This window comes from Pholis gunnellus (genome assembly GCF_910591455.1).
Source record: "Pholis gunnellus genome assembly, chromosome: 18".
In the NCBI taxonomy this organism is placed as follows: Eukaryota; Metazoa; Chordata; class Actinopteri; order Perciformes; family Pholidae; genus Pholis; species Pholis gunnellus.
Genome location: NC_136545.1, coordinates 18,151,762 through 18,440,119, shown reverse-complemented (window position 1 = coordinate 18,440,119; position 288,358 = coordinate 18,151,762). Strand labels below are relative to the sequence as shown.

Sequence of the window (288,358 nt, the reverse complement as noted above, 5' to 3'; positions counted from 1 at the left end):
ACCATGTGCACACTGGGCTTCATTGAAGTGAACGCAAAAAAGCACCATGCATTAAGACCTCTAGTTTGAAAACCATAATAGCAAAAACAGGTACAACAAAGAAGAAAAACACATTCCAAAATGAATGTCATGAAAAGAAACTGAAAAAGAAACATGTCGCAAACCAGGCGGTGAGTTAGAGAAGCATTTTGTCTGAAAAATAAAGAAAACAAAAACAAAAAAACAACAGAATTGTCAACTTCAAATACGAAACAAAAGCACAAAATGAAAACATAACAGTTAAAATAAAACAAAATATAAAACTCCAAACCTCAGGCATAAGACACGTCTCTAGCGTCGGTAATAATGTTACCATTGAATACTTTGCTTGATGGAGCTGCTGCCATCGCCCTATCAGTAATCCCAGAGAAGACGTCAGAGAAACAGGGGAAGCCGTCTTCTCCGCCGCCCGGCGCTTTGCAGAAGGCCTCGGCGGACTCATCGGAGAGGAAGCGACACGCCCTGCCGGAGCCGGACCGAGGCCTCTGGAGCTCCTTCACGGACGGCCCCGGGCCCTGACGGCGAGCCGGGGCGAAATTATCGCTGAAGGCGATCCACTGGCTCTGGGACCAGGACACGGAGGAGAAGGCGTCGCCGCTCTTTGGAGGGCCGGCGGCGGCGGCGGCGGAGGCCGGGCTTTTGATGGGGTCGATGGGCTCGGTGGGCAGGGTCATGGGGGCGCTCTGGGCCCTCGCTGGGGCGGGCTTGAGTGCTTGGAAGGGGTTTTCTGGCGAGTCCCAGGGAGAGGACGTGGGCGAGGAGAAAGAGGAGGCATCTTTGGACTGTTGGCTCTCTGCCAGGGGAGGAGAGCGTTCCCGTTGGGTCACCGCCTCAGCTGACGGGGGGCGGGGGGACGGGGGGGGAGGGGGGGGGGGGGGGAGGGGGCGATGTGATCGACAAGAGGCGATAAATTTGACAAATGCAGAACAAAGTATAGAAGATCAGACACGGGGCAATACAAGCATATTAAAAACAGGTAGCGGCAACATACCATCATTGCTTTTACCTGGAACACATTTTCTACCAGTTAGTACATTAGTATTGTTGCCCAACATATAACAATGTACCTGCTGGCATAAGCACTCACACAGTGATGTCATAGCTGAAGCTTTCTGATACAATCTGGTTTCTGAACCGCTGAGTAATCGCTTTGAACCCAGATGAGTCAAACATCCCTTTAGCATGATACTGATGATTTTCACATCACCGGGTAATGTTCAGTGTTAGCGACGAGTCACCGGGTCGTCACGTCACATAACAATAGTGCGTCTGCATTCGCACACACTCTCACACACACAGGAATATCATGTGAGGTGGGAGGTATTGTTCTTACTCCCGTCTCAAAACTGCCCGACAACCGATCCGAACCGTAACCATTTTGTGAGAGTTTGGCAAACAGGGTACCCATCATCTACGGCCCTCTACGACACATTTCTGTTTGTTTTCAAAGTAATCAACTTGGTTTAGGCAAGAAAACAACTTTAGGAGAAGATCTTGGTTTTGGGGTTTAAAATACGTTTGTTTGTTACGTAGTAATGTAATCTGCATTGAGTACGCAACAAAATAACATTATGTAATGTCAAGCATTTTATCATGATCTTTCAGACAAATCAAAAAGATTCTGCAGTATTGCTTTAACATTAATCTGAACACAAGACAATTTGGCCTGTTTGGAAATATTACAATTGTCTCAAGTTGTTTTTGAAATCATACACATTGCTTTGCTGATTGCCAGATCTTATTGAGCAACAAATTCTGCAAACTGGCATTTAACCAAATATGAAACAAGAGTTATAATAAGTTATAGTGTTTACATTATGTTGTTTTGTCCATTTAATCGTTGCACACACAGCACGCCAAGCATGGACCTTAGAGTTAAACTTACATACATACACAATATTAAATCTTCAGTTAGTGTCTACAATTACTACACATTTCTCTCACACAGACCTTAAACTACATGCAAACTCTGCAGAACCATAGTTTTGGTATAATATCTTTACAGATAAGGACACACTTCCTGATAGTTAAAGTAGAAGTCGGCCTGAATCTCACACGTTCACATGCATCTGAACAAAAGTCAGAAACATGAATCCCATGCCAAACAGTTGATGAATGCTTCAAGTTGTCCGAACGAGTGTTCATTCAGATCACTGTCTGATAATCGGGGCGCACACACATTTTACCTGAGGCCTCTGGCAGAAAGACGTCTGAGTCATTCTTCAGAAAAGATGGAGACGGAGGGATTGAAAGGAAGATAGAGGCAAGGTCTAACGAGAGGAGTCCATGTAAATAAATAAAAACAATAAAACATCAACATCATTTCAACTCAGCGACATCGTCATGAAACAAAAAAAAAGCAAAAACAATACGTCAAACAGATGAAAATGTACAAAACAAATCAATAAATTAAACAAATGACAAAAGGAATTCCACACATTTTTACGATCTTCGCTTCATTCTGGAGAGTTTAATCGCTTTAATAGCTCACAGACTCCACTTTGTGATACTGCTTCACTGTACACAGAGAGATTTAACAGGCTGTTAATTCCCATCACCGTATCCTAATCAGGGCACTCTGCGATGCTCTTTTGACATTTAAGCCGAGACCTTTGACAGTAACGAGACAATGTTTGACAACATACGTGCCAGTGGGCTTTATAGCCGGCCCTCTGACCTCAACGAGGTGCCAATTAACTGTGGATTACGCTTAGCCTAGGCAATGGGTCAGCGCTAATGTCACTCTCTTTAAACACTGGTGTCATGCACGTAAAGCCGTGAGATTCACTCCGTCGACGCTTAAAAGTTAAGTAAAACAAACACTTTATGAAACAGGAGGAGTGCAAGATCGGAAGAATTACTGAGAAGACAAACTGAGATGGAAAAAGCTGCTGTTTTAATTCCCTCAGGTTGAATATTCTGTTAACCTCATGGGGTCAGTTCCTCTGTTTGGGGCTTGCCCCCGAGACCAAAAGGCTCCCAACTGAGCAGCTCAGAAAAAGAAAGCGAGGGAAGAAGCGACTACATAATGCATCGAGAGAAGACGAGATCAAGGACCAGAAAGAGCAAAAACAAGGGACCCGATCACCTCAAACCTGTGAGTAAAGACCAGAACGCTCGTTGCCAAAGTTTAAATTAAACTTATGATCCTTCAGGTTTTCATGAAATCAAACCCCGTTTTCTTTTTCTGTACGAGCCACTCAACGCCTTTACATTCTGTAATTACCTCTCTATACAGCAGCTTTATATCATTTCTGCATTTATCTGTCAGCGGATCATTTTTTACCAAAGCAGTAAAGAGCTGCACAATTTACTGTGCGTGCAGCATGCAGTCAGATCTCTGATTTCTTTACTAAAACAAGGTGAGTTAGTTCGGCTGCACTGTAAACACACAACAGTTCTTCTACTAAAGCTGCACTTGTCATTTCCACCTGTAACCACAGGTGTGGTCAAATTAACCAGGACTGAAATCTTAGGAATAAAAACTTTAAAGGAACTACAGAAACCTGTTATTGGTGCAACACATTTTGTCGAGGGACACTGTAGGATAAAACAACAAAGTCTGACGTTGTTGAGGAATATATACGTGCAGTGCAATGAGGCTTTGGGGATCACCTGTTGAAGAGGACACAGAGGAAGAGGAGCCTGCTGCCAGAGACGGGCCGAAGGGGTCCAGAGACAGAAGGTCGTTGTTCGTCAGTCTGCCGGAGCAGAGAGAGAGAGAGAGAGAGAGAGACGAGTCAAACTTACAGCAGCGTTTCAAGCAAAAAGCGTCACAACTTCACTAAACGTTATAGATCCTGTGATGATGGAAATGGTGGCGGTCGTGAGCTCTTTCATACGTACTCGTACGGTGTTGGCACTCTGGGTTTTCCTAGCTCGTCACCTGCAGGGAGAGAAAACCAAATGAAGCCCCACAGACCTGCACGGAGTGATGACAGCAAGGAAAAACCCAACACAAGAGCTTCTCACCGGCGGCTGCTATTTCAATTTGCCAAAAAGTCATGTTTAAACCACATCACACCTTAAACCAGAAATATAAACTGAGGTTCTGACTGAACAAATGAGAATCTGCCGTGAAAAGCCACAGACGTCTATTTGCAGTAAGATTTCGGTTGGATAAGATTATTTCTCTTATTTCTGCCAAACACAGTAAAACCTTAAAATCTTACCCAAATACTGCAACTTTAACCATGTTTTGTAGTTTGATGGTAACACTTTAAAAACAGGGGATGGAGTGATTTTGCAAACTAAAAATAAAATCAGGCCTTGCTTTGTTATTGTGTGCCCCTCTCTAAAGTGTTACAATGCAAAAGATCCGTAGAAGCGACCTGAAGCAGCACCAGAGGTAAGAGGAGACCCGGGAATAAAACCAGACACGTTTGTGAATTCTTAATACGAGAACTGAAAGTTTGCAGCGAGAAGAACGCAGAGTCAGCGGTGTTAGCTTGTGTCAGCTGGCTGCAGGGGACAGAGGAGGAGGGCAGTGGTGGATGTTTGGAGCGGATGGGGAAGGCAGGTTTGTAGGCTTACTACTGTAGAGAAAACATACTCACCACGACCCTGAGCCTTAGAGCTTAACGAAGAAACTCCTGTGATCCCTAAGCGTGTGTAGAGTATACATCTATCAATGCAATACCTTGTGTTTTCAGCTGCAGAATGTAACTATTATAACCATTTAGAGTTACCTGCAAACACAATATGTGAAAGCAACTTTTACTTTTTAACTTTTAACTGGATTAATATTCTTTTGGATAAATGAGCAACTGGTATATTTTCTCAAGATTCAAACTGTGCCGGTGTGCAGAATGGAAAAGATAACTTCTGACATGTCCAAACATAAACAGCCAATAAAGCAATTCATCTTATTTGTACCACGGGAGGAAAACATCCCTCAAGCTCACATTCACAGGAACGAACAGTGATTTACTTTTTCTCCAGATATGTTGGTTTTGGCTCAGTTTCTGGACTTTCTTTTGTTTCCAGACAAACCTCTTTAAAAAACAACTTGTGCCAAGAGAAATGTAGAGGAGACGTTGTACAGTCGAACCCTCCTTTCACAGTCATCACCGCAACTCACAGATACAGAGAGGTCAGGCAGAGAAAATACTCACTGGACTGGTTCCTCCGCATCTGTCCCTGAAAACAAAAACAGACATCAATTCATCAAAGACGCATGCGACCCACCACGGACTTTCAACTGTTACTTGCCAGAAGTTCGCTCAGTTTGTTAAGAAACAAATCACAAGTAAGACGAAACTGATCGTTCTCCGTGCAGGAAAACACAAAACAGATCAACAAAAGTGAAACAAAGTATTTTAAGAGTCAACATGTGCAACGTTTTGGGAACTCAAACTTCTACGCTCCTTTACACACGTCAAGTAGTTTGAAACCTTAAGCCTTTGATAGTGTTTATGTAACGATATATGAGAATTCAAACATGTAAAACCGGGAGAGAAAAACAAAAAAAGGGTTGAAACTATATTATTAATTATTCCCAGAGGAAAAGGGAATTTTCCACTTCGGAGTTAAAGACAGTAAATCCCAGGGCTGCTCCTCCGCTCACACATACCAGACGTTAAACCTAGGGTGAAGTATTCAGCGGCGCAACAAACCGCGCATCTAAGCGCATCGGTCAGGGACAACGGAGAGAGCGTGCCCCCGACACTTCAACGACTTCCTTTGCAGAGGCTTTTTTTTTTTTCTCTGGACATAAATCTGCCGCGTCACGCTGCGCAACACAAGATACTGTATGCAAGATACGCTCTTGAGGGTCACCAACCCCAATGGAAGCTTAAGAGCATCAATTTCAATAAAGAATGTATTCGCACAAGGGGAAAGGTGGTGGTGGTGGTGGTGGTGGTGGGGGGGGGGGGGGGGGGGGAGATTGTCAAGGGAGGAGGGGAGGAAGAGAAACAAAATGGGTTTAAAGGAACACAGCAAAAGCATTTAACCACCGTCGAGCTGTGAGGCCAGGGTTTAGTCCCACAGGCGCTAAGCGGCAAATGGGTTCAATTACGGCTCTTGCTGGCCACACACACACGACTTCCATCGCTATTTCAATAAAGGGAACACCGCAGAGGGGGAACCAAACAGGAGGAGAAATGAAAAAGACAGAAAAATGAGCACTGAGGAGGAAAAAAAAAAGAGAGAGAGAGAGCGAGCGAGAAGGAAATCTCTCAATAATTCACACCAGATGATGCAACGTTCGTCATCACCTCGGACGTATGTTTTAACTTTTCGGTAAAATGGGAAATAGGAAAAAGGTGCGGAACAGAAAACTTAAAAAGCAGCTACAATCTAATGACTTCTGGTATTTAAATGCAAATCAGAGTCAGCGCACACAAACAGCGGTCCGTGTTTTTTTTTATACTTTTCAGGACGAGAAAGTAATTGTGGGTTTGAGTCTCGACAACAACCCAAAACCAAAGCGCAACGAACAAAGTGAAAAAGGTTCAGAAGACAACATCGTTCCTCCTGAATTCTGTTACAAAAACGTTTCATTCATTTCTAGGGTGGAAAAAAAGAAAATAAATTTGTAAAAACGAGGGAACTAACCCCGTAAAGAATTCATAAATAACCACAACAGAGTCCCGTCTAGAACAAGTGGGCCCCAATAAAACCCGAAAAGAGGGAAAGCAAACAAAGACGGGAGTGAAAATAAAAAGAGTGAGATACAACACAAACCGAGGTCAGAGCTGAAGGAGAGAGAGAGAACGGAGACATCCGGCTCAAACGTGCAGCCGGTGAAGCCCACCGGACCTCTGAGCGTGCCCTTTCAGCCGCTCCACGACGACGTTAACAACAACAACAACAGCAGCAGCAGCAGCAGCTCGGTGCGCACACGCTGCACGTTTGCACACGAGCGGTCGTGGGGTTTTTAAAGTTTAATGGCAGAGAGGCTATTTTCATAGAGCGGCGGAGAGAGGGAGGCAGAGATTGAGTGATGGTGAGGGACGAGGAGCTGAATGAAGGGCTCCATGACTGAGGTCACGGATCAGACACAGTGTGTGTGTGTGTGTGTGTGTAGCCTGCCGGCCACTGCCGCAAAGCATTCCCTTGAGTGCCTACAAGGAGGACAGTGTGCATGCGTGTGTGTGTGAGTCTGCAGTAACCAACAATCTCAGAAATGAGTTTCTGAGTTCTTAGTATATTTCTTACAAAAGAAAAACATCCCAAAGTTGTTTGACATGAAACTGAATTTGCAAAGTACAGATAAACTGTGAAATGTTAAATGTAATATATATATATATACATGTCTTTCCAATGTAAATAAATACGCTCCAAGAAAGAGTGACTAATGGCATCTAGAAGAGGGATCGCTTGGTTAAATGGCGTTCCCTCACGGAGGTTACGTATCCCCCTGTTGCCCTCTAGTGTTGCTGCAGCAGAGCAGGATGTGTTTGGGAGATTTGAGCATTTGGTGTGTTTTTCCGTACCGAGGTCGAGGGCGACAGGATGATGTTTCCGATGGAGGCTTTGAGCTCGTCGATGGTGGCTCGGTTCTGATGCGTGCCGTTGTTTGGCTGGACGGGCTTGATTTCCACGTGGAACTTCCTGGGTTCGTCTTCATCCTCCGAGTCGCTGGACGAGTAGAAGGAGTTCTCTTTGGCATGTGAGCAGACACAAACAAGTTAAGGCGACAACGACGACGAGGACGACGACAGGCACAGAAGAGTTTAAAACGGTTTGGTTTTATTCAGCTCTGACCTCCCGCTGCAGACCGAGGGAACGGAAAAACAAACAGTCATAGATTTCTTATAAGCTGGAGTGTGAAGACAAATGCAAAGGATATCGTTTTCATTTCCTTCCGGTCGGATACAGAAACCTTCAGCATCAACTTGGGGAACATTCTACGAAAAAGAAACAGAAAAAAAAAAATCACATTTAAAATCTTTGTTGCACTTTTCAATTAACACAAAGTTCAAATAAATGTATGTGTATCCTTTATAAACACGTTTTAAAGCAGCTAAATGATACACAAAATGTAACACTCATAGACAATACATTCTTTAAATCAGTACATGTAATATTATACAATTCCAAACAGGACAATTAACTGTTTAATAGTAGCTGTTGAAATTTTAACTTAAGTCAAAACTTTCAAACTTAGTCTAACTGCAGAATTTCTTCTTCTTCTTCTTTGTATCTACATTTGTCTCACTGTCATCAAAGCTGACTCGTGCATCATGTGTGGCGTTTACGTGGAAAGTTCTACTACAGATGGAAACCGGGACACAGCGCCGAAGAGAAAGTGCTGGAAAACTGTTTTCACACATTTAACTTTCACACATAATATTTGTCTGAAACACATCTGAGCAGCACCGAGAGCTGAAGGCTGCTCGCTCACAGCTTTACTACTTGGATCGTTACATTAAGATTCGATTTCGTTCGATTTGTTTTTCTATACGTTTAGAAAAAAATCATTCATAGAATGTGATTCACAAAAACAGGTCTGGATATGAATACGTATTGTGTGTGTGTGTGTGTGTGTGTGTGTGTGTGTGTGTGTGTGTGTATATGAGCTTGCTTACAGCATTCTGGATGTCTATGGCGCCGTAGTATCCAGGGGGAGCGCCGTTGGCAGTGTTCTACAAGCACAAACAGAGAGAAATGAATGAATGAATGAGCAAATCTATAAAGCAAACATGAGGGAGGGAACACAGATAGCGAGAGAGAGAGAGAGACACAGCGAGAGAGAGAGAGAGAGAGAGAGAGAGGAGAGAGGAGAGAGGAGAGAGAGAGAGAGAGAGAGAGAAATGAGAATCTGAGGATCTTTTCCACCTCCTCCTGTTTGAAATCAATATAACACACAAAGCTCAAAGTTGAGGTATAAATGGTAGTTTTGGTGAAACTTATACTCACAGCAGCTTCGACTTCTGTCGACTCCCTGAAACAACAAAATTGTCACATCATGATGAGAACGTTTCAGAAATTGTGTCGGTGGATTTAAGACGCACAACTCTTCACTCACGTGGAGTCTGTGTCCTTGTCTTTCCTTCGTCCCGGGATGCCAAATGGTTTTCTCTTTCTGGGTTTGGCACCTAAACACAAAAAACAAAACATTTTTAAACCATAAATCAAAAACAAACCCATAAATCTGCTCTTGATCCCAATATCTAAAATAAGGGTTTTAACTTGCTTTACTGAAATGCAACTGGCAGTGTATTTGTCATAAATATTTCTGTTAAAACGTTTAATTTTATAACAACACTTACCTTCAGTGGCAATAGCTGCGTTGCACTCCTCAAACTCAATGGGTCCTAATGAGACAAAAAAATCTTTTAGGTTCATTTGGCGCGGAAAGGGTCAACGACCCACTGCTGTGAATGCTGTGAATGTACATCACGCAATATTCACACACACACACACACTTTGGCACATACACAACATGCAGTCTGGCGTGCCATACACAGTGAGTACACAAACAGGGCTAGGCTGGTCCCACAGGGCAGACGGGGTCAATAGCGGAGTCAACTGTGTGTCTGGTGGCCCTCACGGAGATGTGACACTCCCTCCTGGGGACACGAAGCACCGCTCTACGAGCACAGAGTCTTCCTGTTAAGCCCCACCTGGGACATAAGAACCACCACCATCGTAAACCAATTCTATAAAAACTTCTCTGCGCTCACAGCGAACAGCAGGTCTGAACACTAAAGTGAGATGAAACTAAACCTCCCACGCAAAAGGTGCAAACCCTATTATAATAAGACAGAGAAGTCCGAGATCGCATGCAGGGAGGTGTTTAACGCCACACGGACACATCTGCTCTCATGCTTGAAACATGCCCTTCTCTCCTTCTCTCTCTCTGACATGCACAAGTATGAAGAAGAACAGACCATATATATGAACCAACAAACGTCACCGAGCACACGCGAACACACGACGCCGCTCACAGAATCGTGGCAACCTCGATTAATAGATTGAACTAACAAACTGTCGCATTGATTCCAGCCAACGGTCATAGTAACAAAAAAATAACATCGCTGTTGGTTCTTCAGATCCATCATTCTAATGATGATGGAAAACACAAACCGCGAAAAACAACAGAGTTCACACTTAATTTAATGCTCATCCATTATACACATTTACCTCCGAGGCCCTGCACTCGGACTGTCACGCTCCAAGTGTGCCTCCAGAAACATTTATGGAGGCTTTTCAAAAGGGACGGCGCTTTAACATACACATGCTCACACACACACACACACACACACACACACACACACACACACACACACACACACACACACACACACACACACACACACACACACACACACACACACACACACACACACACACACACACACACACACACACACACACACACGCTGAAGGCTGTAGAAAAACCAGAGGCAGAGCATGCAATGAGTGTGCACGTCAATCAGAGAGATCCGGGAGTTTGGGCTGTTGGTGCTGTGTGATGTTAATATCTATTAGAAAGGGTGACACCTCAGCTACATGATGAAACAAACTGTGTAACATCTGCATTAGTCCACACGGTTAACTGTGACTTTAAAACACACGTTACGGCGTATTTTAGTCATTTTTGTACGACTATTTCTTCTTAAAATGCACGACGTCTGTGTTCGCCATCAGAGCCGATAGATATGACTGGAAAGCTTAATAGCTTGCAAGATGAGAGAGAGGGATGGAGCAGTGACCCTCTGGCAATATCTCTGATACACTAACATGCCATGACCTGAAAACAACAAAGCTAATGATATTTTAACTCAAAATGTATACAGTAGCAGCAGACCAACGCCCCCCCCCCCCCCCCCCCCCCCCCCCCAGAGGACGCCGGTCGCGAGCGGAATCGACGCTTTGTTTGGCGTGTGCAGCGCCGAGTGAAGCGCAGGGAAGCGGCGAGTCACGAGAGGCATGCATCACGCCAAGTGAAGTGGATAAAGTACACCAATGACCGATCTACTCTACTGTGCAATATCAGGGCCTCTGCACCGCCGGGCGAAAAACACAAACGACAGCACGAAGCGTTTGTGTGCGCGTGCGCGAGCGCGACAAGAGAGTTTAATGCCAATCAAAACAAAATTGCCACGCTCGGTCGTAGAACTTCTTCTCGTGGGGAGGAAGCGGCGGGAGAGTCGGTGATGTCGTCGCAATCAGGTTCGTTTCCTGCAGAGGACGCTCGTAATCATTATCTCAATTGACATCATCTGTATTTAAATGCATTAGTTGGAGGTATTGTCAAACAAAGGCGATGAAAAAGGACCCCAGAAAAAGGGGTGAAATTACCGGAGAATGACACATGGCGTTCTTTATTCCAGCTCTCTGGGATGTTTAACAAATGCTGTGTGGATCTACGTAAGACCCCGGCAGAGCAGGAACTCTTTGCCGCGAGCATCCTGCGATTGCATCTGACAATATTTATGCGCACCAACTCCAAACACCAGACACATGAATATTACCTAAACCTGGGCAGACAGTACGAACTGTTTAAACATCTCCCAAACAGACGGACGACTCTGTTTATACAGGGGGAAGATGTTTCTTTTCTTTCTACTCTCTGTGAGGGAAGCATGCAGTCACGCATGAGCGGAGAATGTTTTTTTTTTTCTTCTTTTTCTTAAATTGCATATGCTTCACATGGCACTGGGAGTGGGAGAGGGGCGGAGGGGCGGGGGGGGGGGGGTTTGCGTGTCTGGCCCACCGCCAGTTGACAGCTCAGCTGGATATCGTTGAACACTCCGAACCCCCCCGCCTCGCAGCGTGTCACTTTGGGATTGTTTCCGCAATAGAAAGTTTATTCAACCTCTCTCTCTCTAAAGGCACTGGACCGGCCATCCGTTCAGCTATTTAATCAGGGGACCGACAGGTTATTTTTCTGACAGGGCCGGGGCTGCTGCGCAATCCCTAATGAACAGCTTGATACAAAGAGGGAATTTTTCTGACCGTTTTTTTAGCCTCAATTAATTCTGCTGTCCAAACAAATGAAGGCCACCACTCCTCGGACGCAGCGTCTGCATGCAGGGGTCACCGTTTGTGTACACACAAACACAGCAGAGGTGAACCCTTTGTGTCTGCGACCCCCTGACGTAATGTTGCACAAGTACGGGGGGGGGGGACGGACGAGCGGAGTCACTGGAGGATTTAAACTGTGCATTCCACTTTTACACACCGATTCATATCAGAAAAAGTTAAAAATAGTTAGAAAAAAACGGAGCTACTACAGTTGCTGCAAGAGTATCTAACGAACAATGAAGGAGCTGCGAGTGTGTGTGTGTGTGAGAAAGAGGGAGGTGGGGGGGGGGGGGGGGGGGGGAGTAGAGCCAAAAAGGGTCTGAGGAGTATTCCCTTGATTATTGTGGCATGGCAAAGTTTACACAAGAGTCATTGTTGAGCTCTGACCTCCTGAAAAGGTTGGTTCTGCCTGCTTAGTCTGCGAGCACAGCAAAGCCCCCCGTGTGTCACATGCTCACTGGAATGCCAAGCCTGCCTACCTTTACAGCAGATTACTATGATTGACTCTGATGGCCCTCTCTTACTTCTAATTGCCCCTCTCGATACGGCCCTCCCCTCCCCTCCCCCTCACAAGGAAGGGCCCCGCTCACCTCATTTATTTACTCACACCACAAACCTGGAGCCCCCCCCCCCCCAAACAATCGTTATTAGCATTAAAACGTGTGCGACTCTTGTGTGCATACCTGGTCTCTCTTTGCCCGTTCCTTTGCTCTCTGCCAGCTTGTGTATCAAGTTCTCCACTGAGGTGTTCTCAATGTTCCTCACAAATTCGGTGTGGACCTAAAAAAAAAAGAATAAAAAAAACATACATTTAAGCCTGAGAAAGCACAAGTTCAACAGCAGCAGAATCAGGTGAAACATTTTGATCCATTTAGTTTTTTAGTTGTTTTGATTTATTCATCATTTATATTCCCCGCAATCAATAAATGAAAACGTTTATTTTGGGTCGTTTACCGTGAAACAGAAAGTGTTCTGGTTGCCGGCACTCTATAACTTGACAGAGGTGTTTAACCAAGTGGGATTAACTACATATCCCAGAACTCCCCAGCACAGACGGAACAACAGCGAGTAAATATTGTATTGCGGCTCGCCGTGCTCTCAGCCCGACGAGAAGAACGAGTTTGTTGCTGAGTTCTAGCCTCGTTTGTGAAGTGAAAGTAGAGCTGGGCCGTACGTCATTATTATTTCAATATCAGGATATTAGACTGGACATTATCTTTGATTTTGGATATGGTAATATGGCATAAGTGTTGTCTTTTCCTGGTTGTAAAGGCTGCATTACAGGGATGTAATGTTCTTTACCCTCATATATACTCATCGATTCTTTATAATACATTTCATTGTGTTCGGTTAAACAATATCGTGATATTTGATTTTCTCTTCCCAGGCCAAGGTGAAAGTGAAATAAAAGTTTTGTTACCGCAAAAAAATGTTTATTATTAGTTGCACAGACTGAATCCTGTCAGCTACATAGATTACATAATGTGTTGATGGACAATTTAAAGCTGCACTGAGAGAAATCCTTTGAGCTCCAGGAGATGCACAAAACAAAGTTTATCAGAAGTGTTGCAATAGTCTTTACTGTACACGTCAGTCTTTCTTTGGTGCACTAGTAAGTATTTTCTTTCATCGTAAGTGATGCGATTAAATACATGAAATGCTCGTCCTTAACTGGGGGAACTGCAGCTCAGTAACTGTTGACTTTTACGTCTTCTGTTACGTCAGATCATACGTGTAAAGATTAGCCTCACGTGTCGAGTGTTAAGATATCCAGGGAGACAAACGCCGTCTGTTGCTATTAATTCTCCCCGGCACTTTGCCGTGAGTTGATATTAATAACATTTATTTAGTAAGTGGCCTGTGCAGACATACTGTACTTCACTGTGAGTGATTCTATTGTGTCGAGGCGAATCATTGTTGTTGGCACTGCGGCTACTGCCGATGCCCTTTGGGCGGTATCAGAGGAAGCGTAGTGTTTGTTTGCTTGTTTGCTTTGGAGATGTGCATGTGTGCTTGTGTGTGCACTGAGGGGGAAGCGAACGCGATGTATAGACGCCGGGATGAGGAACAGTGGCCGACTGTGCCATCCCACCGAAACCATTTAGACGTGCGTGATACTGTAAGCGCAGAGTGGCTCCGCTATCAAACAAACACACACGCAAACACATACAATATGTCTGCCCCCCCCCACTCCCCCCCACCCCCGGCCCCTGTGGCGAGGTGGAGTGCATTAGCCTTCTGTGCCCTGGCAGGAGAGGATGTTGTGGGGGCGGGGGGGGCGGGGGGGGGGGGTGATGTAGGTGGGTGGGGGGGCCAGAGGGCAGAGGGGAGGTTGCTGCGGTTGAGGAAGTATGCTCAGAGCAGCACACGCGATCAGTCAGGTGCTGTTGCCCTGACGGAGGGCAGTAATGTCATCAACCTGCGTGCCCTCCTCGCCTCTCTCACACACACACACACACACACACACACACACACACACACACACACACACACACACACACACACACACACACACACACACACACACACACACACACACACACACACACACACACACACACACACACACACACACACCTCGTACCATGGAGACATTCGACCACATGCTGGAAACATGCTTCTGCCTTCAAGGGATCCTCACACACACACACACACACACTTACAAAAACAAACACAGCACGCAAACCTAACAGCCACACCTGCCCATCGTGCGAGTTTAAAGACTCTCTGCTACGTCTTCCTATTGAACTTATATCTATTTAAGGTATTTCCTCTTTTCCTTACGCCGCTCACTTTCTCCCTCTCATCCTCTCATCCTTTCCTAACCCTCTTATCCTTCATGCCCACTGAGCTGATGCTGCCTGAGCTTCGTCTGAAAATACCTGCGAGGTTGACATGATCACTTATTTTAGTGACACCAACCTCCCCCTCCCCCTCCCCCCTCCTCCCTCCTCCCTCCCTGTGCTTCAGTTCCATTGCATCGCACTTCCCTGCAATTATGTGTCTCTGGTAGTTTGACCCTGCTGGCCTGACAGCAGCACCAACACTTGACTCTGCTATTGAGAAGCAGATCCTTCGTACAAACAGTCAAACTCGCTGCTGACTCCAGCGTTGACGTGGCGGGAGCGTAGACGGCCACGTCTCCTCTGATAAAGCGACGCGTGTGGAGTCCTCGGCCGGTTTCCTTATTCACCTGCCGGAGAGGAGCTTCACGCTATCGCACCGCAGACGAGCAGGCCTCTTTGCAGGTCGCTTTGAGCGTCAATAGAAGCTACTAACGCTGCTACAAAGACATCATCCCTCACAGACTTCCCACCAACGAACACCGGCAGTTGTGTTGAGTTATGACCAGCTAGCTATCACCAAGGGGCAATAACATATTTTAATCACATCTACACACATATATTTGATGTTATATGAAGAAAAACATTTATTTAAGTAATGTTACTGATAACATGACTGACTTTCTACCTCAGTTACTAAATGGAAGAAGAAGAAGAGCTCCTGACAAATTGCTGATTAATGCTTTAACAGTCGTAGATTCAATTTAATTAACTTTAAGAGCATTTTAGGACATCTTTGATTCAAATTTGATGCAAATTTGATGCAGCAGATCCAAAGATGTCGCACTTTATATTTCACACATTCAGCTTCCGTTGTCATAACCTGCCGCCTACATTTCCCACAATTCAACTCTCACTCAGGGATTCGGCTGTGCTACGCTAGCAGCGGCTAGCCTCAATCAGAGATGAGGATGAGCAAATATATATATATAATATATATATATATATATATATATATATAATATATCCCAAGTATTGTATATTCATTTTGTGAATTTGTTGGAACACATGAGATTAACTTTTTCTAATAAATCCTTAAATCTCAACAACTTTATTCACTACAAAAAGGAATTTAAGAGAGATAGTAAAATATTGTTGTGCCGGTGCATATTGTAATATTATTATAGTTCAGTGACCTGCTTTGATGATTGTAGCGTATCTTATCTGCACTCCCTCAGCACACATATCTTATTCAACCATAGGAGGGCAGCTTGTTTACATTTCTTTGTCTCTAGTGTTGCATGTATCCACTCTAATCTGAACACAGCTGATACACGTGTGACTTAACTTTATCAAGAGTCTCAGTGCTCGTCAATAAATAATAATTATTATTGAAGAAATACAGTTGGACAAAATGCAGGAATAGATACTGTGTTTTGAAGGTTAATATTCAAACAGTTTAAAAGTAAACGGCACCACAAAGTTTACCGAGTGTGTGTGTGTGTGTGTGTGTGTGCGCCTAACTAAAACCGCACTCACAATATTCCATATTTGAAATGCATGAACATGCAAATGTATGATTTTGCTTGTGTTTGCTTGTCAGCATGAATGCCTGTGGGCTCAGTGACTAAGCACAATGTTGCAGAGATACAAACTAGTCCCTCCCTCCCCCTCTTGCCTGACCCTGATGCGATTATAAAATTCAAGGTCCCTCACAATCTGGCTTGAAGAGTATTTATCAACCAAATCACAATTTCTCGGGTCTGCTCAGGTTCTTCTGGTCTACAATGTCGTCTTTTTGGCTCAGCAACAGGCAGCAGCAGCACTGCCCGCCGTCTCCTGCTCAGAAGCAGGAACCGTGGGGCTGAATAACCTGCGGTAGTCTGTCGCTACACATTCTTTCCAACTTGCCGCACGAGCTGCAGGCCGGCTCGAGGTCCCCGTCGGTGGAGCTGCGTCGCCCTCTGCGGGCAGTAAGAGAACTGCAGCTCCATCGGGAGCACAGCAGACGAATGAGGACGGAGCAGCAGACTGTAGTTAGTCTTGACTTATTCTGTGTGGCGCTGGTAAGTATGATTGCTGAATAAATAAATGAAGAGGAAATCTCTGGTTAACCTTGAATACCGATTAATACGGTCGTGAATGATGTTTGAAAGCCTTCACAGTTGGGACTTGATCGAACTTGATGCCACTTCCCCAAAACCTAAACACACTCTCTCCCAGAAACAAAAACACACCCGTGCAGCACGTTCGGCTATCAGACGCAGCTATTTGGCAAGTGTTTTCGACTTCTGGAGGTGTTTTTAGATCGGCTGAAAGGGAGTTTTGATCAGCTTTTAATTGCTCGGCATAAAAGGCTGAATGGACCATTTCCTGGTTCTCAGTTAAACGATTAGCGAGATCAAAGACGACACTAATTGATATGACACACAGTGAACCCAATGAGCGGAGCCTCAGGTCAACAAGACACCTACTCCACCCACAGGAATGTTCGAGAGCACGTATGTGTGTGTGTGTGTGTGTGTGTGTGTGTGTGTGTGTTCACACTCACCTCTCCTATCTGCATGTGCGTTTCGTCGACGGACTGCGAGTACGACTGAATGATCTCCTTCATGTGGAGAATGTGGTTTTCTTCAATGTCTTGGAATTTCTGGAACACAGGGGCGAAGGCGGTTACGACGCAGCGATGCAACAAATGTATTCGTGTGCAAAACAAACCTGCAATCCGTGGTGTCACGTGTCATTAAACAGGCATGAATACTTAGAGCTCGGCCGCCGAGGGAAAACTTCACTTCCTTATTCTGTCCCAGCCACTTCCTGTGTGTCTGTTTGGGTGGTCTATCCCGCTCAGACACACACACACACAATGATTCTATTCGTGAGATACATTGACGGAGGTTCACTTTGGCTTTGAGCAGTAGTATGGTGTAGATCACAACTTAAAATGCTAGTGTTTACTTCCACTTAAGTCTGACTCTGGGCTTCTGGGGTTAACCGAGGAGAAGGAGCATGAATAACCACAAACTGGAAAATCAAAGAGAGGATGCAGAGGGGAAGATCTCACCGCAAGCACACGGGGTAAAGAGCCACTCACTGCTGCGTCTGCACTACAGAGACGTGCACACAAATGAGACTTGTCATATTCACACACAGACACACTCGGGACAAAGGGAACACACATGTGGGAGCCGCGGTGATGTCAGAGAGCACATGTGTTCAGTGTTTATAACTCATGTCCACATGTGCCGCGTTTGAGACGAGCCGTAGACGGTGATGTCCCGGGGAAGTGGTGCTGCAACTCCGCTTTCTCTCAGGGGGTGGGGGTGGGGGAGGTGGGGGGGGGGGGGAACAAAAACAAACGCTGGGCTAACTGGAACCATTTCTGGTGGCGGGGCTGCTGCGGCTCGGGAGGATATGGAGGCCAAATTCTGTTGATCTGATTTTAATTTGGAGTTTATCTAATCAGGCCTTCAGATGGATCCAATCAGGGCTTTCCACAACGATTCCGTTACAGAGGAAAAAACACAATCTGGAGACGATACAGGGCACGAAGCGTGGAACACACACACACACACACACACACACACACACACACACACACACACACACACAGAGGGCTGACGGACTGAATGAAAGTGTTGCACACTTTCGCGTACTTTCATCGAAGCACATCCACACGGAAGAGAGAAAAATCGGTCATCGCGATACCTGTGCAGTTTCTGTCATCTTCTGTTCAAACTCGGACTTGGCTGCAGCGTATTTCTCCACATAGGACTTGTAGGTCTCTGTGGCTTTTTTGGCTTTCACTCCAGCCTGCGAAAAAAACACACAAAACAGACAAGATAAATGGCTATCGTCAGTTTACGCGCCGTGCACACTGGCGCTTTTGTTTTTCCCGGATCAACTGACAAATCAGACGAGAAACCGAGCTCCACTTAACATGTGAAGGCTGAGAAGCTTTCGGGGTTAAAGTTTCTGTATAGACTGGAGTGTTACGGCACTTCATCATGCCTTATTACCATACCACGACTATGTGTGTGTGTGTACGTGCGAATGTGACCTCCCACCTTGTCCACATCTCTCTGGGTGGCCCCCTCTTTGCGGAGGCGCTCCTGCTCCACAGTTTTGGCGTTGTAGATCTCCTTGGACTTCAGCAGGGCCTGCGAGGTGGTCTGGATGTTCTGCACGGCCTCCAGGGTGGACGCCACCTCTTCTTTTGTCTGACAACACACACAAACGCCCGGTACAGTGACTCCGCCGCCGACAGGCTGAATAATACGAGTGCCACTCATTGCTCTGCTAGCCGTGGAGTCGACTCTTGTGTAGTTTGACGTTAAACGGAGCACAACACTTGTCCTGGAATCCTCTTGTTCATTATGACTTAATGATGAAATAACAGACACAGTGTCAGCGTAGACAGAAGGTCCTTTATTGCTCTTATAAAACACTATTGCAGTCCCTCGGTTTCATTCTCCAGCATGTGACACACAACTGTTGCACATGAGGAAGCTGTTAAAAAGGTATTTGGCGGCTGTTGTAAAAAAATGCATAAAACTCTGGATTAGTTCTGAATAGATTTGTTCCATCTGTATCGCTCTTCACACCGACTTACAGCTGGAACATCGGACACGGAGAACAATAATATTCTGTATCATGTGCAAAATTACTTTTCCAACATTGTTGGGAATCTTATTACTCTCAATATCATGCTCAATATACGTCTCCTATTTGAGCTTCTATTAGGCACGGGTGTTAGTATTACCTAAATACACTTTATATGCTTATTCTTGTGTTGTAGAAGACTTTTTATAATATCATTACCTTACTCTTGTTGCGTTTCTATTTTGCACTGGTGTCAGCGTTACTTCTTGTTCACTTCCTGCTCATTGAATCATTCATTCATGTTTAGATTTTGACTCCGTTGTTTTTCTTCTTCTTCTGTTGTAATCTTGGATGACTCTCTGGCACAAGAATTCCCTTTTATAATAACGTTCTATCTCATCTTATCTCATCTGTGTTTTTATGTTGTAGGAATAAAAAGAGAAATAGACTCGAGGGGTAACGACAGTCAGCTTGGTCGTTTGTTTTACTCCTCATCGTCTCTGAACCCCTTTCGTTCCTCATTCTGACACATTTATGGTCGAACATCAGTGGAGTGAGCGAAAGGAAATCATGTACACATTCTGAGCACCCACTCCGAGACGGGTGTTTACTTTGTGTTACTCACACCGCTTTCACTTACGGCAAGCGCCGGGTCTGCAAGTCAGCCAAGAAACACAGAGCGGAGAGGAAAAAGGGAGTGAAGGGAAGTGACGGAGAGACACTGTGACAAGCCTTTTTGTCAGGCTGAGAGCACCAACACAACTCCACTGATTCCAAGCTCCTCTTTCACTTTGTGTTCTGTGGCTTCATGCATGAGATACGAGCTGATGGCGTCTCAGCAGAGAGGAGATATATAGAGGAGTGAAGTGTAAAAAAAAAGGGTTAGAATAACACGGCACGCTACGTTTACTCAGGATGGAATCAACTATTTAACAACTTCCTTTCCCGACAGCTTTCCCAGGGACAATAACTAGAGTGTAAAACAACAAAGAGGTGAGAATGGATCTACATTTAAACGGTTCATTTTCCTCAATGAGGATGAACTTCTGGCAACACTGGAGCAGCAAACCTCATGATAATTGGTAGTTCATGGGAAGGAGTGACAGATTGGAGGGGTTTTTTTTTGGGGTCCTGTCAAGTTGTCAAAAGCTGCGTGTGTTAAGACAACGTTAAACATGTGACTCTCCATCTCCTTACCTTTTTGTGTGCTTTGGCCTGCTCCTCCACGTACTTCTGGACCTCTTTAATGAGTTCCTGTAGTTTCCTCACCAGCTCCATGTGACAGCTGGCCAGCTTCTCCGTCGAGGTCTTGAACACATCCCACACCGGAGCAAAAGTCCTGGAGGGGAAGACGACACTTCAGAGGCCAGGACACGGCAGCTCCCCTCTTACATGCATGCGTTCATTCTGCTCTGTTCTTCAGAAAACTGGAAAAGCGGTTTTACACTCACCCAAGCTGAGAAAAGTTGCCAGCTGACTTGGCTAGTTTGGTCATGGACCTGGCATAGGCTTCTTCAATAGTGCTCCTAGGACAGAGCACAAACACACACACACTTCATTATAAATGATCACAGACAGCACTTCAACTTAACAGTGTCATACTTCAATAATGATAAAAGACATTTATGGCGTGACCAAGTTTTTCCAAAGTATTTGCAACTAGGCTGAGGCTCAAACAGGGCAAGCGAAGCCAAAAACACCCACTTAGAACTTGCAACAGAAATGTTTGACCACACGCACCGTGTGCGGGCAAACACGTGCGGCTTGGCTTGTGATTTGTTCACAAACCACACGTCGAAGCTGACAAGAGTATGAACGCTGTAGTGTTTTGAACGCCCTGCTTCTGCTCAAATTCCCTTTTTTATTCCTTCATTCTGCAGCAAAGTGACAGGAGTGAAAAACAGAAAAAAGGAAAGAAAGAAAAACTTGCAGCAGTGTTATAGTGGAAGCCTGAATTATGCATGACTCATTTAGCCAGCCTTTCTCTGCAGTCACGTCACAGGAGCAAGGTCAGCCAGGGGGAAACAGGACAAACGTGCACACACGCACGCACACACACACACACACACACACAGGTGCACACGGGCAAACATCCATCGTAGCACGGAGGATGGGACAAGCTAGAAATGCATCATATGGTACAGTCACACTTCCACATCTTTGTGCACTTTATTTTTATGAGCATATTTCAAATACGGACGAAGTGCCAGCAGAGAACTCTGCTCGTGTTGATGCTGAGGTTTAAACTGTGTGTAGTGAGCTGCAGATTGTTGCTCTTCTATAATATTAAGACACACAAAGCTTCTGAGACCTGACTTCAGATGACGTGATTTGAGATGATCTCAGACTGATTGTAGTTCTGTGACCACAGATCGCATTAATTACAGAACCTCTTTTATTCTATGTGGATATGACTGACAGGGTTAACTGTATTTTAACCACACGTGGTCTTGACGGTGAAGGTCTTTGGAGCTTGGAGACAGTAGTTTGACCCAAGATATTCTTTAAGAAATAAATCTTAAAAATACTCAAAGTTCATACTTACAAACCAGGTAAACTTAGAATTTGTATATAGTATGAATCCAAAGCAGATTTTAGGTTCATGTATGTTGTGTGCTCACATGGGAATAGTGACAAAAATAAGGAATATCCAAAACGGACACAATCCTCCCACAATGCACTGCACAAAAGAAATGGAGCTGCTGCAAAGAGCTTTGATGGCAAAACAAACTAGTATTAAATATATTTTAATCACCATTAACTGTCTCTTTGAAAAGCTGAATTGGCCACGAGAGTCCAAAGTTGCGGTTTGATGGACGTCTGACGTGGCATGTATTGCAATACGTCCTGTAACGCGGTGAAGTGTTTTTCTTTTTTCGTATACTATCTGCTCTAATGGTAGACTTTGATGATTAGTGTGTAGTGCAAACAGTGTAGAGTTGGTTTGTCGTATGGATTTTGGACACGCTGTGTGAGGTGAAAGTATGTGAACCTTGAAGTTAAGATTATTTTTTATGTCTTCTTTGGGTCACGTTTTTATAAACTGGAGAAGATCATTTGTGGTCTAAAAGTTGTTGAGTAACGTCCACTTAGAATAAAAGAAGAACTGAAAGTGAAAGGGCAGCGTGCTGGTATTTCTCCATCTTTTAGTGCAGATAACTGTGACAAAGAGCTTCAAGAAGATTTCACCGTCGTGAGTTTGTCTCTTTGAGATTTCTAACATCGTTTTAGCTTGAAATTGATTTTGGGAGAAGGGGCCCTGGTGGGCAGAATGTCACAGATACTGGGAGCATATTAACTCAGTGCACAGAGCTTCTTTCTCCACCAGAGGGAGCCAGAGTGCAGTTTTCCAGAAGAAAAGAAACATACCATCAGTCCATGAACTTAAAACCCCCAAACCAGCCTGTGTGAATCAGAGTAAAGACGCCTCGAAGCAATATAAGAAATGATGTTACAACACAATGAATTCATCCGTCTCCTTCATGAATGATGTGTTGATTCATTTACAGTATAAACAACAACATTCCTGCAGACAGCAGCGGTTGTTAATATTTAAGCAAAGTGAAACGCTAAAAGGTGATTCATTACATCAACATGAGTCCGAACGGTTTGAACAGCGACGGTAGGCGTTGCATCATAAGCATCATGAGCTACAGAAACTCTTCAAAAAGTACTTTTGGAGCCCGCTGCAAACATAGAAACTCTTGAAAATTATTATCTTTCGGATCGAGCCATAATGTTAACATGAAATAACCTTTGAATCGTCATCATTCATCATTAACAAGACTTTCCATCTTTTAATAAACACGGTTGATCAAGCGCAGGGAATCCTTCACCAAGAGTCTGAGTGACTGAGAGCAGAGCAATCCACTGAATTCCAGCGGTCGACCGTCTGTCATGTGGCAGGTTATGAACACACACACCTCTGACACAGTGAAGCTCATCTCTATGGAGGCATTTGACAGGAAGCTGTTATTATGGTATTATCCAGCTGCAGACACTGACGGTGTGGTTACAGGTCTAAGCTTCGTTCACAAAGAGGTTAAGTTTGCAAAACATCCTCACTCCTCTCCCACTACCTGTAGCCACAACGTTGCACTTATTAACTATAACCACTGTTTACTCTTTGATGAATATGGAGGATCTCCTCAAAAGATATTCATCTTGATGCTGGAGCTAGAGCTGAAAGGATAAGCCCATTAATTGATTAGTCTATCAACAAAAGAAAACTAGTTTTTACTCCTACTTTTGAAAGCAATAGCTGCTTAAACATACTAAACACTCTGTAGTTTCACATTCTTAAATCTGTTAAAAATGAATGTTTGACTCCACCGAATGCCTCCGTTCACATGACGGGTGTCGAATGAAGCACAAACCCGGAAGGTATCAGGTGAAGTCCTCTACCGGTAGAGATACACGTATGAAACAAACACACATAGGCTGATTTAAGGGTACTGGTATCGTACTGTTTCACCGACTAAACCATTAAATCGACTAATAGCAACAAAAACAGGAGATACATGACGTCATAGTGAGTGTTAAATCAAACCCTTGTGGTCTGTGGTGATCAGGAAAGGTCAGAGTGGATTTTAGTTGCAGTCTCAGATAAGTACTTGGGTGTTACTTACTAAAAGGCACAACACAAGGAACTCCCTGTGCCAACTTTGAAGTACATCTAAACAGCAGGAAACAGGTCAGACACGTATTGAAGAAGCAGACACCTTCTAATGGGTTCATGAGTCCTGCCTTCTACGCACTGATTAACGTGATAACTATTTAGAAATGGCCGCCCTCTTCAGAATACCCACCAGACTACCGGGCCTTACCTTTCTCTGATGAAGTCCGTCAACTCCTTGGAGGAAATCTGGCCATGCTTCATGTTATGGTAGAGCACATCAAAGCCATTGTTTTTGTCGCCCTGCATTTCAGAGACAAAAGAAAAAAAGGGGGATGCAGACAGATCAGTCAAAGGAGGAAGCACCGAGCCGAACAAACAAAAAAAACAGCACATCAAATACCGAGAGGGCTTTTTCTACGAGCAGCATCCTCATCGTCTGCATGGCTCCCAGCTGCTTCTGCAGCAGCCTCTGGTCAACCATACTCATCTTTGCCATGTTCGAGAGGAACGGGTAATTAATAAAAAAACGGTGGCAGAGGAGATCCACGGATCGAGCGTACAATAGAAGATGTGAAGAGGTGCGTCTGTGTGGCCGTGACCATGCCGACAGGAGTCCAGTTGCACTGATGCTTCTAAAACATGCAGGTAGCTCTGAATAATTTATAAGAATGAAAAACGTTGGGTTTACGTTGTGGCAGCCTGCTATTACTGCTGATTATTTAAATACTAAATGATGGTTTACATGGTAAACAGCACACACATTCATGAACTCATTCAAAGGACATCACAACCAAATAAAGAGATCCTTCTCTCTCTCTTATTCTAAGCTTCTTCCTGTATCAGCAACAGGCCGATAAAGCTCACTACAGCTTACAGCAGACATACAGCTTTCTATGCCGACTAGCAACAAGAAATTGCAGAACAAGAAAGTGGGTTTGAGGAAATTTAGAAACATTAAATAGTTTGTCCACTAGAAAGCGCTGACAAGCTGTAGAATTAAAAACACAAAAACAAAACAAAGGGGACTATTGGCAGAAATCTTGTTATCAATTTATTTCTCAAAACTCCCAAATATGCACACAAAGTATGAGCTTCAAGCATCCGGTGTGGGCCGAGCTCCATCCTGTCTGAACTCTAAGTGTGTGAGGGAATCCATCAGACACAGAATCACACAATTAACTCTACTCATGACCTTCTTTGTTCACATGACTTTGTTGGGTTCTGGGTTTGTATTCCAGCTACATAGAGCTGACCTCAGTGCAGTCGACAGGTCAGCTGCACCGTGTTGAGCAGCAAGACGTGGCCTCCGCTCGACACGTTAATGTTGACGCTCCTTCAACAACAAAAAATGCCCTTTTGACTTCCTCGTCGGCCTTCTTCAGTGAGGGAGGAGGACACAGAAGTCATGGCTTGAAGCTCAGAGGTTCACAGATTAACTGAGAGGACAGACAGACCACAACATGACTGAGCTACTGTCCCACAGATTACAGTAAAAGCCGCTGAATCAAAGGCTTTGGTTGTAATAGTTATCATGAATTGTGCTAATCAGCATGAAGAGGACTGACGCAAATAAAGACAAACCAGGAAACTCATACTGTCACTAAGAAAAAGCAGGCGGGCGTCAGCATGATAGCGCCGCCGTTCACGGCAGATCATCCTCATTCTTGTCTGAATCTGCAGGCCAACTGTGTTTCACCTCAAACCCGAGACTGAACCGGATGCTTCCTGGTTCCTGGAGCGATCCGCCGTCAGCAGTTTGGTAGCCAACATTGTTCCACAGAGTCAGAACTGAATCCTTGTTTTTCCACTTTGACAAGAGATGAAAGGTCAGGAGGTTTGTGTCACACTGAAGCTCAGAGGTAGCTCTTTATTGACAGAGCAAACAGACGTTATAATAAAGGGAAGCGTCTCTCTGCAGCCTGCAGTCCGTCCCAGCGAGCAGACCACTGAGATGTACTTCCTGTTGCAACAAGATAACAAAAGGTTTAGCAGTCACCCCGCCTGCAGCAAACAGCATAACATGCAAACTGCTGCGTTAAGACAAACCATGACAGTAAACCTGACACGACGTCTACACTGAGGGAACACAGAGGGGGACGCTCCTCGTCGACTGTTGGCCAACCGCTCCACAAAAAACAGGGAAGTGACCAAACACCCGGCTCCGAGCGGAGCAGAACAGGAAGAGGCTGCGTTCCGTGCAAAGACCGTGCGGCTCGTGTGGAATGTGATAACAATGAACACAAAAGAAAAGAAAAATAATAACAACAAACACAGGAAGCAGCTCAGGGCCGGCTTTTCAGCAGGTTACAGTGAACTGAATCCTATACGAAGCACGAAGACGTCGCCGGGAACATAACCTGAAATATCTGAGATTCATAATTAATCTCTTATCGCTCCAGCAGCTAGTTCAGGGTTGTACGGCTGCATCTACATGAGCAGCAGCATGGGGGGGGGGGGGTGATACTCAATGTCCTCCTCTGGACACTCATTGATGAAAGCCTGCGTGCTCCCTGTTTAATATTACAACCACACATTGTGAGATTCAGAGGTGCTCATTATGCTCGGATTTAGATGGATTTAGACGGAGGGTTGTGTTGTTTTTCTTAACTCCCGGCCCCGCCCCAAAGGGAGGACAACATGCCCAGAGGTTAGCACACATGTCAATCACACTTTGTTTCGAGCAAAAAGCACAGTTTGCAGCGGAGACAGCGTCCAACATTAAAAAAAAAAAAAAGGAAGCGAGTGAGCAGAGCCATGTGCCAACAGCACCGCTGGCAGAAACAGAAGATGAACTCAGATCCCCGGCCGCTGTGTCTGCTGCACAGACTCTCAGGGGACTGAGCGTCTTTGTGTGCTCGGTCCCCTGGATACAGACGGAGGTAACAGCCAGGCAACCAGACGGCTCGCGTCACGGTTGAATGTGCACTAATGCTTTTTGCTGGGAAGAGTGGCTTCACTCATAAGCACGGAGGAGGGGAGCTCGGATGGAAGAGAAGGCGGCAGCAATATATTATGACTCCAGGTTGTGTCGTCGTGCTGTTTAGACTGGAGCTGGTGTGTTCAGGGTTCATGGAACTCTAAACTGGATTAATGAATTATTAAGCAAACAAAAGCTTCTCGGAATAGATTTGACTCTCGTTGCTTCCACCTCTTTCCTGAAGGGACAGTTCAGGAACTATAGTTCCTTAAATTAAGCCGTTTCTTTTGAGTAACCAGGTCAGGATGTCTGGAAACATTGCTGTCGTCTTTTTCAAATGTTTATTTTGTGTCATATAGTCTCATTATATTGGAGAGAAGGCAGACATGTCTACGGACAATATCTCCAAAACTAGGTCGCACTAAAACAATCTCGATCGGTAAATAGCACTACATGTAAGAGGACACGTGTGTACGTTTGATTTCGGTGCGGAATGTCAAATTAACCCTTTAATTACTAATAATTCCTCTTCAGGTTCATGAGCAATATCAGCACCTCAAGATAGTCAGTTGGGAAAACCAGAGAACAGGCTGTAAGGTGTAAAGCAAGTTAAAGAAACGGTATAACTTTAGCCTAAATCAGCCACCGTGAACACTAAAACACACTACAGGGTCACACCACTGGTGTTGTTGTTTAGTTGATTCATCCATTAGTCGATCAAATGACTTTGTTGATAATCAATAAAACATTTGTCCTTTTTTCAAGCAAAAGCACAAAATGTTCCCTTGTTCAGCTTCTCCAATGGGAGGATGTGCAGCTCGTCTGACTCCTGCGACAGTAAACCTGAAAGTCTTTACGATGCTGACGTCTGGCTACAGGAAGCTCTCGGGGAATGTTTCACTTTTCTCTGGTATGTTTAAGGAACAAACGACTAATTCACAACGAAAACGAGAGTTTCAGAGTTCGTCATGTTGATCTCCTGTCTCGTCTTTTGTCTGCAAGACAAATTGCTCTTATATCATATTGATATAAGAGCAAACACTCTTATATCAATATGTGATTTTAATAATAAACAAAGTAGGAGACGCAGGAGGTTTTATAACCGCATGACTCGGCTCAAGTCTGTGTACCGTGAAGCCAGAAAACGCACACACAACAATAACTGTCATTACACAGCAGAACACACACAATAAGAAGCAGTTACATGGCTGACCTGTGACCTTAGAGGCCTGATAAACAAAACCACAGCGCTGCAGTTCATCCTGTAACATCTGCCGGGCAGAGGAGGACAGGAATGCTCTCTGTGTTAGAGTAGAAGACCAGGTTTAACATCCTGTGTGAAGGAATCAAGTGTTAATGCCTGACAGGCAGTAATGCAACCCGGGACAGAGAGAGCTGGTTCATCTTTCAATATTATACAGCCGGCTTCTTCTTCTTCTTCTTCTCACAATAACAAGGTGAACGAAGCTCGAGTCTCTCAAAACGTCTGTGTGTGCTGTTTACCACGTAACGTTTTAAGTCTGAAACCTTAAAAACATTCAGTCCACCATCATAGAAGACAAAGAAAAGCTGCAAGTTCTCACTATTAGGAGCTGGACCTGCAGCATATTAGGAAGTATTGTTTGAAAATTGCTTGGTTTTCTTACAGTAAACAGCACTGACGTAAAGTAACCTATATTTCTTATATATATGCATGTAAAAAATGATGCATTCAGTACATAAAGTCAACTTGTTTCTGCAGAAGATAAAATATCACAAACATGTCACTGTTGAATTAAACATATCGGTACGCAAGCTGCAAAGTGGAACTACCAACAAATCTATAATATAGCTAATAAAAATAAATATTGGACGTGTCAGTGAAAGTCACTGCTGTAGGGTTAATGGTTTGTGCATTCATCACATAATGGTGCAAAATATATCACAGCCTAAGTGTGCTTTGGGAAGTCTTGGTCGATAAATTTCCACCAGCAACTCGGTTCAACGGGAAACAAGAACCAGGATCAAGAGTGCAGCAGACGAGACTCCTGCACGTTCAGGTGAGAGCAGCGGAAAGAAGAGTGACCGCACACGGCTCACTTGAGGGACTCAAGAGACGCTGAACAAGCCTCCCTGTCTCCAGACGGGCCGTAAAACCCCGGCCCTGGAGCACAGAGGAGGGCAGACAGCAGCATGACATCAGAGCGTCTGCCCCTCGGGTCATGTGACCGGAGAGGTCCGGGAGCTGTGTGTGTGCACAAGCCCGGGCTTTGTTAGTGGTATGAACGTAAACATAGAGGAACTTGACCGCAACCTACAGTCTGGGATGTGACATCAGGTGTGTGGCTACCGGATAAACACAGAACAGGTTACACACACGAGCCACTTAATCACCTCTAAACCCTGGAGCACATGGAGGAGTTTAAGACACACAAAGGAGTGGAATCAAAACATAAGATTTCTGTTTCAAGCAAAAAACATAAAGTCAATGTTGACCAAAAGTCTTTTCCGCCCCATTGCAAAAGCTCAGCAAGACCTTCCTGTAAAAAGGCAAAGATGGAGAGCAACATGTACGGCAGCTTGTCTGAGCTGAAGGAAAACGCGTCGCCATTGTCCATCTCCTCTTCTTACTTCACGCTTTGCTGTGTTATTGCGACACTTTGCATGTCAAGACAATAATCCGTGGGAGTGCGACTGTGAAATCTGCACACAGTGGAGCCGTCAGACCCCACACACACACACACACACACACACACACACAGACAGACACAATACAAACACCAGGGAGAAGAAGGCCATCCCGGGGCTGTTGGCTGCATCGACACTGTTTGCTTATCTCACTGCCATCTTATTTTCCCATGACATGCTGGAGGCGAACAGACTCCACATTAAACATAAGCTCTTCACAGTCATGAGCTTCTGGCTGCCGAAGCTGACTATGCGGTTACCATTTTTAAGTCACTCTGTGTTTTGTGAAAGCTTTGTTACAGAAACTGAACTAAGCTCGTTGGAACTAATCCACTGACGGAGACACTTCAGCACATGTGGGGACAGTCACACGTTCAAACTTTCATCAACGGGCCACATCGAGCTTCCTTACTCGTACACATTACACACACACACACACAGACACACAGACAATAAAAAAGGGGAAATGGACATTTGAGACTTGCAAATAAATCTTGTGAGCGGAAATGTTGCAGCCAGTGACCAATCAAGTAGCTGCAGCTTAAATCTGACAGAGAGACAAGACGACATGGCGGTGCCGAGTGTGTGTGTCTGCCAATGCCTAAAGAGCTCTGTTATTCAGCGGAGGGTTGGATGTCGTCTACCTCAGAGATTCACGCCAGGATCACAAGAAACCAACAGAAATGTCTCCACAGAGTGAGAGAGAGGAGACAGGTGTATACTGCGGCATTCTGGGCAAAAGTGAAGCCTAATGTGTGTGTGTTTGTGTGTGTGTCCACTTGTGGTGATGATTTGTAGTCAAGTCAAAGCGAAATGGATGCATCCTCTAATGCCAAGTGTGTGTGTGTGTGTGTCCTGCATGTTAAAAACACAGCTGATCTTTCCCCATCACTGGATTCTCTTGTGTCCCACTGCAGGGCACAAAGGGCAGATTGAAGAATCAAGAGCGTCTCGGCTCGCCTCTCTTTTCCCATTTAGTTAATGATGAAGTCTCCTTTCAGGAGAAAATGGCTTTGGGGGGAGGTTGACAGTTGACAGACAATTTTCAGTAACAAAGTTTGGTTTTATCAGCCCAGTTTTATAACTCTTTGCCACCCTGGAGCTGAGGTCAACCGAGGCTAAAACAAAAAGTAAGAGCTGTGTTTCCCACCTGAGGGAAGACAGGAATGCAATAGGAATGGTGGCTATTTGACAGCACTTTATACTATTGCAACAGCCTAAAACAATACACACGTGTCAAATTCTCATTCGACACAGCAGCACTAAAACCATACTATGTATATATATATATATATATATATATATATATATATATATATATATATATATATATAATCTAAGCACTACATTTCCAAGAGGTGCAAGGACACATGCTCAGAGATTATTAACAGAGCAAAGCAATAACACCTGTATTAAAAAAGATCTCCCATATATAGTCATGACATTTACCTATGGCTGTAGTTAACCGACCAAAGAGACCAAAGTATAACAGTTCAGATCACATATGAGACTATAAAAACGTCCAAAACATGGCTCACACTTGCAACAGTGGTAAAAACATGACCCTAAATAGCAATAGCCCTAAAGAAAGTAGTGTTTTTGACTTTTAATAACAGCCTGTATTGGTTTAATGTTTCGCCAAAAGCAATAATATAACGAAAAAGACAGACAGGTTGGAGTTAAATATCAGTACAGTAGAGGACACGGGGTTTTATTATTCAACCTGCTGTGACATAGACTACCGTGGCCACGTCAAAACGGAAGAGAAATGACCTTTCGGGAAGTAAATACACAACATAGTACACAGAGTAGTAGTAGTAATACACGCAGTACAGCGCTGGCTGTGTACACATATATGAGCTAAATATCCAAAACAGCGAGAGGGTGATTTTAAGGCTGTTCTTTAACTTACTAAACATCTGGCCTCTCACTGAAACTTTGTTACGGAAGAAAAAATTAAGCCAACGGCCAACGGCTATGACTGACAGCCGAGGCGTCCAATGGCATTCATGGAACTGACCATAAACATTCCAAGGAAGCCCGGGAGAGCCAATTAGCGGGGAGCAAAGGGGGGAGGAGGGGGGCTCTGTGAGGTTTCAAGTTAGATGGGTTCAGAGGCCCAAACCCCCGGGGTGGCAAAATAATAAACGCCGAGGAAGAGTAACGATGGCCGGGGAGGCTGCTGACCAGAGAGTCCGGCGGCACCGGACACCGCCGGTTCAAAGCCTATGTGAGCCATGACGGCTACCTCTGTAACGTCAATACTACTTGGCTGACATGAACATGGCAGGGAAGGGAAACACAGCAGGAGAATAATAATAATAAGGAATAGCAACCGGTGTAAACACCCGTGAATAAAAAGCACCACCTACCCAGAAATTCTCTAGGAAGTAGGGCGTTATCATCTTGTTTTATTCCTCTTCGCCGCAACTCTTAAAATTGGTTTTAATGCAACTTTTACAGCGAAATTCATCCACCGTCCTCCCCCCAGTTTCAGTTGTATCTGCCTTTCCCCGTTTTCGCTCCGCTCCTCTCCCCTTTCTTCTCCCTCCCCATGTAGAGACTCCACCTCCACTCTCTGCGTCTCTCCCCTCTGGTTTCTTCCCGTAGAAATGCAGATTTTCGGAGAGCGAAACAGCGCTACCCGTGGCGGACAACAAGGCTGAAATATGTTGTAGTGTAAATTACCTATCTATCTGTCTATCTATCTATCTCTAATGCAGGTGTTGTGCGTTACATTAATTATTATATTGTATAATATAACGAGTAGCAGACATCTAGACGCTAGAGTAACTTCAGTGTGATGTGCTGCATTTGTGTTGCTGTACTTTATTATTATTTTATATCATATTTCATATTTCCTCTGCACAACCTTCCATGGGCCCATCCTGTGATGTCTGATAACTGCCATGCATCTTAAGAAATAAGAGGGGAAAACATATGTTTCCTCATAAATACCTTATGTGGGTGAGGAGTAATGTTGTCTCAGGATACAAGAAGCACTTGATACCAAGCTTTTTAAGACCTATCACGGAACACTTGATTACAATCACATACTACACCCACGTTGTGAAACCGAACCTGCACGCAAAGTGAAACGCAGCACTAAAATCTAAAGCTGGAATCTGTTAAACCCTGAGCGAATGCCCGAACTGATACAAGATATGGCAGATGTGCTCCTCAACATCCACGTTTCTACCTCCTCCGTGTTTCCTTGTGTGTACATATCGTGCAGCTGCAGCAGGAACAATGAGAACATATACAAGACAAAGGCCAAGACGTAATGTAAACAATTTATTGGAACATTGTACAGAATCAAGCAATGGTAACCAGTCACATCCACTATATCATCTTACAAATATTACAAAATTACTACAATACAATATAGATTCTTTGCATGATCCAAAATATTTGGTGGCCCCAAAAATTATTACTTTTTTTTTTTTTTTTTTTAATTCAGCAGCTTATTAAAAAAAAAAAAAAGAATTCAAACCATGTCTATCAAAAAAGATGAAGGCAGATAGTCTAATCAAGTTTGAAGGCTAGATGAGAATACGGGAGTTCTTTGACTAGACATTCCTTAAAACTGGTGGGCGCTTTAGAAAATACAATTTCTTTTTTTTCAGTAAAGCTTCGTAGAAAGTCAAACTTGCAAATTATGTTCACAACATTATCTTTGAGTCGTCACCTGTTTCTTTAGATACAGTATACTGCATATCTACTGCAAAAAACACCAACACAACCTCAAAGTACTTGCTCTCAAGGCATTGTGTACACATCACACTAAATATTTACCGTAGTATGATAACAATCACTGTTGACGAAAAGTACATGAAGAATGTGCAAGTTACCATTTTATTCTCCCCCCCCCTGCCTTGCGACTGTATTCACATTTGACAGCTAGCAGTGTTGCACACACATAAACATTGATGTTAATTAACACCCATGGCTACCCACTTTAAATATGAAGGGCGAGAGTTTTACGAATCTTTAGTTGTTGAGAGGAGATGCATGAAGGCGTACATGTAGGGGAAATCATAACGAGTAACACTGAAACACAGACAACCTGAGGTAAACACATAGAAAACACGTATTCAAGTAGTGAAACACAACTACAATGTATAGCAGCAGTCGAGTCGGAAATACAGCACAGTAATGGTGGGGATTGTTTCGCGTGTGTTTTATAGACCTACTCTCTTTCAATGAAAGAATAACAGGACTGTTTGCGTACAGACACACACACACACACACACACACACATACACACACACCCTATCAAGCCATGATTACTCCATGTTTTTTGCATGCCAAACAGCTGGAATGTGACAGACAAAATCACTTCAAAACACAAAATGATGTGGCACATACAAGTATTTGCCTCTGTATTCCATGATGCATTATATATCACTGTTTGCCTCCTTAATGACACATCTAAGAGATCATTTATATATCGTTGTACTGGGAAAGTGTATCTAAGACACTAAAGTACTTTCACATTCTAATAGAGATACTATTATAGTCGAGATACTTATTGCATTAAGTAAATACATTTTAGCAGCAATACTTAATGACCCGTTACAACTAAGGTCATGTTCTGAAGGGTTTGGCTACATCATTAATTTCAAGCACTCGCCATTTAAACTTTTAAGTGCATGTCACGTGCATCGCAAAGGGTTAAAATACTGCAGTTATTACTCTGGCCAGCAGAGGAAGAATGACTGGCAGGGCATTAAAAAAACTAAAAAAAAGAACTGGATTAAACTCTCCAACCCATCATGGAATACATTCAGGCTATTTGTAACTCAAACACTTACACACTTTATAAAATAGAACAGCGCAAAACAACCAGAGACGAAAACATTGTTGTAGTTTCACAGTATTTAAAAACTATACATCCAGCTATGGGGGGGGTCAACGTTTAGGGAGAACACTCCAGCAAGCTCCGGGTGAAGTTATAAAAGTCCCAGTGTTGCGATACATACATGGCTACTATGTACTTTTAAAAAAAACTTTAATTAAAGCTCCCCTCCCTCCCGTAATCCCCCTCCCACTATACGTCGGGCTGTGAGGGGCCACCAACATGCAAGAGATGAAAGCACCCCACAAAACACAACCACCCGAAACAATTACACGGTCATCCTCGAGATCATGCTTTACGCACACGAAGCCAAACAACCAAGAAGAAAACGTCAGTACATTGAGAAATGAACAAGGTTAAACATTCATCCGATGGACTGCGTGGTTCTGACAGCCAGAGAGTCACAAAAACAAAATCACTAAGACGGTATTGGTGTCGCTGTGGTGTCTCCTTCATTTCCCTCCACGAGGCTCAGACACTATAAAGGATTGCAAGCATCCAAAGCTTTGCTCTGCTTCGCCTGTGAACGTCCAACGTCACGCGGCCGACGTTTTGACACGTCTCCTAAATCCGGTGAGTGTAAACCCAGTCATGCTACGTTACGGCTGATCGCCGTAATTCTCAGGTAGAGGAAACCGAAACAAAAAGTACTGTAAATAGATAAATCACAAGGCCCAAAGGAGAACCTCATCACAGGGCAATGACTGCTGTCGAACGCAACACACACACCACTAATGTTCCACAGCTTTTCACAATGACACAAGCATGCTACCTATTCCCAGAAAAGCTGCTCTGAAAAGAAAACCTCGTGCTCTCCAGTGACATAATCAACAGCTTTTGCCCTGATAAAGAAAAGAAACACGGAAATAAACTGATAGCTATCGAGGTGATGATTTATACTTGGTGATATGCAGCATTCTATGATTACGAGTCGGATCCAATACGATGCTTTCTTAGCATCAGCTGCTATTCCTTAGCTTTAAGCTGTCCTCGAGGAACCATCAACTGAACTGCATTTTAAATGAACAGTGTTTCTACTCTACTGGTAGAATTCAGTGGTGTTGAGAGCTAACACACCGTTTATCAGTCTGACATGTTAATGAAAGCGGATCTGGCTCTGAAGAGCATTTTCTGCACCTTACAACGGGCGAACTCCTCTAACCAACAATTAAAAGAGCAAAATGCTTCACAGAGTGTTGCTTACATTTCTTCTCAGTAGTTCAGCTAACGGAAAATAACAGACGTTTTGGGGGAAAAGGGTGATCGATTTCATTACTTCTGATTAAGATGTGATAACATGAATTTTCCTCCCATGATAAGGTTTTTCTGGCAGTCCCTCCCCCCCCCCACCCCCTTGCCTGTGCATGGGGGCACTGGGCACTGCAGCTACCACCTCCCTCCCACCCCGCCCTTCAGGTCGGGGAGGGGTACGCACCCCCCTTCCCTCCCCTCAGCAGGCAGACCCTTCCCCCCAGTAAAGGGTAACATGTTCCCTGGGTAAAAGAGGTTCCCTATATTGTCTCCCATAGTGAATGACCTGCACAGAGAAAGAGAGGCCTCATTAGGACAAAACCAACAGCAACATGTCTTTCATATCAAATATGTTTCTGAATGTGTTTATCTGAGATACCGGAGAGGAAACTGACCCCAGCGACGAGGCACACTGCCGTGGAAACAGTTACACCCCGTAAAAGGTTGCCAGCCGTTCCTTCAGCGGCATGGGGAACTGATCGGAGAAGCGCATCCAGTTTTCCTCGCCCACCTGGTTCTTGAACCCGTGAAGGATCTGAAATCAAACACCAGGAGAAGTTCACACCGAGTAGTACAGAAACGCTGCCTTTCAAAATAGATCTTGAGGGGGGTTTTATTATCAGTGGGCTAACTGTAGACACTGCAATCCAACCCATGTGGCCACTGGGGGGCAGGCAGGGGGGACTGAGTTCATCTTTGATTTCCACTCCATTAGATTAGCAATTCCACTTGTGATTTAAATGCGTTTGAACACTGAGCATGTTTTCCTGCTTTTACCTTGTAGAACATGTCTCTGAGATCGTCCTTTGGATTCACCCAGGAGGCCACCGCGTCGCAGAAGAATATAAAATCCTGTTCCAGAGAAGAGAGGTGAGGCAACATTTCAACTGGGCAACATATTGAACCACGCTGTCGTCGTGTTCGCCGGACCTCACCTGCACTACGCCTCCCGGGTTTACACTGATCATCGTGCAAATTCCTCTGAACGCAGAGTCTTTCTCCTCGTTGTCTCTTATGTTTCGTAGAGAGGTGCACCTGACAACACGGACGACCACATTTACCATCAGACATATCACAGAGCAGACAACTGCCGCTATGCATGACAACTGCAAACACCTACGAATACACTAACTATACACAAATATAGCCTATTTCCATCCTTAATACAAATGTTTAGGTGTTTTCTTATTATCATAATGCATATGAGTCTGTATGCCTACATCTATGTGAGTGTCTATCATGACCTAAGAGGTAAACCACAACAAGTCAAGCATGCACACAAAACAGATTCAAATAAAACAAACTACTTTGAGCTCTAATAACGCCACTATGAGCAGCGTGTTTCTTAAAAACCTCACGGATAGCACCTTGAAAATAGCATTACTTTATTTTTTAGATGGACTAGAGGAGGTTGGGGTTCTTATGTTTAGTTGTTTTTGGGGGACGGGCACATGCAGCTGGGGGAGTACTGTATGAGAAAGGGCTTTAGGAATGCTGTTCTCTGCTGTTGAACCAGCAGGCATGTGACAAAATCGGATCCCATGCATCTTTTAGGGTTAGCGACAGTTAACAATGACAACGAAACTAGAAATTAAACAAATCAATGTATAAATACATGAAGGTGCTACTGAGGCAAAAATAAAAAATCACAAGTAGGACCTAAAAGAGGACAGGGTTAGTCACATGGTTGGCAATGATTACAAACTGATAAGAAAAAAGAAAACAAACTGAAAAGACTTCTTTTGAGAAGGAAAGGGAAGGAGAGAGGAGAGGAGAGCCACAGGAGAGAAAGCAGAGAGGAGATGAATTAAATAAAAGATTGAATAATACACACCAGGGTCTTATAAACTGCTGTAGCATGGGTGCCACCTCTTGAGGACAAACGTAACCAAGACGACCAATTGTTATTGCTAAGGTAACGCAATCACGGTTACACACCACCAAACGCCAACCAAGACATGAGCAATGAGGAGGGGGAGGAGAAAAAAATAAAGAAAAAACAAACAACTCAGAGACATAAATCAACAGAATCTGTGTATGATAATAAACAGAAGATTTCACTAGTGTTGATTATTGCTGCCCCCTTCGGTCACGGGGGGGCGGGATGTAAAATATGACACTCTATTCAAAAAAACATACAACACGTTTAAGGGAGAACACATTGACAACTTTGACAGGACATTCATAGAAAAAAGGCAAACAATGGCAATCTGCTTTCACAAATCATATGGATCTATGAGGATTTAAAGTTAGCTTGATTTAAAATGTCTCAATGTAAAGACTAGTGTGTGTGTGTGTGTGTGTGTGTGTGTGTGGGTGTGTGTGGGTGACTGGCCTAAACAAGTTCACTTAAGAGATTTCTCCCTTAAACTCACAAAAAGTTATTTTTCCATAACAAACAGAAATGGGTTTTTTTTTGTTCTTTTGAAAAGAAACAATGAGAGATTACTCCAAGCCAACTACATGGAGGGAGACTAGTATCCAGCACAGCAGCTTTCTTATGAGGCAGAGAGGAGGGAGGACCTAAGTTTAAGAGACACAAAACTATGCAACATTCTCATTAAAACAAACAGGCATTTATGAACAGTCCAATGACACATGCAGAAAGCAGATGGTATGCTCATTAGAATAAAGTTCAGTGCAGGATAAGCTGATCGGAGACAAAGGGAACAGTGCCACCGTGCACTCTGCAGCCACACCCACCTGTTGACCGACCGTGGCGTTACGCGGCCGCGCATTTAAATTTAGTTCCAGTAACAAAGTGGTTCTTTGGGAAATCTCTACGACAGACATTTAAGATTCACACTTGTCAAGTTATTCTGTCGTGTTTTCAGTTAACACTTTGAAAACATGCAACACACGCAAATACTAAATTCTCGAATGTTATGACACAGTTATAATTATCATGTATCCTGCATCAAACATTGGCCATTCTTAACAACATTTAACATCTATTGGCAGATATGCATCCACATTTAAAGAACAGTAAATTAAAGCAACAAATAAACTGACAGCAAACAAACAGGAACACATCTACAGAGTCCCTAGATTAGTTTGAATTAAGGCAGGTTACACCGCACCCTTGAAAGCCGCTTTATAATGAGATCAACAAATAATCATTTCAAATCCAATTTGTAAAAAACAAGAGCACAGTGTAACCTTATTGTTTGTACAAATGCTCTAGGCTAGGGGTTTAGTCACACTAGGAGTTCTCTCTAGTTAGTGTTGGAGTGTTTAGAAAATGTCTGCCTCGTGGGAACAGTTAACTACGTGGGGCTGTGAACTCACCGATCTATCCCTCACACTGCCTGTGCTTTGCGGTTCGTTATGCTTCTGTACTGTATGTATACAGTCAGTCCACATTAGTTAAATCCCAAGACTGGGCACTTTACATGGCTCGCTCGATTCAAGCGTCAGGAATGTCCCAGCAGGACCTGCTAGTTTGCTTTTATCTCTCCATTTACGGGCCACACTGCCACGTCGAATTAGCTGGAATATTTGGCATACTTTGGTAAAACCGGCCAAACCTGTACGGCCCACGGCTTGGGAAGGGTTCTTTAGATAGAGATTAAAGGGGCGGGACAGGCGCTCTAGTGAGTGTGCTGACTCCCTGGCTGAATGGGCCTGAATGTTTTCGGAGCACCTCCCTGTGTGGTGACCTGGCTGGCTGGCTCAGCACTGCCACCGAGTGGTACCTGTGTTCTCCAGTAGAGTCTTTGGGGTATTTGGCCTGTTAATGATCTCCACCAGCTGGTGCAGCACCATGGCAATGTACGGCTGCATCTCAGACCCTACGGGCGGAGGAACAGTGGGAAACGGTGGAGACAAACATGTTTACTCTGGGCGACTGGAAACGGTGACATATTGTGGGAGTTTGTTGAAATGGAGGCACTCACCCATTTGTATAGATATCTCTCCAATTGCCCATGTTGCATTGTTGCACACTGATATTAATTCTGGGTTTAAATTAGTACCCAGTATGGGCATGAAATCAGCTGGAAGAAGGAAAGCGAGTCAACTTAGCAACAGGCCAACAAGATGTTTCCAAACAGTGTTTGAGGTGAAGTGCACAGAACATACCGATGCAGGGTTTGACGTGCTGGAAACAAGCCTTGGTCAGATCCCCCAGCAGAGCAAAGGAACTCTGACGCACTTCTGGCATTTTGTCCTGAGCAACAACAAAAAAAAGTCAACAATGCGAGTTTCTCCATCGGTTTATCAGGTAAGCGTCACGTTATTCACTTTCTTCACCTGCATGCACTGGTACATGAGGGTGAGGATGTTGCTGCGGGCCACCAGCTCCTCAATGGTGCCTCCCAAACCCTCCGCCAGGCCACTCAGAAGATCCAAAGCCACGATCATGAAGTCTTTGTCCGGGGCTTCATACTGGTCCGGCTGTGACTGATAAAGCTAGAAGAGGGAAGGATGGTAGAAAAGAGGATATAATCAAATCATAATTACTTATAAAACCTGAATTCCAGTTATGAAGTCAGCTCTCGATCCTAAAACTACATGTTTCATCCACTGTTATTGATTAAAGGAAGTTTAACTGTATGTCTGTACATTAAACCTGCACATCATTTATTCTACTTGGCCACTTGGGGGCAGTGCAACAAGCTGTAAGCACAACAAAGACATATTGGGCCCCATCTTACACCCAGAGCAGAGGCAGTTGTCAGCTTCACACTCACACTGTGTGTGTGAGTATCAAATGTACACATCTGTGGGCGTGTCGGTCTTAAACAGAGGTGTGGTCCAACCGGGTCAAAAGTGCAGAATTTATGCTATTTAAAGGGCTTATCATACAGAGAGTAGGATAGGCCTACATGGGCGGGGTCATAACGTGTGTACACGCTTACTACCGGAAACACACACAGTAGATTTACTCCTGAGTAAAACAGGTTATCGGTGCATTTGCTCACACAGACACAATATGACATGGCAATTGGTTTAATTCTTGTTACGCCCAAAACACACCAATGATTAAGAGACCTAATCCGATCCCTTTGCCCCTTGTGCCTTACTTTGTGCCTAGTTTATGCGCCCTTTAACCAGGAAAAGTGGAGTTGGTCACTCCCTAAATGCACCTTTAGACCAAGCAGTACAGATCATTACAACAGGGCCCATTATCAACCATTACAAAACCAAACCAGTGACCTTAGAGAGTGTGTGTGTGTGTGTGTGTACACACTCACCATGGCCTGAGCGAGCGTCTTCTGCACCAGGTTGACACAGCGTTGGTACACAGGCTCACAGTAGGGCAGGAAGCCGCTCTGCAGGGCAGTGGCTACAGACGACAGACACTGAGGAAGGCAGGCAGGAGGAAGACACAGTCAGTGGCCTGTTTATACACCGCTATCATCTGGGAAGTGACTCACTATCAACTAAACAACTTGTGCGGGCAGTAACTTCACATCAGCGACTGACTTCTAATAAAGGGAAGAGATCCTTGTCTTCATCTTTCAGCTGGTTCCATTTCTGGATCAGTGGAGGCATCAACATCTCGATGTATTCCTGAGAAATCACACAGATTAAAAGAGTCTTTACACAAACACAGTAGGATTTATTGATGCTTGTTTATCTTCATGATGTCTATGCTATACCATCAGAAAGTACACCTACCACTAGAAAAGTGAAATGAGGAAGTGTGCTGACTTTATATTCACATGAAACTGAGCCCATATTTCTGTTCTGCATACCGGTTTATTGAGATGATGCCCCACGGAGTCTGCGAGTGTTCCGATGGCGTCGTAAAGAATGAGCAGATTTTTGTGCTGGTACTTGCTGAAAGCGAACACCAGCGTGTCCAGGATGAATGCCAGGTAGGGAACCAGCTCTGTACAAGCCTCCTCCTCCAAAGTGGCAAAGGCACTAAAAACAAGCGAGGGAAGAAATCATCATACAGGAAGCACTTTGTCACTATTACCTCGAAACGACTTTAACATTTTACGGAAGTGCACAGACATCTCCTGCTTCAGCAGAGGACCGTGAAGCCTCATGTTCAGGGTTCTCAGTCTGTTCTAAAAATCATTTCTCAGGACATTTTCATTGACGATCTAGCTGGTGTGACAGACAGGAATCGCACCTTACAATAATATGTTCCTCTCTGTGGAAGTCTGATATAAAAGACGTTTGAAGAGACAATTCTAGGGAAGTAAGAAGGTACTAATATCCAACTCTCTCAGCAACGCCCAGCACAGATTTAAAATCATTACTCCCGGCCAGACTTGAATCACAAACCGTAAACCTTTGCCGGCATTATTCAACCGTTTAAAACAGGGAACAAAGCAACGTTGTGTAAAGTCATCCAACATGTCACGTGACTTGGGTTTTTTAACATACAAGAAAAACTCATTTTTGAGTGGAGGGGATCTTTAAGAAATCGGGATGCATCACAACATCTGAGGGAGAATGTGTGGGTATGACCGGTCCAAAGGGGGTGCAGGGTTCTCTCAGGACTCACCTGCACGCAGCCTCCTGCACACGCTTGTTGCTGTCCAGAATACGTTTGAGCAGCTCCGTCATTAAAGGCTTCAGGTAAGTATCCGGAGGCTGGCTGACGACCCAGTGAGCATAACGGCTCAGTGTCCAACAGGTGATGGAACGAACCAGGGCCTTCTTGTCAGCCAGACACAGCACGAGATGGGGAATGAGCTCCGGCAGGTACGGGATCATGCCCTGCATGCAGCCTGGGGACAGGGATGAGAACAGTGTCATCTCTTCTGATTGTGACACCCCATGTTTGCTCTCTTCCTCTTTCCCTTCTCACCTTCAGCTATAGCCCCCAGCACGAGGATGCCAGACTCTTTCACTACCCACTCTGGATGGAAGAGCAGCTCCTTGAGAAGGGGCAGAATGTGCAGCAACAGATCGTCCCTGAACACGTTGGCCAACACGTCCAACGCTGCAGCTGAACACTTCCCTAGTGTTTGGTGAAAAGTAGGGGGACACACGTGCAGACATAGAAGTGTGCGGACAAACATCGTACAGACGTCACAGGTACAGCAGACACAAAGAAGAAGAAGTGATCAATACACGGTGTAAAGAGAACGGGACGATTCATATCATCAAACGTTGGAGGGACACAGCTCCATTCACACAGGCACTGAACTCACGCAGGTTCCAATCAGAGATCGTATCATCATCGTCGTCCAGGTCATCGTCCTCGTCATCGTCGTCCTCGATGCCATCACCCTCGTGCTGCTGGGCAACAGTGCGGGAGCGATGGAAGCGCGGCCGGATGTCCTGCTCGTTGTCCGGAATGGCCTCGTCCTCCTCCTCGATGTCCCCCTTGGTGACAAACGTACGGGATGAAATAAAGTCACGTTAGTTGCTGCCACGGCGTTTTAAACAAAGAAGAATGTAACGCACAATCGCGTTGCCATTAAAGTTACACCAACATCTGCAAATCTTTGCGTTAAAATGTATAAAACAGTCACACGAAACCACTTAACTTAACTGCATGTCACAGGGCAATTCATCCTCCTACCTACAGGTACAAATATTAGGCTATATAAACTGACCTTGAGCAGGATTATGTCAATCTCAGAGTACTTCATCCCGTTGACAAGCACTGGAATGAGCCTGGAGCAGAGGGCCAAAGGGGCAAAGATGAGAACAAAGGGCAAGGATAGGTCGGAGCCCAGCAGCAATCACTCACACGTGAGTCCTGCTGCTGGAGCAGGGTAATGTGACAGCGCGTTGAAAGATGTTACAACTGAGGTCAACAGTCAGGGTTCTTAATCAGAAGAGAGATATCATCCCAGCACGAGGTCTTCACTAACTTACTGGCAAGGTTGCTATGAATCAACAGCTTGCAATATGACCACTGGAGTGAGTGTGTGTGTGTGTGTGTGTGTGTGTGTGTGTGTGTGTGTGTGTGTGTGTGTGTGTGTGTGTGTGTGTGTGTGTGTGTGTGTGTGAGAGAGTTTTCTTACTGGGAGAGGTGTCCACACAGCACTTCCTTACACACGGGCTGCTCCGCCAGAGTAAGCCAGAACTCACAGGCCTCCAAGGCAACATTTTCATCCTGGTCCTGAGTCCTCAGCAGCATGTACTGCAATGAAATAACGGGAAATGTAATCGTATGTATTTTATATTTACAAAACACAATATTTCATTCTGAAAATGCTGATTATAAATACATCCGTAGCCTAAAACAAGCACGTCTGTCCAACGGGGAGCCATCAGGAGCGCGTCATTAAAAGAATAAGAGGGGCGGGATTCTATTTTTGTTATTATCAACACATCCAACGGCCTACTATAGAACTATATCGTCCTGTTACGACCGATCAGTCGGAGCACCGAGTGCATTCGTCACTCAATGCTTTCCATGTTTCCTACCCTGTCTGTGACACTTATCCCAAAGCCTCCTGAAGATGTCCTTGTTTTAAAAAGGCTAATTGATCTCCTTAAACAACTGAAACGGAGTAAAGCTGTTTGAGTCTTGTGCGCAAGCAAGTATTTTTGGAACCCTAGTGTTTACAGGGTGGACTCAACTTGAACTACACTGACTGCGTTTATCATAAGGGACATGACAGCCAGTGCAATAGAGCGGCTCACTGACGTCTTTTAGTTTCAGTGGAGGTCTGTGGCATTAAGGAATGAGCTGTGAGAAATATGGTATATATATAATATAGAAAATCCGCACTTATCCTAGAAATCCACGTGTTTATCCTGCTCTTACTGCTCTCTCTTTCTCTCTTAACACTCACCTCTACGATGTTGTGCATGTGTGGCAGGAGACGGTCCAGGCGAACCTCCAGCAGCATGACCAGAGCTCTGCACACGTTCTTCCTCACTTCTGGTTCCTCATCTGTCGCCAGTGCAAACAGGTTCTACAAAGGATAGAATAACACCAGGGTCACATATCTGTGCACACTATGCATAGTGTGAAACAACAACTACTACATCAAACAATAACAATATATTAATATATTAGCAACATATTAAGCTAGCACTTTATTAGAAGTTAATGTTCTGTATCTCTGCTTCCAACCCCTATAGGAATAGCACATTCAGCAATACAGTCAATACGTTAAGAATCATAAAATCAATTTAAAAGGCCAGGAAAAAGACTACATAAAGTGAGAAGTTAAACTCAATCATGTGTGCGTGCATTTGTGTATCTTTACGCGGAGACACAAAAAGGACGACAGAGTGCACAGACGCATTACAGTCGGACTTGCCTCAATGAAAGGGTCGATGTGCAGCATAAGAGCCTGAGTCCTGCTGATGATGAACTGATTAACGCAGGCGATGGCATGAGACCTGCAACACAACAAGCAGCACTTCAGAACCACTCCAACACGCTTTACTCACGCATCGCACACTATGAATGCAGCCGCTGTCTTCTTCTTCTGTCTGTCTCCGCTGATTTAACCTCCAAATATGAGGGAGTGTTTTCTTCTGTTGCATTACCACAGGCTGAGACTTCAACTGTACAATCATATAGACCTTCAGTCTGTCCTGTAAATACATTGTATGCGTGCGAAGACATCTAAAACCCAGAGATGTTCCGAGACCATTTTTTCCTTCCAATACAGATTCTGATACCTGAACTAGCACATCGGCCAAGATTGAGGACCGATCCAGTGACGGTGAGTTTATATATATATATGTATATAATTTCTTAACAGCTGTATACTGCGAACAGTGTATGCATGTGATATGACTCAGGTTAAACCCTGAACATAAACAAATACTTCCAGTGAATAAATGCCATAGAACTTTCTCTATTTAAATAGTTTGACAGATTTTCCAGTGTAAAATATTGCCAAATTGGAGACGTTTTACACTCTATGCTAAATATCGGTGTGCAACTCTCAACAGAGATGAGAAAGAAAGGATGCGTGTTGTTGTTCTTGTGTAGCGTACGTGAGCTGATAAATGATGTGACGTGATATGGGATCGGTGCATAGCGTACTCGACGATACCCGATCCAGCATTGAAGGCTGGTTCCGAGGCATTTCCGATACTGATATCGGTTTACCTCTAGAAAAATCTATGTGATAAACTGATGGACATGTATCATGAATATGTAAAGATAGTTAACAGAATTTATGAACACTTTTAATTGCTTTAGATCCTCCAAACCAACGATGCAGCAGTAACACATTTACAAGTTGGAGACAAACTCGTTTGATGCTGGCTCACGATGGATATTCTGCTTTATCGTCAATAAAACAGAAGGTTTAGGAAGAAAGCTTGATACCTAATTTTAGGACTGCTGTGCTTAAAGAACTGCAGGAACTTTGGGATCATGATGTTCAGAGGACGATCCAGTATGTCACTGTCCAGGATCTCAGCAGAGTCCTCGCAGATCTTCTGCAGCGCTCCAAACGCTCCCTGAGGGATAGAACACAAAGGAGGGAAAAACAACAGAGAATGTTATGAAACGTCCACTGTTAAGACCGCCAACATGGAGGCAGCTTACACTGCAGCTACAGACAAGCGTGTGTGGACGGGCAAGGGATTTAGCTTTCTGTTTACCGTCATTTGCTCGTCAATCTCAACAAAATGATAATTCTTTTTATATTTGATTGGCTCCACATTGTACAAATGTCAGATCATAATGTGTTTACATAAGTATAGAACATTTAAAGGATCTTGTTCTAGTTTTTTTGCACAGAGCGAGAGCTCAAAAATGTGTTCAGCCTCCTCCCTCATCCACGATCTTCAAAAGGATTCATCCCCTTCTGCTCTAATAACCTTCAAACAGTTGGGAAGCAGTCACAATTATCTCCCCACACACACACACACACACACACACACACACACACACACACTCTCTCTCTTAATACTAGCTGCTTGACTGATGGTTAGTATGCATGTTCACAATATGCTGCAGCCTCCTCTGTCCCTCACCAAATCGCAGCCTGAGGATCTGATACGAGGAACAGAAACAGCGCCGGCACACCGACGGTGTCTGGAATGAGTTTCCATGGAAACCGTTCCCATGTCGGCATTCCTCTCCGATGACAGACACCGAGCGGCCTCAAATACAATGCGGATGAAATAAGACGAGGAGTCTACGGCGAGGAGACAATATGTGTCGATGTCACCGCAGACATTTCCCTCATTAGCAGACAGATTTATCTCATTTCATCTTGCAGGGTAGTGTGCAAAAAGGAACAGGACTAGTTCCACTGCACTAAAATGTGAACATTTGCAGCTTTTCTCCATTTTATTTCACTGCATACTGAATATGTTGGACTGTTAATGAAACAAAACGATATCTGAAGATGTCACACTGCATTTATCGGTAATTATGAACAACATTTTACATTTGATAGACACGAGTCATCAATCATGTTGGTTGCTGCCCTCAGTGGAAGTAAAGAGTTATTGAAAGAATCAAAGATTTAAGGTTAATTCATTGTTATTATGCAACACAGGGTTGCACAACGAAATGCCGTTGTAGCCTATTTGCTACACAAGAACAACCACGACAATCAACACAGGAGTGCATTCCTGTCGGGCGTTATTTAAATGTTCATCAGGAGCAATGAAAACAGCAGCAATAAAACTATTCTCTGAGCAGATAATACGGCCGACATCTTAACGTTACAAATTTGACATCAGGGAAACGTCGTCTGTTGACTGTTTGAGCACCAAGCATCATAAACAGAATCATCTCGAAATGTTTCAGTCTATTCAGAAGAGCAGAATGCTATGATAGTTCAGTTTTTGAGCTCTGGAAACACGAATACACTGAAATGCAGCTCTGATGTAACTCATCCCATGTGAAAATGTGTGGAACCGGACACAAGGCCCCTCCCAACGGCATCAACATGTAATGTGGGTGTTTCTGTGCCTGTGTGTCGACAGAGAAGGGCAAAGAAATGGCATTTCACTGAAGCTGAAGCGTCAACCCTCCCTTCAAGTCCTGTTATGGCCGGTCATTAAATGCGAGAATGTAAGTCATGCAGATGACAGCTAGCCAGGGAACAGAGAAGTACGCGTTTACACAACCAAACAGCTCCAGCTCTGGAACTTTGAAGAATGTCCCGGTACAAACGAGCGCTGAGGTGACAAAGCGTGTTCGTCAACTTCATCCTCACAACACCGTCGCGACTGCCCTCCATTGCTGCCATTAATCACCGCAGTAAAACTGCTCTCAGGCAAACCTATATAAAGCCACCCACCAGCGCTACACTCGGCATCCAACACACCTGCTGCTGTCCTTTTGGTAGAGCATGTAGAGGGTGGAGCAGAGAGGGGCACAGTGGGGTGCCACAGGGGGCTTTTCCTACAACTGCTGCTCTGTAACCACAAACAGGACAGGACCTATGGGCCAGCTGTGACTGCTGATGAGACCAAGGAGAGGAGCTGGGGTTCATTTTCTTTTTTTTTATTATATAAAGAAGACCCCGATGAGATGCAATACTTCAACTTAAAGCTGGGGTAGACAGTTTATTTTTGGTGTCACTGGGCAAACATTCCACAATAACCTTTGAGCCTGTTGTACCTCAGGCAGTCGGAGAGAAAACTAGACTTCTGCACCTCCTCCTGGCTCTTGTTTTCAGGCTTTAGAGAATCTAGCCCGTGACTGGAGACTTTGGCCAATCACAGGTCATTTCAGAGAAAAGGAAAGTTCTGTAATCCTTTTTTCTATGCAAACATGTGGGTCTGTAAAGCCCTTTGAGACGACACACTGGGATTCAAGGCTCCAGTGGCTGCAATATCGGCGACGCGTTTCAGAGATGGAGAGAAAATGTTACAGATAGCTCACAGTTTTTACAACAAGTTTGCAAAGAAAACGACTGAAAGACTAGTACAGGTTACTGTATGAAGCATGACGTATGAGATGAAGCGTGTGGTCATCTGGTGGTCGGGGTTTAGGACACAGGGGGGGGGCTGTGCTTTTAGATTTATTTATTTTATTAATGCCTTGCCAGAAAGCTGCTGACTCTGGCGTACCACTTGAATTCCAATATGCTGAAAGATTATTATGGATTTCCCCCCCAATAATGCCAGAAATAAACCCCAGAATTAAGATAACAAAGCCACACGCCTCATTTACACCGTGCATCTAACTCTCTCTGCTCCCAACATCGATTCAATCAGATTTAAATAACAGCAAATAACAACAGACGTTATCTCAGGGCACTTCTCATAAAGAGCACGTCCAGACTGTGATCTTTATAATATCGTTGACAGAAATTCCCACCATGAGCTGAGCACTGGATAAAGAAACTCCATCAGCCCGTTAGCAGACGTGACCTCAGACTGTTGTCCACTCACAGCGAGGATGATTCAATAACAGAGTGATGAGCATGTATACATGCGCTGTAAATGCACAGGCTATGTTCTATTGATCAAATGGCCCGAGGCCAACATGCGTGCACACGTTTCCTCGTCGCTCGGACTACAAAGTGCACACTGTTCTGAAACCGTACACTGGCGGCCGCCAAACATACTCCCAAAATAGAAATCAAAGTGCTGGTGGCAGTAATGGTGTGGATAGTTTAGGGGATCGTCTCTGGCAACAGCCAACGCCTTCAAAAATGCATTTGGCATGCCGTGGTTATTTGCTGTCCCTACATTTACGAGGTCTGAGTAAACGCGATGTGTCCAGCCTGGTTTTCCCCACACCGGCAGACTCTGAGATACATTTAAACTCTTTCTGAATAAAATATGTGCATTTATGAATGTGTCTTTTGTCCGAAGCAGCGTAGAACAGAGGTCCAACACAGGGCGCAGTAGATCAAGGAGCAGCCCATGTTCCACCTGACACAAATGCCACGAGGTTCCAGGCTCAGTGTAGTGAAACACAAGCTTTCCTTATAAAAACCATATGACCGTAGGGGATATGATGGTAGCTCCATGTTTTCTAAGTCTAACATTGTCCACTTCATACATTATAAGACAAGCTCAGCTTCACAAAACACGTCTGCTGTGGCATTAGCTTTGATTTATTGCTGCATTAAATCTAAAACCTGCAAGTTTAAATCAATTCATAAGCATCATCATTGAAACATTCAGCACACTCATTATGCCATTTTAGAGCCACACTGGTGGCTCTGTCAAGCTGTAAAGGTACTAATAACACTTATAACTTATAACAAAAGATCAGTAGCAGAGCAAAAGAGTACCTTTGTTTACCCACCATGATGACAGAATAGCCCAAAACAACTTGAAGCTTTTAAATATATATTTTGCATCTTTAATCACAGGATTAGAAGAGCTCTTTTTTCCCCCTCCAGCAGCAACTTAACCATCTTCAACATCAGACATTAAGAAGCTTTCCAGCCTCCAAGCTGCTTTTCAAAATCATAGTGAGCCTTATGAGGAGCCGCTTCATTTGGTCGCTGTTCGCTGTTAAGCCTTGTACACACATACACTTCAAGATCCTCTGCGGTAAATAGCTGACCTAAATCTCAGCTTCTGAATGAGCTTTATAGAGAGAGAGGCCGGCTGTGGTGCCACAAGGAGAGACATCACATGAAATTTCAGAGAGTACGGGGAAATATATATATATTCCTGCTGTAAGGGACGAGTAATCCTGCCCGGATACATTTTCCTGCCCAACAACAAGACTGCATTTACACGGCAATTTAACATGTCGCCTAATTTGTGCGTGTTCTCCAGTGGCTGATATCACCAGCACATGCAGCTGACAGCATATTAATGACCAGCGAGTTTATGTGAGCCGACGTATGGGCGCGGCACCTGATCAGATGATCCAACATCCAATACGAGCTACTGTATTGTGATGCAGTTACAGTAGCTGATACGACCAACGGCTCAGAACATTGAGCACTTCTGCTCGATGCAATCAAGACGTGATAATAAGCAAAGATTTATTTTTGCAAAATGCAAAGAATTGGATAATAGTGGACTGAAGAAGAAAACTTGCAGTATAAAGAGAGCCACACTGCATTGTCTTTGCTGATATGAGAGCTATTCTGGGTGACGATGTGCGCCAAGTCAGGAAACGGGGTCATAGTGGTTTTCTGGTCAAAAGCATAGGAAGAGAATCAACGATTCCATGTTGAATAATCTGCAGTTGTGGCTGCGGCTCCAGCTGTGAGACTGCCTTGAGCTCATCTGGCCAGCAGGATGCGATCCAGATGCTGCTTTATAGCTGACCCAGCTCTATTCCCTCTCCACAATAAACAGATAAACAAATAAACAAACAGGCAGCGGCCTACTTATAGCAAGTGTGCCGGACCACATGACCACAAATGTGCATACACTTAATCCTACCTCACACACAGTTGTGACAAAAAGAAGAAACCCAAAGATACAACAACTATATCACCAGTTTATCCAAATATTGACAGGTTTAAGCTCTAAAATATACCGCCATGTGGATACTAGTTCTGCCTGATTAAGCTGCCGGGGGGAGAATCACAGCATGTCAAACATGCTTCATTTTAGTATGTGGACAAATCCTGACAGATCCCTGTCGAGTGGGAAAATAATGAATGAATGTGTCCATACTTAATGCTAACGGAGTTGTCAGGACACATCTAATACATCCTATTTATGCAGGTGGTTCCTCTCATTTTCATGCTCTTTTCTACCACATAGACCGTCTGTATAAGGAACATCTTTTGTTGCCATCATCACTACAGTGTAGTGATTAAAAGATACATATGAGGTAAGCCCTGACTGATGAGCAGACAATCAGTTCCCACAGTCACCAGATCCGACCTAGATCTCCCGTGTTTGTCCTCACCTCACACGTGTTGTAGTCCTCAGAATCCAACAGCAGGCAGAGCTTAGGTAGAAGCCCCGGCCAGTTCTGCAGCTCCCCCTTTGAGGCGATGGTGGTGATGAGGATACCTGGTAAAAGGACAAAGGTACTCTTAGTACCTTACCTACCTTAGTTATGAAGTAGCTAAATAAAAATAAGCTTAGTGATTAAAACAAATCCAGGAATATAAGAAATAATCCCTCTCTGTAATCCATGTGTGGGGATATGCTCCATATAAATATGCATTGAGTTAGCATTGTCACCAAGTACAATATAGCAAATGAAAAGCTTTAAGTTGAATGGCTGTGTGGCTGCTAGTTAAACATGTGTAGATATCAGCATGTTTCTGCATTGTTCATCAAACAGAGACCATCGAAAACAACGTGATTCATCTGTGAACTTCAAAAGCTGGTTTAAACGTGCTCTGTGCTAATAAGGCTGTTTAGCATAGCTTAATAAACGAGGTGCTGGGTTCAATGCTATTCCTGTCCTACAAAAAAATGCAATTACATCTAATATATATATATATAATATTATTATATATCAAAGGGAAACTCCATCTCAAGTTAGTATTCATGACTAATAAGCTAATAAGTCATTTATTCAACCGGTATACTCACATTCCTTTAACCTGCTTTGTCTACGTCTAGTGTGAATAATGGACATAGAGCTGTAGGTTCAACGTGACAGTGTGTTGTGTCAACAACTAATCAAATCTACAGGGAACTACGAGGGACAAATAAGGCAAGCCACACTCTGGATAAACTGCTTTTAACAGTCCCACACTACAGTACGAGCGTGGATATTTTTCCTTTGTGGATATGAACACATGATCTTTAAAAAGAAAGCAATCACATTCCACTTACCTACAGTGGCCCGGATGAGGGGAGACGAGTCTCCGATGTTTTGGAGGCACTCGCTCTTGATGAAATCAGACACGCCATTGGGGAAGTTCTGATAGTGGGCTTTCACATTGTTCTTCAGTATCAGCCCACTCAGGGAGCGCGTTGGTTCGTCTTGGGGGCGAGGTGGAGAAGAGACAGATTGTAAACCAACACAATTAAAAGATTGCGTAAATTGGTAACTAACTGATAACTGGACTTATTATTCTACTCATCTCTAAACATGTGTGCCTTGTTGCATTTTAACTAAGAGCAACAGCATCCTAAAATGTCTTAACACCACTTAACATTTCGGTCATCTACTGTGCAGGCAGTCGAGCCAAGAGTTGAGCGGTGCCAGGAACTAGGTTTAAAATTAGAGTGACCCATATTCAGAGTGCCACATCATCTGTGGCAAAGATGCCATTGGGTCACCCGAGTCAGGGCCAAACAAACCCGTCTGTCAGCAGTTACATAAAAGGGACATGTCTGACGTTCACTCCGTCCAGACCAGAACCATCGGGTGATCTAGGAACGCAGTGCAGATAGTGAACGACACACCGACACAGACAGACAGAGAGCTTACCTTCTGATTTTAACTTTGTCAAAACAAATATCAAATAGTTGTTGAAGTCTGGATACTGGTTCAGCTGCTCGAGTCTCTGGGATCAGTGGTTGAGGAAGACTAACTGTACGTACGGCATGTTAAAAGGTTAGGAGCATGTTAGCACTGCAATCTATTACATGGTAATAACTGATTGCTTTCACCTGAAGATATGTGTGTGTGAGGGGAGTGGGTGTATGGTCGTAGGGGGGGGGGGGGGGGGGGGGGGGGGGTCATAAATGTGTCACATGACGGGACTGAACACTGTAAGTACCCAGACTTACATAGACAGATGGCTTGTTTAGGGCTATGACAGCAGGTCGTCTATGAGTTAATGATGCAGCGCACATATATGAAGCGTTACATAAGCAAACCATTTGGGATCAGCGTGCAACCAGACAAAAGACATAAGACAAGCAGCATGGAGCAGTTGACCTTCATTGTTCTCCAATATAAAAGTATGTAGTAATGCATCACGCATCTACCAGCCCCTCCATTGTCCTGTGACGAGAGAATTGCACCTTTTTGGACCCTGGTGCATTTATGAAAACCAGACATTATAAAACATATATATATATCTATATCTAGATATGGATATATATTATATATATATATATATATATATAGGCCTTTGCACATATGCAACACCCTGACATATCTTTTGGAGCCTGATGTTATGATTGTATGAATCACAACATCATCATTAATACAAATCACCATTACAGGATTATTACAATACACAGGATTTTTGATTAAAGTCTAAAATGAATGGATTATTTCGCTTTTAGCTGAAGAAAACTGAGTCCATTGTTAGGTTGTGGTTGATATATACAGCTGTTTGTTTGTTTTTCTGCGGGTCTAATGCAAAGTGAGGGTGAATATGGGGGCGATTAACTGCTGGATCAAGCCATCATGACAACGTTTATAGACGTTATATTACAATACACCAAGCATTAATACATCAATCTCTAATGCTATAAATACCCAGATATGAGTCATTCAGCACGACACGACATGCTTTGCACCTGCGTGTCGTTACCTGCTTATAACGGTAACCCACCCAGGCTAGCGTGTTAGCTACCGCTAGCCTGTTGAGTCCACCTGACAGTAACAACTAACACACATATCACGATCCACGTCGAAAGGATACTTGCTGGACGGATCTCTGCGTGGACGTATCTGGCGACTGAGACTCTTTCAGCAGCTGTAAGATCTGTTGAAGTCCTTGCTCGTCTGGCTTCCACTCGCACTCCATCTTGCTCTGCTGCTGCTGCGGATAAAGACATAACATTACAGCTAACACAAGAGGATTTGTCTTCCAACGACTCTCCAACGGCTAACCTCTCGAGACAGACACGAGCGCGTTAACGCGACCCTGTCTTCGACACGTAAACTCGTTTTTTAGGTATAGAAAATTGCGTTTTTACCCGTCTCGACTTGGCCGACCGTGTTCGAGGGTGAAGCGGACTGTCTTCTGAAATGTGACCGTCCGTCTGGGTTCTCAGACATGGGCCTGTTACAGCAGTCACATCCGTTTTCGCAACAAGCTGAAAAAAAAAGAAGCTGCGGGCACGGAGCCGTATATAGAGAGAGTCGCGTCAACGGAAGTAAAAAAAAAAAAAAAAGACGCCTGATCGTCACGTGATTCATAACGCCAGGAAGTATTTGGCGGGTAATTTGAATAATAAGATATCGGTAGAAATGGGTTCATACAGAGACAGAGAACTGCGATTTTTGCAAATTAGTGGCCGTCACCCTGATGAACAATTAATCAGTCATACTGCACTATCACCTCAATTCCATTGTCATTGTTGTTGTAAAGGTTCATGTTCATATATATATCCAAAAGTATTATTTATATTGTAAATAGTCGTTAAATGTTTGTTTTTTATATTTTTCTTGTTTATTTGTAAACTTGTGTATGTACGTTGAGAGCAAAGTGAAAATACAGCTGATTCTGATTCTGATAAATGAATTGAAACGACATATGAAAGCTCTGGGTCTTACAACAACAGAGAATATTTAATGTCTTTGTTTCTTTTCTTTCTCCACATCTCAGTCCCACACCAGGCACGTTTACACCATTTATATTATGTATTACAATATAGAAAGTGGCCTTGACCGTCAGCAGGAATGTAAAAAGCATCAACTGTACTATTTTTGTAATATGTAATTGTTGAGAATATGTCAGGCTGTGCAGCTAAAAGCTTCTGGTTGTGCTGTGTGGGGGGAATACTGTTACTTCCTATACATATTATCTAACGCTCCTCGTTATTGTTTATAAGTTTCCCCTGCATAGTGTTTTTGCTCTTCACACCCCGTCTGAATCTACATGGTACTTTAATAAGCAAACCTGAGAAGTTTGCCATCCAGTTTTGACAGAAAGAGTTAATTTTAATCCAAACCTTGATATTTTCATTTTAATATTTTGCCTAAACTTAAGGAGATGTCTGGCAGAAAGCCCTGAAGGCAAACCTCCCCCATAGACAGACACAGCCTGAAGAGTTACTGCTGTGCTGCGTTGACCTCTAGTGGTCTGGGTCTGGAATACATTCGGCTGTAACAACACTGCTGCTTAAGTTCATGAGTTTAATAACATAAGTGACTACAAGAAAACTTCTAAAAGAAGCTGCTGTGTCTCCTAAACATCTATACATTGTTAATAAAATACCACAATAACTATATTACCAAATTAATCCATCGGATTGAAATTGACATTCTTAACATTGCCTCATCCAAAAACAATCAAATCAGGATCCAGAGAGCTCAGCAGGAGGTCAAATAGTGTAACATCTCAGCAAAGTCTGAGTGTATTACTTTCTTTTATTGCTTTTTGAAGCATCATACTTTTTAAGGGTTTGTAATATTTTAATGTGTGCTTGTTGTCTTTGTTTTGTTGAATGAGCTGCTGAAGAATCTCCTGAACCAAATCAAAAGGGAAGATGCTGAAGAAGAAGACGGTGTTGACCAGACCAAATGAATTGTCCTTTAAATCCCCTCCTGTGGTTATTACTCCTCAGTTTATTCATTTCACATTCTCCAGACTTTTATATTGTTTCAACCTTTAAAACAAATCATAAGGTAGAGTGTGTGAACATTAGAAATACAATACAGTACAGTACCTTTTTGTGAAGCTGTCACAAAGAGATGAACATGCTTACTTAACTTACTTAGCTTAACTAGCTCTGTATGAGAGAACATAAAGACGCACTAAATGTTAAACATAGGGCATCATAAGAATTCTACCTTGAATACTGCAAACTACAAGGACTCTAGGAATGCTGGTACTTAAACAAAAAACAACATTAAAACAACATGGAAAGTCATCAATCAGTTATTGAACAAGAAATACTATGTGAGGAACACAATGCCGTTTATTATCTGGTTGGAATGAAACGCTGCGTACTGTGTGCTCTCCGTGGCACGTGGGTGTCTTCCTGCAGTGTCCTCATGTGCTGTTTTCCTCGAGCATGAGCTGTAATTAAAATGACATGTAAGATTATTATCTCACCCAGAGAGTCAAAGCACTGACACAGAATGAATCAATCATGAACACTGGAAGTACAATTAATATGACTGAATATTGGCGGAACCAAACAATGATCCCAGTGACATGTTAGCCTTTGACTCCAGCAATGTATGTCAACGTGTGATTCACGTCTCTGTAAACTCAAAGCAAAAAGATTTCTGTGGTATTGATCGACAGCAATATGATCCCCGTTATGTCACCCATACTCACGGGAACACTTTCGGTATCTGTTTCCGGCCGCTGCCAGTTGTTGTTGGACAGGATGCCGAAGACGACCAAGACGAAGGCCACAATGAGGAGGCCGAGGGAATTGGCAAACTTTGCCTCCGCAGGTAGTGAGCTGTAAGATTTACCACTGATTCCATCTCTATGGAGAAATTAGGTTTAGCCAGTTAACTTTCTTGTTTCATGTTTGAATACTGATTTATAGTGCAACAACTCATGCTTTTGTTAATGTTAATGTCAGATTGCTGTGTGATTCTGGCTGTTTTCCTGTTGGAAAGACATCGTGTCGCCATCTGCTGGATGTCTGAGCACTCACAGGGTAAAGAACAGCTGCTCGTCGATACCGCTGATGCAGGAGGCCACAGTGAGGATCAAGATTGCTTTACCCATCCAGACGTGGACAGGTTTCAGGTTGCTGCGGAACCGCAGCGGAGAACAAGGAAGCAGGAAGCCGGCCAGACCGAGGAGCCACTACGAGCATCACGGGGGAAATGACAGAAAAGGGACGGCTTAGTGTTTTCTCACAGTTTCCTCCAGTACCTTTAGCAGTTCATTCGCTTATAATACCCTCACCTGGAATGCAAACATTACCACGGTACAGATGCCCACCCAGCTGTGTATAGAGTACACGTCAGGGATTTTTAAGGATCTGTGGTTGTCAAACACAGCACACAGGCCCAGGACAGACAGGAGCAGAACCAGGAGCATCAGGCCGGCGTGCACCAGCTTCCAGGTGTGCTTCTTCTGCTTCCAGGTGAACGGCATACGGTACAGAACCACCGCTGCACGCGCACACACACACACACACACACACACACACACACACACACAGTTGAAGAATAAATGATGATGCATTTATTAATAGTTTTACATCATCTGCTTTTCATTTAAAATTTAAAATTGACATGATATTCTCATTTTAGTTTAAATAAAGAGTGAGATGTTATTTTGTCATGTTTCAGTCATTCAGTTGATGCACTCAAGTGAAGAATTTATTGAGTTCAATGTCTTCAATTTCAGCTTTCTGGGTATTATGATGTCTAATTAAAACAATAACAAAATCCACTATAGGCTTAATCGATTTCACAGAGAGAAAATACCTCCGAGCTCAGTCAGCCGCAGTGAAAAACAATTTCAGCTGAGACGACCATAAGAAAACGATTTGATTTCATTAAACAAAAAGTAGATACATTTCTGGAACTCTCTTATCATTCAGAATTGTTTTAGTACAATATGTAATGTAGTGATGGACCCCATTATATGATGTGTATCGGGCCCACCCCAAACAAAACAAAGGCATCCTTTGTTAGACTCTGCTGCATGGAAAACGCTCCCATTTTTTTTCAATCTCCACACCTCAAGTTTGTTATGCATGTCACTGTAATAATCCATCCCTTCATTTTCCTCCTCTTGCTCTGGGGCTGGGTCGCTGGGAGCAGCAGGCTTACAGGCTATTCCAGAGCTCCTCCTGGGGGAGACCCTGAGACGTTCCCAGCCCAGACAAGATGCATAATCCCTCCAGCGTGTTCTGGGGTTCACCCCGGAGGCCTCTTTACCGGTTGGACGTGCTCGGAAAATCTCTAAAGGGAGGCGACCGGGAGGGATCCTGATGAGCTCCCTCCGGATGTCTGAGCTCCTCAAACCTCGTCTCTAAGGCTGAGTCCAGCCACCCTACGAAGGAAGCAGTCTAATTGGTGGAGTGCTCCTTTAAAGGGTCAGCCCCCCCCCCCCCCCCCCCTTAAATCTAAAATATAGAGTAAAATGTAAAAATACCTATTTCTCCTCTTATCTGTAGTGCTGGTTATAAATCTAGGGTGAACTGTCCCTTTAAGGGCCAATATATTGTAATTGTATGGTCAGAGGTACACCAATAACAGCAACACCATTATATTATATTATACCCTAGATATTGTGGTAAAAATCAATAGTCAACGGCCATATTGCAGTCCACCTCATTTATATCACTGAAGGCAGGCGAAATAACAGAAACCCCTCTCTGTATAATGCAATCCAGTTCAAAAGCACCAAACTGCATCCTCCAAAACAACTGACTCATCACCTCTCTAAAACACTTTCAACAACAACATTATAACCTTCATGATGGTAGTGTTTTAGTTCTAGGTGTGTCGAATGTGTGCACCGAGTGTAAACATGTACTGCAGTGTTGAATAAAAAGAACTCATTATTACTGCGCAGTAACTTACCATAGCCATACAGAACCACCAGCCCGGCCACCATGAGGACAGGATGCCAGTTGAACTGCAGATCTGAACCGTCCCAGGAGAAGCCACCGTGCCAGTAGGAGCTCCAGAAGCTCACAAAGAGCAGACAGAGCAGGCCCAGACACAGGCACGGCACGTAGGTGAGCCAGAAAAACACCGACGGACTCATATCTGTGAGTTTATATAATGTCATGAGTAGAAAATAGTAAATTAAATCATGAATCCCACTGAAATGAAAATATAGATGTATCAAAATGACTGAAGAAAAGATGATATTACTGGATTATTGTTACTGATTTGAACAACTATACATACTGATGAGCAGTTTAGTCTCTAACACTAACAAAAGCCCCAATCTTATAACGACAATTATAATAATTGTAACTAAAAGTCATGCAGTGATAAGAATGATATTTACCTCTGGATTGAAGTAGAAGTATGAAGACGAGTGAAATGAAAGTACAGTAAGTACCTGTAACTTGTTCTTAAGTACAGTACTTGCATAAGTTTACTACTTATTCCACCACTCCTCAATACACAACAGAAAAATGTAATTAAAAAAACAGACTTTACAATTACATGTTCTTCCTCTGAAACTAGCTTTTAAGAACCAAACTGTCCATTTCGTGAGCCTCTCTCCTCATGCTCACCCTGTTTCTTTACTCGCTTTGTACCTTAAGATGGTCCCTCCCAAAACATAACCGTACCATCAAATCTCTCGTTGGTCCGCATTTCGGTGAAAGAGTCTGGTGGTCTGGAGGCTTGTGACTAAGAAAACTGAAACAATTACAAAATCAGCTTTTCGCTCGGTCATGTTGATTCGTCACAGACTCTGGATATTTATCACAAAGCAGCCTGAATGTAACATTTGTAAGACATATTAATATATAGCACAGAGTTAAGAAAGAGGTCAAGTGATGTCAAACTTATATACTTACATATTAAACTCCACCATATTGTTATTTATTTTAAAGTGGCATTTGCTTTTTCAAAACTAAACAATGATTCAAAGATGACGTGTAATAAGCGTGAGCCATCACAAACATGTGTGAAATGACTTCCTCTCAGCCAGATACAACATGCTGGATCACATGCATTGTTTTGCAAGAATATGAATTATTTCCTTTTTTCAAAACAACCATGTGGGTGCGAGGGACCTCTTAGCATGTCATCTAATATAGCACAGACCTCCAGCAGGAATAAAGCCTCCACTGTTCCTGAGATCTGGACCAGAGCAGATGATCACAGAGGGCCAGTCACGCAAGGACGGTGACGCCAAACACGACTGTGTAACTTCTATTTCACCTTGTGATGACAACGGGATGATGATTATGTGATGTTAACAGAAATCCATGAAACATTCGATGTGTAGTTAGATCAACAACTTTATTTAGACCTTCTTGTGACAGCTACAACACAATGCAATCTTCTTCTTAAGCAGAGAGCGGCGAACACGTGGACAATGGCGGTTCATCTACACGTTGTAGAGCAGCACGGTAACCGGGGCACTCAGCGCCATGTTGTGCATGATTTGTTTGGAGCAAATGTTTTCATCTTCTTCGTCCTCTACGAAGACAGACAGAAAGCGATCGGCGTCCCAGGGCACTTGCTGAGTCTGAGAGGCCAACACGCGGACGCATTCGACGTCCTTCTTGAAGCTGAACTTCTTGTCTCCGGGGAGCTCGGGCGAGATCTCATCCTCGCCTCCAGCCTCGGAGGCGATGAAGGCGTCGAGCTCCAGAGCCTTCTCCATGACGAACACTCGAACATTCCTGTTGCTGTAGTTGCTCATCTGGCACGCAGTGTTGATGATGTTTCCCATTTTGTTACGACTGTTGCGACTGCTACGATTGGTCGGGACTGCAGGTTTTGCTTAAGGCTGTAATAAAAAAAAAAGGAGATATGACAATTTTATGTACTAAAAATACAACTCCCCAAGGCCAATTTACACTTCCCCCCACATTCTAATGCTTTACTATTCATTCTTTTAGCTTTGAATTTTTCATATTTCTAATAATTCTTATTTTTACTCTAATCGCCAATAGATTTATACTGTCCATGAAATAAAAGACATTGGCTACAATAGTTAATGCATCTACCTGTTCTCTTAGTTTTATGTAAGCCGTTCAAAGTGTATACTTTCTGAGAGAATGACATTATTTCTTCTCTACATGGAGACTCGAATACAAATCAGATAACAAAACAGGTTTAGTTATCATTTTAGTCTTTTCTTAATGTCTAGTTTGGATATAAATAAAGAATATATTCTTACCTGCTACTTCACCGAAGGCAAGGAGACAATAATGCACTGTGGCTGTCCTCCTGAGCTCAGCAGAGGGTGTCTTATGGACAAAATCTGATAACATGCAAAAACCTTGACCACAATAGGGCAGGGCAATATACTGTATATACACGCACCTGCTTCAAAAGAGCAGGGCCAATGTGCTGTCTTTTATAACTAGCGTCCCTTTTACTGGCAACACACATTTTTTTTGTCAGTGAAGATCCACGAATAGTTATATTAATGCCATTATTAAAGGGAAATTGGTTTGTAGGTATTCGCACACTCTGTTTTTGTAAACAGTTTTGTCTGATCCAGGTGTTTCGGTATCCTGCAGTCCATTAGGGCTTAAGGCTGGTGTTGTTCTCCTTGTCAATAAATCAACAACCAAATTCGAATCCATTCATCCTTAAATCCAAGAGGACATTTGTGCCAAATTTGAGAAAATTCCCTCCAAACGTTCCTTATATACAGTATATCCCATTCACAAGACTTAAACAGCTGGGCTTTCTCGTTTTTAGCAAAAGTTACTCAAACAGGAGTAAACAATGCATTTGTTGGGGACTATTTTTAGTCGCGGATTAATACACATTTGGGGTTCTAATGAGAATTTCTGGCAGCAGGATGATGCATGTGGGATCAGCTCAAAATAAAATACAGTGCCCATGCTCATTGTAATGAAGGTTGTGTTGGGACAACAATGTAGCGCTGTGGCACAGAGGATTATATATATAGACATATCAGGCTTTGGTTTGTGGGATCAAGTCATTGTTGGTTTTGGGTGTTTTCATGGGATTTGTAGACAGCAAGAAGAATATAAATAAATGTATCTTTGACACTGAAATGTGAAATGGCAGTGGTATGACAGGACAAGTATTACGACAGGTTAAATCTGAGGAGAAGCTACATAACTCACGAGAAAGAAAATGATACTTTCCTTGTGAAAGTGATAGAAAGTTGCCTCTTTGTAATAAACTGTCACCTGTGAGATAGAGCAGAGCCGTCATTTGCTGCATGGTTTGCATATTCAAAGTGAGACGAGGAAGCTGCAGTAAAGATAACAGCATTACTGTCGGGTTCATGTCGCCTTCCCAGCGCTCATTCTCAGCACAATGAGGCCGTGGCTGCTGCTCGTGTCCCTGCTTGTCTCTGACCTGAGTCCCCCTGGAGACGGGGACTGGGCCATGGATTACTACCGCTGGTGTTTGTGCAGAAAACTGCTTCAGATGACTCCTCTAGGACTGGAGATACTTCAGACCCAAACTAAACATCAATGCGTCTGGAGAAAGTGTGTGTGCGTGCAGCACAGCCTGAGGACCTCCCTCTTTTACTGGACGCACATCCGTGATGATAATGGATGCAGTTTGTCTCTTCAGGAATTTACAGGAATAATCCGTAGGAATCATATTCCAGCTCTGGTATGCTCATTTCAGTATTGGTGGTCTATAATGCTACTTTATTTCTGAACTTTATCAACAAAATGGCCTTTTCCTTATTGCATACCCTGCTGAAGTACTGAATTATGTTTACAGCTGCTGCATTCCGCATCTTCAGCGAGCACAATATTTATTTTTCTTATTTTCTCTGTTGTGCTACTCCCGGCCGTGTGCATGAATTATCAGCAGGTTGGATTGTCACAATCAAGTGTGCTCGAATTTACACTACCTGAAAGCAAGAAGCTGATCGTTGCACAAACAATAACAGCCAGGTTTATTTTAGTGCCAATTAAACGCTGTTGATAATAAGAATATCTGACCTGCAGCATGTTCCCGCACCTGTTCAGAATATTTATGCGAGAGCGAGGAGATACTGTGAAACTCCCTTTCTCGAGCTTTAGGGCAGAAAAGACCTTGGAGGACTTGGAGCCCTTAGAAAGAGGAATACTAAGAATGGAAAAGCAGATTATAAATCTCATGGTTCGACAGACATAAAGGATTAAAGTTACTGAAAGAGCAACTGCAACAGTTGCAGAAATGTGAATAACTCGCTCTGAGATTTCCCTACCATTAAACCCAGATATCAATGAGTGCCGCATGGTCGACAGTGTGTGCAGTTAAGTAGTGTGCCAAAGGGAACCACATGCCATTAAAGTAGAAAGTTGCACACGGGCAGAGAAGCACCAAAGCACTAAAAAAAGAACACTTAAAAGTTTAAAAATGTCACGCCATGCTTTAGAAACCAGTCTGCAGCCATGCTAGCAGCTCTTTGAGCTAAATGCTAACGTCAGCACGCTGATACGCTCACAATAACAATGCTACAGGTTTAATGTTCACCATAGTCATCCTGTTAGTTCAGTGTCATAGCATATTCACATTTGCTACTTAGCTTCAAACATAAAGTGCAGCTGAGGCTGATGGGAATGTGATTAGTTTTGCAGATATTTGGTCATAAACCAGAGTTTTGGAGGAGCTAAAACTTTGACCTGATGATGGCGCCAGATGAAAAGCTCATCAAGCAGTTAAGTTCTGTCAGTCTGTACCAAAGTAAGTGATGGATCGACTGAATGACATTATCGTCCCTAGAGCCGTGCTGCAGGCGTGGCTAAAAATGTCCACATGAATGAAGTAGTGTGCTTTAAATGGCAGTTTTTTTTAATCTCACGGCTCATGCATTTGACTGTTTTATAACCAACTCTATCTTCCTCTCCTTTCACTCCAGGTTGTTTCTCTCCTTCATGGAAAGAGAAAAGGACTTCCAGTATTTCTGCTGAGGTCAGACACTCCACCAGCGCTGCATGTTATTAGTGAAACCAGCCGTATTGCCATGGACATAATAAAAGGTCGCCCTGATTCATGGACTCTGCATCATCACGCGGCTGCCTCTGGCCACAATTTTCAGGCTTTCCTACTGGAGAAATCCAAGAGCCGGGCCAACGACACCATTTTTCAAATGCAGAAAATGCTGACAAAGAGATACTGCGCTGCCACAACAGTGATTATTTCCTGCTGTTTCAAAGCGGGCGAAATGAGATCAGCAATGAACATCGAGAAACTACCCAAACAGCAGATTGCACAAAGGAGACAAAAAGAGAGCGCACGCCGGGCGACGGACATTAAAGTTCACATGAAGTACAACAGACGGGCTGCGGTCCGTCAACACGACGTTTTCCAAGCTGCTGCTCTGCACTCTGGCAGCTCTGCGATGAAAACCTCAAATGAATCACAGTTAGAGATACAGAGAAATTCAGCCAGAACTATAAAGACAAATGAACATTTGAACTTGAAGTTGTTGCTAAAAAGAACTCAGAAGCAGCATCCTTTAAAAGCTGCGTCTAGTGTGTATGATGATGATGGATTTTATGTTGAGAGGAGACTCTCGGTATCCAGAGAGAGGACGGGATCCATACATAGGCCGCAGTCCAAGATAAAGGCTACTCAGGGTGGTAATAAAGTGGATTCCAATGAGGAGATAATCACACAAAGAGCAGAGTCGCGACGCCAAGAGGGAGAAAGTGAAACACAACGATCGCAAACAAATACTGATGCAAATGGGAACCACAAAAGATTAGCACACATCCTCCAGGCAGACTTTACACATAAGACAGATGATAACGATGTTGATGCCAAACAAGTGCTTACTGAGGCGGGAGAAGAAGTCTTAATCATGTTATTCCTTCCAGACACAGAGAGGGAGACACAAACAGACCCATCATCGTGTCTGAACACAGACACTGGGTGGGAAACAGTCAGAACTCCAATGAAGTTGCTGTATGACCCCCAAACCGTGACTAAAGTTATGAAGCAGAGCTTTTTTATTGAACCAGGGAGCTTGAAAGTTAGTCTGTTTTCATTAGAAATGTACGTGCTGGATAGAACAGAGAGAATAGATATAAAACCAGCAGAGAGAAGAGCTAAAGTAACTACAGCGTCTGTTTACACCGAGGAACAGGTCAAAGAAACAACACAGACAACAGCGCACACAGAGACTAATAAGTCGCCTCGTGAAAATATGGGCATAAATCATACTGAACAGGAGGAAAATGTGACATCAGAAGAATCAGTCACAACTTCACCTCCCTCACTCAAAGTGACTGAGCGAGAAACTGCAAGAACAGAGCACACGGCAGAGACAAGTACAGTACACATGGAGATAAAAGAGACAACATCAAGTACTGAAGTCTTCAATCAAGGCGGCACACACAAAGCAGACACACTGCCGAGAACAGAGACCGCAGGGACAGCAAAAACCCAGACTGGCGGTTTTTATGCTGGTTTTATAAAAAGTAAAACTGGAAATACAGAAGCTCCGATTGAAATGTCCTTCTCAGGCCTCAGGATGAGACAGGACGTCCCGGCAGAGACACTCAAACCCCGTGAAGAGACAAATGGGCCCGAATCGGACAGGAAAGCATTCCAAAATGATCCAAAAGTGAAGTCGTTTACATTTGCAAAACCTTTACCAACAATCCACGAACAAGCTACAGACACGCTTCAAAAAGTGAGCCAAGACGCATTACCAGTTTCTATGAGAATCCTGGTCTAATTAAAGGAATGGTTTGTCATTTTGGGAAATACACTGGCCAGAGTGTAAGATATCGATACCTCTCTCATATCTGCACGCTAAGTGTAAGGCTACGGCTAACAACCGATAAGCTTAGCTTAGCACAAAGAGTGGAAACAGCCAGCACATTTAAGTAATTACCATTTTATATCTTAATTGTTTAATCTCTATGAAAAACAAAGTGTAGAAACAGACACATTAACTCCCTCTGGGCTCCGCTGCTCAGAGCCAAGAAAGAGTTTGGCACATACCACCCCCCATAAAACGCTGTGAGCTTTTAGAGTGGCTGGTTGCTGGATTTTTCCAGTTTCCAGTCTGCTAAACTAAGCTAAGCTAATTGGCTGCTGTCAGAAGCCTCACATTTAACGGACAGGCACCAATCAATTCTTCTCAGTCTCAATCAGAGAGCGGATAATTGTATTTCCTCAAAATGCTGAGCTTTTGCTTTCAGGTAGATAAAGTGTTGCATGAAAAACAGACGCAAATTGGGGTTTAATTACACAGAAATGTGCAAAAATATAAAGCAGAGATGAATCTATCCAACAGGAGGGGGAATGGATGAGAAAACAATGTCATCCAACAGGGGAAACAGGCAAATTATTGGAAATACTTTTTTACCCAATAAATTATTGATCTTTGGGAGCAAAAAAATGTTGCATTGCAAATAATGGGCCCCTAGATATATTACATTATTAGTTCAAATCCTCATTGACTAATTCAAAAAGGGAATGTACCGTAAGAGGAAGTGAGTCACGTTACATTGTTCACATTTCTCAGCAGTGAATGTACTGATGATGAACGTTCTCCTCCACAGACTACGGATGACAACGCGCCGCTCTGCAGAGGTTTAGTGCATCGCACCGAGGCTGGGTGGAAACACTGTGCCGAGAGATCCGCAGGAACCGGATCAAAGAGGTTTTCCACGGATGCACTTAAGGATACAGGAGAGCGGGAGAAGGAGCACATCAGAGACCAGGACGTCAATCTCCCCAATGATGACGAATACGAGCATTTCTATTACTTTGATGGCGTGCTGAGAAGAGTGAGAAATAATTTTTACCCCAATTACAAGAGACAAAGGCGGCAAAAAGGGATCCCTGGTAACACAGAGAACAGTGCTCTCAGAGTGAGGAACAAAGGAGACACTCAGGAAAATTTCCTCACTTATATCCGACGTCTTACTTCAGAGAATAAGGCCAGTCACTTAAAATGAGCCGCCACTGAAGATGATTAAATACACGCGGTGACTGGAGGAATCTGAACCTTGCAAAAAAAACAATCAAAACTGCATCACAAAGAAACACATTTAAGCACTAATTCTTACCTGCTGGCCAGTAAATGAAATGCAATATCTTGTGATTGGAGAGCTGAGCCTGTCATGTTAGGATGTCAGGAAGAAACACTTCCTGCCAGGACAGCAGGATATGTTTGTCATTTCTACTTTGATGAAGAACGTGGCGGCTTTAATAAATGTTTTTCACAGCAGATATTTTGATGTAGCATTCATATAGCATCATCTGACTATTGAACACCTCTTGGCTGCATAAGTTAATATAATATTCATGTAACGGATAATGACCCTTCTGACCCGAGAGAATTCTGTCTTGAGGATTTAGAACATTTGTGCTTCTCTTCTTCCATCTTGTGATGCAACAGATGTGTTTATGAAACAATAAGAGAAGTTATGTGGCAGAGCAATGGTTGATATTAATGTTTGATCTGCACAACCCCGGAGAACAAACAGGCGATTCATTTCTCAATGTAACAAAACAATTCAAAAGACGGCTCATCTGTACAAAACATTTATTTGAAATTGACATAAAAACAGCTTTGATGTATTTGCATAATTTATATCTGAAATTCATGACAAGCAAACAATAACTAAGGGGGAAAATGGCTTTGCGGCAACGCTGGACAGAACGTTTCTTTACACAAGAGGAAGTTAATTGAACAGCTTAGGACTAATAAGATATGTAAAAGTCAAAACACAGAAACTATTTCAGAAAAAAAAGACGTCATCCACGTGAAGTGCCACAGAGTGAACAAAACATGCATGCTGCTACTTCAAAGGCCAAGAGGAATCTTCAGAAACAAGACAAAGAGTTTACTTTAAAAAGGAGTTAAAGAGGGAGAATGTTCAGTGAGAGAGGTGTTCAGACCCCGAGAAATTGATGCCGGCTGTATTTTCATTGTCTGTCAATAGATGGCAGTGCCAGCACTGTAGCATCACTCTTCAGCAATAATATATAACTCTGTAACTCTTTCCTTTATACATGCTGCAGAAAAATGGGCCTAAATCTAGTTTAAAATGTCACAACCTCGACAGCCAACTGCTCCGGTTGCTCTGAATAACGCCACACCTCACTATATTCATGTTGGTTTGTTAATAGAGCTGCATATATACACACACACACACATGTACACGTTGTGAGGCGCTCTGGACCTTCGTATGTACATGTGACAGAATGAGGGGAAAAATACATTTCAGCTTCTTTTTAAAATCCAGAAAAAAAAAATAGTTTCCTTCATCTTGTTTTGAGTCTAACCAAAGACGAAACAATCCACGTCTGCCACGTGACCGCTGACATGTACAGGAGGACTGTTCAACGGTCGGGCTCAGCAGGTCAGTTCTCTTTTTTCTAACATTGGACGTCGCCGCCTCAACTCCAATTTGAAATAACACGCTCTGCGTTTGGCATCGCGAAAGCTTCCACGAACGTGGTCTCTCGAGAGGAAATGGCTACATGTAACATTGACACATTGACAGTGTGGACCAGAGTGCTACACTTAACACGGCGAGCAGGGACAGAGTTTGGACTGAGCGCTACGGAGCTTCAATCACACCTTTGAAAAGTCGGATGTCAGTCATTTTGCCCCGAAAGCTGAACGTCATGTTTTCCAGGGTCGTTTGTTTTGAAAAACGGTATAAATATTCAAAGTTAATTATTATTCATTACAATAAATACGTCAATAAATAAAATGACCTTTGAAGTTGTCCAAGTTGCATGGAAACATTATGGAAACAGCTGCTCCGACAGAAACAGCTGGTGAAATTCCTTCTACGATGTCGTGTGCGGAGCAACACTGAGCATATAAAAGACCGGACGACACAAGACTGAAAGACTCCAACGTCACTCGATTGTTCAAAATCTATTTTTGTATCTCTACGCTCTATGAACATAATGACATCAGCATCCCTAAATAAATGTATGATGATCAAATGGCACTGAAGAGGCAAAAGGTATGATTAGTAAAGCTAACCGTCCATATTCTTAAAATCTACAAAACAACAAATATAGCATGATTTTAGTTTGAAAATCCTACATGTGCCAGAGGTCAGTGCATCAAAGAGGCACAGTATTAGTGACATAGCTAATGCCACTCCTACAAACCAGTGTATATCCTTGTCTCCAGGTAGTGTTTTGTGATCTGAGGGCCAGATGCGTGACACACACACACACACGCACGCACACGCACACACACACGCCCAGAGACGTTTCAGTATTTGGACGCATGTTGCTCCATTAGAGCCTAAAACATGCAGTCATTTACGCCTGTGGAAGCGGACACCTTTCGCATTAATCTGCTCTTTTTCTTTTTTTTTTTAAACACAATTTCATTGTTGTCTTTGCCGGTGATGTTGTTCAAATTTGACCACGCGACTCTTTCTTCATTTTTCTGTATTACACCTCCGCATTTGGCGAGTAGTCAACATCTTCAGAGCTCTGATAAATATGGCTCGACTTTCCCCTTTTTGTGTTTTTTAAACTACTGGCTTTATGAGTACATGGCTGGTCAGCCACAAAGAGGTAAGCCTGTTCGTGAGACACAATGTCCACCGACAGTGTCTGTGTGCTTTGAATTTTTTTTCTTGCATTAAGTACTTTGTGGTTACTTCATTCGCAGTCCCCGTTACTTCAGCTTTCAGGGTGCGTCTGCGTGCTTGTAGTAGCCTCTCCGCAGGGCCGCAGAGGCGATGCTCTCAGCCGAGCGCCGCTGGTCCATACTTAGCAAAGCGTCTAACAGGTCGTTGATGTCCGCTTTTAGTCCCTGCCGCTGCATCCAGTTCTTCAGCAGTTCATACACTTTGTCACTTTGGGCGCCGTTCTCCGCGATCCGAATGTGGTTGTCACTGACCCCGATCATTCTGAAGAACTTGTTATGGATCCGCACGTCCAGGCACTCTTCGAACAAATCGAAGCTCTTCTTTAGGGATTTTTCTGACCCTTTAAAAGAGAACAAAATGTAGATTGAGAGACACAAAAAGGCACATAAAGCTGCAGAAACACAGAAAGTCTGTGTGTGCAAACTGAAGCGTTTATCTTGATTGTCATTTCACCCATTTTCCTTCAGGGGATGCACACATTTGAACATTTTAATACACGATCAAATGAATCTGTTAAGTCATGTCCTCTTTTAACTTAGCATGAGAAAAAAAAACGGCGGCGTGTCACAACCCCCGAAAGGCTCAGACACTGCCTGACTGTCATGAGATCGTTAATCTATCAAGCAGATAATGTGAGCTCTTGAGGAGATCCTGTTTATTAGACTGCCTGTTAGCTCAAATCAAGTGGCATTAAAAGAGCTTGGTAGAGGGGAAACCTCCCCCTCCCACTGCTGGAATCGGAAATCTCACCTTGTAGAGGCACCAATCGATGCTGCAGAGGATCATCCTACAACATAAAAACACAAATGTAAGCGACAGTGGCACAGGTGGTTATTAAAACACAAATGTTTTGAATGTGTGAGAAGCGCACCATGTCTGCAGGTGGCAGTCGGATGGCGGCGGGGCTCTGCTGCGGGGTGTTCGGGGGGTTACTGTCGGGGGAGGCTGCGATGGGCGGGGCTGACAGGCTAGTCTGAGAAGAACTAGTGGTGTTGGGCAAACTGTCTCCGAGACCCCGGTCCTCATCTTCGAGCGGAGGGGAGGCCTTGGTCATCCCGGTCTCCTGCAGCAGGGGCCGTGACTCGGGACGGGACTCCTCGCCCTCCAGACCTGCGTTCTGATTATTCTGTCTCTCCTCGGCCGTGGCTCCACTCTCGTCCTGACCACAACAAAACAGTGGAGGATGGAGAAAGGTGACATATTGTACCAGAGATTCTGTATCTTAACTGTGACGGCTACACAACAATAACTAATATCATAAAGCCGCTGAAAAGGTGCACAACGTGTGCGAAATCAAACACAACAACTTACGATAGGAATCTTCACAATCTCACTGGAATCACAACGGCTCCTTGAACCTGTTCAACAGCAGACAAACGGCATTAAGAATACACACTTAATAAGCAAAACAGCAACGCAAAGGTGCACTCGATGTCAACTCACATGGTACTTCACATGAACGCCGCCTGATTACGAACCACCACAAAGCCAGTCCAATAACGATGAAGATGACGATGACGACCAGGGAAATGCAGATCGGCGTAACTGGAAAAAATAAAATCAGTGAAGATGAACAATCAAGCACGGGAACAACCTACGATGTTAAGCAGGAGGCTTTGCGTGAAGCGGCGGGGTTACCGATGTCGGCTGGAGAAGTGGGGGTCGGTGTGGTGAGGGCTGACGAGGTTTCCGTCGGCGACAGATCCCGTTTGCGACACTCGGTGTTAGAAAATGGGGTGCACTTCTTCACCTCCTCCTCCCCCGATTTACACCTGTAATACAAATGTATTTCCATTAACAATAAAACATACAATAAAAATAACTTCAGAACCCTTTGAGCTTCAAGCTGGTCCTCAAGACCAAAGCCCCCTTATGACCCAAACAAGGACGTACTCTTGTATCGATTTAGGACCGTTAACGTTCTAAAACACATCCAACGTGCTTTCGTAAATACTATGCAGCAGTAAATGTTGTTGCAGTGAGACAAAACACAAGATTTATTTTCTCTATGTGTCTTTCGGATGAAACTGGTGGGAACCCCTGAACTGCACGCTGCGACCTTTTGGAGTTCCTTGAAAAGTAATCCCGGGACTAAAACTACCAGGAACTTCATGCTATTTGTTTTCTGCCAGTCTGGGACTGAATTTGAATTAAGCGAGGATAAGTGAAATTAGCTAGTTGTTAAAAGATGGAAACTCAACAATGCCGTGGATGCTTTAAGAATCAGCCCATTATGCTAGAATTACATTCAAAATTGGATAACATTGATCCGCAGAACTGAAAACTATTTCCGAAAAAGAAGTAGAGGGCACTTACTTGGCACAGCGTTTGCAGACTTCGCAGGCCTGATCTGGGACACAGAAGGTACCTGGTCTGCACTGGCAACTGGTGTCTGTGGTTGTGGTGCAGGATGCAGTCTGAATCTCATCTGTGGAGAGCAAAGTAGCGAGAAGAGATGAAGACGTGGCAGACGGGGGCCCAATAATGAAGGACCTAAATCCAGCCATATTAAATAGATGAAATCCATACAGAGATAGACAGATACACATGTTACAGCATGTTCCCACATCAAATACACAAACGCACATAAAACAATACACGATGCCAGACAATGATGCACGGACAGACAGGAGTCTTTAAAGGACTTTGTGAAGCGTGTGCAGACAGAGCTGCACAAGCGGTCTCGTAATAAACTTGTGACCACCGACTTCCATTAAACGAGAGAGAACAAGAAGAAGGACGTCTCAGGTAATTCGTTGGCCTTTAGAAACGATGTGGTCGTTTTTTTTTTTGCAAAGTTAGAAGATTGCGTTTCCAAGTCTGACTCCCTGTTTGATGGAATGTGCCTCATTTTAACAGGATAATGAGGACGGAGAATCCGGCATGGTTCATTTATTACATGGAGACATGAAGAGACCGTAACCCCCCCGGCCTTTGAGATAAGATCAAAATGAATAACAAACCAGCGGTCCACCTCCACGGGATGACCCGCCACAGAGGTTTGATGTGCAGGCCAATTAAGGAAAAAGTACAGCGGCAGCTTGATTTGGTTGTATTCAGACAACTCAGCTCATTTTGTAGCAAATTCTGAGGTAAAAATGTGAAGTAGGTTTTTAGATATTCATATCTAGAGCTAATTTATGACCCAGTTCACCTACATGAGACTCATGTTTTGTCAACTTGTGACAATTACAAAGTCCACAATTAGTCACTTGCCCTAAAAAACACTTTGTCACCTTCATAAGGAAACGAGAAGGCGCATCAGCTGTGCTGTTCATGAGCTGAGAATATACAGTATGTGTGTTTTTCATCAGGTGAAATGCTTTCTACATGTGAAGGCGAGTATTAAATGGGAGTTTACTGATCCCAGCCAGCTCTCGGTCTACCTTCATCCTTTATGTGACCATCATTGTGATGATCATGATAGCCTAAATGTTGCTGGGTAGAACGGGCCCGCGGATAGCACAGCTGTGACTTAAGCTAAGCTATGCAGGACTATATATGGAACGACCTGACGGCTCGCAGCAACAACTTGGATTGTATGAACATAAACAGAGCAGGGGTTTGTCCCCAAGCAGACTCATGTACGGCTCAGAAGTGAGCTCAATGCTCTTCTATCTGGTAGATTCAGGCTTTTAGCTGCTGGAACAGTCTGCCTGAGGACCTGAGAGCAGCTGGAAGAGCTTCATTCTTTTTTTAATGTAAACTCAAAACCTACATATTCAGAATGGTAATATACATTAAACACTGTTTTTTCTATTTTATTGTTTTGTTATTAAATCACTTATATTTGTGTTTTTAAGCTGTACAATTGTATTCAGCTTTTTTATTATTTCACATTGTTTTACTAATGTTACCGTTATCATAGCTCTTAAATCTAATCCACCACATTTTTCACCATTTGTTTTATTTTCTCGGTCTCAAATTGTTTTGGTCTTTTCTGTGTTCTGTCCTAGTTTACTTTGAACTGCACTAACCTGTACGAAAGGTGCTATACCAATAAAGTTCAGCTAACATCTCAGAAGTCTTAAGAGGCACAAGTATTGACACACACAGTGTGTATCGGTAGATATCATACACTCTTGGGTCCCTGCCTGATGTCCGTGTTCTTGCAGTGTGAGCCGGGTTGTGTCTGCTCTCACACAGAGACCGCTACCGGGTTTATCAAAACAGTCCTTAACTGGTTCCTCTGCCGAGCTATCGGGACAATGGGTTTGATTGTTATGATGTAAACGTTATACAACAATCAACATGCAGCAATGGCAACTTTCCAATACGAAACAATTTCCTTCGGAGGTTGTTTTGTTCGTTTTCTAAAGACGGAGCGAAGACACTCGGGGACATTCTGGTTTATTGCTCGGCTGTTAAACGCTCGGCCCCGAAGAGCACTTTCATCGCTTAATGATTGTAGCGCGCACACACACGCACACACACACAGGTTTGAAAACAACTATAAAAATAGGTCATAAATAATGTTTAAAAATCTTGGATGGTTGGAATATTGGGAGGTTTTTTCTCATTAATCCTTTTGATTTAAAAACGTTCTACAAAGAGTTAAATAGTAGTTAAACAAAGCTGACTCTGCTTCAGTTTGTCACATTGTGTTTGTAACCATTTCGTTCATTCCATCAGGCTAGAAATCATGTTCTGTTGTTGTGTGTTCAGCTCTGTTAACAGTGGAGCCACTTCATACGCGGCGCGAGAGAAGCAGCCGTTACACCGAGAATGGAAAACAGATTCCCGAAGCGAGTGTGACACATCGCAGCTTTCAGTCTTGTCAGTCTGCCCGGTGATAATTAGAATGTAAAACATGCAGAGTCATGGTGACAGGTCCTACTTTGATTCCTTGATTACGTTATTCTATAAACTGGCAGGTGCTTTGTATAAGTCTGTTCTGAGGGTGGAGCGCCTCCGCAACGCTCATCGTATGGAGACAACATGCAAAACGAGGGCTTAAACTGGAGCCTTGATAAGGTATTTCCCAACAGGAGGTACTGTGGTGCAGATAGTTTACTTTAAGTGAACGTAGTCTACAACAAGGGAAACCTTTCTAAAGTCTAATTCACATTTCCTTTGCCGGTGACCTATTAATTATTACACGGTCGTAAATAAGTTAAAACTAGAGCAAACAGCACACAAAGCTCTTTCTTAAAAAAACCGAGATGACTGAGCTCAAAACACATCCCATGTAACAGTAGTCTCTTTTCTGTAGCTCCAGCCTTTCATTGGACACAAAGACGCCCCAGTGCGGGACACAATGAGACACAGACACACCCAGTTCAGCCAGGTAGGACAGACACACAAGCAGCTCTCCAGAGACGGGCAACATGCTCACATTCAGCCCACGAAACAAAACAACAAAGACACGCCCTGCGACTCTGTAACATCACAAGATCACATTTTCAGGAGAGGATCTGAGAGGCGGGGGGGGCACACAGACAAAAAGGTATTCGCTTTCCCAAACAATATATCTCTGACACACTGGACTTCAGAAAACTCCACTTTGGAAATCAAAGGAAAGGCAGTTAAGTGCTTTATTTTTCTGGGACTCATTTTCAGTGTTTTTGAAAAAAGAAATTCCAAATTGGTTTCAGGTTTTCTTTAGAAAGTTCAGCATCTTTGGGCTTTTTTTGCTGTTAGCTGACACTTTATAGATCAAAGATAAATAAATGTTAGTATGGTTTAAATGGGTGGCAGAAAGCATCACGGTCTGACCACTCTCACCGATCATTGTAAAGTATGTTCACGCTAAGCTAAAGAGCCAACTCGTTCCCACTGACTCAGCGATGCGGACGACGTGGTTACCTGAGCGGCAGTGAGTGCAGGGCAGACAGCGGTTCATCCCGTTGGAGTGCTCTGTGTAGGTCTGGCCATGCTCGCAGGGCAGACAGGTCCCGTGTTCTTGGTCTCTTTCGCATCCCTTCAGCACAAAGGTTCCTGCAAACGACACAAAACACACACATTACAGGTTATTCGCTTCTTTACTGTGATGGGTTTCCATACCACAGGGGGTCACACTGAGCTTCCAAACCGTAAGCCAATGGGATAGCAGCTAAGAAGAGAAGGTCAGGTTCATGTGTGGGACTTTAGAGTTTTTCTTTACTTGAAGTTAATGCCCACATTTCACAGGGACTAGAGGAAAGACAGGAACCGATTCACTGAACTTCTGGGCGGCTGTCGTGCTCAGGATTTGTGTACTCAGTTGAGGCGTGCTTGGAATAAAACCACTTGATTTTCATGTGTTTATCTGATGCGCGGATTAAAGAAAGACACAGTGGAGAATAGGAAACATGCAACAGAGGGCAAAGACATCTTTGGTTGAACTCATTCAGTAAATAGAGGATCGGTGTTGTGGTCGGTTCAGGGGTGAAACAGTCTGGTTACATAAAAGCTCATATTGACACCATGTGGTTTCAAGTGAACGTGAACCAAAACTAGTTACTGATCAAATACAAATTACTTCTTAGAATTCAGAATAGCAAATTGAATAATTCAAAACAGCTAGCAACTACATGCTAAACATGTACTGCGCTAAAGGAAACAGTCTAAAGTTCTTCACATAATAAATGAATATGGCTGGTACTTTCAATTACTGAAACTTAAATAACCTCCACTGCACATTCTGCACTTTCCCCTTTCCCTCTGTGACTTGGAGCAGTTTGCCTCCTGCTTCTAGCCATCATGCATTCTTTCCAGACAATGCAGGGAATATTTGCCGAATTCATTTGGGACACAGTTCAGGTTACGGGTTCAACGTTTGACTCAAGTCTTTTCACACAAAATGCCGTCTTTTAAATCTGCGCTCAGTCCTTGACGCCACTATTTGTTGATCGGAGGGAGTTTCAGGTTGAAATGTGGCAGCGGGCGTACTTATTCAGGCCCACATTCCTCATATGTTTGGTTGGAACTGGAGCTGTAATTGCTACTGAATATTCGACTTAACGTGGTTCCCCCTTACCAGCCTTGCAATTGTGGCAGCAGAGTCCCTGGTGGAGGTACTGCTCGTTCTCCACACATGTTCTGTGACGCCGCAGGGTGAGGTTTTTGTATTCGTCGCTGGACCACTGAGACGCTGGAGGTTCGGCTGCGTGACACAACAGCCCGACGAGGAGCACGGCCACAAACACCTGGATCATTGAGGTCAGGGAGGGAGAGAGAAGACAAAAGCTTTGCATTAGTTTTGCATACACACAGTATCCAAACTCGCCCACTCAGACTCATTACATGACAGTAAAGAGGAGAGTCTATCTTCATAGGGAACCGTGTGTGAGCAATCTACGACTTAATTTGAACCATCTGATCTGAGCATCTGCCGTGGGAAAGCAATTATGGGAGCCATCCAGCTGGTCTGAAGTAGAAGCAAAAACAACCCCGTGTGTGTGTGTGTGCACGGACACAAAGCTACACACTGACGACATGCGGCGCAACAGGTGACCGAACTTAATTCCTCCAATTGATCTGGTTTTCTTTTTAAAAAGGGAAGAGTCTCTGCTGTGGGAGTAACAGACAGGGTCTGATAAGATATCCCGGCTAACGCCACCGCGGTGCCCGTATCGAATGTGACTCCAGAGAGCCATTCATGTGCTGGATAATAACAGGGCTTGTATAGGTGGGGTACCGAGAAGAATACGGCCGAAACGCTTTAGCGTGGCCCCCGGGCGCTGGTGTTTATTCACACGCTTTTCACCATGTCAACGTGAGAAGGCCCCATTCACTGGCAAACAACGCACTTTAGTGCCTCTACTTCAAATGACCCACATTCTTAAACCCTCGGCTCTTTGAATGCCGCGACATGTGACACCGCCGTCCGGCGCCCCCGAACGCAACGCGACACCTCCCGGGTAAAGTGAGAGGCCTAAGATTTGGAGGTTTTTGTCTCTCCTGTGCTACCGCCCCCCCCCCAACCCCCCCCTCCACCTCCACCTACGCCAGACCAGGAGAGAAAAGGAACAGGTTAGGGGGTGGAGAGGTGGCAAGGTTGAGAGGGAGGGGGAGGGGGGGTCGATTGAAAGTGAGAAATTGTAGACAGCGAGTTGAGGATGGGACGTTCTGCAGGGAATAGGTTTTCTAAAAAAGACAGTGTGGGAGAATGAGGGGAATAAAGACGGATAAACAAGAGGTAGAGAAAGAGGGACAGGCCGGAGCTGCGAATGACTCCTGACGCTAAAGACTTGGCTCTCTGGAGGGCCGCCATGCCTTGTTGTTCAAAAGAACTTTCCTCTCTCTCTCTCTCTGCCTTTCCCCTTCTTCCTCTCTCTCTGCTCACGTCAGACTTTCCAAAGACGCTGAGAGGCAGACGTGGAGGGGCAGACGGCCGGCAGAGCAGTCACAATCACACCATTTAGATCTATCCAAACATTCTCTGGGAGGGGGAGAGACAGGGGAGAGAAGGAAAAGGGGAGGGAGATAAAATTAGAGAGAGGGGGGGGGGGCACTAACAGCTTTAATGCCACAGGGTGAGTCTTTAGACTTGAACACGCCGTGTGTGTGTGACTGCAGGGTGGGGGGATGCAGAGACGAGGACTTAGGGAAAGAGTAAGTAGAAGGCCGCGTGAAAAGGCAAGAGAGCGAAAATCTGCGCACAAGCACGCGTGCACGGCAAACACAGTGGAAAGGAAAGATGAGAAGAAAAGACAACTGGGAATGAGCTGCACTAAAAGGTAATCCTACACTTCTACAGGGCTCAAGTCAAATTGCATTGAATGTGCAGTTTGTCCAGCCGAGTAAGAAGCTAGGAAATCCCACGGCCAATCAGAAGTTGAGACTCAGGTGTCTCTTTGACAGTGAGGATGCACAGACAGCACAGAGATGACGTCACTTCCAGTCTTTGGTCAATTCCGGGCCTGTGATTCTAAAACACTCGCAGCGGTGCAGCTGCCCTCGACAGCTAACCTGCTGCAGCAGCAGCTGAAGGGTTCGCTACACAGAACATCCGGTTCAAGCACGGCTTCACTATTTTCATTATCTACGAGTCCTGCGATCGATGAATCTTTTGGCTTATTAAACGTGAAAGCCCGAGGTGAATGTGGGAATCAAGAACCATCTCTGTTCAGCTTTTATTTTGAAATAAGAGTCCCAACAAGCCTGAGGGAAACCTCGCCGTGTGGTATTTCTTGAACACAGTCTGCTGGCAGACGAGGAAAAGGGAACATGTGTCCACGCTGACGTCTGCTAAACTACAACAGAGCAAATGTGCTGTTTACACAAACACTTTGGGCAGCCGCAAAGTGGCTTGGCTTTACCTCTACGACCGAGCGAGGAGGAAGACCAGAGTGACCATAACCTCAGTGTCGAAAGCCCTCCAAACCCACAATCCCTGGAAAACCTCCCAGCGCCCGGCTGAAGCACTTCAGTCCACTCCACAGTGCTCTCTATCCTCTGCACCACGAGTGGGCTCGGCTGCAGATTACTGGGTTAAAACAGAGTCCCATTGTCAGGCTTCCGGTGTGTGTGTACGATGGGTTAGTACCACGCTTGTGTGGATGCAAGTTAAACTAATAAAAAGTTACAATAAAATAATGACGGGACCCTCTGTTTATCTGACAACAGTTAGCTTCCCTTCGCTTCCTCTAAACACTCTGGGTTCTTCCACAAATTGCCTTGGCACAAACGCAACACATGCCACATGTACACTGAGAAGTGACTAAACGACAGGACATCCTTTCAGCCGACTTATGGTATCAATGGGCCTTTTAGAGGGGCTGATAGCTCCACATCCCCGAGGGAATCAGTGACCTCCATTATGAAAAAAGAAAAGAAACGCAGTGAACTCTTGCACGCACAAACGCAACACACATACATGAACGAGGGGAGGTTCTTCATTTCATATTGGAAGGATGATTTCAATCGTAGCCAACTGATAAGGAACAACATGATGTCGCTCATTATACCGCTGTGTTCTAACTGAGAACGCTCCATCACGCTTTCCTTATGAGACAATTTAATCAATTTAACATCTGTGATCCTTACGATATTGTATCGATACTGTGAGACATCACGACTATTAGACTCAAGATATTTCTAGGTATAAGTGCTGAGGATGTGAAATTAGAAATAACAAATAAATAAAAACAAATTTTCTCAGCTTCCTCATGCGGTCCATAGAACACCAACTAAAGAGTGGTCACTTTGTAGTTCATGCAATCCATGAAATCCAGTTTGTGAGCGGAACCCAAACTGCACGCTGATTTGTTGATCTGACAACGACTTAATCAGTTCATCGGATTATAGATGGTCAGCAGCTGGGGGGGGGGGGGGGGGGGGGGGCGAGGTCAGCAGTCGAGTGGACTAACACTGATTATGAACCGTTACTGCTTTATTACAACTGATGATATTTAAGGCCACAAGCACATGACGGACTGGAGGATGGAACAAACGTGTTGTTTTTTTTCCCACTGCTGTTCATTTTGCAACACGCCATGAATGACCTAAGTATGACACGTTTGCTTTCAGCTCAGTCGACTACGACATGCGTCTTCTTTATGAAACACCGCGACCTCCCACCACCACAGGAAGGAGAGACATCCACCGCGTCTCATAACAGAGGAGGTGACGCCGCCGTCGGCACCACAGCTGTTCAGAGGCACAACTGGTGTCAAGAGTGTAAACAGTGAAGCGGTGAAATCCTCGGCGATCAGCTGCTCTCTTCGTCAATTCAAAAATGCAGAAAGTTATTTTGTTGCACAATAAGCAGCAAACCCTCACGTTTGCGGGTTCTCTGGAACCAGAGAATGTTTAACATTTTAGCTGGAAAAATGACTGAAACGATTAACTGATTATGAAAGTGGTTGATGAGTTTTCTGTCAAGCGAAAAATGTAAATGAGTGCAGATTTTTTAATGGTATCGACTAGAAACCTTCACTGCTGATTTGTCTTGTCTAATTGAATTAGTAGTATTTATACTGTCGGGTAGTATTTGGATGGCTCTTTGACAAAAAAAGGAACAACAGAGAGTCAACAGAAAAACACAGAAACACTGTCCTGTAATGTCTTCATGTCCAATATTAGTTTGGCATCATTTCTTTTTTTAACATACGCCAACTCTTGTACTCATGTTCAACTCAAATCCCTCCAGGCCGAGCTTGACAGGACAGTGAGGGCTCTCTGCCTCACGGATAAGGCCCGGCATGCCCCGCGGAGGGGGGTGACCATGCACGACTCTCCTTAAGTGATGAATTACACCGGCATCCTGTCTCAGACGACGGAGGACATGTACGACACCCGCTGAGGCGCCGCAAACAAATCCAAAGTCCAGCCGAGCTCGGGGCACATTCGTCATAATAAAGCTAAATGATAGAAAATGAAGAGAGAGCGACTCCCGCCTCAAATCTGAAGCAGTTAAAGACAAGAAAGTGCGAGTGAAAGTGCACACAGTGTGAAAACCGCAAAAGCTGCGCACACACACACACACACATGCGCGTACGATACACGAGCACACTGTGCGGTTTATGTGTGGGAGCGTGTGAAAAGCGGCGGCCCCCTCCTCTCAGGGAGCACAGGAAGCTCGAGACAATACGGAGGCTTCATGCAGGGTTCAGCTCCACAGCGGCCCGCCTCAGAGCAGGGCCCGGGCACCCGATTGGACCCGCGACACATCCGCTATACGGCTGGATATTTATAAACTCGGGGAAGCTGCAGCTCCGCAACATGGATTCTTGAGCTTCCTCAGGAGGTGAGCTGATTAGACGGAGCGCGACGGTGTGTCGTAAGCAGGTTAGGTGACATTCACCTTTCGAATCAAGAGAGAAGAAAAGAAGAAGGGGAAAACAATCTGCGATGACGACAGTCTTAATGAATTTTACTGGCAGTCAATCTGCAACCACAAGTGGGAGAAATGACTGACGCACTGACGCTGACCACATGAAAACCGTCGCATTGTTTTGATGGCTGAGAGAGAGAGAGAGGGGCCGTTGAAGGTTTGGAGGGTTCACACTGTTGTGAGCAGGTGCAGCATCACACATGTTTCAATCTGTTTGCGTTCTTGAGGTCGAGTGCGTCTCCAGTGTGGTTTTCTAAAGGCTGACTGCTCTACTCGCACACGTCACAAAGCACACTTATTACAACCACCGTGCGTCACGCTTCACGTTATTCATGGGAAATCAAACTTCAACTTCAACGCAACAAATTGAATTTTGATATTTGTGTGTGCGGCGGGCTATTTGTTAACCCTTTTCAAATTGTGATCAGGCCCCTTCACAGCACCAGGAGGGCGAGAATGAAAAAGACCAAGAACGGATGACTAAAAGACTCAAGTATGTGCAGGAATCCATCACCGTGCTCGACACAATCACATCAGTCCATTAAAGCTCCTCTTTGTGCTAAAAGGAAGAAAAAGCCCATCAAGCGGTGGCAGTTTACAGCCGTCTTTATAAACACATCGCAGCAGAAATGTAGAGTTATGTGGCTGCTGCAGCGGCTCAGCGAGGACCTAAGTGACCATCAATAGCTGGAATTTATGTTGGATGTGTGTCTTTGTAAACAGAAGTCCATTCTAAACTCCGGACAAAGGTTGAGTTTGTTCTAAGTCTTTAAACTTTTGTCATAATCTGTCCATTCATCCAGGAGAGCAGGAAGTCAGAGGAACATCAAGCCACTCTGCTTCAGTATTCTGTCACATTTACAAAGTCCACAGATTATTAATTACTATTTAGAACATTTATAAAAACTTAAACATTTTTAAGTAAAAATGCCCCGAAATTCAGATTGCTGCTTCTCAAATGTGAATATTTGAGTAAAATTGAATGTTTTGGGGTTTTGGACTTTTGGTTGGCACAAAGCAAAAACTATTTAAATACTTAAACTTTGGTAAATTGCACTTAATAGACCCATTGAGTGATTGATAATGAAAGAATAAACACTCTTTGCAATGCAATTGTTTTTAGCTGTTGTAGGGCTCGACTAACTGATTATTATTATTTTCATTATCAGCTGATTACGTTCTTGGTTAATTGATTGTTGGCTTTACAAATGGTCTAATAATAGTTTTAAAATGTGCATCAAATAAGCTTGTTTGTTAAACCAACAGTCACACCCTCAAAGAGGTTCAGTGTAAATGTAGAATACAACACAAAAAGCAGAAAATCCTCATGATTTAGAACTTAGAACTTTTGCTTGACAAATGATCTAAACCGTGAATCCATTATTAAAATAGTAGATGATTATTTTATTGTCAGTTGACTTATCGATGTGTTATCTATTGTGACATATAAAACAGCATTTCAATTAGATTAGATTAGATTTCCTTCATTTAACACAGGATGGATAGAATCCTTTCAAAAAAAGTCCAATCAGGCTGCAACTAAAAATACATACATACATACATAGATATGACCAGAATGTCTATTTAATGTCCAAGAAATAGTTTCTCACAGCCCAAAGTGACATCTGGAAATAGCTTCTTTCTCCAACCGACTGTCAAAAACTCACAGATATTCAGTTTAACAACGACGTAAAACACCGAACGGCAGCAGAACCTCCCAGCGGAGCAGCTGGTCCCAGACACAAGACGTCAGTTTGAAAAGTGACTGAACGGATAAATCGAATTAAAAGACGAGTCATTGACTTATTGTTTCAGCTCAAGCAGCATTTGGGAGAGTATAGTGTGACTAGAATGCCTTCAAATAGGTACACACTAAATTACATTTAGATAACATGTAGAAAAAGACCAACAAATAACTCTGCAGTGTCCATTCCTGCTACAATGTCCTCGAGCGGGATAGTAAACTCATGTGATTTGACTCGTCAGATGACACATGGGAAAGCTATGAGTGTATTTCACCTCAAAGCAGTTAGACGCTGTGTGTGTGTGTGTGTGTGCGTGCGTGCGGGTATGGAATTAGTTGCTAATCAGACTGAGGCAAGTTAATCTGTTTGACACACGGTGAGATTCTCCCCCACTTCCCTCCAAAGTTGGGCCGTTCACGTGTGGGCAATGACTTGCCTCCGTTGGTATGCAGGCCGCACCTGAGCACAGGTGGCACTCCCTACATGAGTCAGCGGGTCACTGATAACCAAAGAAGGATTCACTTTAACGATGGTGAAAAACAACAGTAACAGCAGCAGCAGCAGCAGCGGTAGCGGCGGCGGGTTCCTTCAGAGCAATATCTTCTTATCAACATCCGCTCTCAAGGATAAATACCTGGCTTTCACACTGTGACGGGCCAAACCTGGTGTCTGACAGTGAGTTTTGTTGCACCCCATTGCGTCATTCAGGGTCCATGCAGCCTCTCTAAGCCCCCCCCCCCCCCTCCTCGGTCTCCACTGTGACCGTTCACATGGTCGCCACTCAAAGCAGCACTAAGCGGCGGTTACAGTTCTACTCTAGGCTGGAACACTTTTTGTTGACCACTGCTCGGTTCCCCCCCAGCGGCACAGATTTGGCCCAGCCGCCTGTCCCAGAGGTCCATCCTGCCCCCCCTCCCCCCCTCTCCTCCTTGTCTGTGCCGTCCACAGAGACACGGAGGGACATTTCCTGTGTGAACCAACACCCAGACGCACACAGCAAAGCCATCGCAGATAGGAATCCGGAGTGCGTTCTCATCGGGCAGGACAGTTCTCAGAAGTAAATCGATGCCACTAATATCAGCATATCTGTGTATTCTAGGCAGGAAGTTTACTGGACGGCCAGGCACGTACACTCGGGCAATTTGGAGTGGAGTGGTGTGTGTGTGTGTGTGTTGGGGGGGGAAGGGGGGGGATTAGAGAAGGGGGGTGGAGGGGAAGGGGGGTGAAGTTTCCCCATAGTCCCTTAGCAACAAGGCTCTCTGGCGAGGCCTCCAGAATGTACTGCGGTTTACAGAAGAGATAAACATTGACTTTGCCACCCGGAGAAGTAAATGTGATTCCAGTGATGGAACACTGCACGACTTAAAACACAGATCAGACAACGCGGAAAGCAAACAGGAAGGCTCCGGGGCACCGCGGCAGACGTTATGTTCACTTCAACGACTCAATTAGAGCGGAGCCGCGGTAGCCGAATGTTCGGAAATCCCACGACGTCGCAGCTTAATGACCAACACTGTAACTTGCTCTGATTTCTTTTTCCCGTTTCCTCTCTCACGCTGCAATGTAAACCAGTCAACTTAAAGAGCGTTTGAAGGGAGCCTTCATAGTGTCTCACATGCAATTTACTCACATATCATTAAGCCAAAAGGGCCGTTAATGGATTGGCTACACGTGAAGGCCTCACAGTGAGCACACGGTATTTATAGTGTCAGGCTTTTGGTGCTGCACAGATGGAAAAAACAACAGCGGGGGAATGAAAAGACGTCTCTGTGAGCGTCCGAGAGCGGAAGAAAGTGGAAAAGCGCCGAGAGGACGTCTGTGGCTTTAATTGACTAAGCTGGCGAGGTGAATTCTTGGCTTTTCGTTTTCTGGGGGTCAAGCTGATATTCACAGCTTCAGACGTGTTACTTAAATCTCAACACGCAACTTCCACACACACACACACACACACACACACACACACACACACACACACACACACACACACACACACACACACACACACACACACACACACACACACACACACACACACACACACACACACACACACAGCTGGGGCCATAGCTGCAGTGCTGCTTATTAATAGGCCCTATAGGGCCAGATACATCCGCTGTGACGGACCAGGAGCCATCGTATGCTGCCTGTCTGTACAATATGACCACATGATGTTCAACACAGATGGTGGCTGTAACATTGAGGCTTTTTTTTGGGGGGGGGGGGGGGGGGGGGGGGGAGTGAATGATACAAGCACATGTACTTCAAATCCAAAAAGAAAAACAGGAGCCAATAAGCTCCGGATGAGCCTTCTTCTCCACGTAAATAAACACTTTAAATCAGCAACACAAACAAACACAATGTTACTTCTTGTGTGCGTGTGTGTGTGTGTGAGGACAATGAACGGGCTTGTCTCATCTTCTCCAAGTTCACAGGCCTGGCCGTGATTTCTGTTCCCATGTTAACAGCGCAGCTTCCCAACAGTATAATAAATAAAGAGGCAATGTTTGTCTGGTTTAAGCCTCAACTTTATGAGGCATTTTGGTATTTTATTTTATGTATCAGAGCTCTTCTGGCCTCCCAGCGACACTTTGAAAACAACAAGTTATTTGTATTAACAGCTAAATCATGTTACTGTCCCGCTGAAGCGCCTCGAGCGCGTACACGATAAGTAGCTATATCCGAAGTTAAACCATCATTAACACTTTAATAACAATACTGTGACAGACTGCCAGTGTAATACAGGTGAGTCAAATACACACGCGTGGGTATTCTTGGTGTGTTATTGTCGTGTTTACTTACAGAAGTTTTCCCGACCACCGGATCGAAGTTCATCTTGGGAACTTCGAGAGGAGAGAGGAAATCCCGGCGAGTGCGCGTCACCAACCCAAACCAGGTTTTAAAGTCTTTTTAACAAAACACACAAACAAAACAAAACCACGCGCGCAAGTCCAGCCGTAACACTATCCGTCGCCCGGTTTCTCTCATGAGTTTTGTAGCCACTGACACAACTTTTAACGCGTTTTTCCGGAGAGCTGAGAGACTCACAGCCAGAACACCACTGAAGACTTTTTGTTTTTTCTCGCCTTGGAGCTGCGCGTGACGTCAGACTTGACCCAGGAGCCAATCACAGTGCTTCAAACTGAATAATAATGAGGTTGTTAAACAGAGGTGGAAGAAGTACTAATACCTGGAATGTAACTAAGTAGCCTACAATTACTACAGTACTGTAGGCTACTCGAGTAGCATTTTGAGGTACTTTACTTGAGTATTTTGATTTTATTTAACTTTATACTTCTTCCATCTACAGCAGTAATATGAAATGAGAAACATCAGATATAGTAAAACACTGACAGGGAACATTTTACTGCACAGTGAGTACTTTTACTTTTAATTTGAGCACATTTTGCTGATAATACTTACACACTTTTTGTTAGTACGTAAGGTTCCTAATGCTGGACTTTTACTTGTTGTGGTGTATTTTTCAAAGTGTGGAATTAGTACTTTTTAGTACTTTTACTTGAGTGAAATCTGAGTACTTCCTCTACCACTGCATACCACAGTGTATAGATATTTTACTTAAGTAAAAGAAAAAAGTATGAGCATCAAATATACTTAAAGTATAAGTATTCACTATCCAGAAGGTTCAATTTCAGAATAATATTCATTGAATTAATTGATGCATGAATCACGTTAATGTTGCAGCTGTAGTAGAGGGGCTCGTTTTGAGAGGATCAATGACCTCTTGTCTTCATTTGTTGATAGTATTTTGTATTATCGATTTGAATCTGCAAAGTAACTCAAGTTAAAAAGTAAATGTAGAGTAAAAAGTAGACCCACAATAATAATGGATGAGGAGTAGAAGTATAAAGAAGCAGAAGATGGAAATACTCAAGTAAAGTAAGTACCTATAAACTATACATAGTCACAGTACATCACTAGTTTAAAAAACAAAAACAACATCATTTCTGTTACTTTACAGTTTGAAGCTATTTCTGTGGAGTAAAACATGCAGCACTGATTTCATCTACATTTGACTCACAACTCAAACGGTGCTTTGATCTCCATGATGAGTAACTCACCACAACCACTGCGGCCATTAACCAGCCGCTGTGATGTGTAACTTACTAGTAATAACTAACTAATGTGCAACAAGCCGAAGCACCACTGAATGAATGAATGACTTTCTGCACACATTTGCAGACACTTTATGGGAATAGCTTTAAGTTGAACCCAGTGAGAAAAGGAACAATTTAGTTTCTGCACTTTAAGAACTTTGCAGTTCACAAAGAGCACATAAACTACCATTTAATGACACCATAACATGATTCCACTGTTTGTACTCGCCTATATCAAACATCAAACATCCTCCCAAATGTGGTTCCTGCTGACAAAATCTTATCTAAAGTGGGTCTCGGGCACGTCTGTCTAGGGAGGAGAAAGCAGGAAGATGGTTTGGGCGAACCTTCACCAGACCATTCCAGGATAATTAGCAAAACAAACAAACAAGTAAACAACCAGAGCCTAAAGAACTAGTGCAGATAGAAAGATGCTAGGACTGACCACTTAGTCAGACAGTGTTGTGATGAAAGAAGGATTACTCAATATCTGGACACATTTAGTCTGGTATGTGTCTCACTTCTCATTTTGCCGATTCCTTAAATATCTTGTGACCAAAGTCCTGATAGTGAGGTGAGGTAATACTATTACAATCAGTGTGCCAGTTAGTGTGGAATAAATGCCTTGGTGAGGAGAATGTTGATGAAAAGTGTGTGATCCGGTCACGTCGGAGATGCTGCTCATCGTTGGGCACCTAAAAATAAGAGACGACCTCTGTTGGCCCGGCAGCTAAACATCCGAGGAGAAATACTTATGCGGCAGTTTCTCACACGACCGTGTTGTTGTTTACTCGGAGCAAACTGCAGAGTGCAAACAAGGCCGTCAGAGTTTAAGCTCCGAAAAGTGGGGCAAGTCAGAGGAAAAGAAAAGTTAGGAGCTTTTTTTGGAGCTAAAAAAGGAAGCAGGGAATAACACAAATAGTGAAGATATTCAGATGTGTGCATTGGAAGAGGGTGATCAATCCGACTTAACACACATCATTTCTGGAACAAACAACACAGCATCCAGCTCCACAGCAGATGCATCTCGTCTCCTCCTCACAAAGTTGAACGTGTCCCAATTAAAACTATCTAGGAAATCTGTATCTTCCACTTTGGAGCACATCCTGTGCTCCTTACTCCTGAGGTCACCGACTACGTGCTCAAAAACAGGAAGCGTATGATTGAGTTATTTGCGGGCTCATCCTGAGCAAGTCAGTATTTATGGCCGCTGGGTTGATTGGTTCAGATAGCACACTTGTGCAATAACAAATATCAGCGAAAACTCTAAAATTCATCATGTGCGATTTGAGGGAGAATGTTTGACTTTGCCGACGAAGGAAGTTAGTTGCTCGGGAGTAATTTGCATATCCTGTGTGGGAGCAGTGTGATGGCTGTGTGTGTGTGTGTGTATGTGTGTGTGTGTGTGTGTGTCTGTAGGTGTGTGTACAGCAGATGGTGGCGAGTTGGAGAGTTTTTTTTTCACAGAAGTGACCTGCGGAGGAAAAGGCAGAGAAAATAAAGGGAAGGGAAACCTTCCTGAGCGTCAGTGACTTATCTTGTGACGCCTGCTGGGTATTGTTTCACTTGCTGTTTAGGAAGGTTGAAAAAGACAAGAAAAACACAACGACAAGGAGCTGAAAAACTGAATGCAAGACAAAAAGCCACGAAGCGGGTTTCTTATTTAGGGCTATTTGTATAAACGGAAGCACAAAAAAAAAGTCCCTTATTTCACTACACTCTGACTGTCGCATACTTCCCATAATTTATTTTTGATTTGATTTTGTTACGCAATGAAAAGAAAAATGCATAGCAGTGACACCATGGTCTGCATTAATGGCAGAAAACAGGACATTGTGTAAAAGAATAAATCCACATTCTTTGAACAGCAGGGACACGACGAGGACAGCGGCCTCTCATCACCTCGACGTCTCTGTCTGAGATAAGACATGCGGGTCATTAAACTTCGCTCTTAATCTTTTCTATCCGTGGCATTTACGCTCCCGACGGCGGCCATATTTGTAAAGAGGAGCTAATGCGATTGTGCCCCTGTGCACATTAGTTTCTGCGAGAGCTCTCGACAATGACAACAACGAACAACATCAACAGCCAGAGGGGTCACGACAGCCTGTTCTCAGTCAACAGTGAAAGGTCACGGTGTGAATGTTTTGCTGCGATGAGAGGCCGCGGTCTGACACAGGAGATGGAGATGTTGTTTTTGTCTGTGCATGACATTCACGCTCTTCCTTCTCATGCATGGAGTGATCACAAGTAGAGTGAAAAGGCATCAACATGTGCGGTGCTATAAATGACTCCGAGAAATGGATGGAACTTATCTATTAACAATGGATCACATGGGCGACCCCACGGGGAATTATCACCCGACTCTGCAATTCTCCTCATCTCTACGGAGCATTTTAGCCTCTTTCGTCTCATTGTTATGGTTTTTACGGCCCAGCGCTAAATATGTTGTTTCACTCTTTTCTGTTGAAAACAAGACTGGAGAGTACTTTTCACTTGATAAACATGGTAAACATGAGTTCATGGTCTCAATCTCTAGTTTTAAGTCTTCTTCAATACAGCATGATGTTCATTTAGTAAATTATGGTCCCATGACCCATAAAGCTTGGTATGCTTCAGGGCGTGGCTACCTTGTGATTGACAGGTTGTCCGTGTTTTTGTCTTAGAACTTGAACCCTTTCACAGTGTTTTCAGGTCACAAAAGTTGATTCTAACATTTTGGTCGCCTATAAATGTCTTATTCAGCGATTAGATGTACTTAGCTCCGCCCTCTCGTGTCATTTCTAGTAAAAAAACAAACAATGGGGGACGTCACAGTGACTCTACGTTCACTTCTTATACACGGTCTATGATAGGCACAGCAGCACTTTGAGCTAAATGCTAATGTCAGCATGCTAACATGCTGATGTTTAAAGGGTATAGTGTTTACCATGTTCCCCATCTTAGTTTAGCATGTTAGCATGCACACATTTGCTAATTAGCACTAAATTCAAAGTCCAACAGGGGCTGATGGGAATGTCATTAGTTCTGCAAGTATTTGGTCTGTGAACATATTGTTCAAAACAGAAGTGTTTCGCGATGACAAGTCAGTTGATCACTTATTTTTATGAGGTCTGTACCAGATTCATGGTGATCGATCCAATATTTGTCTCAACATCTCAACATTTCCGTGTCTAAAAAGTCTAAAAACCCACTGTACACTACCTACTCAGCACCAAAGTAAACGACTAGCCGATGAACATGGTGGAACATTTAGACTCTTAAGAGCCAGATGTTTCCCTGTGGAGACCAAAATTGGAGCAAAGAAAAATTACATTTCAGACTTACATTTCCAAACACAACTCCAAATGAATGCTAATGTTTCTCCATATCCGCTGGATGTGTGAAATAGACAAATGTTTGCGAACAAGTTTGTCATATCAACTTTAAGGGTGATAAAATAATATGTCAGAGCTGTATTTACATCTTGGTTCGGCTGGCCCCAGACAATTAATTAAGTGTGTACAGCCACGTTAGCGGCTCCGTGTGTGTGCTTCGAGCTAAATGCTGATGTCAGCCTGCTAACAGGCTAACATTGAAAATGCTAATTTATTATATACACTGCTGTTACAAGTCCCATACTTGTATTCTGCCTTCAAGAATTAGATTTGTTAAAGCAAGTCCATTCTTTACATTTTATGTGGAAAAAAAAGACTGAATAAGGCAAACATCTGCACCGACAAATTGAATAATAAAGGACAGAGAACCTTTGAAGAGCACCTTTTGTGTGTCTTTAAAACAATGACCTCTTAGTACCAATAGGAAAAAATGCAGCTCATGTCATGTTCCTAAAGCCATTTGACAAAAGCAGAGGACAATTAGTGTGGGAGTTCCTGGCAAAATACACTGGAAATACATTGTCAAGTGTCTTATTGTCAGATCAGCTCACACTTCCTCACACGCACAGTCGGAGGATCGAGGAAGGTGTTTGTTTGTGAGCTCGGAGAAAAAAAAGGGTTAAAAGTGAGGCCGTGGCAGGGAGGAGAAAAGCCTCTCGACTGGTTTTGTCTGGTTGAAGTCGGGCTGTATATTAACAAAGTGGATTACGATTGAGTGAGGAATGCTTGTCTTTGTTTGAAACCTTTTGCGGTGATGTCATCAGTACTTTCCTTGGCACCACCTGGCCTGGAGTCACAGGAGAGGCCACGCAGTTTAAGGCAGCGATCGAGATGTTGCAATGTGGCCTGATTATAGTCACCTGACTCTGCTTTTTCAAAAGCGTTTTTTTTTTCGACAAAAGACAGGCTTCACTCAGCAGTGCCATAAAGATTAGCTGCCCGGTGAACTGTGTAAACACACTGACAAATCTGCGTGTTTGTGTGAGCTGCATGCAGGAATGTGTGTGGGTGTCGCTGTCTGTTCTCCCCTTGTATATATACACTGTGTGATTTAGTGGAAAAAAAGGCGTGAATATATTTATAAAAAAAAGACAGATACGTTTGAGTGAGTGGAGATCATTAAAAATGGAAATAGTGAGCTGTGTTTGCATATGTGTGTGTGTGTGTGTGTGATGGATAGGAAGTGAGAGACGGTGGTAGTGAGAGAAATCCAAAATAGAAAAAGTGTGTTGGAAAAAAGACAGTGAGTGGGAATTAAAGGAGGACTTGTGGTAGAACCCACAGTGCTGATGTTAGCTGTCTGATCCACTGAGAGACAGTTGGCAGTAGGCGGCCTACCAGCCGCGAAAGTACAGTAATTCAAAGCATGCGACGTGACGCCGTTCCCTGTGAGCTGAGGCCGCAGTCACACACCCACACACACACACACACACACACTGCAGCAATACACCTAGTAAAAAGTCACAAATGCTCTATTCCACGTGATGCAATTATTCACAGTTCCAGCCAATTTGGGCTGCAGCTAATCTCATAACTAAATGGCATGGCGCCTCTTGAAAGAGACAGATCATCCAAACAACTGTAAGGAATTTAACTTCCTGGTGTCAGTAGCTTAACTTTACTTCATCCAGAGTTTGTCGGAGAAAGAGGACAACAACTTCAGTACGCAATCGCACTTACAGTCAGTGGTGTGCAAAGAGATTTAACGCCCCAATCCATTAGTGTTAGACCCGCGACATAACTAAGCTTCTGTTTCAGAGTCATCGGCACAGAGACGTTTTTTGTTCTCGTCAACTGCACCAAGTCGAAATTCTGATACGTGTTAAAGATTAAAGTGAAGATGCCATGGTAACAAGGAAAGAAACAGATCAAAGATCAACAGCGCGAAGACAGAGAGAAGGAAACAAAAGAATGAGAGTAAAGAGTTGGTGAGAGGAAAACAAGAGTCCAACTTTTGTAGGTTAGTTCTCATGAGCTTCACATGACTTGCATTTAGCCCTTCTCTCTCGCCCCCCCACCTCTTTTTATTCCCCCCTTACTCCCTCTGCACTGAGTGCCCTCCCTCCCTCCTTTCCTCCGCCACTTCCCACCCCGCTGTCCCCCCTCCTCCTCCTCCTCCTCCTCTCCGCGCAGCACATAGACTTCCTGTGTGTCCTGGCCTGAATGGTATGTGCATGGAGTGGGTGTCTGGGAGGCCTTTCATCCGGCATGGAAAGAAAAAGAGAAGTCAAGAGAGAGGGTGAAAAAAAAAAAAAAAAAGAAAGTGAGAGAAGAGAGTCATCTTTAATCCGTTTGAGTCGGAGCAGTTGTCCAGAGGCGAGCGGGGTGGGGTGTGTTAGATGGGTTGAGAGGGCTCTGGTTGTGTGTGTGTGTGTGTGTTTGTGTGTGTGTGTCTGTAGCGTCTGGAGGGGAAGAGAGGGGCCTGCTGGGAAAGCCTGCAGCCTGCCCGGGACAGATTACATCCGGCTGGGACGTGGGGTTTGCACAGCTAAGTGACCACGCTAAATTAGAGCTGGTAGAATAGAGAAAATATGAACTAAAGCACTCATACTCTACTGTGGAGGGGAAGAAGGCTCGATATAACGCACGTGAACCAGGCAAAGGTTTTGCTGTGACAAAACGCCGATTGTGTGGCACACTGTAAGAGAAATGGAATGGGAACCTCGCAGCCCCTGCAGCCTCGTGGCGTTGTCAGACAGGGTGTAGCAGGCTGCAGAGTGCCAGGCCTGACTAGACCCTGCCCACACTGTGAAGGGGGCACACATGCACGCCTGTGTGACTGCCTCATGTCATGAAAACAACCTACAGCCGCTTGTGTGTGTGTGTGTGTCTGTGTGTGTGTGTGTGTGTGTGTGTGTGCACATGCGCACATCAAATGTCAAGACATGCCTAGACAAGATAACCCCTCATAGCAAAGGAGCATACAGTGCCATCTGCTGTTGGGGTTTAATTGTTTCTGTCAGTTTGGTTAGAGGAAATGCTGCTATCTTCACAGATATATATATATATATATATATATATATATATATATATATATATATATATATATAGAGTGAGAGAGATCAGTTATTTATAATGCTGGTGGACTCTTTTGATATGTAGATTCATACATGTCATCTCTCAGTTTAAGTAACAATGTTCTTAATCTAATAAAAAAGACTTATATCATTATTTAAGTTTAAAGTAGTTTGATGCAAAAAAAGGATTATTATTACTATGAGTGTTAGATGCTTTACACAAGACATGTTATGCAATTATACTGGCGCATTAAACAGCAATTTTCAACTTTATTTTTCACACACAGAAGGTGGAGTAAAAAAAAATAGAAGTTCAAGCAGAACAACATTTGCATTCTATGTATTCGGTGTATCACTGGAGGATATAAATCTTAATGAATTGCTTTTCAGTATCTAAAAATAAGGAACAAGCTCATCTTACATAAGGGCAGCTTCTATTTGAATGGAGCCCTTGTTGTTGCCCGCAGCTCTCAAGCCAGTGAGTGATACTGTAGATTTATCATGGAAGTGACCTTTATTACTGTAGTAAAACACTTGAAATACCTCATTTATACCACTTGCTATTTGACACTTTTATCAAGTATCACCATAACACGAACGCACGGGTGAACCATGTGGGATATAAAACTCTTAACCCTTATACTGTTAGTGCTGCACAAATATATCTATTGGCTTCACACACATTATTACGTATATATATTACAGGGATTAATAATACGGCAAAAAGGAAAAACAAGAAGCATATTTTCTGTGATGTATATCAGATAAATATTCTTCTTGTTTTTCCTTTTTGCCGTATTATTAAGCCTCGTGTGTTATTAAGTACAGCCTCACAGTCGCTGTAGACTCAAATCTTCAAAATGTATTTTTTTTGGGTTAGAAAAAATCTTGGGAGTAAATTTAAATGACAGTTGGCCAGAATAGACAAAACCCAAGTCTGGTTACCAAAACGAAGATGAACGGAAACTAAGATGTATAAACCACAGATACACAGTGCATCCTATATATGCTGTCACTGCATATTTATTTCAACACAATACAGTATATACAGTTTCAAAATTGCAAATCTTTGAACAAGAAAAGAGAAAAAAGAAGTTGTATGATGATGAGCAGCGTGACGCTTTTCACCTTCTGAACACAAACATTCATGTTCGCACAAAGTACAGAAAATGTATCGAGATGTCTCAAATCAAACATAAGTTTTTAAATGCATAGCACTGTTTACATAACCCATGACAAATTAAGTAATAATTACTTCCAGCAGTTTCATTTGATAAGTAGAGGGGTGTGAGATTTAAAAGGCAGCAGATTTTCGTCCTGGAAAGAAAAGCAAAGAAAAAGAAACAACGACAGAATGAATCTTTCAACACGTTTGATGAATTGATACAGTTACTCAACTTAGCATTGTTTTCGGTTTTCCCCAAAGCAATGCAGATCTCAAGATAGGAGGCTGTGAGAAAAACACGTTACATCACACGTCTGAATAAGCTGAAATAGCTCTACAGTAGGCTGGATTGTTCCAAAGACGCACAAAATACAGCTTTGTTAAAAGTTACACACCACTTTCCCTTCTCGCACACTCTCTGGGTCATCGAGTCTATGTGGAAAGGACGCTGACTGGCACACTGAGCATCCTCAGGTGACAGATGGTCAAATCGTTTTTTAGTCAGCCTCGTCGTCGCTGTGAGTTCCTGGCATCGGAGATAACGGGTTTAAACGCTTCAGCGTTGTTAGGAAACACCTCTGCCGTGTGTGAAATGTGGGCACCGTGCATGGCTATGAACATTATTACAGCTTGCATATAACACTAGTCTTCTGATATGGTGCATAAAATAAACAAAACATTCTGGTCAGACTCTGTGATGACAAACCCACATGGAGGCACAATGAGTTAGAAAACTGGGATTTTTTAATGCTCACAACACATGGAGCTTAACACTTTATCGGTTTTCTTTTTATATTTCGCTCGTGTATGTAAATATGTCTGCATGTGAGAGAAAGGGGGGCCTTGACGCGGCAACGTTGATGAAAAAATTGATTGACATTCAATCAATATAAGAAAACTCAGGATGTGTGAGATTTTTAAGAGGGCACATACATTGACAACAACTAAAAAACAAACCGTTTTTGTAAGTGAGCTTTGGCAGCCTTCAACCAAAAAAAAAATTAAAATCAATTCCAGTGAAGTTTCAAGGCCTTCTGCCAAAAAAGAGTTCCAACAAAGCCCAAAGTCATCATCACTCCAGCGGCGTCCATAAAATCTTTACGAGGTGGCATGAATCACAACGTTGTCACCGTTCGTTATGGATCTGCAAAGCGCGGCTGGAAATCACTAACAATTAGGGAGTGTGGTGTAACGACTGAAGTACAACTTTGGAGTGTGACGTGTAGAGACGGGCGCCGCTCAGGGCCCATAAGGTCTTGGCTGTGTCCCTTCTCAGGGCCCATAAGGTCTTGGCTGTGTCCCTTCTCAGGGCCCATAAGGTCTTGGCTGTGTCCCTCCTCAGGGCCCATAAGGTCTTGGCTGTGTCCCTTCTCTACAGGACAACATTTGCATCGAGCCTCACGGTCCGATTCTTCACATGCAACTCCTAACGTGTTCAGTAGACCATCAACTTTGTAAAAAGGGTGGCTGTCAAGACAAATTAGCTTTTTCAAGCTTTCTGTCTACTGGAATCATTTGCGTTTTTACTCAGTTGTTGGGGGAAGTTTTTATATTTTCCTGAAGTGTGCAGGACGGAGGAGCAGGACATGAGCTCCTGTCCAACTGCTGCTTACAGATAGATATTTCTACGTCCCCTCTTGTCTCCCTTTTGTGCTGGCTGTGCTTTATTTTAACTCCACTACCTGCCCCAAAAAATCTCTCTCTACACAGCGACCTGACTGATCCCATCCCAAGCTCAGATACCTCAGAATCTGAGCTTGCCATAAATGTGCTTCAGCAGAAAGACCAGACTCCTGATTCAGCCGGACTCAGCTCTTTTTAGTAATGATACATCAGTGGGATGTATCACCGTCTCTCAACTCGGATGATTCTTTTCTCTTTTGAGAGCGGCTACAGTGATAATATTTCTCCAAGAAAAAAAAGCGGTACGTCTGGCGCCATTAGCTGCAGCTCCGCAGGAGGTCCCATGTACCGCACCAGGCTTTGAATAGGTGGGATTGCTCTTCCAGGCGGCACCGTGGGAGACATTCATCCACGGGATGTCAGCGCGTTGGAAGAACTTAGCAGAAAATCCACGTGTGACTGAGAAAAAAAGGAGCCGTTGATCAAAGGAGGAAGAAATAAAGTATCAGGAAAATCCGCTTGCTGGAGAAAAATGTCGGTGTAGTCCTCAGTATGGGAGTAACACATGCTGGTGTCCTATATTAAGGGCTAATGATGAAACAAGCTGGTCCCAATCACTGCACATTGTAACCACTGAAATATGCTAATGCTAGCGACCAGTAACATCGAGAGGTTACAGTAGATTACCTTCAGTGAGGATGGTGAAGACAATATGATCTAACTGAAACGTGTGATTTCTTAATTGATGAGTTTAAACGATCTGTAAATTAGAGCACATGAACAGCATTTAAAGCTGTAATGATTAGTGATTCATCTGTTAGTCAATCAACAGAAAATGAAGCTAAAATGGCAACAAAATGACTGGTTCAAGCTTCTAAAGTGTGAATATTTGCTTTTTTTCTGATACCAAACTAACTATCTTTGGGGTTTGGACTGTTGGTGGTAACAAACCAGACATGAAAATATGTCAACTTGGGCAATTTACAGACCAAACCGATATTATCGATAATGAAAATAATCATCTGCTGACCCCCCAGTTACTCAATGCATATTTACACATAACTTCTGTATTATAGTAGCAATTACATCATGTTTTAACTCCATGTAGATTTGTTCAATGATACGTGTAATTGTAACGGGTTAAAAAAAAGACGAGGCTAATAGAACAAGCTGCCTGTTAGCCTGCATGAGATTGTTGATGAGAACAGTGGAAGTTGCCAAGCGTTCACTGGGGACTGGCCAATAGAGACGTGTTTTACATTTTACAAAACCTTTGGATTCACAAACTAAATTCTTGGACTCGCAAACAAAACTTTTGGCTTCACATAAAAAAAAAAATTAAATCACAAATTGATTTGACTTCCTTTTGCTGTCAAACCTATTCTCTTTGAAACTAAAGACACAAAGTAACTCCATACTTCAACCACTTTATAATACACAAAGCAGAGAGACGAGACTTCACTCTACTGTATTCTACATGCTTAGTTCAGGGTTTTGCATCCTGTTTGTATTCATCGTCTCAGTGGCCTCCTTGTGAGCCGGTTTCTTCCAGGTGTAAATGCATTCCAAGCCTTTTTACACTGTGACCTTTTCAGCCGATAGCGGAGAACGAGTCCTTCCTCACAGAGGTTTGTCTGTACATGTGGTGCTCTGTGATCCGTACAGATGGCTTGCTGATACACTAGTTTGATTATTTGGCATTTGTGGCTCATTGAAAACAGATTTTCAGGATATCAGACTATCCAAATTAGATTCATATCTCTGTGATTCAATATCATAATATTTCCATTATTACACAAATCAGCCGGTATTTGCTTTTCCACTGTAGAGCTTTAATATGAAACTGGGATTCTTAGTTAATCAAAGGAATTGCTTGAGATTTTGGGGAATTAGCTTATTTGCTTTTGTGCCAAAAATCTGAAATGTTCCCAGAGTGGCATCAATCGTTTCATTTAACTCTATGCAGGAAAGTGAATAGCTTATTTCCATGCTGAGATATGACTTTAAATATTTCTAAGAAGGAATGACAGCAAGGATCTGCCAGTCAAACTTAAAGAGTGCTTACGTGGTTCTTTTACATCTTTCTAAAAGCTGGATTTTATATCGAAATGTCTCATCTCTCTGCTGAATACAGTTTTTGAAGATTTACTGTAGCCGATTTTTCTACCGTACAGTTTTTCTCAGGAATTGAATTCATCAAGTAGAGGAAAAGAGAGAGCCAACACAGAGTTCAACACAAAGTCACTTTATCATGTTAGAGGGGGGGGGGGGGGGGGGGGCAGGTGGAGCAAATCTAGCTGGGAGCAGAGGACAGAGGAGTGGGGTGGGAGTCCGCTAAGTGTCTCCAAATAATGACATCCAGGTATGATCCAAAAATAGGCAGCTCAAAATGAAGCCACACATCAAATAAAAAAAAAATCTGGGAAATAAAAGGAAGTCCCAGAGGGTCTTTGAAAGCACACACCACTTAAACCAGCGCCAAGAATTTAGTAGAGTATTTAATGCTCCCACTGTCTCTTCTGGTACCGAGTCACTGCTGACACAGAGAGTGAAGCAGAAGTTGATCATTAGAGATAATGGGAGCCGGTGCATCTCTAACTGCATTGCATTTACATTGGGATAACCTATCCTCCTCTGCAGCCCGTTGCTTTGACAATGTGGTTCTGCGAGTGGGGTTGAAAGTGTTCTACACGTGGGCGTTTCTTAAAATGACTGTTATCCATGGGATCACTGCCAATTTAGCACTGTTTTTTAAGGTCGCCTCTTATCCAGCATGTGGACATTTTAAATTCTAATCAGTGTCAGTTTCTGTATATCCAATATTCCCTACGGTCTGTTTTTCTCCTCTAACTCCTGCGCTAACATCAGAGACACGCTGCAGAAAGCAAAACAAAAGAAGCATTAGGAGATCTGGAAAATGAACGACAACAAAATGACATTACACCAAACATTTTTTGACAGCCCAGAGGACTGTTTTGGGGGCCAAGTGTCAGCACATCCGATCCTGGGAAGGTCAACAACTCCAGCCTTGATTGGCAGTCTGTCTAAAACACACTCCGTCCTACGCGGAAAGTCCTCCTCACACAGATACCCATAATCCTCCAATACAGGTTATCAAACTTGTCAGGAGTTGACATTTCTCAATCACAGATGGGTGTGGGATACTTATATATCTCTTTAAATGTTTCTCAGTAACACAAATACTTGCCCACTCATTTCCTTTGTCCCGTCTGTCTGCATGTGCTATTTGGTTTAGCAGAGGTGTTCCTTTAGTAACAGTCCAAAAACAGAGTTCCCCTGCTGTCCTCCTTTGTCTCTCCTCCTCCTCCTCCTCCTCACCACAGGTTAGCTAGTACACCTGATCATCCGTGTTCATGCAGTAAAAGGTTCATCATTATTTTTGACCTGCCGCAGACCCGCCCCTACCCAAGTTTAGTGAATTCTGAGTCCCGTTCTTCTCTGCTGCAGCCCAGAGTGGCGGTCCTCGGGGACTGGACCTTGCTGATTTCCTCAAGGGCGCTGGCCAGAGAGTCCAGGTCCCCCGAGTCCTGGTGCTGGGCTTCCCACAGGCTCAGAATCACTGATGATGGGCTCTCCTGACATGCAAAGTAGCACAGGTTCCTACAGAAACAGGGAAAACAGAATACTACATTAGAGCGGCTCACGTGGCCAGGAGTAAATGCTGAGAACAAATGAAAGTGCCGGTTAATAGTGGCTCAGCAGTGATTGCCGTGCACTAATTATGATAAGACGGCCGGTGCAAAGACATTTTTAAAAGGCGCACTCCAGTGATTTATTATCGCGCTTTCATACACATGGGTACCTCATAATAGAATGAGCTAATTTAAAGCTGCAGAGGCCGAAATATCCTGACTTTCACCCTCTGGTGTCGGTCAAACGCCAAGAAACACTGGATCCTACATTTCCCATGACTGGTTTAACTTCAGGTCAACAACAGTTTGGCTACAGTGAAATTCAGTGAACACATGGTTTATTAGAAAAGCAGCTTTTCCTTTGCATTGATTCTCTTCCCGCTTGCTGTTATAACGCCCATCCAACAGAGTGCACTGTTTCATTGCGATGGGATTTCCTTTGTCGCCTTCAACCCTCTTTTCCTCTTCATCCCACATTCCCTCCGATGTTCCCCCAATATTCAGAGAAAGAATGACAAAAATCAGCTTAACTACGTGGCGACATCCCCATTACAGGCGTATTGGTGTGTTCGACTGGGCTGGAGAGGAAAAGCCTTTCCTGTCCCTCAGTCACAGATGTTTGTTTTCAGCCTCGGTTTAAGTGAAATTCCTTAAATCACATAGTTTCTGTCACAGTTTCTTCGTTAACTTTTTCCCTCTCATGTTTCTCCAACTGGCAAGCAAGAGAGAATACTCATTTCCAGTACTTTTTTTCTTCCCTCAACTGCCCGATGGAGCCGGCTGCACAGATCTAATCTTCCTCTTGAAGATTATCTTATTGACTTCTCTTCTGAAGCACAAATAGAGATCAACCCATTCCAAACAACTGAAATTCTCCACAGCCTACGCAAATACTGACCTGGCACAACCTCCGGGGAAGTTGAGGAGGCGCTCATGCAGAGATGCTGCTAATGATGAGCGCTAACATGAAGCCATTTTGCTGCCAGAGGGCCGGGCCTGTCAGCGGGCCCTTCCTTCCTTCTTCTTTCTGCAAAAACGCGGCGTCTTATCTCCAGTTGTTCTGACTGTGCTAAAGTTGGCCCTTCCCCCCCCCCCCCCCCCTCCTCCCTGTCTCCCTCTTCATCTCTTTCTATCTCTGTGTGCATGTGTTTCCAGATCTATAATGAAATCAGCAGCGTGGCGTGTTACTGAAGGCTGGTTGGTGATGGAAGATTAGGGCTGACACGGTGCCTAAATTCCAGATTAAAAATAGTATTCAAAAGAGGGAACGGCGTTTACACAGAGGAGAGACCCGTGAATGCTGCATTTCATCATTCTGCAACAACACCTGGACAAAAACCTATAGCAGCTAATTTGTATCGGAGCTGCCGTGACTCATCGAGAGGTAAATTGACAACTGCATGCAATAAAGAATGAGGATGACAATGCAGGTTTTCTGGAAGTCGGACACCCTCTGATACCTGTCTATGTGGAGCTTTTGAGCCAAGAGCTGCCAGTCCTTCCCCTTGGCGTTAGCGGTGTCAAAGGTGGCGCTGATCCGCTGACGGATGGACGGGGGGATTTTAAAGGCCCTTGACCCTGTCTGAGAGGTGATGGTGCAGTCCGACTGAGTGAAAAAGGGAACCACCCCCTTTTCATTCTGCCAGCGAGGAGAGAAGAAAAAAAAAGAGGAAAGAAGAGGAGGTGTCAGGGTGATTTTCATACCGCGGCTGAAATTCTCAATATGAACACAAGGACAAGGACTTAGCAAGACAATTTGCAATCTATACATGAAAAGCTCCCTGAGAGGCTCATTAAGCAAGCCCTTAAATCAAATCAAGAGTCATCCAGTGTAATAAAAGAACCTATTAACAAGCCCGCTTGACCGCACGCCGAGGACACGGCGTCCGTTTTTTTTCCCGCAAGCGCTCGCTCACCTCCACCACCGACGTGTAGACCTGGAGTATCTGCTCCTCGCCTTTGACCTGTCTGATGCCGATCTTGCAGGAGAGCTGCGACGAGGAGTGGCTGTATCGCTCCAGAGAGAAGGCACACTGCAGGGGACGCTGGTTACTGGCCCACACCTGAGAAAAGGAGAACTCCTGCGGAGCGGGGACGGACGTGCATGGGAGGACAAGGAAAGGATTAAAACAGTGGAACAAACTCATTAAATCAAAAATACATTAGTTATTTGAGTCCCGCTTTGTCACCCACTTTGCTGTCTACGTGATTAATTAAGCCCAAATGAGTGGCCTCTTTAGCCAATCAATGACGTTACCTAATCAAGCAGTTTACCCGTCAGACAGAACACCAACAGGCATTTAGAGCCCAAGGGATGGAAACGTATCCCGCTAACATCTGAGGGAGCTGCAGTCATTAGTGCAGAAACGTCATAAATTATACATTATACACAAACTGAGTGCTGCCTGGGAGAAATAATCAAGTTAGAGCTAAAACTACGATTAATCAATTAAATGTAAACTGTGAAATGTATATTTGATTAAATGGTTTGATTTATAAAAAAAAAAAAAGATTCTAGGTTTTCTAAATGTTGTGGACACAAAACTACATTTGAGGGTGTCATCTTGGGATTTGGGAGAAACTGATTTCTTAGATTTTTTGGACTAAAACACCTAATTGATTAATCCAGAAAGTAATCGACAGTTTAATCAACAACGAAAATAATCGTTGGTTATAATGCAAAAGTAATACAAAGTTACTTGATTTACAACCAACAGGGTGGCTATTCGAACATGAAGTCATGAGGTCAATAAATATTACAGACATAAGCTCACATCATTAGCATAAATAGTCTCCGTAAATACATAAAATAATCCGGTGAAGACTTTCTAAATAAGCGTACAGCCCATAGCATTAGCTTCAGACTCCCCAAGCCATATTCACCTCTTTGTTGGTGTGTTATGTTTTCTTTCCTAAATTATTATAATACGCCTTGAATATTCTCGTAAACAGCAATCTGTTAGATCAGGAACTGTAATGTGATTATGGAATTAGGACAGCGATGCCTTGATTTACCCAGTTTGCGCTACGTCTCCCCACGAATAGTGGCAGCTGAAAAAACCAAAAGTATCAGAGCATTCGGAGTAAATGGAATCGAGAAAGCCAATTTCGACTTCCATTACTAACTACTGTGTGACCCAGACAGTGGCGCAGTGAGAACGGGTCAAAAACAGTGTTTTATGGATGAATCATCCTCTCTTCAGATCCATCAGACGGGAGGGCGGCTACTTGTGAAAGCCTCCTTCAGACGAGAGTGGTGTCTGAATGAAAGCCTACGGCCCATCTTCCCTGTAGGACCCTCACATAGTGGCTCTTCTCTCTCCAAGACCACCTTGTTGGTATTCTGGACGCACCGCGATGGGCTAATCCTGCTAATAGGATGTCACTGGTGGGATAAACATCACAGGGCAGAGCACAACATGCGGCATGTAAGACCCCTATGAAGATAACTAGGAGACGTGTGTGCGTGTGCCTGGCAGTCATAATTAATTTTGTAAGTTTGTGTGTGTGTGTGTGTGCGTGGGGGGGGGATATCTAGCCTTAGTGAGCTCCTGCTGTGTCCTTGCTGCTGCCCTTTTGCTTTGATGTGACCGAGGAAGAAAAGGGGGGAAACTGGTCGACCGTTCTTATGGAGGAACAGAGGAAGCTGAGGAGATGAAGGTGCACAGCTTCTCTCTGTTACCCTGACGGGTTTTTTTTAAGGCCAACATTGTTAGCCAAAAGTTAGCATCGCACTGGTTCTCTTGCCAAAAAGCCGATGGGATTGAACCACTGGATTTTGGATTATTGCAGAAAATAAATGATACTTTTTACATTTTGTTCACAAATGAACACCACCTTTAATACTTTTGAGCGTGACTGCATTCGCCAAAAGGTAAAAAGCTAACGATCAGGATACAACCGAACACGACGTTCAACTCTCTTAAGCTTCTGTTCTCACAAACTCACATTTCCAGGTTTTAGCAGGACTTTATAAACTGCCTACCTGGCAGGTGGTGAAAGGCTTGATGCTCCAGAGTAACTGTGGGACGTCCTGGATGGACACCTGGAGGCTGAACGTGTTCCCCCGGAACAGCATCATTTTCGGCTCCTCCAGCAGCCGCCCGCCCCTGCTGCGCTCGCCAACTGCCACCTCCTGATAAGGAAAAGTGTGGGTCGGGTTTTTTTCGGGGGGGTGGGGCGGGAGTTGGGGGGGGTGGAGAAAAAAAAAAGGTTAGATATCTTATTTGGTTGATAGAGTCAGCGCACCAAGCCAGGACTCAGGTACAGCACACAACTCAACTTGTATATGTTGGTAACCTTTGAGCATTTACATCTTACACTGAAGTATACATACTTATACATATGTCTATATGCAACTCTCACTGATCCCTACCGTTAACCTGTTTATGATCCATACTGATTATGGCTTTGTTACTATTACATATTTTGGGGGATTTACACCATATTTTCAACAAATTCCTCCCAGAATGAATTCTTCTTAGTTATATTTGATCCTATTTGGAGAAACGCCATGATCATTATGTAGAAACATCGACTCAATTTTAAGCTTGAAAATGCATCCGGAGTGATTGGCCCCCGGACGTTTGGCCCTCCAGAGCCACAGCTGCTCACAACACGCAGCCTGACACAAGACGGATGAAACCGACGAGCAGAAGCAGCAAGAGCCTAAAAATCTGATAAATGGAGCGGCCCGATTGTTAGTCAAAGATATTGGTTACGCACAAAGACGAGACATAAAGATCAAAACAAAAGTCTTTTGTCAATATTATACGTCTTCTTTCTGGACTTGTGATATTGTATTTTCTTCCAGGGATCTATGGAGAAAAATAGCATCGGTGTGCATGTGTTATGTACTTGCATGTTTTGTGTTTACATTTTCTGTGTCTTGGGATCTTTCATGGGCGGATTATGAGACCGGGCCCCTGAGCACAGACATGCAAAAGTTCCGACCACATAGGAGCAAAACACACGGACTTTAAAGTTGTTTAGCCTCTGTTTGTTGTCATTACGCGTCTCTGTGGTTTTGTGTCTCTTAGTGGTGATTTTGTGTTTCTTTGTAGTCGTTTTGAGCCTTTTTTGTAGTTGCTTTGTGTCTCTTTGAGTCTCATTGTGGTTGTTTTGTCCCTTTTCATTGTGAGTCCCTAGCTGTTTCGCACATCTTTGTAATTGCTTCGCTCTCTTTTTGTATTTCTCTGTATTCGTCAGTTTTTTTCCTTTTTGCTCATTTTAGTCTCTTTGAGAGTAATATTTAAAGATGCACTGTCTTAAAACAAGCCTCGATAGGTGATTGTGTGTTATATTGAGCGTTATGAGATATTTTGACTCGTTATTCGACAAATACACTTGGCATGATTTTGTGTTTCTGTAGTGGGGCTTTGGGCTCCTGGGTCTGAACCTAACAGCCCCGTTCAGCATGAGGCAGTGAGTCCGGTATGCACGGTGCCTTTCCTCTCACTCACACAGCTCAGAGACAGAGAAGGGGAATGCAAAGCATACTGGCTGACTTCAACCTGATCAATTCCTGCTTCAGGCTCACAGGGGAAATTAATTGTCCTATGAAGCTCAAACAAAAGCCAACGAAAAACAAATGTCTGACTGGTGGGGCTGGACTGCCTCTTGGCCCCTACATTTAATTAAACTTTGACCACATGCAATTCTACATCTTGAATGAAGCCAAAAGTAAAAGTAAGTCTGGTGGCTGGACAGGACAACCACCAGCACTACTTTAGAAGTAGTTAAGCAGTATGTGAGTGTTTAATTAAGATAGGAGACAAAAAAAAGTATGTTTTGGTGTCAGAAACTTTCCTCAAAGCACCGTTTCGCCAGCAACGGCGACGAACCGGCGCTGCATTCGCAAAAAAGCGTCTCATTTGAACGTGTTCAAATACTCCGTCACGTGAAAAGCAATGTTGAAACACCTTTAATTAACAGAGAGCAAATTAAATTACGCAAAGGGCAGAGAGGCAACCTTGGAGCATCTGTTGTCTTTGTAATTAAAAGTCCCTCTTTGTCTGCTAGTCATCAAGCATCTCCCAGTGGCAATGTCACCGAGCAGGCAGATCTTCAGTGGAGCACAAAAACAACAACCCAGACAGCAATTCTCCCAGGCAAAACGACCAAACCAGTGCAATTCAAATGTATTAAATCAAATATTTATACAATGTTATAGTGGAATTCTGTTACATTCTTGCCACACTAGAGGACTGAAGCATCTCGAGAATTATTAAAAGGATTGCCATGAAGTTCTGAAGATACATCAATTCAGCCTCAGCTGTACTTTGTTAGTGGTGCTAAATGGCAAAGCGTTAGCATGCTAACACCTTAGGCTACAACGGTGTCAACAGTAAATGCATTGTGACATTAGCATTTAGCTTAAAGCACCACTGTGCCACAGAGCCAGGGCGGGTTTTTGTGATTTATTTTTTTGGTTCTCCTGTCGTGTACAACAGAGTGCTTCATGAAAGCCTTCTTTCACCTGTAAAAAAACATCTCTCTTTTATCCATGGTTGAGGCATATTCATGCCAGACTGAATTATTGTAACATTTCCTGGTCAGCCATTGACCCAAACATTGTAAATGGAACCTGTCTGATCTCCTTAAACCTTATACTCCAATCAGGACTCTGCGCTCTCAGAATACAGGAATCATATCTGCATAAAACCCCATTCCTCTGGAATAATCTGTTTAAATCCAAACTCAAAAACTGCGTACTCTTTTATGTTTGTTTTGTTTGGGGAGTTTTTCCCTCATCCAAAGATCGTAAACCCCCCTTGAGGAGAATTTGTGATCTGTTATTGAGCTACATGAATAAAATTTAATTGACTTTAACATGATCTATCCTGAATACAATCATTTTTGAAATTTTGACAAGACAAATATATTCAATTCTAAGCAAATAACTTTCTCATCACATTGAATCATCCCTGGTTCTTCCTCGTTTCCTTCTACATCCTCCCTCTCTCCCCTCGTACCTGAAAAGCGTGAGGCGTGTCGTCCACACAGTAGACCCTGAGGGTGAAGCCCAGGGAGTTGCTGGTATCGGGACTACCAAACACAGCCAGCCTCAGACGCTTGGCCGCGTCCTGGTTCAGCGGCTCGCCCACCAGAGCGTAGCGACCCGGATGCTCCAACAGCACATGGCACCTCTGGGTCTCCAGCAGGCAGTAGCAGGACGTGCTCTCCTCGTCCACAGACATCACTTCCTTTGGAGGGAGGATCAGCAGAGAGACCAGATTTAGTTCTGATGCATTAAACACATATTCGAGCCATTAATAGTTCATTTGAGGGTTAATCATGAGACAAGCTCAATAATGTAATGCTGTCTCCCTGAAGGGCTTTTTGAGTATCCAGCACCCACCTTTATACAGTGCGGGGTGAGAATACTGATTCATGATGATTAACATTTCAATTACTGCCAAGAATTTGTTTGCAGAGGCAGAAAGAGGCTTTAAGTTAACCATCAAAGTGAAAGCTGAACACCAGGCATTCAGCCCAGTGCTATGTGAGCAACACTGAGGGCAGACACATGGTCCTACACGGTCCCACGCTAATGATGAACGCCTCGCTTTAAATGGCACAAACGTGTGACACCGATGAACATACTCAATGTGCGCTCTTGGTGGTAATAAACGTTATTCCTCAATGGGGCGATATAGAGCTAATCAGAACATTTCCGTGACCACAGCAGTAAACAAATGTGGCGTCTGCGGAGGAACCAGGCGGCAACCTCCAGTTCTGCCGAGTGAAGCCTAACACTAACTGTCTTAAAACTTGCATTCTCTGTCCTGACCAGCAGGGGGCGACTCCTCCGGAATTGTATAGAAGTCTATGAGAAAATGACTCGAATTGTCACTTGATTTATTCTCTCAGTAAACATTGTAAACATGAGTTTATGGTCTCAATCTCTAGTTTCAAGTCTTCTTCAATACAGCATGATGTTCATTTAGTAAATTATGGTCCATTTAGACTCAGACAGACCATAAAGCAGGGTATGCTTTAGGGCGGGGCTCACTGTGATTGACAGGTCGCTGCCGCTACCAGAGCCGTATACGGCGTAGAGACGCCATATACCAAATATTGTAAAGTCTGTTCATCGGCTGCAAAAAAGCGAAGATGGCGACAGCCGTATTCCAAGATGGCGACGGACAAATCGCCGAACTCGAGTCTACAAAACGTCAGTCCACAAACCAATTGGTGTCGTCACTTCTTATGTACATTCCACGAGTGGAACGTGTGCTGACGTACTTAAAGCACATAAAGAAGAAAAAAAAATAAAACCATGTGTTCAAATAAACAGGTGACAAAATGTTATAAATAAATGATAAATGCTCAGATAGAGCTACGTCAAAGGGGAGCAGAAGGAGTCAGCTTTCAGTTGTTTGATGTTACAGACAGCGTTACAATTTTCAAACGACACATCCCCAGAATGCAACGACGTATGAAATTGATCTTGCGTAGCTTGAAGCGTCTGCGTACTTGCTGGGATGTTTCTGCCCCAATAATTGCAAAGATGGTTGATCTATAATTCTCTATTATCTATGAAGTTATTACCATGTGAAAAAATAGAAGAGAATAAAAACACCAACAACAGACCATGAGAGCAGCCGTTCACAATCAAGAGGTGCCCGAGTTGTTATTAAGACACTTCACAGACTATAAACTGGAAGCCTTCCCTCATACACTCAGACTCAGAATCAGGAACTGTGCAGAACTGAACGTTGGCCAAATGAATAACGACACAGCAACTAAACAGATGGGGATACAGTAACACTGACAAAACGCATTAGCGGGGTGCAGTTGTATCCGATGGCCAATTGCTCCTCATCTTGTGCTCAATCCTCCCTAAATCACCTTTGAAACATCACCGTGACCCACAGGTCCCCTCTGCATATGGCCTGGCTGAGCCATATTAAGCAATGTAGGGTAATTTAGTGGCCCACAGCTTCCTAAACCTGCCCCATTAGCGCTGCAGCAGACATGAAGGATCTCCACTACATAGCTCATCCCCGCCAGGCAGCTGGGGAGAAATGATGGAGTCAAACTCTAGCAGTACAAAAGTGCAAGCTTTAATGGGAATGGCACTGAGAGGCAGCGAGGGAGAAGGGGAGAGAGACAGACGGGAGGGGGAGAGAGACCTCCGTCTCCCATTATATTACTAATTCCAGAGATTAGGTTTTGAGTAAGCACCCTTCCTGAGATAAAGGGCTCATTATTTCACAGTGACAGAGACGGGTCACGCCGTTACATTTTCTTGGAGAACATCTTCCCTTCTGTCTCTGAACCTGTCTGCGTCTGTCTCTTCCTCTCTCTCTCTCTCTCTCTCTCTCTCATATTCTCTCCTCTCCGATGGCATATAGCTAACATCAGTGACGGCTCTTTTGATAAGCTTCCCTTTTGTGCAACACGTCTGCCGGCAAATTACGTCTGTGTAAATGTCACTCGGAGTGAAAGGACCCCGCCGGCGAGCGAGAGCCACGGGCCCTCCGAGGTCACGCAAACCCGGCGGCTCTCGGGGGGTCACCCTGCCTCGATGAGGTCCGCGAAGCTTTTTGATGAGGTTAGTTAAACATTAAAAGAGCATCTTATATATATATATATATATATATATATATGTGTGTACTCTACCGAGGCGGCACAAGAAAATGGACGGAGGGTGTTTGGATTGACGCCTGAACAAGTCTCTGCAAGACTGTGCAGCAGCTCGACAGGACAGAGTTTGAAGGACTTTTCCGAGGTGTTATTTTACTGAAAGTGACGTGAGAAAAGAAATCACAGCAGAAATAGCACTATGCTGTATTTAGAGCTGTGGTCTCTTGAATATTTCAAAAAAGCTCACTTGCCAGTTTTTTTGTCTGTTTTTGACCTCACGCTGAAGTGTCAGCCTGAACTCGGTTCATGCACTTTTTAGCAGTTTAAATATATATGTATATATATTTTATTTTCCATACAGCGGCATATTTTAACTCAAGCTTTTCGTCTTTCAGAGAGTCGCTCTAGTGGATTCTGTTTCAGTCGTTTATTCCGTCTCTGGCTACAACTGACTGTTGCCAGGAAGTGGTTATTTGTTGCCATTTGATAAACATAATGGTTTATTATATTTGATTAGGATGAAAATAATCATTTTAAAGCAGCTAGATGTATTTGGCGGATGGTGTTTTCTGTTTTTCACAGGAATCCAAATCTAAATCAGTCATAGTCATGGTGGTACCGGTGAGTATGATAATTGTTTTTCAAGAATAATTGAGACGATAAATACGCCCTTGTGGCTTTATCTACTATTTTTCTTTATAATAAACAACAAAAGACAAACAGATATACAGAATGTGCAGTATGTACACACATTATTGCGATGTAATTTGTGCCCGTTGCGTGATATTTTATGAACAGCTGCAATGCAGAATTCACAGACTCGTGAAAGAGGAATGCTTTGAAACACCATTATCATTAAACTGGGGGGAAAAGAAATGAACGTTTCAATGACTAACAGCCGCCATTTGCATTTGGTCTGACATTTCTTTTGGATGTATGACAGCATGAGGTAGAGCTTGAAAGGCTGAATTTTTACACAGAAATGATGAATCTGAGCTGGCAACCCTGAAATCGGCTCCGTGCTTGCATGACTACACTACAGGATGAACATTTCCATCAAAGTAAGTGGGAGCAGCTTTATCAGATCGTTTTTGATATTCTGGCCGCTGGTGAAAGTTGTGTGTTCACACTTGTTAACATTCTGCACTGATGTTACAGCAGAGAACTTGGGGCCCCGATAACAACAGCTGAAGTTTAATAGAGAATTGCTCACCTCCCACTTGTTGTCCTGCATTTGTCTCTTTAGCCGGATGGTCCAATTATCGGCGGCAACCTCCGCACAATGGGCCACGGTCATGGCTACGGGACAGGACAGGTCGAGGCCCGGTGGGCCATACGTGACCGCGGGGCTCAAGAAGATCTCCGGCCCGTCCTCGGACACAGTACTGCACACACAGAGGTGAAGTGAAGGCTCAAACTAAAATGACAAATATCATGAAACCACAAACATGTATGAGAAAAAAAAGCTAATTTATATTTCTCTGGGTTTAAAAACACCAAAAAAGGGTTTCAAGACAGTATGAAAATGAAGACCACAAACATCACAGCTAATGAATCACTGCTTAAACAAGCATTCAGCTAGCAGGGTGCAGGACCCTTTGCCTATGAACAAAGTCAACTCAAATCCTTGGACACGCATAATGAATCAATCCCTGACTAGCTGACACACAGACACACAGATAGAGGAAGATTAAAGCACCAAGACTAATGGACAGTGGGGCTAGGGAGGACAGGCTTTAGCACACAGCGTGTGAGCTTTGTGGGTCGATGGAGCTTATGAAGCCTGCTCTGGCCGGGCCCGGTGACAGATTAGCTGGGCCAAGCTGCTCTTGGCCAGGGGCCCAATCTTGGCTGGAAGCCCTGAAGACTGAGAGCAATCAATGGGACCACCATCAGTCATGCAGCTGGCCCGGCTGGACACCTCACATATACGGGACACGATGCTGCTGCTGCTGTTGTCACTGGGGCAGCGTGGATATTTCTCAAACGTCATTAACGCCATTGCAGCGGGGACACAGTCTGACATGCAGGCACAGATGCATCACGGATGTATAAAGTGTGCGTGGACCCACACGAGTGTGCACACGAACACAGGAAACACCAACAGAGTGAGAAGTATCATTTTTATAGGTCACACTTCTCATGTTGACACGTAAACACAGTTCCACTGTGTATGACCAAGTATAGAGCTGTGTCTCAATACCATTCTAATTCCAATTAATTTCCCAATATTCATTTTGATTCTATTTATTTTAGTTATTTTTTTAAATCTTCAAACTCATAAAACACCATTTCTACTGGAGGATTTTCAAGTTGTTTCCATCCTTGAAACAATAACCTGTAAGATGAATGGCTGCTGTTTTAGGAATAACACGGAGGTTGAAAGGTGAGGGTTGCTGTACGAGCGTGCGTGTGTGTATGTGTGTGCGTGTGTGTGTGTGTGTGTGTGTGTGCAGGGTAACGCTCCCACGCAGTGTTGTTGAGTTGCTTTTGGCTCCAGCTGTGTTAACAGTTTGTGGTGCAGAGAATTGTGTGAAACTTTGTTATTGTAATGTTACCAAATCAAAATAATTAAGAGTTCAAGATCTGCTGTCTAAAAATAATATCACGCATCCAGACAGCGCCGTGGCCCTGCAGCTGCACTTTTGTGCTAATCAGCCCCGGGCTCAGAGGAAACCAAGGTTACCTGCTGCTGAGACGATGATAATTAGCCAGATTGCCTGTGAGCACAGATTAAAGATGGATATTTAGCATCTCTGATTGTGGTTATGAGAACAAAGAAGGATCTCTCCAGGATGACGGTTAATGTTTAGATAATAGGCCGCGGCTATTAGTTAAGTCTTGACTCATTTGTGCAGAACATACAAGCATCCAGCGTGACATTCATTTTGACAAACGCCTCATTAGTGTTCGACAGTCGGTCTCTCAGGCTTTCACTGAAGTATGAAGTCAGGGTTTGAAAACATTGCAAACTAAGTTGGAATCTTATAGTGAAGTTCATATTTATACTTAAAGGGTCAGTTCACCAAAATAAAAACAAGAACAAAACGCCATTGTGGTGCCGCACAAGTCATCGGAAATAATGGGTTTCAGAGCGCAGTGTCGACGCTTTCTGTGTGAAAAGGCCCTTAAAATGCACTAAAAGAAAAGTAAACAACGGAGAGCGTCTTCATTCTCTGCTCAGGTAAACATTATTCCACTATATCTTAAAGATTGAAAATCGCTGTTTGCTGCTATATTCATGCTCTGAATGTCGAATAGAGAAGCTTTAGGTGGAGTATGTGGCTTCAAGAGGCTTTGTAAAGTATTCAAACTAAATAAAGTTGGTCAACTCAGTTGATAGTAACAGGACGGTACATATAGCGTGACTTCAAAAGCAGCCACCAACCAAAATATTAAAAGGAAGAAAAGTTTGAGGCACTAGTAATTGGTGCTTCCCTGCAAAGTATGATTCAAAAAAGAAATGAGGCTGATACTGCTCGCCGCTGAGCTGGAGAAGATCCCCCACAGAACAACCTCGTAAAAAGCCCAGAGGACGGACGGACGGACGGACGAGAGCTCTCGCAAACACCTGAATCCGAGCCAGAGCTGATCGATTCCAATTCTTTGCGCGAGGAAAGCGTCGTCTTATGTAGATGGCCGAGTTTGAATGGGAAGAAAGGATCCAATTTCTCCCCCGGACTCTGTGGCTGTCAGAAGATAGGCTTTGAGTGACAGCTCAGCGGTGTACGGCAATCCCGCGGCTTCTTAAACGGCAGCCAGAGAAGTAAACAGCATCAGGCTTATCAGAGCAGAGCAGCAGGCTGGAGGGCAGCAGCTTGGCTGAATCGGGGGAGACTCGGAGGCAGGGGAGTGTATAACCGGCCCGCTAACCGGGCTCCGAGCCACAACCTAGAGGTGACCTCTGATCTGTATCTTTACCTCGATGACCCTCGGCACTTAAGGGGTGAGCGGAGGTGTGCTGAGCTGACGGTCGGATTTCATATGCCAATAAATGTCACTTTTGATTCTCCCTCAGAAGCAGAAATCAAATTTATTTTAGAGGCACAGGCGTTAGCCGTGTTGTTGAGGCAATATCTCGCTCGCGGGGCTTTTCACACAGACAAGCTGACACATTGATACTGTCTGCCATAAATCAAGAACACGTCCAAAAAACTGACTTCTGGTTGTCAGATACCCTTTGAGGCGCTGAAGTCAAAGGTATTACACCCCCTTTTCAAACGTTTCTTATCTATCACGCCATTTTTCTCCTCAAGTAATAGCTTTGTGGGAAAATCTCGACGTCAACGTTACAGAAATAGAATCCCGCCGCCGGCAGGCGACAGCCAAATGCCTTGTCAGTATCACTATGACTTTACAGAGTTCGCAATATTCACCTCTCCAACCAGTCACGACGGAGGAGCGATATTGTAACAGGTGCCTCTTAAAAAACACAAAACAGGCTAGCAGAGTCACGGAGTGTTATCCGTCTCTGCCGAGACAGTTGCTTAAGGCAGCGATGCAATCTGTTTGCAGCTGCCGATGTATTCGCGACACGTCGTGTCCTCCCCTGCAGTGACTGCGAGATGAGCAAGGACCCCATGCCGGGGCGGGTGCATGTCTGTATGTGTACTGTACACGGGGCCCGCGCATTCTCCGTGTGAAAGGATCAGCGTGTGCGTGTGTGTCTGTTTGTAGTGCATGTTTGACAAAGAGAGGTGGCGACGGCGTGTCGTGGGAGAAGAGAGATGAGAGATGCGGCGTGACGGGTTGGAAGATTAAAAGAGAGCGGCCTATGAAGCAGACTGCGCCGCCTCGGTGAGAGTCCCTCACCTGCTGTCCTCCTGGTTGATGATCATGTACGTTTCCCAGGTAGTGTCTTCTGCGATCCCCCCGTGCGGCACCAACAGGCTTATACCTGCAGAGAAGAGCAGGCATGCAAAAACTGATCAACCAACAGCCAGACACACACACACACACACACACACACACACACACACACACACACACATACAGCTGCCCGGCTGTCGGGCGTCTTTACTAAAGGTGACAGCCAGAGAGGTGATGGAAGCAAGTCCCGAAGGCCTTGTGAATCAATGCTGCCAGCAGTCTCTTTGTCGCAGACACACACACACACCTACACGGTCCGTTTCTTAGATACACACACACACGTACACAATATTGTACTGTATGATAAACAATTACTGCCAATCTACACTGCAGTTTAAAGGCCCTCGGGGGACAGGATGATGAATGTAGGCCACGAAAAAGAGCTGCCTGAATAATGTGGTAGATGGAGCATCACGGGCTGACATCACATGCGCTCGTTAACATTATCTTCATAGCGTACAGTGTGTTCTTTAAAATGCTAAAGCTGAAAATGCTTTTTAAATTAATTCATCCATTAAAACCCAAACAATTTTGGATTTACTAGGGCGAGAGAAAGCTTCCATACGCTGAGACATGTTGAAGGGTTTGTCAGGACGCAGAGGTCGGTTTCTTACTTCAGTAAAGAGTATATTCATGTTCGTGTTACTTGGTCGATCAAAGACATTTCCACACATTCGCTGTAGGCCAATGCTGACAAGGTCAAACAGCATGAAAATTTAATATAACATTCCCTGTATCAGCTTTGCTCTAGTTTCGAAAATGTGGTAATTTCAGCTTCTCCGTGATTTCTAGTTTTACGTCGAATGAGTTTCAGTTCGCACACGGGGAACGTATCAAATTCGATTTGCCCCGTCGCTCACCTGTGTTCGGTACCACCAGTCGGCCTCCCGCGTGACCAAACACCGCGGTCGCTCTGTGGAGAGGCCTGCTGGGAGTCAGAGAGACCTGCGGAGTGAAGAGGTTGTTGCCTCTTCGGCCCAGCGTCGTCCCGACTGCAACCCCTCTGTAGTCTGGAGCCAGGCCCCGTGGAAATGTCTGCGGGTGGGACATGACGTGGTACTCTGCCCTTTCTGCCACCCCTAGAGACACAAGGAAATAACTCAGATCATAAACATTAGACCAATTATACAATACAAACTCAGAGGAGTTAAACGGTCTTCTCTCTGATCAAAATGAAAACAGGGATGGAGATCGGTGTGCACTTCCTGATTTGAGTTGTATGAAAGCCGATTATTCTCACAAATCACCTGCAAACACATCAAACGAAATGAAATTCAATAACTTACTGAAAACACCAAGTGCATACAGCACAAACATCCATTACGTTAAGAGAATGGAGCGACTTTAACTGGAGTACTCATGAGAACAAATTCTAAGCTGGATGAACTCAAAGCCCAAACATGAGGAATTAAGTTCAACTCGATTAAAGTTTGTCGCATTGAAATTTTTGACTTTTCTAAACGTTTTCTTTTTTTTACAGTTGATATTTCAGCAAGCCGAACAGATGGCTGCCGGAGACGAGAAGGCTGCTTTTTGTGTACCTTTGTCTCTGTCAAGGACCCGTTTAGAGCGGCAAATCTCTATCACTGTAAACTCGATGTGCCTGCGCAACAACGGAAAGCTTGACAAGCGTTGCAACAGTAACTACGGAGGACGCGGCTTAGCGAATGGTCAATTCGCGATGCCCTTCAAGGGGGATGACCATTTCTCTTTGTGTGGCGGCTGTCTTAGAGATTTGCCTCGAAGCAGGTTCAAAGCAAGATGGATTATCCTCCTGACTGCAACAGCAGGAACTCTACACTGCTCTGTAATTCTTGCCTTTCCAAAAGTAGTTGACCACCACACGCTTTCAAGACACTTCTATTGTCTGACCTTTGACTTTGAGATCAGGCAACGGGTCAAGGAGGGAGCGCTCGGCCATCAGCTCCTTGTCAATGGAGTCCTGAAAACACATGGGGCTGGTGTAGGTACGCGACACTGTCAGATCGGGCTGCATGGATGAATTAATAAGCAGGGGGTTTGCTGAAAAACACACAAAAAGAGAAAAACGCATATTACTGTCAATAATTACACATCTTTAAAAGGTGCCGTGTGAAGGATTTTACGACTTATAGCGTCGAGGCTGCAGTTTGCAATCCACTAAATTTGCCTCAATCAGCAACAATTCAACCTAAAACATGTCACGGCACGTCGTTTTCATCCACCTGTGACTTTAGCTGTAACATTAACACCTTGGAAACAGGTGTGGCAAACACTTTATCGTGCCAATGTCTCAATTAAATGTGACAACTGGCACATATCAACACCTGGGTTGTATCTGGAATATCACCACTGAATTTGATTGCAGATTCATGGTCAGAGTTTATTATATTAATAGTCACAGTTTTCTTTACATTTCCAACTCCAGGAGGTGCAGGCGGATGTGAGGGTGTTGCTATGCTACAGCCGGTGCACCACATCACTGAATCAGTCACACGCTGTGGCCATTTGTACGTATGCATGTTCATCTTTCTTGAAAATGTTAGATTCAGTGTCTCACATCATTGCTGTTTATATGAGAACGTTGGTTTGTCTTCCTTGTTCAACCATTAGAATGGAACACCGGTGCATTTTTCTTTATGAGGTAATATATTACACAAACCGCCTCCTTATCTGTGTTCTCCACCGACTCCCGAAACTATCAGTAACTGCGACCTTCCGTCATGCGGACGAATGATGGTCATTCCTTGAACCCGCACTGTTTTTTTTGCACCCTCATCTTGATTTAAGCCACGGAGACACTTTAAAGTAGATTATTAAATAAGCACGCACGATTTTAAAAACAGGATTAAGGACTGTTCGAACACTTGATTGTACTTTCCCTGTTCGTGAACGGTTCACTGGTGGATTCAATTAGCTGTTTAAAGTTGTTTTCCTCTTTTATGTGGAACTTCTATGTTGTTTTCCGTTTTGTTTTTAAGTCTGTTTCCTCTGGTTTTTGAATTGAGTCTCTTCGTTGTGCTTTAACGTGTGAAACATTGGCCCTGGTTACACTTGTCTTTTTCAATGCGACTTTTGTGATCGGACGCGCCAGATGGGAACTCTGTTCCGCTCGTGGCGCCCTGCCGGATGAATATATTTTGTAGTCATAAAAAACACCTCAGCACGTGGTCCGGCTGATCGGATCCCCAATGCAAGCGAGATCCGATCTCGGAGCTTACGGACTTGGCAGTTATTAATGTGTCCTGGCAATGATCGGATGACAAAAGTTGCATTGAAGAGACGAGTGTAACCGCCACATTTTGTGCTGCCGTCTTGGCCGGGACTCCCTTGGAAAACAGAAAACAAATGAATCTCAATGGGACAATTTATCGTGAGTAAATAAAGGTTCAACTCAATTTTAAGTAAAGAAAATGTACATTGTACTGATATAAAATCACTGTATACCTTGTGGATCAATTAGGAAACACAGAAAGAAACAAAGACAAGCTATTATAGAGAAGACAAATCTGTTTATTGTGAGGTGAAATACGTCCGTAATGAATGACTTGTTGACAGCTGTTTCAGCGAGCATGAAATGACGACGGAATATACACGGTTAAGTAAACAGCGTGGATTCTCTTAATGAGCAAAGCAACGCTCATTGACGATTTATTTTGCTGGGAATTGGGCGAGCTGCTGTCGGAGTGACTCATGATCAAGGACGTGATTGCAAGAGAGCAGAGAAATGAAAATCTGTGTCTAACGTCTGTAGCGGTGTGTACTGGAGCAAGGCTGCAGCGTAGAGGAGGGGAGGGCGCGTTGGATTCGACGGGGGGGTTCGGCTGATTTTTTTTTTTGCCCCCCTCCATCAAGGAGAACGGGGACCAAGATTAAAGCGTTCCCCGGCTCCTGCTGTGTTATCAAAATGAACTTTATTATGCCCTGCTGAGAGCTGTTGCTGTGGCGACCCATAATGCCAGCCTTGTAAAAATATGCCTCAATCTGTTGGGCGAAAAACACACCACGCTTCGGAGCTTTTTGGAAACACGGGGCCACAAATGCTCCATTCGGGAGCCGGCTGAAACAACAATAAAAAGAAATCAAACACTAGTAAATTACATTTTTAATTTTGAATCGTGAATAATTAATTGGAGTTTTGTTGAATGCGAGATAATGCCAAAAACAACCGATAACGCCACAAACTGACTCAATACCCCGATGACGCACCTCTTGGTTAATATTTTGCTAAAGTTATGGCACCACAGAAGGTCAGAGTAATAATAGAGAAGAGTTACATTTTTAAATGGTTTAGAGCCCAAAGTGTGCCTATACGTTTCCAGGGAAGGTTTGTTGCTTTATTTATACTGATGTTTGAAATAAAGTAATAAATGCACGTTGTGCTTCATAGATGAAGACTGTATGCTATTGGACATGTATGCAAATGGAATATGTTGCAAAATGACTTAAAACTTAAAGAACTGATACCATTTACTGCTTTTAAATCAAAATTGAAAGCAATAGAGGCAGGTTCCCAAAAATGTAAATGTTTTTTAAATAAACTTCGGTTTCGTTACTCTCTTAACTTTTAGTTTCTTTTAACTTGTCTTGTTCTGTGTTTTCTGTCTGTAACTATGTGTCTCTGATGCTGCTGCCCGTCTTGGCCAGGTCTCCCTTGAAAAAGAGATTTTTAATCTCAATGGGACTCTCCTGGTTAAATAAAGGTTAAATAAATAAATAGAAATGTACTGCACTACAGCACAGACAGTACGAATCTCCAGAAGGCTCAAGTAAACAAACATAAAAATTAAATCCAGTCACTTTGGGCCCTAAAGCATTTTAATAATTGATGTAGTTATCTCAACTTACAAGGAAATGTATGCATAATTCACGCATGTATACAAATTAATGCAAATAAACAAAAGACGGTATGGCTTGCATGCATGTTCGGTATTTTACACTACATGAAATGTCATTAATATGTGAGCACATCTACAGTATTTGAGTGGAATAGGAGCAGAACAACATCTTGTATCTTCTGGTCTCCGTGTGTTAAAGTGTGGCTGTTTGCTGTATATTTCTTTTCATCTGTGAAAAATGAGACCCGGTCTCCCTTCTGCATTCGTGCGTAGTTCTTGCGTTTGGAGGAGACTGACACTTCATTTATATTATAATGCCAACTCACTGTAATACCAGGAAAAACTGCAGACCTGATTTGAATTTCAACGGGTTTTCAGGGTCCTTTGAATCATCACAATAATTAGAATAGCATGATTGCAGACAGAAAGCCACTTTTCATTTTGTTGTTCTATGAAGATCAAATCAACCTCATCCTCATATTCTTGACTTCGATCACCAGACTGACGTATTAATAACACAGTCAATACACAACAAAGGTAGATGGATAAAGAAATGAATAACTTATGCAAAGACACTTAATGCTGCATGTTCATGGCGAATGTGATCCAAATGGGGGCGGTCCGTGGAATGGTGTCATTTCACTAGACGGTTGGCGATTCAGTCCCCGTTTAACCCCGAGGTGCTCCGCTACTAACGGGTTAGATGCAGAGGTCGATTTTCATGTGTGTTTCTGGACAGATGTGGCAACCTTCATTTGGTTTGCTGCGCCGCTAAAAGAGCTGCGTGCTCTTAAAGAGGAATGGGGGACTGTTTTCATCATCCAACTGTTTTAAAGTTTAAAGTTTTTAAATGCCATTTTTATTGGAAGCAGGACCGCTTTTTTTGTGTGCTTGAGCCTGTTTGGTCATTTCGGGAATCCAAATGGACCCCCTTGTGTCAAGGTGGATGTAGCGCCGCAGCTGGGGTTATATTTATGCAAATTACGTGGCGGAGAGCAATTTCAGTACCTGTTTTTAACTGCTCTTTAACAACCTCTTATTGCAAAGTCAAGTGCAAAGAATCCTTTTCTTTACCTTTAGATGGTGAAGAGGCTCTTCTAAATCACATACACTCCTTTCATGTATGTTGAGCTATTTAATAAAAACATTTCTTTTCAATGCAAATCAAAACACACGAGTTTCTGCTGAGCAAAAATAACTGAACCAATGTTATCACCCACAGCTGTCAGGCCTTATTAAATACCTGCAGCTATCATACAGCAGCAGGAGTGACAGGTGTTAACATGCAAGCGAGCCGTAAAGTGTTTGTATTGAAACGTATCAACCCGACTCTCTAATTTACGGGGGTGTGCTGAGTGTGATTATGCATGAGTCAAACAGCGTGCATATGCTAATGAATAAATCAAATCAGCCAACATGGCACCAGGCAAATTATCCACACAACTTAATACGCTGCATATTCAGAATGTATGCAGTGAAATATCAAAGATGTCCTCCTCAGGATACGTTCCAACCTCTATCAGATTATCAGTGGGGAATATTACAGGAAGCATTGAGGAACCTCCGTTAAATATCGCATCATTATGTTAGCAGTGGTTTGAATAACTGAGGGTGGATGGAAAAGATGGGAAAGTTCTTTACCCCACAGGAAGTCTCACTCTTTTCCTCTTTTTTATTTCAAACTCACTTTGCTTTGTTTTCTTTGGAGCCCAGTTTTGTTTTAGTAAAAGTAAAAAGAGTACACAGTAACGTTTTTGACACTGACAGTAAAATGAGTCCGGTTGATCATTTTTAAAGAAACCAACAGTTGCCGTTACTTTCAAAACAAACGTGTCCACTCCTTAAAGGGACGGTGTGTAGGATTAAGTGGGATTTATTTGCAGAATATAAGAGGAAAGATCTCCACCAGGTGTGTCTGCAACGAACACTGCTGTATTGTGTGATCGAATGAATACGACCAGTGCTTCAAAGCGTCGGCTGGAAGTCGTTGTATAATACGCTTTATATAATTGTGCCAAAACACAAAGGTAAACACAGCCAGCTGTCTGGATGCCGAGGCTGATTGACTGTTTTTTTTTTTAAATCCTACACACTGCTCCTTTAAACTAGACGTTTTCTTATTTACCTTTACCGTTGAAAGATATAATTAAAACATCTCCATTTGATTAAAACCTACTTACTTAATTCTGTCTGCAGCATTGTGCTTAAACAACACAACCATAAATCAAGCAAGCCGGACTGATATGTGTGCTGCCAAACATTACTTTGTGCCGGCTTTCCATCGTTCCCCCCCTCTCCCCCCCCGCCACCCTGAAACCTCCGCCGACGGTCGGAAGCAATGTGCGCCGAAGGATTTAGCATCGCAAGGCACAACGTGTGGGTGTAAATTGGATCTGCAAGACACTCAGTGGCTCACCTTGACGAGAGGTCTTGAAGCTGAAGGACTGGAAGCCCCCGGTGAGGGCGGAGGAGTCGATGACGTCGACGCCGTACTCACTCTGGCTCCGTCGGTAGAGAGTGACGGCGATGATCAGCAGCACCACTGTCACCACCCCCGCAGCAAGGCCCGAGTACAAGGCCACGTCACTGCTGCTCTCCACACCTTGGAAAAATAAGAGTGAGAGTAAGAGAGAGAGTAAGAGAGAGAGAGAGAGATTTTTGCTGTCTAAGTGTGTAACTGTGTGTAATTAGGAAAGCAGGGAGACATTTCCTCCCAGAATAAAGTGAAAATCTGTGTTGCTGAGGAACATCAGCTGAGTTGAAGTTATGAGAGTCTTTCACAGGAGGCAAGTCTACCCCTGGTTGAAAACTACTTCAGCACCTTTTCCTCGTCTGCCGTGCTTCCTGATGCACAGCTTCATTGTTCCATCGTGTAGCGTTAAAGCCACTAATGAGGAACCTCGGAAGGAAGGCGATTATAATCAACCCAGCACCTGACTGTCATTTCAAACACTGCTTGGCTCTGGTGTTGGAGGCGCTCTGCGCGTTCCACTGGGATAATGTGACAAAACCAATTCATTAAATTAGCTCATCGGCAATGATTACTGTCCCACCAGTGCAGCGGCGTCCGACTCCTCGAAGAGGAAGAAGAACGAGCGGTAAAATAAAGGGGGCTGCTAGCATGTTCTCGAAAGATAATGAGATCTGCGCTGAAAACAGGACATGCTGAGAAATCCTCTAAGTAGCCCGAAGCTCAAATGAGGAGGAATTGACAAAATATGCAAAGCGGCATTAACTGCTCCAGTAGCAGGTTAATTGGGGGCTTGGGAAGTTTTGGCAGCGTGGTTGCATTCTTTCCCCCGTTTCTGACAAACAAATATACGTAACTTGAGTTAAAGGACAAGTAAGGACGAAATGTGCATGTGGCTCTGTAGGTGCAGAGTACGCGGCAGTAACACACATAAACGGCCCCTTAACCCTAGAGAGCAATAATGCATGAAGCCATTGAGTCACAGACACAAAGCTCTACCTGGTGTATTCATTCTTTAAAGGTATTAGTGGAAATGTACGGTACATTCGGACATACGTATTAAAAAGTTAGGATATATATATATATATATAAAGTTAGAAACTGTTTAAACTGTTCTTCATAATAATTGTGCCTACACAATACAATTTAACCGCACAATGTTTGTTTCAACAATACAGGAGTAAATGTATTTTTATCTTGATTCATATTTGATCAGCGCCGCCTAGTTTGACAGATTGATCAGAATTCACGAGCGGTGATTGACGGCGGCGTCAGACACGGCTCGGATCCTATCGGTTGTCGGTGGAATCTTGACAATGCCACGAGGGGCCCTAAGGGCCCTGAGGGGAGGCAGAGGAACCTGGTTCTTATACTGATGATGTGTCTCATGTAGAGCTGTCAGGATATGGTGACAAAAAGTTATTTTCGTAAAAGTTACAAGCTGCAGCTTCAAGTGATATGATCCAACATACGAGATGTTATTGTAAATGGAGTGAAAATGGTCGCCAAGGGTGAAGAAAACACTCGCTAACCATCGCTTCGGTTCAGAAACGTGTACTCTACATGACACAACAGTCACAACACATATGCTATATTGTATTTCCTACTTATTATTCATACATCTCGTATATTACTTGTCCGTCAGAACATCTGTATCTGAAATAACACTCGCCTCTATTCTAAGTGCAATGAGTCACGCGGAGTGTGTTGGTTTTCATAACCACAGCTGGCAGAGAGATTTATCCATGGCTGCTTTCCACTTATCAAAATACAAAGTATTGTTTCCTATTTCGTGGCGATCTGCCCTGTTTGGGTAAAATGACCGATATGCTCGGCTGAAGCACCATTCGGACACATTGCTCTCGCTTCCTGCCACAGTATTAGTGTGTGAGGGTCCTCAATAAAAACATTGTGCTGTCACACAGACATGGACTTCGTGTTACTTTACAACTCCCGCTAATATTGGACGATGACGGCTGAAAGGTATTAAGTAATGTATAAGGAGGATGCTAAATGAGAGCAGTGAGGATATATGAAAACAGTGAACATCTTCCAGCCAATCAATATCAAGTATTATCCGGTCATTTTCCTAAACTGAATTACTCTCCCTGGCCGTGGCTGCAGACAGTGATATCGTTAAAACAACATAACAGCAAGTAATGGACGCTGAGGAGGAACTCACCCTGTGGCTTAGCATCATGTAGCAACTTTCGATCTGCAAAGACAGAGAAACATCAGAATTTGAGAGTTTCTCTTTGACCACTTTGAACCGCTAGTCTTCGCTGATTTAATTGCTACGTGCGCACGCATCCATGCCTGTGCACAGCGTGTTACGTGTGTGGAGTGGATTGAATATGAAGATGGATGAGGGAGCTGGTAATGAGCATGATTATAATGACGATCATGATCTAGCCCACACTGCCAAAAGTTATGAACAGTACATCTATAATGACACAGTTGCCTGAACAGTAATGATGCTGAACTTTTTGTTTTTCTTTCTGCTCGCTAAGCGAGCGGAGGGAGATGCTTTGGTGATGTCACCCACTCTGTGTGCAGAGGCCGCCGGTGCAGTTGTCCGTAGCCAGCGCCACCCCGTCACACAGCCGTCCTCCGTGTTTGGGCTCCGGAGCCGTGCACTCTCTGCTGCGCTGCCTCTCGCAGTCCGAGCTGCACACCGACCACTCGCTCCACTCTCCCCAGCCGCCGTCCACTGAGGGGGATCAGACGCAGATGTTTGAGAACATAAAGGATGCACGTGAGGAACACGAGGTTGCACATACAAATACTTGAAGTGCATAAAGCACAGTCGGAGTACGCTGTCATCTCGTCGACGTGGGAACGAACACACGGGCAAAGAACAAAAGAATAAAGAAGATGCAGCGGTGAAGCACTTCATCTGATATGACAAAGATGCTCACACTTCTAAAAGAATCAAACACTGAGCATCATTCACAGACAGTGTGTTCGAATGTTTTATGCACAAGTTCGGGAATATATGTAGAAATTCCTCAGAGCATGCGTACGCACACATGATGAGCGCCCTACTGTCTTATAAAATGTAAACACACACATGTGCCTGGCATAGTAAAACTACATTCATTAACAACGTTGAAATTATGGAGGTTTCGTCCTCATTTATTAGAAGAATTAAAGTGTCACACCCCCGAGCTTACAATGGAGTATCTGACAATGTACATATTGAAATGTCACAGTTTTGGTTGTCATTGTTTTTATTGTCGGCAACCTTTTAATATGAAGTGCTATTTTTTAAACACGTTCTTGTTAATCTGTGTGCATCAACAAGGTTAACATCAAGTTGAACCATGACACCATTTGTACATTTATTCCATCCATAAAAGCAACCTGCACAGCAACATTTAAAAAAAGAAAAAACAGGAATATTTTTCCTCCCACAATCAGGACGTTATAATATATATGAAAGCTGCCATCCACATCTGAGTTGACATCGTTCTGTGAAGAAGGCAACAAGTACGAGCCAATCAGAGGCAGAGTAGTGCGGCAGAATGCGAGTGGGGAAAGAAATCTGGGTCGGGTTCTGGGAAAGAGGTAATTTGGCGGGCCGATGAGAGGGTACTTCAAAATTTCCAAGAAAAGCTCTCGTGCTGGGTTGTTATTAGCGGCACGTGTTGCCTCTCCCCGGCCTATAATGACCGACTACTGCCACCAATTTCATGTGCCATGAGATTGTGGAAATGTACCCAATGAGAATGATTGTGCCTTTTTACTCACAACAACATCACAGCGTTCTCCATGTTACACCTTATATACAGGAAGGATTCTGATTCACTAACATATGCACGGAGGTGGCAACAAGATTTGGGGCGAAAGGTGAAAACATTTCTGTGCACAAATTAGTGAGTAAGAGCAAGTGTTGATGCATTTAACAGTTCTCTAACTTTATGGGGAAAACACTTCCAAGGTAACAGCTGCACTGCTAACTTCACGAAAACATTTTTCCACCTCAGGGTGCCAAAAAATGTTGAGCCGCCTTGCTGACTTGAAGCACAAAGACACTCTGCTTATGCCACACTCCATCAAGCCTCCTTTCCACCTCCAAACACTCTAAAGGTTTCCTTCTTCCTGCTAATCTGAACGCAAATGCTCCCTGTTTATGTTCAAACTCAGATGCGGGAGAAGAGAATCCTTCAGAAGGAGCCAGGAGATAATGTTTGGAGGAGTGCACTGGCTTCCACTGATAACTTTTCCCTTCTTAAACCTGATGAGCATTTCCCTTTATGCTGATGCTGTGGTTGAAATCATAAATTTAGGCTTGTCTCGAAAAAAAGGCAGAGGAGATTACACGGAAGTTTTGATAACTGGAACTGCTGCTCTGCTCTTTCTCTCACATCCTAAGCTTCTTCTGTTTGTTTGCCTCTCTCCATTTCCCGTACATTTTCTCTTCATTTGCTGATTTTTTTTTTTTTAAAAAGGTCCACCGCATTAGATTTCAGATACAAACGACGGTCATGATCAGCAGCGGAGACGTGCAATGCATTCCAGGTGAAATGTAACCGGTTGAAAGGAGACGTCCACTAACTGCAAAGTGTCCCTCAAGCTTTTAGACTGATTTCCTAGCTTCAAGAACAACATTGTTCTCTGTTAATTGCAGGTATTAAAATCTACTTACAGAGGCATTAAACGCTCCTGAGTAATCAGCCACAGACACCATTTTGATGCCGGGATGTTTTGTTACATTTCCTGTATACTTGTTGGGTGATGCATTTGTGGTGCAGAGAGAAACGTCTCCACGCTGATGCATTCAAGGACATGCTGACATTCCGAGAGTTGGGCTGCCAAACAGTCTTTAAGAATACACTGTTTTGCTTATTTGCTTTCTTGTCAAAGAGTTATGAAGCTCGAGCCAGCAGACGATTAACTACGAGCAGATCCAAAGCTCAGCTTTGAACATCTCAACTCTGCACGACGGCCGAGGTCTAAATTCAACACGTTGGGGTCTTGTGGGGGTTTGTGCGCCGCACTTTTCTTTTGGTCAAGCTTAGAAATGTTGATGACAAAATTCCAGAAAGTGACTGCGTTCCTCAAATAAATAGTTCCAGCGCAAAACTCCCTGTAAAACTATGTTTTTGTACAAATGAAACAAATAGGATTCTAGGTTTCAAGGTGGCTCTTAATTGTTATTATACAATACAGCGTAGCCAGCTCCACAAACAGAAAGTATATTAAAACAGTTAAATGTTCTAAATTGGAAATCAATCAAATTGTCAATAAGTAGAATAAAGCAGCACTAAATGAAGAAATAAACACATTAGTCATTCAATATTTATTCCAGCATTTGCACTCTGCACCATTGCAGTATATTACTGTATTATTGTTGATAATTTATAGAAACATTCAGAATTTTAGACATTGTATATTGTTGCTCCTTATTGCATTGTTTATATATATATATATATTTATCTTCTTTTACCTACTGGTATCTACATAATAACATAAATGTATGTACATTAATGTTTATGTTTAGTCTCGATGAGCTTTGTTGTCAGTCCTTGTTTTAAGGTGTATCTCTATTTCTGTGTACTGTATGTACAATGAGAGAGTTGAATTCCGAGTAAATGTGTACTACTACATGGCCAATACATGTACAGTATATGTATATACACAAAAGAACATGTACAATATGTGCAATATCGCTGTACGTTATCGTGCAAAGACTTGACAAGGAAGACAGAATCAGTGCAATGTATCAAACAAGATTTTAATGTGTGAACTTTAGTACCGGTAAGTCAATTTTGTGACCTTTGGACGGAGCCATGCTAGCTGTTTACCCCCGTTTCCAGTCAGTATGCTAAGCTAAGTTAAGCGGCTGCTGGCTATAGTTTAATATTTAACAAGCAGATATACAGTAAGAGTGATAATTATCAATATTTTGCCAAAAATTCCGCACTATTCCTTTAATGCAAGAAACAATGAATCTCACGACATATCTCGTGCATGCAATGCTTTCAAGCCCCCTAAATCTCAGCATGTCCTTACATGCAACCCTCAGGGTGCCTTGAAGCGCATGCACAGACACTAACAGCATGAAGACCACGTCCTTGTGCTCACCTGGACACAGCGTGTTGCAGGTGCTCTTCTGTACCGACATGCCCTCACAGAAGGCTCCCCCGTTGAGAGGAGCTGGATTTGTGCAGGTGCGAGAGCGTTTCTGCACGCCGCGACCGCAGCGCACGTTACAGGGAGACCAGTCCGTCCACGACGACCAGCCCCCGTTCACTGTTTTTGTGCCAAAAGGATGAAAGGAAAGGGATGAGCAGATTCTACGATAATGAAAACTGGCCCACATTCTGTGTTGTATTTTCTGCATCACAGGGCTTCACTCAAAAGTGACAATGAACGACTCATCCGGGAAAAAAAAAACCTGAGGTGTCTTTACAGAGATGATGAATGGTGTCGTCCCTTCTGTCTATTTTTTCCTTTGATTTGTTTCCTTAAATAATGCAGGACGACGTGAAGAAATGCTAGTATTCCACCATTGTACATCTGTCAGAGGCTATTGGGAGTAGAAAAGCCTGTCTGGAGTTCATTAGCGTTAAGGAAAGTAATGATTGATGGGACTCAACAACAGGGTGTCAGAAAGGATTAGATGAATTCCTGCAGCAGCTAAATGTCTCCCTGCAAAAAAATTAAAATAACCGGATGACAGGTCAGTGAAATGAGCACAGAAACACTCCAATTAACGAGGTATTCCTCTGGTGTGAAATAAGGGGACACTATTATGACATTATAATTTCACTTATTCTCCTTTTGTCTCTGCCGAGCTCTCTGCGGGGCTTTAAAAACAGGCTGGAAACAGTGTCTGCCCTTCTTGTAAAATAAAGTGATTGTAAATATTGTCCCGGTGTCTTCGTGTTTTTTTACACATGAGAGATCACTTGCCCATTAACTGCTCATTAGACCCGTGTGAAAAAAAAAGACCGCTCGCTGTGGTTGAGCGGTGATTTTGATATTAATGACTTTGGGGAATTTAGAGGGGCCAAATTGACAGCCTCCTTCTGGAGGGAAAATTGATATTTGGATAGAGACAAGAAACCTGTTTGACACTGTTTTTTACCACCTGTACTGCAAACCCCAAAGAAAGCCCATCGTGCGTATTTGGCTGAGACCGAATCAAAATCTTCCAACACGTTGTCTCTGGAAAATCACGTCTCACCATAGACCACGACAGTAGCTGTGGCGCTGCGTCTCTTGGCCACGATGTTGCTGGCAACGCAGGTGTAGTTTCCGGAATCAGAGAGTCGGGCTTCGGAGACGATCAGGTTGTGGTCGCCTCTTGAATCGCTGGCGCCTTCGGAGTTTAGAGGTTCTTCATTTTTCAGCCATTCCACCTGAAAACAGTATTTGCATGAGTCACTTATATGTGATAATAATGTGATCAGTGCTAAAATAGACCAAACGTTTCCGAGGTCTGATAGAATACATTCGTTTTATTACAGTGTAAGGTGATAATGACTTGCTGATACATGCAGAGGTGAGTGTGTGTGTAGCTTTGGGCTGCTCTCTTCCCATCATCACTACAGACATGATCTGAGCAAAGTGTGTCATTCCTAAACACTGAATATAACTTTTTTTAGATCTCCCATCATGTCTATTTTATTTAGGAGGGGACACTGCACATTAATTAACATGAGCCATCATGTAAATGTTTCAGACTTAGCCATACAGGCTAATTTTCCCGTCTGCAGTCCCGTCTGCCAGATTGATGGCATGAAATAAAGCACACAGGAGCACATAAGCACGTAGAATGCTGCAGGAATGAGCCCTAAAGCATGGAAATGGGCAGTTGTTCCTTTTCCAATGTGAGGACAGATGATGTTGCATGCTGCACAGATTGTAAAGCCCACTGAAGCAAATGATTTTGGGCTATACGTATAAAATGAATTGAAAGTGGGTTGAATTTGATTTAAAATGCGTATCCATGACTTTAAACTATTGCAGCCATTTATCCGAGACTTTAGGCTGTTTACAGAGAGTGGGAGGGCTCCATTCAGTAGCATACATTCAGTTAAATACTTAAAAGCTAAATACACTCCTTTCTAGGGGTTTTCCAAAGACAATACCACAGAATATGTAGTGTGAAATATTATTCCCTGTGACATTTCCTTGCTATAGTTTATCATCCCGATTGTAAGGTGAGGGGTTTGTCGTAAAGGCACAACATGGATGACATCCACACAGAGGGCGGGCCCGCAGCAGGTAGGTCACATCTTCTACTTTTCCTCCAATTCAGTGTCCATGTAGTGAGTGAAGGTAATAAAGGAATTACAAAATAAAAGGACGCTCTGTTGATACTACTCTGCTTGCATGACTGGTCCTGTAAATTGCTATTAATGTGCCACTGGCTTGAGCTTTTCATTGAGAGAGACGAGCTGGGGGTTTGATTTATGGCAGTGTATTTGAGGATTAAAAAACTCCGCCCCACTGGGAGCGCCGTGTATTTGTGCATGGGGGTCGCACTCCAGTGTGTGCGTTTGCGTGCGCGCTCGTGGAGAGTGTCTATTTGCCGGGGGAATATAACAACGGCACAACAAACTCAGAGATTGCTTTGCTCTTTCGAAAAACACCCTGGATGGAAAAAAATTGAGCTGGGAAATCAATAAATCACGAGCCATGTTGTCACAAACGTTTTTTTTCTCCTTTTGATGGCCGAAGAAGTCTTTCATCATGTGCCTTTAATTTAACTCTTTTCATCATTTGGCTCCACAGCCTTCAAGACGAACAAAGCAGCCACACTGGTGGGCTGCGTCGGTCATTCTATCAACCCTGGCCTTTATGTTCTTTGCCTTTCACTATTTCACACCTTAAATGTCTAATCAACCTCTTGTGTCGCCGTCCATGCCGTGCGAAATTCTGCACAGCTGCCGCCATCAATCTACTCAGCGGTCTGTTTCAACCTGTCACGGTGAAAAAATAGTACATTTCCATTTCAATCATAAATAAAATCATGCTTTTAGGTAATTTAAAAGAATTATTTCTGCAATCACATGACAATCTTGTATTTTTCTTCAAGCACAGACCCACTTATCTATCCATCTATACAAATATAGAGTAAAGTGTGGTACACTGTTGTTCTTCCTGCCTTCTGTATTTCATTGCGGGCCTGTCTAGTATCTGGGAAGTAGGGAATTAACCTTGACAAGTGGGAGGTTTGCACTTTATCACATTCCCTGCAAATGCTGCAGCCTCTTTCACGAAAGGATGACAGAGGTGAGCTCTGTTATTTTTATCTTTATTTATTTTTTGCACCAGGGTCACATCATACACCGTCTGTGTATTAGTCCACAGTATTCAAAGAGACTCTCCCTAAAAAGGAATCTCTGGTGTCACAGAGAGGCAACGTGAAGGCTTTTTAAAACCAGGGTTGAGCAGCTCCAGTCTTATATTACTTATATTTTCATATCTTCACTGCAAACTATTTCCAATTACAGCATGCGTGAGTTAAAGGACACACTAATTAAACTGGGATGAAGCTATTGGCCACCAACTGCTTGATAAGAGGAACTTATATAATTATGCGAAGTTTAGTGTCATAAGGTCAGTTGTGCCAATACAAGCACGAAGCATAAATTGTTATCTCTACTTTGCACATTATGTTCAAAATTACTTGAAAATACATTTTCATTTATTTCAGGGAAAAATTAAACACAAGTAAAACTATCAAACTATTTTCCTCCAGGCGGCTTTAAACAAGTGTGTTTGAGAAATACGCTGAGGATTCACTGAATTGAAAATTAACCCCGAGCCCTTTGTTCTCTCCCGACACGCACTCAGATGGGACGCATATTTATGGAGCAGTGTCAAAATCGTTCCCGACAGGTACCGAGATTTAACCATTACGTTGTGTGATTTAAATATATTTCAACATTTAGTGGATAATGTGTCACCTCAGGAAACACTGAGTAAAACTAAATGCATCGCCTACAGCGAGACATTACGAGACGTGCTCCGCTGTATTACATTATGAACGTTTCTCTCAATGACAAATCTCATTTTCCATCACAATGGAGCGAGTAAAAAAAACAATGAGTTGGATAAATGTCCAGCTACGGTCTATTTTGCATCATTAATCAGTTTATTTAAGCAATGCAGAGAAGTCTCTCTTTTTCCCCCTCATTTACAATGACCCACAAAGGCGAGGTCGTTGGTGTGCTTTCATTTCCGTTATAAGTGAGCAAGCTAATGGTGGTGAACAAAATAACAGGGACACTAATACAATTAATGCATTACTTTAGTGCACTTATTATAAGATATCCGACAACAGAAACTGAACTTTATGAACTTCTTCATGGTAGTTTTATTGCAGATGAGATGAGTTGTGTTAGATGATATTGTAGGTGTAGGGTTCTCCACCTCCCTACGGTAAAGAAACACGATATAAAGCTGCATTCTGCAGGTACCGTATAAACAGTATACATGTTTAATATAGGTGTAGAGATGGTCTGTCTGCTAGTACATCCTCTAAAGTTGCGGTTTTGTGTCTCACTGTAAACCTTGGCTCAGGCCCTGATACTATATTGACAATCTCTGTCAGTCGCATCTGTTGTAACATATGCCAATAATATGACACGAGGCGACAAGCTCGGCCAACAATTACAAGCTTTTATGAATGGATTCATGAACGGATGTAACCGACAGTGGACAAACTATCTATTTCATAAAGAAAATAAAGAAACTGCATTTATCAGTTGGATCATTTACATCATGGTGCCCAATCTGCTTTATATGGTTTATAGGCTCTTTGTTAATGTTAACGTTTAACATTACTTCAGCATTTGTGCCACTTGCTTACCATTATTGCAACTAGGGCTGGGCAATATGGAGAAAATCAAAAATCTATATATTTTTGACCAAATACCTTGATATCAAATATTGCAACAGTATTGTTGGGTTAATACTGGTCTTCAGTAATGTGGATATAATGACTAACTGGGTAAAGTAACTACTAGAGCAGCTAGAACAGTCTCGTAAGTTCATCACTTTACTGTAATGTGGCGTTTAAAAACAGGAGAAGACACTCATGCCATATCAGGATATACAAAATCTAATCTAGTCTCATGTCACAATATCAATAACGAATATATGGCCGAGCCCTAATTGCTACCACTGTAAATTGTAAGAGTGTAGTGAGGATCCATATGCAGTAAGAGACCACAGACTGGTGTTTTCGAGCAAAGAAAACCCAAAAAAAAACAGCCAACAGGGTTTTTCTTTACTACCACTTGCGAAGAAAAACAACAACAAAGAAGCAGGTGAAGGCAGTGATTAAAGCAGGAAGATATTGGATGGAAGTTCCCGCTGGCAGAAGCCTTCCCACTGCTATGAAGCGAGAGAGAGAGTAGCGCTCTAGCTGCTACCAGATGCAGGATCAGCGCCTTGGAGAGCGGCCGCGGCACACAGACCTGACAGTAAAGTGTCTGGAACACGGCGGAGAGCCCTCTGACAGGACCGACTCTGCCACTCTATTTGCAAAATAAAGATTCAAGGATGCATGGGGACGAGAGCGTTTGGCTCATCTCTTCCTGCACGAGTGTGTTCTCATCAGTGGTGGACTGTAACGAACTGAACATTTACATACAATTTTTCAGGTACTTATATGGAACATTTTATGCTATTTTCAGTAAATGTATGCCGCTACATTTATTTGACAGCTTTAGTGGCTAGATTCTTTACAGATTCAGGTTATTAATACAAAATGTAATCTACTCATGAATGACCATGTGTTATCATGGATAAAGGTACCCAGCAGCATATTAAATGTTCTCTATAAAAACAAGTATTAACTACGTGGAGTAATGTCTACCGCCGCTCTGCTCTGCTCCAGTACGGCAGTTAACGGCAGATAACGTCGTCCCAACAGACGGTTCCCCTCCAGGTGAACACGGTTAGCTCTGTCTGCACTGCTGCTGCTGTTTGCACTGTTAGCTCTGTCTGCACTGCTGCTGTTGTTTGCACGGTTAGCTCTGTCTGCACTGCTGCAGCTGTTTGCACTGATAGCTCTGTCTGCATTGCTGCTGCTGTTTGCACTGTTAGCTCTGTCTGCACTGCTGCTGCTGTTGTTTGCACGGTTAGCTCTGTCTGCAATGCTGCTGCTGTTTGCACGGTTAGCTCTGTCTGCACTGCTGCAGCTGTTTGCACTGTTAGCTCTGTCTGCACTGCTGCTGCTGTTGTTTGCACGGTTAGCTCTGTCTGCAATGCTGCTGCTGTTTGCACGGTTAGCTCTGTCTGCACTGCTGCAGCTGTTTGCACTGTTAGCTCTGTCTGCACTGCTGCAGCTGTTTGCACTGTTAGCTCTGTCTGCACTGCTGCAGCTGTTTGCACTGTTAGCTCTGTCTGCACTGCTGCTGTTGTTTGCACTGTTAGCGCTGTAAGCACGGTTAGCTTGCTTTGAATTCAATATAAAGCTCCTTTATTGAAAGTAGCCCTACTTTTACCAGCTGCTACATTAATGTCAACAAATGGCTCATTGTAATGAGTCCTTTAACTTTTGTTTGTTAAGTATATTATGATGCTAATACTGTACTTTTACATGAGTATACAATTGGAATAAACAACCATTAAAGAGTATTTCTACACTGTGGTATTGCTACTTACTGCTTAAATAAAACATGTGAACACCTCTTTCACCACTGGTTTTCAAATATTTATATTTATTAGCTTTAAGTGTCCAGATCATTTAAAGGCAGGATACTGTACAGTAATGTCTACATATTAAGCAGTGCGCCGTGCAGTAGGGTAGCTGATTCATCCACATCTCTGAAAACAGCTGATGTTCACAGAACAATGTTTACAGAAACAGAGCGACGGAGGACGGCTGTGCTGTGGACTTCTGGGACTCTTGTGTCACCAGAGTCTGTTCAGTTGCACAAACATGCAACTGTTTAAGTCGCCTGTCTGCCAGAAACCTCGTAACCACACTTAAAAAAAGACAACGACTTTCTATTCAATCCTTTTCAGTTGGTATCGATAACAAGTGAGCCGTGTTTGTGTGTTGAAGTATCGATTACTGCGGTATTGACCTGCCCTTCACCAAGCATCACTCACTCGCCCCTCTCTGCAGTGCTGTTGAAGTGTTTGAGATAATACGTGTTTGTGGCACTCTTATGTCCCTGTTTCCAATGTTGGCTGTATTTATGCATTTATAGAAGGATGAAGGGCTTTGGCTGCCACCACTCCAAAAGAGAAATATGGGGGCTTTTATAGACTGCCTTATATCACATTTGAGACACTCAAGTTTATGGAGAAATACTGTTTTTGAATTAGAATGAAAGAGAGGGAAAATAGAACATTCTGAATAGCCCATAACGAAACTAAAAGTATACGCATCAATATATCTTCAGTGTCGTGTCTTTAGTGCAACTAATGACAACATAAACTGCACCGAAAAACACGAGTAAAGTACCTCAAAATGTTTCGAAAGTATGGTAATTCAGTTAATGTATGTACATGATCGTTAAACTATAAAAGGCATTTGTCAAAGTGTTGTCAAAGAGGAAGTAGACAGCGGAGGAACAGCCTCAGTCGCTGTCTTCTTCAGTGTAACTGACCACATTGTTGTCCCTCTCGTCTCTCTGTGATCGTAGAATACATGCAAAGTCTCTTTGGTGACGAGGGTTCATTCTCCGGGTCCCTTATCTCAGCTAATTCTTAGGCTGAAGCAAATTAAAATAATCGTCTTGTACTCCGGTTGGTTTTTCTGTCCCATGTTTTTGCTTTGATTTATCCATCTCTCTCTGCCCCTCCTTTACTCAGTGTTTCGCTGTAGGAAGAGTATAAACCCAGAGAGCGATTTGCATTCTGCGTCGGTCCTGGAGTTTCTCCTTCGGGGTAAAGCGATAGAGAGATGCACATGCTGATGAGAAGGCAGGGACAGGACGGACTCAAATGAGCCTGATAAGCCCACTGCCTGGGGAGGACAGGGAACGGATTTGCTTAATTGGCAAATTTGTTCCACTTAGATAGCAGCAACCAGTGTTGAACTGCACCACACCTAACCCAGCCGACCGGGCATTGCGGGTGTCGGCCGGTGGCGAGGTAACGCGGTGTCAAGGTCACCCGCGTTGATCGTTAAACAGCAAGCTGATAAAAACTGATCCGCACCCTCTGAAAGTTTTCACTCTAACTTTTTGTCTAGTTTAGCAGCGGATCATTTCCAGCCAGCACAGAGAGAGAGAGAGCAAAGTGAAATAAACTCAAGATATAGTGAAAGCAGCATCAAATGGTCAGCAGGGGTTCCGTGCACCGTGCAGCAGAGTATCATTTTTCGGATCGCTCCCAGCTGTTTGAAGAGGTTGAGATGAGACGGCCAACAGGCCTGGAGCAATCTGGTGTTTACCTGCCGAGAGCGATCATCTCAAACTTGACACATATAGAAAAATGTCCAGTTCAAGTCTTTCAAGTTCCTTCCCTGCATCAGGCCTAAACACTCAATTATTCTGAAAGCACATGTAATGCCCTACATTTACAATCACTTTAAATGGGAAGTGAAAGCGACATGAAGACGATCACAAAGCATTGCGGTAGGTTTTGTTCCATCTGATTCAATTAGAGTTGAGTTTCATTAACGAGCGCCCTCCTCCTCCTCCTCCTCCTCCTCCTCTCACTTTCCCTCGTGCGCCGCACCCTCTCCGCCTTCCCTCAGTCATGTGTGGCCTTTTTTTTCCCTCAATGCAACAATGACTTTCACGAAATCACATTAAACAAATGAGCCCTCCGAATCTGACAGCAGCATATTCTCGAGGCGGGGGTGGCTAAACCCTTGTTGTGTCCTTGGTTTATCTCCACACCGTCTCTGGAAATGTTATGTTCATCACTGAATAATTACATTTTAAGTACTTCAAATGACTTTGGATGAGAGGCTTGATGATTAATTACACTTGGTATAGAATACTTGGGCGGTTAATGTGCGGCTAATGATTGTAAAACAGTTTTTTTCTAAAGTTATTGGAGATCTTTTTTTTTTTTTTAATGTCCACCACTAAACTTTTACACTTACAAAAGGCAGCCTCCCTTTACTCGTTTAGAGCAAGACTAAACAGCTCTTTGCTTACATGTTATCCTGAGTAGGCTGTATAATAAAGGTTTGACAGTTTTGAATATAAGAATCACCTTCCTGGTTGTGCCAAGTAACCCCTAAATGACTTACTCCGTACACTGGAGGACTGAAAGCAGACCATGTCGTTCCACAGTCCCGCCTCAGTGTATATTTACAACACCTAAATGTACTATAAATGTCTTTTAATGAGTTTTGGACGTTTCAAACTGTCCCATATGGATTGGTTGTGCTTTCAGCTCCTGCACTTAATCAGTCATTAGTCATTTAAAAAAATAAATATTAATGTTCCATTGTGATAGCGGAGTTTGGAATGTGTATTGTCGCTTTGTGAGGCTATAAAATCCTGAGTAATAAATAAAAAAATTGCAATTTTCTGTGACAGTTATGTTCCCTGATGGTGGCCTAATTGTTTTCTTAGAGCAACATTAATTATGCAGTCATTATTATGGCCATGATCTTTATCCTCCGGGGATTTAGACTTCAGCACAGACCTTTTATTGTTTTCAAGTCGGACTGAACTTTGAAAGTTTTTGTATAAGGATATAAACTATACAGGACAACACTGTGGTTATTATGCACATTCTACAACAGAGAATATAACAGTCTTTGTAACATATTTGTGGAGACTGTGTTCAGGCCTGTGGGTGGGTGTTTATAGTATTTGCTACACTCTGTGAGCTTCTGTGGTGACTGTGGAGGACGTCATACTCGTGTATATATCCTACTAAAGTTGATCCCAGATGTTTTATTACAAATGTGTGAGCTCTCAGTTAGTGATTTGACATCTGTCACTATACAGCATTCAACATTTGGATGCCTCCAACGTGTTCAGTATTGTATTCCTGGAGGCTAGCAAGCTAGGCTAACTTGTTTCTATGCTATAAATAGCCTGGCTCACTAGCGTTAGCGTGCTGCAGGAATGAGATTTTAATGCTTCATTTCGAAACCCTTCTCATGAATTTTGAAGCTTTTACGTGTCTTAAAAAAGGCGGTTGTTTACAAGTGGCTAAATGAGACGACAAAACATCATCAAACCGAACACTAGTCGGGCTTTAGCTTAGTGGTGCTAACCGTGGTGTTTGTTTGTAGCCTGACTGTAGCTTCTTATTCGTTGTGATTGTATTTAAGCTTCATATATATCCAGCTCCCTTCTAGTAATCATTTTTCTTTTAAAATTCCCTTTTGCTAAGATGAAGAAGTCGATCAGAACATACATTTTGACAAAATAAGTCAAAACAAACACTGAGCTTTTCTGTATATATACAGTATATATCGACTTTTTCATCTTGGCAAAAGGGAATTTTAATTTCAGTTTGGCTGATTATGAGATGATCATGCCCTAAACAGAGCCAATAATGTAATAGCTTCAACATCACAGTGCACATAATCTGTTTTGTAAACTGCTCCCTGTCTATGAAAAGTGGAGCCAAGTGAAAAGATTTGGCCTTCTCAACTCTGAGGCAGACTGAGGCAGACTTAAGCTGTTTGACGATGATACATTCTCTGTGGTCTGACGAACAGCGTGCACAGATGATTGCCTCTGTCGCTGCTGGGACAGATAATATGGCATTCTCTGATGTTCATTAACATCCTACACAGCAGCCCAGCAAACTCACGCGTGGCTTAGTTACAGCGAGATGCGGATAAAGTCCCCCCCCCCCCTCTCACTGTTAGTGTTGCTTCTGAGAACATGGAGAGAGCGGCGACATAAGGGGATTTCAAGCTGTAAAGTCGTCTGTACGGCGTTTATGTCTTAAAACAGCGTGCAGAGTCGGAACTCATTTCATCTGCATCAGGTCAACTCAGCAATTATTGCAACAGTTATATTAATCTCCACCAGGGTGCGTTTGCAGATTGCAGCAAAATGAAAACAGTCAAATAAATGTCGAGACCAAAATAAATATGGCTATTCAAAATATGCCTTTCAACAGATCACACTGCACCGTGACCTCAATTCCTTAAACTCAAACTGTGGCTGAGCTACAGCTTCTCTCTCTCTGAGCCAAATTTCACAGCGCTGGTTGCAAGAAAGGCTTTAACCTCTCAGCAGTGTCTAAAGTCACAAAAAAAAGAAGAAGAAGAGAACAGCCACATCCACAACTTTTGATGTGAGTGGTGCAAGTCACACTAGAGGGAGCTGGATTTAGTCCCTGCATTATTTACTATTACCATTCTCTTTGTTAGCCGGTCACATTAATGAATGCATGAGGAGTTGCCTATTTGATGACCACAATGCAATGGGGAGAATCGAGGTACATCGATGCTCCATTTGTGAGAGCTGAATCATTCATTGCACGCCACACACACACACACACACACACACTCACACACACACACAGTTGTGTGCTGTGGAGGGAGTCCATGGTCATCTTTAAGGAGTCTTAAAGCCATCATCTACATTTTTTTTTCGTGAACAACGTTTTAATAATATGGAAATACAGAACCTACAATGCAGCCAGCTGGAGAACATGTGTGTGCTGTATACATTTCAGGTACATGTTCACACACTAGTACTGACTTTCATCTTGAATATAAGATGAACAGTGTGTTTTCAGTTCACGGAAGTTCATTTTGACATTTCAGTCGTCTAGAATTGTCTTGTTTAGTGTTTAGTTGTATTTAGCTTCACACTCTTGTGTCACTTCTGGTTCGACAAAAAAGAAGAAGAAGATGTCTGCCACTAAAAACGGACAAAGGTCAAAACTTGAGTCTTCAAAACTGTAGTCCGCAAATCACTGATGTCACGTTGACTACGTGCACTTTTTATATCCAGTCGATGATTTATACATTAGTCTAATATGACAATGTGATTTGTGAGGTTTTCAGTGTATTTGTTTAAACAGAAATAACGATAAAACCAGTGAAAAGCTAAAATATAACTCTGTCAGAGGGTGTTTTTACCTTAGATGTTTGCATGTCATGAAACCTTGTGACGCAGCATCAAATTGTACCTCGCTATGGATTCTGCAGCAAAACACTCTTTTAATTAAAGGTAAGAAACAAAATGTGTGTTACTTTTAGTGCAACTGTGTTTATTCCAATGCATGAAGTTAAGATTAATGGCAGGAAAACAGGATTATGCAGACTGTCTCCCACAATCAGTTGGGATTAAGTGAGCTAGCTGGCTAACTCTGACAGGGTGTGTTTGTGTGCGTTTGACTTATTTCACTAATTTCTAATCGGTAAGCACCAACGCTGAAAGTTAAAGGGACTGCAAGAAACCAAATTACGAGACCTTTGTCGGTTTTATTGCCGTAAACAAACATCACCGATGTAAACAAAGCTTTAACTATTAGCATCATAAATAAATAGTAACTTGTTAGCCAGTGTATGTAAAGACCCGTCAATCCCTTTGGGAATAATAGCAGGGGTTCCAGTCGCTGTGCTTTGAAATGAGCTAGTAGGGATGTCACTTTGTTTGCCGATGGATCACGGACTGTGCCTTTAAGTAAATGCAAATCTCCAGATGCTTGGGCACACACGGGCTTTGATATTGACATATCTGCCTGCCGAGCCTTCACATGAAGGCGCGCGACATCAGAAGCGCGGCACAACACTCACCACTCAACAGGACCGTCCGCAAGAGCCTCATTTTATATTCATAGTAAAAATTAAAATGGCTTTGACGGGTTCTCTCTTTCAGACACACACACCTGCACACACAGAGGAGGCAGAGAGGGGAACGATAGTGGGAGTGAAATGAATACATGACATCTAAATAAGTCATAGTCGTACAGCCTTTTACCAGAGAAAACAGCAAACAGAGAACCTCGCGATGCACATGGATGGACAGATATTACTCCCTGTATATGAATAATCTCTCTCCCTTGAACAGAGCGAGTGTGAGGAAATAAACAAACGGCATCTCCAGCTCATCAACTGCAAGTTCTGGCTTCTACTAAACTGCAGAGATGTGCAGATGCCGGAGAGCAACACAATATTGTACCATGAATACAGAGTTGCACTGCGAGGAAAACCAGACGGATGACTGCTCCTCTCCAGGCAACAAGGGAGAAAATGTTACTTGTTTGAAGTGCAAGAAGCCCTCACCTCAGCCACAGGCACTCCCTCTGGGGGACGACAGTGCAACACTATCATGCCATTCAGAGGCATCTCGGTGCCTTGGGGGTCCTGCTCGAAGTTCTTCCTCAGGTCTGGGGGAAGAGAATAAACAACCAGTGTTAAAGCACAACTGCAGCAGCACGGAGGAAGTGTGTTCTCACGCGTGACCTCGTTTCCCGCTCGCATGCAACTTTAAGAAATGATGGCGACTACAAAAATCACGCCACCGGTTTTGAAGAATAACCTTTTCATGGATGATAAGGTCATTCTGGTATCAAAAGTGACGTGCTGCTTACAGGCGATGCGGACAGTTGCCTTGCGGCTCTTGGAGGTTCCCAGGTGACTCCAGGCGACGCACAGGCACCAGTAGTCCTCCGGGCCGTGGAAGTCCTCCACCTGCTGACGCGACACGTTGATCATCACCTCGCGGATCTTCAGCCCTGCAGACAAGAAGAGGACCGCGTGGATTAGCGTCGTACCACAGGGCTGATCAATGAATGAGATGAAGGTTTGCGGGGGACAGAGTGATGATTAAAATCTGAATATGATAAGATTATCAGCAGTAAACAGATCTACCATTTGCCAGGAGGAGAAAATGCTACTCCAGAAATGTAATTTCAAGGATCGTGGACAACAATTTTAGCCGTACGGTATACTTGTATCTGGTTGGAATGCACGGCGCTCACCACTTCATAGTGAATATTCAGATCTATGTCATTAGCGGTCTTTCGATAAATGCTTGTTAAAACTTCAGTCTTGCGGAACAGATGGCCGGCGATGGAAAACGCTGTTTGGAGCAGAGATTGTTAGTGAGCCCTAATATCCTCTTTCAGTCTCTCTAAAACATAATCCATTTACACACAAGTGACACTAAATGCTATCCAGTGGAGGCATTAAGTGAGAGGAGGAACACATCAGCCTGCTATTGTTTTAAGGGAGAGCGTGAGCTCTCTTTTTCTGTTTCTCTCTAAAAAACATTCAAAGATCTATAATCTAATAAAGAAAAGCAAAACAATGCAATAAAATACTTCACCTGAACACCGACACTCTCTATGATGATGGAATCATCTATTTCTGCAGCAGAACTGTGACTTAATGTCACACCGGCCCTTCGTTATTATCTGGGATCCAGCTCATAACGAGCATTTCTCGCTGATGGGAATTTAAAAGCCTGGTATTTCAATTATGCCAGACGATGAACAAAAGATGACAGGCTCGGGCCATTAATGCATTATCGAGGTGGCTCTATTGGGCATCTAGGTAATTGCAGCTTTCAACCAACATATGATGTCCTAAAACCTCAGTCAGCCAACCGTAATTGATGTATTAATATATGCATAAATGAACACATACATCATGAAATGAATACAGTTATGAACAGCTCATTTATATGTCTAGTCTCTAAAGAGAGCACAGAGGGGGAATGGGAAGTCACAATAACAAATACCCAACCTCTCAAAAAAAATACATTGACGAGCAAATAAGAAAAGAAAACCTCGGTGTGTAAAGGCTCTAAAACTCACAACAATGTGTCCAATTATTATTACATATGGGGTCAAAGAAAACATTATATTTCATGGCTAAAATGCTTCTTGAGCTCGTCAGAATGAATACAAATACAAACAACAGAGGAGCAAGCGGTGCAACTGTTTGCAGTGCAGCCCAACAAACTCACGTTGTCTTGTTTCGTTGGTGTGTTTTTGATTTAACAGTCGTTTTCAGCACCGACCTCACCTGTGACTGCAACCTTGTGTTTTTTTGCCGGTTGAATACTTTTAATGTGCTCGCAGCAGCGGCTCATGCGTGGTTAGCACCAGAAGTATCTCAGAGCTCTGGTGCCGTCGTTGGAAAGTGACAGCATAGCGACGTTAGTGAGATAACGCGCCGCATCTTATTCTGTGAATCCATCATGTGTAAGTAGGCAGTTTGAATCCTGAGCGGGGATGGCGGACTCCGCCTCTAACAATGAAAAATATATAGAGAGGTTGTTCCAGACATTGGATGGCTATTGACAACCACAAAAAGTATCAAAAGGATTATAATAAATAATATGAATTTAAATAATAATTCCTTCTTATTAATAGATTTAAATCTTCTACTTTTGAAACCTTATTTTCCAAAGGCAGTAAATCAATAAAGGCTGTACTTTACACTGATTTCTAGTACAGCTAACAAGTCATGCCTCACAACACATCTCACAGCAGCTGTTCAGAAATCACTGTAAAGCTCAGCCTCTTGTGGCTTATTGCTTAATTACGCGGCTCTACACTTAGAGGAGTTGTCTCTCCACAGCGTTTTGCCGTCATGCCGAACATTGCAAACAGCTCAGACAGGGGCTGGGATTAAATGGAGACTAATAATACAAAATGAAAGGTTATCAAAGGGAGCCTAATGAAGTAATGTAAAACAGAAATGTTCTCTGAAGACACTGTAATCCTCTGCAGTGACTGACTGATATTACGTACAACACACACACACACACACACTCCATCTACTCCCCCTTTCCACCGCTACAAATTAGAGCCTTAATCAACATGCCTGATTAAGTGAGAGTGAGGCAGATTTAACTACAGGAAAATAAAAACACAAGATTTCACTCGAGAAGCGGCGCAATTGGGGTGATTGCTGTGAATAGGAGCTGCTTCAGCAGTTGGCCGTGGCAGCGTGATGTTGCATGATGCAGATTTCCACAAAATACAAACAAATAGGTCAGGTGCTAAAAGCTCAGGAAGAGATTCATCCACAGTTTTAATCACATTAGTTGTACAGGGCGGGAAGAAGCTCGACGGATGTTACACAGCTGTTGTTTTTAACATATGATCAGATATATTGAAGCCCGGTACCGTGTGCAACTCAACGCCAAAGCACCGTTTCAAAAGAGCAGCTTTCAGGACTTTCTTTTCAATAGCTTTAACACTTCAAACATCATTCCCCTGGGTCTCCCTTCTGTTATCCTACAAACAAAGAACGGGAGAGAAATCATGAAATATGACAATGCATTTAGGACTTGCACGGCTATCTCCAAATATATTTCCACCCCGCACCCTTTCCCGGACTTTTATTCGAGACAATTGTTATGTTGTTTTGTATGTTCTGTTAACAGCTGTTCATATACGTATGAGGAGTATAAATAGTGTGACAGAAACCGACACAGAGAGCAGCTTGGCTTTACACCTCTACTGTGCAGTGATTCTGGTGCTTCACTGATGGTGTAATTTCCTCTTCTGCTGCTCAATGACAGTATTTTAGACGACTTAATGGTGACATTATTCCATGGAAGCGCAGCGGGTTGAGTTTGACTTCAGACAGAGTCATTAGCTTAATTAATATTAACAGAACATGCATTTTTATCTCAGATCAGTGGGTAAATAAATGGAGAACTGGTCTGGTCTGTGTGTAGAGTCTAAAATATGTAAATTTTGAATTGAACATTCTTAAGAAATCAGTGACCTTGCATCCAAACTTCAAATAGTGCTTTTTGACGAGCAATTTCCCTGCTGGATTGTGACAAAAGCTCACTGAGGAGACTAGGGAATGGGTTTCGTTATGTGGTCTCTTGATTCTCACAATCAGACCTCCTCATCTTTATTAATGATCAAGAAAACAGAAGAAACTAATGCATAAACAACAGTCTGCTGCTCCGGATGCAGCGTTTTATGCTGAAAGCAAAACAAAAACCAACTGACTCATAGAGGCTGGAGTGAGCCACAGCGCTGCAGATTTGACTCCAAAAGCTCTTTTTGTCTTCTGGCACACAGTGAGAACATTTCTGATCACTAAAGAAAAATGAAATAAGAAAAACAAAAAACGATAACGTCTGTGTCATATTACAATGATATCAAATAGAAAGAAATAACAAAACACTCACATTCCAACACAAATGCACGGAATACCACCAATACATACAAACCCAGGCTGACGGGTGTGGGGGGGGGGGGGTTGTTGGTGTGAGTGAGGGCCATGGTGCTCCTGCTGAAGGCGAGATTAACAAAGAGAGAAATCAGAAAGACACTCGGACTCCCAGGTCCCCTCACATTAGGCAGGCATCAAAGAGCTCAGTCGTTTTCCCAGAGTAGCCTGGAATGACACTCCGTTTGAGATATTATCCAATAACTGCTCGGTCATGTCGATGACACGCGGCCACTTCTCTGCGTTCGCGAACACAAACAACCGTTCAGCTCCCTTCCACGAGCCTGTCCCTAGCCACCTGTTTTCTTTGTTGCCTTCTCTTTCCTTCATGCTCGTGCCAGTGGCTCCTGACAGAGCACCACAAAGCCTTGACAATGGCCCTCAAGGTGGAGCAGCTTTCACATGCCCCTTTAATCATGTCCTTTAATATGTCTCTAACGTAGCCTCTATAAAGGCGTCAGGAAGAGATATACCAGTGCCGACGCTCACTTCTCTCTCTCTTGTCTGTCTTTTGGTCCGTCTGGCACGGGTCCCTGTGGTGTGATTTCTCCCCGCTTTGGCCCATTGTTTCGCCTTGGCGGAGTCTGAAAAGGGCCCGATGGGAACCAGGCGATTGCCAGCTACAAGTGGCTCCGGATCCAAGCAGCTCGGGAAAAACCCGATTGGTCCGGCTCGGCTCGACCAAGGGACGGGATGTCTCCGTGGTTCTCCGTTCGTGTGGGGATTTTACAGAACTCTAGTTTGTTTGTCTCAGGGATCCTCGCGAGGCAGCTGTTGTACATAGCGGGTGACACGGCGTGGGCTGTGGGCTGAGGGTGGACGGGTATAGCTTCGGGAGCGCGTCCGTCTGATGCGAACGCAGCTTTGGGGAAATGCTTGTGTGATGTGACATTGCGGCGTGCGGCTTGGCGTGCGGGGGCTTGTGAGGGCTGGCTGAGGGCCAGACACAGACGAACCCTGCTAGACAAGCGGAACATGCTCCCAGCAACATCTTCGGTCTGGTCCCAGCTGTGTGTGTGTGTGTGTGTGTGTGTGTGTGTGTGTGTGTGTCATACTTAATCCCGGAACGAAAGAGACGCATTACTCCGTGCATAAAAAAATCATGATAATTCAGCCATTAAAATGCTGCGAGTCCTTATTTGTGTCATTACCCGAGTCGCCTTGTTTATGTTTATTCAAAAGTCATTCAAAAATGTCTGCTTATTAGGAGCCAGTTTTGCATACACAAGTGGTTTTCACTCTGTGGGCCCACTTCATTTGTTCCACTTCCATTTCCTTGACTAATACGTGGTGACACTGAGAGACTCCGAGGCATCTCACTTTCCCTAAGTAGTCGCCACCTTTCTCCCTTTTGTCCTGAGTTCATGCCTGGCTGATGGTATCTCTCAGCCGGGCCGGGATCATAATACACAACAGTGGAGTCAGTCCTCGACAGAGCATCAACAGGAAGAGATATCTATACTTCCTCGATCCCTCCCTGCATTCAAACGCTTTCCCTCAATCGCTATCTCTTCATCACTGAATCTGCAGGAGCTGCTATCCCCTCCTTCTCGAGACAGCCAACGCGGTATCCATTTTCAGGCTCTCTTTCACTCTCCCGTCGCCCTCTCCACTTTCCAACGTCCTCTCTCTTTCCCTTATCCTCTCCTTCTCTTATCTCTCCATCAGGGTATCATGCTTTCAGCCGAAGTCTATCGGCACAGATATCCCCTCTGTTCCACCTTCCTCTCTGCTCTTCTTTCACCCCGTCCTTCAATAATCTCCTGACTTCTATCACTCATCTCCATCTCTTCCCCCCTCTTTTCAACAGAGGCAAAAGTAAAGTTGTCTTCTTGTGATAGGTCAACGTGTGCAGTTTGCTATGTTTTGTTTACAGCGACTGACCTTCTTTTATTTTGTTTTTGTACTTTCAGCCTATTCCCCTATTGATAACAGAAACGGAGTGATTTACTGTCAATAAAGACCGGATACAGCCTCCTAAAATCGTTCGAAGGACTTTATAGATGCAAGCTGTTTTCCTGAAGGGAGGTTGGGTAGAGATGATTACATGGAATATCCAGCTGAGCCTTGTCTGCCTGTAGTATATCAAAAGGCGTAACCATTGCAGAGGGATAAGGAAATAAACACTGCAGCAACAACTGTGCCGATCATTGTGCCTTCATCTTGACAAAATCCCAATTTTGGGTTAAAAGATTATCTTCGTGCTGAATATGAAGAAGGCACACAAGGAAATACACGGTTTCAGATCAGCGACATAACAACGTAGTTAAATATTTAGGATGTTACATTTTCTGTGTGATAATTGAGCACCTTTCATTCTCTCTCTCTACCTCTCTCCCTCTCTCTCTCTCTCCCACGGTGCATTTCTCTTTGTCTCAGGGTGCAGTTTCAGGCATTGTCTTGCATTAGCCCGGACAACCCTTCACAGCCACAGGAAGTGCCTCACAATATCGGAGTATGGACCTGAATATGCTCTCGACAGACAGATCTCTCCATTTGTGTTTATGTGGGGTTGGCCATTACTGTCACTTCAGATCAGTCTCCTGTTTGATGGTTCACGTTAGGCCTGTTACCTTTAGTGCTGCAGCGGAAGCACACAAACATTAACGACAGATTTTGATGCTCGTAAAGCCAGAAACTATGTTTGCTCAACATCATAACGTCTACTCTGGATGGGTGAAACACTCCCTCGCGTGTGCAAAATACAGATTTACTCTTTTTCTCAAACAGTTATGCGTACCCATAGGGAAACTTGTAAACACCCGAGGAACGCTCAGCATTTCTTCTAAAAATCTGTGGGAAAATATCTTCTTGCATTCAGACTGATAAGATTCTGGAAATTCAATTCGTCTTACTTACTGAAATTCCCACTCTGACTCAGCAGATGTGGACTGCAGCAATAAGCCTCCCACTGGCCGACTATTACATTCTGTTTCCCTCCGTCCTCTCTTTAGGTCTGTTTTCAGTAAAATACAACAATGACAGGCGGCTGATCTATCAAACAGCAAACCTACACTCTGAAGATAGACAACGTTAGAAAAATAAACATTTGTGCTCTGTAGTCTTCATCACAGATCTCATTCTCCCCACTTTTGTTCAAGCAGTGAACCCTCACTGGGCCTAATTATCCACCAGAACGGCTGGTGATAAAACCTGGTGTTTTTCATACCATACAAAGTACTAAAAGGGCCAAAAATCACCCAAATCCATACATTTTCTTCTTAAAATATGTTAAGGCACAGAGCCAAGTGTCATGATGGTTGAGGTTTATGCATGATTAATTATTCATATTTTATTGTCACTGAATGATTCGCCAGACATCGAGCATTTATTTGTACTGTTCTAGTACATGCTTGTAAAAACACAGTTTTTCACTGAAAACCGTGTATTTCCAAATGAGGTCATTCGTTTTCGATAAACTGAAGGATTAAGGTTTGCTTTATAAACTGAAAAAAAAAAATTGTTTTACTGGATTATCCTAAAAAATGCATTGTCATAAAACGTAAGGATGTTCTTCTTAGCTAGTGAAAAGTTGTGTTAAAGGGGACATATAAAAAAAACAACACTTTTTCAGTGCTCATCAACATACGTTTGGGTTTCTGGAGTATCTACCAATCCACAAACTGTTAAATAAAACAACCCAGTCAGATGATACAACAAACCATTCAGATTTGACTCACCTTCCTCATGCATGCTCATTAGCATATACAACATACCAGATTTATATTGATCTGCTCACCCATAACAGAGACAGCATCTCATGGTGTATCGCTAAAAAGTTTCTAGTTTGTTGAGATTTTCAGGCTGTAAAAGCCGCCCACTCATCCACCCAGATTGCATTTCATCAAGAAGACAATACAGAAGGCCAAAGAAGAAGTTTTTTCTCCAACAGAATAAGAAACAACACCTGGTGATACACAGACAAGTGCTGCAATACTTGGACATGGCCATGACAGTTGTCCATTTCAGCATTATGTCTTGACTAAGTGCAGTTATAGAGGAAACCGAGCCAAAGATGGTTACGGTAAATTAAACCGCTCGGCTGTTCTGTCACTTATTAGCATACATTAGCATAGCAGCCATTTACCGTGTTGTGTCTATATTAGGGAACGATATTTGGGGGAAGCGTCTACCAACCGCCTGATTTTCATAGCAGTGCAAAGACTTCCAGATGCAGCACTTTGACACGTTGGTGTTTTTCTGTTTGGTATTTTCACACCCCGAGCGTTCGGCACAAAGGTGCGAGGAGGAGAGGCACACACCGACAGTAGTTTCATTCAAATGAGGCAGCACAGAGCAAGGTGTTGGTATTTTGGTGAAAGCTGGATCATTTATGTGGTAAGAATAGACATCCTAACGTCGGGTTTGTTTTTCTTTAGGGTGGTGCAGCCTCACACGGCTGAAAGTTTGGCGATTCTGACAATAAGCGCATGCTAAATCCTCCGGAGGAAATGTGCAACGACTCCAAGAGCAATGCTAATAATGTAACCTTTTAATTAAACAATCCCAAGCAAGTAGATGTGATTTCAGAAAAAAGAACAGGTGCTTTATACTGAAAATATGAAATCCGTCTCCTTCAGTTACTGTAATTAAATCCCTGCAAGCATCGGAAGGCGGCAGGACAGATGTGTGTGATAAATCTGCATCCTCCAATTTGAGAAGTTGCCAACTCGGCCGAGGCACAGCACACATTGATCCACTGTGTTTACATTAAGTCCCGAGCAAACAACACCGGGCTCCTGCAGACTTCCACCAAGACTCCTGTACACATCAAACCGGTCGGTTTGGTTTTGTGACAGTTAATGTGACAGTTAATGCACTAGACACAAACATTGATGCAATTATCACTCATTCTCTCTCTCGCTCATGGAAAAAACGCAGTATTTCAATCAGGCGATATTCCCACGTGCCGTGGCCTCCTTTTTTGTCAGGCAAAAATGTCATCTCATTTGAAGTCCTGAAATGCATTTATAGCTGTGATGTGATGCGACACAGACAAAACCTCAGCTTAAAACTCTTATAACTGTTTATATTATTTATTTCTATAGTTACTATACAAATTTCATTGAAGCTGAGAACAAAGTGTGTGTAGGTTAAGCACAACGGGTCACTAGAAAGTTGGAAAATGTCTCTGGACAATGTAGGAAACACATGACGTATCTCTAACTCTGCACCTTCAATGTCTCCATAATTCCTCATTAAATGCTGCACCATCATCGTCTGTTGTTGTGCCTTATTATATTCCCGTCTACAAACTCTGCATCATTCAGACATTATTTTTCTACTCCTCTCCTTTAAGTGGGCTGTTTTCAAAATGCCACGGCTGTTCAAAAGGTACGAGACCAGTAATGAGAATGGCTGAGAAGTTTAATGGCATCACCACAGCCTTCCGTCTGCTTTAGCTACACAACTGTTTCAGAGTTTTTCATTAACGCACCAAGCGCTTCCTTCCTGTAACTCCACAATATCTCTCAAGAGTCTTTTAGTAATAATAGCCACATAATCTGTTTATTTAAAGGGAAAGTGTGTCGTGTTGGGAAAATACACTGATTTGGTCATTACTACTTTGGTCTCTGTACGCTAAATATGAAGCTAATACCAGATTAGCTTAGCACAAAGACTGGAAACAGGGAAACAGGTAGCCTGGCTCTGCCCAAACGTAACAGAAAGCAGAGCTTCTCCATTTTCTTTTCAGCTCACAGTCACCGCTAAACACCGTTAGCTCTGTTAGCACTTTGATGTTCTTGCACTGTTAACCCTGTTAGCACAGTTAGCCGCGTGGCGCCGTCTCAACCATCTGTTGAGAGGCAATAGAAATCCTCCTAACCTCATATTTAGCACATGTTTAAGTAGGTATTGTGTTTAAGATGTTCACCATCTTAGCTTAGTATGTTAGCACGCTAACATCTATCAATCAGCTCCACAGTGGAGAATGATGGGGATTTCATAAACCAAAGACAAATTACAATGTGGACCTGATGATGGCGCTCTCTCCCTCCATGCGTGTTGTAATCAAAACCTCTATTAACGCCAATTTATAGACCACTAACTTCCTGGAGTCTCTGCCAGTTGCCAGAAAAGTTCTGGCCAAAATATGTTCTGTCTTTGTGCTCAGCTGTGTCAGCTGTTAGCTTCACATTTAGTCCGCAGAGATGAGAGCGGTAGGCCAATGATCTCCTCATCTAACTCTTGGCCAAAAATCGAATTAGCATATTTCCCAAACTTTTCCCTCAACACGTGGCAAAAACTCATAACTGATTCATGCATCCAACAAGACTGAGACCATGATTTTCAGTAAATTGTCAATAACAGAGTCAGTCCTCACGATGTAATCTGTACAACAAAGGAAGCATCTTTCAAACCACATTACTCAAAGAAAAACCTGATAAACAACACAAGACAGAACGCATCTAATGAACTCAAACTGATGGTGGCAACAAAGAGAGAGAAGCGGTTTTGATGTCCAACATTCAGTGTCTTCTTTTATCTCACAAACCATTCCTTTATTGATGGATGCAATATATTTCAGGTTGACAGCAAGCCCAGCTAATGGCTTGAATAGCACAACAATGTTATTATTCATAATAAGTGCATAATGATAATAAATGAGCATTCATTACAGCCTACACAATATCCTGCAGTGATACATGACGTCGGCGTCTGGTTTAAATCTTCAGAAGACAAGAAATGCTGTTATTGTGATTATTTCATGAACTCTTGGCCTGTGGAGAACGTATAAATTGCATAGATGGCAGTGGAGTTGTCATAAACAGATGAGCTCTTTTGTCTCCGGGCAGAAAGCAGTTTTTTTTTTCCACTGCTAACCTTCATGGTGAGTATCTTAGTTCCAGCAGGAGATACATGAACTACAAGTCGAAAAAAGACAGTTCTTTCAAAACCTGACAGTGCTGTATTGGTTGCTGTCTCAGAGAAGTGGTGAGAGTTACATGCTCTGTGGCATCCTGCACTAAATAAAAGCGGTCTGTCCAGAACAGCCAGCTGTCAAGTGCACAAGGTTGTGTATTAGCTGTGAATTATTAAAAACATCTTTAAAGTCTAACACATAATAAGGCTTAAACTTAATATGCGTCAGACACAGCGTGCATTTACTGACTGTGCACTCATTTCTTTTAGTTCTATTTAAGGTCTTTCATGCGATACATCTCTACATTTCAAGGACTTTCACGAAACTAAGTAGCCCGTATTTGACATTTTGGGAAAGAACATCGCATTTTCTTCTGCAATAAATCTTTAAGAAGTCACAAGACGGTTACGGCTCACACATTGTCATGGAAACTTTCGCAGTTATTAGCTCGCAGAGAAGATGAGTTGCAGGTATGAAATATTTAGGCATTACATGGTGTTGAAAATATCTTTTTACTCTGCTACACATCTTACAGATCAAGAAACACAACACGATTCATCCAGTCGGAATAGACCGTGTATTGTGCCATTTTGTTGTGTTTTTCTCATGCTTAGGGCAACAGCAGTCGAAGCTATTCACAGAAGCTGTAATGGATATTTTCCACATTTCTTTTCCTTGTCTGTCGCTCTGTCTCCTGGAAGGCGATCAGAGCGGAGACTGAATCTGAGAAAAACAACATAACATGAAGCTAAAATACAGTACATCTCCCTGGCCGAGCTAGCTGCCTCTGGACAGACACCGCCTGTGTCCTCTGCCTCAAAGCCCCCTGGTCAAACAACGTTTGGGCACGTGTTGTTGAGTCTGTCTGCATTTAATTCACAGCTTACAAGCTTTAATAGCTACAGCCCCCTGCTCGCTGCCGAACCCAGGGGCCATTCTAGTCGGACTGTAATAGCTTGTACCGAGATACAGTTGTATCTCCTACAGATGAAGCAGGACGGACAGCCAGAGGTGCTGAGGCGGGGTGTTCATTTTCTCAACATGTAGCATGTTTGCCCACTTTTCGCCTGTGTATACAGCCCAGTCACGGTTCAGAAACACTCACTAAATCCTCTGTAACTCACACCTGGGAATACGAAAGCATGTCCACACAGCAAAGCCACACATCATCCTACAGAGCATCCTTCTAGGGGGTTACAACCAGAGCACACTAGAGTATATTGTCACACTATAGATGCATTTAAGCTTAGATATGTTTACGTTCAAGTGCTTAAGGGGGAAAAAAAGCAAGGATATTTTTAAAAAAATGACCAAAGGCAATGGAGAGTGAGTGAATGAATGCATGAAGATGAATAAAATAAAGTTGTCATTGCTCTCCATAAGAATGACTGTTATGTACAATCAATAAGCAAACCAGACTAAAGGTCTACAGTCATACTAGCGGCTCTGTGAGGCTGTACTAAGGCACAGCAGTGCTATGAGCTGCATGCTAACATCAACATGCAAACTAGGGCTGCACCAAGTTGTTGTTTTATTTATTCATTAATCACGTTTTCAATTAGTTGATTTATGTAATGAGTAACTTAAGAATATTTTTTTTAATTCCTAATTAATATAACAATTAAAAATACAGATTTACTCTAATGAATAAAAACAATTCTAATTAATATTTCTATATTTTATTAAATCATCTGCTCTCAAACTAGATAAAAGACCCTATTTGTCGGAGGGCTGATCGTAAAACTGAACACATAGTATCATTTTATCAGCATATGTCATAGCAACCTTTTCCCCGAACTGGAGAACAGTATTTTTACTTAAATACTTGACTTAAAATCTATAATGGGGCCTCCGGCCACGGCATAAAAATGTGCAAGTCAGGGGATAACCAAGTCATAAGGATTGTTCCTCTTGGGGAAATTAATGAAACCATGAATTTTTGTATGAAATTAGTATTAGTATTCTGTTTGCCAGATATGCTAAAAGAAGATTAAAGAATGCAATTAGAAATGACATGAATTATTGGTTTTACTGATTCCTAAAAGTCTAATACAATTCCACTAAAAAGTGGACAGTTTTGCATCATTCTTTTTCCGCACGGCCATAAAAGGACGGCCGGTATTACTACCGGCTATTCCATTTTCCATTTTAGTTTTAAAGACCATCGCAAATTACCTGAAAAAAAACTAATCAACATTGTAATGGAGAAACAAGGGACTTTGGTCCTAAAAATGATGCCACGTTTGAAAGGACATCTCCGCCGTGCACAAATGATGCGCTCAGCAATGATAACATTACCATTTGAAGCTAGTTACGGCTTTCAGAGGGAGGCTGTTGGAGTGTGGGCTGTAAAAGATGGCCAGGTCTACTGTTGGACAAAATCTGATGATATTGGCATTAATTAAGGGACATTTTGTTCTCCACTTATTATTTTTTTTATTCCTTTTGATCCAATAAAGTAGCTGTAACAGTTTCTAGATATTCTCATGTCATGCCAGAGAGCATCTACTTCGTGTACTTTTGTAGTTTATCTTCTTGTATACTGAGGCACTAAACTTCTCCATCCAATTTCAATTTGCCCCATCCCGTGTCTGATTACACTGCTGAGCACCGAGACGATCAGTGACAAGACCAAATATCTGCTTAATGAACACTGAACCCTGGTGAGAAGTTTTGCCGACTGTGATGGTAAAAAACAAAAGCCACGGCTGAAGCATCTGCCTATAAAGTATAGACTTAATGCTCCATAATGCATTCATGACATTGCTCCTCTAGGTTTAATTAAGTTTGTGTTTAATTAAGATGTGTGCAGACTGAAATATTCAAACGGCCTTAAACTGTACCTGCACAGCGAAAAAGCTTGATGTCAGTATAAACCGAAATGAGCCATAGAATATTTTGCTGACCTGGGACTGTTTTCAGTAAAACAAATACACAAACGTAACGGTTAAGGCATTGCAATGAGTTGTGGTCATGCACATATAATAATAAAAGGCTAAAATAAGCAAAAAAACATTACATTACAGAAACTCATTTGATCCATTTTTATAATAAAGAAAAGAGTAAAAACTGTATTGCATGAGGATCAAGTCATGAGTTCATACAGGCAGTTTCTAGTCACTCCACAAATATCACAACTATCTATATATATTAGTGTGCCTTCAGTCAATTAAAGGTTTCCTGTCTTTGAGCAACATTGTCACCTCAGCTTTGAGCACTGGTGCTATCGCAACAGTAGAAGTGTTGATTGACAGCAAGCAGCCCTGAGAATAGCATTCACACAACTTACCGAGAACTTTGACAGGAGAACAATTCAGTTGATGAGTCACGCTCATGCATGGAAACAACTCACTAGTCTGGCCACTGCCACCTTTTTGGAACAGACATTTTCTTACAAAATACATCCAACAAGGTTATTTTTTGTGTCCATTTTTTTGCTGCTTTTACATTTTCAGCAAAGGTCAAGGTTACAATGATCATTAATTAATCATTTGTTGCCTCACCCAGCAGCTGGTGGATGGGGGAATAACTACAGACACAGGCCAGGGCCTGGACAGATCTTTCTCCTTTAGGAGATACCAGCACAGGTGGACTTTTAAGATGCTCTCCTTTTTTCGACTTTTATTCTCTTTCTCAGTCCTTTCCCATCTCTAGTTCTCCTTCCCCATGTCTCTCCCAGAGGAAACAGATATGAATGGTGATAAGGAGCCAGATGGGAGCCGTGCTATGAATCCAGACTAGAGGCAGTTAAAATTTAGAGGTCCATTGTTACCTCTGGAGGGAGATATTGATTGGTGCGGTGTGTTAAGTGAAGCATCAACACTGTGGCACTAATAGCAGCCGAGGCAGGCTCATAAATATTTAGCCTTCATCCTGACCTTTTTCAGCAAGTTATAATCTGCTTAAATGATGGTCATCTTCATGTTCAGTGCAGACCTAGGCCTAATTATATTAGTGTAGTTAATATTTTTGTTTGGATCCACTCACGAGTATATTTCAAAAGTTTAAAAATCAGACGAGCACCTTCACTATCCCGATGTTTTCAACCAAACTTTTCACAATGTGTACTTGAGAATAATTCAATTTAAGAAGAAAAGAAAGCATAATTCAGTGTTTGTATTTGTTTTGTATACCCATTGTGAAATGATGCAATAAAGGGGCTTTAGAAAATAAAGGACATTTTTCTTTTGTGATTTGAATTCGAAGTTAAAACAACAACAACTGCATTTCAGCGAGTTTCATCAGTAAAAGACACCCTTCAGAGTTCACAGTCAAATCCTAAAATTGAACAAGTCGGTGCCCACATGGTCTAAAAGTTGTCAATTCAGTTTGGATCAAATGCGGCACACAGTGATGCACTAAAACAGTGAGGAAAATACATTTGCAGGGTTGGACACAGCCGCAGGCATTGTCATAAAGACCCATTTGCAAAGTTCATCCTGAAGACTTCCGTCCTTGCTATCAGAAATGTGAATGCCATCCTCGTAACTTAAAAGTGACAGGAAGAAGGCTTGCGGGAAGGAAATAGAGTTTAAGTAGCGTTAAGATTTCTGTCTGTCCACAACATGTTTGTCTGTAAACACAGGCGTTTGTTAAATCAGTGTTTGCTGTACCTGTCCCCAGGTCGGTGTGCTCCTGAGACATGTGCTGGCTCTGGTGGACCCATTCGCCGTTGCACTTGAAGAAGATCTGAAGAGCGGGCCGAGCTTGACACCGGAGCTTGATGGGGTTGCTCTTGACGATGTACGCGTCGTCGGGCTCCTCCAGGAAGTGGGGAAGTGTCCCGGACTGGCCATGCTGCGGGGCTTCACCTCTGGGACCTGAACAGCAAAATGAGAAATTCAAATGAGAACTCCAACGGCATGACGTCTGGACAAAATGGAATCGAAAAAGTGTAAATCATTAATCGAACCCTCTCAGATTTCTTCCCTGCAAAGTAACCCTGCAGTGGAATGTTGTTTTCGACACACACACACGTACACGCACACGCACACACACACAAAAACAGCTCAAAGCTAGCTCACTCTCCGACTTCCCCCAGCTTCCACCATCCCTCACCCTCTCGCTTCTCCCCCTGCAACCAGACCTCAACGAGCAGCCATTACTCCTCACAGCGACGTCTGCCTCGGAACAAATTGTTTTGGAGCACAACGTGAGAAATAACACAACAAAACATCAGCCCGTCCGCACAGCCCATTCTCCGCCGCAGCATTGCAATACAATAATTTATGGATTCAAATGAATATTTTAAGAACATAGACAATGCTACAGTTTGCAGAAAGCCAGGCTACACTAAGAGATTTATGATGAAAACAAAAATGACCATTCTTATTTATCTTTTAAGAGAGGATACTATACTATGGGGTGCATACAAATGTAAATAGAACACACTCCCCAGTTGATTAGTTACAGATTTCTGGTTGATTATTTTATTTCCATACCAGAAATCTGAACATGGGATGAAGCCAGGTCCAAAACTATATTATTTGACATCTTTTTTGGAATAAATTGTTCTTTAAATCAGACTATGAATGACATATAAACAAACCCCTCAGTACATACTTTCAGAATATAGATAGGAAGGAAACTGGAAAGTTTGGTGTACGTAAGAGCTACTGAAGTGCAGATTTCAGTCTGAGAAAACAAGCATCCTTTAAAGAACTGTATTATCATATAGTATAGAGATACTGAGGGGGAAGAGAGTCAAACTTTAACTCATAGATATCACCATGAAACTTCCCCAGCTGATTCTCACATTAAGACAATACACTTTGTGTAAAATATGTAAATGAGGCGTTATCTAACGCTTGCTTTTGGTGACTTTAGGAGAAATCTACAGACACAAATAGACAAAGTAGTAAAAGAAACACCTGAATGTATTTTATAAAAGTTTTCTTTCCACTATTCTGAAAGAGGATCATCATAGTGGGGTGATTGAGCTCCTCCGGGATTTGTGAGGCATTTGTTAAGTGGCATTTCAACTGCACTGTTGGCTCAATATATGTTGTGTTTTTCTCCTGTTTGGTAACAAATACCAACAGCAGAATTACAGTTTGGTTGGACGGTGAGAAATCCTGATTTCATGGGAGTTTTCAGGGGGGGAAGACTCTCTGGAGGACTGGCTGAGCTGTACGACAAGACCAGAAACAAGTTTTTTTATAACAATGCAACCCGACTACAGCGATGTGAGTGGAAGTACTTTTTGACAACCACTGCGTAATGGAGAGCTGTGGCCCTGCACAATTACAGAATGTAAAAGCAGACATTCTTTTACTACAAACACAACAAACAAGTAGTAGACATGACTGGAATAAACATCTCATTGAAGGTGAACAAGATAGAGACGTCCTTATGTTGATCAGACAGATCCACAGTCATCTCGTAGAGACTTCTTTGATCTCTCAGATGTGTTCACTAAAAGGCCGTTAATTCAGTTGAAGAATTCACAGACACACTGGCAACACGTTTAACAGGCATTACTGACTTCTTCCGCTTTCTGTCTGAGGTGCGTTTGAGTCAACGCACGTTCTTTGCTACTTCTAAGTGTAATTACACTCAGACTAATCCCCTCGTTTGCCGGAACCTCTTTCATGCAAGTGTGAAGGGTTTAGCGAGGCAAACCGTCCCGGGTCCGCCCCTTCCCGATCCCAACTGCACACTGTGCCGTTTCTCCACAGCGGTGGGTGTACGTCCTGAAAACCCCATCAGGATTAGAGAACCCACTCTCTCTTTCTCTCTCTCCGGCTAATCTAATCCTCCTATACCTTTGCTGCCGGATGTCTCCTGATCGAGAGGAATAGATAAAATGATGTGTGTGATTCCCTGGCTGTGAAAATCACAGCGCCAGCTCAGTGTTCCTCTCTCTCCCCCCTCCCTCCCTCCCTCCCTCCTCCTCCTCCCCCCCAGTGCGACACATTCACGTTCTCTCCCTCGTTCCTGGAACTGAGGCTGAACAAAGAGACATGCTTTTAATTTCAAAATGACTAGCCCCGGGCAAGCTTTTCTTGTACAACGGTGCTCCAATTTGTTTTTTGCGCGCCGAGCATTGACACGGTGTGTTTGTGTTTGGATGGATGCAAAAACACAGACGTGAGTGCGCATCCGGGCGGTGATAGATGGGAGCATGAATACATAAACACACTGCTGTCAAACAAAGCCACAGAACCTCCAAGTAATGACTCATTTGTTAATAGATCAGGTATTATACTAATGCGTGCCGACATGACAGTTTAATGCCACGGCGGCTAATGCCTCAAACATTCACAGGAGCAAGGTTTAGCGAAGCTTTTGCCGGCTTCATTTCAGAGTTGGTTCGTTCACTTTGAATTCTTTAATGCAGCAGGTGGGATAGTATTGCAGCAGACTGATTAGGCGAGACACGAGGAACGACAGTCTGGTGTGACTTAACCTCAGGCTGGTGGTGAGACACGCAAGCACTTAGCCGTCTCTGGGACCAGGGTAACATTGTCTTTGCTCTTGAAACGACTGAATGTAGATCCTGAGGTGCAACACGAATCGGTGACTGTTGGACGCCCCTTCCGGCTCTGCCACCCTGCAGCGAGTAGCCGAGTACACATATGGAAGTGAGATAACTGTTATCATGTGAGATGTGGCTGAAACCAAGCGGCCTGCAGAGCGTGGTTCCCGTTTGATGGTGCTATGGGGGGGTTCTGTTTGTCCGTTCCAATGTCCTCCGTTCATTTACATCTCGGGCTGTTATTTCTTCGACTGCGCAGCTCCCGGGAAAAAAAGGCCGAAGGACCAATTTCTCTCCTCGATGAGCTCCGCCGCTGTCATTCAGCAGACCGATCTTCCCCATGCGCTTCACAGTTTTCACAGTGATCTACAACCAATGCCTCAGCCCGGCAATAACACACAAGGGGCTCGGATACATCTAGCCCAGTTTGAGAGGGAAACAAGATATCACTGTCAAAGACTTGAGTGATGGCTCTATCAGTCTCTCTCTCTCTCTCTCTCTCTCTCTCTTTCTCTCTCTGCCAAAACACAAACAAAGTTCCATCCTGGAAATGCACAAGCAGTCTTGCTAATACTGCGTTTTAGCTGCGATGCAACCTGTGAGGGGAACTCACTTGTTTTTTTTCCATTTCCTCAAGTACAGCAAACGCTCCATTTCCTCGCATGCAAAATTGAGAGCAACGGGTAAGTGTGGTCTCTTCTGTCAGTTCAATGTATTCATAGCTTTTAGTGGAAACCTAAAAGAAATGAGGGGGAAAGAGCCCCTTGCCGACTGAACTAATTTGGTAAAGCCTTTGGGTAATAGCACAGGCTGTTTCACACGGAGAAAGATGATTGCTGCTCCAGCACACTCCGGCGTGATTTGGAGAGACTGAAGGCGAGCAGCCAGGCTGATGTTTGCCAAATTCCGCTCCACTTTCAGCACACTGCAACCTCACATCCTGGCAGACGAACTCCTGTCTCGTTTCCATCTCAAACACCAGCTGATCTCATCCTATCCAACCCTAGAAAACACTGGGTCCCAACGGGGCACGCGTCCTCTTCATGCTGCTTTTTGTTCTGTGTATAAGCAACCAGAGGGGTGAGTACACCAGAGTGTGTACAATGAACCCCATAACATCACCTTTGCCTTCCTTTCAGATCTTGGAGCTCAGACTCAAGGATGCAACCTGTGAGGTTGCATCCAAAACAAGGAAAGGCTGCTGGATCTTACAAGCCAACAAGCTGTAAAGAGCGCCACACACATCCACTGCGTTAAAAACAGTGTGCAAACAAACAAGAACTTTTCATTCATCTGCTGGTTCCACCTCCAGAGCATTTTAACAGCAGCTCACCCAGCAACACGCAACCACCAATAAAACTCTACCAGAATCGACAAATTACAAACAATTCCTGCGATGCAGAACTGATTGCGCTGGAGGAGGGTGGGGGGGGTGGGGGGGGGTCCTCTTTGTTTAAGAGGCTGTTGCCTTCTGAACCTGAACCCCCTGCCTCTGCATGCACTTCACAGGAAGTAATTGTAAATACCTCTTTAACAAACAAAAGCCCTTGTATGCACGCGGCGCTGAACTAATAAAGCTCAATCTGATCGTCCTTTTAACAATTTGTACAAAAACAATTAGTCCTGGGTTAATATGGGTCGCTGTCGTTCACGCGAGGCCTCTCAACTAACAGGGTTGTCATGTTTCAACCCTCCAATGGAAATGGCTCGTTGTACTGGTGTTACAGCTGAGATTTGACACAAATGTAGGTGTAGTTTCCTGTATTTGGTGTGATTTTGAAACGTTTCTTAGCAAATAGTCTGACTGTTTCCATCTGCTTGTATCCACACTAACGCTAACCGATAGCAGGGCGAGATGACGCCATCGCTGCCTTCCTTACACCATCAAAACATATTTGCTTCGGTTTGAAAGAGTTATTTATTTACTCATTTGTGTCCGTTTTCCATTTCACTTGCTCTTCATGAATGTTCATTGAACCATATTGAATTCACAAATCCTCTGTCACAAAGGCACACGTGTGATCTCTGTTTTGACAAAAACTGAATCTCCCGCTAATACAGTATGTGAATAACCAGCATGAACATAGAGAAATGAGGAGACAGTGTGTGTCATCGTGAAAGAAAGAGAAGGAAAGTCAGAGGGTGGGAGAGAATATATTGCTTTAATAAAATGCAACATTGCCTTAAATGTGTTATCCAATAATCACTGGCTTGGAGCCTAAAACATTTCTCATTTTCAGTATTAATCTTACATACGAGACACTGCTCCCGTAGTATCCTAGAAATGCAGCCGTTTTAAAATAATAACAACTAAACCGCTATCGTGCATCACGAGCTCTATTTAAATTAGCCCGAGAAGTTTAAAAGTAATGGAAAGAACCGGAGCAGAAGCACAAGAAAAGTTCTCCAACTGCTTTAACTCACTCGGCAGCATTCAGTATTAATAAGCGGGAAGCAGCTGCCTAGCCATGAATTAACAAACAAATCTACTAATTAATTCTAAGTTTGTTAATTAAGAGCCAGTGGCATAAATGTTTGTTAATTACTTCACCATGTTGACATTTCAGTAACAGGTTTGAGAAATAAGGTGGTTAGTTGGTGAACGGGGGGTGTGGGGGGGGGGGGGGGGGGGGGGTGCGTTCTGCGGCTTTCTGTCGTCGCTTTTGTGTAAACACTGACTTTCGGGCTAATGTGTCTGTGTAAATACATGAATAAATACAGCTTGGCAATGGTCAGCGCTGCATTCATTATATATATATATGCCAGGTGTGGGTGAGGGGCCTTCATACGGTATAGGCACTATTGACGCAGATCCGTGCAGCAGATGGACGGCCTAGATTGGGGATCAGAGGTGAAGCTAGCGGAGGAGATGGGGGCGGGAGGGAGAACTGGTGAAGCAGATGATAGGTGGGTGTTGAGATAGTGAGAGGCACTGGGGGAGCATCTGCTCAGATCAGCCGGGTGCACGGCAGGAAGACCAAAAAAAAAAAAGTGTTCTCAGGAAGTGCGAGTCCAAAAAAAAAAAGGATCTTCTTAGCCAACTTTTGCCCACTGAAGTATCCCCGCCTCCACACACACACACACACACACACACACACACACACACACACACACACACACACACACACACACACACACACACACACACACACACACACACACACACACACACACACACACACACACACACACACACACACACTTCCTCGCTGTCTGCAGAGATTTGTGAATGACAGACTCACCACAGGGGAAATGGAGAGAGAGGCAAAGACGGGATTTCTTGATCTTCTTTCCGCAAACAGCAAATGGAGCGAGAATTGACTGACTGCGTTCGGTGTCTCGCAGACACCACCCACTATTCAACCGCATCAGAACGCATCAAACCAAGGACTAGAGGTGGCATCCTGACAAGCTGACAGCTAATGTACTGCTTGGCAACCGTGTTATGCGCAACAGCTGGATGCACACGGACTCCACTGTCCAACCTTTCATGTTGTTCCAAACTACAGGCCAGATCCCGTAACAGACAGATTTTATATCATTATTTAAAGTCACATCCCTATTTCCCCCTTCCGGGCTCCTCTCCTCCCTGTCCCCAGGCCAGTCTCACAGTGACTTCTGTCAGACTGCAGGAATGCCTGGAGCTCTGAATGCACTCTCTAACTTGTAATTTCATAGCAACGGGAGTCACAGGCAATGCATTTCTGCTCTGCCTCTCAGACAGCACGGCCTCGACAGAAAGAGATGCCAGAGCGCTTTGTTCAAAAATTGATGCGAGCCTCTCATCTGGCATCTCAGGACACAACAGACGTGTGTGTGTGTGAGTGTGCGTGTGGACTCGGATGGTGTGTGTGTGTGTGTCAGAACTGAAGCCCTCACTGGCAGAGACAGTTTTCCTTACACACATGCCAGATGTTGTCTAATCAAAACACGGCCAGACAAATGTTGACTCGTTGCTCCGACCGACTGGTTTCCTCTCAGACGACCACATTTTGTAGACTTCATTTTCCCCCGTGTTGATTCAAAGAAAGTTTGTTCATACGAGGCACAGGGAAAAGAAAAAATCTAAAAAAAAAAAAGGTTTGGGTCAGCAAAGCCCTGCTTCACAGTCGCACATGGGAGCTGCTCAGGTACAACCAAGCTCTTATCTGTTGAACAGCAGCCCCACTGCAGCAGCAGCGGGGGGGGGGGGGGGTAGGAGCCTTGTTTAAGCACACCTGGATGGTGGAAAATACAGGATTAAGAGCTACTCATACACTTTCCCATCACGGTTGGTCCTGTACGTCTGTGTGGAGGGGTGCAGTGGGTGTTTGGGGGGGTGTGATGTCACTTTAGCATTAGCGGAATGGAGATGATAAGACGCACAACGCGTGAAAAACAGGAACACGGAGTCAGATAAGTCGCTCGCCTTTTGACATTCTATTTGGTTCTGCTGTATATTTCGGTGTGTTAACAGTAATGCTACGAGATTTTGTGCAAAATGGCCGCTTGCAAATTTGACAGGTTGAGAGAGGAGCGAAGAGCCCGAGTCAATCAGGGTGTTTTATTCCCCCTGAGTTTCGGCCCTCAGGCAGAATACAGGGCTATTTCTTTGGTGGAATGCTGAGAGGAAGACTACAGCACTCCCATCTCCTGTGCCGAAATATATATAATCTAATCATTGTTTTTATTCATATTCTCCTAATATTAAATATTAAACATAAAGAGCATTGCTCTTTGTGGTTAAAATGCAAACATGATCTATACTCATACTGTGCGGTACAATATGCGTCTGAAGGGGGTGAAAACATTCTTTATGTTACATCCAATACAGACATTTCGGTGTTTATTTTACTACTTTGTCTATTTGCGTGTATAGATTTCTCCTAAATTCACAACGGTCAATTACATTAATAGATGATCCCTCATTTGCATATTTAAACATAACATTTCAGAAAACTATTTTTTCTTAATGTAAGTAAACAACCGGGGAAGTTTCTTGGTGATATGTATTAGTTGTTTTTATTTGTATCACACATTTTATCCGTAGCAAAATGTGTGGAATACATATCTTCAAAGACTGTTTCTGGTGTATGTAAGAGCTACTTAAGTGTAGTTTTCTGTCTCAAACTTTCCAGTTTCATTCCTTTCTATATTCTGAAGGTTTTTACAGAGCAGTGTGTTCATATATGATTTATAACCTGATTTAAAAAGCATTTTATTCCTAAAAACAACTTTTTTTATGGCTGGTTATGGCCCAAATTCCCTCGATAAAAACATTTGACTCTAATACGTCAACAAAATAAAACAAGCATTTTGAACCTGGCTTTATTCAATGTCCTGGAAATATAAGATAATGCCTCATTTGCATGTTAAAACATAACATTTGAGAAAACTTGTAATACAAAATATAATGATCCTAACGTACGTTATCAACTAGGGAGGTTTCAGTGTTAACTGTAGTGTTAGCACATTATTAATCCAGAGGTTTACGCAGCAACTGTTATAATGTTATAACTGTTATAATAACACATGGTGTCATCCTTTGCTCGACTAATACGGATGCATTCTATACACATACATGTGCAAACGCAGCACATACTGTATTTTGATGTTAAGACTTCTTAATTCCTTCAGGTATTTAGAGTTTTCACAAAAGCACCGCAGGAATATATTTTGTTCTCAAAACAAACTATCTTATAGGAAGTAAGCATGCGTGTGCACAAAATAGAGCATGTGTGTGTGTGTGTGTGTGGACAGTTTGTGTGCATCTATGTGAATGTGTGTCACCCACAAACACCAAGGTGTATATGTATTTGTGTGTCTTCATCGGTGTTGTGACAGCTTGCCAGCCTGGTTTTGGCAGGCGGGAGATAGTGCTTCCCTCAGCTCTCCCGGTAATCAAAGAGGAAACATGCTGAAGCAAAAGTGGGTTACCTGGATGTCAAACTGACAACAAAAAGAAAAATCTCTGTCCCGTAAAAAAACCTTTCTCGATACGATTTTGCTCACACTAATATTATAGGGGAAACAAACTCATCTAAATAAATGCCGTGCACATTTACATATATATTCCTTACATGTTCAGCGTCTCAAAAGAATTCACCAGACTAGACTTTTTCCTCGACCAAAGGAACAAGGTGTGTAAACTAAAATTGTGACAAATAAGCTTTAGAGTCCTGTATATGAGTGCAGAGAGCAGGGATAATCCGAGAGAATCCACTCAAACCTGTCACTTGGCTTTTCATGAATTATAATGACTGGGCCTCAACGATGGACAGTACAAATAGAAATAGACGGATAGAAAACAGTTATGTGACAGTTTGGGTTTAATATTTAAACTCACCAAACAATAACAGAGGCATCGTTGTTTGGTGTGCTATAAATGTCACCTGACCTCCCCATCGTGATATTTGCAGATGTTTATTTTCCAGGCTCTAAGCAGAACACTATGAACTCATTGATATCAGCCTCACTGCTGACTGGTCACTTGTCTACAGCTTTGCATCGCTGTTCATGCAAACCAAACATGTCCGACCTCTGCTCGCTCACATTAAAAGCATTGGACCGTCTACGCGGGAAGGCTTTTATTGTGAAGCAGTCACAGGAAATGTTTGTCATCACAGAGGTTAGCGCTGACTGATTGTTCAACAAAACACAACATTTTTGTGTATTTTATGACTCCTTATTGGTTTGAAATATTCCAGGAAGTGATGGAACTGCTAACCAACTCAAGACCTGGCTGCTCACAATGTAAGAACTCTGACTATTTACTGATTTCGTTATTAAAACAACACGCGTTCGTCTGTAATTGCAATACAAGCAAACACCCTGTTGTGTTTGTATCAGCCATGTGGTCGATGGAGACGTACGCGCCGCTTTCGCCGCTTCAAATGAAGCGGGGCATCCGGGCGTATGCACCGGCTCAAATGCCTTTTAAATGGTGTCCAAACTCCGCCTACTCGGCGTGGTAATGGTGCGGACCCCGTCTCACTCCTCATGCCGAAACCTAACCAACCCAGCCAAAGGAGGCTTTGCCATCCTGGGCCTTATTTTTGAGTAACTGGACATCTTTGAAGAGGAGACTTTGATTTGCAAGTTCTACAGTCTCACATATTTATTCATACAGGGATATTCCGCCTCAAAAGGAGACATCTGGAAACTTTCCTGTACCCAAATAAACCTCATAGTAAGCTATTATCAATAACAAAATTACCCTCCAGTCCACAGCCCGGCATTCAAACCAGTTTAATCACCTCCACCGTTGGAGGAGAGTGGGTGTGATATCTGGGAGACTACGAGATGATTTGATTGTTTTCACCTTATCGCATAAACAATCAAGTCAGTTTTGAGTAATGATGCAGATATGGAGTGGGTGGGTTTATTAACATGTTATATGCAGCACCATTATTATTACCTCATCTATCTGCGTTCATTCTCTGGTTCTCCTCTGGTGTCGTTTAAAAAAGCAGGCCGCCGCCGCCGCCGCTGACTGACAGTGATGGCAGACAAAAGGAGATAATTGCTTACTTACTCTTTCCCATATAGCCTTTGATCCATTTTGTCTTTTGTGACAGTGAAGCGACAGCGACATAATTAAAGGCATTGTGTGGCATATACAATCTCGGCGGCGATCGCACTGCCAACGTGACAGCTCACTCTAATGTGAGTGTTCTTTTTTAAGGGGGCTCAATAAATAAGTAAAACCCTAGAAAACAATCCTCTCACTCTCTTTTTCTCACATTTCTTTCCTCCCACTTCTTCTTGAGAGCTTTAACACGGACCCCAAATAAGAGTGGGACTCTATTATTGAAGGATTTTATGAATACATTACTGCTGTGTGGCCACATGTGAGAAAAGGTTTAGTGACAAACACCTTATCGTGTGCAGTTTAGTCATCTTATTAAATGTTTGGCAGGGTAAAAATAAGACTCAATAAAAAACAAAACAAAGTTAATATCCTGCAAACGACTAAGTGCACAGCTTCTGTATTAGTATCATTAATCATCTGTCAATACGCACAGGGTTGGTTATGGAGGGTTTTCCTTCCTTCTTGTCATCGGTTTCACATTTACTTTTCTTGAAAATGTGTCCAAATTGCAGCACAACAAAGTGGATTGTTTTCTCAAAGACTTTTGCATCAAGTTTGACGGCGATCGCTTTAACCACAGCACACAAATGGCTGCTGACACAGAGTGGTGGTATTGGTAAAAGACGGCCGTAAATGTGCATGACTTGGCTGTGTAGCAATACAAACTACTGATGTGTGTTGTTTCAGATCAGTAAAGCTGATGCTCAGCAGCCTTTGGGCAAAACAATTCTGATTTACTTCAATGCATTGGGTTCAATATCAACTCACGGATCAGGAAATGTGTCTACTACACCTTTAAATTGCCTCATTTACAGTATTTGCCTTCTGAATGGGCTCATTTAAAGAACACACGTCTTTGTGCTGAAGAAATGGTAATTAGACTTGAAACGTGTTGCATCTCAGTACAGCAGGACTGCATTAAAGACCATAAATGACTCACTATAATTAAGCCATAATAGCCCACTGCCTAGTATTTGTGATGCATTATGCATGCAGGACGTAAAGAAGAAGCTTTAGACACTTGATAAATCAAATGTATTGCCTGCTTTTACCGTTGCCATTTCCCTGAGCACTACATTCACATTTTTTATGTTACAGGCCGCTCCGCCGGCTTCACACACGAAGATCGGTTTAACCCATTAACTGTATGTCAGGAGTGAGCATAGTCGACAGTGATGTCGGCCACTTTGGTTTTGAAGCCTTGAAGTTGCCACTTTGTCACCATCTAGGTTTTGCACAAAAAGACTTGACACGAGTGGGTGGAGCTAAGTGCAACCCAACGCTGAATAAGACATCGTATGGCGACCAAAATGTTATAATCAACTTTTATGAATTGAAAACACTCTGTGAAAGTGAAAGTTCTCAGATGAAGACATCACAAGGAAGCCACGCCATGAAGCATATCCTGCCTGACTTGAAACTAGAGACTGACACCATAAACTCATGTTCACAATGTAGTGAGAAGTAGAGTCACTTTCTCATAGACTTCTATACAATTGTACTGCAACGAGAGGAGTCGCCCCCTGCTGGCCATTAGAGAGAATGCATGTTTAAGGCACTTCTACATTGGCTTCATTTTTCAGACCCAGAGGTTGCTGCCTGGTTTACCCATAATAAGAAGTGTCACAAGTCTTTGAATATAGGTGCAGAATCTTGTCTGTGCGTCTGGAGGATTTTATTCAGTCTGAACAAGACTAAGAGGCTAAACTAGTGGCTCTGTAAAGCTTTACTAATGCTAAGGTCAGCAGGCTAACAATGGACTCTGGCGCTGGAGTAATGTCAGGGGGTCACAAAAGTCACTTGGCTTCATCCTCTGGGGTTCGATAAATGTCTTCACAAAATGTTCAATGTCAGTCCATCCTATAGTTGAGATAATGTGGTCCAAGTGACATGGAGAGGGTTATCTCAGCTCAGGCTGGAAGACTTCAATGCTTGAGTTAAGAAATTGGAAATACCGTGTTTACAGGCAGGGAGGGTCTGATGACAGACACTACTGAGTTGCAATATGAGAATTTGTAGGACAAAGCGTGACCAATCCCTGGGACTACAAGTCAGAAAATGTTAGCCTTGTCTCTCACAAGTCCCCCAACTTTACAGAAGTGCAATACTAAATTCTTTTCATTGGAGTTAATTCCCTATTCTAGTTTAGCAAACGTAGCTTGTGCGGTCTGTCCATCAAAGATTGGGTGACTGATGAGTGGGCCCACTGAGCCACATTCAAACCTGAAGCCTTTGTGTCAAAACATTATTCAAAATGAATTGAGCTGTATTGAACGTATCGTTGTTCAACCTGTGACCCTCTGTGATTATATTCCACAGTTTGACTCTCAGTTTAAGAGCTCTCTGAAGCTTTAAGTTCAGGTTTAAGGCTTCGTGAAAGCCTTGAACATTTTCAAAGGCTTATCTATCGTTTGAAAACGCTCCACAATACGAGAAGGTGTTAACTCCCGCCAACATCGGTCTGACTCGTTCAGCTTTGCTTTCCTTTTTCCCTCCGGGGAATTAAGAAGACTCGGCAGATCAGATGGTCCACGCGATCCCTCACTACCCAGTACTGACTGAATAAATGGTAAAACGGATTAATAAAAACACAGAAGAATCAATGACACTATAGTTTGACTCTAGTGCCAAAGGGAGAAAGGGGGTTGGCCAAGAGCCCATCAGGAAAGCAGTCAGCGGTCTCTTGACATATAAAATGCATGACAATCAAACACCTGCACAGTGCTTTTCCGTGTTTCCAAGCATCCTTGCATATATCAAAAGCGAAAAAATCTCTAATGGCCCCTGAAAAATGCAAGAAAGTGGGTAACTTTATCCTGCTCTTCCCTCACCGAGCACTATTCTCTCACCTCGTCTCTGATTTTCTTTAGCGAGCAAGGGCAAGTGGTTCAAAGCGGCGCATCGGAGCCCGGTCTGCCCTGCATTTTATGTCCCAGTGGAGGTCTTCAAACGTTACTTTTAACTGCCCCAGTAATGCAATCGGAGTCGATGGCGAATATGTGATCCGGCCAAAAAAGCTCCGGAGTAAATGTGATCAAGATGACATGAATAATAAACAAGGGAACACTGTTGAGGTAAAGGTTGTATTCAAATCAGATGGCGTGTACATCTAGTAGGTTGCTATCTAACAAGCTCATCCAGTGAGGGAGGGATATATATGATTCCTGCAAAGCAAAGCGGTTTAAAAGTCATTGCTTCAATGTGTAATACATTACTAATGAACATACCATTTTACTCCTTAATAACTTAAGAGTCCCAGTGTGCTGTACCACGTTCCTAATGAATCTTTAAAGAAACAGGGAAAAAAAAACCAGCAAAACAACAAGAACTGAGATCTTTTAAGGCTGAACACTCCCATTTGTCACGCTTCGATGGACGCGGCGAAAGTATGTCAACAGAATCTCTTCGCTGTTGTCACCACAAATGACGCTTCACTTCAAATAACCGAGCAAATGAGCAAGTGAGCAGGCGAGCGGGGCATGCTCAGCACCTTGTGGCACATCCTCTGCACACAGTGTCCCAGATTCCTGCTTATGTAACCTGATTATCTGTGCACACCGTAGAAATACTCATGACAAACACAAAAAAATAAATAAATTTAATTGCTCAGTGTCTCAGGTATTGCGGGCTACCTATGCTTCATAAAGGTTTGCTATCTCAGCAGCAATGTGAGAAGTGCCAGAGAGAGAATGCTGAGTAAAGCTAGCTAAAAGACTGTAGGTGCCATGAAGATGTGGGGGGGGGGGGGATGAGACTGTCCATGGGGCTATTATGAGAGAAGCGTCTACTACACAGCCTCACACTAAAGGCCATTTTCTTCCTCATTAGAAATCTTATCGGACTTTAATTAACAGGTTAAGACCAATATAAACCTGCTGCTAGAGCCCACCATCGGAGGCAATAACACCTTAATTAGAAGACCGTGACGACCCGGAGCTTCAGCCCCTCAGTCAAAACCAGCCCGCCCCACTCTCAGGACGACCCCCCCCCCCCCCCCCCCCACACACACACACACACACACACACGTGTGGAGCTGTGTGAATGTGAAGCAGCATGCTGCTGGAGCCCGAGATGTATCATGGATGTGCTCTTCCCCTGAATAAATCAATGTGTAAGCAATGTCTGAATGATGCCGTGAAAGCTTGCAAATCCTAGCTGATCACAGATATCGCCTACTTCGCAATTTTGAAGCGCGACTAATTTGTAAAGGAGGCAGCGAGGACGCAGTTGAAGAAGCTTGTGGGGCCTCGCAGGTTCTCAGTTTTGGTTGATTTTGCTTTCGACAGATGCATTTCGAAGAGTGACATCAATCCAATTGTAATGGTTTGTGTTGTCTTTTATTTTCATTTTCTGTTGGCTTTGCTGAGGTTTACTGCCGCATTTTGGTCTCGGGTGCTCCGATCGATCGGCCACTGATTGTTATCAGCTGATATTTGCTCTAAATAGTTGGATCTGTGGTGTCTATGAAGGCCGATCAGCAGCGATGATCTGAGAGATGATCTGAGAGATGAGGCATCGATTCTGTGAGAGCGACACGGTTAAACCGAGCATACATACAAACACACAGGGAGCCTATTTCGCACACACACACACACACACACACCTGTGCATTCTGAACAGCTCAACTGGTCAGTCTGATTCCAGGCTGTAGGCAATAGATTTCTGATGCCGGCCGATACACATCCCAACATGTTAATAAGGGGAGTGCTGGCACTTTTTTTTCCCACTTCAAGAACAGGATTTATAAGCGATCTTGATTAAATGTGGCAGTGGCTATCTACAGGAAAATGGAAGCCTGTGGTGATCACAACAACTCAAATTAACATTGTTTTGATTGTCCCAGACGATCCACCAAACGGCACCCCCGAGGTGCAACAGCGGCATACAGAATAACCTCGGAGTCACGGGGGGTCAAGGTGACGCTGCCACTGAATTTTAAAAACACGGGAGGGAGGTCAACGGTGTGTCGACCTGCGTGCTACCGGTCTGTGCAACTTGTCGAGTGTGCATGTGTGCCTCTGTGCATATGCATGTGCGCCAATGCATAATGTGCCGTCAAACAGGAGAGGTGAAGAATAACTGTGACCTGGTGTATTGAGTCGAGTCACTGAGACTCGTCTGTGTGTCCACGTAGTCAGCTAAAGTGTGCATACTTTGTCCGAGCACGTTTCTCCGTTAATGAATGTATTCACCAAACACCCGGGATTATGGCTAATCCCGAACATCGACTGATCCCACAATGCAACGGGAGTGGGCCTAAATGTCAAAAAATTATAATTTGAATGAAATGTGATTCATGGACAAATTAACTTTTTTAATTAAAGATTATTTTGTGACATTTATGCGCCTGGACAGCACACTGTGCAGGACCGGGAAAGACGAGCAATGGAGTGACGCAGCATGGCTGACCTCGGGATCAATATCAACCACCCCCCCCCCCCCGCGCTATACATAAACATCAGACCGCAGCATAATCCCACATGCTTTATTAAAATCTATCAAACCTATTGAAACACACATTCTTCACACAGTTAACCACCCCTGCCTCATATGACAAGCAATTTGAATATTCATTAGATAAAAATCTCTTTTGGCCCAATCGATGGTCCTTAAGCCAAAAGGGATCTCGGTTGAGATCTGAGTCAAAATCCATTGGATGCAAAGGATCCAATTGCACGAGCTTAGCGACTCCTCCAACCCCAGTACAAATCAATAGACCAGCCCTTCTAGTGGATTTAGCTGCTTGTTAGCAGGCCTGAAACAGCTGTCTTACCCTCTGTCTTGTGATGTCTCACCCCCCCCCCCCCACCGAATTCTATCTCGTCCAAGGGTTGCAGCCCACTTTTAGGTTCATTGTGTGCTTATCAGCCCAGTGTGCTCAGGTGAGTGAACACAGCCCCATATCCACTTAGGCTTTTCAATCTCACTGTGACACGGTCAAATCAGGAGAGTGGCAGTGCACAAGATTAAATCGATGCCTGGCCAGTTGACTTGCTTGACGCAGCGTTCTCTTCCAGACCATTTTCTTGGCTACGCCATCTATCACTCGCGACCCGAGCGGTCCTCATCTTTTGTCTCCATTCCCCCCTCTTCTCCGTTTCTGGAATAATGGGATGACACCGCCCCCCCCCCCCCGACGATGCCCGGTCTCAGGAGATGAGACGCAACTCCCGCTATCGTGTGAGTTCATAATATCTGTGTACCAAGTGATTCCTCTGCTGAAGGTGGTGGAGGGATGACAAACAGAGGTGACATAGCAACACAGTCAGTGCTACAAAAAAAAAAAAAATCTAATTCACAGTATTCCCCAGAGGTCAGCCCAACGGACCGGGTCCAAACATCTATCAGATAAATCGTCTTTAGGGCGCCGGCAATCCACTTACCAACTCCACCTTCTGCCTGCTGCCCTGCCAGTTAAGTGACTAAATTGTGCTAGAGTTGAAACAGACAGGGGCACACGGCAGATCGGTTGAAGTCCTCTTGAAGTTCAAGCCTTTGAAATATTAAAAAGGGTGGCCATGTAATATGGATGGGTAGATGCATGTCACAAGCCAGGGGTAATAGCGTGCATCGGTTTGAATGATTGACTGGTTTCATAGATCACCTACGTGTGTTCTCTCGGCTCTGTCGCGGTAGAAAATACCTTAAATACCATATCCAAAATAAATCAGGAGTAGCTCCTCAACCATTAGGCTGATATGCATATTTTTGGTCTCCTTTGAAATGCAAGAAGTTAAATATGAATTCATTATAAGTTCACCTATTTCTATTACCATTCCAGAGTAAATGGAGATGCAATAACTTTTTTTTGGTACATTCTAGCCAAATTCATAATCTTAATTTTATTACCATATAGTCCCATTACAAATAAGATAAATCTCCCTGAAATAGCAGTAAACACAATGAATATTCATCAATATTCATGTATGACTGAAGGGCCTCAGATCGCTGGAGAATTGAAGGGGCCCACAGTGCTCCATGAGATACCCACAGATCTGTCCACGCAAGCTGAATAGAACGGTATGAGGCTTGTTGGTATAATTGCTTCGATTGAGCTACCAGGGGGCCTCAAACACCCGAGCTCCCGACAGTGCAAGTCAGCCTCGTTTGACTAAGATGGCTGCCAACTGAACACCGAGAGGCTCTCTGTGACTTCCCAGCAGCCCCGCCTTTACTGCAGAACCACAAGTAACTGAAATCTGCTGTTTTTTTTTGGTAAAAATAACAAATGCCACAGTGAAACATTTTGACATGAACATAGATTTGTGTCAGTGTGACTGTGAGAAGTGAGGGGTCGCTGCTTTGTTTGCCTGTTAACGGCGGACGCTTTGTGTTTCGAGTCAGGGTGCGTTGAGGTGCATTAGAAAGGGAGGATTTTTAGAGTTCACAGTGACATGTTATCCTAGACTGCTGATCTTTTGAACACAACCGGCTCTTATATTTGTACGACTTCATTGTGTAAAATATGTCTTTTTTGATAACATACGGTTGGTTTGCGGATTCTGAAAGCTGAAAACCCCCTTGCTTCCAAAACAGTATAACATGCATAAAAAAAGACCGTCTTCCACAGCAAACCTTTTGTAACAAGGCCACAGGGGTGAACCTGGTACTGGGTCTGTGGTGGCGTACAGGTGTCAGCAGTTTGCACACCTTTAACAAGCATTCCTATCTCACTGATGTCAAAGTAAAGAAACCCATAAGAAGCAGAGCACAGCTCCTCCTGTTGATATGGGACTCGTATACCTCAGACAGCCTGGGAACACTGCACCCTTGTTGCAGCAACAGAATAATGGTCAAAGCGAAGGCTAAATGTTTGAGGAAATGAGGAGAAAATGAGGAAATTGCTACTGTCTAGCTGTCGGCTGTTTCTGTCTAATGGGAAACAGCCGAACAGCTGTTAAATGGCATGTTCTTGAAATCCTGAAATCAGCAAATTGAGAATGCTGACTTTTTAACTGACATCATTGAAAAAAACGTCTTCGAGACCTATGGCGGTGTTTCCGATTGGATAGCTGAGCAGATTTGCAATATGCAGTGCGATGTTCCTACCCTGAGCAAGTCTGCACACACTATATATTTAATTTATGTTGCAAAAGCCTGAGGGAAACTATTCTTTTTCATGTATCTACAACACGGTTGCAAATAGAGACAGAAAAGTAGCATCTCCTGCAAACTCGGCGATCACCGATACAACCCAGTCTCCTACGGAATTACGTTTCCATGCAACTAAACTGCACTCTCAACTGTGTTTCGAGGGGAACATGTTTTCTTCCACACGTAATTGTTGCACTTTTCAAAAGTTTGAAAGACAACAAAACAAAAGGAAAAACGTTACTAAAGTACTTAGTTAGGTTTAGTAAAAAAACATCATGGTTTGGATTAAAATGACGATGAAATTGAAACAAAAACGCAACTAAAGTGCTGGGTTAGGTTTAGGCCAACAAAAAACTACTACTTGTTTAACTTTAGGCAACTAAAGTACTTAATTCACACACAACATGACCAGCTCGTCCTGCCCCCTACGCTGAATCATTCACACGTTTCCCTCCAAACGTCTTTCATAATGCAGTTTCGTTGTTCGGAGACGAAGGGCTGACCAATAAGAACAAGACAGCATCTTGCCAGAGCCACTACCTTTTTCCTAGCGACCCCACACCGCTATGGACAGAAACACCACTAATTATAACCACAACCAGTGGCCATTAATATTCCAGCAGTGATACATCATTTATGAGAGGTTATGTGTATGTGTAACCATATTCAGGAGTATTCTCTACAGAGTTAAAGTCACAGTTACACACCACTTCCAAGACACTTTTTCTACAGCCCTCGTTAACAAATAACAACATCTGGTAATGACAACAACCCCCACACACACACACACACGCACGCCTGTCATTAATGGGGACCCTTCACCAAAGCAAACCAAGCGAGAACCTGTCACATGTCCATGTTTCCACACACTCCTCAAACGCAGCAATTAGGAGCGTTGAGCTGAGAGTCACTTCTGTTGCCTCATTGACCTTTCTCTGGCTCTGCTGGTCGTTCTGCTCTGCAATATCTTCATTAGCACTCCACCTGACCGTGGAGGGTGTGTGTCTGTGCGTGTGCGTGTGTGTGTGTGTGTTGGAGCAGGGCTGCAGTGTACTGATGCCCAGCTGATGTTATCTGTTGAATGCAGTGACTTTTGAGACGCTAAGAAGTAATCGCTATCGATAGCAAGGTGTCTGTTTGCATGCGCGTGTTTGCCTGAAGACATATGAGCTGTGGACAAACAGACCAAATCCGGATTTTACTTCTCGGTAGCTAACCTCGTTCAGCGTACATTGTCTGTTTCCTGTCTCAGACATGTGCTCCTAGTCATACAGGGAAACGCTGCGAGGCCGTATACCTATGATTCAGTTCATTTGTTCCTGACAGAGGAAAAAAGAAAGATATATTACAGATTTTTAGTTCTGCTCCGTGTTGTGTTTACGCTGACTTTTTAGCGTGTAGCCAAATGGACAGACTGGAGGCTCATTGACAGAACAGCGTTGGCGCCTGTCATCCTGCGTTACAATCTCTAAATGGATCCACGAGGGGAAATACAATGCAGGTGTTATTTATCTTCTCTGGTGTCACAAAGAGCATGCAAAGAAATATTATTATACATCATTTTAATGGTAAAGAGGCACTCAACGCATTCTCACTCCTCAACCTCGTCAAATACCGACGCTTGGTCAGTGGCGCCAGGCTTCAAACTATGACGCTCTAGGTACCCTCAGTTTTTGGACGTAGCAGGGACGGAGTGTGAGTTTTAACTCTTTTAAAAATAAAACTTCCGTCTCTACGGGGAGTTTAGGTTTAGGGTACAAATTGACTTAGTTAGAAAATAGCGTGGTTGATGTTTAACTTAGCGAGTGACAAATCAGTCACGTGACTAGCGAATCTGTATCGGGACTGTTAGAAGAGTCATTTTAAATTGATACATTTTTGACGAATAGCACAATTAATTATTGCTTTAAATAGAGTTGTTGCTGCCACTGAATAAATGTATTCGGCCACAGATGGCAGCTCTGTGGTATTTGTGTTAGGAATGATATGATGGGAACAAAAAAATACATAATCCTCACCCAATTCTGACCCTCGTTTCCCTGCAGATCGCTTTCATAGAGCCGTGACAAGATACTGAAAACTGTCCTGGATATAAATGTGTTACTTTGTTTCTGCTCACTCACCGCTAAAACAAAATGATGTATGCAGGGAAACCAGTGTCACTGCAATACACCGCAAACCCGGAGCAGAACTGTTGGCAAATAAACACAAGAGAGATGTAAATGTATCGGTGTGTCTTTAGAGTTGGCGTGCGTGTGTGTGTGCGCGTGTGTGTGTGTGTGTGTGTGTGTGTGTGTGTGTGTGTGTGTCACGCCTCTATTTGTGGGCCCCTGACGATGCTGTGACAGTCGGCAGAATAAGAGAGTGTTTTATGGCATCTCATTGAGACACCCTTGACGGTGACACCTCCTCTATAGTATTCCTGTCGCCGGCTCCTTAGCTCTCTTCCTCCCTTTCACTGCTTTTTAGCACTATTTCTTTCTCGCCCTCTCCAGCTCTTACTAAATCATCCCCCCTTTTTTTTTTCCACCGTACCTCATCTTCTCCTATCCATCTTTCCCAATCATCTTCTTCCATATTGCTCTCTGTCCCCACAAATCTTCCACTCCACCTATCCGAGCGCTTCCTCTGTCCGCCATCTCCCTCCCTTGTATAACCCTCCCCCCCCCCCCCCTTCACCCCCCTCCCTTGCTGTTCTCTCTCTTTCCGTCGGAGCACTTGGTACAGTAATGGTGCACTCTGCCACCATGTTCATTTCGGCATCATCCCCAGAGTGGCTCTGTTTATATCAGAATATCAGAAATACATTTTCTAAAAAGCTTGCAAGGAAAGAAATAAAAAATACAGGCACTTTTCAGGACGAGTAAGGCTTTATTCATCTCGTCTGTCTGGCTTTTGCATTTAGACAGCATATACATGTAGGAAACGGTCTGTGCTGGGAATACCACTGTTCAAGGGAATAAAAAAAAAATCAAGAAGCTGTTTTTATGTTAATCTTCTGCAAGCGCGAGGTAACAAAACAAAACTAATCAGATTAATTGAAATGAACACACAGGATTACGGCTGGTTTTAAAAAAAGGGTGATGAAACAAATAAACTAATGAACGGAGGGGAGATTCATTTGCGAGGTAACAAGCCATCAAGACAATTTTCTCGTATTTCCACCAGCGAGTTGTGCTCATATTCTTTACACGCAGCAATGGCTTTGGAGTCTGTCCACTTATTGATCAGCATGGAGACTCGAGGCGGTGGCTGCCTGTATGGCTTGTCTGACTATAGTGTAATTAAAGCTGAGGCAAAGGATGTGTAGCACTGACAATTCTGGCTACTCTGCTTAGAGAAAGCTATTTGAGGAATCAAAATGCCCGATGGGATCAAACTGGGCCTTTGGGTGTTCAGGTGGAAATTTGAGCAGCTTTAACGCTCTAATGCGACATTCAGTGTGAATGAGGGGAAACGGGTTTTAAAAAAATAAGCAATATTCAAGGAACATTAAGCAGTGCTGTAAAAAAATGAGTTTTAAAAAAATAACGAAATTGGATTTGATGCCCTCCTTTTGCTTTAAAAACGTATGATAAAGTTTTTAAGAGCATCTGTTTCAGTTCAGAGAGTGAGGCATCCTAAATCAACAGCCCACTGAATCCAGTTGAAGCTACTGTGTGTGTGTGTGTGTGTGTGTGTGTGTGTGTGTGTGTGTGTGTGTGTGTGTGTGTGTGTGTGTTTCATGGCTGGCTCCAGATTGTCTTTCCTCCTCAAAAGCCTGCGAAGAGAGTCAAAGTGTGGTGGGATGCAGAATAAAATCCCTCTTAGGGATCATGACTATCAAGGAGCAGTGCATGCAGGATTTAGATATATTTTGCTGGCTTAAAAAAAAAAAAAAATCACAGCAAGAGGAATGGAGCTGCTATCACGAGTGCGGGTGAATGTTGCGAGTAATGGCGATTGGAAAATGAGCGGGCCAGTGCGACCCTTCCTTCTGTTGCACTACATTACCCCTGACGGCATCCGAGGGTGATTCACTCAGGAACACTGGGACGGGACGCGCTGTGGTGGGCAGATGTCATGCACTGTTAGAAGTACACCGGAACAAATGCACAACAAGCACACACACACACAGACACACACACACACACACAGACACACACACAGTACAGCTCTTGCATACGCACGCACTAGATGCACACTTGCATACGTAGGCTTTTCTCATGGGCCATTTCATTCAGTTGATCTTGTGACATGCCAATGATCTCCATTTTGTCATTTAAAATTGTAATTGCCCCGAGTAGCCTGAACGCTGTGAGAGAGGGAGGAGAGGAGGGGGGGAGGAAGACAAGGCGGACCATTGGAGGGAGAGAATGATAGAAAAGTCAGAGGTGAGAAACGGACAAATTAAAGAAAGTGTGAGTCGATCCGACTCTGTCAGTCCCGACACCGACGCCTGGACTTTGGGTATCGGCCGATACGGAGTACCGATCCGATACCAGTGTTTAATTAATAATTACGTTAATGAATGTGTGGAAGTTATCATTAGCTCGTGTGTAAAGCAGCACCAGGCTTGAATTCAACATTGCTCTCTTAACTTTGTAAAACAAAATGTACCAAATAAACACACATGTAGACATGAATGTACAGGTAAAACAGCTATTTGAGTCAAAATCGTGCCGATAGCCAACATCTGTATCGGTACTTGTGCATCTCTACAAATGAACAGGAAAAAGATGAGAGCAGCTCAGAGATAGAGGGAAGGAAGAAATGCGTCGTAATGCTCCACTTTTCTTCCGTTCCCTCTTCAAGAGGTGGATTATATCTCAGATTGTCATCTTCTCCACCTACCCCTCGATCATTGGGTGACGAAGCACACATCGTTATTCCCCGGCTCTGTGGGCTGTAATTACAAGCCTCAAGAACAAAAAAAAAAACACTTCAAGCCCATCGGTTTCCCTTCATCCTGACTCTCGTCGGAGGCTGTGACACCGGCCTAATGTTCTCCTCTGGGAGGCTCGCTGTTTGTCCACGCTACGGGTCAAACGTGTCACTTCACATTTATATCGACGGTCTCAATACTTTGTCCTGTTAAGTGCTTTTCATACAGACGCATATGCGGGCTATACTTAAACTGGCTGCACGCTTTAATTAACACAGTACTGCTGCGAGAGCCCCCCCCGTCTCCCGTCCCTGCCTGTTAACGAACAAGAAGAGCAGTACTTAACGTCACAGGTCACACATTATTATATCGGTATTAGTCTTGTACTGTAGCAGCAGGCGGAAACCATACTTCAGTTTAATGACTTTGGTTGAGCGTGGTGTAAAATTCAACCTGAGAAAAAAAAAAAAAAGTCTATATTTACGATAATTAAGGCGAAGAAGAGTCAAACAAATTGTATGGATATGATAAAGAACAGAAAATGAGAAATAACTTTTCCTAAGACATCACACGAACCGTTAAGATATGAGGATATGCTGAATGTGCACATGTGAGATCACTACGGCCTGCAGCAGCAATACAATTCATTGATCATCAAGTTTAATAAAAGTTTATTCAAACACAAGCCACAAACTCCACTGTTTGCTGTTACAAATAATCAGATACTGTGAATTATTGAATACTTTCAACTCTATGAAAACATTCTTCACTGTTCCAGAACTGTTTTTTTATGAGATCATTTATTTTATACGGGGCAGCTCGATCTTTTTCTGGTGCATAAAAGTAAAGTTTTCGTTTCGCCACCACAACTTTCCTCGCAGCTTGTGTCAAAACCATCTGCACCATTTTTTCCGCCCGATTTACAGGAGGGAGAGAATCCTCCATGCAAAACCAACAAGCGAGCAACTAGCAAATTGCCCGACCTTACAACTCCAGGGGATTGCATCAACATCTTAACATGTCCTCCACTCCTCCTCGGTACATCTTCCAAACACTCGCTAAAGAGACACGCAAGCCTGTTGCTTGATGAATAAACTGCATGTGTTTGGGGCAGAACCTAAAAAAACTTATTAAATCTGTCCCTCTGTGTCATATAATATCTTCTTGGATTGTGCACATTTCCTAATTTCAAATACGTCTTAGACATATGAGTCTGCTGCCCCATGTCTGACTGTATTATTGCACATTTTAAGGCTTTTTAAGGGCTTCATTTGTCATTGAATCCCTCTGCTTAAAGAGTGTGTCTCTAAATGCAAGAACAGATTTAGGTATGGCATGATTTAGGTGTTCCAGTTATGCGAACGTTTTAATTAAAAGTTGTCTGACTGCGCTCTATCTGATCTGCAAAGGTGTTTTATTCCTCGCGCATACAAACAAAGCTTTTGATCCATGTGTCATACATGTGTGCATGCGTCTGTATCTATGTGTGCAGCACAACGGCAGATCATTACTGATCACAGATTGTGGAAAATGAAACTAACTAACACATATTAAATAAACATATGCACACGGAATTAAATAGGGGGACTATATCATGACTTCTTTCATCTTGTTTTATGTGACACAAATTCTTTCATCTGGTGATTGTCTTTCCATTGAAACCGTTTTGTGAGGCTCATTACTTCCGCGGTTATTTCTCCATCTCCGTTTTCTCGATGGTGGGAAATCCCTGGCGGGCGAATCTTGTTTGCGCTGAATAAAAAAGCGAGGAGACGCAGTCGAATTGCCTATAGAAGCATAAAGACAGTCGAGTCTAAATTGTCTCCCCGATGATCAATTACGTTGGATCCAAATCAATACGTGAGCAGGAAAAAATACTTCTATGAGTCTTTTGAGAGACGCGGTTTGAAAGATTGTGAATGACGGGTAACGATTAAATATTGAACTGAAGTGCGCCACGGTTTGTCAATCTGAAATAAATTAATTAAGAAGCTTCTCCTGCCTGACACGGTAGCAAAGGGGCTCCCATTTACCAGAACCGTGATTCAGAATGTGGTTAAAGGCTGTATTGATATTCATAGCGTATTGACACTTGAATAATAATGTCAATAACATCGTCAGATCATGTTATGCTTATTAGTGTTCGACCACATCGAGCACTCACGAATGGAGACTTAACTGAATTACAGGCCACCCATTAACATTCCCGCTGTAGCAGTTAGTTCAGACTGCGATCAGTGGAGGAATATAGGCCACCATTCACTGGAGGGAAAGTACAAGACAAAAGGATTTTTAGGAATCATTTATGCAAATGTAGCACACTTTTCTAATTTTGCCACAAATTGAATTCCTGATGCGCGCTACATGTGTCGATACGGTTTGTCAAGAAGATGTTGTGACAGTTTCGACTGCTCGGAATTGTCACATTGAGTTTCTTTGAGTGTGACAGCGTGTCCCATCTCCTACAAATATCTGATAGCAGATTGCAAGGTTGCAACCTGAACTTTCAATTATTTTCAGTTTGATTGCATAATTAGTTTCACAATGCAACAGGGGCATTGATCTCGGTGCTGAAGTATACGATCAAGTTCCTGCCTTGAAAATGTTTTCATTAATATCACAGAGAAACTATACTCTCATACTGAATCATCTCCGACGAACACGTTCTACAGTCCGCTCGTTTTCGGGCATCGGATCGCGGTTTCAGTTGATCACTCATTTCATTTTGATCCACACTGCCGCTGCTGTCGTGATCAACAGTAGCACATTTCTCACGTGCAATCAGATTCAATTAACAGCTTGAGGCTGCAGGCAAACGCACTTAACAAGGCCAACATTGTGGAGAGACTAATCAGTATTTCTCAGATACCAAAAGGTAGAAGCTGAACAGCCTACGGTGAAGAAAAAACAATCACACAGAACAGGAAGTGTTCGACACATCGCTTTGATTACAGTTCAGAGTACACACCTCGTATACTGCTATTGATATACTTTGTTGCATCCTGCTGCTTTTGGAATGAAAGTCCCAAATGCAAGGAGTTGCACTTTCCTTTAAAAAGGCAACAAGTTATGAATTGCAAGCACGGCAAGGACCTGCAGCAGCAACAACAGCAGCTATGCCAAAGATAAAGAACAAGTCCTGGCTTGAACTAAACCTCCCAGGCTGTGTGCTGCAAGCCAATCGCCGATCAAAAGCTTTAGGTTGGAATGAGATGTTAATGCTAAAAAATTAAGGATATAGAATGTAGAAATGATTCTCCATGTTTAGCATCGCTGGGCTTCTACCCAAAGAGCCTGCATGTGTTTAAAATAAGTCATGTTTTGGGACCTGTGTTTTATTGGCCCGTCCATCAACCCGACCTGGTCGCTCTTTAGACGAGGTCACCTGACTTCCTCCTCTGCTCCCCTCAAAATCACTACGTCCACTAGATTGCTGTTGCCCGCACAGATGACCTATATGGACGTTTTTTGGGGGGAAGTCTGGTTTTACATATATACATATCACAAAAGGATGCAAATTCAATTTATTTGCACAGATTTGATTTTTCCGACCCATCCTGATGACATACAACTTAAAACATAAGTCCTTTCATACCATAAATTACTAATCTGATTGCCTCTAACACAGACCTATTTAATTAATATTATAGTAATAAATAACTGCAGGGAACATCCTTCTTCTGTACTTCTTGATCTGTCGTTCATCATTCTGACAAACTCTATGGTTTAATACTCAACTATAGTAAAACCACAGTTAGGAGCAGTTACTGTGTGTATGTTTGTCGACGTAGTACTGTACATCATTTGTGTGCATATGTGTGTTTGCTGTGGATTTATTCACGCTTGACTAACTTCTGGCCACAATGCGTCTTGAACCCTCTACAGAGGTGATTTGACTGGTCAAATAAATAACCCACAATGCATCGAGGCATCTTTGGTGGATGTACACTCTGTTTATTCATGCGGTTAACCCTGATAGCTGTCTAAACACCAAAAACACGTGCAAATAGCAAAAAAAAACGTGTGATGTTTCTTGCTACCACTTCACACATCGGCGTAAACGTCTTGCTGTATAAATGCCTGTAATGCCTTTCACATCTCTTTTATTAGCAGGCTGTAATTCACATGCAGTACACGTTGCTTTGAATTAAACAAAAAGCAAAGACACAGCGGTGACTGCATCATTTACACCTTTGCAAAAACACAAAGCTGTGTGTCATTTTGAAGTCTGTTTATGACAGAATTTCAAATCACTTCCCCCAAACAACCCGGGGGGAGCGGCGTGTTGAAAGAGAGGTGCAGAATAATTCCGTTAGAAAAGCGAGCAGCAGTCTGAGTTTGGCCGTCGACCTCCTCTCTCTCTCCACCAGCCCGGCGGCTCAGAGGCCCCCGACCGGAGCCCGGCCGTGGCCAGATTGTCGGGACCAAAGTATCACGGGAGGCCAACAGGCAAATCTCACAAGCGGCAGAGGTGACATCTGTAAAGTGTCATAATGAGATCTTTTAGTGTGCCAATGAGGTCCCAGAGAAGCTCGGTGAGTGATGCCCACAGCTGGTCATTATCTGCTCCAGTCGCGACAGAATCATAAACAGCTCTTCAAAGAGGCCCTCAAACCTCAGTCAGGTACTCCTCGGCTGTGTCCGGGGCTAACGCTTGATGGAACTCCCCATTTATTCATCTTAAGGACTCGGCTACTTCAAGGCCTACGGTGTGACTACTGCTTGAGAGGACGTGTGCTTTATTTACAAGGACTTTTATGATGTACTTGGTAATGCCGCTGCTGATCCAGCCGGTGACCTGACACGGCTGTACAGACACAGCCTTGAGGTCCGTATATAAAAGGCAGCCAGCATATCTGTATCATTACAGATCGCAGCTCCTCTCTGCATGCACCTATATGGTCATCAGTCATGAGGAGTGACTTTATCTCTCAGGTGCCAAGGATAACAACGCCAGGGAGCCGTCGCATGGTGACCCACGGGTTGACGGTGGGAGGGCTGATGAGGGCAAAGACACAAACAATGTGAGAAAAAAACAGAAATAAGTGTGAGTGTGTGAGTACGAGAGAGAGAAGAAGTGAGGAAGCGAGTGACAGAGTGATGGAGGAAATACTATTAAAGGTAATGAATGTCACTCTGTCATTCCTGCTGTATGATCCAGGTGCCTTTGCCAATTATCCTGACAGCCAGAGGTCTGGTCGCTCTCTCCTTCCCACTGGGGGGAAAAGCTCCGCTCCAGTGCCAAGCGCATGGCCTTGTTATTGGACTCACCGGGGACAATGGCTCCAGCCAGAGATCATCACTTTCTAGATAAAGAGCTGCAGCTTCTGCACACCTATAAGAGCGGAAGATCAAGGCAGCGCCTGATGGTGGACAGTGACTTTGATGCTCCCCCCACTCCCCCACCCCCGGTGTTTACAGACACGAGGAAGGACACATAGAGGAGTCCTCTTTCACCACTCGCGGACAAAGTTTTCTCAAATAATGAACTGAATGAGGCCGTAACCCCGAACACATTTTACTCCGCTTTGTGGGGATAAATTGAGAGATAATTAAAACATGATCAATCCCCTCTTAATTTAGTGAAATATTTCATCAACACAGCGTAGCGTGCTAATTACACACAAAATATCCATAAACGTCTGCCCTCCCAACAATTAAAACGGAGGTAAATTAATACACCTATACACCAAAACACTGATGAATATTCTGAGCCTCGGGCCCGGAAAATAAATAAATGATTAAGGTTTCACAACACTTCCCAGAATTAATCTCGAGAGTGCTTTTTCACCTAAAACATGCAATAAATTGGACGCCTAATGAAGCGTGGAGGAGGTGGACAGCATATGGAAACTAGTGTTTACACACAATACAGACATAAGCTCCGAGGAAGAGAGAACGGAGTTGGGTAATTGTTTCTTATTGCATAATCGTATTTACTCAAGATCGCCAAAGGGCGACCGGATCTCCAACAGTGGGTGGCGGCTCGGCTCAACGCATGTGAACCGCGGATTAATTACACTTTGTAACTTTAATCATCACAGTGTAAAATAAAGTTTTACTGACGATCCATCCATTGACGATCCATCCATTACGATGCCTTCAGGCTCTGCTCAGTGACACTTTGTATCGGGCGAAGGTAAATTATAACGTTATCATGATGTGTTCACGTGATCTTGTAAAATGTAGCGTTGGAGAGAAAAGAAAGTGACACATAAATAGATATTAGAGATGAACTATGATCTGTTTACACAAGCTCTAAGCAGCTTATAACACATCATTAAAACTACTAATGACAAGATTTTAATCAATAAAAATGCTATCGCAGGTTTCTTAATCATTTGAATTGTCAGGAGTTTTTCAGATAAACTGCTATAATCAAACAACAAAGGAATCTGTATCTGCCAAAGTGGATCATCAGTGGTCGGCAGTTAGTATTGGTATCTAAAAGTTATATTTGAGCCCTTTTATTTGTTGCTGATCCGATCCATGATCCGATCTGATCCGTGACACGATCCGAACCGTGAGCTTTATGCTCCGTTGCACCACCAGATACGGTTTACAGCTCTGCACTTTAGCTGCTTAAAAGCAAATGTTAATGTTCGCTTCATAGACTGAAATTATGAGCAACGTCACACACCTCTGAATGCTGCAGGTCTCCATTCAGAGCTTTATGACGTTGAGCTTCAAACAACCGTGTGATTAACTGGGAGACTTCATCACCTCGATTCACCAGCTACCAAGCGACCTGCGAGCTACCGGTCTCAAACTAATGTGAGGCAATCACCAGGATCGTTTATGTCAGCTAAAGTCTCTTTTTTAAACAGCTATTTTATGAAGACCGCCTTAGACTGTCGGTATTTGAGGTCTACCTACAGAAATATCCAACAAGATTTGATCAGATATAATAAAGCTGTGGCTTGTGCTGAGGTGTTCCAAGGGCTCTCGCTCTTATTTTAATCTGTCAGAGCCCTGAGTAGTTTTCAAAAAAATCCACCAGTTGAGCTCACATCTATTAAGGTATCACATTTGTGCTTTAGTTGGCAATACTGAATATTGTTTTCATTCAAAAGTGGTGTTTAATTAATCATAACAGCTTCTTTGTCCAGATATGGTAATATAGGACTGACGACCGCTAACGATACAGATGACAGCTATGCACTTAATCTGCTTTAGCTAACGTTAATGTCCAATTAATGTGATTAAGTGTCCTTATAATCTCTCTATTAGCACAAATGAGGGGTTTTTTGTCTTTTTTTGTGCAGAAAATGCCACAGATTTATGGATCATTTGAAGCTTGCAAAGAAGCATTGGAGATTTATAGTCCATATATTTATTTATTCAGCGGAATTTGTTTTAGTGTTCACAAGTCCAGCTCAAAATCTGGCACAGAAGGCTGGTGGAAAGCAGGGAGCGTGTAGAGAGAGTCTCGGCTTTGCCTGCCTTCGTTCTGGACGCTTTCAACTTAGTTTGGAGATAAAGTCACAGCTTTGATCTTCAAACAGTCTGTTTTGAGATGGAACTGGATCCCTCGGTTATCATCACCACACAAGAGCTGGAAGTTTGATACATTTTCTATATTTTTTAATTTTTCAGTGCAACAGTGTTGTACAAAACCAGGAGGGCTCAATAATTCACTACACAAACCTCATTTGAGGGCAAAGGAAAAAAAGTCCTTTCTAATATGAATATATCTTTACTTTAATAATGAAAACTAACTAGACAAATATACAGGAAGCTTACCTCTGGGTGTAAGAGAGCATAATGGCATTGGCCTTTATTATGTAGCCTTTTAAATTATTGATGTGAAACTAAAAAAGACATGACTTATATGGGCGAACGGTAACCACGTCCGGATGCTAATTAGTCTGAAAAGCACACATCCAGAGCAAATAAGAGGCTAAAGAAAATTAGCATTTAAATCAGTTTTTATTGCTAATAGATAAATCAGAAATCCTCCTGATGTGACTCTGTGATGTGCTGCCATTCTGCACGGGGCTTGATGAGACGCGAGGCGGGTGCGTCAGCCAGGCCGGCTGTGGATCCCCCACTGTGTCCATCTGTGTGACCGTCCTGCAGCGATCCATATGGGGCCCGCTGATAGCAGAAAGGGGGTCACTGCATGTGGCCCAAACATGTGGTCAACGGATAAATGAGGACACGCCGCACGTAAAAGGAAACCAATGAACAAAAAGCCCCAAGCTGAGAATGTGTTGCTATTCTATTTGTAATATTATTTTAAATTAATTATTAATATATTTTTCAGGTTTTTAGACTGTTGGTCGGACAAAAAAAAAAACAGACACTGTTTTTCACTTTCTATAGATTAAACCATCAATCAAAAAAATTCATCTCTGACATTCTACTGTACCCTTTGGTTGCGTTGCCTTTGGCAGGGAATTCATAACAAGCAGTGAGTGAGGACAGTTCACGGCGTCATTAGGAAGCTGGCGTCCCCACAGCCAACAGAAGTCATTAATGGATCATAGCCGTCGGCTCCGCTCTGTACACGCTCTTGAAAATATTTCCTTCTCACAGCGACAAAACTTCCACCGTAGTACTAGAGTACTTTTCATTTTTCCAGGTACTTCATTGACACAAGAGTATACAAAATAGGCTTTAACATGTTTATTTCATATTGACTATTCATTTGCTGTATCGTGATATATATGGTTATGGAGATATGGAATGACCGATATCGCCCAGCCCTACTTTATAGTCAAAAAGTCAATCAGTGTATTTATTTAAACGAGTAAATTTCATTCTTCAGAGATTCAAGGTTGTCCAGTAAAAATACATCTGACGAGAAAAGATAGCGGCGAAAGCGGAGCCAGTGGTGGTGAAATACTCACTTTTTTACCTGTTTACATGATAGGAGACGACAACCACAGATACATAAGGAAACACAACAAGAATCATATGGTAGTGAATACATATCTGTGTTAAAACATCCAGATTAGTGCACAAGTAGGACATCGTCACTGTTAGTGTTTATCAGAACGTTGGTGCCGTCGTGTCATCGCATCGTCTAAGTCGTGAAAAAATAGCTAAATTAACACCAGATGATACCGAACCAACTGTCCTTAATAATCTCTGGCTGTCTGTACCTTTCCACCTGTATTAGAAGACAAAGCACTTCAGTCCAGTACAAGATAGGAATCACTACAGAACCTACCAGGGAGGGGAAAAAAAACATTTCAGAAGTGCTCCTTCTGTCTTTGAGTGCAAAGTAATTGAATAAAAGCCTGGTCAAACAAGACACACAGCGAGGGTACTTTACAGCTTTTTAAGAGAAAATCCTAAAAAAAGAAGTTAAAAGCAGAAGCATATCTCGAAGAAAAGCTGTGAATATACACTTTTCAGGCTAAAATATAGAGATGTAATTCATAGACAAAGACGGTACAATCACCACTTTTGCTTGATTCTTTTCTAAGTTTGGCTTTTCCAACGCTGCGCCCACGCCAGCATTAGCGTTTGTCCGCGGAGCTTTCTCACTAGATTGCTGGCCAACAAGAGGAGACTTAACGCCGGTGGAAATGTTGCTGTTTTTAGGGGCTGGGTGGGCCTAGCAATGAGTTTGCGTTGTGTACTCTGGCAGCAGGTTTTCCTGCCCGGCTCTGCCAAGTCTATCTGGATTCAGCCCCACCACTGTCCAGAGGAATCATTTCTCCCGAGAGTCGCCTCGTCGCTTGCCATACACTTGCCCGGAGACACGTGTGAAATCGGCTTTATGTAGGTGAAAGACAGTATTTGGAAGTCAGCTAATCTGTGTGTGTGTGTGTGTGTGTGTGTGTGTTTGTTTTTGATGAGTGAACAAAGCCATTCAAACGTTTGGCCCGCTGTGCGGCACTTCATCTGAATTTATAGAAGCAATTAGGACGTTTTTGTTTCTCCTCTTTTATGTAACCACCACAGTTTAAAAAGGAGTGAAAATTATGCCCGGCAAAATTAATAGCATAAATGCTCTAGCGGCTGTGATCAAGTGTGTTATTAGGCTGTACTAAATTAGTTAAGTGTGACTTTTTTTCTTTTATGCTCAGTTCACTTTTAACAAGCGACTCTATTCCAGTTCCATTTGGCAGGTCATGCAATACCAATTATCTTAAAGAGAGATATGAGCCGCTTTCAGTCTGGAGATACACAACTTTTACAGCGTACAGTGAACCCAACTTCATTTCTCTCTGGGGGAAAAAACAAAATAGAACTCACAGACACCAATTCCTTTCAATACTGTAATCATTATTCTCACCCTGGGTCTGCATAGAGCAGTGCCCATGAACGAAGGCACATCCATTATCTAAAGACAGGAGACGAGTGCGCTCATGCACAGGTAAATCATCCAAGCAGTTAAAGCAGAGATAACATTGTAAAAAAATGCCTCTTGTACAATTAATTTCTTCATATTTTCACATTAAAATCCAATACATTTTTCTTCCTGTAAAACAAAAAGCTGGTACCGACCAATAATATCGTGTCATCCATCCATCAATCAACCTGCAACGTTTAGCGACAAGGAGTGGAGCTGCTTTTCTCTGTAGCTCCGTATCGTGATACATTCTAAGCCCGCCCACTTTTGTTAAGCAGTCCAATCAAACGCGAAAATTATCTGATTTGAATCCCTCGTTGTAGCTGTAAACCGCTGAAATATTCTGTCTTACTGGGGAATACTCACAGCCAAGAAGCTAGAGACGCTCAAACTTCTGTTTTCCTGGGATGTTAAAAAATGCAAATAACATTGACCCAGCAGAGAGCACAGTGTGAACACACTGTCAGTCATTTCCCTCCCTCTTCCTCCCTTTTCTCTCCACCCCTCGGGCTATTTTTCCTATCACGGGAGGAAACGGGGAGTTCCTGTATGCAAACGAGAGTGCAGCGAGGAGAGTATCTGCCTGCTCCTTCACAGGCTCACTCCCATTACCTCATGCATCATTGAAGAGAAGGAGTACATATGAAAAAAAAGAAGAAGAAGAAGAAGAGGAGTCAAAGAGCAAGTCACTACTGAGTACCTCCTGTTGTCTATACTGGTGTTTTTTTTTGCCAAACTTGACAGAACGCTGGGTTGGCGGGGTTGCATGCTGGCAGGGTCTCTCTCTCTCTCTCTCTCTCTCTCTCTCTTTCTCTCTCTCGCTCTCTCTGAACTGAGGCCAGGGTTCTCCTGGGCCTGCTCTATTGTGCCGGAGGAAAATTGCCAATCCGGGCTCCTCTGATTGAACACTGAAAGCAGGAGTTTTATAAAGGAGCTGATTTGCTATTCATTACCTCTCACTCACTCGTTTTCTTTCTCCCACACTCTTCCGCTTTCCACCGGCGCACTGTGCCACACTCCAACTTCCTTTTCTTGGTCTTTTTCTCCAGCTCTCTTTATACTGTGTTCACCCTTTCCTCCTCTGCTGACCCCCCGTCCCCCCGTCCCTCCCCTCCCTTTGGAGACTCCCATGGTTAGGGTAGGATAATGTGGCTTTCTACGTTTTTCCAGCGCTGCGTGTGTGAAATCACTGTGTGCCAGTCTGTCGATACGGCAAATAGTGTAATTACCTCCCGGTTTACCGAAGGATTAGCGCACACCTGCCTAGATTATCAAGTGAAGGCTGGCTTTGGAATACGCAGGCCCTCAGTCGGGTCTGAATGTGACAAAGGAAATGAAGCAGCAATGGCACGGATAAATAAATGAATAGTGTACACAGGCGAAGAACAAACAGAGCCTCCTCGCTGCTTTGTTTGACTGACATTACCTCAAATAGCTGTGACGTTAAAGGCCATTTCATTTTCTCTGCCAAGATTAAGATCAGTTCTTGTGATCATTGATCCAACTGATCCTTGAATTGAAAGTTATATATTCTTTTCCCCCCGTCTAGAGTAGAGCAAGGCCATGTTCTCTCTGCAGGTGCTCCGCAGGGTGTTCCCCGCTTATCGGACAGTGCGCTCCGGTTTAGGCCAAGCATGAAAAAGGGATAAGTGAGAATGAAAAATCGATAGACGGATGAACAAGATATAGCCCAAGCAGTAAATCTCGGATTACTATCAAGTCATACCTCACAGCGAAAATGCTCCTCAAAACACAAAAAATTCAGAAATATTATGCTCCTTTGATAGTTCTTTCGTGGAAGGGATTTGGTGATTAACAGGAATCAGGGACAACGGGAAATTTACCAGACAAGAAAAATATATAAATGTCATTTTTTGTATTTCAGCTTGATCACATAGGGAAACCAATCTGTGCATCGTCATGAAATATTTGTTCCTAGAAGCTCTCTCACGCACTGCAATGACTAGTATGAATAGTTTTTTTAACCACTGTAGCTGGTGAGCTAACCGCTAACATGCTAGCCAGCCACTATAGCTTTAGTTAGCTCCCCGAGCGTCTTTCTAATTTCTAGATTCTTAAAAGGCCCAGGTTGCACTTGAACACATGTATGCCTATAAATGCTGGTGTGCCACGGCCTTTACAAATTATGGAGTGCACTATATCCAAGAAACTGTGTTTTTATCATCATGTGTTGTGACAAATCCCTGTTGCTGTGTTGAAGTGTAATGCCTGTATGTGCAGTTCTCCCTGGAACTGCCCTGTCCATGTTGCAATAAGGCTTTTACCCCCCACTATTTTATCTCCCTTGTCCACATAAATGCTGCTGGATATTCATTCAGACTGATGGATTGACTTTCAACTTGCCACCTCAGGTTTGTCATCCCTCTTCGGTAAAGCCTCGGGGCCCAAGTCCCTTTGAACAGTGTCCAAAGCACTGAGAGCCTCTGTACCATGTGTCCATATGAAGCCAAACAGATAGGGGCACAGTCAGAGGCAAGATGAATGTCTCGGTTTATTTTCTCCACTTTCCACTGAAGTAAGGGGCTTTGTTTTGGCTTCTCGGCGGGAAGAAATGTGGCATTTAGGTTGAGGTGATGAGGATGGAAACATGACAGCAGCATACATCCTCTCCTCCTCCATCACAAGCCAAGCAGCTCAGTTCAGACCCGAGACCCAGAACTCTTTCACTGCAGTGAACTTATAAACACCACACACTATTACTATTTGTTTTTGCAACAGATTTATTAAAAGTGCAATGAAGAGAGCTTTTAATTAGCGCTAAGATGGGAACAAGACAAGTGGGTACATTTCACTTTTCCTTTCACTTTTTTGCCATTGCCATTTTTGTTAGGGACCGAAAAAGAAGATTGAAGACGGCAATCTTTGAGTATTATGGAAATTTCTTCAGAAACCCGTTTTGTGAAATGATATTCGTGACTTATTTCTCTGACTCAAACATAATCTGTGATGCAAAGGTTTCACATATGAACACTAGGAGTCCATTAAAGGCACAAACTTATTATCTACTAGCTACCTCTTATCCAGTGCTCCTGCGACACACTCCTGACTCATGTCGCCTTTCCAGTACAAACTACACTGGGTACACTGAGCATTTAACTGAACTCTCAGTCAGAATGTACGTATGCATTTGTATTTTGCACAACTTGCAATCATGTTACTCATCGTAGGTTTATTGCTTTTGACACAGTGGCACAGTGAAGTTCGGTGTAACATCTCGACCATAAAGATGCAGCTCTAAACTAAACCTGAAGCAGTTCAAATAGTGGCTCATGTTAACCTGCACTTCTCTCTTAGACTACCTTCCCTTCATTCCCTGGAGAACACATGTAGCTTAGAAAGAGCTCGTCAGAGGCAAAGCACAGATGAAAAATCCTCCCAAGCTTTAACCTTACTCCTTCGAAAGGCGAAGATATAACTGCAGAAGTTAGAGCTCAGCCTCTCTCTGGCATTATTAAAACGGTCATTGTCCTATAGGGTCTTATTACCGACCAAACCACAGCTCCCTTCCTAAATTTCAGCATTAATCACTCCCAGTCATGAGCAGACTGAAACCATAATTCAGGCTGGGAATTTGACCCCTGTCCACGCAAACCACTCGCTTTGTAGGCCAACCTTATTTGTCGATGTCACACTTTTTCTCCCATTGTGTTTGTTAGATCACAGCGAATGTTCAGTCACCTGCGTCCACAGTTCTATTTTCTCGTGTGCACACATTCAGTGAAATTGAACATAAGCTTGAACAATCTAAAGTATAATAGAAACGTTTATTCACCCGTGTCCGTAAAGCAAACAGCACAGATTGTGATTGTGTGCGTACGCCAACACACTGAGACAATTAGATTTAAAATCTCTCCTCACATCTGGTTGCTGGTCTTTTTTAACCCCATCGGAAAAAAAAACAACGGCACAGCGAGCGCAGAGTGGTTTAACCGCTGACCGTGCGTGGGCGTGTGACCTGCCAACGAGTGGATGAGCTCCGCGTCTTCTGTGTGGATTCTGTGAGGTTCATCGCCTCGTTCCTGTTTGCTATGTCATCGCTGGTGAAGTTGACTGTTCACGCTACACGAGAACAACCCTCACAGCCCCCGGCGGGCTGTCAACCAGTCCTCCCATTGTAGAATCTTGAAGATGCGGTATTTTCTAAATATGTTGCACATCATTTATTCACCTCCTCCCACAAGACTGTAACTGCTACCGTTCATTCTCTCCTCTAATCCTCCCCAAACTCCCTCAGAAAGGTCATTTCCAGGAGGAAACAACATTTCTCTAAGAGGTATTTGATTCAGTCCAAATATCTCATCTGTCCTCCCAATCCCATTAATTAGGGCTCTGTTAAAGCCTATACTTTTACAACATTATTGATCAAAGTGTTGAATGAACTGCTTCCAGCCGCCGATGATGGAAAGTCCTTTGTTCCATTACACCTCGGTACTACATTTGATACTGTCGACCACTATATTCTGCTGAAACGTCTTGAACTGTGGGTTATATTTATGGTTGAGTGGTTTTATTTGTGTCTGGTAATTTATGGTAATTATATCCACCGGTAATTTGAGTTTCTCCAGAGGGGTACAGAGAGGTTCTCTTAGTCTTTTCCATTTATATGCTGCCCCGAGGCAGAACATTTGTAGTCAAGGCATCAGATGTCATTGTGATGCAAATGACACACCGCATACTTCTCTGTGTTGATATAAATGACACGAGAGCGGATTGACTCTCTTTGTCAAAATAAAAACCCTTTTAACTTAAAAACTGCCTCGGATGTGTGTTTCTTACTGTTAAATGCTGACAAACCTGATGTCATGATTTTAGGTCCTGATATTGCGAGTGAGCAAAATGTTTGAGCTCATTATCCCCCTGATGTCACCTTTCATCTCCTCTGAGAAGATGACAAGGTGTGTACTGGTTCATGACAGCGCTGTGAGAACGGAGAGAGAGTGATGACTGATGGTGAGGGAGTCGTCTCCGTTAGGACCCTTATTGAGAAACGTATACCTCCCCACACTTCCTTATATCTCACCTTAAATACAGCTTTTTTGCCATCTACTGTAGCATTTTCCTTACTTGCTTTAAAAGCTTAATATAGATAAATTAACTTAATGGGTAGCAACTGTGATGAACTTTATCTTTCAGTTACCGAATACCGCAAGTGTGCCCCTTTCATTGTCTCGACACTTTGTGGAAAGCAAAGGTGAACATATTTAGTAGCATAATTGGCTGAAAACCTTTCAGAATCTACACAGCAATTCTAACAATGAAATCCACATTCAGTCCACTTATACACACAATGCCACATCAATGTGTGGGTGATATAATTACCTCTCCGGGTCCGAGAGCCTACTTAAGGATAGCATAACCTTTGTGGATTTGTAAAAAAAAGAAAAAAGAAAAAGCAGATGAAGTACAGTGATCAAATATTGCAAGACCTTTAGCTGGTCATCAAGCATTAACTGCCCCTTTCTTTCCATTTCAGTAAATCAACACAACATAAATGGCTGCTAGAAAGGGAAACCCACACAGCCGATACGCTGTGTCTGGATCTGTACTCCGTGTGTGTACTTGCGGCTGTGAAATGAAATACCTAAGATGAAATTTATATCAGATGAAATCTCTGGAAAAGCGGGAAAGGTAAATTACGATGCCCAGAAGGCCTCCTGCTCCCATTCCCCCAGTATGACACGCATCACAGATCCATTGAATTAAAATTCAATAAGATCTGGGCTGTTTCCCAAACCGTTTTGCGCCACTGAGCTGTGATATCACCCCTAGTCTCCAATCAAACCCTGGGACCATTCTCTCGCTGCTATTCCAACCAATCAAAACAGCTGATAATTCATTTGTTGATTTTCCATATGAAGGACTCATAACTGATTAACTGACTTGAACAATCTATTTTTTGGGAAGAAAAAGAAAAAAAAATCGACACTCGTTTCTGCAGCCGACACAGCACAAGTTTAGGGATTTATCGTGAGAAGTATTTAATGAACATTCCATTAAATAAACAGCATCAAGAGGTATGGAAAGCCTTTTGATACTCAGAGCTTTGTATTCCGCCTCGTCTCCTGGTCTTTAGCCCACACTCACATCATTTTAAATGGGATGCAGTGAATGACTTTGTTCCAGGCTCTCATTATGCAGGCAGCAGAGATATGCACTCTTTGTCCCATGAAAACTATTAGATTAATTAATGGGTGAACATATTTCCCTCTCCCCTCCATCCTCGCAATCAGCTTTCTAGGTCCATTCTCTGCTCAGTGAACTGATTCATGCTCTCCTTCATGACAGGCCTTTACTCCTTTTTACAAAATAAGACCCGCAGCCAATTCTGATTGACTTGATAGATTTGTACAATTAAAATGCTGGCAGCTTAATGAGGGCCAGCTATAATCAAAAAGGGGGGAAATGAAAAGGTAAAAAGAAAGACAGAAAAAAGGGCCAACTTTTTAAACCCACTTTTGCCTCCGAGACATTTCACTCAAAGAACTGCTCCTCGTTTTTTTTTTTTTGGTGCCAGATATCATCCGGTGAGCAATTACAGAGAATGTACAGCGAACGATGCATCATCCATTCCTGCATGCTGACGATCGGTGAAAAACAGGAGTGTTTACCGAGTAGGGGTGCCATTTACCATGGTAAATATGTGCGTCCCGGGCCAGTGAAGGGCTGATGGTTTTGCAGCGGCGTGACATCTGATTTACGGCTGTATGCGGGGAGAGGGCTGATCAAGGCCACCTCTATCACTCAACCAGATAATCTCTGCACCGGGGAAAAACAAATGATGGTTGCTAGCCAGCCTCAATAGCCTGTCTCACATCTTCATCCTGTTCATTTACTGCGGAGCTGTTCTCGCTCTCCTCTTTTAGAGTTTTTCCCTGCATTATTGCATTCTTTTACAGTCAGTGTGATAAAATATTCATTTTATACTAAGCATTGGAGCAATTCCTGGCTTTAAACAAGCTCTAATTATGTTTCAACTGCTATTGAAGAACAGTGTGAATGTGTGTGTGTTATCAGTGCTGTTTTGTGCTTATTTCTAGAAGGATGTTTAAATTGTGCCACAGAGACACAGGTGACAAAGAGGGTGAGACAGTGATTTAAGTGAAGGCGTCTCGAAAGAGCAGAAAACATGAGGCGGTCAAGAATAGTTCCCCGGGGCAATTTATCGGCTTCTGTTGTGGTTGGAAATTGAGAATAGAGGAGGAAATTGCTAGCCAGTGGGGCCCGGCCCGACGATAAGTAAGAGCCGCGCATTCTGTTCATACGCTGAAGAAAGCATGCACATACCGCCGCCAAGCCGGGGTAAACAGAGACTAATATTCTGGGTGGATCAGGGAGGGATTGGACAAAGCCATTTGCTAACCCGGGCCGCTGAATGTCCTTTCTCAAAACATAGAGCAGGTTGGTGGCTTTGATATTCATAAGGCAGTTAAAAGCAGGTTGGAAAGTCAGATGGGATCTGCGATATATGACAGAGGTGGGACGTGAGGTTGGCAAACGGCCTGCCACTGGCATTTTGTTCACTGCAAAAGATGTAAAAAAAAGAAGGAGGGAAAGGGCAAGGAAGTGAGGACATCGAGGGAGGAAGTTGTGTTTATTCTACATCGTTAAGGGCACGCACGGAACACGTGCGTGCACATTTCACTGACTCACGCGACGCGAAAAAAGTCAAAGTCGCTTTGTGTCGTCCTGCGAATCGTACATAAACCAGGCGAGAAAACACGGGGCTGCCTTAATCAAGCCGTCACATAACATACTCATTACATCCTACGTACTGAGAGCGCTTGTGTTTGCAGGGGGGCTATCTTCATAGGACGTAATGAGTCTGGCGTGAGAGAGAAATAGAACATCACAGGGAAAATAAAACTGAAACTGAGAAAAGGGGACAGAGTGAGTAAGGCAGAGAGAGAGAGAGAGAGAGAGAGAGAGAGAGACTCCCAAGTTCCCTGCTGGCAGGGGTTTTCATGTAATCTGAGCAACCATGGGGCCAGAAAGAAACTTTGATCACAAATATTTTACACAGTCCATTTAAAGCTCAGAGTCTGCTGTGTGTGTGTGTGTGTGTGTGTGTGTGTGTGTGTGTGTGTGTATGTGTGTTGTGGAGGACATAAACAGGTCACACAGACACATGCCTCATTCCACTTGCAGCGGACCCAAAGGATTAATTTAACGAGCTGTCGGACGCTTGTCCTATGCGGCCCTTGTTAAGACCATCATGCAGAATCTCCGTTTGACTGCTGCCTGCCGCGACTAATTGACTTATTTTGCGGGCCTAAGCAGTGCTGAAAGCTCTCATATTTCATATTTATCTCTTTTTTTGGAGCCATGTCAGGAAACTTCAGTGAGAGCAGGGGCGATGCATCCTCCCTTGAATACCAGAGAGCCAGAGGGGGGGTGGAAACTTCCCAAAGCGCTCAGACCACGCAAGACGAACCAGGGGGGGCACTCGGCGAGGGCAGATGTCTGCCGAGGACGTCCCAAATCTCACAATGTCAACGGAAGGGAAAAATAACCCGCGTTTCCACCACATGGTTCGGATCTACTAAAACTTTTGATGGGTTCATCCGTGGCTCGTTCTACAACCTTTCACCAAATTTCATAAAAAAACTGAAAACATAACCTCCTTGCGAAAGGTAATAAACCACATGTTCGGTTTGTCTTAATTGTTTTTTATTCCCAAAAAATAGGAAAGAAATGAACCCACTACATTATGTTTCTTCGCCTCTCATACACTGTATATCTGATCTCACCAGTCATAATCCTGACAAGTATGTCTTCATCCCCTTGTTTTTCTTATCTCCTTGTACATTGTATTTTATCAAGATTAAACAGGTTTGAAGCATGCTGCTTCCAGCCCAGAAGCAGTAATAACTGCATCAATCAGGCTTTACCCTGCACTGGACTAACTCTCAGACAAATTGACTTGCTTGTTTTTCTACTGTCACCGCAGCGCAAATATCAGCCGCTGTGCTATTATGCATCCGGGCTGAGAGGCTCGAGACGTACAACGCTTCCCATCGCACACAGTCAGGCTTTTAAAAGCCATCTTATTGACTTAAAATGCAGTTTCATTTGTCTGCTACATCCGAAAAGGTTGGTATAAACAAAAAAAGCTGCACTCTGTTTTAACTTCGTTAGGGTGGGAAACGTCAGCTACTCGTCTTTGTTAGCGAGTGAAAAAAAGGGAGTCAATCAGCGGCGCCGCCCGCTCTCATCCACATTAAACACTCACTCATCACCTCCTGGGTCACACCATCTACAAGTGCAGAGAAAAGGCCCACGGCTGCTGTACACTGTCGCGCCGCTGTGTAGCTTCGTGCCGGGATGGGCCGCTACGTTCGTGTTGGCTGGTGGCGATCGGATCTAAGACCCGTCTCTTATGAGATCAGTATTGTGTCTGAGCACATAAAATCTGACAAGTAAATGGAAAAACATGGATCATGTCTGGGGAAAAATCAATAATAAAGACGAGGATTTAGCTTTGTTGCGTGCATGCAGCGGGCTCTGTGTCTTATCACTAAACATTTCCTATTGCTTTAATAGAGCCATGATTTAAAAAAAACACACGCACAGAAACATAAATGGTATCTCGCTCTCACACACGCACACACAAACTAAAACCCCTTCCTTCTGCTCTGCCCCTTCTCTCTAGCTATGCATGTAGTGATGGATTGACAGTCTAATAGGACAGAAGCCATACTGCACTCCTCTACAGTGTACAGCCAGATGCGAGGCAAGTGAAACTGTATCGGTGGAGGGCAAGAGAGCTATCTGCACACCCACTCACACAGTGAACCGGCTTTAAGAGGATCGGAACAGGAAGAGGATGACAAAGAGTGGGATGGAGAGGTGATCACGGGGGTCTGAGGTGGACGACGAAGGTTGGAGAATAGAGAACATGTAGATGAGGAGAAGAGCGGCCAGTGACACAAGATTGGCTGAAGAACAAAAGCTATAGAGGATAGAGCTATAGAGCTATAGAGAGGAAAAGAAAAGAAAACTTCGAATGGAGTGAGGGGAGGATTTTTATGGTGGAGGATAATGAAGGAGAGATGATGGGAGCGTTCGAGCTGCATTCCTTATGGACATTTAAAAAAAGGTTTGACTGCAGTTATGCTCCACCGTGGATGTCCGGACAATTGTGAAGTATTCCAATACAGTCGGTTATGTCTAAGACAAATCAATTGTTCCTGCTAGTCGTCCCCTAGCACACAATAAAATACTGATCTTTTGTTGCTGTTGTTTTTTTTCCACCTTCAGTTTATCTGGTGTGTGTGTGTGTGTGTGAGAGAAATGCTTTCTTGTGCCTCAGCACTGAACGGTGCCGGCGACAGAATTCGACAGAAAGTGAATGAGCTTTTATTTGCAGTGTTACTACGGCGTGCTCCCGAGGGACGGGACTACAGTCGGCGCTGAAGGTATTTTCTTTGTCTTTAAGGAGCCGTTTGTGCGCGAGCTCCGCTCTGTTCTTCTCAGGCAGACGGACAGCTCCTGCAGCAGAAACCAACCGTGCAACATTCAACCCAGCACAGCGCTGTTGTTCTGGTGCAGCCGGCTGCCAGGCTTTGCTACTTATTGTTCCAGCATCCTGTGCTAAAAACAAACCCAATGCGAGCAAAAGGAAGAATTAAGCAGTGACATGACGGTTGCATGACTCCCCTGGACTGTGGCTATAACCAAAAAGTTCCACACCGAGGTCCATAACCTTTGTTTAAGAGTTCTTTAATATGGATTATGTAAAGATGTTCCTCCCCGATAGAGTCCGATTCCTAAACCTGCAAGTACAAATAATAAAATAAACCATATATACTGTAGAATATTCCTCTGACTCCAATGCTGAACAGGATCTGGAGGAATTAATTTTTACTGCTTCACAGAAATTCCATCCTCAAATCATCATCACATCAAACAAAGCGGATGAAAGCGCAAAGACGGAGCTTAAAGCGATTAAACTCTGTGATGAACCAGGTGGATGTGTAGGCACCCGTAATATCGCAGTCCAACTGCTCCGTAGAGTCAGCCTTGGTGTGATCAGACATAAAACTATACCTCATCGCAGCCGGTCATTCCTCTCAGCCCACCCTCATCCATAATTCAGGTTTATGTGTCCAGTTTAAAGGCAGGGTTTGTGTGTGTGTGTGTGTGTGTGTGTGTGTGTGTGTGTGTGTGTGTGTGTGTGTGTGTGGTAATGTTTGGTAGTCCCACAGAAACAGGTGTACAACATGATTACACATTCATGCCTCAGGTTAGCCACAGGGCCTACACCTGTGTGTTTTTAAATACCTGTGTTATTGATTTGTTCCTCTGGTGAAGCACTTTGAGCTGCATTTTATGTCATAAAACGGTGCCGTATAAATAAAGCGTATTATTATACCACCATATTGTGTGCTTTCACCGGCTTTATTCTTTATTTTTTAAATGAGATCACAAGTAGAATTGTTTTTTTTCAACTTATTGCTGTTTTATATCTTACCATCATTCATGTTGCCAGATACTGCACGGGCTATTTGCTATCAAGACTCTCCACAACAACGCGACAGCCGCAGCTTGGGATTGGATCCGTTTGACTAAGTATCTGCGTTTCAATCATTTCACTGCGCGTCCTTGTCACAATCTCCTACTGGGCTCAGTTGTGTCGGCCCTCCGTCGACTCCTTCCCTCCAAGTGTTTTTGCCATCTGTTTGAGAGCGTAGCTGTCAACCAAATGCGAGCCACTCTTTGACGCATTTTTACCTCTCTTCCTCCGGCTTTGAGCGCTCTTCTCTCCTCCTCGTCCGCCGCCTTTAAAGTCGCAGAGTGTGACAACTACAGCTTCTGTGATTGCAGCATGTGTCCCCCCGGACTGAAGCAGACGCTACCTTTGCCCCGGGAGGGGAAGCTCATTTAGGCTCTTCACTCATGAGGGAACAGTGGTCTGTCCTATTTATATATACGTGTGTGTGTGTGCGCGCCTTTGTCTGCGTGCATATGATGGATGAGCTGTAAGGACAGTTAAAAGCAAGGAAGCATTAGCCCCGACAGATTCTACGCAGGTGGAATACCAGTCACTTCCACTCCTGTTGGCACTCTGCTCATGAGTAACAGAACATGTCAATTTGAAGACTCGGCGTGCACGAAAGCAATGTAGAGGGACTAGAAAGACGGAGACTAGAAAGAGACTAGCAAAGGCTGGTAAAGGATTGCACTCCCCGGCATGTTGACAGTGAAGCTGACAGTTCATTAATCCAACCAAATCCCTCCAAAGTTACTCAAGTGTGGATTCTATTTTCAAATTTCCCATTAGTTCCTCTTTGTGGATTAAGCGCTGCAGTTCACGAGTGAGTGCCCAGCCCCGGCCCCGGCCCAGCACATATAATTGGCTTGTAATGGATTTGGGGTCGTCTTTGCATCAGTGATACGGACAGATCCGAGGCAAAACGCCTGCTTTCGAGTCTCTCCTCGCACACACAGCCCCATGTCGAGGCCTCTGGTTTTGTATAATTCCTTTATTCGCCGCACATTGTCATTTCTATTTCTGTGTGGGTTGCCGCGGCATGCACCGCTCGAGGACTGTGGCAGGGGGGGGAACGTGACGCGGCTGGAGATGAAACATGTCAGGTGTCATGCAGCCTTAAGGCCGCCGTCACTGCCAAGACCGCTGATTCACATTCTGAAACACCACCTCCATCTCTAACCCTCTGCTTCTCTCTTCCTCTCTTCCTCCCGTCTTTCTCTCTTCATTTTCATTTTGTCCTTGATCCCCCTTCATCATTTCACTCGCTTCAGCATTAAGATTCATGTACCAATGCATATAAAATCATAAACTCAAATGCAGAACTACAGCGTATGAATAGGGCGACTCGCCGCGCACCTCAAAATGTCTACAATCATAAACGACTACACTATAGTCCACAAGCTGGTGGGTGACATTGACAGTTTCTGTTAAGCTGTATTAAATAGGTTACATTGGGTGTTGAATAGTAACAGAAAACTACATTCAGAATCAGTTCATTATTCTCAGAACATAATGTAAGGTGACAAAAGATATCTGATTATTAAATATCAAAACCTTATCTTGTATATTCAGGAGCGTATTGGCATATTTACCGATGAGGAAACAAGGCGATAGAAAGTAAGGGTAAATAGTATCTGTAAGATTTTACAACAACACTGATATTGACTTTGATTTGTGTTGTCTTCAAAGTTTAATTGGCTACAAATCATTTTTGAAATATAGCAACGTTTTGAAGGCTGAGACTATTACTTTAGATTAATTTACTGCGTCATTTGTTAGTGAGGGAGATAATCAAAGTAAAGAAAAGCCTCTCAAATGTAAACAGATCCATGCATAATTGCATCCAATTGATTCAGATTAAGTACATCACATAGGAAATCAATGTGATTATCATGCAAACTTTATAATATCCGTCAAAACAGAGCTGCATCAATAGAGAGAGACCAAGCAATAGGTCAGTCAGAGACCGAGAGAGTTATCTTCACCGGCAGCAGCTTGCGGTTAGACTGGTCAACGTGATAGAAGCGGTATATGGGAATTAGTGCTGCCTCCTCGAGTCAATCCTCAGCTGGTAATCTTGCCAAAGCTTTTCGCCCCGGCTTCCAGCCTCCAGCACATGATAGTTTAGACGACGACATCACTATCCAGGGACTTCACAAAGCAGCCGATGACGTGCTCCAGAACTGTTGTGGGAGACGAAAGGCGACGATAGCGACTCAGCCTTACCCAAAAGGCAAAAAGGTTGGACAGAATTGGGGGGGGGTCTTCATACTTAAGTCTGTGCTTCAGACCTCGGACCAGAACCCCCCCCTCCTGCATCTATTCTTATTTATTCGCACTGCAATCACGTCTAGCTGGTATGCAAGATGGAGTTGACCACAGGGACCTTACTACATTTGTTCTAGATTTTAGGGGCGTTAATAACTAACCAGAAATAACAATGTTGACTGATTGATGCAATCAGTTGAACCGTTAAGGTGGGCTCACCTTAAGTGCACCTGAGACGGAATTGTTGCTAACTCCCGAGCTTAATGCCCAGCCAATCGAGACACAAGAACTTGGTTCGGGTCTTGAGGAGTTGTAACATTTATTCACCGACATAAACTTGACAAACACTGCACCGCCCCGTTCACAGCTAGAAAGTAATTGCCAACGTCGTACGCGGTGCTGTGCTTGCAATACAGTGGCGGAGACCCTGACCCTGTATGCCAGGCAGACACACAGCCGACAGCCTCGTAGCCTCGCTAATTATAATTGATGCAGTGCTGACTTGTTGCCTGTTCTGAGCATGCACTGCAGATGGCGGCGAATGATGGATCTAACCTGTTTTGTGCATCGCTTTTCGGTATCGGCTGGTTAGGCACTTCAACCACAGCGCCCCTGCATGCAAGGCACTAATCTTGTCAGTTAGCGGTTAATGATCGGTTAATAAGTTGTTGCAGCTGTCAGAAAAAAAAAGATTCAAAATGAGCAAGGTAGTGAAGAAGAGGAAGAAGAAGAAGAATACTGCAGGAGAGGAGATATGGAAGTAGGAATGAATACGGGTTTAAGTATTTTCTCTTCTGGAAACAAGATACAAGGAATCTATGAGAAGCCTATAGTGTGTGATTTAATATATGACCACAATAACTTACATTGTGTAATTGAATTGAATCGTTATTGCTCAGTGAGGTTGGTTACTTTGCTGGCTGGAATAGACAAAAGGCATTGGAGTAAACACACACACACACACACACACCTTACTCCTTATTATAGTTACACGCATGCACAGCAGTGTAATGGAGGTGCAATTCAAGCTAACAAGGTTGGAGTCTGCCATCTCACAGTCTGATGATTCCAAGCCAATTATCACATCCCAATGAGCAGGTCGGCTAAGGATGCATGCTTACATTCATTTAGGAAGAACCAAATGGGTATGCGCCTTTTGTGCATAACAGACGTGTGAATGTGTGTGTGTGTGTGTGTAATTGTCCATGCTTATATACATAGTGATAAAGATACAGGCTACAGACAGGAGTGAAATAATTAACTGTGCTGCAGTGTGAAATGTGTTTATTTGCGTGTTGAAGAAAGAAGTGATGGGGGAATATATTTATGCAGAGACCGTTTTGCTGTAGATAACATGCTGCAGAGACACGTGTGTGATGAAAGCCTGCCAGAAGGCTTTAAAATGACATTTGTTGATGGCTGACTTTGCCTGCACTGTGCATCCCGGTGGGTATAATTGCTCTCATTGAGCATCCATTTAGGGATAGTATGTAATTAAGATTGGTTTACCATGATTAACAGCTAGAAGTAGATTTGTTGTCAATGCATGCCAACCTTTAAATAAAATAATAATACACTGTTGTTTTCCTATTGGTTGTATTCACTCTGCGATGTTGGGTGTAAATATATTCCCCATGTTAGCTCGGCAAAAAACATTAAAGCAGCAAATGGGCAGTATTCATAGCATCATGTCTCTGCTATTTACTTTCAAAGTTAATTTTACTGTTTTGTCATTTTCTAAAGTTTGTGCTCGTCTTCCCATACAACAACAAATGCACTTAAGTCTTTATTATGGAAATGATTTATTGGTCTTGGATGCACGGAGCACTTTGAAGCTACGCGAGGGACAGAATAAACATCCTTCAATGAGATGCACACTCGTGATAGAGATCTATGCAAATTACGTGTCTAACAAAATACAGATAAACAAAATTCCAACCTTCAAAGTCGTGGAAGTCAATGAAAAAGCTGTTAACAACCCTTGAATAAGTCTACTATGTGGTTCTCTGTTCTGTACATTGAGTTAAGTATTTCGTTTTTTAATAGAGAACAGACTGATTGGTGGAGTGCCAATGCTGGGCGAAGCAGTTTTACAACGAGCCCAATATGTGTAGTGAGGTAGCATCTTCTCCACTTTTATGTGCTTCAAATATATCTCATCCTTTTAAATGAAACCTGTGTACTTGCAAGCTGCCAGGTGTCATTGTATGTTGGAGGTTCATCATGTGAAGCAAAATCAATTATGTACATATTCTCATATTCACATGCACAGTAAACATGCTGCCCTGGTCACAAGACTGTTGGACGTCTGGTTTGTGTTTACACATAGTAACAGTATGAGCCGTCGAATAAACCAGAACGGTTCTATCCTTTTTTCAGAAGAAACCTTGCCCCCCCCCCCTCTGTCTTCCTACTGCACTCTCATCCACAGCTATTGGCTCAAATGGGCGTGGTAGTGGGCTGACTGGGACGGTGATGGTGCGCGGAGAGGGTGGCCTTGGAGACCAACGTCAAGCGTCTTATTCAGCTTTGTCACTTCTGGTTCCAAAAACCCAAAATGGCGACGGCCAAAATGCTGAACCCTAATTTGTAGTCCACAAACAAGTGACGTCACAGTGACTTATCCACTTCTTCTATACGGTACTACGGTCTATGGTTTGCTGGTCGGAGGATTATGAACTGTGGGTTCATCAGAACTTTCTTTTTGTTGAAAAACAGAAACCCAACGAGGTTGCTGAGAGCGACTGATTCTACAGCTGTTTAGCTTCTTCAGCGCATTGTTTGGGTTTTTTATCGTTGTTCAGATATTATTCCTCTGCAATTTCACAACAAGCCTCTCTCATTAAACAGCCATTTGATTTAAGGTTGTTATCAAGCATATTGATTAATGCAGGTTGAAGAATCCACATTGCCTCAGGCGTTAAGCCGGTGACATACTGTGGAGAACAGGAGAGCGCTTTTTGAAAGTATAAGAAAACGAACTACAAAAACAATATGACCCGAGGGCTCCCGGCTCCTCGCCACTGACGGCAATCGAATCAGATCTGGTCAGAGCCCCGGATTTTAATGATGTGGTGAACGCCTTTGCCCAGAGACAGTGAGGTAAAACACACATGTTTCAAGGTCAGACCGCTCCATTGCCAGGTGAATGTTTACTGCTCGTTTAATGAGCGCTGCAACAGTTCGTCTTAATAATCACTGCTTTGCTGTCCAAGATGATGCATCAGTGGGAGCTGCTAGCTATCAAAGAAAACACATTTAATAGAAATGGCTAACTATATAGCCTTCCGCCATCATATGTACACTACATATGTGAGTGTGTCTGCATATAAAGTACACGTTTTGACAAATGGCAGGACTAATGAACGGAAGGGGCCCGTCTCTTTAAGCCCCCCCTCATGAAATTGCCCAGTCTGCTCAGATTGTCTCAGAATATATCGCATTTTTGCAAAAGTAGTTCTCAAGCCGTGGGTGGTACTCAGATTGAGGGGGGGGGTGTATATTTGAATAAGCATGTGACATGTGAAGGGGAGCCACATCTGAATGGCTTGTTGAATCACATAAACTGACTGGGTCGCCTTATTTCACAGTTTGTGGGTTGGTAGATATTCCAGATACCCAAATGTACGTAGACAAGCACTGAAAAAGCGAGTTTTTCTTGCTATGTCACCTTTAATCCATTACTCTGTCTAGCTTTTGCCTTTGTAGCTTAGTTTTTGTATCCCATATAGCTTTATTCCCCTAACCGAGGTCCTATATACTTCAAAGTCTCAATGTTCCCTATGTATTTAAACACAGACTGATACATCAGTGCTGAAGAATTACTACTGGGTTGAACTTTCAGTGTGTCAAAATAGATAAAACTCAAGACTTCAGCTCTGTCTGGCAAACAGCATCATTTAACATTACCTGAAATGACCCTTTACAAAACAAACAACAGATCAATGTAGCCGCGTTCAGAAAATCTATTACGTGCATCATTCATTTTTTGCACGTTTCATTTGAGGTAATCTGTATAACTGCTACACATCCTTGGTCAAGAAGATGTCAATTAGGGCCAGAAGGTAGCAGCCAGAAGCAAAAGGGATAATTCGGACTATATGTGGGCTTGTATTGATGAAGGCCAATAGGAAGCAGGATAGTGCAGATTTAAAAAAATGTATCCTGAAGAAATAAATCTAAGCCAAGTGTCAATATCTCCCTCCGTTAGGGATTACCTAATGTGCTCATTAACATTAACCCTAAGTCAAATGTTAAGTACAATTATTTAATTTCTTCATAATTGGATTGGTCCTGGCTAATTGCGGGCTGCTCTACGGGAAGATAAGGTAGATTGTTTAACATCATTACTTCTCATTACTTTAGGGAGTTCTTTGACTGAACATATATTGCACATGCAAAGCTGCAACATTAAGCGGTTTGTTGAAAATGAATCATTATTTTGACCCCTGCCAATCATTTATTTTCTAATTTTGACGTTGTACACACTCAACAAAAGCTATACCGTGTAACACTTGCATTAGCACTAAATAAGTTTAGTTTGTTCAAGTTGTGCCGGAGAGAGATTGAACTCCGTTTACTTCTTTTGTCAATATCGCAGCCCGTTCTTACTCTTGCCTTGAATTAAACTGTGAAAGCAACAAAAGATACTTTAGAAAAACACTTAACATAATAAGCCAATTTATAAAATAAATATGTACAACACCGGTCAACATTTAGTTTCTTTGAGAAGCTGTAGTTTGCTGGGCAACGAGCCATTTCTATTTGCTTTTTTTTAGCCTCAGCAGAAGTAGACCAACGGCCTTTCATGGTCCACTGTTCCAGTATTTGCATGTTTATTAATCCATAAGTATACGTGTTGGTTTGTGCGAGAGCGTGCTTGTAAGGCCGGGCCAGGCAGAACTGTGGCATTTTGTTTATCCTGGCTCCTCTCCCCTTCCTCTCATTGACCCGTCAGTGAGTCCATGCAGACTGGCCCTCACTCCCTCACAACACATAATGGCTTTACTGGAAACTCAAGAGTATTAGGCATCTCCACTGAACTGTAATTACACCACTAATGTGCCAATTTCCAACACATTCCTCTAATGTAGTCATTGTTGTGGTCGAATTGTGCTACGGCCAGAAAATAAAAGGTTATTGGGAAAATACAGCTTTTTCTTGAGGTCTTCTATTTACTCCCCGTGCAATTTTAACCTCAATTAAATAAAAGCACTGAGGAGGACGACAGAGTGATGCGTCTATTGTTCAAAACACGGGGCTTCTTTTTGTGACCATGGTGATGGAATTATTTTTTTTGAAAAACACCTTGGAGGCCCCTGCCGTTGATATGTTTAATTTATTCCCTCTGTGGCAGCACATTCATCACCGCTCTTTGAGAGTGACTCAAGTGATGCAGCGTTTCCACGTCTTTGATGAGCCTTTGAAGACAAAATTTCTCGCGGGTGTTTGACACGTGTACGAAAAAAAAATGGTTACACCTACAGTAATGAACAATTAAAAAAATATATATATATTATTTGTGTTACTTTAACCAAGCAAGCCTATAATGAAGTGCGAACCGTCTCTGAATCCTTAATTATTGCTTGCGCAGACTTGATTTTCAGATGGCATCAATTTAGATTATTATTTTAGATTATTAGCTCGCCGGTCCCAGTGGCGGCGCTCATACAGTCCTTCCAACCAGCAGCAGCAGCAGCTGCAAATGAGGAAGCGGCGTTATGACGAATGGCCCATTAGCTAGCAAGTACATTAAACCAACATTAGCCAGCACTGTCCGCACCCCCAAACTAAACACACACATGCATCAACCGTTCATGGTAACATTTACAGTGAGCATTTTTACTTTTCATCATTAATCAAATGTGTGGGATTGTCACTTCTTATTCTTTCTTCCATTTTCCCACCCATCCCTTGCGTTGTCCCATTCCCGCTCCTTAATTGACCTCATTCCCAAACTTTATCTCCACCTACTCCTCCATTCTTTATAATGGTCTTCTGCCATTTTTACTTTTATCACCTCCTTTTTTTCCCGGCTGTCCCCATCGTCTTCCCCTCACAAAAGAGCAGAGGGATCTTTAAAAGAGTAAACGAGTGCGACTCGTGTCCTCAGTGCGGGTTTTTGCAGCGGTTATTACCATATGATTATTAGTGATGGACAATTGGCCTCAAAGATGTTCCATTATGAAAGAGCTCGCTGGGATCTCATTAGCACTCTCTCGGCATAAGGGCCGCTGCCCAAGCCTACTCTGCTCGGGGGAATTACATTTCGATCACGGGGGCTCGAGTTAACAAGGCAACATTAAAGGAATGTGAAGGTGCAACAGTCAAAAAGAGACAAATTGATAACCTCCAAGAGTGTCAGAGGTGCTCTATTCATATAAATAAATAATAAGACCTGCGTTGGATCCAAAGGCTATTACATTAACTTACAGTGTAGCCTTGTTTACCTGCACAATCATTGATGGCGAGAATTGCAGCCCCCCCCCCCCCCCCCCCCCCGACGCTGTAGGCATTTGTTTTTCTTTTAGTCTGACAGGAGCATCCATCAAAAAATGTAATTTCATTTCTTTTCAGCTGTTGATAAAGTTGCTGACTAGTGCCAGTCCTCCCCCGTAAGATCAATAGCTGTTTATACAAATAACATTGGAAAGCACAATCCACCCGCCGCGTTGCTGGCTGGAGGTGACTCTTCTCCAAGGGCGGCTGCAGCAATTTACCGAAGCGGCCCTGTAGTCGGCTGTTTTTCCGTTCTGTGCTGTGGATACACTTAAATTAACCCGCACAAGTGTTTGTACGGGCCGACGGCAGAGTTTATTACAGACGCTGACTCCATAAGTGAACGCAGTAATTGTTAACGCGTAACCCTTGTAGAATTAAAAGGACCTTTAGGTTGCAACCCCTACAATTTGTTATGCTTTTTACACTACACACGGTGCAGCGTGCCCGAGGAAATAAGATACGTTCAAGGCTTATTGAACATAAGTTTAAAAAAGCCAAAGTGTCAGAGCCATCCAAATAGGTTAATTACTTCTGGCAGGTCAACATTTTAAGCTGCAACACCCCAACTTATTCCTAATGCTGCTCTAAAGTAGTAAACAACAGACGCATGCTCTACCGAGGGAAAATACAATTTCTGGAACCCAATTTTGAAGACTTTGTCTCATCTTTTGTTCTGAAAGAAGTCACCTTAATCCCTGCTCTTTCAGAAAGGTGCTATAATTACCACGGTGCGGCTGCATTATCCAAAACAGTTTGAAGAGACAAACGGAACATAAAAAGAACAACTGTTTCCAACATGAGAGGGAGAGACATAAAACAAAACAGAAAGAGAGGGGAGTGAAGGGAGTCTGCAAGTAAAGCAGAGAGGTGAAAGTGAAGGTGAACAAAGGAGAGAACAAAAAAGAAACACGAGCGAACAAAAGTCATGATACGGTTTCAAGTTGCTATAGGATTTATTCGAGCTGCACTATCAAAGCTCCTCTACATTAGAGCAGAAACGGTGTGTCTTTGAACAGAGGTGGAGTTTAACACACCTGAGAACACAAGCAGCCACTGAAGTGAGACCACGGCCTTGTCTGGGTGCAGGATGAGGTTTTATTTTACTTTTTTTACTTTCAAGCTAGTGAGTGGCGTGCTAGTGTACATGTCTTGACTATAGTGTTTTAACTCTTTTTTTCAGTGTCATCTACTGATCCTCCTCTTGCAATGATCTGTGAATCCCGTCTATAACACCTATTGATAATATCACACCGTCATGAATTTATTCATCTAGTTCTGGAACATTTCACTGTCAAGGACTTTAATGCTAATAGAGACACACGACAGCACGTAATGCGTCCTAAAAACAGCCGTCTCTCTGCCTCGTTTAAGGCCGTCTCGTACTCCCACGTGCTGTCGAGTTTGTGTAAAATGATATGTGATGAAGTCGTCAGGACGTTTCTTAAGACTTCAGCTTGCTGCAATAGATCTTTTTGGCTTCTTGAGGGCAGCGGAAACAATTTTGTAGACACAAAATGTCCTTATCATCACCGTTGAAGTTGATATGATGAACTTTCTAGCAAATTTACACGTCCGTCAGTCCAACATTCAGTCTTTTTTAGCTCTTTACTGACCAGCAGTCAGTCAAGTCTATGAGAAAATGACTAATTCTCACTTGATTTATTTCCTCAGTAAACATGACTTCATGGTCTCAATTGCTAGTTTAACGTCTTCTTCAATACAGAATTTGTAAATTGTGGTCCCAATTAGAAAAGAACTCAAGCCTTTAAAGCTGCAGTCCACAAACCAATGGGTGACGTCACGATAACTACTTCTATACGGTCTACGGTTGCCTCTTAGCTAAACGCTCCGAGTGAATTTAAGTTCCCTGTGGTGAGCAGTGATGTAGTGCATCTGTTTGGGGCTTTTGTTGTGAAAGGTAAGAACCGAAAGAGTGACTCTGTAATGCGCCGCCGTTGACGAGGTGGGAGCAATAAAGACTTTGTTGTCTTGGCTCAGACTACTCCGCCTCCGTGATATCATTTGATTACTTTCATAAGTATAGCTGTCTTTATAAATCCACGGCCACAACTCAAAACCCTCAGCGACAGTACTTTAGTGCGTCGGCTTTGACGACAAGCCGTCGGCAAGAGCACTTGTATTTGCGACGTGTGTAATAAGACAAAAAAAACTGTTGGCACACACACACACACACACACACACACACACACACACCTCATAAATACGGCTCTTATTAAAAAAAAAACATCATCCGTATTGTACCGGTCCTAATTAAATTGGGTATTGTATGGTTTTAAATGGCAGGGTATTACAACATCTTTCGTCAACACTGCTCTATATATGCAATCTAATCATGAACACGACGATTCATTCTATAGCCTGGGAGGATATCACATTCTGATGAGTTTGTGGAAATCCAGTAATCCTATTGTGCGTGCAGCATACAGTATAAACTAAGTTATGAACTGCACGTTTTTTTATCGTATCATTGGACTTGTGAATGAAATTGGCTTGTGTTTCTACAGGCGTACATTGACTTGGTGTCCAAATAATCTAGAAAGAAAAAAATAAGAGAGAGAAAAGGAAATCAGTAGCCAAGCAGTCACAGTGAATGCTTTCATAAGTGCATGATGAATCACATCCTTTATGCTGATTCAAATGCTTGGAAGTTGAGTAGAACACTGAGAAACACAACATTGACCTAATTTATTACAGATTTTCATTGTGCCTCTGTTTTATAATGTGAATTGAATATGTTTCAGGTTTGGACAAAAGAGCCAAGTTCACTATTTTATATTTCTTTAATGATGAAGTGAATGATCGCAGCCCCAGCGGTGCATACTGTGTGTTCACTTTGCTCATACGGACAGTAAAGAAACATTTTAATAATTGCACAGCTCCTGCGTGTTTCAAAAGAGCGGTTTTAGTGCTGCATTTGGAGGCTCTACCATTCAGCAGAGTGGTTTGGCATTCCTCTACTAAACCTCCCACACGTTTCTCTCTGAAATGTTTTCCAGTTCAGCAGATAGAAAACAATTCCACCTGCACGAGAACTGCATGCCCCCTCTCCCACCTTTACCACAGCACCACCTCGTCTTCCTCCCCCTCCTTTCTCATTTTCACAGCTCAAGCACATCCGCAGGCTACCCGAGACACAACCCTGGGTTTTGCGGCTCTCCCGCTCAATATTTCCTCATCAGAAAGAAGTGGCAAGACCAACAGAGTGAGGAGGGAGCGCAACGCCAGGCCGGCAGACATCACTGCCCGCCCGGCTGAAGCGCTGCAGGCCACATCTCCAGAGCTGAGCTGAAAGACCTCCAACTGCACATCAGTTCACAGAAGCAGTTTAAGTGTGTTTGCCCACTACCTGACTCCTGCACTTCTGTAGTACTCCGGCAGGAATGTGATTAATTAATAGCATTGATTGAGGTAGTGATTCTCTGCGCCCTCCCAAGGTCACAATTGCACACTTGATAGATAATTGGCATGCGATGCACATCTGAAATACTGGAGATTCTCAGCTGACTCAATCGACTGTAAGGGCGAGGAGGTGTGGTGGAAACTTGGGAGCGCACGTGAGAGGTAGACAACGAGAGCAGAGACGAACATCTTCATGAGGAGAGAACACACGTTCGTTTTAAGTCGGGTATTTTAGGCACCGTTGCAGATAAAAGATCAGGCTAACATTATTAATATTATACAATTTGTCGAACAAGATTCCAGTCGCGGCGTCGTAGCCGTGATGTCGACCCACAACCAACGGTTCAGAGGGGTTCGGGTAAACTTCTACTAGAAAATATGACGGGCAAACAGCTGACAAAGTATTGTTCTGAGTATTAATAAAGTACAGAAACATTGCGTCCAATAGTCCACCTTCCACCCTCTCTGTCACGCTCACTCCCCCGTACAGAGAGCGCTGTGGCCGTGAGTTCGCAGTCCGCACCTACATGAATTGATTTCTTTAGTTTCCCGTCATCCACATAATGTGCCCAACCTTCATGGGTTTATAAGGCACCAAGAATACAGCTGCAGTGGACACACAACTCATTAAGTTTCGTTCAATTACAAAATCACCGGTTACTTCACCGCTCGATCTTAAAACAGAATGTTCTGCCTGCTCTCCCGGGCCTGGTAAATAAAATCTGCTACAAATAAAAAAGGTTCCTTTCCTCAAACACAACTCGTGTTTTTTAAGTTGTCATCCAGCCAAAAGAAGTCAACCTAAATGGAAGTCATTCTACTAAAGAGTGCATCCCCTCATGTCCTCGTAGATAGGACCGTAAAACAAAAAGTGCACTTCATTCTCAATTTCACTGAGCTCACATATCAAAACAGACTCTGTCCTCTGGAGTGGAATTAAACCTACATGTATCTATGTGGACGAAAGAAAGTGGATCACTTTATTCAAAATTGAGGATTGTACACAACGGAAAATTTAAGCTGAATTCAAAAACGTGAATTGAAGCAAAGAATGTAAAGAAGTCGGTACAGCCCTGGTAAACACAGACAACCGACATGAAGACAACGCATCATGAACGCACAAGAAAAAGTAAAGCAGAAGTAAAAACGCATGTTAACTACATATTACACAGCTACAGTTTTATCTGCTGCTGTAATTACGACAGTAATCAGTTCACCCAACAAGTGAGCCAGCAGCCTCACATTCCAACGCGGGTCTTTCAGCGAGAACACCATTCATAAAACATGAAGGTGGCTTTTATTTATTTAATTATTGAACGCGCTCCCTCTCACAAGAAAGGGGGATATGAAGCCTCGAGGAATGTTGTGAGCAGTTTCAAGCTTTGTTGAGGACTATAAAAGAAAGCGGAGCAGATGGGGGGAAAGAAGATAGTAAAACTCCAATGACAACTCGAGACAATTCTTTCATTTGCTCCTCTGCTACCGACACATTTCCTTGTGCGGCGCTTCTGAGCTGCCGATATTCCTCTCCAAAACCAAAGTGCTGTGGTCTGTAGGGTATTGAATGTGCAATACTAAATTGGACCTGATTTTAACCCCCGCTTGTCATCGAAATGCTATAACAGCACCACTCATTTTGTCCTAAAACATGTTCTTGTGCTCGCTTCATTTCAATATCAAAGCAAATGTCTAAATTGGGATTCATAGTTTCATAATTTGCTAAAGTGCTTAAAAAGAAATATCCTGAAGTACAGCGATGAAGATTATTCAAGCCCACTGGTTTTTCTATAATTCATACCGCACCGCAACAATTCATGAAGCTCTTCATAACGACTCCTATACGAGGGCTGTCATTAACTTTGCTTTCCATCTCAACTACCACTGATAGCAGGAGTGACCTGAGGTAATACATGTGATAATTGTATAGGCTGCAGTGTGTGTGTGTGTGTGTGTGTGTGTGTGTCGGAGAGGTCCAGTCAGGGAAATGGCGGCCCACTTTCAGTAACTGATGAGGGTGGGAAAATAGAGCGCTTGATTACCCCTGACACCGCTTCCACCAATGAAGGTTATTTGGCCTCTTTACGCGAGTGGTCAAGTAGAGAAGGACACGATTACGATCTGCTTTTCAAGTCTTCGCCTTACCTCACCTCTGATTAATATATTTGGTGAGGCGTCATGTTTCAATGAGCCCCTGTGACCTCCATCCCATCGGCCTCATCAAAACCTACATCATCGTTAGCATGAGGGTCACCAAAAACTTTAATCACCATCAGTCAGTCATTAATATTGTCTGTCAGAGCTGGGCAATATATATATATATATATATATATATATATATATATATATATATATATATATATATATATATATATATATATATATATATATATATTTATATATATATATATTAAAACGTCTATCCTTTTTATGTTGCCTACATCGCAGGCATATTTGTTGTCAACCAGCTCAATGCCTTTTTCTTCCTCACTTTAAACAGAATACGATACACAGAAATGCGGTAAGAGTATTTTGTTTCTGGCCGTGTATGTATGAACAGTGGCTCTGTTGTACATCACACAGCCGTTAACAGATTAATAAAATATTCTATGGAGAAGCCGTGCACACCCACAGAGAACATGGAAAGTAATGAAATGTATATTAAATGCTCAGCCTGGTCTCCTAAAACATTATCTCCCTCTAAAACAAAACTGCATTGTGAATTACTGTTAGAGGGTATTTTTGTTGCAGGTTAAGTTTGTTTTTGAAATAAGTGCAAATGAGTGCGCGAGGTCCACGTAGGGAAGAGGCCGTGCCGCGTTTCGTTTCAGTTTTGTTCTCATTTTACAGCCAAACCATGATGTATTTTTACTGAACCAAATCAAGTAGCATTGTTGCCTTGACCTACTGAAGTAGCTCTGGAGCGTTTTTAGTTTGTTAACCGCGTGTTTCAAACAGTTTCCCGCAAATGTGTTTCCCTCAGAACGTAATTGAGAGTGCAGTGTAGCTGTATGGGAATGTCATTTTGGAGGAGGCAGGTTTGGAATGTTTGACGCCATCACATCACATGACCGTGCAATAACAACGATGGTAAACAGAATCCAAAACTAGTACGAAAAGCTATTACCAACAGCTAAACTCAGTTATGAGCGACCCGTTTATTGACTTACCAGAATAAGTTACGTTGTGATTCATATGGTCGACATATGAAATTACCTAACGGGACGAAAGATTTAGGCCAAATCCCCCGGCCCTCGTCACCGTCATCATCATCCACAGCTCTGAATGACAATTTCCTTTTAACATCCTTCACCTTACTTCTCGGGAATCACACAGGAAAACATAAATCTTGCAACTACAATTTTTACCCTCACTGTTTTACTATTCAAACAAGCGTGCCGGAGACGCAGTGAAGGCCGAGGCAGCCCTGAACAAAACACTCCCCAGAGGACAGAGTACTGATGGGTTTTCTACTGTGTAATGAATAAAAATAAATAAAAAACCACACACACACACGGAGTGCTACAGCTGTCCCCAGGCCAGTAAAAAACCCTCGAAGAATCCCTTCATCCTCCCCTCCCTCCACACCGCCGCCATCTCCAACTCTTGGGAGAAAAAAAAAAAGTCGCACATACATTTTAGAACTAACAACACCTGTCCAAGTCTGCGGCCATTACAATGCATCAACCAAATGAAATCCACTATAATTGGAAACATTGCCTTTGTTCTCTGAAGTGTAAAAGGCTCCTGCCAAAGACGAGTCAACAAACAATATGCAAACACAAATATACAGTACAGCGCCCTGACCCGCGGAAAACACACACACACACACACACACACACACACACACACACGCGTACTACAGACAGACGGGCGTACACACAGCGAGAAAGAACCCTTCCACCCCCGTCTTCTGAGGTAATGAGGAATAGGTTGGACTCTATTTTTTGGGGCCTTAAGCTCTAACTGCCGCCTGCTCTTTGATACCAAAATGTAATTACCTTTTGAAGCTCTGCCGCCCTCCTTTTCCACCGAAGGATGTGAGAGAAACAGACTCAAATGTGTGTTTCATGTGTTTTCTTTCTGTACCGACACTCCAATTACCAAGAAACTTTGAATAAAAACCTCAAACACCTGAGCTCTAATTCCTCTCTCGCAGAACAGAGTTCCCCTTTTTTGCCGCTTTCTCCCTGAAAAACACTTTGATATCTAAAATCTCTCTTCAACTTAAGATGTCACTCAAACTCCATTAATGTGATAACACTTCGTACCACTTTAGCTTCATAAAAAGTGACAGGTTTCCTCTGTGCTTTTTTTTGTTTTGTTCCCAGAGTCTGCAGCGCGGCACTGTATAGCTACAGAAGCCACAAAGAAGCCTCTACCCGTAAACTCAGCGAGGTGTTCAGTGCATGTTGTTTGTCGTCTTTTAACATGCTAATGGTGTTCCCTCTGAAAGTAGCGGTGAAAAACATCCAAACTTTTCTGAATAAATTTGACAAAATAACTATTCTGATTTACGATCGTCCTGTTGCGAGTTGGTAATTGTTCTCCGTTACACAAGCTGTACTCAGGTCTGTGTCTGAATCCGGCCCTCGTGCAGCAGGTAGGATGATCTGCTTGTTACGGTGGGTCTGTGTGAATAATTTATGCACACTGTGTTTAATATTCACCAACAAGACGACCTTATTCACATTGCCGACTGAATATCAAGGTTTAGCCTCTCCATTAAAATAAAAAAAGACGCTCCTCGAGGTCTTTCTACTGAATTTAGCCAGCGGTGATATCTATTCCTCTTTAATTGCACCGCTTCTCACGCTGCTTTTTGTTTGCAGAAGTTAACCAAAAACAAAAAGACCTAAATCTTTGGATGGAAAGCACAGGCAGTGGAGCCAATCCTATACGGACTGTGGTGCAACTCTATCTGTGCTTTTTGTCTTATTTTTTGCACAGATATACATGAACGCGTTATCTAAGTTTTCAAAAAAAAGAACAAATGGTTGCAGATGTACAGAAGCATTATGTTGAGGCCAGATGACGTCAACAACAACTACTGGATGCATTTCTATGATATTTAGTAAAGAAAACATGCATGCTCTCCAAAGGATGAAGCCTAATCGACTTTGATCTCCTTAAATGTAATCTCGAGCCACCCTGAGGAGCATTTTATTTCGCAAATTTCCTCGACATCTATTGGATGGATTGTTGTGTAATTATTATCAGGATGAAATAATTACATTTCTTCTGATTAAATACTTGGAAAACCACGACATTCACGTCAGTCTTTATGTTTAGTGCCAATGCGCAGAAGTTAGCATGCTAACACACGAACACGGTCAACATTATACCTGCTAAACATCAGCATGTTAGCATCGACATTGTGAGAGTGTTAGTATGCTGACTTTAGCATTCAGCTCTGAGCACATCTGTGCCCGAGAACAGCCTCACAGAACGCTGCCAGAAGAGCTTCCAGCCACGCTAGCAGCTCTCTTTCCTACTTTCAAAGAAAAACTTATTTAAAGTAGTTTCATATTGTTACACTCAAGACTTTCGTTCAACCCTCGAGTTGAAGCCAAAGTGAAATAAATCATTTAAACTTTGCAACATTTAAAATGCTGAAGTGCAAGTGGTATTGGGAGAACATCTGCACCGGTTCAAACGTGTGACCGACGTGGGCGAATGAAATTTATTTAAAAGTATGTTTCATGCCGATACATTTCAGATACGGACTTGTAGATGGAAGAGCCGGCGATCGTGATGATGAAAGGCCACGACGCCCACACAGGCATGAGGATAACAAGACAGAATTAGGAAGGAGGCACGCACATTATGCCAAAACCACGTCTCTGTAAAGTGATATCAAGTTTGTGATGTTTACCGGGTCCGAGGAACGGTTCAACGTCGAGGGTTAAGTTGATACAAAACAGGATAATTGGCTTGACATTTAAAACGTAGCTGACAGCAGAAAGTTTTTCGGTCTAACTTCAATATTTGCAGTGGTGTTAAAAACACGTTTTAAGTCTTAAGTTGTCTGACAGTAAATAGACTGGATAGAAATGTTCTAATGAACAGCAACACAACCGGGAAAGAAATCAGACCGAAGCAGTCATTACCAGCGCATTGAGATGGACTTTAACCAGCGTAACAGATACACTGTGACATGTTAGAATTCAATTAGATTCAATGGGTTGAAGATCAGAGGACTTAAGATGGGCTCTTCTGGTCGGCAGTTGGTAAAGCATTTGCAGTGAAATGCTGTCAGCAAAATCCATGGTCTGTGTTTTATTGGGAACACTCGAGGCTAATACGGACAAGATCAGTGAAATATGAAATGAATGCAGTATTTCCTCATCATAAAGTGCGCCCGCTCCGATCGGCATTCCATCAGAACATGAAGGTTGTTTCCACGTTAAGCTTGGTAAGGAGCCACATAGAGGAGATGGGTTTAACTGTGTAACGAGGAAAGATGAGCAGATTTGACCGACTGAGTTTTTTTTTTTTGTTGAGTGGAAAATAATTGCAGCAAGGCCAGTGTTTTTCCAAGGCTTTCTTGTTGCCGTAATTAATCACTTAAATAAAGTCGGAGAGATTTTGTCGGAGCAGAACAAATGGTTGCACAACCGGGTTATTGAATTTTCATTCCATTTTAAGACTTGGCATTTCCCTTATTTTGATAAACTGCAATTACAGCGTATTCCAGCTCGTCTAACCAGAAACGCAACAGAATAACATCCAACAGTTAAGTATTTGATTGCCGCTACGCTGTCATTTGAGGTTGAAGCTCAATCTGATGCTGCTTTAATACCATTTGTACTGTTCAGTAATATAATTATAACTTATAAATGATGTTACTGAAGTTACTTTTGTGCACTGAATGAAGGAATGAGTTTCATTTCTCACTTCACACGGTTTCTTTTTTACCTCCGCTGAAATAACAGCGTGTGCAAAGTGTTTTTGTAACATATTGTAATGTCTTCTTATATTGGTAGCAGGTGTAGTCTCATCTCCTGCTCCACAGCTCAATGACAATCTCAATCAGAACGTGAATACGTCACAACGTCTCCGTTAAACAGATTACCTGGGTCGCTTGTCGGTCAAGTGCCAATAAAGAGTGTTTCCATGGTGAGTGTCAAACTAATTAGTGTGTCACTTCCTTCTCAGCCAGTTCTTTACACGTCACAGGGACAACAGTTTCCGCAATAAACATCAAAATTGAACGATGATGCTAAAAACAACGCGGGGAAACGCGACCTAGCCTCATTATATCTCAGTGTTAAGGAAGAAGTGTGAGAATTAATTAGCTCCAAGTAGTCGTTAAGTTAACCGTCATCCAGACACAGAAGTTTTTTAGCACAAACAATGTCGTTACCAGGATTTAAAACGTATATAATGGAACAATATTGCTCTTGTGTGGTGGTGTTTTAAGATTCATGTAATATAATCGATGGTAATCTTAGACTCTAAACTAGTTGTAGGTACCGTTTAGCTTGGTGCAGGGCATAATGCTGGTATAAGGTATATAGCGACTTATCTTTCAGTTAGCCACCCGCTTCTAAATCCACTCTGATGTGCATCTACATTATAGCCGACATTATTAAACCATAACTGTACGCAACCATCACACATGCCAACATGGCTCCACAGGGTTTGAAGCTGTTGAATAATTTAAGGTTGGAACGACTATGGCTGTTCATAAAACTAAGCAATAAAAAAAATGGCTTATTCGAGTTTAAACAAAATCTACATACAAAAATATTTTCAATAGGACCTTTAAATTGATACAAATTATTTTACAAATAAATAAACAAACGTTCATGGATGGCATTAAAGAACACGCCGTTTTAAAACCAAGCGAAACTAATTTCTCCAGCTATTAAATCAAACAGCAAATGCAGCATCTTCTGCTGTTGCATACCTTGTATTATTTCTAAACTACGGTTGTATCCCTTAATGTATGAGCGGGACACGCACATTAACTTCTATTCACATCACAGACGATGTCTAAGACACTAAAACATTCAAAGATTAGAGTTCCAATGTTTGCCATTCATAGTAGTTTAAAGTGAGGCTGCAGGCCTGTGCTGAATAATATACTTCACGTAATCATATGTAAGATGTCTGTAGGAAACAAAGCATATGTAATAATGGTGAGTATCGCAAATTCATAATTTCAGCAAGTTGTGCAGAACTCAAACCGTTCAATGCCAATACGAGAATAAAGATATTATGCACACAACAAATGTGTTTCACGAGCGAGCTGGCAGAGACCCCTTTAACACCATCTCCTTGAACAGAATGTAACAAACCTAAAATACATTTCCTGGTCTACTGCACAATCCTAATTTCCTGTACTGTCTGTTAATATATTGTATTAATCCTTGCAGCTAAGGTCTTGTAAAACAATGCATTCATTTGCAGTAATATAAAGAATGGAATTAGGATATAGCAAAACAAATGAGGTACTGCTTTTGCAGATGTAATTTCTTAAAGAATAAAAGAACTCATTATTGGGAGCCTACTATTGGGAATAGTAGATTTATATATTCAGAGCCTATGATGCAGTTACTCACTATGACTTCTCTCACTTTATCTATTGCTCTCGAGCTCACCGAGACTTAGTATTCTGTCCAATTTTATGATGGAGAAACATAATTAAACTCTCATTCAGCATGTTTTAAATGCCACGGGACTACTCGTAGAACCAGAATATTAATGAACATAAATAAAAGTGAGAATCTACTATTCAGGTACAGAAAGTGACGGCGGCGGAACTACTTAAATTCCCCAGTTTCCCACTTCCACAGAGCTGCTGACAGAGAGCTTTGAAAAGTTGCCCATTCACACTTCATCTCGTCCCCCCCCACACACACACACACGTTCCTGTAACAACTGTAACCAATAAACAAGACTTCAAACTAGAGGAATTAGTTGCTCTGTGGTGTAGGTGTTGAGCACAGAAATGTACGAAGCCGCTCTTTGCTCTCTGCGGTTGCTCAAATGCCGGGGATGAAAACAACAGCGCTCAAATTAAGACAAAGTGCAGAGCTGCCTAGAGAGGAGAGCTGACAACTTTGACACTGGTGGTTTTTAAAAAAAGAACAGCTCGAGAGATGCAGGCGGAGAGAACAAGCAGAGAGGTGTAGAGGGCCGGGACTGAAATGCCTCCAGGACAGAGCCCTTACTCATCTTCGCAAAAGTAAGACAAAAAAGTGCAGGAGGAGGAAAGCTGGAGAGAGAGACGAGCTGAAGAGGTCACCTCGTGGTCTCCCACACCCATCAGCTAGCAGTGGGAAGCGGGGTTTTGCGGGTGGTTAGTCAAGGGGGACTCGCAAGCACGGGTCAGATCGATGCGCGCCCTTAACGCGGATCAGAGCTCGACAACTCCCCTCGGCGTTGGCATTTCTGAGTGAACAGCAATTTCCCACCTCCACACCAGTGACTAACATCAAAAGTAATGGAACTCCAAGGCTTTTGTTGTAAATGAGCATCTGAAGACGATAATTTCACCAAAGGTAAGAAACGCCAACTGTATCTGGCGTTCGGGGAATTTAGCTGCTGAGACATAATGATATCAAAGAAAACGCTCAATAAAAACATTGCAATACTTAACTAATAGTTGTTTTTTTATTCTGTCAGTTGCACTTATGTAATTTGTTATCAGAAGATAATATCTATGCAGTGCAGCATCAACAATAATACCATTTACTGTACGTTATTCCAGTGGAGGACAATGAGAGTCGCCCAAAAGCACAGTTCAAAACCCTCACAGTCACTCTGTGTTGTAACTTCAGTCCAAAAAAGTTGTAATATCACCAACAATAAAACAACACACGAGGAGAGGTTTAGAGAGACGAGGCTCTCTTTTCTCTTCCCATCCACACATCCAAGGCCACACTTGGCGTGAGAGACGGTAATGACTCAACATATCGATGGCCTTCTCCTGTGACCAAAGCAAATAATTCACTCTGCGAAACATCGGAAACCTCCCACCAGTGTCCTGACGTGGAGGTAAATGTGCTGAAGTCAATGGAAAGTTTTCTGAGAATTGACCACGATCGGTGCAATGACAAACACGGAACACGATGCCATCTGTCAGAAGCATTCAATCATGAAACGAGCCCCGAGCGCAGCGACATTCATTTCTTCTCTACCTGATGACATTTACGTACGCCGTGTGTCTTGCTATGAATGCAGGTTTTTAGAAACCTAATGGATTATATATTGTGGAGGTTTGTGAATATGGAAAAAGTAATGGGTTTTCGTGACAACCTGCACAGACCATAACTTTTAATATTATATTTTCCAGTCTGCAGTCGGTTTATTAAGAAACCCGGTCGAGAAGGGGAAAATAATACTTACATATTAGCATTGCTGGTGAGTAATTCATGTCTATTCAATCTTAAAGAAAGAACAAATACATGCTTAATTCTTCTTTTACCTTCTGAATGTGTACAACTTTAACCTTAACCATAGCTTGAGGAAGTCACAAACTAGCATCACAAATAATACAAATGTTATACTTTAGGGCTGACAACCTATCAGGAAAATATCTGCTAAACTTAAAAAATAAATGCTGGCCATTATTTTACCTGTTGTAACGTGGATGGACAGAACATACTTGCCTGTCTCTATGGTAAAAGGTTGACAGAATCCAGTGCATCTTGTGCGAAGAAAACATGCCAGGTGGTATTTTAGGCCCAATTAGCCATGTGTTTGGGACAAGTGACCTTTCTGCGCTGGTGTACCCGTCTGAATGGCCAGGTAGCAACAGCTACCAGCCATCAAAAATGGTTTATTTAAGTGTTTATTCTTAGCCTTTCCCCAAAAGGTTAGGCTGAGCGCTCACACTCACTACGCATCAGCTTTCTAATGTGTGTCACAGACAAACGGAGGCCCCACAATGAAATAAAGCGAGCGCAGATGGCTGATGAGCTAGATTCATAATTTCATCATTCTCTTTATCTCGGATAAAATATTAGCGGGTTGTCATCCATGACACAGTTAGGATCCCACTTTGCTTCAGCTCTATTCCAAATGAGACTTTATGGCAGCGTTTAATTCGGCGGTGGTTCGTCGGGGTTTCAGAGGCAATTACCCAGCAATGGGACACTCATCCTAAATCTGAACCATGCTACTTTTCATTAAATAGCATATGGCCTCCTGTGGCCGGTTAAATACGCCGATATGGAACGACCGAGACGGTCGCACTGCAGTAGAGACGCACCGATACTGATATCAGTCCGATACTGACTCAAACGGCGGGTTGCTCATCCGTGACAATGGGCCCATCTGGTATGGGGCACATTATTCTCATAAATAATAATTCTGTACATTTATATCTATTTATATTTAGTTGACATTGAATTGAATTTTTTTATTAATGAAACACTGGTGTCAGACGACACCCGAGGCCCAGGTATCCGCATCGGGACTGAAAACGTGTCCAATCTGTGCTTCCCCTTCACTGCAGTGACACTCCTTCCATTCTTAGCGCGATGCGGACTGTGTTGTGACAGCGATCGCCTGGTTCAGTGTATGCAGAATCTCGGGAGAAAACATTAAATAAGCTGGTTAGACGTCAGTTCATTGAGCTGCGGCTCAAATCGTCCATACTGCAATGCAGCCAGAAGACATTTACACAGCTCAGGCTTATACTGACAAGAAGAACTGTTTTGTTCTTACCATCACTCACACTGCACGTGCAGGGAAAGGGTTGATGCAACAATTGTTGGGATATTACTACTGTACCTTAAATACAACAGCTCACGTGTGTTTTATGTATTAAGACGAGTTGAAAGCGATGGCGTGTCTAGCCTGCCATGATATGCATGAAAAAGAGGCGATCTCAAGCTGTCGAGATCAAAAGTCCTCAAATATATTATTTGTTCATCCCCTCGAGAGCAAAACAGACTTCTCTGATCTGACTGATCAGCAAGACGACATCATTTGTCAGTGCTTTCCAAAACGGATACAAATCACCTATTATGAGTGACAATGATCTGCTTAAAGTTCTAGTTCGTCATGGTTTGGGTTCAAATGGCTACTTCTCTAAAGGGTTTGAGAGCTTCGTGATAATGGGGACAATTAGACGTAGTTTCAAGGTTTTGGAAAAAACAAAAAAGCCTTTTGATGATCATAAACGGGAAACAAACGGACGTCTCCCGTGTTAAAAGTCTGTAGGGAGGAGGTGGGGGTGGATGGATGGGTGAACAAAACATCACTTTGTCGCTCTACAACAACATCAGTAGCTGCCTTTACTCCCGACAGAACTTGTCTGTTATCTTGCATAAGAAGTCTCGAGCAGTGAGAAATTATTAGTGACAATACAGTATTTTACCCAAATACAGTCTTTCAGATGCAACATGACATCCTTTGTTCTTTTTCTTTAAGATATGCCAACTGCAATTTCATAAAGTCATAAAGTAAATGATCTGCTCTTGGAAAAGAGTGGACCAGCATTGGATCAGCACTTGAGGTCGGAATATTTAGTGAGTTTATTTAAATCGGTGTCAGGGGAGAAGTGAGGCTGTAGTCAACCGAAGAAATATATAAATAGACTGAAATTCTACCCACTCTCCAACCAATTGATTAGTCAACAGGAAACAAACAAAAAAAGAAAATCTGCACAATTGACTAAATGGACACAGCGCTGGTAGTCAAAAATAATTTACAAAAAAACATAAAAAGCTCTAGAGACACAAATCATTTTATACTTAAATAACAGATTAAAAGCAGACCACCAGCACACATTCATATGATTTCTGAAGACAGAACGAGCCGCCGAAGTCATCGCTAGTGGGGACGCGCCTCGATTATGTTATAAACAGAACTATTTATGTTTATTAGAACAAACTTATGAGAAATATGCAGATTCTGGTATGTCTATCAAGAGGTGACGTGTGGGTCGGGGTTATTTTAATATCCGTGACACTCAGCCGACCTGATACGAGAGCCAATCGATGCCGACCTCCGCAAACTGCCAACTTTATGCATTATAGAAGCACAATTGTCAGGACCGAGAGACGAGAACGGAGATGCTGAGCTCTCTGGAGTTCTCCCTCTCTCCCCCGCCTACACTAGTGGCGAGATCGAGGATAAATAACTGTTAGAATTAAGTTGTTCTTTATTGCAAAAACAAATGACCCTCCATTAAAATAAATAATGTAAAAATAATTGCTTTTCTTCAATCAACACCAGCGAGCATATTGAACAACCAATCAACCAACCGACCAAAGAGCGCCCTAAAGAGACGAAATCATGACACTTGCCCAATCCCAAGCAACAGCAGTTAAAAGCCTATAGCTTATATTTAGTCTGATAGAACTTAATTTTCTTTACTTAATTAAACCATTTGAAATACAAAGGTGAAAACGTCTCAACAACATACAGCATTTCTTTTTTTTTTGGCTTGAAAAGGGGGTTGTAAAATGTGCCCTAAATGTCTGAGTTCTTCAGAGTATTAGGTCCATGTCCACAAACAGCAGGCCTGGGTCTGAAATCCCACAACGCCGCTCTTTAGCACTCCATCCAGGTTCCACTTTCTCTGCTGTGCACAAAGCCTTTTGCACTTGGGTGTCGGCCATCAATCGCGACTGGGGAGAGAGCCCTCTTGATCAAAGTCAGACACCTCGACTGAGCCCTCATTTTTTGCATGAATGAGGAGGTTTACTGGGGGCAAGAGGCAGAGACATTTGAGATTGCGGCTGTGCCGTAAGGGCACCAGACTCCCAACCGACCCAGCCCTCATTTTAGAAACACTGGCAAAAGGTTAATGCTCGGCTACCTGCTGAGAAGAGGGAAGGAGGAGAGAAAGAGAGCAGGGGGATCAAAGCTTTTAGCCATGCATTTCTGTGAATTTAAAATTCATATACTGTATGCCAGGAAAATGATTTCTGATACAACAGGACTGGATCAGGCAGAATAGTGTGAGGTACACGTCTCACAGTCATCTCACAAATGCCTGAACATTCATTCGAACAGTCTTTACTCTTTCAGAAACCCAAATGAAACCATAGTTCCTTTATTAAGCTACTTATGCGATATATTGTTAATTCTAGTTTGAAAATGAATCAAAAAACATGTATTAACTACGCAGCTTTGGGATAAGGGTATATTACAAGACCAGCCGAGCAATCTGGGCCTCTTTTTTATATATTTAAGGAATATGTTTTTACTATAAATACTCCTGTGTGCTGCTTATGCCACGGACCATTACATTTTAGAAAAGAGGTGAATGTTCTTGGAGGTCCTGCTCCGTATCAGAAATGTTTCTGATGTAGTAAACATTATAGAAACTTCAACAAAAATGTCAAATTTGGATTGAAGAACCAGGGCAATTAGTCTGCATCGGTCAGTAAGGTTAATGTCTCCTTCCTCCAAGGAAATGACATGGTCTTTAGCCTGTGTCCTATTTAGAAGTGTCATGTTGAGGCCAGCGCTGTCTCTCTCTCCCTCAGGGCTCGGTCATTCCTAACCTGCCCACTTGTCGCCCCGGTTCTGTCTTTCCACCCTGACAGCCTTCCGATTCAGCCAACTGCTAGCACACCTGTTCCTTATTAGGTTCCCCATTAGCTGTTGCTGCTATATTTTCCTGGCTGTTTGCCTGTTTTCTGCTGCTTGCCTATACTAGGCTGACTGTAGGCGTGTAACAAGTTGTCATTTTCTTACTAAAAATCATTATCTTTGACCACGGCAGAGTGTATCGACCCACATGGCAGGCGGTCCAGAGGTGTTAGCAGGAACCATAATAGAGTTTAATCTTTTAAAACTTTATATATAAAAAGACCCCTTTTTTAACATAAGTTACCAAGTGCAACCAATGAGATGCATTTCCATTTTCCTAAATACAAAAACCTGAAACCCATTTCTAAGGTGGGGGGGAGGTTGTGCGCCAATTATCGGGTAACGCACTGCTCAGCCTTCCAGGGAAAGTTTATTTTAAGGTGCTGGAATGGACGCTTCAGCAAATTGTCGAACCTCCATGAGGAGGAATGTGGATTCCGTCCCGGCCTCGGAACAGTGGACCCCGCTCTTTACAAGCTCTTGTGTTTTGCGGTCTTGGACGACCATGTCCCCCCAGAGAGTCCGTTTGGGGGCGTACTGTGGGAGTATGGGGTAACCGGGGTCGTTGCTGCGAGCCATCTGGTTCTTGAATAACCCAAAGTGAGAGCTGTGTTGGTATATTCAGCAAAAAAGTCAAGAATGTTTATAGCGTGCGTTGGCCTCCGTCAGGGTTGTCCCTTGTCACCGATTCGGTTTGGGATTTTCAAGGACAGGATCATAAGGCCAAGCTGAGGGGGTGAAGCGTTTCTGGTTTGGGGAGTAATTCGATGACGTGCCCTCATTCCACTGAAGGAAGGTGGGAACTAGAATACGAGAGTCTGACAAAGCATTTAGTTTGTTCCGTTAACGGAGTAGCTCCCTCATTCCTGGAAAAAAAAAAGCACAGGCTCTGCCAAAGGAGGTGTGGCCAATGATGAAAAAGAATGACTAACGACTGCCTTGCCTCCGCTCTATGCTGCTTGTAATTAATGTCATAATGCATGAGCAAAGCCCTGTCCTCAATGGAGGAGGTGAAATGAGGAAAGATCCAGTCGGTTCATAATGAGATTGATCCACCGTATTCGCCGGCTACAGTTCAAAATCTGGCGAGGAGGACTAAGAAATGAGCTTCGCCGTTTGATTTGCAAGCAGTTCTCGCCCCTCGGCCTGGTTTGAAGGATGCCAACAAGTTTACAGTTTAACATCCGTTACTGCCACCTGTCCCGAACAACATCTGCATAAGCTGCAGAGAGAACGAGGACGTTCCAGGCAAGACGTCACTAATTTATGAGGTGGTGCATCAATTTCTTCCCTTCTAAATAAAATAGCTTTTTAGGTTATGTACCATTTTATCACCCTGGCATCACTTCATGTTATGATTAATGTTTTGGCAGTTGTTTCGTTGAAAAAGACAACGGTAAATATTGTATCACATATTTAATTATAGGCACAATATGTTCTTGTACAGTCGGTTCACTTGAGAACTTGGAGCACTTCTTCACAGGTGAGTATGTACGGTGGGACATTTTCTACAATATGCATTCTTTACAGATTATTAAGTAAAACCATTTATTACAGTTCCGAATGAATGCTCAAATCAATTTTCCACTGTTGGACATATAAAGACATACAAAAATAATTCTCATTCTAATTTGTCCAATACCTTTTTACTCTAAAAAGTTAAATCACTCTTAAAAATCGTAAAACATCTACTCCTTCATTAGAAAATCTAGATTTAGCATTTTCAGTTCATGTGCAATGGAGGATCCAGATTCCCGCCCCACTGTCTCTCTCTCTCCAGAGTAGCGGCTGGGGGTCGGCAATGCACTCGGATGTGTTATCACCGGCGGCCCCCTTCCAGTAGGGGCCGCCGGTGATAACACATCCGAGTAGCAGTAGTATAAAACAGTTAAAAGGTGTTCTGCGAAAGCGTGAGTCACTGCTACCACGAGAGGTCCTCGAGGATGCAGCCATCACTGGCCACCCAAAAATATTATGCAGTTTGCTGCAGCAGAATGCCAGATGAGCCGTGGACAGACAGTCACAGTCACACATGCGACCGAACACCCCAGACCTACGCCTGGCAGAGGGAATAAAGATGAACTAAAGAAAGACAGCAAGCCTATTGAAGGGAACCTCAACCGGTTTGTCAAAAAGTGTTCCGAATGTGGCTCTGAACAGACCTTTCTCACAGCTTTTGTACTGCCTTGCAGGAAAAGCACGAGTCTAAGTGATCACATGAATGATGGCTCCGTTCCATGTAAGTGTGCCAATAAACCGTGGAAGAGAGCCAGCGTGCACAATACAAGGACCCTGGATCTGTACACCTTAGCCTCTTTACAGTGACATGATGATGATGAGCCATCTCTCTCTCTCTCTCCCTCTTTTTCCCTTTGGGTGTTAGTGTTGTCATTTCATCCCCTTTAATATCATACCTGCCCAGTACAGACCCACCTGACTCGTCTGGTGATGAGCCGTCTGCCGCCGCAGCTGCTTTGCATTACCTCGTCGGTCGTGAAGGCTGCCTTCCTCGTTAATAACATTGGTTAAGAGGCCTCAACACTGTTGCGGTTGTTAGTCGCCGATTACCAAACCAAGCTAATCCCCTATTTGTTATGTTCACTGCCTTCCATCTTAACAATTCTCTCCCTTGTTTAAATGTAATTTCGGGGGAAAAGTGTATTGTTAACAGGCTTATAAAGACTTTGTTGTTGACCTTACATATATGAAGCCTATTCTCCTTTCATTGTGCTGAGCTTGTTAGAGGACTCTTGACTGTATACAAAGCACTAGGGTTACAATGCACAACTGAACCTACCCAGAACGACAATCCATCTATTCCATGATCTCAAAGTAGGGCTGGGCTATATGGAGAAAATTAAATATCACAATATTTGTAACCAAATAACTTAATATTGATATTGTGATGATATTGTAGGGTTAACCATTGGTGCTTTTACAAATAGGATTCACACAATGAGATTCTTGATGAGTAATCAATAATTTGAATATAATGACTAAGTGAGTTGAGGAAAATAATAGAACAGTCTGGTTAGTTTAGAAATCACTTTACTGTAATGTAATCTTTAAAAACAGATAAAGGCAACCCATGCCATATTACAATATCCAAAATCTGACACGATAACTAGTCTCATATTACAAAATCAGTAAATTATCTATATCGCTCGGCCCCATATCAAAGTGCTCAGATCTCAACCCAACAGAAGGACACACTAAGTCAAATAACTTTGAATAATGAATCTGTAACTTTTATTTGGAAACTCTCCTCACTAGAAAAATGAAAGCATTGGCCATTTGTACAAATGCCTAAAACTAATGATGTTCACATCTACCTGACTATCGTGACCTAATTCGTGAGAGTAATGGCTGTGCTCTCTCAGTACCAAAGGAATAAGTAACACAACATTAATTTGCCTCAACTTATCTTATGACATAAGTAGATGAGAAAATACCTCTACTTGGAACAGCCAGGTTGTTGTTCAACCTACTTTCTATTACAGGTATGAGAAGTTGTGGATTCCGAAGACTTATTTATGAAAGACAGTATTTTAATATAAAAAGCATCAAGCAACAACAGAAAATTACATATAGCCAGATGCACCCACATGTGTTACTGTATGTGGTTGAGTTAGAATATTGTTGGGCCGCATGTCTCCAGTTCTCTGCTCAAAGCTATATAGTCTCAGACTTTGTAGAAAGTAGAGATGAAGCCGTGAGCGCACCCAAACACCAGGCCTGCTGCCACAACAACACACCCGTCTCAGGCCATTACCACTTCAATCATGTGGAGCACATAATAAAATGCAGCTCTGATGCACCATTGTGAAGTAGATGAGCAATATCATATCACAAGTGGTGGACGAGTTAATGAGGGGAAAGACAGAAACGGAGATGTGGAGGACAGATACTTTATACAAACCAGGATTGAGAGTCAATGGCAAACAAATAGCCTGGTTTTCACTTGACAATCGGATATGCTCACTTTACGCACTGTAAAAAAAAAACTCGCTGACTCAGAAAACAAGCACTGCACAGGTGCACACATGCCCGATAAAAACACTAACATTTGCTGCATCTTGCATTTGCTCGATAGTGGTAAACATTACTTTGTAGCAGATGCAAAGCATCCAGTGAGCGAGGATCAAACGGCTATTTTTACACGTGAGACAACCTTTGAAGAGACGAACGAAGGCAGGAGACATCAATTTGAGAGGAATTGGTGATTATATGCGATGGAAAGACCACAAAGATTCCGAACAGATGGGAGACTAATCAATAGCACCGACAACCACAATTAGATCACATGAGATGTCTTGGCCTCCATAGAGTACACCCAATCAAATGTACACACACACACACACACACACACACACACACACACACACACCCATATTCAGAAAATGATTGTGACAGACAGCTTAACTTGCATAAATTATACATTTCATTGAATGTAAGGCATAACACTAAGAAAGCCTCTGCACTATATTAATTTATTTTATTCTGCACTAGTTTAGCACCTAGAACAAGGAAGCCTTGTAGAATGTGCATTTCTGTCATTTCCTCTTTCAGACTCAGGAGCTGGTTGTCATAATCTCGGTAGGTAAAAGGAGTAAGGTAGACTCCTGCCACTTGACTAAATAGTGTTGTAATATAGTCGATATTTACCAGTACAATGGACATACAATGGACACGCGTATCCACCATGGTGAAAAGAAGACGGGGGGAAATATGAAACGAGGCATAGATGTCAAAGCAGTGCTTCTCTCAACCACAATTAAACCCGAGCTTCTAAATGTATATTATATAATGTATTACACTATAAGCACGAGCAGCAAATGATTAGACAGTAATACGCATTGGGCCATGAAGTGCTTCTGGGCCGAACACTTGTGCCATTTTGTCTTGATGGTATACTGGTCAGCATGATCACAGCGCAATCGCACATGTAGGTTTGTGTAAAATGGCTTAAATTGAAGAAAGAAACAGGGGAATAAAGGTTAACATTGTTATTTGAAGACTCTTCTGTAAAATCCCAAGTTGTACATTTTAAGAAACAAGAATCCTCGTGAAAGTGCTGAAATCAACAGGTCAGGGCCATGGTCCACCCTCAGGGGAGCATGAAATGTGTGTAAAGAAAATCCCACAACAATCTCGACAGTCGTTTGAGATCGTGTTGCGCTGGAACAAAGTGTTGGAAAGAGAGACCAAATGGACTAATATTGCTATCTAAGACAGGCATGATCTTTCAATTGACAAAACAAGTCACAAAAATAAATTGTCTTCCATGTCATTCGTTGTTTTCTGTTACAAAAGAGAACCTGTCTTTTGTACTCTTATCGGTGTTACAGTTGTCAAGAAAGAATGAGCGCCCTGAGCCCCTTCTTGTGCTTCAAAAATGAGTCATAGGAAAGCAATCGTACATCAGCAGCAGGAAGAAAAACAAACTACTACAGACATTTTGAAATTGGTCAGAAGAAGACTCTTTAGCAGTCATCTAGCAGAATGTAATGCAGCCACCCAAGACGGCACGTACAACGTAGAAAAAGCACATGCACCAAATGGACCATACCAGTAATTCAAAGTCTAGTGTGTTTGAAGGGCTCGGTAACTGATATCTATGGCTATTGATTAAATTGAAGCCCATCACATTACATTATGGACTCTACCCCATCTAAGAGTGAACAGAATCCCTATGAGATGGGTCATGACATCATTGGTTTCTGTTCCGTGTTGGGAGTGTTCTCCATTAGCCCTGAAAAACAAACCTGCCGTTGCTGTAGGTTATCATACACCTTGTAGGTCAGCCGCGAGGAAGCCGAAGGCGAGCGGTATATTCCCTCAGTATGTGAGGGCTACAACAAACACTGTATTCAACGGACAACAAAGACAAGACAGGCCCGACAAAGGAAAAGCAGCACACACAGATAGTGTACTTAAAGCTCAAAAAGATGGCGATTTCGGTAATCTTTTGCAAAGGTCAAGAGCCGGCTGTGGTCTGTATTGCTCTTACAAGTTTGTTCAGCATTGACATCAGTTTATTTCAATGTCATATGAACAAAAACAAGGAAGGTTTTGAACATGCAAGAGCATTTTTCCCCCCCATTCTTACTTTTTGTGGTTGTTGGCATTCATTTGCTGGGACCAGGGAGGGCCTGTGTTATCGACTGACTATGGATCAGGACCACTCCAGCCCGGAGGCTATTAGTGGAGCGAGCAGTTCATGCTTCGGCCCTGCCGTTCCTTAATTGGTCCCCTCAGAAGCCCGGCGCACACAAACTTCACAATCGCCCTGGAAGATTGTGCTGAAGAGAAAAAAGGAATCGCTGTGTGCAAGCCGCTTGGCATCGATTACCTCACTCTATCACTTCAGTTTCTTCTTCACATTTATTCTTTTTTCCACCTACAGATTAGAATCAGCTGGGCTGATCTTTGAGTAAACCATACAAGTCGAGATAAAGAGGACTAGACCGAGGAGAAAATGTCTGGAACAAATGGGAGATGACTCAGGACTGCCTACTGGGTAATTGGGTTTTATCCTCTCATTTTATCAGGCCTTGTTTTGGATTACAGCTATACAACACACACACACACACACACACACACACACACACACACACACACACACACACACACACACACACACACACACACACACACACACACACACACACACACACACACACACACACACACACACACACACACACACACACACACACACACACACACACACACCTTACCTTGACATTAGCAGATCTCAAGATAACTGATTAGGAGTGGGAGAATGAGACCCGTGCTGCAGTTTAATTACAGTAGTCGCACAAAAGAAAAGCTAATAAAGAAAAGAAACACGGGGCTTTTCACTCTCACCACATCTGGTATCAAGGTATTGGACACAGTCGGGAAACTCGACGCACACAAAAATGTCAACACGAGATACTGCGGCAACAACAGCTCGTCTTTTCCGTTTTCACATTCCAATTCAAGGCATGCTCATTTCAACCTGACATTTCAATTTCAGATACAACACTACAATTCAGGGCTTTGAATATGGATCTTGTCAGTACATGTGTACGCTCTGGTCGGAGACCATGACAGGATGACAGCTGATCCTCCGCCGAGTCCAGCCCCTCGAACGCAGACTGGCCAATCATAGCGTCGCATCGACAAATAACCGACTGTGCTCCACAGACTCTAGCTCCATATCACAAAACTAGCCTCAAACATCTCTAACGATTGCTTTAGTCACGGATAAACGTTGTGTAATAGTGATATTTGTTACCTGGAGAGGTTGGAAGGAGATACAAGTTTCTAAAATGTTACGTTTCTACGTTAAAACTTGTGGACCTAACATTAGCAGAGTACATTCGCACATATTTAACTAGCATTAGAACAAGCTACTAAAAGGTCTACACATGCTGTTTATGGATTGTAACAGTGAACTAGAAAATTCTGCAGGAAATTTTGATAGTGTGGCTTCTACTGCCCGAAGACGTCAAGACGCAATATATATATACCATATACACGCCAATGTTACCGGTAGTGTCATTCAGGTTCAATTGAGATATCGCTTCTCTCTTTTCTGCATTTATACTCTTGGATTGAATCTTATATTCGTGATGGACAGTCCACAAATGGCTCCCGTCATTTCTGTATTGGAGATTTACATCTTTGTTTGAGATATATACACCTTCTGAGCTTTACTCCAATGGGCTTTTATTTTGAAAGGGTGGGACTGGGTGGGCGAGAGGAGACAGAATCATAATGTTTGACACACACACACAGAGACAGAGAGACAGAGAGAGACTTTGACTGAATATCTCCAATGGTGTTCGAGGCAGACCAATTAAGAAACGTTACAGTAAACAGTGATTTTCAACAAAACTCCTGCCTCCTTTTAACAAAAAGCAGGAGTCTGAGTGCCAGAGCAATAAACAAAACTGGTACCGTCTGCTTTCTTTGATTTAACATGGAGTCTAATGGAGCAGTTGGTTGGAGTTCATGTCGCTCTGCGGCTCTTCGAGCCAAATGTGTAAGTCCGTTGGATTCCATAGACATGTGTGCGACAGCACAACGTTTCCAAGCTTTTTGGCCAAAAATGGTGTATACAGAGTAAAAATGATGGGGGGGGGGGGGGGGTTAACGGTCAATTGCACCTTCTAATACGCAATGTTTCACACCCACTTCTATTGTGACTTTTTACTAAAGCCATAAAAAGTTTCACTGAACACCAAAGGCACTTTACCAGCAGTTAGATCGCGAGGTTAAAAAGAGGACATGAAAGGACGTGACAATGTTAACCCTTTCATTCACTTAATATACATTTATTCATAGCTTTTTCCCAGTAACCTGTTTAAAATCCACCCCGTCATTAAGAGATATATATACTGTAATTTCATCATGCCTAAGTCTCACGTCTCCAATCAACTGGTACAGGAAATGTGGTAAATTCCCGCAGCTTGTCAAACGAGCGCTGCAGTTTAAATATGGAACCAGCATGACGTCTGCCAACCCTAAGCTATGTCGTAGAGTTGTTTCAGAATAAACTACATGCCCCGTGTTGATTGCAATAAGGAACATGTCACCCAGTGCGACAGCATGGCTGATTTAATGTGTTTTTAATAGTTTCTGTATAACAGTGGAGCTCTATAGCGCTTTGAGGCTTACGTTCAGCTATTCATACTGTGGTTACACAGAAATACCGGCTTGGATAAATTCATTGTTGGTTTTTGGCGTCTTCAGAGAAATTGTTGATGAAAAATATGACCAGCATTCATTGCTAAATAAAACACACTTGTACAAAGGGGATAACAAATTATAAAGTAGATGATGTAGTAGCATCTACCGTCGGTCCAAACCAGCTGAGATGAAATGAAGCAGAAATAGGCAAAGCTATTTATTGATTGGGCTGTCTGTGAGGTGAAACAAAAGCAGTCTTTAAATGAATGTAGCCACATGGATGCACAGAATAGATGTTATCTATCTTAATGACAAAGGAGAGTCCTTGGCTGAAGGGGAACCTCATCAAAGTTACACATGCATAACCTTGCAAAGGTGCTCAGAGAGAAAACACACAACCTTACGAATGGATAAACATTCAACTGTTCTAGTCACTAACCAGTGTCAATACGGTAAAATGAAAGGAGATCAGAACAGCTCAGGGAGAACGTAAATAATGTTTGTTGTATCCATATTTTTTTAACATTCCATTTTAAAAATGCTTGATTCATTCTCATTTATATGTAAATCAGTAGTGCAAATAGAATTTTTTTTCTGGTTTCTTGTTCAAATTCATTATTAAGCAAATGTGACCAACCAGCAGACAAAGACTGCAGGAGATTATGGAGCTACAATACACCAAGAGGACTGTGGACAAAAGCAACATGGAATGACTCACACTAGTTTTTATCCACAATCATTTAGAAAAAAGGTGCAAATCAAAAGAAAAAGAAAAACAAACACGATTCTTCAGCCAAACATATACTTAAAGAAATAAGAACTGCATTATAGTCTGAAAAGAACACTTATGTTATGAACCGGTCTGGGTTAATGGTCCGGGTTGAGGGAGGGGCTGGGGTTGTGATGCTGGAGCATTAGAAAGAAGCTCTGCAGTTCTTAATACTTAAGAGTGACATTTTAGGGCTTTCTGGCACTGTGATGGCCAAGGAAGGGAAGGACAGCTGAGCATGGTGAACGCATGTATTCTAGACATGTCGCTGGCGGTGCACAAGGTCAGTCAACTAAATTGATATAAATACACCCAATAAATAAATAATGATATTTACTTATGAGGTGGATGATTAACATACATTTTATACCCATAGGGGTATAAACCCATGGGGTTTACCCATAATATTTTTTTCAGCTTCATTAACCTAATTTTACTTTTGAAAAACATGCAGTGTGCAGGATTTGGCGACATCTAGCGCCAATGTTGCAGATAGCAACCAAATGAAAGTTCTCCCGTGTGCCAGGCGTTTACGTTGGACCAATCTAGAGCCAGTGTTTGGTTAGTCAGTTCTAGGCTACGGTAGAAACATGGTTCGATTTGAACACATCTTGATAACATTATAATTTACCATCGCCTAATACTAATCCCATCAGAATGCAACTCAATGCAACCTCCATTAAAGGTTTGCTGACGGCTCCGTTGTTTAGCCAAGCAGGACTGTGCTGCCCACCGGCTGCTAACAGCTAACATTAGCTCTCCTCCTGCAGATTACAACACTTCATTTGTTGTAGCCTTATCAACATCTGGTTCCCTCTCCGGTTTTAAACGCCGTTAGTCTCGAGTGAACGATAGGGCAGAAAAACAAGTGCTGTCGGAGCGCTGCTTCTGAAAAACACAGGCGGCAGCTTCAAACACCAACAGAGTTCCACTTTGTTTTATTCTAGAATGACAGAGCTTGGTTGGTTTTACAACACATGACTACAGAGAGGTATTATGTAGACACCAAGAGGGAATCTTAAACCCCATCCTGCAATTCTGACACTCACAAAAGCACCAAATAGCCATTGAGAACAGACAGGGCTCCATTAAACAAGGCCAGGCATGGAGCTTTTTTTGTCCACTGCAGCTTGGGGTGTCATCTGTATTGTTTTTAGGAAAAGGGGAGAGGGAGAGCGAACCTCACTTGGATTCACAAAAGGAGGTCTAGATATAAGGAATGTGTACAAACATCCCAAACAGCTACCCGACCATTAACCAGCAGTACAGCGTTCCGGAGACAGAAACAGGACAGAGACAAAACAAAAGCCAGAGCATTAAATGGGATCACAGTCCGTCTTAAATGACGACAATTTCCTCAAACCATTAGAGATGGCCAATGTCAAAGCTAACATGGTTGAACTACAGCATACACTGCCATGACGGCATGCGTTTCTTGAAGTATACAGTATAAGGGCTTTATTGGTTCTGAAGCGCACCAACAAGGAAATCAATCACATGCTCGCCTGTATGGATTACTTACATTTCTCATATCACGTACAAAGGTCTGTGTTGAATACAAAAAACAACTACAAAACATTGATTCTGGCTTATGTGTTCTTTTTGATTTACTTTCATTTTTTCCCCCTCACTCGACATCAAAACTGGTGCTTGAACATGTTCACTTCAGCATGTCGACACACTGCAGCACGCACACCAAAACACACACACACACACACAAGCAACCACTGAACCCCTACTTTAATCCAAAAGTCATTAAATATGCATTTGCTTTTGATTACTCTTGAAATTAATTCATCAGGGAGAACAGTGACAGGTGCTCGCTGTAACTGACAAACTGCTGTGGCAGTTACTGATAACATGACACTTAGGTATTCTGCACTGTGACCCTCCTGTTTCTCTCCCTCTGTCTCTATCTCCCTCTCTCTCTCCCTCTGCTTTTTGCTTCAAACATTCCCTGCTCCCTCTCTTCTGCCTCTCCACGCTCCAGCTCTCCTTTCTCCTTCAGTCAGGTGAGGTGAGAAATGATACCAGAACCGAAACATTCGTCACAGCAGCAATCCACATAAACTACATTACATGGAGGGGAATTGCAAGGGAGGAGTGGACAACAAGAAAAGGATGAGGGGACGGGGTATTTATAAAAATAAAAGTGCTTTAGAGGAATGAAAACTGCTACCTATACTGTAGGTACAAGCTGGGAAGAGAGAGGTGTGGGGGGGGGATGTTTGGCATTGAAGTGAATGGCGTATGGCGTGAATCTTGCCTTTGTGGCAATGCCCTTGAGTTAGCTAGTGAGGCATTGAATGGTGAATTGTGGATGAGCAGTTATCTCCAAGGCTTCCCCTTTCAGTGTTATTAGAAAACACATGACAGCAACGCTAGCTCTTATCGAACAGGATGCGCCAAGGCCGCCGGAGACGAGGCCGAGAGGCAGATCTGCAGGAGGCGGCTGAAATGGCAACATTTGACACCCTGTCATTCTCTCGGCATTTGGGCCATCAGATACCACCCCGCGAATCCACGACACATGCATTTAGTATGCATGCAACATGTATAAGTTATGAGGAAAGAAACATCACTGTATCGTATGAAACTATGAATATATGATGGAGATGCCACAAGCTGATCCTGAGAGCTGGGCATGCTTCAGTGAACTCCTTTCATTACTGTACTCCACATTTCACTATATTCACTGGTGTAAATGACAACCAGACTTACAAATACACAGACTCATAGAAGCTTCTCATTTTTAGCCGGTACTGGCAGCAGGTCAGCCAAAGGTCATTTGTGAGAGACATACAGGTGGCAAACCTCCAATCCTGAATCCAAAGCAGAAATGACTTAGACCTGCCTTCTCTCTAATAGCCAGCAGGGGGAGACTCCTCTGGTTGCAAAAATAAGTCAGATTGTATAGAAGTCTATTAGAAAATCACCCTACTTCTCACTGAATTTTTTAAAGCTTAATATGAGTTTTCAATCACTTGTTTCAAATCTTCTTAAATACAGATCCATTTATTAAACTATGGTCCCATTTAAAGATGATAAAGGAGGATAGGCTTGAGGGCGTGGCCACTTTGTAATCAACAGGTCGCTACACGGCATTGTCCATATTTCCGTGTTTGAACTTTAACCTTTTCACATTCTGTGCTCAGGTCATGACAGTTAATTGTAACACTTTGGTCGCCTAAAAGTGTCTCGTTTGGTTGACTCTTGGTCCGCTGCTTGCAGAACAAGATGGCGAGGGCCAAAAAGACAAACTAGAGGCTTCGAAACCGTAGTCCACGAACAGGAACAAAACAACTTCTCTAAAAAATACTGACTACAAACAATAGAGAAACAGAAAACAATAACTGTCTCATAATGTAGAAAGAGTCTACAATACAACAAAGAAAAAAAACCTTGACTGCAAACCAGAGAAATCTGCACAAAACCACAATGGAATTAAGCGGAAATATGACGTTACATCAACAGATATATCATGAAACAATTGTTTTTTATTGGCGTAAACAAAAGGATTCTGTTCCAATCAATTGTACCTCTCATGGGAATAGGATGTGCAAAAGCTTGTCTATTGACCAGATTCCAAAGTCTCTATATCCCATAGACTAGAAAACAATAGCTATCCGATTACTACAGTAGCTCTGTCCAACACAGACTGTCAGACGCTTTATCAGAGTAATGTCTACTTCCAAGCCAAATGTATTTTATTTGCAAAACATTCCCAATCCTTTCCCCCCATCTTTGATTTTCCAACTTTCTGCTTCAACCGTAGACAATAGAGCCGACCATTGTGTGTCTGCTGGTGAGCTTAGATCCCTCTGAATGTGGAGAGGAACTGATGGAGGGGGGGGGGGGGTGGATGGAGAAAATGGGTTCCCTTTGAATAATGCAATAGCAAAACTGGGCAATATGACCACCATGCGATCTCCTACTGAATAGGAACAACTGTGGACACCAGCCCATCTGTGCTCGAGAATTCATCTCCTGCAAAATGTCAGTTAAATCAAAGCTGATGCTTGGAAAAAGAGTCTGGCAGTGGTTTTTTTGGGATAAATAAAACATGGCAGAGATGACTCCATTGCCCTTTATTCCACTCTCTCACTCTCTGCTTCTATCTGGAGTTTGTTCACTTACGCCACGCTCGAGCCCGGATGGCGTTTTTAAGCAGCAGGAGGTACATTGGCTGCAGCGACGAGCCTCAGCCACCGCCGGGCTTTTCAAATTTGATTAAATTAAAAGAAACTTTATGTTACTACATTTTAATGTATTTGTGTATTGCGTGAGCATCTCACAGTGATGCCGTGTTGTTGACCATCATGTTCTTCTCCTCCCAGATCTATGCGCTACATTCTGGGTTGCAGGAAGGTTAGAGTGGCAGTTATGCTACCTAACCCACTGTAGCATGATGGAAGGTCAATCAGACGTCCGTCAGCGGCGTTGCGTGTGAAGAGAGAGCGGTGGTTCGCTCCAGGCTTAACAGTGTTGTCATGTCAGTGTCACGGCATTGACTTCACCCCGATAACCTCATAAAGGCCATCGGGCAGAGACGATCCGATACCATCTTGTTGCTTTCCAATACTTGAACTCGGCAGATACCAATGATGAATCTAGAAAGGGATAAATAACAATTCCTTTCCTACTAATTTCTTAAAGTGCAGCCACAATTTCTGAGAAAAAAAAGCGAGACGGCTTTCTCGTTAGTTACTACCGTCATCGATTTTGGACGCAGCGTTCTGATGATGGAAGCAGCTAACGAGTGAGCCGTCTCGCTTCCTTCTCATCTCTGTTGAGCGCTGCACACATACCGCTCGGGCTGGATGTACTGATCCGGTAGAGAGTGACAGGTGTTGTTGCTCCTGTGTAGCGTACTCACGTACCCAATCCAGCATTTTAATTCCAATACTGGGCAGTCTATCCAATTACAAGAATATCTTGAAAACATATCACCATTGTTGTATGATAGACTAGCATCACTCCTTTGCTTTTCATCATCTATTTGGGCGACTACCTCCTTGTTTGACATAGCTTTTTCACCATGAGCACCACGCCCTCATACTTTGTCACCGCTCAGTCCGACAGCCTTAGCGTTGGAGACGACGATCCGTTGGAGACGACGCGATAAAAGCAAACACTCGCCAGCTACGTTGTGTGTGTGCATCCGGCTGATCAGCGCCCACAAATGGTCTTTTCAGTCTTTGTTATGATGGAGTCTGACGTCTAAAGCTGAGGGTGGACCAACATGGCCAAAACATGCTGGGATGTCACCAGATTTCACAGATTTCAGAGGTCAAATAGAAGCACTCTGAGCGAGTGCTCAGAAAAAAACACATCATGGACACAGACACTAAACTGGCATTATTCTATATTTTCCTTATTGGCCAAAAACCAGCCAAAACCAGCAACATGACCATCATTCAGTGCTTTCCAACTTTCCCATACTGTCTGCGTCACTGAGCCTCAACTCAAGCCAAGAATCATTTGTCACTTTTCAATCAGAAATGCCAAAGATTCCTTTGCTACAGCTTCTAAGAATTGTGAGGATTTGCTGCTTTGTTTTATGCGATAGTATTTATTGAATACCTCCATGTTTTAGTCTTGGTTTCACCACACAAGGAAATCAATATCCCTTTGGGTTTCATGAAAATGTGATGATATTCCACCGAACAAAACAATTCAATCGAGAAAGTAATCTGCATATTAATTGATAGTAAAAATAATTGCGTGTCGCAGCCATAATCTACTAAACGAGAGGGGCATGCTTCATGTCTGTGATGTCTCTGTACAAGCTCTCAAAATCCACACATCAAGTGTCTCATTGTTTTGCGGTTGGCTTCAGTTGAAATGTGACAATTGAGCATTTTCCCTGATACCATGACTTGCACTACAAAGAAATTAATTTAGAAACACACGGCTTACGAAGCGGCGGCCCTTCACACAGATGATTCAAGCTGTGTCGCTACACTAACATGTGACACACTCCACACACGTCAACATATCCAAGCTGTGGGGCACCAGCTCGCCCTTTCACTGCCAACACTGCTGCTGCTTCACTGGAGTGGTCGCACAGCGCCTCCGTTGCGTTGGGTGCTGCCACTCAACATCTGTGGAGCCCCGTCTCCTCCCTGAACCCACCTGTGGGCGGTGCTTCTAGGTTTTCTCCTTTTGGGGGGCGAGCATGTTCTCGTCACTTTGTGTTCTCTCAGTTTAAAATCGACAGCTCGCAGGTGAGTGAGAGGCTCCCGTCCTTACAAGGCATGAAGAATAAATCAGGATACCAAATAATTACCGCACATGAATTTTCAACTGTATGGAGAGTGTGTAGTGCGTGTGTGTGGCTGGATACCCTCAATCCTTTGTGTCAACTGTGCTCCATAACTTAGCTCTTCCTGTATGTTTTACATTATTTAGTCCGTTTTCTGCGGAGTCTGCCTTTCCCTCATGTCATTTCTGCATAAAGTATTTGACTGTTGACATCCATATTATTGCACAACATAAATATTGATTCCACAGCCTGGCAGAAAGCCATCGCAGACGTCAGTTTACGACAACATATATATCTATGCGGCTTATGAAAACTACACTGTGCACGCACGGGCACATTTCACTTTCTTGCACTCACAATGTTATTGTTCCTTTTTCTGCCAAGCATAGGTCACTCCTTTCAAATACCATGCATCGTTTTACATGGAAATGTGGAAATGCTGGTCATGTAATGTACAGCCAGTTTTCAAAAGGTCATATTTAACGCCCCTTACTTTTTATTTTTTTCTTTAAAAATGACAAAAACCCTCCTGATCTCTACACGCAAAGTTGCCCTGAAGATACATATGCATAATCTAATATTTATGCTATGCAAATTTCAAAAGTTGAAGCTAATTTCAGAACTTGGGATGCAAAAATGAAAACCTTGGGGCTAGTTAGCTAATTGACTTGCAAATGCATCGTTGTTTCACTGCCATGTGAGCGAAAATGGATGTCAATAGGTCAGGACAGATTCGGCAGAAGAAAAAGGGAAAAAGATTTCATGATGACCAAATAGGAAACATTTTATAAACATTGCATAACAGCTCGATGTCCTCTCAGGCCCACATCACCAACTCATCTGATGAACAAATCACCAACGTGTGCATTAGGAAAAACACTCAGTATTTACAGCGCACAGTGATACAACTGGTAGTTGGGTATCCTACAACTTGTATTCCCACTGGATGATATTTTTTTTGCACACGGCACAAAAACAAAACAAAGCAATCACAACATTCAAAGCAACATTCAAGATGCAAGTATAAACATCTAACGACTAGATTTACATTGTACATAGTCGTTAAATGTTTATACTTGCATCTGTTCTACTTTTTTGTTGTTTTAGTTTATTCATTTGTAAACTTGTGCATGTACGTTGAGAGCAAAGTGAAATTCCTCGTACGCAGACATGGCCAATAAAGCAGATTCTGAACCAAATACCATGTAGACGTTTCAGAAGAGACCACACAGCCCTCAGGCAAGCATCTCCATTCAACCAAGCTTGGGCCTGCGCTGCATTATGACTGAGACAACATAGCTTAGCTTAAAGAAGGGAGACCATGTTCTTCAATGCTACTGATATCTCCTCTACAGAAAACCTCTCAATGAACCAGTTCATATAGTTAGTTAATGAGACCCTCCATCCTCAGCATGTGTTTGCTTCTGCAGCCAAACAAATATATAATTAAATGTGTAAAAAAAAAAAAAAAGGGAAGTCAAACTTGTCACAGAGATGAATAGTGAAACAACAGTGGCACAGCGGGCTATGGTTAAGATATGGAATGATACCATCTCCCTTTGCATGACAGTGGGAACGTGGCAAAAGGGCAGCAGAGCGGATATGATCTGAGCTGTCGACGTTATCGGAGCAAAAACTGCTGTGATTTGCTTAATCTCAGCGCGAGACACAAAACTCTGCACAGTTTTAACCTTTAAAAAAAAACAGCACATTACTCAAACGCAGCAAAGCCAAATCAAAACTTGTCATAATTTGAATGCATGCTTAAAAAGAATGTCTGGGCTTCTTTGAATACGCACACACACACACACACACACACACATTGTTCGCACCGGTTGGAATATCACTTTACAGAAGCCAAACACACTAAAACCCACAGCTCTCTGTCGAGGCACACACGGCTTTATTCTGTCTCGAGTTTATTCTCAAAGACCCCCCCCCCCCCCCCCCCATGGGATACAAACATTCAGCTCAAAGAGAGTGTCTGTGCTGCGCTTACCTCTCGCTAATGTGGCCGGGACCCGCGAGCCGAGGAGCACGAGGATGCCAAAACTCAGGTAGCATCCTCCCGAAAACTGTCCCATCACTGCTCTGCGTGTCTCCCTCCCCGTCGGGTCTGGGGGCACCGGACTCGGGTCTCCAGCATTTTCTCGTCTGCTGGTCAGGTGCCTCCACACGCGCGGTCCCGCGCCCCGACGGACGCCACCACCACCACCCCCCCCCCCCTCACCACCTCCGGTCCAGGTGTTTGGCTCGTTAGTGTCCGCCACTGAGAGCCGTCAGTCTCGCGGAATCGCAGTGCGGAGGGAAGCGATGGAAAGTAGCGCAGAGCTTTCAGAGCAGTCCGCACTCTGCCGCGCGAGGAGAGGGGAATAATTAGACTGGGCGCGCGCGAGCCAACTGCTTTCGGGTTTTCGGAAGGGAGAGAGAGAGAAAGAGAGAGAGAGCGCGAGAGAGAGGGAGGGAGAGAGTGAGATGGGTCTCGTCCAAACCCCTGTGGACCTGTTGAGGAATTACAAAGGTGTGTGTGTGTGTGTGTGTGTGTGTGTATGTGTGTGCATGTGCGCACGTGCCTCGTTTGTGCGAAAAAGAACAGCTTTCAATTATCTATTTCCCCGTTGTTGTGTTTTTCCTCAGCTACACCCCGAGCCTGTTTTCTAGACTGAAATGTGGTCCTTGAAATCGGCACCACTGCGTTGGCTCTCTCGCCAGTGGCGTTGTCTGGAAAATTACCTTTTCACTAATTAATGCCCATGTTCAGCCTATGAGCATATGGCCATGTGAATGCTGTCCAATTGCCAATTAAGCAGGGAGTAGCTCATTTACGTGAGGCTACCTCTCCGAATGACCCCTCTTCAGATGATTTCAATCATCTTTGGTGTTTTCATTGGAGTGATCAGCCTGAAGAGGTGGACGAGATATTTTCATTTTCTTGAGTAAAAAGTGCATTTTCAAGTAATTACAGTATTGGTATTCAGAGAAGACGTTTCGGATGTGAATGTAAATATAACATTGTGGATCATTATTACTGAAGCATATACACATCCTTGTAATTATAGGGAGGGCAGGAGGTGTAAGAAATGTTTGTCTTGAATTTAAAAAAGTAACATAATTAGCTACATTTATTTGAAGTATTATAAAGTACCTATGCAGGCAAATTGGCTTCTGTCACATTGTGTTGTTATGTCTTATAGGACAATTATTATTAATGCACATAACAGCACATTTACATGGTAGTTGGCTGAGGTGAAGATTGTATTTGACAGACTATTAAGAGTGTTCAATTTGCGTTTAATAATGCATTGTTTTTGTTATTCTAATCATGGTGTCACAGTTGATATATATTCAGGCAACTGAGGGGGGAGGACTCAAACACGGACAAACACACACAAGGCCAGCAGGTGTGTAGGAAAGGAAATGTACCGGAGGCAATGATCAGGAACAGGCTTACAAGCTGGCAACGAGATGGCAGTGAAACAGTCAAACAAATCCAAGAGGGCACGGCTGGTGAACAGGAGCAGGTGGCTGAATGCAAAGCCTGTGCACAACACTGACAGTCTGGCACTGACATGGGGGGAGAGGAGGCTGGTATAAGTTCTGTCAGGGCGATATGAGACAAAGGCGAGCGGGTGGACGTTTGGGAGTCAGGTGATTGGGACATCTGGTGGACAGGTAGAGAATGGCAGTGATTACAAAGCATCATAGAAATACAAAGCCTGGGGAAGAGAATGTGACTGACAGGTGGGACAGAGAGGCAGAGGTTTTAATTAATGGTTTATTTTTTTTAAAACTAGCTGTTAAATAAATGTAGCAACAAAAAGTAAAAAGTACAACAGTTAACATTTTAACTAGATTACAATTGGACATTTATTTTCTGTATTAAAAGTGAATACATTTCCTGCAAATGCATGTTTGAATATGCAAAGAGGCCTAATCTTATCAATGTGCTGATGTAAACATTTCCAGAATAACAAACTGAACATTGGATAAAGCCAGGTTCAAATTTCTTGTTTAGTGTTTTTGTTGATGTATTAGAGTCCAAGGTTTTTACAGAGGAGGTTTTGGATGTCTCTTTTTATCCCTCCATATATCAGAAACTACGGTCAACAGCCATAAAAGGAAGAAATGTTGTCCAAATCAATCTATGAATGCTGAGGTTTGGTGTGTGCAACTGCTACTGAAGTGGCTCAGAGTAAGAGAAAAAACTCATTTTGAGAATGCATGTAAAACTAAATGAACTAAAAGAAATCACCACTAAACTTCCCCAGGTGATTACTGACATAAAACACGTTTTATGATATGTTATGTTTAATTATGCACATTTGGCATTTTCTTATGCTAACTTTTTGTGAATTTAAGAGAAACCAACATGTACAAATAGACAACGTGTAGTGAATTAAACACTTAAATGTGTATTATGGATGTTTTCTTTCCATTAGTCTGAAAAAAAGGCATGTTATGAAAGCAAAAAGCCCCAAATTCATCAATGCATGAAAAACAACGTTTTTGCCTGAGTTCCCCCCCGACCTAGACGGTGTACAAAGGCACAGTATATTGAGTATATGTACTAACGCTGTATATGTTTTTTTCCATCAGAAATGTGCTGCAGTGAAAGTAACATTAAATGTAGATACTCCAGTAAAGTACCTCAAACTTGAGCTGCTGTACTCATGAGAATTTGTGATGAGTCGCTGTTTTATCAACTGCCATTGAAACGTATTGAGATAACATAGCCTTCAATAATAATATATCTACTTCCCCTGAATCGTTTCCACGCTCGCTTATCAGCAGTAAACGTTAGGATGTGCTGTCCCATTCAGAATGTGTGTCTGTTCGTTTTTTATGTAAATCACTGCAGTTTGACCTTCTCTGACATAATTACCCTATTGACCAGACATTCAGTGGTTCATTTCCCACAGTTCTTGCCAGGGGTCATCCCGTCAGGCAAGGTTAACTACTTGATAATATTTTAAAGGGAGCCATATACTGTGCATTAACTATTTTTGAGCGCCTTAAGGCTATTGAGTTACCCGACAGACCGTGAACAATAGAAACACACTGCAAGTGCTCTTCTTTATTGTATGTCTGTTTTATTATTTTGGAAACATCAAGATCGTCAGCTTGAGACATTCACTTTGCTACAGTACACCGTATCTAACGCTGCCATGTCTTGAACTGATGGATTGCTACCTTGGGGGGTGGGGCTGTGGCTCAGTGGTGAGAGCGGGTTGTCCTTGAAACACAATGGTGGCAGTTCGATCCCCGGCTCCCACTGTCTGCATGCTGAGGTGTCCTTGAGCAACACGCTGAAGTTACATTTCATGTAGGCATATGAGTACAGCCAGACGGCAGAAAAACACTCACTAATGTGTGTGTGTATGTGATGATAAGCCTGCGCTGATGATTGACAGTGAAAGAAAACCAACTAGATGCCCCTAGTTTGTCTCACATTCTGTTATATTTCCCCTAAAATGCTCAGGGAAGTGTTCAACTGCTCCACTGTGGGAAATAACGCTGAGATGCATATTAGTGGAGGACGACTACAACGGCAGCTTTTCTCACAGGACCAAAAAACATTGGCTACGGAATAGAGCAGTTTGAGTGTAGCAGCCCAAAACAATAAAAAGCTCATCACACAAATAAATAAATAAAAGACGAGATAAAAGCATGTTTTCAGCTTTTAAAGATTTGCTCCATCCAGCAGACAAAGCAGACAGGGCCAAACGGTCATACTTTTTTTTGTTGTTGCTATTTTTAAATCCAGACTTCTTAATTTCTCAAAAAGATGTCTTTGGTTTATCTTGTAACAATGTATTGCAGGAGTTGATGGTATCTTGGTCTTAACTTTTGAACAGTCCTTATGGAAATGTGTTACAAATCGCAACATTGTACAATTCTTCAAAATTGTATGTGCAAAAAAAAAAACATCTTTAAAACACTTCATGGCCTTATTTGACAAGAAGGATAAAGGAAGCATGGATTGCGACATCTCATGAATGAATACGATGCAGGGAAATTTCCTGCAAATACATGTGAATATAAATAAACACACATGCTTACTTCCAGATAAGATTCTATAAAGCAAAACACATCGCAGTATTTGTTGCTGCCTTTCTTCATCTATCTGATGGAGGGTGTTGCATACATTCTCTGGTGGCAATGTGCAAAGAACAAACAGTTTCTTGCTTTTACCACATAAAGTATATTTAAAAGAACGAGGCAGAAACTTCACGGCCACCAAGCTGCAGCAGCATCGGCTCACAACAGCAATGAGTGACACAAGCACTGATAATCCACCTTATTGTCTTTGCTACATCGATATATTTGGTGGTTATCATGGAGCTCCTTTTATTGTGTGTCTGTTTGCAGGGCCTCCACTGGAGAACAAGTGACTGTCAGTCGAATCCAGAAAGCTCTGCCGATGAGAATGATATTGTTTTTGAATCCACGCGATGTTTTGTTGACTTTGCGTGTCGTTCGCAGCATCACACTCACGCTTCCCAATCATAGTGGTCCACAAAGTGTGTGTAGCAAGTGGAAGTTATTGGTACATTGTTGAGTGTTTGGCCACTAGTGGCACTGATTCAATTTTCAAAAGTTTGATTATTTTATTATTATCTCACTGTATCTTCAGCTGTCACAGATATGCGATCTACAAAAACACTTTTCATTAATAACCGTAGTTTATGCATGTGCAGATATGGCAGACAGTGAGAATAAAAAACATGATTAAAAAAAAGCTATCCCGAGGTTTTGCTTACTTGTCCAGCATATATATTCTTGTTTGGCAATGGACCAAGCATAGACACATCCTGGTCAACTGTATGTGTATGAACAAGACGGGATTTTTTAATTTTTTGCAGACTTAAGAGTGAAAGCTGTTGTTCGTAACGTGTTGTAAAAACCGAGGCGAGAGTCAATATAAGAGAAGAGGAAAAGACAGCCGCTTTGTAAAGCTTTTGTGAGGTAGGAAATGCATTTCACATGTTTCTTTAGGGCTTAAGGATACATACTGTGTTGGCGAGTAATGTTGAATACAAATGATGATAAAAACTCCTCAAGGTACCTGTGAGTGCATCAGTTCAGAGATGATAGACAGTTACTCATCCAGCCTCCCTTACAGCTAACCTGGAGTTTAATCCAGCAACCCTCCAGTCCAAAGTACCCGGGGCTCAGCAATCTAGCAACGCTTATTCATTTTACCACGTGTGTGTTGATACTGAAATAATTGGCCTCACTTTTCAATCCACCATTGTTCTTTTTTTTTTTTTTAAAGGGCGATGAGGATGTGAATAGCCAAAAGGTGCAATTATAGTACAAAAGACAAGAAAGAAAATCAATGTATCGAGCGTATTTTTCTATTTAATTCAACAGTATAGTGCTCGCTATTCATATATCAGTCACTGCAATCGATAATGGAAGAGCGTAGACAAAAGCAGCATTGTTCATTGAACAAATCCCTCACAAAGTGCATGGTTTTACCAATTTGTACGCCATGCTTAATGTCTGTAAATGCGAGACACACTTATTAAGTAATTCATATAATAAAAGCCAGAGGAAATAGTTGCATCTTAATTACTAATAACATAGGAAGGTGCACTGAGCAGAGTGCAGAGCTCAGCCAGGTGTATCTGCAACGACCACTGCTGTGTTGTGTAAATGAACGAATACAACCCAAGATTGGCTCGACACAAACGGGCTGTAATGCATCGTAAAACACATTACATTCAAACTCAAAAACAAACAAGGATGTACGCAGGCAATCTGCTCAAAGCCGTCATATTAGACACTTTATACAATCTTGCCAAAACAAAATGAAACACACCGTGCTGTCTGCCTGCTTATTAGCAACGGCTGAGTGGCAGCGATGTACTAAACAGAGAGTGTACTGGTAGTTCCGCTAGCTGTTAGCTGTTAGCTGTTAGCTGCTGACCAAACACACCGTCCAAAACAATAAAGGTGTGCAAACTGTCCCCCCCCCCCCCCCCCCCCCACTGTGTCTCTGAGCGCAGAGTAGCGGCTGAGATGCAGCAATGCTCAGCTGTGTTATCACTAGTGAGAGAGGAGTCAGCAGGCCGTCAATGGCAGTATAAAGCAGGCAATACAAGGTGTTCTGAGAAAGTGTGAGTCAACACGACCACCAGAGGTCCTTGAGCATGCAGCCATCACTGGCCGCCCAAAATATTCTGCAGTTTGCTGCAGCAGAATGCGACGTTAGCCGTGGACAGACACAGAGGGGCACGCACACACGTGTGCACGCCGCCAATCGTATGATCCTCCTGTCGAAGATAATAACAAACACTAAAAATACACAAGTTCAAAAGTAAGGCATATGATTTCTTTTCTAGGTTTCTGGAGATCAACTAGAGATGCAAACGTGCAATAATCGATTCAACATCAGGTTGTCGGCTTGATCTCCATGCGTCACGGTCGCACACACGCAGGCAGTAGCGCATGCTCACAGTACAAGCTTGTTTGCGCGTCAACAAGCGGCGGTAATTCCGTGATCCGAGGCGAGGGCTGACCGCCTCCAGTGTCGCTGTGAAAGGGAGCTGCATTAGGAGGTATGCATTAGCAGTAGATATGGTGGGGAGCTGGTCAATAACATCTTTTCATCTCTTATAAAAGCAGTGCTCCTCCCGCCAGGGCGTAATGACAGTCATGTAATGGAAAAGAGAGAGTCAACACCAGGTGCCCCCTGAGAGGCAAATCATGTTCTTGTGTAGGAGGTGCAGAGAAACCCCATATATAAATATGTGATGCCATAAATGTGAATTTATGGATATACAACCCATATACTCCTTTTGAGGCTACATTCACATTGAAATGCTGACTGAAAGGACTGATCCCCAGAATAATAACATGGAAAGATTCGACTGCATCATCTGTTGCACGTACTTTGTTTAATGTACTAACTGAATACAGCTGCATTCAAGTATTTATGTGGCTTTTTATACGGTCAATACAAAATGTCTCTTTTGTCAATATAAAGCCATAGTCTGGTGAATTTATTTACACGCTGACAAACATACTGACAGCTCTGTATAATCCTGTTTACATGCCTAAATAGTGTAATTAGTTATTTAATGATATAAACTGAAATAACTGAAAGACTTCACTGATGTCCTTTTTAGGACTTATGGCTTTCATGTACACTGCATCATCGCAGTAATTGGTTATCTCCCCCTGAAAGACTTTTGCTCTTTGTCTTAGATGAAGAAAGAACCATATGTCAGTCTACGAGCGATTCTCCTGTTCGGACTGATTATCATCCGAGACGTTTTTGATAAATTGTGTTTTTGATCCAAGTTCAGTTGGTCGGGCTCATTGAAGACGGGCTTTTCAGAACAAGACACACCTTTTATAAAACAGGCCTTCGACGACCAGCTGAAAGAAAACCCAAAGGTGTCACATGGGTATTGAACCTACAACCTCCAGGTTTATGACTGTTTTCTAGCTGAGCTATCAGGAGACGGCTATAAAACCTGAGTGAGTCTCGGGTAAAGAATTCTACTTTGTTAGTGTGCATATGTGTCATATTTTATTTTACTGACTACACCGTGATTTGAGTTGATGACACCCACACACACACACACACACGGTGGACGTGTTCTCATGCCTCTTGCAGCGAGTATTTTCAGTTTTATGAAAACCAGGACAAGGGCTTGTTCAGGTTTCTGAGAGCACGATGTACTTTTACTGACGCAAAATACTCTTTGTCCCCCTGTGGGGGACAACAAGGCCACAATGAGCTTCCTCCATTGTTCGCTATCCTTGTCAACATGTTCACATCCACCTCTCAGCCGAAGTCAGGTTAATCTCGACTAGTTCGTCAGTCACAGTTCTGTGCCAGGTCGTATTTGGTCTTCAAGCTTTTCTTTTGGTCTGCCTCCATTCTAAACACGTGACTCAGCCATCTCAGATGCCTCTGCCTTATTTCAAGGATGTTGTTCTTGCTTTTGTTTCGTTTTTTTCCCCCATGTAATTCCAAGGCTGTGATGTTGGCCGGAGGATGTCACGTAACCATCACAGACACCCATTGTGTCCCATAACAGGGTATACTTGTGTGAGTGTTTCTCATCCATCTCCACAACACTGCCTCCTACACAGTACAGAGCCGTCATGTTATATTACTGTCACAGTGGAAGAACTGCTTATTACCTCTTGAGATCACAGTGGCGGGGCTCTGTTTGGCCTTGCCAGAGAGCCTATATAGACTAGAGTGTAGGTGGCAGCAGTTATTGCAGAGTTTCTAGATGATGGTTGCCAAATGATGTGGGACACTGCTTTTTTGAGGAGATGTTGCACTGAGGTGTACTTCAATCATTCCAGCAAAAACTTCCAACAATGACAAGGCCCATGAAATATTTTTTCAGATCCAATGTTGACACGGTGTGGAGACCCTGTCTAGAAACAAACTGGCACAAGCTTGGTCATGTTGGGAAAGGATCTCTCTGAGGCACAAAACCCCAAAAGCAGAAGCGTATAGCAAACAGTGCATTAGCTATTAAATGTGACAGCCTTAAACGAAACATCGCTTTAACTCTTTTTCTAAAACGAGGTATCGCAACAGCTAGTGTAAAAAATGCTGTACCGACAAAACAGCTCTGACTCTTCCGTTTATGCTAAAGGATGAGTACAGTAGGGAGAGAGAGAGAACAGTCCTATTTTGATGAGGCAGCAAACACACAGAGGACAGCAGGTTATCTGTGACCGCGGCGTCCTGATAAACACAAGGCGATTATGCTGAAGACGTGATAGAAACATTTAACCAACATGTCCTTGCTTCTCCCCGTGGTGTTCGGCTGGCCTTCGGGCAAAAGCAGTTCAACAAAAATAATAGATAGAAAATGACACCGAGGCATTGTGTGGGAGGTTTCGCTTTTGTTGTGTGCCAAAAAAGCTCTGTGCGAAAAATGGAGATTAAACAACATCCATGGCTGAACAGAAGATTAACTTATTTACTGTTTCTCCGAACTCGTGGTGAAAACACAGGCGTGAGAGGTGACCCGACAGATAGAGAGACAGAAGAAGCTACCAGCCAAACACTACCATTAAACATGAATCATTATCTTTTATTTCGCTGCGTGGCGATGTCTGTTTTTTTAGCAAGTTGCGAAGTGGATGCTTCGAAAGGAAGCCAGTCAGAGGTGCAAAACAGAGCGGTAGCTTTGTGAGCAAAATACAGTGTCATAGTTTCCATCCACAATTAACCTCAAATCTTAAAGCAAATTGATTAAAGCTTGTGTTGTCAGTTCTCCCAATGTTGTAACCTTTCCTCTCTTAGCTTTTTGTTGTTGTAATATAGGCTCTGTAACTCTGCTGCTTGCCACAGTTATATTACCAAAAGCGAAATAGTTGCCATGAAAGTACCTGTTGCAATTTTCAGGTAAGTGTGTGTGTGCTTCGTGCTACCGGGTTAGCTTGCTGAGCGGCGGCTCTCTCACTCGCTCTTTGGGTCAGTGGACGAGAGCTCACTGGCTTCTGGACTTTTGTAGGGAACGTCACTGTCGACCCATTTGTCGACTCCAAATATAGCGGTTGCCGGCGCTGCATTGGCTCATGTGTACAAAAATAGTCCCTCACAATGGCGTTGTAAGAACTACAATCGCTCCTAGTTGTTGTGGTATGGACACGATACAAATTCGGTTCTTAGAAGTATGAAAAAGTTCCTCCAAACTGAAAAATGTCTTATGTGGACCATTGTTAAGCATACTGAAAATAATACTGGAAACAAAGCTGGCTTCCTGCGCTGTGTTTTTCCTGCATATGTCTGCTCAAAATCGGAGAAAAGCCAGAAGCAGCTTTGCTTTTCTGTCAACCTCCCAGTGAATAAAATCAATCAAATAAAAAAAAAATGCATTCTTGCACAATAAAGTATTGTGAAATCTAGAAAATGTCACTTTCAATGTCTGAGAGACATGTGCACAAGAAGCAGAGGTCCATGAGACTCTGTTTGTGTGGCTGTGTGTGGTATTGGAACCAGAACACACTTTGTACAACACAAAGAGCCCGGCGCCCTCGAGCAATGGGCTCCAGCCTTAGAGAGCCATCCCAGTGACAGGACTTGGGGTCCATGGAGCTAATCACACCCCTGGGACATGTTCTCAGGCAACAGTTTTTGTTGTTGGTACTTGGGGATTCTCTACACATAAGGACAAAGAGGGATAAAGTCAGTCTGAAGGTCTTTCTCTTCCCCTGCTCACCGTCCACCTTCGCCTGGGTGCTGACTGCAGGAATTCATGTGCTGGCATGTGTGAGTATATTAAGTTAACAGCTCTTACATGCAAATAGTCTCACATCTCTGAACTGATTCACTAACAAATGCTGAAATAAAAGGGCCCATGAAAGCAATATTTATACTGATCAATTGAATTCATCGCTTAAAAATCCATACTGCTGTATTCTAATGAAAGGAAATATCACTTTGAATGAGATAAAAGTTTACAGAAGGTGTTTTTGCTGTGTGTTTTTGCTGTGTTTTCACATAACAACATCATCTCTATTCAAAACCAAAGAACCAGCCCCCTGGGAGCTGCTCTCAGGCAACCGTTTCTGTTGTTGATGCTCGGAGACAGAGAGGAATGCAGTCGGTCTGAAGGTCGTCGTCTTCCCTGCTCATCGACTATTTTTTTAATGCTGGGTGAAGCGGAACATAAATGCTAATATACAGCACGTTTGGCAGAGCACGGCTAGATTGTGGCTTTGCATTGTGTAACGTTCAAGGTAATCGGATGTCTGGTTCAAATACAGAGCTGAGAGAAGAAAGAAAATGACAATACATGTTTCTAAGTAATCACGTGATAATGTGATGAAGATATATATTGTTATTTTGAAATACAGAAGTATTGGGATGCTTTTAATAAAGGTATTTAATGTGAGAAGAATTAATATTAGGTGCATCAATCACGTTGTAATCCCCACACATATTCATTAATTTATTCCACTTCTAACATGAATAAATCCTCTGTCATGGTTTATTTAATCCGAGATTTTGTTATTGATACAGGCTATATCTATGTATATCTTTATATAACAGGTATGTTTGTGTTTGGTTAACCCAGTGAATTAGATACCTGACAAATCAAGGTTCCTTATAAACTTTAATGCAAATGAATCATACTCATTCATTTTTAATTATTACCTATCAAGGTCTACAGAGACATTAAAGGGATAGCTTCCTGGATAAAAAACACTACCTTGAAGGGAAACTTTTCATCAATTGTCCACTGGCTTTGTATCGTTGCGATGTGGGCGGTATGTGCAAGGGTTGAGCGTGGAGCTCCGGGCGGAGGCCGAACACCGTTCATTTGCACAAAAACCACCCACATCGAAACGATACAAAGCCAGTTGAATATCTGCAACGCTTCTCTTTAATTGTGTGTTCGTGTTTCACTTACAAAAGAAAAAGCACAAAAGTGCACAAGGGTTACGATCACGACCTCTTCACCCAGCTGAGAGATCACACTCCTAAGACCAGAGATAAACATACCGTCTGTGCAACAACGTTTCTTTCCCCTTATCTGGTTAGAAACAATTCCACTGGAGTCAGTCTGCAGCGATATACCACTCCTTGTGTTTTATGGAAATCAAATGTCAGAAATTGACAAACAGGGCTCCCCCAAAGCCTCTCCAGTAATCTTGCCCTGAAGCTTCTGACATTCACGCAAAGGTGAAGACAAATCGTCTTTGGTGATTGGTGCAATATCGCCCTAGAGGTTAGAGCAACTGCCAATCAGAGGTCTTCTAATACAGCTAAGGATTCTGATCCAGAATGATTCTGCTGAGCGTGCTGTAATTCTCAGGAACCAGAAGAAGAAAAATATGCAAGCGGCTACATCCAGTCTGCAAATGAACACATGCATCATCAAATTAAAGCGTATTCTGTGTTTTATTTCATTGTCTTCGCTATGAAAGTCTTTTGACATTTCTAAATTCATTATGTAGCAATGCAAGTGGAAGATGCTGCAGAAAATACCCAAAGAAGTGGAAGGTTAATAATGCAGGGCAAGAGTAAAACGCCTGACATATCTAATATACATTCTTGAACTTTACTCGTGTTTTCTTGCTTGTGGCAAATGAAATGAGTCGATTTAAATCTTCTGTGTTCCTGAACTCCTTGTACTCATACAAACCATTCTAATTAAATGTCGTTTTACATTATTTTTACGTCAATGATTTAAAGAATTGAGCTCTTGACTTGTAGTGTGTGAATACAAACACGCACACATGGCACAGGCACTGAGCGAAGAGCCTCATTTATGGACTTAATAATAAACTTTTCCTAATGTACTTCAGTCTTGACATATTTGGGTAGTTGCGCGTTTGTTAGTCGAAGCGTTATAAAAGTAAACAGTGTGTAGAAATATAAAGAAACATCAAACTGGGCTCACTGCCAACGGCGCCACTGGCAGTGTACATCTGAAAACAGCATAAAGATTTCGCAGAACAAAGTTCAGATGATGCATCACATCCTCGGAGACTAATTATCTGTTTTTTTTGCCTTCTTACCCACACAAGTCTCAATTTCCCCTCCTTTCATAGCTAAACACAGTAAATTGTGTCAGGAGATGAGTCGCTTATTATGTGAGGCAAAGTTTTGGTGTTTTGAAATGTAATATTTAAGAAACGTTGACTGTAAATCTACAAAGAAAAGCACGGCCTCTTAAAACATTTCTCTGCTCACCACATTTATTTCTATATGATGAAAGAAATATCTCTCAGGTCTTGAGGTTGGATGGTGTGTTACCACGGGTTGTGTGCCGCAATCAATAGCTATGATGAAAGAAAAGTCAATTGTGGATTTAATAATGGATGCTGCACGTCTATGCCTTCTCTCTGCTGTTATGACGGGCCGCGGCGCTCGCTATAGTCACCAGCTGTGAAGCACAAGCACCATGTGTAGTTCTGGTCAAAACGACCGCCACCATGTTTCCTTCAGTGCATCTTTCAACTGTGAGTGAAGACTGGTCTTGATCTCAATTCTCTTCTTGTTCTGCCTTTCATTTCTGCACCTGTGATTGATTATTTTGAATTAAACCGTGATTTGGCTACAGTGCTTTTTTAAAGGTTTCTTCCCACAGCAGGAGGATCGAGCTGCTGCTCCTCTCCAAGACTCCACCACACGTTTTCTCACTGATGTTAATTTAACTTGAGGTTTTTTTCTTTGAACACATGCATATTTCCGGGGTGGCAATCTGAATCACTCTACTTGCAACAGCTTTTTCATTACTCAACACATTGTTTGAGGATGTGCTCTCACACACACACTGAACCCCAGTAAAACTGCACCGCCTGCTACATTTACGCCCCATTAGTGACCTTGTCATGTATGTTAACATTTAAAAGGTTACAAAAAGGCTTACACATGAACAGTATTTAAGAGACACTCCTGAATCAAAGTTGTAAAAAAAATAAGACAATTACAATGCAAAGGTCTTAAATCAGCGCTCGACAGCTCAGGTGTTTTGCTTGTCTGCCACTTTGATTTGTACCTCTGGGAGACGGAATGACACCCTTTGCCTTCCTTCCACCGTCGACCTTGAGCGGGGAAACCAGAGGAGGGATTGGGATTGGCTCAAGCCCAAACTTGAATAGTCATCTGTCCTCCCCAATCAGTGAGCCTTTCTCCATTAAAACAAAGGGCAGAGCACCGAGTGAAGACACACAGGGAGTGAAACGCATGTAAAACAAAATAGAAGCCGAAAAAAAACTCTTCACACGAAGCCTCCGCCCTTGTTGGATGCGACATCCCCGGAGAGATGAATGTAAAGGCCTGAACACGTGTTGAGACATGAGGTAAAGGTTGTGGCCGTCAGTGACAGTGAGAGAAAGAAGTATTTTAATAAAACAGATTAAGGCTGATGAAGAAACATGCCGATTAGAGCGTTAATAGCATTTTGAGCCCAAATTCAAAATGCCCATTTATCTATTCTATCCGGGGACATCAACACAGAACAAAATGCACCACATAGAACAGATGTGGGGTTGAATCCCCTGCGGTCCTGGTAATTCTGGTTCAGTGCTAATGGGCCTATATTCTGAGGAAAATAGCTGCAGGGTTTATGTGCAACACACCTCATGGATCCATGGGCTCACTCGCTTGTTTTTTTTTGTTTGTTTTTTTTGCTCATCTGTTGATTTTCCTGGTGACAGTTAGCCTCTCTGACCCCCAGTGGCCACGAGGAGGCACGGTTCACAGATGACCCCACATCTAATTATTCACATGCCTCCTCTGCCATGATAATGAGCTGCTCAGGGGTCTTCGGCGTGTCCTTGTTAAAAATCAGAAATCAGAAAAAGAGGGATTAAGACGTAAAAAGAATGATGTTAAAAACGTCCTGTGTCTTTTCTGGCCTGACACGAGCTCTTGTGATACTGAATTATCCCATTTTTTTTCTTCCTAATGTATAATAATCAACATCAATTTCTACACATTTTTGATCCACATGCTTCCAGCTGAGCTGTATGTTTAATTCATGGAGGCTTGCAGATCATTCAAAAGCCTTTTATTTTTTTTGGACTATACAGCTGGTTATACAGAGACAATGACGCAACATTTCCTCAGCAGACTGGAAACATGCAAAACAAAAGGCTCCGCCGTATGAAAGCTTCATCAAAGTCCAAAGCGTCAGACCCAATTAGCAGCTGAATGATGCAGGTGACACATTGTCTCTGATTTCACCGGGCCGCTTTGCCTTTCATAGAAAGAAATGAGAAGTAGACGAGTGACATTCAATGGAAAAATTCACAGCTTGAGTCCTTGAGCAGAAACACAGTAGAATAAAATGACTTCAGATAAATAATATTCATAAGTCTCCCTCCCTGCTCTTTGTGTGCTCATATATTAATAGCAAATGATGTTAGTAAACTAACTCCAAAATATTTTCTAACATTTGAATAGACGGGATCTCTTGCTGTAATATTTATGTAACTTTTAGCAAATGGCTGCCTTTTCTCTGAGAAACCCAAATATCGACTTGGAATGCTTTTGATATTTACCAAAACATGTACAAACCATGAAGCAGTCTTCAAAACAAATCAATCTGCCCCATATGGAATAAAGTTCCTCCTTCACTTCACAAGATAAATCACAACTCTCCAGAAATTTCTCCAGTTCCCAACTTCCTCCAAACAGATCAACCAGTAGGAGTCGCTGGTGCTTCAACAAACTTATTTTTTCACAAATCAGGTAAATCTAACTACAGTTTGATAATGACATAGTAATAAAGTGTAACCTGATTATTAACCTGTCATTACCATGTTATTGCTTAGATTTTCTGCCCTATTGAGATGTTCTTTCCAAGTAATAGTCTCAAGTTTATGCTCTGCTATCACAAACCAATATTACCAGCATATGCTGACTGTTATTACCAAGATATAACAAGGTAATTATTTGAATTACCCCTGTTGTTCTGCAGGCAATTTACAAAGATAGTGTCTTCATTCCTAAATGTGTGTGTAAAGAATAGTATACACAACTACAGTATTTGAAACGTTATTTTAATGACCAGTTATGTTTGAATGTCAGCACGCCAAATCACGACACATCATCAGATGAAACAAACGTGTTCTATTAGCTAACGGTCCCTCGAATGCAGCGGCACAAAATGGGTCGCTTTTAAAAAAGGACAAAATGATGTGGGGCACAAGCCTGCGCCGGTAAAAGCTTGATAGCGTGTGGTGAGGAAATTAAATACTGAATACATTACATTTGGATTCATAATGGCAGGCCGTGATGGGCGAAGGTAAGCAGGATATTTATTTTGGTCATTACAGCTGACAGAGGCAGAACATATTTACAGCCCGGATCATTCTTTCTGCTTTTTGTTTTCTTCGTGTCTTTCTTTTCTAATGTCTTTGGAAAGGTGGTCCATGGAATTTTCTAACAGTCAGAAGTGGGATACAAAAGGTCAGGAACCCCTTGTACACGGCGACCGTGAGCAACGCGGTGCATGTGCACAACCCTCAGTCAGATAATGGATCAATGAGTCAGACAGACCAGACTAACATATTCAACTAAACAACCCCTCTGCCCCCGATCGCTCTCTGCTACGAGGGGATGGAGAGGGGGGGGATGCCAGGTTAGCAAGGGGGGGATGCATTTTGGTCATTTTGCTCACAAGGGGGATGACATCCCTCCTCAAATCGCCTACTGTACTATTTATCTGTTCATCCCTCACAGGCACCATCATAACTTTAAATACACGTAATCTCCCTCGATAAAACAACCCGTTCTTTATCCTCGACATTTGTAATCAGTCACTGTGACGAGAGCTCTGAGGAAAAGCCTTTATCACAGTAAAGGAAACGTGAACAAAGCAATCTGGTAATGTTGGTGTCAAGTCCCCTCCTTATTAAGAAATAACACAGCATACACAACAACCTTGAGAGAGCCTATAACAAGAACACTCGGCCGGATTGATGGATGAATTTGACTGTGGAGGAAGTGCACAGTATAAATGCATCCCCCCACAGCTTGAAGTTATTTGCTCTAGCATTCACTCGGTTATTCAGTCAGTCAGTAGGGGAGCCGAGGCTTAAATCAATCCATTAGATCCATCCATCATCTCAGTATCTCAGTGGGGGACAAACACTGATGGATCTGCTCACATCGACTGGCGTTCCACCTTAAAAATGGGGCTTCCTCCTGTGTCTCCCGCATGCTCCAGAGTGCACGGTGTACAGTCAGGGAAGGGGAAAGAGAGTGTACTTGGGTTTAACTGTTTGTTCACGTCCTCCTGACACGATAAGGCGCTGCCGTAAGTGTTAAAGAATGTATTTGAAGAAGGAAATAGAAGATTGACACTAATACCAGTAAAAGCCCCAATCACTCATCACGTTTCCTTGACTAGTTGACAGCGAGCATGTGACACCTGCCAGATCCTGTTCTAGTTCTTCCTTGAAGTGAGAACCTGCAGCCAGGTAGCATTACAAAGACAGTATGATTGTTGAATACTTTCAATAAATAAACGCTTAACGAGTTGTTGAATGGATTAAATATCTATGACACGTATTTATCATTTGGTGTGCCATGTGTCAATGCTTTTTTGGGGGAATTCAAATGATGGTAAAACCTTGATATGACAGAAATCTTTTACATTTTAATTTTTAGCATCTTATAATGATAATTAGAGGGAGCGGTTGAGCCGATCCTCAAAGAACAAACGTAACCCAGGTAGCTCCTCATTAGCAGCAGCTTTATTTCTTCTTTTTCAAACAAATAAAATCATTAAAAAAGTGTGTTTGACACAGAGATGGGGAGATAAAAGCAGCCGACGACAGGCATGTACACTGAATGAAACAATGGGATGACAATGTGAGTAATGAGTCGGTGATATTCTGAGCAGCCAATCAAGACTGCAAAATATGTTTGTCTCAGAGCTGTAAGTCACACCTGAGAAGACTATTCCAGCTCAGAAACAGACCTCCTGTTCATCCTCCAACACAACGGGAGGGATTGCCTAATTAGCTTGTGTTTGTGGTTAAGTTAAGAAATAACCTCAAATATTAAACACCTGTGGGAACTCAAATGGACGGTCTGAAATATACTGTGCTTTGTAATATCTTGACATCTCATGCTGCGTTCCAGACAACAAAATTTCATCCATCTCAAAGAAGCAGCTGTCTGACGTCACACAATAGTGGAAAGCACCAATGTAAATTTGGAAACCATCAACTAACGTAAAGTATATTTGCCTGTAATTAATTAAAATAGCGATTGTTATCTTCTCTGCACAAAAGGTCTTCTGCAAAATGTAAAAAAATGCCTCGAAAATATATAATAACAGTCTGTCACCGTCAGCAATGGATTCTGTTTACGTTTGAAATGGAGCATCAGTTAAAGGGAAAAAGAGGAAATAAGAACACTGTGATTGAATTATTATCACATTTTTTGGTGTTACATTTCATAATGTCATGCACATTACAACTGGAACATCTCAAAATACAGACAAGGCCATCTAACCAGGAAAATCTGAATTAGAATTTATTATTAAAACGTTTTAATAATTGTATTTACTTGGAAACATCTGGAAACATCGTCACACAGCAAAATGTTTTTGCCTATGTTGGCGAGGAGCTCCATGCATATATACCTGCAGTATACTGGAGACAGATGACCTCGTCCAATCAAGGATTTTTGGACATGCTGTAAGGAGGAGCCGGGAGAGGAACCAAGGCTCCTGTGAATACTGAACCACCTGCTCTACCATGTGAGATACTGTCAGCACTCAGCTCAGATGCTAATCGGATATTGTAACTGCTAACTAACCTTTAAAACCTCTGCTTCATTCTCCCACCTAAAGGTCGGATGTAAGCGTCGACTATTTATATTCAGAATTATCGGTGTGTGCAAGAAGAATAAGGTGAGGAAATAGAAATGTAATCTGACTACTATCCCCCCCCCCCACCCCCTCCATCTTCTTTACATAGATTTGTTTCACTCGATCACCAGCAGCAGATAGAATATGTGACCTTTTCGCTGCTCACTAGCATGCAGAGCGGGGTGGCCATTAGGAAAGTAGTTGCAGACCAGCGATAACACAGCTGTTACCAGTAGATGATGTGAGCTGAGCCAGAGGAGGATAAGGATCAGTCAGCAACCGGGCCGCCTATTGCCGCTGCATATCTGACTCTCATCAGTCTCTCTTGGGCAGCAGCTGCAGTGGAGAAATGGACTCACTCTCAACTGACATGTGACACTGCAAAGCCATTCTGCTGCCAGAGGAGGCACACCGTGGACCCCATTTACGACATGAAACATGATTCTCAGTAAATCTTTTAATCAAACGAATATGATAAAATATATACATGATTTTGTCAATAAATTGATACAACTTCATTTGATATATATTAATAAATGAAAAGCATAACAGCCAATAGCAGATAAGACAAATCTGACAAATGCTACACAAAGAAAACGTGTTTATTTACACATATATATAAATGTAAAAACATCCTGTCACATTTTCCTGCTGTCATTTGAGGTCAGAGGGCCAAACTGGTTGAGTCAGATCAGGCCTGAGAGCAATAATCATCCAGGCATGCCATGACTAATGTTGTTTTGAAGAATGCAGCATTCCACCGCAACGCTGCACACCTCTGTGTTTAGAAAGTACAGCCCTTTGTGTGATTGAGGAAACACAATTAGATTTTGAGGATTGCCAAATTGTGCGGTCAGCAACGCCTCTCACCTGTTACGGGAAAGGGCTGTAACCGTCTATTGTTGCTTTTGTTGAACAAAATTACAAGCCAAGGTTGCAGAGGATACATTCCATTGCCTTTGAGACAAACAAAAACAAAAAAATCAATACATCTAGCACATGCATAAAACTGTAGACCTATTATCGTAATGTATGGGTGTTAAGAAACACAAGTTGCAGAGTAGCAATATTCATAATGTTGTTGACGTGGCTGTTGCTGCAGATATAATTCAAAAAGGTGGTAGAGGATACACACGTTAAACAAGCTTCAGCAAAGTAATGGCTGAAACATAATGATAGATGATGAAATAAGACAATAGACAATTAATAATTAATATAAGATATCTCAGCAGCCAGCACATGACCGCTTGCCTATATCTGCATTAGCTGCTTCCTCACTTTGTGTTTTTCAGTAAAAACAGTAACATCCATCGACAGCTGAGACACATCGTCTATGAATATTGACACACCAGAATGCAGGGACAAGATGCCACATGAATCACAACAGCAACCAGGTCACTGCAACATGGTAACATTGCAGGAAACTTTGGCCTGTGATAGCGAGACGCTTCATCCACGTATGACGCTGTTAAGAGGAGCTGGGGAATGAACAATGGGCTTCACCTTAAAAGGTGCTGAATTCTAAATTCAGAGCATTAATGTAACAGCAAACAACTATTGGCAATGTGAACATATAGAATGAAATCACACTCTCTCTCTGTGTGTTGAAATGCAAGCTTCTCTGTGGTTTGTTTACGTCTCTGGTCTGGTCGCGTGTGCATATTAGTGCACGTGAGTCCCAGGGCGTGTGCCCGCTAATCGCCGCCGTGCTGCGCTCATACCACGGTTCCCGCTGATAACGCCCTCCCGATCCACGGCTTTTGTCGTGGAAGCGTATGCTCTGGTTCTGCCCCAGGTTAATACGGGCAGTTCTGTCATTACTGTTAGCTGCTAGCCGACGGTTTAGCCGTCACCATGATGACAGCCCGAGTGAGAGAATTTTGAATTTAGGGCCTTTTTTCCATTGCAATGATAGTAATCCTGCTTAATTTCCAACTGCACACTGTTTGCAGCTCGTCAGACCACAACAAATAGCGAGTTCCCATACCATGGCTGATATCTTTAAAATATGTTTTTGGGGGGTATTGTTTATTGCATTGAAACAAGGGGGGAGAGAGAAACAACAAAGGTCCCTTGCCAGACAAGCTTCAGGGATATTGGGCTTCTTGGTCAGCGTGTAAACAACTAAAGCAACATCCCAACTGTGTGGTTGGTAATTCTAAAAGCATGGGGAATTGCCTACTTAAATTCCAGGATAGGACAAGCAGCTGAGTTGATTTTGTCATCCATGCCAGCAGAGCGGAGCTTCAGGTGGACATCTGCAGCACCTGTTGTTATGGCTGCCCAGAACTGCCGGTGGTTCCAGCAGCCATTGGCCATCTTGGGGACGTGTTGCTGAATAGAAAAGAACTGCTTTACACGTTATTTACAAGTTTAAAGTTATTTCTGCATTCCTTTACTTTGACTTTGGATCAGTTACAACTTCCTGGGCATGGAAGAGATTTGTATTTTGTAGACAATGTCGTGCAATAGTTAGTGCCCATGTAAAGCTGCTTGCCGTTGGGGACAGTTACAGGTTTTAAAGACTTTGATTCTAACCCCAAAACAGTCCTTTGGTGCAGAGTCTGTACCGTCTCTAATCACCCCCAGTGCTCCCTGCCTACCTTCTGTCATCAGACAAACTTGGCAGGTTTCAGGGAAGTGAGGAATGCAGAGCTCAAAGGACCGGAGTGTTCTCCGGTGAAACATCTGTTGAGATGGTTTGGAGCAACACTTTGTGTCAGATCATGTCACTGGCAATTACTGTAAATTGCATCAGTGTACTTCCGTGCAACGTCTGATATAAGCTAGATCACGGCTATGGTTGCCGGTAAAGGCGGTAAACATGATAGGCTGCTGATGGGTGATGCCACAGAATTTCCGACAGCAGAACTGTTTTAATCATTAACCTGTTAAGCTCTGGCTGCCCCCGGGGCTTATCCCTAAAAAAAAAAAAAAAGAAGCAGAAATAGCTCCTCGACCATTCGGCTTATATGCATATTTCTCGTCTCATTTTGAATGATAGAATCCATTGTAAGTAATAAAAGCTCTATTACCATTCCGGACATAATGGATGTAGAATAAAGGAAAATAATACAATTTTTATCCCCGCCTAGTATAAAATCTAAATTTCAGAGGTAATATAACCGCTGAAATCTAGACCAATGGACAATTGATTCAACCGAATGTCTTTTCCTACTCCTTGACTTGAACTGTAACTAAAAAGATGATGAAAATACACCAAAATACAACATCAAATCAAAGCCTGCTTTTGTCTTTCGCATCCTGAATTGTATATTGCCAAAGATTTAAAATGTTAATCTGTAACGTTTACAATTTAAACTGGATATTTGCCGTGCCACAAAGGAACACTGGACAGGCATAGCAAAAGTAATAAAGGGGGCAGAGCTTAGGCCGTCAAGTTTAAGGGTGTATATCTATAAGTAATGTTAATTATGAATAACTAAATACAGAAATTCATTATTGGAGCTTGAGCATCAAAGCAAGTCAATTTGTGTGAGCGACAAGATGACCTCAATAACCAGGTTAGTCCTCGTGCGTTATGAAAATCACACTTGCAGTCTTAATGGCTACTTAAGCATGGCTGGCAATTATTGGAAATGTATCGCACAAGCTTCATTACAGACACTTCATTAACTGCAAATACTGTGCAGATTATTCCAGCACCATGGAGAGAGACAGACTTTTTTATATATATATATAAAACTTACTTTCATATGTAAAGATTGTTCCGTAGCAATTTACCTCCCATTGTAACAGTGTCACTTCCTCTCATCTTCTCATTATGCCGTAACTCCATCAACTAGGCTGTTATCAGTGCTTCAGCAGCGCAGGTTTCCCTGCTGCCGTGACCTCCCGGTTTCCGTGTTCCACAGCGCTGCATTAACCAATCCAGTTTGCCACTGCGCCTGAATTGGTTTAATTAAATCCAGGGGCCTTAACACAGTCATGAATTTCAAAGAGTGCAGGGATGCATGAACACATAAGCCAAAAAACCTACACCAGCTTGGTCCTGCCAACGAAACGTTTGATCCTCAATAGATGATATTCATGCGTTGCACACCACAGGTCCTAAAACTGAATCTCATATTCTTTAATATTCCTATGTTCATAAGCATGCATATTAATCATAGAATTTAAATCACGGGAACTGATTTGTCTCTAATGGACTGTACAACACATCTTTATCAGTTTTCTTGATTCCTTTCTCCTCTCAGGTGCTTAAGCTGACACGAGACCGCAATTAATTCACTCCGTGTATAGACGACAAGGCAATCAGTCAATGTGAAAGAAGGCAAGATTAATTCAGGCTTTTTATATTGATGACTGCCGGCTGAATATTATGTACATTAATGAAATTGTTCATAAGCACTGAGAGAGCTACAATATGATAAATGGGCGTTGCATAATGCCTATCTATAAGGCATTAAGTACCGACGCTTGGGCAATGGTCCTCTGCGTCTTGAAAGCAACGTGCACGGCACCCTTTCAGAGCATTTATGAGCCGCAACAGGCTTTCAAACAACACCAATGTAAACCCATCCATGTCAGTATTACACGCTCAGAGCAACGGATGTAGCGTGAACAGCAAGAAAGTCCGCTATGATGGGGAGGGGAGCGGTGGTGGATGGATCAGACAAACACAGGACTTTCACCCAGGGCACCAGTGTTAGCGTAACAAATGTACTTATTTTGATCTTTATTTCAAGCTTATTAACCCGGTAAACCTAAACCTAACCGCGACGTTGTTACGTTAACAACGTTAACACTTTCTGCGTCAAGACACGAGGAAACTTCTGCACTGCGTCTGCCCAAGCAGCAAAATATGACAAGTAGGGATGAGAGCACATTGTTATTTCTCTTCAAAACACCAGGGAGGAGTACTATATGCACACTGTATAGAAACCTAAGCCTCACTTAATGCTGGAGTGCAAGTAGCTGTGTGTTTCCTGAGTAATCCTCTGTAAGCATTTCCTGGATCCTTAGGAAATTGCATACCTCCCTATTCTGAATTGTTGGGAGGGAAGAAGGAAAGGGGAAGAAAGAGAAAAGGAGAGAATTACTGCCGAGCTGATGCTTAGTGACGCCTAACACTAATTACATTTTTGCTGCTGTTTTAATGGAGTTTACATAAAGTCTTGTGGCAACCGTGTGGGAAGAAGAGGTACCTTGTTTTCATTAGATAGATCATTGAGGCAGAAAGCACCTACAGTATTTTTGTTTACAAAATCAGTGTATTTTGCTGTATGTGGGCAAAAATCATTCACTATGTCTGCTTGTAATGTCAATGCAAAGCTGCTGCTGGTGGCATTCTTAGAATACCAGGGAGAGAATGAACAAGCACAGCACGATGTAATGCTTTTCCGCTGCGATGAACATTAACACCTTTATGAAGACCCTTTGCTCTGCAGGATGCCGGAGTGCATACCGGGAGCAAGTCAAAAGCAGCTGAGACAAGGTTGATGTGTGTGATATACTTGGACAACCACCATGTGTCTAACATCCAGAGCCTTTGATGTTCACTCCAATTAACCCACCTGCAGTCTTTGATCTGCCATTTTCATCAAGAACTCTTGTGTTCTTATTTACTTAATCTTCATACGATAACGATTGACAACCTGTGTTGTAGAAAGCCAAGACCACACTCCCTGGAGTGGCCTGTTTTTGCTGTAGCATTTTAAATGTAACGATGAATTATCTTCTTTGACATTGCGTATTTCACATATCACATAAGATAAGATATAGTATTGTTTAAACAACTCCAAGGACAACAGGCTGAAAAGGGTTATTTTATTAATACAGTACATTTGAAGACTTAAGTGACAATATCACTTCTGTCAAATGTCTTCACATCAGCAAATAACATATCAACCTGGATACCTGGTCAATCACTCTGGTCCACACTTAGCTCTCAACATCTGTTGGAGGGATTGCAATACCTACCAACTGTTGTGATCTGCTGACTTTACCTTTAGTGCCACCTGGTTGGTCCACCACAGTGGAGGGTAAAAATAAACTGACTTTGTCCAACACTTACAACATTTATGATCAAATACCTGCAAAAGGAATGACATTCCCATCAGCCTTAGCTGTAATGTGTTGTGATATATCGTGAATGTTAGCATGCTAACATGTTAAACTGAGACTGTGAAAGTGGTAAGCGTTATACATGCTAACGTTTTTTCACGTGTGTGGCTAGCCTTGCCTCCTACAAATTAAGTTCCCATACAAGGAAACTGCATTGTGAATAACGTCTCAAGGGAAAGGTATTTTGTTGGGTGATGATGTATCACAAATAAGTTTCAAACAAGACTTAAGTCCACGTAGGGCGGAGGTCGGGGTGGCGTATGGGTCAAAACACACAGGGCTTTCATCCAGGAGACTGTTCATGTCCACATTTTGTAGTCATTTTAATTTAAACTTTGGATTTTTTTCCAGTTTGAACTCGCTGTGTCAAACTGTTTCAAATTGTGACAATAATCCGGGAGAACATTTGTTTCCCTGATGATTGAAAGTGCAGTTCAATGTAACTTTGTAGGAGGCAGGGTGATGGTTGGCTTTAGCTGAGCGTGTCATCAAAATGTTAAAGTTAATTTACATTTTAAAACTTCAGGAACACAGAGCTGATCTCCTATTTATCTAGTGTTATGCCTTCATAGAATTTGATTTATTCCAGTTTGCACTACTATAATGAATAGAAGTTTAATCGTCTTTCTGCATTAGCCATCATCCTGGCTGCTGAGGAATCCGCAGCGTTATACATTAGTGAAGGTTACGGCACCGCTGGGATTGTGAGAGTAAGACCTTGTTGGCAGAGCAGAGCTGAATTCTTGCATTTCCACAACCCTTGACTCGAGCCTTGCATTTTTCATAAGCTGATACATATGTAGTCTTTTAGTAAACTTCAGTCATGTAGATATTCATCTGTTGAAATATTCAACTATGGACATTTGATACATCTTTGAAGGGCCTTGATGCTATTAATAGTTTTCTTTTTTGTCTCTACTTTAGGTGCTTCATTTCATTTCACAAGATGTCAACGCAAAATGTAAATGGTGGCTACTTTATGGAGCTAAAGAAGCAGTATTTAACTAGTTTTGGATGTGTTCTGTCATGTCATTACCACAGATGAGTTGGTGCATGCTATTGCTGCAGAACTTCACCTGTGGGATTTGGGCTTGAGTTTTTGCATTTGTGTGTGTGTGAGTGAATAATAACTTTTGGTAGAGCTGCTGTGACTCAGTGTCAGCTGGGATTTGGTAGATCTGAACTGTAAATCTCTCAATTTTGAAGGAATGAAACATGACAACATCTGTCTGTTCATCACCTGAAATCACTTAAAAGTCTTCTGGTGTCAGTTAAAACATATTGCTACACTCAATACCTAAAAACACATCAGTCATACAAAGTGACACGGAGAGCAACGCGCCAAGAAGGAAGCAGACAAAGTCATTCCAGTTCTCCTCCTCTCGCAGTTCATAACAATCTATAATCTGTGACCATTCTGATTAGACTTGGACTTATTATTATCACATAGAGCAGTGCGTTACTTTCCAGAGTCAAAGCTTAGCGAGTCCCTGGGGATTTTTCTATTTACTGATCCTATCAGTAACAAGCCCTCGCAGAGCCAAGCCCCAGTGACCATGTTTATTAATAGACAGTCGACTCAACTACGAGCCAATGAACTGCAATTCCCTCAATATGTGACGGCAATTGCCAAGTTTGGGCTGAAAGAGAATGTGGATTGACCAGACTGCATATTATTTTGCTCTAATTTTATTTGTCATGCACACACACACACAAACACACACACACACTCCTTGATGAAAAATGATGGCTCGTACTGTCTAACATAAAATATAATCAGTTTCGGCTAAATCCTTACTATCACTGTTTTATTCAAGAAATGTAAACAGAAGAAATGTAATACACACATGAAGTGTATATATGTATTAATCCTGCGCTGCATGCGTCCACCCAACGAAATGTGCATCTTGTTTTCATGTGTACACAGCATAATGTTGATGTTAGTCATTAATAAGAAATGGCACCATCTGCTCCCTGCCTGTGCTAGTGCTCCGTGCAGGATATGTCTACTCCAGTGCTGTTATGATGGACAGCTATTCAATAATCCACCTCGGAATAAGAGCACGGAGGCCGACACCAGAACGAGGCTTTCTCCTGCTGCGGGCTGCACAGTGACACATTATGCTCCCGCAAGATGTTGGCTGACCCTCAAATAATCAATAGTATCATAGAGGCAGGCCTCTAACATCCACTTCTGGTCTGCTAGGTTTAACTTAGACTCCAATTAATCAACGCAGCAGTTAATTGATTAGCCGTGATATGCTAAACAGGCTGCCTGTGCTGTGACAGTTGTTTAGAGAGGGATTTAGGGGTGTGATTCACTTGGAGAATTGACTGAATTCAAGTGCAGCTATCAGCATGTATCTTTCCATCAGTGTAGGCGTCCCCACAGTAAATCTCTTGAACTAAGCTAAGAACGACTGGCCTTCATCAGGATACATGTGTTTATCTCAACCTCAAAACAGAAACTCACAAAATCATATAAAAGGAATCATTTGTATCCAGGGATACGAAATCAGCGTCTTTTCTTACAGATTACAGTGAGAGAGAAAAGACAGGCTTGGTGTATACTTTCAATGCATTTTGGGTTTTGGTTGCAAAAGCAGGCAGTGGGTTTATACTTGTTGTACTGTGTTGTGTATGAAATACACTCAATTTCTACACTCCAGTTTCTCCATCAGTGGCTGTCTATGACATGTTGTGGGCATTTATCGGAGGCTTAATTTGTGGTTGTATGTTATCTTGGGATTAAATTATATCTTTTGCATGTTTTGAAATGTTTCCCACAGAGTCAATTGTATATTTGCATCAAAGAGCATCTTAACAACAGCTGAAGGTCTCGCTTGTGCTGACCTCCGGGGGTTTTACTGCGGCGTGTGTCCGTGCAAATGTGACATCTCAAGGTCGATATGTGTTGCTCTTTAGTCTTTAATGGAAACTGTACACTGTAAATAAAACTGTAAATCGATTACCCATATCAATTGACTCCTATTTGATATATGACAAGGACAACATATATTGGCAGGTTCTCACTGGTAGCACTGTTTTGGTCTTTAATCACCACAGTGCGAGCAGGCATCCAGTCACAAGTTGATGCAAGTAGCATTAGCAGTCTTGCTCACTGCTAATGCATTGCCACCTTCTACTGAATAACAAAGTCATGTGATTCGTTGTGCACTTAACATGTGGCCTTGTGGCACACATGTGGTTTACCTGTTGTTTATCACTTTTGACCTTGGGCAGATGGGCAAATTGCACCACCAAGATTAATTAGTTCCAGGCAACTCAAAATCCATCTTATGAATCATTCCATTACAGAAAACATATCCTGTTCGTCCTATCTTTGTAGTTGCAAAGATAGGATATATCTTATCCGTCTACTACAGAAGCAATTCTTCCTGACTGTGTCCTATCATATCTCACACCTGCTATCTTACCTTTATCTAAGAAATCCTATCTGTCACTGTGAATTTGATTCTTCAAACAGCACTTGTCCTGTCATGCCTGTTTATTTGATTAGAATGGACGGGTAGGCTACTAGAGATGGACTGGACATAACATCAACGGCTCTCTCACTAGCTAGCTATATTAGCTATCATGGACAAAATAAGACGAGCGTTCCAGTTTTGCCACTAGAAGTGGGAGGCACCAATCGCGTTGGACGTAACACGTCGATGATTTTATTACGGTGGTCATGTTGTCTCCTCATTTTAAATTCAGGACAGGGTCCATGCCATTCTCACTCAGGATTCTTGGAATTAGGAGGTCAAGACGGCTCTTTAAAATGCCTAAATGAACCCTAAACTACAACAAGATAGGATTTCAGGCTAAAGAAGTTTCTGTAGATTCCTAAATGCACAAAGATCTACTGACATGGTTGTCTTTGTCCACATTGTACAGCGGCCATCTCATTCACTCTGCACCAAGAACAATATAGCAAAGCATATGCTAACTGCAGATAATCTTAGATGAGGATTCTTAGAGTATGTTCTGGCATGATTCATCAACAGGAAGTAGTTTGTCAGCAGCTGTACTTAACACCATTTGGGATACACCATTAGCTGTTATCGAGGTCCGGGAGTTACATATCATGTGACCACCTAAGCCACATAGTTTACTGATTGGTCCACCTTCCAGCTGATATGCTAAATTCTGCATGGACTAAACCCTGCTGAAAACACTGTACTAGTGAGATTCACTGGACTATCATTCCTATAGAGTCACAGGTTTGTTATCTTTATTATTACTGAGCTGTTTGAGTAATCTCTATTTATTTTTCCAAATGCAATTGGTGTGTGAAAGGCACACTTATGTTAGTGAGAAATCCAATTACCCACCTGCAAATTGTCATGACTGGCCTGAAGGGTCCTTGCAAATAAAGACACCATAAATTGCAGTTGTGTTGATTTTGGCGGTCCCTGTGGACAGAAGCGGTGGTGTTTCTGAGCACCTGAGCACCTGTGCCTCTCTTCCCTCCAGCGGGTCCAGCAATACAACCTGGGTCTCTAGCAGCATGGCTCCCAGCGGGGGGGCCGGCAGAGCAGCGAGATATAGCCAATCTGATGGTTTTATCTACTTATGTAGGTCATATTGAGGCAACAGGATTAAATTGAGACTGTTTCAGAAACACTTAAAAGTTCCTCACAGTAACTTTCACTGTGTATTCATAATGAGATTATAATACTGCTGTCAAAGTCTATGACGAATTGAGTGTGATACAGGAAAACACTGACAAACATTCAAAAGTAACTCAAGTGTTGCATGTGTCATTTAAGCTAGCAAGGACTAATACTTCCTCAGTGTGTATGGGGTGACTATTACAAGAAGTGTCAATACAGAGGCATCGCATAAAGTTCATTTAATGTTCACATCATCACCATCTCCATGTCAGACAGGGGAGAGGAGAGGGAGACTACGTTTTGAGCTCCCGCTAGTCTGTATTCCTCCCTCCTGTCTTTATTTCAGGCTAATGGCACATGGAGGTTAAGGACCATTAGTCTGCTCCCTGGACTATAGCTGCACCTATTATAGTGCTACAGCATAGCGTTTTTCAATGGGCCAACTCTACTTTATCACTGCTTACCCAAGACCTTTCCCAGAAGGTCAGGCTTTTCTAATGACTCGTGACTTGAGTCATGAGGAGGAGAGGAAAAGTGGATGGGGAAAATTGCCTGTAGAGAGAGAGACGGAAGAGACAGAGCAAGAATGAAAAGCAAGGACGGGAAGGAAAAATGAAGAGGGCGAGCGAGAGGTTAGTGATGGTGGAGAAGGACGTAGCACAGGCACAATAATGGGTCCACACTGATGGATAACTTGGGTTCTTTATTTAATCAGGGAGGCATTAAGGAAACCATTTGGAATAGTCCTTAATATGAATTTCGGCTTCACATCCTGATTTTCTGATTACAAAACTGACTCAATTTTGGTGATCGAACGACTGAACTTTGTGCATTTCTTCTCAACTGAGGGGAATGAGAGTAACGAGTTGCAATATTTTGTGAAATCTTTAAAATTGAAAAAATATATATTTTTTAATTAAGTTCCAATTATCGGTATGTAACTAAATGCACAAAGATCTACTGACATTGTTGTCTTTGAGTTGCAATATTTTGTGAAATTTATCTTCAAAATTGGAAAAAGAATATTATTGGTATGTAAGATGTCCTATTGACTATTTGTACATCATTGACTGATGAAATCTGAGTACCATTTGCAGCTTTGATACTATGAAATGAATTTTCGTGGTGTAAATTTGCTCAGCGTGGAAATCCTTCACCTTGATTAAAATGGTCTGACCTGTCATTCTGTCACATTCCTCTTCAATGACCCTCACTAGTTAACTGCCAGGGAATACAAAGAAAATGTGCAGAAATGTTTCGTGCGATTTCTATTTTCAAACTGACCTACTTTCTACTTTCCCCAGGTGTTCTGCTTCTGCAGTGAGAGGAGGACAAAGGGCAATTCTTACAATTTTGCAATTAAGTGAGGAGGAATTCACAGTGGAAATATAATTGCTGGAAATAGGAACATACACAAAAGTATTCATCTTGGTAAGAGTCTTAAAAGCCTTACATTTCAGAACTAAATTAAACTCTTATTTGCCGGTCCCAGTTTCTGGAACACCTCGTGCTGCGTCTGCTCTCTTTCTACTCCACTGACCAGTGGTTGAATATTTTTAGGAACTTTCCACGGCGTGTTCTGGATGTAGCTGTGTCAAGTCTCAATTTGATGTCTGGTAAAGTGATTTCACAGCATCCGGTCCAACTGTGAACACAGCATGGTTTGCTTTTAATTGTCAGCAAGTAAGCATGACTAACCAACACTGTATTTTAAAGGTTGTTCGTTCTTGTAAAAAAATCGAATGTTGAACGGGCGGAGAGTACATTTTCATGATGACAATAATATTGTAGTGTCCACCAGGCGTCAACCTCCGGTTCAGATTGTATAGAAGTCTATGAGAAAATGACTCTACTTCTCTCTTGATTTATTACCTCAGTAAACATTGTGAACATGAGTTTATGGCCTCAATCTCTAGTTTCAAGTCTTCTTCAATACAGCATGATGTTCATTGCGTAAATTCTGGTCCCATTATGGGTAAAATAGACCATAAAGCAGGGTGTGATTTAGAGCGGGGCTGCCTTCATATTGACAGGTTTCTACCAGAGCCATTGTGTGTGCGTTGTGATTTGAGCTTCTCTTTGCTTTGTCGACGTAGCCGGGCCGTTGGCTGCCGTCTCGACCCGAAGCATTGTCAGTGAAGCGTAGAGCCCACCTTCATGTTCCCCCGCAGGTAAACACTGTTAGCCGCGTCAGCACTGCTGCTGTTGTTTGCTCTGCTTGTGCTCAGCCGTCCCCGGTTTTCAGAGCTGTGTGGAGGACATCCTTCAATCATTGTAATGCTCTGAATTTGGAATTCAGCAATTTCATATGATAATAATCCTGCTTAATTTCCAAAATCACACTGTTTGCCGCTCGACGAGTCAAAGCGCGTTTATCTTAAAATTTAAAAGGTGTACTTTTTGAAAATTTTGAAAATAAATGAAAACTCAAACTGATTTGATGGGCTTGACTCAGAGGAGTATTTGAGCTACAGGTCTTTAGTGATGAAAGCGAAGGTTATTCAGGGGCAGACCCAGCACACGGTGGAGGAAATACATATCCCGTCTGGCCTGGGAACACCTCAGGGTCTCCTTGGAAGTGCTGGAGGACGTGGCTGCTTGCTGCCACCGCCACACAGATAAGCAGTGAAAAATGAAGGAAAAAAAAAATAGAATATCTGTTACACACCAGAAATATGAGTAATGCCAACCGGCTTTCTGGGTGAGCTTATCAGCCTTAAGGCATTGGTCCACAATGTCTTATTACCTTCACATTTGGGCATACAAGCCACAAATGGTTGAACAAATGGAAGACAGATAAGCAAAGGAAAGGTATTCGGCAAAAGATACAGTGTCATTGTAGGAATATTGCTTTCACAGGTACAGACCGCAGTGACTCGATAATGTCAGCCAGTGATTGGAAAGTAATTGCTTTCTAATGAATTTCAGTTTTCTCCTGAATATCATATATTGCCTCTCTGTATAAGATAGCCTGTCCATGTGAAGACTTCCTCTCATGGAAATAATGGAAAAGTCACATATTATATAGAAGTCACATACAAATATGTGGTGTTGCAAATTATTTTTCGGTGTCCAGTTAAGTGTTTATCGTCAAAACAGTGCTGTGTGCTCCGGGAAAAATTTAAATAAAATTGTGTCATGTTTTTTTTAACCGGTTGAGAATGTGGTATCAGGTGCCAGTCAGGAAAAAGAATGGAAAAGTTCAAACTTGTCCATCGTTTAATTAAGGAGCAGTCAAACATTTTGGGTAATACATATATTTAGAATGATCTAACTGAGCCAGTCGTGCTGTTTTCCCGTTGTTATGCTAAGCTAAGCTAACCAGCTAAGATTCATATTTACCGCACAGACACAAGAGTGATATTAATCTACTCATCTAACGCGAAAAAACATATTTCACACATTTTTAGAACAACAAATATAAACGCACATAAGAATTGAATTTACCACATGACGCCTGCCGTATGAAGTAAAACTAAATAATAAAACTATTACTGTTAGAGGATATTTAGGCACAGTATGCACTGTATAGGCTGTATTTTAGGTTTCCTATTTGTTGTTCTAGTTCTTTAGAAAAGTGTATTATGATAAAAAAAACATCTTATCACTACAACCTCAATAACTCAAACAATAATACTCAAGTTTAAATTTAAATGAACTCACTACCCATTTACCAGCGTTTTATAGTTTATGTTATCCACATGCAGTGTTCTAATATAAATATTGTAAACAGTATGTGACCTGTGTAAAGGGCTGTCATGATCTTATACATTGCTAATTGCTACAGTCACGTTAGCGACGTCAACACCTTTGCAATAGAGATGGGACTGAACCATTCATACCCTGTCTTACTAAGCTCACCTCCACTTCATTTACACAACCATGCATTCATATGCTGTTTTGCTTCAGCATGGGACATTTGCACATTTGTTTATTATTTAGAATTATCCGAGCAAGTCCAACATCACATATACATTTCTGTTATATTTAGGATTTTTGTTCGTTTCACCTTCATTATGTCGTGACTCATTTCGGACCCGGTCCTGCGGGATTGTAGGGAGTTCTGTATCCACCAGGAGCACCGCAGCGAAGAAGTTATTTTGTTGGGTCCAATTCTGGAATTGTTTATTTCTTTTCCTTCCCTCAGCCAGAGGCCATTGCAACGCACCCATTACTCCACAATCCAGAAACTGATACAAAAACAATCCTGCAAAGTCTAATACACGGGAGGTGCACTGGTGCCTTAAACTACAAAATAAAACCAGCAGCTCAAGAAAGCATCAAATTGAAATATAAAACTCAATCCGGGAATTGTTGGGAAAGCAATAGCACAACGTGGATGTTCACATCATAGCAAGGGAACTCGTATTTGAAATACTGATAACAACAAATAAAGTTTTTCTCTTCAAGGAAGCTAAGGACAAGGACTTTTTTCCCCCAATGCACGCATGCACATTGACAGAAATAACTAAACTTTGGAAGGAAACTATGCAGCCTCATATCACCCTGTCCGTCCTTGTGGAGTGATGTTTGCGCCTACAAAGATGCTGCTAAATGGATTTGTGTGTGTGTGTGTGTGTGTGTGTGCAAATCCATGTACCGACACACATGACTTCGTGCAATGCTTTGGCAGAAAGCTGATTAAAGACTGAATGAGGAAGTTGCTTTCTACCCCACAGTGGACCAACAATGTGCAGGATTAATCAGGCCCGGCTCCTATCCATGCAGGTTAATTAGGGTTAAATGATAATTAGGACACCATTAAAAAGGCAAACAGCCACAGAGGACCCTTAATCCATGCAATGCTGTGCACCGCAGGTTTATTTGTTTGTGGACGCGTGTGTGTGTGTGTGTGTAGGCCAAAGGTGTTTTGGGCATCCAGTATGTATACTGTATTTACAGGTATGACTTAACACATATTTCCTCCTCTGTGGAGGCAGCACCCGGAACCTTACTTTGAACCTCACTGGTAAAATGTTGTTCTTTGTCACTTTGCAGAGATGAAGGTCATGTCACACAGTGTAATTCTTACTAAATGATTAAAAATGCATTCAAGTCAAATCCAAGGTTAAAATATCTCAGCTTATGGTCCAAGGTTGCGTAGAAAAACAAACGTCCATATATAACATCCACGCCACATCATATTAACCGCCATATGTACTGAACCGCTCCCAAAAAGTTCCCCATAGTGAAAATAGAATTATGACTAACACCCAGAATGCCTCGCACCTGCACTAATGGGATGTAAATGTGTCAGGCTTGACCTGGAACATCCTCTGTGTCCCTACTCAGATACAATAATTTGCTCCCATTTTGTGACACCGGGATGTTGCAGTGACAAATTAGAATTGATTGGAGCCTTGGCCAAAATGTCTCAGGGTGTGACCCCCTGAGCTCAAAAGCATTTTCCATATTAGTATTCTGCACCTCACTGCTCCCACCTGGCAGCTAAGGTTTTAGAGCATGAATAAAATCGATCTGCATTACTGTGTCTTTTCAGTGTTCTTTCCTTCATTTCTTTCTATTATTATTGTTATTATTAGTATCACTATTACTCAGTGGCAAGCGCTGCGTCTCGGGTTTAAACCTTCACATCGATCTTAGTGCAGAGAGACGGTTGTCTCGGCTATTCCTCACCCACATTAAGTGATAAATATCATAATGCAACCCAGTAACTTGTATCATGACTGGTGAATAGTTTGCACACAATAATAAAGATTTTCAATAAAAGACAAGTTTTCCATTTTGTGCTGACGGTGTGATGATTTACTTGTAGCCCTCAAATTCCTTTTGTTGGTATTCAAATCTGTTCTAGCTTCCATTCATTCATCCTTTGCACTTAATGATGGATATCGCCATTACGCAGCCTGTGGCCCTGACGGGGTTAGTAGTGGAGGTTTGTAATCCTCTTTATAGGGTGCCCAAATCTCTAGTGCTGGCACTGAACTCTTTCTCTCTGCAGCACCCAGATGTAAACTAGGTAAATTTATCAGCACAAAACACCCTCAGCATGCCTGGGCGAAGGCGGGAGCTTAGCACTGATAGTATGGCCCATACAGTAGCAGCGGGGGCATTTTATTCCATCTTATTTTTTATTTTATTTCTCTCTTGGAATGGTATGTCTGGGGGCCTCCTGTGATCCGACTGCAGCCCGACTGAGTTATTCCCGAGCTGCGATAAGGGCTTAGATAAGCATAATGACGTTTGGAGGTGTGAAGTCTGTGCTCCCTTTGAATGGGGATGGTGATTCTCTCCCCACACCTCGGTGCGTATTTAGAGCCCAGACTATGGGCTCGGAATTTCAATGGCTGGTTCTGATTCACAGACAGGTTTTTCCTGTGTGTGTGTGTGTGTCAGTGCTGGAGTATGCGTGCTCGTGTGTGACCTGCATTCTCTCCCGGTATTACCGCCCAGCAGCTCCAGCTCCCTCCTGATGAGTGTCGAGCAGCGAGTGTGTCAGTCCTCGCCGGAGTTGAGGGGTCACTCTTTTTATCCGCTTACAGTTGTTTCAGCACTTTTTTTGGTATTTGTGTTTTACTCTAGCAACACATATAGCAACAAGGGACAGTAATGTCTGTCGGTTGATCAGTCCACTACTTCGGACCGGACTGAAATGTCTGAACAACTATTAGATGGTTCGCCATGACCTTTAGTACAGATATCCTTGTCCCCAGAGGATGAACCCGGCTGAATTCAGTGATCCCCTGACTTTTCCTTTCGTGCCACCACAAGGTTGACATTTGTGGGCCTCTGGTGAGATATTGCAAAGACAACAGAGATAGCCATGACATTTGGTGCAGATACCCATGGTCCCCAGGGGATGAACCCAAAGGGGTTTGGTGATCCCCCTGAATTTTCATCTAGTGACATCATCAGAACTGTCAATTTGTTGTCCAATACTTCGGTTTATGATCAAATACTTGCAGAACTAATGATATTCCTTTCAGTCGCATCTGTTATTTGTAGTAGAATAATCTTTTGCTGAAAATGTAGGGAACATTTTCCCTTACTACATATTGATCTAAGTCATCTATATTCTAGTAACGTATTCATAGGCATGAGCTATGAGTGTAGCTCATCCCTTATGAGAATAAGGGATGAAGAATAATTTTTGACAAAACAAAAGTATTGATTATTGCTAGCCTTATCCTTGAACAGAGAAGTATTTGTTTGAGCACTGCAGGTTTGAGCTGAAGTTTTTTATTGCGTCTCCTTGGAGTGCATTGTACCTCTAACAAAGTCCTGTTACAGCTTGTCAACCCTCGAGCCACATATGGCTTTCGCAGAAGAAAAAAACTTAAAGTAGATGAAACATCTGGAAGAAATGAAAAATAGAAACTAAAGCAATTGCCTCGATGAAGTGCAAAGAAAAACACAATTACCGGGGGAGGAGGGCTGGAGAACAGCTGAGTGATGTGCATGAGTGAGGACGTTTGATCCGTCTGCATCGAGGTTGAACCACTAAAGACAGATTACAGCAACATGAGGAATATTGAACTTCCATTTAACAGCAAGGACTGTGTCTGGCATTCAACACTGATAATATAATTGTCAATTCCACTTTAGAAGCAAAATCATGTTAAATGGTCCTCGAGCCATTATGCAATTTGACGTACTGCTTGTCAAGCTTGCCACATAAAAGTGTTTGTGTGCCACTTGGAATTCTGTGGTTTTCACAGTAAGGGTCACTGAATTGATGTTATTTTTAAAAATTTAATTCATGAACTTTTTCATATTGCATTTGATTGACATTAATCATTTACACACTGACATCTTAATTGTGTAACAATATCAATGACCTGCTGGTTGTCTGTCTGCTCACAATGTTAAATAAAGAGACAATAAAGAGAGAGAGAAAAAAAGGAATCGCTGACATTTGAGGTGGGTTGTGCACTTGATGACAATATATAATTACCACAGCACTGTAGGTGGCAGATATTGCATATAAAGCAGTAGACATGTGGAGATAAAGGTGTGTTTGCAGATGTGTGTTACAGGGGAGGAAGTCAGAGTCGGGTAAAACCTAAAAAACACAGAGTGCAAACATTAAAACAGTGTATTATAGTGCTTGTGTTTAAAGTTGTGAGTATTTTCAAAAGCAGTATCATTTATACAATAAAGGATTCACATAAAGGTTATTGCATCTGCTTAGTTCAATTTAATTTGATGTATTTCTACCATGAGACACACCTTTTATGGGATGAATATTATTAGGATTTGTTTTATTTTAACGTTTCATCCCTCAGGGTACGCATATATATATGGATATTAATTTCACTGTGCTACGGCAATACCATTTAACAACATATTAAAGATGTAATCTCTTAGATGGTCTCCGTTGGACCTTTGGTCAGCCGTCATTCATTCCTGTCTACATTTTGTGTTACATGGCCCGGCAAGTTAATTGGAGTCAGGCGAGGTTCAAAAGGTCGCTGAACAGCACTGTAGCGTCTGACATCGGCTGCACTCGGTGGATCGTGTTGCTCTGCCTTCTCCGGGAAGCGCACATAAAATTCTCTTCCATCACACACAGAAAATGTCAACTTCTTTCAAAGTTTAATATCATGCAAGATCCACTTCTGAATCTCAAAAGTATGACTGTGCTTAGCACGGAGTTACAGTTTTGGGTGTTTGCTGGTTGTGGATTAGATTCTTCCTCCACTGTTGTCCAAACTTCCTATGACTTTTTTGTTTTGTTTTTGTTTTTGAGCGGATTGCCGTCCTTTCAGGGGATAAAGCGTTCCAGCGTTTTCAGGCTTTTCACTAAATTAGACCGCAGGTCAAACTGGTTGCGTTTGCTGTCTGAATCTCTCTCCTTTGATTCAGCTCATTCAGAGCATCCACTCAGAGTGCACTGAATGCCCCGACGTATTGATTGAATTAGACAAAGAAGCCTCATGAGGAGAGAAAAAGACAGAATGCAATCATATTCCCATTAGTGCCAGGCTGGATGAGAGAGGAACGTGCTGGCCTTTTCTTCTAGCCTTCCTTTTTCAACATTAATTACTGTTCATTTCACACATTCTGTTTTTTTTTCACTCTTCCCACTTTCCTACGCTCCACACCATATTCAGCCCCCTGCTCGTCAGCTTGGTTTCCACACCATAAATCAAACATCGCAGAGTTTGTTTTCGCTGAGCCATTGAAGACTACGGAAAGAAAAACATTGTTTCCATGAGTGCTTCCGTACGACAGAGAGATTTGTGTCCTTTTATTCTGCCAATGGCACCTGGAGCTTCTGTCTCAGAGGGATTGTCTGACTGTGTTTCCATCACTGTCACACACCCTTTTCATTTTCACTTCAGCTTCTCCACACGTGCATCTCATATTCCAAATGTTGCAGCACACAACGCTCTGGCTTGTCGGTTTTTACCTCGATGGAGTGCTGATGTACTTAAGGTTTATCTAGCTTAGAGGGTCGAGGTGGAAACCAGCTTAAATAGGGATAGTATGGGAAACTAGAACGATGGAAGCCTGATTTTGAATGGTGCAACAGTTACTCCAGGTAACTCTGGCAGTTGGATTCCATTAGTTAAAGGGGAGCTTCACCGATTTTCACATCAAAGTCTATTTACGAGTCTTATGGAGCACTGCTGCATATGGGAAAAAGTCATACAAAGCCTTTAGCTGATCCAGAGGGAGCTGCATGAAATTTGATCAATTTGAAATGAAAAAAAAGAAATGTGGGGTTGTGGAATTGGAAAGAAGTGAGCTTACCAAACCACTGTAGCCCACTCTTCATCTCTGCTTGAGGCTGGCAGCTGGAGGCTACATTAGCTGCTTATGGCAAGATGTACCAGGGGGAGTTTTCATTCGAAACAACCCCTGTGAGATTTCACCTTTGTTTAACAGCAGCCACAAGTTCCAATTAGCCTACGGCCAATGCCAAAAAGAAGAGTAACCGTAGCACAAGTAGAGAACAGTCACAATGGGACAGAGTATGTTTTGCCAATCACACAATATCTATGTTTGCTGACTAATGGATGAATCCACAAAGAATGGATTGTGGCCACTGATAGCGCCATGAATCGCGCATCATTTGCGACCGCTATCTGCCCACAGTCTCCGGGTCCGATTCACCAATGCGCTAATGATATCACAACTCGTACACGCCCGTAAAGTTTTGCTGCTGAGTCGATTCAGGCTCAGGCTCATTTAACTTCTCTCCCTTCACTGTGCCCATTTACAACTCTGTGCCGCAGAGCACACATGAAATGGATGATATAAAACATTAGGGCTACATTTGGTATTCAGAGCATCAATATAGCAGCTAACAACGGTATGCTGAAGATATGGTGGAGGAATGTCTAGTCGCTTTCCCTTTATGTCTGCGGTAAACCCAGCTTTTCTTGCTTTGTTGACTGGACCACGTGTGCTTGGAGTGCATGTTCCTGATTGTGGGCGTGTCCCACGGCAATGCAGTGACTGCATCTAAAATTGCTTGAAAGGTACCAATTTTGTATATAAATTACTTAATAAAAATATGAGCAAATAGCACAAGAGCTCAACGTGGCTGAAAACATAAATTGTGAATCATCACGAAGCAAATACAACGACGTATTAGAAAGAACAGAGCTAAGCCAACTACTGTGTGAGGTTTTACATACAAACTTCACCAGTAGTGTTACTTGGAGATGATTCGTACATTTATTTATACATTTTCAGTTTTGGAATACACTTGTTTTGAAAACTGACGTGCAGAAATGTCATGATTTGCAGGCTTGGCTGCCTACCTTCTTCCAACCACAGTTTTTTTTTGTTGTAGGCCTGTTCTGCTAAACTTTAAACTGACCGACGGTCCTACATTTCCATTCCTGGAGACAAAAGATTAAACCATTATTCTTTAAGGACCGGTGGCTTAGCATTGCAGGTGAAGGAAGAGCTACTGGATGTATGGCAGGGCTGCTGTTTGAAGATATCATTCAGCGATCTATCATTAGTCATTTCTGAGGAGACAGGGTCCATGTCGGATTGTAGGGAGAGAGCTGTCAAATCACCATCGCACTCTTAACTCTTACTGTAAATGGATTCCTTGGGTCTTTAGCGACCTGACACCATTTTACACTCCACCTAATTCGTTCATTTCCTTCAGTTAGGCCTTCGACTCCTGTGCCTCCTTTCTCATGTCAACGCGGTGATATTGAAAATACTGGTAATAAATAAACATCGCTGGACCTTTGACGCTTGCCACTCAATGCAAAGCAAGCAGCAGACTTTCCCTTTCTTCGCACAGAATAGGTCACAGATGAAGTGCAATGTGCTTACATGTCGCATGGCTCAGAGTGACACCGAGCCAGACACTCTAGCTTTCTTCAACAGCTTCAGAGATCATTAATACGCAGGAAGCAGCCATTTGCGTGACTGTGATGGCTGGATGTTAATCTCATGTTAGGGAATGAGTATCTTCTCCCTGACAGTTTGCAAACACTTGTCTCCTGAATGAACCATTCGCTTGTTGTTATGGTACTTTAACGAGCATGCTAACCGGCCTCTGTAACCCCACCACGGATACTAGAGGAAGCTAAACCCCTTCAAAATAGATGTAGTGTGTGTGTGTTTTTCCTGTTCTTCTGGGTTTACCGTTATTATCATCGCCATGAGGCTTTCCATCTCGGGAATGAAACATCTGCTGTTTGGGCTTTTTGTTCAGCTGACAATTATCCACGCAAAGATGTTGTGTACAAACATTTTTCATACTAATCCTCCTCCCCATCATCACACATTCATCATCTCTGGGAGTCTATTGGCACAATATTTCAGTGTACTGCCAAAAATGTCAGTAATATAATGCATGTTTGAGTCTGATGGTTTTCTTTTGAGTGAACTATTTGGCACGCTTCCACTACTTAAACAGCTCTGATGTTTCCTTTGACACTTTTTTTTATGGCAAACAACACTATGATTTGCAGCAGACTTTAATGACTGAGAGCTCCATAACAGTAAACTAAGACCGCCATATGGAAAGAAGGACAGACCTGCGGTTACATCATTAGTTTGTGTGACTCCCAGAGTGAGAAAAAAAATCCCATTAATCTGCAATATGCATTCTATTTCCATTTCATTGTGTGCAGACAGATGCCACTGGTGTGTTCAGGGTGTAATGTGTTGCAAAACAGAAACGAGCATTTGAATGCAGCGGTGTTCAAGATGTGTCAAACATTCCCCAACACATCACACAGAAATAACAACCGACCTCTTTCCAGTGATATTCTACTCTTTTGACAGGAAGAAGAAAACTGTTGCTTGAGCTGTTGATGAGAAGAGAATTACTTTTCCTGTGTCATTTCCTCTGTTCTTTGAGAAGAGCGTGACTTTCCTTAATGAACACAGCATAGGCCCGACACAGCATGGCGGCAGCAAGCAGATGCTCTTTGGAGACATTTTTCCTTCAGAGCTTGCATCACTGTCTTGCCCACAGCGGGGATGGTTTGTAACAGAAAACGTGGGCTAGCATGTTCCAGTATTCCACAAGGTAAAGTACTATTGTGACTAGAGGATTACTCTCTGGAAAACTTACAAAGAAACTCAGGAACCCATCTAAGTTTGTCTCAGGTTGTTGTACAACACAGATCATTTGTGTGTCTACACACTATTCTACACACACTGTTGAATTACCTACGGTACGAGAATGGCTGGGTAACGTTTAGAAAACTCCGTGGCCACCAATACCATTACTAAGACGTGTATTCGGGGCATTGTAGGAAAAAAAAACAGAAGAATTACGAAGCCGAGGGGGGTAACACTGGTGGACTCAATGGGGGGCTTGGGAGTACCCCCACTTTTGTGCAGCTGGTGCGCATTTTTTTTTTAGTCCACCCCTGTCCCTTAGACAGCAGAGTCCACTACTGGGGGTTATATTCAGAGGAAAAGCTTAATGTGGCAAATTTGGCAAATTTACTAGAAAAAAAAAAATAGTGCAAAACCTTGGTGACGTCTGAATGTTGTTCAGACAGTAATGTTTGTGTGGTAAGGATGTGTCTTTGTGGTTTTGTGTAAAATCTCTGTGAATTGGTCATCGGTCCTCAGCCCATCGACTCGCCTCAGGCCGCCATCAACAACAAAGCACGCAGCTGCCAAGTCCAGGTCCAGCAATTGATGTTTCCAGGAATACTGGTGTTGCAATTTTCAGTGGAAGAATTCCAAATGAAACAGCATTTTTGGCCCACATTCCCTCAGATCCTTCAGGTATGGCGTCAGGGAGGACCTTTCTGATTGTATTCAAGGTATTTTCCCTGCAGCTCCGCTGCATTTGAGCATCAGCTACAGCAAAGCCATGTCCAATGCCTTTCTTCTAAATTCATTCCACCTGATCAAGTGAGATTCTCTGCTGCGGTGCTCCTTTATTCTGTTTAACCCCACAGACTTACATGCAGAC

General features: G+C 42.9%; 6 protein-coding genes across 8 annotated transcripts in view; all 6 read right to left on the bottom strand.

Moving 5' to 3' along the window:
- The window catches only part of fcho2 (FCH and mu domain containing endocytic adaptor 2), a 39,818-nt gene extending 7,697 nt beyond the window's left edge, over positions 1 to 32,121 (bottom strand). Inside the window, exons 1-20 of one of the 3 annotated variants that reach the window (XM_079179161.1) lie at positions 31,978 to 32,121; positions 24,230 to 24,321; positions 20,855 to 20,929; positions 20,601 to 20,742; positions 18,869 to 19,021; positions 18,510 to 18,614; positions 17,353 to 17,451; positions 12,702 to 12,798; positions 9,258 to 9,302; positions 9,014 to 9,083; positions 8,905 to 8,929; positions 8,574 to 8,630; positions 7,835 to 7,892; positions 7,479 to 7,654; positions 5,154 to 5,178; positions 4,596 to 4,640; positions 3,886 to 3,925; positions 3,655 to 3,740; positions 2,226 to 2,309; positions 353 to 874 (exon numbers count right to left, since the gene is read on the bottom strand). In XM_079179161.1, coding sequence (XP_079035287.1) covers positions 353 to 874; positions 2,226 to 2,309; positions 3,655 to 3,740; positions 3,886 to 3,925; positions 4,596 to 4,640; positions 5,154 to 5,178; positions 7,479 to 7,654; positions 7,835 to 7,892; positions 8,574 to 8,630; positions 8,905 to 8,929; positions 9,014 to 9,083; positions 9,258 to 9,302; positions 12,702 to 12,798; positions 17,353 to 17,451; positions 18,510 to 18,614; positions 18,869 to 19,021; positions 20,601 to 20,742; positions 20,855 to 20,929; positions 24,230 to 24,321; positions 31,978 to 32,010 — 2,029 coding nt within the window. In that variant the 5' untranslated portion in view covers positions 32,011 to 32,121. The remainder of the gene's footprint in view (positions 1 to 352; positions 875 to 2,225; positions 2,310 to 3,654; positions 3,741 to 3,885; positions 3,926 to 4,595; positions 4,641 to 5,153; positions 5,179 to 7,478; positions 7,655 to 7,834; positions 7,893 to 8,573; positions 8,631 to 8,904; positions 8,930 to 9,013; positions 9,084 to 9,257; positions 9,303 to 12,701; positions 12,799 to 17,352; positions 17,452 to 18,509; positions 18,615 to 18,868; positions 19,022 to 20,600; positions 20,743 to 20,854; positions 20,930 to 24,229; positions 24,322 to 31,977) is intronic. The other 2 variants (XM_079179159.1, XM_079179160.1) reach the window with 2 other exon arrangements.
- A 3,772-nt stretch (positions 32,122 to 35,893) lies between these two features.
- Positions 35,894 to 54,410, bottom strand: tnpo1 (transportin 1). Its single transcript, XM_079179174.1, has 25 exons — positions 54,330 to 54,410; positions 54,053 to 54,172; positions 52,885 to 52,960; positions 52,284 to 52,433; positions 51,400 to 51,506; positions 45,928 to 46,061; positions 44,903 to 44,984; positions 44,429 to 44,551; positions 43,652 to 43,770; positions 43,238 to 43,298; positions 42,830 to 43,004; positions 42,484 to 42,636; positions 42,178 to 42,403; positions 41,414 to 41,585; positions 41,142 to 41,228; positions 40,910 to 41,017; positions 39,966 to 40,124; positions 39,795 to 39,882; positions 39,611 to 39,709; positions 39,410 to 39,505; positions 37,549 to 37,624; positions 36,650 to 36,749; positions 36,492 to 36,566; positions 36,110 to 36,249; positions 35,894 to 36,000 (listed from the first exon to the last, which is right to left on the bottom strand). Exons 2-24 carry the CDS (start codon positions 54,155 to 54,157, stop codon positions 36,142 to 36,144), a joined length of 2,679 nt encoding a protein of 892 aa, XP_079035300.1. The 5' UTR covers positions 54,158 to 54,172; positions 54,330 to 54,410; the 3' UTR covers positions 35,894 to 36,000; positions 36,110 to 36,141.
- A 1,671-nt stretch (positions 54,411 to 56,081) lies between these two features.
- LOC306710668 (lysosomal membrane ascorbate-dependent ferrireductase CYB561A3-like) lies at positions 56,082 to 59,047 on the bottom strand (the record flags this gene model as incomplete). The annotated part of the gene is made up of 5 exons (XM_079179310.1): positions 56,082 to 56,087; positions 56,642 to 56,798; positions 56,973 to 57,127; positions 57,230 to 57,438; positions 58,861 to 59,047. 5 exons carry the CDS (start codon positions 59,045 to 59,047, stop codon positions 56,082 to 56,084), a joined length of 714 nt encoding a protein of 237 aa, XP_079035436.1.
- A 1,198-nt stretch (positions 59,048 to 60,245) lies between these two features.
- On the bottom strand, positions 60,246 to 61,187 carry LOC306710548 (uncharacterized protein). The gene is made up of 2 exons (XM_079179173.1): positions 61,151 to 61,187; positions 60,246 to 60,757 (listed from the first exon to the last, which is right to left on the bottom strand). Exon 2 carries the CDS (start codon positions 60,698 to 60,700, stop codon positions 60,353 to 60,355), a length of 348 nt encoding a protein of 115 aa, XP_079035299.1. The 5' UTR covers positions 60,701 to 60,757; positions 61,151 to 61,187; the 3' UTR covers positions 60,246 to 60,352.
- A 6,266-nt stretch (positions 61,188 to 67,453) lies between these two features.
- Positions 67,454 to 86,100, bottom strand: LOC306710543 (tumor necrosis factor receptor superfamily member 10B-like). The gene is made up of 10 exons (XM_079179163.1): positions 85,848 to 86,100; positions 76,504 to 76,672; positions 75,351 to 75,482; positions 71,862 to 71,973; positions 71,184 to 71,317; positions 70,989 to 71,090; positions 70,857 to 70,903; positions 70,417 to 70,704; positions 70,296 to 70,332; positions 67,454 to 69,885 (listed from the first exon to the last, which is right to left on the bottom strand). Exons 1-10 carry the CDS (start codon positions 85,878 to 85,880, stop codon positions 69,584 to 69,586), a joined length of 1,356 nt encoding a protein of 451 aa, XP_079035289.1. The 5' UTR covers positions 85,881 to 86,100; the 3' UTR covers positions 67,454 to 69,583.
- Positions 86,101 to 99,767: 13,667 nt separating this feature from the next.
- LOC306710565 (netrin receptor UNC5D-like) lies at positions 99,768 to 246,037 on the bottom strand (the record flags this gene model as incomplete). The annotated part of the gene is made up of 18 exons (XM_079179197.1): positions 99,768 to 99,966; positions 101,459 to 101,637; positions 101,915 to 102,079; positions 103,984 to 104,133; positions 106,973 to 107,203; positions 110,803 to 110,974; positions 114,402 to 114,486; positions 115,319 to 115,537; positions 116,331 to 116,480; positions 121,692 to 121,877; positions 123,928 to 123,960; positions 124,291 to 124,455; positions 127,833 to 128,000; positions 128,938 to 129,112; positions 140,887 to 140,990; positions 141,195 to 141,338; positions 156,286 to 156,492; positions 245,953 to 246,037. The coding sequence occupies 18 exons, from the start codon at positions 246,035 to 246,037 to the stop codon at positions 99,768 to 99,770; spliced, it is 2,817 nt and encodes a 938-aa protein (XP_079035323.1).
- Positions 246,038 to 288,358: the final 42,321 nt, after the last annotated feature.

Excerpts from the sequence above, each read along its gene's own strand:
- tnpo1 (XM_079179174.1), bottom strand. The coding sequence starts at position 54,157 with ATGGAGTGCGAGTGGAAGCCAGACGAGCAAGGACTTCAACAGATCTTA. Across the intron at positions 42,404-42,483 it reads GCTGGGGGCTATAGCTGAAG|GCTGCATGCAGGGCATGATC; the intron begins GTGAGAAGGGAA and ends CCCTGTCCCCAG. Across the intron at positions 41,586-42,177 it reads GTGCAGGAGGCTGCGTGCAG|TGCCTTTGCCACTTTGGAGG; the intron begins GTGAGTCCTGAG and ends GCTTGTTTTTAG.
- LOC306710548 (XM_079179173.1), bottom strand. The coding sequence starts at position 60,700 with ATGGGAAACATCATCAACACTGCGTGCCAGATGAGCAACTACAGCAAC.
- LOC306710543 (XM_079179163.1), bottom strand. The coding sequence starts at position 85,880 with ATGAACTTCGATCCGGTGGTCGGGAAAACTTCT. Across the intron at positions 71,974-75,350 it reads CTGCACTCACTGCCGCTCAG|ATGAGATTCAGACTGCATCC; the intron begins GTAACCACGTCG and ends TGCTCTCCACAG. Across the intron at positions 71,091-71,183 it reads CACTTCTCCAGCCGACATCG|TTACGCCGATCTGCATTTCC; the intron begins GTAACCCCGCCG and ends TATTTTTTCCAG.